At 39.9% G+C, this 287001-nt stretch overlaps 13 protein-coding genes and 3 long non-coding RNA genes across 28 annotated transcripts; 8 read left to right on the plus strand and 8 right to left on the minus strand.

The window, feature by feature from the left end:
• Positions 1–41337: 41337 nt before the first annotated feature.
• On the minus strand, positions 41338–46860 carry LOC144990469 (uncharacterized). The gene is made up of 2 exons (XR_013654461.1): positions 46770–46860; positions 41338–41552 (listed from the first exon to the last, which is right to left on the minus strand). It is a non-coding gene; the product is annotated as an uncharacterized LOC144990469 (long non-coding RNA).
• A 2272-nt stretch (positions 46861–49132) lies between these two features.
• Positions 49133–50766, plus strand: LOC144990468 (cyclin-dependent kinase 4 inhibitor B-like). The gene is made up of 2 exons (XM_078943891.1): positions 49133–49566; positions 50373–50766. The coding sequence occupies exons 1-2, from the start codon at positions 49171–49173 to the stop codon at positions 50658–50660; spliced, it is 684 nt and encodes a 227-aa protein (XP_078800017.1). The 5' UTR covers positions 49133–49170; the 3' UTR covers positions 50661–50766.
• Positions 50767–51478: 712 nt separating this feature from the next.
• LOC101167850 (S-methyl-5'-thioadenosine phosphorylase) lies at positions 51479–68584 on the minus strand. The gene is made up of 8 exons (XM_023957289.2): positions 68434–68584; positions 66572–66658; positions 66398–66456; positions 66123–66290; positions 59355–59457; positions 58881–59120; positions 52804–52926; positions 51479–52161 (listed from the first exon to the last, which is right to left on the minus strand). Exons 1-8 carry the CDS (start codon positions 68455–68457, stop codon positions 52123–52125), a joined length of 843 nt encoding a protein of 280 aa, XP_023813057.1. The 5' UTR covers positions 68458–68584; the 3' UTR covers positions 51479–52122.
• A 458-nt stretch (positions 68585–69042) lies between these two features.
• On the minus strand, positions 69043–74063 carry toporsa (topoisomerase I binding, arginine/serine-rich a). Its single transcript, XM_011476035.4, has 2 exons — positions 73912–74063; positions 69043–71586 (listed from the first exon to the last, which is right to left on the minus strand). The coding sequence occupies exon 2, from the start codon at positions 71581–71583 to the stop codon at positions 69220–69222; it is 2364 nt and encodes a 787-aa protein (XP_011474337.3). The 5' UTR covers positions 71584–71586; positions 73912–74063; the 3' UTR covers positions 69043–69219.
• Positions 74064–75171: 1108 nt separating this feature from the next.
• LOC144990464 (NADH dehydrogenase [ubiquinone] 1 beta subcomplex subunit 6-like) lies at positions 75172–79093 on the minus strand. The gene is made up of 4 exons (XM_078943884.1): positions 78674–79093; positions 76926–77018; positions 75415–75459; positions 75172–75326 (listed from the first exon to the last, which is right to left on the minus strand). Exons 1-4 carry the CDS (start codon positions 78851–78853, stop codon positions 75261–75263), a joined length of 384 nt encoding a protein of 127 aa, XP_078800010.1. The 5' UTR covers positions 78854–79093; the 3' UTR covers positions 75172–75260.
• A 799-nt stretch (positions 79094–79892) lies between these two features.
• LOC144990463 (PRELI domain-containing protein 1, mitochondrial-like) lies at positions 79893–85350 on the plus strand. Its single transcript, XM_078943883.1, has 6 exons — positions 79893–80051; positions 80576–80764; positions 81298–81523; positions 81779–81892; positions 82742–82820; positions 84548–85350. Exons 2-6 carry the CDS (start codon positions 80673–80675, stop codon positions 84673–84675), a joined length of 639 nt encoding a protein of 212 aa, XP_078800009.1. The 5' UTR covers positions 79893–80051; positions 80576–80672; the 3' UTR covers positions 84676–85350.
• Positions 85288–89237, minus strand: LOC101170252 (uncharacterized). Of its 7 annotated transcripts, XR_013654458.1 has the most exons (13): positions 89099–89237; positions 88108–88210; positions 87855–88021; positions 87631–87694; positions 87379–87541; positions 87031–87139; positions 86758–86941; positions 86476–86681; positions 86359–86390; positions 86182–86267; positions 86018–86084; positions 85853–85944; positions 85288–85782 (listed from the first exon to the last, which is right to left on the minus strand). It is a non-coding gene; the product is annotated as an uncharacterized LOC101170252 (long non-coding RNA). The 7 variants fall into 7 exon arrangements; XR_013654454.1 differs by having other exon boundaries at positions 86018–86267; positions 88130–88210; XR_013654452.1 differs by having other exon boundaries at positions 86018–86267.
• LOC105354211 (uncharacterized) lies at positions 88271–101692 on the plus strand. 2 transcript variants are annotated; one of them, XR_013654459.1, is made up of 5 exons: positions 88271–89129; positions 89441–89528; positions 89597–89708; positions 94248–94309; positions 98880–101692. It is a non-coding gene; the product is annotated as an uncharacterized LOC105354211 (long non-coding RNA). The 2 variants fall into 2 exon arrangements; XR_002873629.2 differs by lacking the exon at positions 88271–89129 and having other exon boundaries at positions 89311–89528.
• An 893-nt stretch (positions 101693–102585) lies between these two features.
• On the minus strand, positions 102586–129867 carry LOC144990462 (max dimerization protein 4-like). 3 transcript variants are annotated; one of them, XM_078943880.1, is made up of 7 exons: positions 129617–129867; positions 129004–129103; positions 124871–124900; positions 122055–122084; positions 108663–108777; positions 107411–107573; positions 102586–106072 (listed from the first exon to the last, which is right to left on the minus strand). In XM_078943880.1, exons 1-7 carry the CDS (start codon positions 129678–129680, stop codon positions 105891–105893), a joined length of 684 nt encoding a protein of 227 aa, XP_078800006.1. In that variant the 5' UTR covers positions 129681–129867; the 3' UTR covers positions 102586–105890. The 3 variants fall into 3 exon arrangements, with proteins under 3 accessions (XP_078800006.1, XP_078800008.1, XP_078800007.1); XM_078943882.1 differs by lacking the exon at positions 124871–124900 and having other exon boundaries at positions 129617–129866; XM_078943881.1 differs by lacking the exon at positions 122055–122084 and having other exon boundaries at positions 129617–129865.
• An 18310-nt stretch (positions 129868–148177) lies between these two features.
• LOC144990238 (uncharacterized) lies at positions 148178–161196 on the plus strand. 3 transcript variants are annotated; one of them, XM_078943275.1, is made up of 7 exons: positions 148178–148273; positions 148437–148611; positions 150768–150812; positions 153219–153257; positions 154098–154245; positions 154609–154770; positions 156088–161196. In XM_078943275.1, the coding sequence occupies exons 2-7, from the start codon at positions 148561–148563 to the stop codon at positions 157173–157175; spliced, it is 1533 nt and encodes a 510-aa protein (XP_078799401.1). In that variant the 5' UTR covers positions 148178–148273; positions 148437–148560; the 3' UTR covers positions 157176–161196. The 3 variants fall into 3 exon arrangements, with proteins under 3 accessions (XP_078799401.1, XP_078799403.1, XP_078799402.1); XM_078943277.1 differs by lacking the exon at positions 150768–150812; XM_078943276.1 differs by lacking the exon at positions 148178–148273 and having other exon boundaries at positions 148425–148611.
• A 2007-nt stretch (positions 161197–163203) lies between these two features.
• LOC144990330 (programmed cell death protein 4-like) lies at positions 163204–177822 on the plus strand. Its single transcript, XM_078943515.1, has 11 exons — positions 163204–163580; positions 170194–170478; positions 170691–170788; positions 172157–172270; positions 172352–172573; positions 173421–173518; positions 173627–173741; positions 175188–175295; positions 176203–176313; positions 176407–176546; positions 176785–177822. Exons 1-11 carry the CDS (start codon positions 163535–163537, stop codon positions 176834–176836), a joined length of 1389 nt encoding a protein of 462 aa, XP_078799641.1. The 5' UTR covers positions 163204–163534; the 3' UTR covers positions 176837–177822.
• Positions 177823–178668: 846 nt separating this feature from the next.
• Positions 178669–184859, plus strand: LOC144981355 (mannosyl-oligosaccharide glucosidase-like). The gene is made up of 5 exons (XM_078943514.1): positions 178669–178822; positions 180359–180716; positions 181305–181528; positions 181757–181950; positions 182583–184859. The coding sequence occupies exons 2-5, from the start codon at positions 180368–180370 to the stop codon at positions 184351–184353; spliced, it is 2538 nt and encodes an 845-aa protein (XP_078799640.1). The 5' UTR covers positions 178669–178822; positions 180359–180367; the 3' UTR covers positions 184354–184859.
• Positions 184860–195886: 11027 nt separating this feature from the next.
• LOC101169519 (uncharacterized) lies at positions 195887–199241 on the plus strand. The gene is made up of 2 exons (XM_004065908.5): positions 195887–196278; positions 196511–199241. Exons 1-2 carry the CDS (start codon positions 196125–196127, stop codon positions 197836–197838), a joined length of 1482 nt encoding a protein of 493 aa, XP_004065956.2. The 5' UTR covers positions 195887–196124; the 3' UTR covers positions 197839–199241.
• Positions 199242–207052: 7811 nt separating this feature from the next.
• Positions 207053–215091, minus strand: LOC144990228 (uncharacterized). Its single transcript, XM_078943266.1, has 3 exons — positions 213374–215091; positions 207356–207480; positions 207053–207249 (listed from the first exon to the last, which is right to left on the minus strand). Exons 1-3 carry the CDS (start codon positions 214951–214953, stop codon positions 207053–207055), a joined length of 1902 nt encoding a protein of 633 aa, XP_078799392.1. The 5' UTR covers positions 214954–215091.
• Positions 215092–219316: 4225 nt separating this feature from the next.
• Positions 219317–262746, plus strand: LOC144990331 (F-box only protein 41-like). 2 transcript variants are annotated; one of them, XM_078943516.1, is made up of 14 exons: positions 219317–219457; positions 229294–230083; positions 230207–230436; positions 244387–244594; positions 249949–250022; positions 253637–254016; positions 255267–255505; positions 255592–255707; positions 256141–256293; positions 257603–257698; positions 257802–257920; positions 258830–258988; positions 259192–259307; positions 260833–262746. In XM_078943516.1, the coding sequence occupies exons 2-14, from the start codon at positions 229535–229537 to the stop codon at positions 260893–260895; spliced, it is 2502 nt and encodes an 833-aa protein (XP_078799642.1). In that variant the 5' UTR covers positions 219317–219457; positions 229294–229534; the 3' UTR covers positions 260896–262746. The 2 variants fall into 2 exon arrangements, with proteins under 2 accessions (XP_078799642.1, XP_078799644.1); XM_078943518.1 differs by having other exon boundaries at positions 219356–220006.
• Positions 262747–273303: 10557 nt separating this feature from the next.
• On the minus strand, positions 273304–285896 carry LOC101164210 (spermine oxidase). The gene is made up of 7 exons (XM_004065888.5): positions 285659–285896; positions 279682–279916; positions 278692–278918; positions 278106–278279; positions 276619–277351; positions 274947–275107; positions 273304–273873 (listed from the first exon to the last, which is right to left on the minus strand). The coding sequence occupies exons 2-7, from the start codon at positions 279887–279889 to the stop codon at positions 273721–273723; spliced, it is 1656 nt and encodes a 551-aa protein (XP_004065936.1). The 5' UTR covers positions 279890–279916; positions 285659–285896; the 3' UTR covers positions 273304–273720.
• Positions 285897–287001: the final 1105 nt, after the last annotated feature.

Below are 287001 nucleotides of genomic sequence, written 5' to 3' on the forward strand. Positions count from 1 at the left end.
TGTGGTGATAGACAGACTGACAAATTAAGTTAGACAGGAATCTTTGTGAACCATAATGTTTGCATATGACATTGTCATCCACAGTGCGACCAGGAATCAGGTGAAAAAACATCTAGAGAGGTGGAGGTTTGCTCTGGAAAGAAGAGGAATGAAATTCAGTTGCAGCAAGACAGAGCTTCTATGTTTAAATGAGAGGAACTCAAGTGGAACGGTGAGGTTTCAGGGAGCAGAGGTGAAGAAGGTGGAGGACTTAGTTATTTAGGGTCAACAGTCCACAGGAGTGGAGAGTGAAGGACAGAGGTGAAGAGCCATGTGCAAGCAGGCTGGAACGAGTGGAGGAAGTTTTCAGGTGTAATGTGTGACTAAAGAGTGTCATCAAAAATGAAAGGATAGATGTAGAAGACTGTGGTGAGAGCAGCTACATTATTGGTTTAAAGACTCTGAGAAAGAGACAGGAGGCAGAGCAGGAGGTACAGTAGCAAAGGCGAAGGTTCTCTTTAGGAATCATGAAGATGGAAAAGATCAGGAATAAGTACATCAGAGCATTAGCTCATGTTGGATGTTTAAGAAACAAATGCAGGAAAGCCAGTCTGAAATGATTTGGACACTTTCAGAGGAGGGACAGCGATTATCTTGGTAAACAAATGCTGACTTTGGACCCGCCAGGAAGGAGGAAAGACCTAAGAGGAGATCCGGGCTGTAGTGAAGGAGAACAAGAGATGGTTGGTGTGAGTGACAAGAATACTGAGGATAGGATTAGATGAAGTCAAATGACTTGTTATGGCGACCCATAAGGGAAGCAGCCAAAAGGCACAGAAAGACAAGACTAGAAGTACATTTGTATACACGTCATTAGATATTCACTGGGGGTGTAATCGTTCTTTTTAAAAACAATTCGATTCACATCATCGTTTGTGGTATGATTCATAGTTGATATTTATTCATTTTTAACTAGGGGTGATTCACTGACCTAAAATGAATCCAAGACATCTTTAGCCAAAAATTCAACCAGTGTGACGTTGAGATAAATTCCTAGGTAGTGAACAGTGCAGCTGAAGTTTTCCAGATTCCTTGTATTTATTGCAAGATGATCAAGTGCAAATTAAATATGTGGACAAACAAAGAAGTAAACAATAAATAATGGTAGATACATTCACATTTTAGTTTCATGGAGTTCAGCCCACTGTCGTTTTTCTACATTAAAATAACACAAACTGAACATTATTAGAACATTTTATGGTCACATCTTTGAAAAATTCTGCGCTTCCACACATTGGACTGTAACGATGGTTGATCAATTTTTGCTGCCATCACATGTGTGTTGTCCACCGTGACGCACTTGGTCATTTTTATCTTATAGTAAAATAGACCTACTGTATGTACCTTGATACAAAGGGAATTTTTCAATATTTACTATACTCAACTGTACTAAATTTACCACAATAACATGTTTTATACATAACAGATATTCCTGTTATTTCTGAAATAACACTTCAGTTAGTTAGTTAAAAAATAACCAAAAAATGATGCAGAAACGGTTGCAGGAATTCAGCTTATCCAGAAGTCAGGTGTGTTGTGGGATATTTAAGAAAAGTGTCAGCAGGAATTACAGGAAATGCGTACAAGCATACATGAAATAAAAAAGATTTATTGAGATTTTCATGTTATGCTTAATATGTTCTTTTTTTCTCTACTTGGATCAATAAGAATCAGAATTTTGCTGATTGTCACACTTGGGCACTGATCTGCATTATGCAAAAATCATGTTGCAGATTTCTCTATGGAGTTTACATGTTCTACTCATGCAAGTGTGGGTTTTCTTCAGGCACTCCGGCTTCCTCTCTCAGTCCAAAAGCATGCTTCATAGGTTAATTGGTTACTTTAAAGTGTCCCTAGGTGTGCATGTGTGTGTGTTATTGTGTTGTCCTGTGACAGACAGGCGGGGTACCACACCTTTGCTCAACAGTAGCCTGGACAGACTCCAGCACCCCTGTGAGCCGAAAAGGAATTCAGCGGGTCCTTTGTATTTATCAGGAGATAACCTGGAGAAGCTTCTTTCAGACATAACAAAAGAATTATCCATAATCAAACAATGGTTCGATTCAAACAAACTGTCTTTAAATAAAAATAAAACCAAGTACATCATATTTGGCTATAGAAAAGGGGAAAACATCTCTGAGTTAAAAATTGAGGATGTTGTTCTTGAAAGAGTAAATGAAATAAAATTTCTGGGAGTAATTTTGAATCATACATTATCATGGAAACCACACATAACTTATGTTCTCTCTAAATTGTCCAAATCATTAGCCATCCTACATAAAGTCAAATATTTTTTAAACATAGCAACATTGTACATTTTATATTGTTCCCTCATAATTCCTTATTTGACCTATTGTCTAGAAATCTGGGGGCATAGTTACAAGTCAAACACAAAACCAATTTTTATTCTGCAAAAAAAAGCAATTAGAATTGTAAATCACTCTTCATACAATCAATCCACAAAACAAATATTTCTTAAATTAAGGGCAATTAAATTTTTTGATTTAGTAGATCTTAGTACTGGAATTTTTATGTTTAAAGTTAAAAAACAATGTGTACCTGCCAAAATACTGAGTTTGTTCGAAATAAAAGTTAATAATTATGATTTTCGAGGTAAAGATATGTTTAAAAAGAAAGTGGTCAGAACTAATGCATTAAGGAATAGTATTTTTGTTCAGGGGGTCAACATGTGGAATTTATTATCAGATGAACTGAAAAATGCAAAATCCATACTGCACTTTAAGAAAATGTATTAAGTTAAAATGTTTCAAAAATACCTTCTGGACTGAGAGACTTTGGTGGTTGTGAGGTCATTTTGAGAAGTGTTAGTTTTTGTTTTTTTTGTTTTTTTTTCCTCTTCTTTTTTTCTTTTCTGATTTAAGGTTCTAACAATTTGTAGGTAGATGTGATGTTTGTATTCAGGGTTGGGGAAATAAGCCTTGGCTTCACCCAACTCCTTTTTCGGTTAATTTTGTTCAAATGTTTATGTTGACATTGATCAGTGTCAATGTTTATGTTGATGTTTTTTAAGTTTGTTTGTTTAACATAACCGAAAAAAATGTTTCTCACATTCTCAGACAGACTCCAGCACCCCTGTGAGCCGAAAAGGACTTCAGCGGGTTCTGAAAATAGATGGATAAATATATATACCAGCATACTCCGAGCTACACAATCCATATTTCATAGGTGAAGCATACCTGCACGCATAAAAATATCTGTTTATGTAGAGGTGAGCAGGCATGTGTGTTTACACTGAGAGAAATGGGGACCAGACCATGGCTCACCTAGCTTACTCCAACAGAAACAGTGGCTCAGGTCGCAGCATTTAAGGATGTCAATTCCCTGGACACTCAGTTACCAGTCACACAAACTTGAGGTCCGAGACAATGGCCACAGAGCCCCAACCACTGGAGATTGGAAGTGCGCAGAGGAGCAGGGGGTGCAAGTCCAGAGCAGGGGGTGCACGTCCAACCCAGAACACCTGAGGTTTAGTATAACCGAAAACCCCACGAACACCAGGTGAGAGGATCGCCACTGCCGCCGAATTTCCAAACATCCCCAAACGCAAACCAGGATCACCAAAGAGGTGCCATTCAGAGTCCCTTCCAACAGGTAGAAGGAAGCAGGTTGAAGGTGTAAATCGCCTGCTAGATTGTGAGGATATCAAACCATAAACCGTCAGGGCAACAAGAAAAATACAAAGGTCCTGGTACATGAAGGTGTGCACCCATGGATGCCCCCTACCTCATGTATAGAATGATATCAGGGGGGGATAAAATATGAAATGTTTGTTAGATTGTTTTTCTTGGGTTTAAAATTAATATTTAAACATTCGGACACAACTGTTAAGAAAAAAGACTTTTATTGTTTTAATTGAATGTGAATCACGTTTTTGTCATTTTCTGTCACTTAGATCTTATAAAAACATCATAATTAAACTTGTCAATCACATGGATTCAGCCATGCAGGCAAAGCTTTAACACATTTATGGTTAAATAATTATAATAAACAATAATACATGTATTTAACAAAGTGCCTTTTGAAACACTCAAGGACACTGTAGAAAGAGGTAGAAACAACAAAAAATAAATAAACAGTCATTTTTGAAGAAACGAATTGACAAAAAAAGAAAATTTTAAAAAGAATAATGTTTTAAGCAGATGAGTTTAGAGTGTTGATGTGAAAGTGAGTCAATGTTTAAAGCTACGTTCACACTGGGCATGTGATGCATGTTCAAGAATGTGTTAAAGTTAGATTCTTGAAGGGGGATTTAGTCCAAGGCGCTCACAGTGAACCAGCAGGGAGGGGCTCCTTCTTCTTTTGCTTTTGTTTACCAGCACATGTCCACCACCTACAGCTGGAAGAGGCTTGACGAGAAATGTAGAAGTGGTGCAAACTTCGTGTATTTTGCTCCAGGCTTTTTCTTTCACAGCTTTATTCCGATATATGAAAGACTTGGTGTCATATAATTCCAGTCGGGCACAAACAACAATTATTAATTTCTCCTCCATCATTACAGTTGGTACTTCTGTAAATTAAAAGGGACACCATCCCTTTGTCACTATCAAATCAAAGTCCCTGATTGGTCACGTTTGCAGTGACTTTTCATTGGAAGTGGTTGCTTAATGCGCTGATGCGGGAAGTGTGAACATAGCTTTACATGTCTGAAACATGTAGCTTTACATGTCTGATACGATTTAAGTTTTACATGTCTGGTACTGATACGAGATTCCAGAGTTGAGGAGCAGAGAAGGATGGTTCACTTAGAAATATAAAGCATCATTACCTTCGGTAGAAGGAAACAGGTCTGCAGAACCAATACAGAAGAAATCTTGCATTTCTTCTCAACAAAATGAAAGCAAATAAAACACAGGAGCAAACTACACAAAAGCATAAAAAATCTTAAGTCCCAAGGATGTCTTTTCAAGGTCTTTATCTACTTCAAAGGCACATAACATCATGACAGATTTCCTACTCCAGTGTCAGCACTAAGCAGCCCTGTTTATAATAAATATGTTTTGATTGGTTGGGATTCTTCTGCGGCTCAATCCACTAAATTAAACAAACACACGAGTAAACAAAAATGGGTTTCTGTCCGAGCCTGAGTTGCATGCTGAAGCTTGCGCAGCTTGCTCAGGCACCATCTGTGGTGGATTGTGGCGGTCTCCCGTTCTTTACCAGCTGGTTGCATTCCCTCATGTGACAGCTCCTAATGGCGGTGGGAGACCTTGCGTAATTAGGAGAGCGTACGCGCGCCTGTCCTATAGAAGCCAATCCCTCCTGGTATTTTTCTACCCCGCCACAAGCCCACCAACCACGCAGCCTCCACATGTTATCATCATCTTTCCTCCACCTCCCCCCAGCACTGCCCCCTGAATGGCTGCCGTATGCTCTCCCCGGTGCGGTGCCCCAGTGGCAGCACGTTCATAGCGTGTGCCTGTGTACCAGTACCTGAGGGAGGTAATTATCGAGGTAAGCTCGGGGAGGAAGTGGTGTGTGCATATAGGATGATCACACTGCAAATCCTGAGTCCCCAGTTTCTGTGCGTTCCATCAGAGCGTCACTGAATAATGTGGAGATTTAGGTTGAAAATTTCCATTTTGAGAATATTTTATTGTTGTTTTAAACCATCTTTTTCTTAATGTCTGTCACACTCAGCATCTCTCAGGATTGTTTCTTCTCCTGAGGCAGATATGCAATCTTGTTTATTCTAAACGCAATATTTAGTGAAGCTTAGACCTCCACATGATGACGGAAGTAGTCAAATAAACCTTCAAATTAACAAAAATAACAGACTAATCTGAAGGAACACACCAACTCAGAAGGTCTGTGGTATAAAAATCCACTGTGGCATTGTCTAATTTCTCTGATATGATCATTGAACTTGATCAGTGTTAGAATAATTGATCTCATCAGTGAGATTGGGTCCTCTTTGCAGAGATGACGGTGTGATTATGGAGCAGGTATCTGGTCTTTGGTCAGTGGTGCCAGAGAAGAGAGACACGGCTAACCTTTGTCTCAGGGACAGCAGATATACGAGCCAGCCGAGCGTCTGGGATTATCATTGAGGTCCTCGCCAAGTGATGGAAGGGGGGGGGGGGGGGGGCAGCCTGTGACCGTAGAATAATTTCAGCCTCTTTTCCTCCCATGAGACCACACGCTGTCTGAGCAAACCCCCCCCCCCCCCCCTTCCTATCCCTCCGCCTCCTCCGATGATCCCCTAACTGCCTGCCGATGCCGGATGTCTCTTCTTCTCCTCCTCAATGTAGAGGCAACAGAGATGTGTGTATGTGTGTGTGTGTGTGTGTGTGTGTGTGTGTGTGTGTGTGTGTGTGTGTGTGTGTGTGTGTGCGTGTGTGGTGCTATGGGGGTGGGGGGTTACAGGAGGGAGACTGAGGGTGCTGGAGGAGACAGAGAAAGTAAAGGCAGGTTCTTCTGTTGCTGCTAAGTGCTGCAGAAAATCAAACCTGCATTAGGAATGAGGCAGTTGGCACTGGCACATGTAACAAAAATCTACACAAACATGTCTAAACAAAAATCTATATTATTATATGCACACATGTGTCTGTGTGGGAAATATGTGTGGATATTTATGTGGACCCCCTCATTGTGCTCATTTTTTTCTGTTTGTGTGATCAACACAGTCTGATTGCAAAAATCTTCAGCAGATGAGCAGCAGCCACCTTCTTTTTAGCATTATTGCTCAAACAAAAACATAAAACATATTAACTGTTATCAAATAAAGCAGTTTAGATCTCACACAGTATGGGTGCTGTTTTTCCCTAACACTCTCTAAACAATAAATCCTTCTCAGCACTCAGAAGGAGGATGCAGAGCGAGAGTTACCGCTCCACCTTAAGAAAGGTACCTTAAAAGATTATCTCGGTTATTTCACTGCCACTGAGCCGGCACTAATAGTCCAAGGCAGATATTGAAGAGCAGCGCAGGGCCGCAGAGATCTATTAGAAATTCCCATCTACGCGCCTCATACATATTGATTTCTGACACCAAGCAGCAATGAAAGGCCCAGGGGAATAATATATTTAGCAGGGTTTGCAGTGAGGAGGTCACAGAGTGCATAAAGATTAGCTGCACAGACCTCTGACAGGACGATGTGTGAGCCCAAACTGTACAAGCACGCACCTGCACACAGGACCAAACATGCACACACACACACACACACACATAACTGTATGCATTCATGTGCTGCTTAATCCATTCCTTATGGAAAGCCTTTGCAAATCTCAGTGAGGATAGAACAAAAGAAAAAAACAGAGAAGCATCCCTGCTTTTAAAGATGTTATCCTTTCTGAGTAAAAAGTGTGCAACAGAAAAAAGTTATCGCATTATGTCATATACGTAATATAAATATTTGATCCTTTTTAAATCTTTGCTATATTTTGAGAGCAACTCTGTCAGTTTTTTTGCACTTTCTTTAACTTTTAACAAATGTCCTATTTTATTTAGATAAAACTGTCAGGAACCGTGAAAATCTAGATGCTCGTACAAAGAAAAGGGTCACAAACCAAAAACACCTGCAAGCATTATAAGTGGGCGATAATGGCCGACAAAATGTGCATTAACAGTAATCAACACATGCCGTGGAAGCCTGAACTGTCCGACGCAAAGTGCGTTCATTTCTAATAATGCACACTCCGAAGGTCATTATCTCGATTATACCATGGTCACTTACAAAAGAAATAAATGTTCAATCAGTTTTTAGTTCTCTATTCTTGTTATGTCTTTAGTTTAGATTGGTTTTATCTCAAAAAGCAGACTAATTGTTACGTAGTGCTGCGCGTTGTCATGTTACCGGAAAATGACATGTATGCTGATCATCACGATTGGTTAAAAAAAGCATCAGTTTAGAGAGAAAGTTTACCTCTTACCGCTTGTTTTTGTCCAGATGGTGAAGATAAAATTTGTTTTATAGAAGCCAGCGCAGTGATATAGAACATTTAAGCTATGTGACCGGAACTTCTTTACTGGGTGTGCTTTATCCCTGTGCGGTATCACTTTTTAATCCACACCTAGCAGCCAATCAGAATCAAGTATTCACATGTAAAGCATGTAGTTATATCTGTGTGGATACATATTTGTTACAGTTAGATAGTCTTTTATTTTTATTTTCAACAAGCTTACAGTTGCAATTTTCTTTAACCTTTGTTGGGACACAGTGTCTTATAAATCAGAATTTGACTTACACATTGTTTCATTTAGAAATAAACGATTATGCTGTGGACATTTTTTCTAAACAAATGTTTTTTCTCTGAAAAAAAGTAAGCTGCAACAAGAACAATAAAAGGTGCGATGGATGTGTATTACACGGTAAACTGCAGAACATAGTCAGAACAGAGACAGAAAGTTCAATGCCAGTCAATGGATCTCTCAGTTTGTGTAGAATTAGAAACAAAAAGATGTTTGATAAGTGAACTAAGTCTGAGTTTAAAGCACAGGTCAAATCATAGATGTTATGCTTCAGCGATACCCAATGCGTTGATCGTGTTTGACCGGCCAATACAAAGGGAAGTGTAGTAAATCGCAGGCTCATAAAAATAAATGAACACAACAATAAAATATTCAAATTTGCTGTTAACCTGAAATCATGTTCAGCGTGAATCACATCACTCGATCGACATGCAGAATGGCCAATAAAAGATTTACCAAAAACAACGGCCACTAAACACGTGTGTTCCCACTAAACTGAGCGCTCTGCTCCAACAGCAGATAAGGATTTTTTTTTCCTTCCAACCTTCAGAAAGGTGCGAGCTTTCAGTATCAGACTACTAACCGTGGATGTAGCTGTAACCTTGTTTATATTTTTTTGACTGGCCCAAGATCAGTCTTTCAAAAAGAACCTTGAATTGAGCGAATACAGAACTTTCTTTTTTCAGCAAACTATGCGCTAACAACTAGAAAATACACGGGTCCAATTCAACAAGCTATTGAAGGGAAAATCTGTCTGCGTATTTAAGCAAATAAATATGAATATTTCAAATGATGACTTTTTCATACATATAATTTTACAAATAGATCTTGTGGATCTGGTTGATTCAGAAAACATGGGCACCACTGCTACTTATTATACTGCGTTTAAATGATTTTTTTTAGCTGTTGATGTTTTATTTTTTCATTTCAATTCAACTTTTCCACTTGTATGACGTTTGTCTGGGTGAAAAAGTAAATTGCCTTAAAGGGCAACCGTGCATCCAAGGGAGAGAGGACTGGACTGTAAGAGCCCTTTACATCACCAAAATAGTCCCTCTCTGGCCTTACCTACACCTCCTGGACCAGGCTTTTAGCTCAGTGCCTCTGCCATCACAGCCTCCTCTTTTCTTTTTCTTTTCTGCTGCCCCTCTTCCCCTTTCCCTCCTTTAAAGCCCCGTTCAGCAGACTCTTCAGAAATTACATTCACACAAGATTTAGGCAGTGTGACCAACCGCAGGACCTTCATGTAAGAGCTGAAAATGTAAGCTGGGAAGGTGTGGGGGGGTCACAACTGCAGGGTCAACCTTGGGAGGAGAATTGGTAGGAAATGACCTATTCAGGGGCAAAACACTGTCAACCAACGGAAACAAAATAAGGATGATCAGAAATCTGAAGGTGAGAAAAGTATCAATAACTTTAAGTTGAAAATACAGTTCAGGCAAAGCAATCAAACAAACAAAAAAAGTTTGAGAATGCAATATTGCATCTTCATCGTCCCACTTAGACTGAGAGCAATGAAAGAATTGCTGAATTATTTTGAAAAAGCATGCAGGTGAAAAAGGAAAAATAAGGGTGATGACATTTGCTCAGTAGAAGAAGAAACGAAGCAAAAGCAGAGCAGATTTCATGCACTCCTGCTACTTACCCTGAGCAGCACTTCAAAATCAATCATTTAAATAAAAGAGAGAATTAGATGAGCTGGAAAAACTGTTTTTGAGTTCTAAAATTAATGTTGATTTTTACTCAATTGATGACAATTCAATTCCTCACAGAGAAACCTGCTGCACCGTGGGTCAGAAAAACCTTTAGGAAAACTCCCCTCTTGCTCCAAAGTACTCTGCAAACCCTGCCTCATCTACGCAAACGGACCATTTCCCTCTCTGTCATTGATTCAATGGTAATTTTTAAGATGACACTCTGTCTCAGAGTTTCTAAAATGTTTGAGTTTCCCATGAGCAATCTTTGGGAGGAAATATTGTTGCAACTCCACAAAGATTTAATGCCTTAAAACTGATGCATACCTGATGTAATCTGCCTCAAACTGAGCTGCTTCACACTTCCACTTGTTTCAAAAGCTCTAAGCAAGACCTAAACATACTTGTGTCTTTTGTCTGTGCAGATTATGACAGCAAAGCAAGGCCATCACCTTGATGAGACGTCTCTCATTTTGAATGAAGTGGGGAAAAAAACAAGCTGAAACTAACACCAGGTTAGCTGTGAATTTGACAAGTCTGAGTAATTCTTCGCGCCATGATGGATGAGCGTGATGGAGACTAGACTATTAATCAGCTTGCCATCAGTTATCCTAAGGTGGCTTAATGCTTCATCCTCTCAAGCTTTGGTGAGAACGGACAGCCATCCTTCATCTCAGCTGACTGGGGGGAGTCTCACACACTTTTCAGGTCTTGTCATCTCTGCCGTGGGTGAACATTGCCATCCTCAAAATCTCCATTTTTATCAGCCCCGGTAAACCTTGGACCCTGAGCAACACTGAAGATGCAAATTTTTTTATAGACCGAAAATAAAAACGAAAACTGAGCGGTTGAGTGCATTTGTCGTTCGGGTGGGTGCAGTGATGAGGGTGGCAAAATGCGCCACTGTGAGAGAGCGGCAATGACAGGAGGTCTTTCAGCGTGTTGGTTACAGTAAATTAGTATTCAAGCTGCAAACCATGTTTAGCACTTTGGGATTGCGTTCAGCAGAGGCCTCGCCCAGACTGTCCCTGGGGGAGCCGTCTGCAGCGGTACAGCCGCACAAGGGCCTTACCGGGCTGTCAAAATTAGATAATAAAGCACTGCGGCGCTGGCGGATAAATGCTTGTGAGAGGACATCCATCTTGGAAGCTGAAGAGGATGCTGTTAAATGACAGTGAGGGCAGTCGCTGTGTGTGCACACACACACACATCTGAGATCACCGAGGGGAACCAACAAGGAAACTTTTCTGCGTGGTGGTGTGTTGCCCCCAGTAAAAATCTACCATGAGGAAATGTGATTCAAGAGTTTATGCAGAAAGGAAGGACAGGAGCTGAACTGAAACAGAGACCCGAAGAGGCATTAAAGAGAAAGGATGAGAGACGCGCAACCTTTACCTCACAGCATCTGACCTGCTGAAACCAGCAGAATTCCTGATGTTTTGTCAATATTCCTAATTAGTGTGCAGATGACATAGTTTTGACAGTATTACTGTATTACAACACAGCAGGGAAATGCAATCAATTTTCCATTGCAGGAAATCTGCAAAAAAAAGTATGAATCACTAAATGATATACTTTAAAAGAGGTAACAAGTAAAAAATATTTTTTTTTATTTGAAAGCAAATAATTACTGGTGAAAATCCACACAAAGCAATGAATTGAAAAACAGCGCCTCGTTTTGATCCTTTTTCACAGTTTAGTGTTCAAAACTTAGGACTGATCTGAAGACATAATTTCTTACATTTGTTTTAACCCTCTTTCTGAAAGGGACAAGAAGATGTACTTTTTTTCCTTATTTGTTACATTTGTTTAATGTGAGACATTGTTATTTGTCATTTTCCAAGACAAAATGTTTAGGAAATGACATTAATCCCATAGGATTACAATAAGGCAGGAATTAGCTTTATCTCTATCATGCAACTTAAACTGGTTTCCCTTTTATTCTTTCGGAAAAGATTCATGGTAAGCCATTTTAATTCCTCAACCATTTCAACTCTTTAAAAGGACCAGATTTGTCCAAAATCCGTATTTTTTTTAACAATCATAGAGCTACCTGACAGGAAATACCTTGATATGGTACACATCTAAATGAATCAAACACCCATTTAAATGAAAATATTGTTTTTGGTGTTTTTAACATGATCTTTTGGATTTTATATGATGAAATACATATATAAAGAAAAAATTAAGTTTCAAGTTGCATCCCTAAGTATTTATTTATTTCATCCATCCATCCATCCATCTTCCTCCGCTTATCCGGGACCGGGTCGCGGGGGCAGCAGACTGAGCAGAGATGCCCAGACTTCCCTCACCCCAGCCACTTCCTCCAGCTCCTCTGGGGGGACCCCGAGACGTTCCCAGGCCAGCCGAGAGACGTAGTCTCTCCAGCGTGTCCTGGGTCTTCCCCGGGGCCTCCGCCCAGTGGGACATGCCCGGAACACCTCTCCAGGGAGGTGTCCAGGAGGCATCCGAACTAGATGCCCGAGCCACCTCAACTGGCTCCTTTCGATGTGGAGGAGAAGCGGTTCTACTCCGAGCTCTCCGCGGGTGACCGAGCTACTCACCCTATCTCTAAGGGAGCGCCCAGCCACCCTATTTACCTACCTTATTTATTTCAATCGTTGTGAATCAGGGGCAGACAAAAAATGCTGCTTGAAAAAGAGCTTATCTACAGGGCGGGCCACAAGCTCCCTGTTCAGCTCCATTCTGATGCATTGTAGACAAAGAGATCCATGTACGTCTTGACATCTGGCTCAAAACTGGTCAGTTGAATTGCTGACCAATTTTTTTTGGTCCTCGAAGGAGGACAAGCTTGTGTTTGAAGCAAAGGAAAAATAGGATTTTTTTATTACTAAATCAGAATACTGTGAAAAAGATGAAAATAACAACACAAGCAAAGGTCACAAAAAAGTCCCGCATTTCCACATTACCCACAATGACTACAATATTATGTATGTTTTGCCTTTTTGCAGAACAAATGTGTTCTTTATGTCCACATTTTCTTTAATCTAAATATTCTATCTCTAGTTATAATCTTTGTTGTTAATAATCCAGACTGCACGGTGGCGCTGTGGTTAGCGCTCTAGCCACACAGCAAGAAGTCCCCGATTCAAATTCTGACTGGGACCTTTCTGTCCGGAGTTTGCATGTTCTTTCCATGCATGTGTCGGTTTTCTCCTAGCACATTCCAAAATTAGGCTTTATAGGTTAATTGGTTACTCTAAAGTGTCTTTTGGTATGTATGTGTGTGTGTGACTGATTGTGTGCCCTGCAACAGATTAACGACCTGTCCAGGGTGTACCTCACCTTAGTCCAGTAACCGGGACAGGCATAAGCAATCCTGTGACCCCGAAAGGAATATAGCAGCTTTAGAACATGGATAGATGGATGCTCTTCCTTTTTTCCTGAACACCGGTTGCAGAAGTTCATGCTTTTATTTAAACATTTGCCGCACTCTGAGTCTATTATTTAACTGCAAAAATATCAAGGTCATTTTTGTATGTCATATTTTATATGTTTTTTATGTTTGTTTTACATTCTGCAGTGCTTTCGTCTCTTTTTAAATTTCTTTATACACTTTTGTCGTGAACCTTTTGGAAGAGCTGAAGAGAGTCTCTTCTTGCCCCTTCAAAACAGTTTATCTACTTTGGTTTTAAAATGGATTACCATAAAATCATTGGACACCTTTTTTTTTTTTAAATATTTGAAATGGTTTATTGTACTTAAATACTCACTTCCCCTCATTAGCTCTGTCTCTGACTCTGTTCAAGGCGCTCAGATTTTTTCTAAACTCGACTTTCGCAATGCCTACCATTTAGTCCGTATTAAGGAGGGGGATGAATGGAAAACCGCATTCAACACTCCCCTTGGCAACTACGAGTACCTGGTCATGCCCTTTGGCCTCACCAACGCCCCCACCGTTTTTCAGAGACTCGTGAATGACGTTCTCTGGGATTTCATTAATCGGTTCGTCTTCGTCTACCTCGATGATATTTTGATTTTTTTTCACGTGACCCCGTCCAACACGAAAATCACGTGCACCAGGTTTTGACCAGATTACTCGAAAATCAGCTGTTTGTGAAGGCTGAGAAATGTCAATTTCATGCCTCCTCCGTCCAGTTCCTCGGTAATATTCTCGAGGCAGGTCGCATCCGTCCCGACCCTGCAAAAATCAAAGCAGTCTCCCAGTGGGAACCTCCAGTCACTCGCAAAAAATTACAGCAATTCCTGGGCTTCGCCAACTTCTATAGAAGATTTATCAGGAATTACTGCAGCATTGCCTCTTCCCTAACTCAGTTAACTTCCATCTCCAAGCCTTATCAATGGAACTCCGATGCTCAAGTCGCCTTTGATACCCTCAAGTCCCTGTTTGTCTCGGAACCCATTCTAACTCAACCCGACACCACTAGACATTTCATAGTGGAGGTCGATGCTTTGGACACTGGGGTCGGGGCTGTCCTCTCTCAGAAAGAAAGCTCCACGGATAAACTCAAACCCTGTGCTTTCTTTTCCCGGAAGCTTTCCCCCACAGAACGGAACTATAACGTGGGTAATCGTGAGCTGCTGGCCATCAAACTTGCGCTGGAGGAGTGGCGTCATTGGCTGGAGGGAGCTGACCAACCCTTTATAGTCTGGACCGACCATAAGAACCTGGCCTACTTACGCTCAGCCAAGCGTTTAAATTCACGTCAAGCTCGGTGGTGTCTATTTTTTGATAGATTTAATTTTACTATTACCTACAGGCCGGGCAGTCGTAATACCAAACCTGATGCCCTCTCACGTCAATTCAGTCCCGATGATTCCACGAGCTCCAATACCATCATTCCGTCTACCTGCATCGTGGGAAGTTTAACCTGGGACATAGAAAACCGGGTCATTAATGCCCAGGGGGAGGAACCCAAACCCGATTCCTGTCCTGACGGTGTCCTCTTTGTCCCCACCTCACTAAGGTCCGACATTCTGTCCTGGGGCCACAGTTCTCGGGTCGCCTGCCATGGCGGCGTTTTTAGGACCCTCAATCTCCTCCGAAAGAGGTTTTACTGGCCCAAAATGGACAAAGATGAGTACGTCGCCGCCTGTACCACCTGTGCTAGGTCAAAATCCTCCAGCTCACCCCCTGCTGGCCTGCTCCATCCTCTGCCGACTCCTCATAGACCCTGGTCTCACATTGCCGTGGACTTTGTTACTGGGCTACCCACGTCCCAGTTATTTTTACGGTCATTGATCGCTTCTCCAAGGCCGCTCAGTTCATCCCATTGCCCCAGCTACCATCAGCCACAGAGACATCCGACCTCCTAGTACACCATGTTTTTCGTCATCACGGGATTCCAGCAGATATCGTTTCAGACAGGGGTCCTCAGTTCATTTCACACGTTTGGAAGGCCTTTTGTTCCGCGTTGGGGGCTACCGTCAGTTTATCCTCCAGCTATCACCTTCAATCCAACGTTCAGGCAGAGTGTGCTAATCAGGAGTTGGAGGCGGCCCTACGCTGTCTGGCTGCTCAGAATCCGGTTGATTGGGCAAAACACTTGGTTTGGATTGATTATGCCCACAACTCCCACACTTCATCTGCTACTGGGGTCTTCCCCTTCGAAGCATCGTTGGGCTATTCACCTCCTCTGTTCCCCTCTCAGGAGCTTGACCTGGCTGTCCCATCCATGCAGCATCATCTCCAGCGCTACCAGCGTTTGTGGAACCAGACCAGAAAGGCTCTGCTTCGCACAAAGAAGGACAACTGCAGAATCACCAATCGCCACAGGGTGGTGGGCCCCACTTATCAGGTCGGTCAAAAGGTGTGGCTCTCATCTAAGAACATTCCCCTGCAGACCTCGTCCCGCAAGTTGGCACCAAGGTTCATCGGTCCATATATCATCGACCGCATCCTCAATCCCTCCTGTGTCCGTCTCCATCTGCCCGCTGCCCTCAAGGTACACCCCACGTTCCACGTCTCTCACATTAACTCGTTTTGGACGGCCTCTTCGTGCCCGCCTTCCACTTCCCCGCCACACGCCCGTATCATTGATGGTATCCCGTTCCCTCATTCTCGACCCTTCCCTCATCACCATCTTCTTCCGTGCCCACCCGGATCATCGTCCTGGACCGCCAGGAGGCGGTCGTTGAGGGGGGGGGGGGGGGGGGGGGTACTGTCATGGTGGCCTATCAGACTCCTCCCCCTCCAGCTCTGCTGCTCATTCATCTCAGCTGTGACTACTCAACTCATCAAGACACCTGCTACTTAAGGAGACCCAGCTTCATCATTCTTCGCCAGTTTGTTAACCCTGGTGGTGCCTAGTCTCCTGAAGCTCTCTATGTCTGGCCCCTTGTCTCGTCCTGAGCTAACTTTGTCTTGTCCTCTACAATTCAGGTTTTACATCTCATGCCACGAGTGTCACCTGAGCCTTACCACTGCGAGCAGCAGAAGCTACAGCTCTCCATCGCTGACGCCGCCTGCCATTGTGAGCCACAGTCTCTGTGCCCCTCAAGATTCCCAGCCATGCCACGCATCCAACCGAGCCACTGCTCTCCTCAAGATCTCCAGCCGCGCCATGCACCACGAACACCAGCCACGGACTCTGTCTCGCCCCTCTCTCTCAGGGAGTTCGCCACGAACGGTACCGGAGCCTCTAGTCAAGAGCCGCAGTCACGTTACCCACAGCTCCGCCAGGAAACAACAAGAATTCCAACAAATATCTTACTTACCTCTCACCTACCTGTCTCTGCCTTCTGGGTTTCAGCATCTGGGTCTGTCCCGCGTTCTAGTCATGACAAACCGGTTCATAACTTTTATCAGAAAGAGTTAAGAATCCTTAGGTACCAATAAAGCACACTACAAAGATGAATTACTTAATTATTATGTAAAAATAGGCATAACTATTTTAGAAATCAACATGGCAAATGCAGATTAGTTATCTAAAATATATCCAGATTATATTTATTAGAAAAGTCATGTACATAATTAAAAAATAATACAAAGAATACAAAAATAATACAATAAAAATCAGTAAAATAGACATAACACTGTTTTAAAAATCTTCATAGCAAAAATTGATCAATTATCAAAAGTTAAGTTTATGTGCAAATTAAGTTACTGTTAAAAATTATCTATAAGACCTTTAGTTTGAAACGATTAAGTTTGTTCAAAATTATTTGCTACATAATTAAAAATATATGTTAGTTTGCACTTTCAGGTAAGAAATCATGTCCCCAACAAAAGTTTAAGACACTATTTTTCTGAGTCAAGAATGTTAAACGTATCATTAAACGTAACAGAAATGCTCGTCATGTCCGGAAAATAGTCTTCTAAGCAGAGGAGTGGATTCATGTTGCCCCAAATTGTAAATAAATTAATGGACTGTTGCATTATAGTATTGGTATACAATAAAAAATATTAACATACTGCACATAACTTTTTAGTTTATACCAAAAAAAAAACAATAACTTCTGTCATCCAGTAATTGTATTTAAAAATGCAGTTTAAAAAATATGATTTTAGCGAGATTGTGTGCGAAGAAAATCTACTCTTCAGATGTGTTTCTTTATGTAGATCAAACTCATCTTTTTGTTGCTCACTCATCTTGCCCAGTGACACTTTACAAATAGAGATATCTTTTATTTAATCATCCGCCGCTCATTCTCCTTGGTGTACATTGTGCTTGCCATTGTGAACGGCACCATTGCTTCTTGATTAATGGCTTTTTCAGAGGTGCCGCTAATGGCTCTTTAATTGCTTGACTTCCATCCCAGGCTTTCAGGATTTCTTGCACTGTTCCTCACACTGCATGAAATCAATAGTTGTAAAAGCTTTCAGAATTCAGAGTGGGTGCTTGTATGTTGGGTTTGGATCCAAGAGCTGGGCTTGAAAAAATACAAAAAGAAAACTTTTTTTTTTTTTTGGCAGATGCAAAACAGATTTTGAGGACTTGGGACGGTGGGAATCCTTTACCACTAAGGCATCTCACGGATTTTCCAACAACACCCTCTTTCAGTAAATGTTTTTGACTCTGTCTAATCACAAAGTTTTTTCACTTCAGGATAAAAACACAGAAATCTATTTTATCTGGATGTTGGGAAAACTGCTGTTTTGATGACGGGGTTTGGTCAGCAGTAAAGCACATGAAAAGCAACAAAAATGGTGTCACTCGTCACTCCTCATTCAGGGCTTGTTCCTGTAATCTTTCGATTATTTACTCAAAGTTTTCTAGAAAACCTTTGACAGAAGAAAAAATTAACGCACAATGTGGACATATTTGTTCATTTCACACAAGCAGGGATAACCCTTTATGGTTCTGAAGCTCACTGGCTCCTGACATAAGTTCCATGCTAAAAATCTCCACACAATCAAGGAACTAGCACACTGGTCTCCTGTAAGTAAGTTATTTGTTAGCGACAGACAGCCAAACAGCCAGGAGACAGACAGGTGGAAAGATGCGAGAAAAGGAAAATTCCTTAATTTCTAGTTTAAGGAATAGCATGCGTGAAGTGCAGTAAATCCACAGCTGTTGAAGTCAGCTCATCCTGCCATATGCTACCAAGTGGAAATATAAGGTTATGATTGGTTATCCAGTTAGTCTAGCCATGCTAGGCTATATTTTGCATATCTTTTTGCAAGTAAACATTACTAATTGTACATCGCACCCTTCACAGTGTACCATGTAAACAGAAGAGCAGTCATGATCACTGACGCCTTGTTGACAGACCTAATCCCAGACTTCTTGCAGGACTAGTTATGTACAAGGTTAGGAGTGGAGTTACCTGGCTAGAGTAAGAGGGTGTAAACAAACCACATTTGTGGAGCAGATACACAACTAAACCTCCAGCTGTCATGAAACAATGCTTAACCATTGTGTTTTCTTAGATGACCCCACCCTCACATTGACGTGTTCTCCCTACCATGACAAAGGTGGATAAAGGTGGAAAGATTTTATGCAATCCATGGACACCAGTGAAGATCACAAATCATTGAAGAATAAAGGTTCAGTGCACTGTCTAGTGGGTCTAGATGACCCAACTCCCAACGTTAAAGTGCCTAGGATAGCACAAGGGTTAAACAAGCTTGCCCTGATTGGGGGGGGGGGGGGGAGTCAAGGTTAAGCAACTGTTAGCTGGTGCCAGAAAAATTCCATCTCTGAGCAGATGAGCCAGAACACCATCCCCTGCAGCTAGACTGCAGACCAGTAAATGAGCACGCTGAAAAAAATAAGGATTTTCCTGATCGGGAAAGGGTGTTGGGGTGCAGAGGACACACTTGACCACACCGGAATCCACAGGTGAGATTAAAAATTCAATTCAATTTACAGTGATCACCCAGCACTCAACATATACAGTTATGTTGAAGTGTATTAGACCAGCGGTCCCCAACCTTTTTGTCACCGCGGACCGGTACAACGCAAGGCAAGTTTACCGCGGACCTGTGTGTGTGGGGGGGGGCAGTTTTGAAGGCTTCAACGCCTCAGTGGAGAGCCGGTCACCGCATATTACGCACAGCGGATTTGGTGCGTGGGAATTGCCCGTGGCGATAAATCCATATTTTAAATAGGTTTCTTGATACTGCCTTTTAAAGGCAGATTTCCATTTTTTAGTGGGTGCAGGTTCCTCTTCTGTCCCTTCATTGGACCATTTCCCCCTTGTCAAAACAACTTTCTAAAGAAGTTTGTTTTTTGCTCATTTTGGTTGTTTGGGTTTAATTTTAGCGGGGTGTATCACGTGATGTTTGGTGTCGCAACTTTGACGTGCGTTAAGTGTGAAGGATGTAACAGAGAGAATCCAGTCACTTTTCAAAATAAAACGTTTTTTTCGGGGGGAAAAACAATAAAATGGAAATTATTTTTTCTTTCTGTGCGTCCCGGTGCCAAAATTTCCCGTGGACCGGTACCGGGGCCCAGTGGTTGGGGACCACTGTATTAGACGATAAAATACTAACCAGCATTGACTTATCCCCTTTATATCTGCAAAGACAAATTGGGTTTTTTCTAACAGCCAACAGTGCCTTGACTGAGAAGCACCAGGGAGAAGCCAAGGACTGAGATTGAGCCATTGCCATTTGGTTGCACAACTCCACCGTTAATTCTTTAATGTAGCCATGTTTAAAAGGCCTATACCATGCAAAATCCATTTTTTGAGCTTTTAAATGTATTACAATGTTCATTACTGACGTAAAGAAACCCAAAATGGTATTTTGATCCATTCATGCATTTCTTAGTATTCCTCTAAAAACCTGCGCTCTGAGCACCAGCCCCTCCCAACTTGAGTGGGTTCTCACGAGCTGACATAGACCAGTGAGGAACAGCCCCTTCCAAGAAGAGTCTACACTGCCAGCACCGCCCCCTGGCTAACACACAACCCACTTTCTCCGCTGAGCTAGCGGTTTTCGGCAAAAACTATTTCCTTTTATGTTCATATAAGAATATATATAAGAATAGCTTAGAATAGGCCCTTTGAAATGTTTAATGATTGCTTGCTTCTTAATCTTACTAGTTGTCTTTTTTCATCTTGGTTATATATAACCCTTGTGCTATCCTAGGCACTTTACCATTGGGAGTTGGGTCATCTAGACCCACTAGACAGTGCATTGAACCTTTTTTCTTCAATGATTTGTGAACCTCTCTGGTGTCAATGGATTACATGAAATCTTTCCACCTTTATCCACCTTTGTCATGGTAAGAAGAACACGTCAATGTAAGGGTGGGGTCATCTAAGATAGCAAAAGGGTTCAATATGCACACCAATCCCTATTTTTTTATTTAGTATATCTCTGCCAATGTGGCAGACATCTGGCCTTTGCTTTATAATCAACTGTCTGGTTTATTTAGGTTTGCCTAAATTTTATTAACAAAAGGATTTATTAACATCCTTTTCATCTATATTTTAGTTTGAAGGAGTATCCCTTGAAATTTCTTACTTCCTCATTCATTTGCATTTCAAGATACTCCAATCCCTACAAAGACATGACTATGGGAACACAGTCTGGATAAGCTGTGTTATGCAGAATATATTAGTATAAGCCATTTCATTAGAATATTTTATCACTGTAAACACCTTATTTACAACAGCAATTGAAGAATAATGGGAATAATGTTGTTGTTTTTTATGTTTGAGCACTGTAAACTTGATCCAAACTCAACAGTTGATCTGGATGTTAATATAATTCTACTTGGTATGACCACAAGGGCTTGCTTATGGGGTCATAAATCTGTTTGTTGGTCGGTTTAACCTACTTAAAATAATTAATATCATTGTATGAATAGCTAAAGCAAACTTTGATGACTGAAAACAAAGCCACACAAAACAAAAATATTCCAAACAAATTTAGGAAAATGTAGACATACAGTGAATGTACATATGTAAATAAAGGAGGCTTAAGTTATTAGAAAGTGGGTTTTTTATCATGTATAACTCATGCACATGAAAATATGATTTCAATATCTTTATGGCAAAGTAAGATTTTTTTAATTCATATTGTTCTTGTTTTTTCCTTATTTCAATTTGGTTTCTTCTAAGTGATTTATCTAATTTAATTTTATATATAAATATCATTAATCCTTATACTTGTGTTATGTCCAATTATTTTCAGGGGTTTTTTTGTGACCACCAGCCTTGATATTCTTAGAATACATGATACATAAATACATAAAAGTTCTGGTCCTGAAAAACAAAAATTGAAATGCAAACTTAAAAGAAATATGAAGTGATTGATTGGTTTTGTCTGTTAAAATGCTTTACATTGTTTTTGTAAGCTACCAAACTCTAAATATACATTTTATCCTGTGCACAAAATTCCCATAAAAATAACCCTGATAAAATGTATATGTATTACAACAGAGCAGGAAAAAAAAATCCAGTTTTTCACTGGCCGTGATGCTGCTGGTGGTTTCATATTTCCTTTTTCTTTTTTTTTTCCAGTAACAAGGGTGGTTCGGAAGGAGGCATATCGTTAATAGCGGAATAGTGATTCATCATTTAATTATGATTTGACAAATGCTCGTGCCTTCTCCATTCTCAGCATCCTCCTCCCTTTCAATTCTCCGCTCTGCCAAACTGTCACGCACTCCCCCCGTGGGATTAATTGGAGCTGTCTGTCTTTGTGAGGCTGCCGGCGCTCTCAGGGCGGCGGGTGCACGACACTGTCAATGAACAGAGAGCCTGACACTTCCAGGGAGCCCGCTCACAAGACGCACAATCCCCACTCCCCTTGTTATTGTTTTCACCTTAACCCCCCCTCCTCTGCCTGAGTTTATGTGTGCCTTTCTCCCCTCCTCTGTCTCTTTCCTCTCCTCGCTCTCCCTGCTCCTGTTTCTCTCTGTCTCCTTTCCTGCTCCTCTTCAGAGCTCCTCTTTTTCACTTCCTACCACCCACCAGCCCCCAGCCCTAACGCAGAGAGAGAAGGACAGTGGCATCGGCAGCCAATATCCAACAAAGAGGGCCTGGATGATGTTCCAGTTCAAGGGCTCAGAGGACAGACAAGTCGAATAAATCAATTAAACCTTTCTGTGCCATCAAAGTTGAGAGAGAACAAAAAGCACAGGATATGCACAAAGGAAATCAAACACTTCACGGCTCCACTTCTTCTACATCTCCTCCTGCTGATGAGTGATGCTAAAGGGCGGTTGTTAAACTATGGTTGGCTCTAGTTGGGCTGGAGAACTTGTGCGGCCAAATCCAGCAGGCGTTACACCCAGCTGGAGAGATAAGGTTTAATACCAGGCATTGGGTGCACCCTTATCTCCCCCACTGATAGAAAGAGCAAAGAAGGGGAGGGCAGGCGAGAAGAGAAACGAAGAGGGACAAAAACAAGTGGCGTACACGGACCCTGGCTGGATGCGTAAGTGCCCCCGTCCACCGTTGGCATAGAAACTAATCCACGTTCACATTTAGCTGTTTTTTTTTTCCCACCTCGCCATCCCAACAGCCAGGATACAGTCAGAGTTGGAGGGAGGAGAGGATATCTGCTGGCTTTCTCCTGGTCATAATGAGACCCGTAGGAGGGAGAGGAAGGAAGGTGATGTGGTGGCGGTGGGGGGTACATCTGGCTGACACTCTTAGTCCTGAAGATCCAGCTGTGCCTCCCTGTTGGACACAAACGTGTTCTCATGCACCCAAATCCTCATTGATGCTGTTTTACAAATTTGTTAAACTCCAGGAGAACCGCAGATAGTATTGGAGATGCCATCGATTGACCAGACTTAACACACAAACTGACAACCAGAAGGTGTTGAATTGGCTTTTCCCAGCATTTAATTGTGTTGCCTTTGCTAATTTACCATTGAAAGACAGTTGTTGTTTGAGATGTTCCAACTTTTTACTTAACTTTACTTCTAAGGTTTAAACACAAAAAGAACTTGATTTGGGCGTCATCACCTTTCATGGCCTCACTTTTTTTTTCAGTCTAATTTTGAATGCCGTCTCCAGCACATAATTCATCCAGTTTGCCAAATCTACATAAATATTTGATCAAATTCAGATCATTGCTTTCATTTTATAACACTGGACTTAGTTTTCTACAAAGGTTTAACCGTTAAGAGTGTTCAAACAAGAGGAAATAAAATGTGAAAATGTCTGTGTCTGTCTGAAAAAGCTGCATAAAGTGAGCAGTGAGAAATTTTACAGTTTTAAAACAAAATCCTGTGATCATGAATACTAAGATCCTAGTTTGCTGATTTCACCAATCGCAAGTTATTTTTTGGAATGAATCTCCCTTAATAATCGATGACAATGTTTTCTATAAGTCTTCACAAGGTTTTCACCACCTGTTGCTGTTATTTTGACCCATTCCTCCATGCAGTTCTCCTCTAGAGCAGTGATGTTTTGGGGCTGTCGCTGGGCAACATGGACTTTCAACTGCCTCCAAAGATTTTCTATGGGGTTGAGATCTGGAGACTAACTAGGCCACTCCAGGACCTTGAAATGCTTCTTACGAAGCCAGTCCTTTGTTACCAGGGCAGTGTGTTTGGGATCTTTGTCATGCTGAAAGACCCAGCCAGGTTTTATCTTCAATGTCTTTCCTGATGGAAGGAGATTTTCACTCAAAATCTGACGATACATTCTTTATTTTACATGGATCAGTCGTCCTGGTCCCTTTGCTGAAGTGTGCTTCTGATGGTAGCCTTTCTGACTTTGGTGCCAGCTCCCTACTGGTCTTTCACTACCCCCCCCCCCCCGTGTGGTTCTGAGATTTGCTTTCTTCCCACTTAAACTGCTTACCTATTGCGTATTCAGTCTTCCCAGCCTGGTGCAGGTCAACAATTTTGTTTCTGGTGTCCTTAGACGGCTCTTTGGTCTTGCTGAGGTAAACATATGATAAAAACTACAGGCCCCTCTCATCTTTTTGGTAGGAGAACTTGCACTATTGGTGGCTGACTAAACAATTTTTGCCCCACTGTACACATCCGTTTTGTATAAGAAATGTAAAACAGAGTATTTACATGATGTGACTGTGCTTAAGAACTGGTACCTGTATTCCACTAGAGTCTAAAACATGGTGGCCCAGCTATGCAAGCCAATATCAGCAAGGTTTACTGAATTATGTCTGAGCATTGGAATGGGAGCGGATACACCACAGCAAAAAAGAGCATGTGTTTCATCAAACTCATTCAAAGACAACATGGACTCTCATCCTGAGTAGATCCATGGTCCCTTCTTTTCTGTGACACTTAGGATGTTGACTTGAAAATCCAATAACAGCTCCAGAAGAGACAAACTGTTTATTATCCCTCATTGGCCCTCATCATTTCATCCTTTAAGAAGTAAGGTTGGAGATCACAAAAGGTGTAGTCCAAATGCATTACAGTGGAAAACCTAAACCACTTTGTCCGATTTTAACAGTGACGTGATTTGGTTAAATAGCAAACATCTTTCTCAAGATCCAAACCTCCAGTTTAGCTCAAGCCTCATGTATTTTGAGGACAAAGTCTGATTTCAAGTTGTTGTGTGTGAGATCACTGACCTTGGCCCACTGTGTTAATGTGTCAAAAATGACACGAACTCTCACTGGTGACCCTGGATCTTTACCCTTTTTAATTCATGATGCACCTTTAATCCAATTTGCTGTATCAGTGTTTTTGATGTCAAATCACTCACGTCATGTAATGATTGGAAACTTATCATTATGTCACCTGATGCTAAATGTGACAATTGCATGAAAGAAAACCAGTTTCGTGCTGTCTGAACTTCAAAAGTGCACAAAGAGCCACACGGCCAAGTTCATGAATCAGAGGCAGGTGTTCGTGTCCTTCTCTTTATGTGGGTCGCACTTGCATGTCACCCTGTTTTGCTTTTCTTTTTCCTAATGCATTATGCACACCCACCTCTGAGTCTTCACTTTAACGTCAGTCACCGATCTGGAGAGAAAAATGAAAAAACATGAAGAGGTTGCTGAAGCGTTGTCTTGTTTCCACCCTCTACTCCACTGCACCTCTCTTTTATTTGTGCGAGGATGTGCGCACAGTCACTCACATAATAGTCTCTTAAAGCTTTTGGAGGATGCTGTACGAGAAGAATATGAGGTTCTTTCCAGCAGATGTCCTTCGACTTTCCACTTACGTCTTAGAAGAGCTCTCGTCTTCTGAGGCTGCCCATGTTGTCCCCTAATTAAGGATTCAGAAATCAATTGCATTCAAGTAATAAGCTGCCACGGTACCACCCCACTGTTCACCCTTTCACCCTCTCCTCCAAGCCCCCAAAAGCCTTTTCAACCTCTTCAGACGATTAGAAGACTGAGGTAAAAGGGTTCGAAGACAAACAACTAAGCTAAAATGTGTGTATTTCTGCCTTTTGTTGATTTGTCAACAATATTAAGTAGTTTTCAGCACTTCCTGAATGGTAAAAGTAGGAAACTGATGCATCTTCACCACTATTGTTCTTTGAACAAGATTCAAAACCCCTACTGTGCTGACTCACTTCATTAACCAACTAAAGTGGGCTTTTTTATTAGCTTGCTGAACTGGCTTCCTCTGCCTCCACCTTTTAACAATATGAACCTCATAACAGGCCAAAATAAGAAGGAAGAGCTTAGACGTTTTATACCTAACGGGAAAAATACCTTAATTGTTTTTTTTTTTACCATCTCAAATTTACTATTCACTGCAGATTGATTTCAGGTTTGATTGGTTCAACACACCTGATCCAGGTAAGCAGTGGTGCAGCGGTGTAGAAGTGACTCGAGGGCCAGGGTTAGAGAGTCCTGACATAGAGTTAACTTGACTGTAAAACCATCAGTTCATAAAATCTCTGTGAAATGATTAAGAGCTCCAATGGATTACCCTTTCTAAACATGTGCGATGTTCACACCCATAACTAGGTATTCACGAGCATTTGCAGCTACATTTGCCCAAACGACACAAAAACCCTTTCAATAGAGAGATCAACGTCTCTCCTCTTTGTGAAAATATTCAATTACTCACATGAACCCAGACAGAAAATTAGGGATGTTATGTATGGAGCATTTTACAAGGGTAAGAGGCGTGAACAGCCTTTTTAATGAAGCAGGCCTGAGCTCATAATGAAGACTCCTGAAAATGGGAAAAATTATTCTGACTTTAACTGCAGACCTTCAGAGAGCCCCTTAAAGACAGACGTGCATTTCCAATTGTTCCATCATTTTCCTTCTATTTCTGCTCACTCCTGTAATGATCAAGGAGTTCCCTGGAGCTTATTCCAGCTACTTCAGGGTAACAAAAGGGTACAACCATTGACTGTATATAAGAGCTGGACTAAGTGAGTGTGACGTCACCCATAGAAAAATTAAGTCAATTCTGTAGCTGTTTTTTTGCGATACAGATGTTGTTGGATGTTGGAACCAGATGTGTTCAGTGAGCAGTGATTGGTCAGTCAGTCAGTCTGAGTTACTGTTTCTATGGCAACTAAAAGCAGGCTCGGGAGAGTCCCTCAATAAGATGTTTTGAATTTTCAAAGTGAGACCACATACTTTCATTAAGGCCTCTGTTTGGTTAGTTCATAACTTGAATCAGTAAAAAAAAAAAATAGGAACTAGTTAAAACCGGTATCAGAGCAAGAATGGTTATTCTGATAAATGTAATTACTGAATAATAGCTGTTTATTTCTCTATAGAAATCTATGGGATTTTGGTTTCTTGGATCCAGCGGGTACTTCCTGTTTGGAACGCGAGGGTGGAGAGGTCACTCACTCCAGATCTCATAGTCAATGGGTACACCATAGATGGACTGTGAGAGGAGGCCGGAGAAGGGCCTTTGCTGACCGTCGAGCGTTTATGATTTTTCTTATTGAAAGAGATTTAAAAAATCTCTCAGCTGTTGGTGTGAGGAAGGCTACAGTCAAAGAGCTTGTTCCGTGATACGCACTATGACTTTGTTCATAAAAAATGTTGGTGCAGCTAGACAAAAACAAACTAAAATGACAACAATAATGCATTTATTTGATTAAAAAAGAAATTAAAGATTTAAAATACTGAAAAAAACAACTGCAATCATAAAAATAATACAAACCATCCTTGGAGTCAGTATCCAGTAACACTTATGTTAGAAAAAAGACCTATGGAGGTTGTTGATCTTTTGGTTTTTTATAACACAGTACAATTAAAATAGCTAATCAAACCTTAAAATTTAGAGCGATTTACTTTTCAATAAATATTAATGTAATTATGTTTTGAGAAAAATGTATCTGAATCCAGCAAGCACAGCAAAACTGTCTCAATTAAATGAAACACACTGCTTATCCACCAACGACAACTCAAAACAAAAAAAAAGTCTTCACATATTTTAGAATTATAATTGGCCAAAATCAGAGGGAAATGCAAAATCAGAAAGAATATATGTCACTTTTTTTTGCACACTTTTGATTTAAACAAAAATGAAGCCAGAAGTTAAGCACATGATACAACACCTTGAAAGTATTCTGTTTACATCAGTGTTTTGCATAAATGTTTGGCTGACTTTATTCCTTTCACTCGAAAATTATTTTGTGAAAATCTACTTACACAGTTTTAACACTCAATGGTGACTATGTGAAGTTCAGTGTCTTGCCTAAAGACACATTACCTGGTTTGTCCTCAACCCATGCATTCAATTCACTTACAATCGGGATTTTCTAATGCATCAAATTTATCATGGCGTCGTTTTTGTAGATATTTGCAGGTTTTAACCCTTGTGCAATCCTAGGCACTTTAACATTGGGAGTAGGGTCATCTAGACCCACTAGACAGTGCTCTGAACTTTTTCTTCAATGATTTGAGTTCTTCACTGGTTTCCATGGATTACATGAAATCTTTCCACCTTTATCCACCTTTGTCATGGTAGGGAGAACACGTCAATGTAAGGGTGGAGTCATCTAAGATAGCACAAGGGTTAAGATCATTGTTTTCCTTTGTGGACCATTGCAAATATGTTTCAGCTGTTGAATGGTTGACATCGTAGCTGGTTCTAGAAACACTATGGAATGAAGATGAGTTTGTGAGTAACTCCATGATTGAACAGTTCCAGAGAACTCTTGCTGCAAAAGAGACCCCTCCATCTGCATACAGTTTAATGAACAAATAGATGTAAGCAGTTGACTTAAGGCATCATTGCTACATGAATTTCGACTTTAAAGCCTTTTGACAGAACACACAAAAAATGAGGAGAAGGGATCAAAATAGCAGCACAAATTGTGTTTTGCAACTGTATGTAGTCTAAACTATGTAGGTGGAGAAATGGTACAACTTTACACAACAATGGCTGCAGTCACTGTTTGAAGGAGAAGGTGTAAACAAAACAAGATCGTGGACGTTATTGGTCATCTTTATATATAGGCTAACCAGCAACCAAGTGAGCCTAAAATTCAAAGGTTGTCCCCACACAACAAACAGAGATGATGTACGTCCATGACATCCGTGACAACATAGCTGTGCTTAAGACTGGACATGCAGTGAGACAAAAAATGTACGATTTTTCAACCCTTGTGCTATCTTAGATGACCCCACCCTTACAGCCGCGGTTACATGGGCAGAATATCTTGATCGGATCAATGGTCGGGTTAAAATTCACCCGTGCACATGGGCACAGAAAACCTTTTTCCGATTAGAACAAACGTTCCCATGGCTCACACTCTCGTTCGGAATGAATCATTTGGGCATGCGCAGTAGTGTAAAAATCACCCGGATGCGGATATAGGTCCCGTTGTAAACAAACCGCTTCCACAGACATTTATGCAGCAGCTCGGTAACATACGAGACGATCTTCCAAACGTGCTTTTATTAATGTCATGAATATTATGAATTGCCTGTTCGCTCATCGTTATATTTAATCTGTGTGGTCAGTGCTTTTTTTGTGGAAGAATTAAGCTGGACGAAAGCTTAGGACAGACTAACACGGGCTAACATCATTAGCCTGATGGACCGTGCGAGAAACGCAGCAATCTGCAGCTTTCTAAGGACTGAGCGACATTTATTTCTGCTCTGAAAGTTCACACAGACCGCCCCAAAGCCACTCTGTGAGCTAGCGGCCCGAGCTCTGTTCGAACACGGTTCCTCCTGAGTCCTGCAGCCGCTAACCCAGAGCGGCGGGACGGCTCGCAGTCTCACACATAACAAAACAACAAAACGCACACGTAAACCCCCCCCCCCCCCGACACAAAATTATGAATCCAGCTGCTCTGCTCACTCGGGTGCCAGTGGACCGAGTGAGCGTCAGGGGGCACGAAGCGCTCCTCCTCCGAATCTCCCCCGTGAGGGGTGTAAGAGAGGGGAGAGCCAGCGGGGCGAGAGCGGAGCGGCGCTTTTCACGGGGCGTCCGCAGAGCTGGTCGGTCCCGTATGCGCTCAAAAGCTTTCTCTCAGCGAAACACCGTCTATGCGTGACGTAAACCAGAGCAGCAGTGACACACGATCGGAATGACCGTTTACATGCTCCACGATCGGATAAACGATCGGTATAACCCACCTATCTCGATCGGAAAGAAATTCTGATCCGAATGAGTCTGACCGGGGCAGAGTATTCCGAACGGCGCGTTTACATGACGCATTTTCTTTCCGATCAGGCGTTCATTCCGATTACTTTTGCCCATGTAAACGCGGCTACGTGTTCTCCCTACCATGACAAAGGTGAATAAAGGTGGAAAGATTTCATGTAATCCATGGACACCAGTGAAGATCACAAATCACTGAAGAAAAAAGATTCAGTGTACTGTCTAGTGGGTCTAGATGACCCAACTCCCAATCGTAAAGTGCCTAGGATAGCACAAGGGTCAATGGTATATTATCCTTTTTATGGATGTTCAGGAAAACAGGATTTCTATTAGTTTTACATTCAACCAAACTATTGTTGATGATTGTTTTTGTAAAAACAAAGAAACATTTTTTGTTGACCTTCAATCAAGTTTTCTTTGTTGTTTTATTTTGAAAGGTTCCAGTTGCATCACCTTCAGGAATCACTGACTCCAACTGGTTGACAAGCAAACACAAACCAGGTAAGTAAAGGTTACACCTCACTGATTGATTATCAACATTCTGTTTGTTAAGACTGAAAGACAACTCAAAATACGTGTAGGAAATACAAGGTTTTGATGTTGTAGCAGCAAAGATGAGAACGATTGCAGGTTCATCAGCTAAGTTCCAAGGGAGGGAGGGGCTAATGTGAATCAAACGCTCTGATAATAACATATCACTGAGAAGGCAGCAAAGGGTGATTTACATAAACCGCTGCTGATGCTGATTAGGATTGGGGTCTGGGTTGGGTTATAGCTGTACAAAAATGCATGAATGAAAATAAAAACAATGGACTGTATGGTGGCGCAGTAGTTAGCGACTGTGGTTCGAATCCCTGATGGGTCCTTTTCTATCTTTTCTAAGTTTGTATGTTCTCCCCATATGTGTGGGTTTTCTCTGGGCACTTCCACCCACAGTCCAAAAACATGCTCTGTCTAGTTTATCACTGGGTTCAGGGTGTGGCCCCACCTTCACACCAAAACTAGTGGGGTTGGCCCCAACAGCCCTGTGACCCGAAAAGGGATTTAGTGGGTTCAGAAGATGGATGGATGGAAATAAAAACTATTTCCTTGAAAAAACACTTTATGGTCAAACACACCTGTATGAACGTTGAACAAGTCTATATCAGGTTGTCATGGCAATGGCAATCCTGGGACCTGCCTGTCGTCCAATGACAGCTCATTAGGCTCCAGCGGACTGTGACCCTAAACAGGTTGAAGCAAGGACAGAAAATGATTAAGGATTACAATCATAACTTACACCAGACTTGAGCATTCCCACACTAGAACGCACAGTCAAGAACTAGTAATAAGTTATGATAACCTGTAGTGCAAGACATGGGTTGTCTTCAACAAATCATCGACCGCCCGTCAATGCAACAGACAATACATCTGAATTATAATTGCGGGTGGTGCTATTACAGTTTAAAGACACCTACACACTTATAAGCATTGATGGTGGAATATATTTTCATTTTTTCACAAATGTCAAATCTTTGATGTTGCAGCACTGTTGCAACAGCAGTCATGGAGGGTGGCAAACATTAGCCCCGCAGACGTGTCTCAGCGCCCTGACGCAGGTGTGCATGCTCACACACATTAACTCACCTGTGAGCATTTACCATGTGCTGGTATGTCAGCCACTGTCTCCTCCTCTCATCACTTCCATATCTCCTCCTCCTCCAGCTCCACCCACAGAGCCTCCCAGACGTTTTGGCCTGACCGTGACAGTAATTGGGAGAGAAGCTGGCCTGGAACGGCGTGAAGATGCAGGTGGAGGAGGGAAGGATGGAGGGAGAGAGTGATGAAAAGAGGAGGGGAGAGGGAAACTATTCATCTGAGACCCGTGGATGTGGAATGGCATATTACAGGTCTAATGTGTAATTAGATAGATAGCGAAAAGGTCAGTGTGCTCTTAGATAGGGTCATTGCTGTTGGCATAGTGCCATCTAGTGGAGGAGTGATGAACAGGACACATCATCCTCAGGTGGCCTCTTTATGGACTGAATAGGAATCCAATTAGAGCCAAACAGTGATTTATGGCACACTCTCCGTCATCTGCAAGTGGAATTTATCGAGTGATTGTTTGCGTCTCAAACTGCGAGCAGCTTCTCTGCTGTAACCACCGGCAGGCTAGAAGAGGTTTGTTTTTTAGTTTTGACTCTGGACTGGTGAGCTCTTCCAGGTGGAGCCTGCCTTTACCCCCATAATAGCTGGAATAGGCTACAGAAACGCACAAGACACTAGTTAGAATAAATCAGGTAAGAAGAACTGTTAAAACCAACATTACATTTATTAAAATATTGATATTTGTTGTAAATCTTTTCACTTTTGTCATGAATTTTCAGACACACATAGTGAGGGTTTTAATGTTTAGACGGCATTATTGTTCTTAAAATCTCACTCAGCATACCTTCAAAATCTAAAAAACAGTTTTATAATTTCTGCAGCAGTCATTCATCAGAAATTCACCTCTGAGTTGTAAGCAGGACTGTTGAAGCAGAGTAACCCCACCCCCAAATGTTACAAGAACATGTTAAAAACATCATTGGAGTGGGTCTTCAACTCCATATTTTCAGACTTGTCATTCCTATATCAGACTATAGCAGATTGTTCTCCGTCAGGATTTATACCTTCAGTGATCCAGAAGTCTCAACGATCATTTTCTTTTGCAAAGACATCTCAACCTTAAGGGTACAGACCAGCAAAAACACATGTTTGTGTACATTCCAAAGCCTGTGGCCTTTACATGTTTGGCAACCTCATTGGGGTTACCCAGGGTAGTAATTCAGTTGGTCTGCCGCTGTTTCTAGTTTCTACCATAACATAACTATTTCAATGCCAAGTACTTTCACACACAATTAATAAACTGTTTGTTTATTCAGTGAGTTATTGTAAAAATTTCACATTCTTTGAATACGAACAGAGACATTTTAATAATCCAAATTCATAACACACAATAAAATCAACAAAACTTTTTTTTATTTGGGCAAACTGTATTAAAAAGATCAAATAAAAGGCATTAGTTTATGAGTCACTTCATCTTGTTGCACCTTTTCATTAGTTCCATTTCAGATTTTTAATCAAAGAATTTTGAAGAGTAAAAATAAGCACAGTTGGATTTAATAAACAGAAAAAAAGCTCTAAAAAATGTTTTTTAACAGTATGCAACAATCTATTGCAAAGACCCAGAGAACAGCATGGCACGGCATGGAACAGGTCCAACACAGGTTGCAGGCTGAAGTGGACGGGGTTCAAAGTTTGGGACCAAATGGAAGAGTGGTACTAAAAGGCCAGTAGGATGGAGAAACAGCACAGAGAAGTAAAGGAGAAGATTGCTGATTGGCTGATCAAATTCTATTGGCTCAGACCAGTGAGAAAAATTATGAGTTTAGGTGAATTTATTGCATGAAGGAGGCAGAAGCAAAACATAATCCAGCAGAAACCTTTTAAAAGGACACCACAGCCTCACATCGGTCCATTCAGCACAGAGTTTGTCACTTTCACAAATGTCTGCTGATTATTTTTTAGCACCTTTTTTTAAATATTGATACGTTAATGAATTTGACCAGAAACAAGCTAGTCTGAAGTTTATTCTAGAGTCCAGGCATTACACTGTCCTGGATATTCACCTTTTAACATACAAAACAACAAGTGCATGTATTTTTGTTGGGGGTGGGGGGGCTAGGTTTGTGTGTGTGTGTGTGTGTGTGTATGTGTGGCTCCTCTCCGCTCTGTCGTTCTATTACATGGGCCAGTGATTGCACCATCTCCCCAGTTTCACCCCTCTGCTTCCCTAGACGTCTCATATAGCCCAGAGGGATGGTGTTGATGTGGGATGTGCTGGGCGGGTGACTACACACATTATCTGCTCCTCTGGGAGAAGCTCAGTCTGCATGGCTGCAGCCTCTCAATCTCCTGTCAGCGGCCTTCAACATCTATCATTTGGTTTCACTTGCATTAGGCCTCTTTCATTAATCGTGCACTGGAAATGCAGATTTTTTAAGAGCCTCAAATTTAGATTAAACTGAGGAAAAGAAAGCAGCAAAAAAATAAAAAAAACACCTATGTGAAAGCTAAACGGCATTATTGTTATGAGCATTTCTGGAGTTAACAGTGAGTTTCTATATATTTATGTTGTTTTTCCCCTCTTATAATTTCAGGTGATGCAGGAAAAAATGTGAAAATTCAAGTGTCCTCAAAAAAAAAAAAATTGGGTCACTTCTGCCCCCTAGTGGTGAAATTGAAAGTCTCGTGCTTTTAAAAACCCAATTCTTTACCCATCTTTTGAAAAAACAATGACTTTTCCTTACACCTTTGAAAGTTTAGTACTGATGGAATTTGCGCTTCTTTTATTTTTAAATTGATTAGTTATTATATTAAAATGATGTCTTTGGCAACTTTAAGGCTTGCTCAGAGGCCGGAGACACTGAGGCAGGTCTATTGTTTGTAAAATACTCCTTGGCCAATAAAACTCTTGTGTTTATTCTTAAGCATAGAATACACCCAACAAAAAAAAAGACCTCATTTTTGAGTGTTTCAAAAAATGTTGCAGGCGATTGATTGTGTTAAATTAGGTATTCAATAAAAATACAAACACAAACCACCACAAAATCAAGGTGAATCAAATTCTTCTCCTGATCATGTGACATTGAAACAACAATGGTGGCCTCAATGTCTCTCATGTAAACTTCATCTTAAACACTTGAAAACAAGAAGAACCACTCTTACTATGACCTCTGTGGATTTTATCTGGAAAAGAAATTCTCTGCGTACTTCACTACCGAAAGCAGAGTCCAAATTCTCCCAGCAGGCAAAACATGCAGGGCAAAGACTACCCACACCCTGAGCGCAGAGCAAACACCTCGCTGCAGCTCACCTTTAATCCAAGCTTTTGTTATCTTTGCATTAGCACACAAAAACACTGTTAGTTTACCCACACAAAAAAATTAAATTGCTTACCAGCTGAGCATGACAATGTTTGCTTCCTCCAAAACATTAAACAGCAGAAAAAATATTCATAAAAAATGCTATATACTGTGAAAGAAAAAACAGATTTGCCTTCTTAGATGCAAGTTTGTATATACTTTTTATACTTTATAAATATAAATCAACATGTACATCAATTAAACTAACGATGCACTTACATTTTGCTGTCGTTTTTGTGAATACATTTTTTTTCCTGTGATCTTTATTCTTTTACACACAAAATCCAACTTTTAGTTGGACACCTTCTGAAAATAAAAAAAAGGATTGAAAGCCTTTATTGTTCTTTTTTGACAGTATAGGGAGCTGGTCTCCATGATGCATCCATAAAAAGCCATTGGTTTTGTTTGCTTAAGCATATCTGAAGTCAATCACTGTCATTATGAGGCGCAGTAAAGTCACGTCTCTGTTAAATATTACCCAGACATGGAAGTTCTGAAACACTGCCTTTTAACCTGCTCTGCTCTGGAAAACAAATATGTCGATAAGGACGGAACAAAGCGCGTTTTCTGGAGTTTTTTTTAGTACACATGAAGAAGAAAAAGGATCTTATCAAGTGCAGTAGCCTATAGTGAATAGTGTGAATACTGTCTAAGCTATCTGCATTCATAAGAAATCCTTTTTTCAAAACTGTAAATGTTTTTGGACGTTGCTTATCGCAGTCTATGCTCCCTCATTCCTTCCATTTGTTCATGTCAGGATGGTTAAATGTGACGCTGTGGCTGAAGATAGTACAGTATGTGGGCGTTGGCTGCTGCGTGTACATTTGACTGGCTCAACCAGATCATGTCAGCGGAAGCAAATCCAGATGGCTTTCAGCTGCCGACTTCCTCAGCCCCCCCGCCGAATTATTTTCTTTATGTGCAGTGAAATCCCCAGAGATCTGCAGGCCTCGCGCGCCACTGACATTCACAAGCTGCTTATTGATATTCAGCGTTTGTGATGAGTTGAGACCAGGGGCGACACACAGGAACACACACACACAAACACACACCACTTACTGATGACTGTGCTGCACATATGGTTGTAAGAGAAAGACAATTAACATGCCTTCAGTGCAGAAACCAGAATCAAAAGTGGACTTAGTTCAAAAGGGAAACCTCCCTTTGATTGCATCATCCAAAACTTCAAATTAAAAGGGAATTAACAATGCATTAAGCTTAAACCTGCTCATTTTTTAACAGAGCATTTTAAAAAGCCTGTCTGTGTGGATTCTCATTCATTCAGGTTGATTCCATTGAAGTGGTGTACAAAAAAGAAAAAAGAGGCAACTGGACTTGGTTGTTTTTTTTATGACAGACTTTTAGGGCCACCAAAAAAAAGAAAGTAAAATTACGACATTTAAAGTTGTAAATTTTCGAGATTAAAGTCAAACTGATCATGGTGAGCATACAGAGCAGCAGCAAGTGAACGCCGCGCAGCAGCAGAGCAGACCTATTGAACTTAGTTGAACAGGTGAGCTGAATGTTTATTGATAACGTTCCTGATAGGAAGCTCATTTGTTTGATTTACAATTTATTAAAGTTGTATTTATTGATGGGTGGTTTGCAGGATCTCTGCAGCCGTTGATGAAGCCATCGGTATCCCTGCAAGCAGATGTCCACTAGAATCATTTCTTCCTCCACCAAAGACAAGATCTCTACGTCTTTGTGACACTTCCGTGTCAGCAGGTGCACTTTTTGGCATTTTAACGTTCTAATGCTAATATAACAGACTATTGTCATTCATCTTTGTTGTTTTATGTTGAAACGGGGCGTTTCATCTGCAGGAGGGGGCATGTGTAACACTGTTTACTTCTGCATTGGTGTTCGGATGACAGGTTTATGACGTAAGGTGACAGATGAACTTCAGGGTGTGTGAATGAAAAGGAAAATAAAGTTGCGTTCCTCTTCACCCAAACGTTTTTCTGAGCTCCTTATTTTACATGGGCAACTCCGCTTTACTGCCCCCGAACCCCGGAAGGCCGGCTACACTAACAATAATTTAATTTTTAGCCGCCAAAAGGTTTAGAAATTTCTGTTTTTGAAACCAATCTGGAACTAAAGCTTCACAAAATGCTCCATGTCTTTCATCCTAGACCAAGGCTCAGATAAACAGACAACTTTGCTGTGGCGGGTTGAATGTATTTCAAATTTAATCTCGACATTTTTCCTGTAAGTGAGAAACAAAAAAAGATTAACTATCAGAATTCTTTTCTCACCGTGGCCCTAAAACTCCATCGTAAATTTTTGTTATTGAGGATGTTTCTTATCTTTTCCAAAAAGCTTCTGGAATAATTTCAAAATAAGAAAGCCCAAGTGCAGTTGGGCTTTCTTATTTTGAAATTATTCCAGAAGCTTTTTGGAAAAGAGAAGAAAGCCCAAGTGCAGTTGAGTGCTTTGTTCACCCGCTACTTTGAATTATAATGAATTTTGTTGTGTTTTTTTACTGTTTGTTGCTAAAATTTTGGACAAAGTAATAAACAGTTTTTTATTTGGAAATAAAATTGAAATTGGAACAAAAGAAAAAGCATAGAACTGTAATGTTAGTTTGCAAGCCAATGGGAAATTGAGATTCACAAACCAGTTATGAAGTTATTGGTGATATATATATATATATAGAAAATGTATATATATGAATGTGTGTGTGTGTGGGGGGTGTGTGTGTGTGTGGGTGTGTGTGCATTTGTGCATGTGTGCATGTGTGTATTAAATAAATCTTTGAAATTTTGATTGAATGGCAGGAAATGGTAGATTACTTTCCTGAAAAAGAAGAAAAAAAATGTATTGGTTGTTAACAGGATTTGATCCCACTAACATGGAATCCCTGCAGTGGGTATTGACCCAAACTGGTTTCCCCCCTGTCATCCAAACCACTAGGCCATGACAACCATGTTAGTCTGCACAACAAAACATATTTCAATTTCAATTTTTCAATTTCTATTTTTTATTTAAATACACAATGAAAATAAAAACAGAAGTTGAAAGCAGACAGAAAAAACAAAACAGTGTGTTTGAAAAGGAGTGGGAAGAGAAATATTGTATCATTCCACCCCTTTTTACAACACCTTATGTTGTGCATATTTATTTACAGTTTTTCTTTTCTTCGAAAAATTCACATTACCTTCTAAAATTTGCTTTTTTTGTTTTTATGATTCAGCTAGAATTATTCATGTTTTTTGAATGAAGGGACAGTTTTTCTAATTTAGGTTAGTCATTCTACAGACACACAACGGTCCACCCTCTTTCAGGGCTTCAACTCAGGTGGAGTGATAAAAAAAAAAAAAGTTTTGAATATAACCATCATCACCTCCCCTCATTCAGAGTGGTTGAATAGAATTCCATTCTTACACTATAGTGATGAATTGATATATATTTTCTAACCTAGGCACTTTAACGTTTGGAGTTGGGTCATCTAGACCCACTAGACAGTACACTGAACCTTTTTTCTTCAATGATTTGTGATCTTCACTGGTGTCCATGGATTACATGAAATCTTTCCACCTTTATCCACCTTTGTCATGGTAGGGAGAACACGTCAATGTAAGGGGGGGTCATCTAAGATAGCACAAGGGTTGAATAAATAACCAGTTATCTTTGAAGGCACTTATATCGCCATGTCATAGAAAAAGAAATACACTGTTACTGGACAATTATTTTTACTCTGGCAAAAAGAAAAAAAAATCAAAGAAAACAGATGTGAAACCATGACCTCTGAGGTCTGAGATCAAAATATGTCAGAGACTTATCTTTAAAGAGCTCCATGAGGAGTTATGCAATATTAAAGATATTTTTAAATTGGATTTCCAACCAGAAAAGAGGTTAAAAAAATTGATACATTGGCGAATCATTTAGTTCATTTAGGTCTATAAGTATTTAGGTCTATAAGTAAACCTAAACAAACAAGATATCATTATGTGTTTGGTTTATTTTTTTAAAGAAAAGTGGTATGAAGTTAACTTTCACACAAAAATGTTGCAATGTTTTTCAATTATTGTTTTTTTATTTTCATGACATTTTTGTATCGCAACAACAGAAGAAGAAGAATCCAAACACTTATTTTATAAGTGGCCATTCTGTGATACACTTTTGCAAGAAAATAAAATCTAAGAGTTATTCAAACTTTTTTGGACCTAAAAACAAAAAGCACCAGACAGCATTACCTCACATCATGATTCAGTGACTGTGATCTGTTGTATAATTCCTTTTTTTTGTACGTGTTGTCCTGGTAAACGAAGGACAGCATGAGACAGCCTCTGTTCTAACCTGTGTTTCCATGAACGGGGAAGCGTCAGTAGAAGTTGTTCTCTTATTTTTGGTCTGATCCGGAGCTGATGCAGATCTGTTTCCCCAACAAAAGATTGTGCAAAACAGTTAGATGCTAAGATTAGCCGTGCTGTAATTTAAATGAGCAATACAAGAAGGAACAACTCCAAACTGACTGCAAACCAGGAATGAATGGAACGATTAATTCAGTGTTAAAACCTAACCTCAAGTTCAAAGAGAAACATAGTCTTTCTCAGTCTGGCTTTTATTTGAAAAAAGTTCAGACAAGTGAATGTCAAAGCAAACAAAGCAGCCTATCAAATAGTTAAACTGCAATAAAGTACAATGAATTGTGTGTGCTTAACCCAAGTCATGGTTCCTGATATGACTTTGATGTAATGTCTGCCATCGTGGGAGGAGGGGAGGATCAGCGAGTAGGGCGATCTTAACACAAATGAGTCAAATGGCTCTAACGGAGAACCAAGTGTGCAATAACTTTAAGATCCCACAAAATGAAAAAAACAAGGCTACCACGTTCAGCACAAGTGAATGTTGGTGTTTAAACAGGGGGGCGTGTTGCAAGATGCAAATCCTGAATTGCATGAGGGCTTAATTTCAATTTTGTTGTTGTATAATGGTTTAAATCTTCATCAGGAAGCTTTAGGGGATCAATGGGGTACCATTCAAGTGGCGGTGTAAAGAGTGAACGAGTCAGCAGGTCGCTGTCTCATTCACCATGAATCAGAGGAAAGGTATTCCCCTCCTCAGCTGCACAGGACATCGGTCCAGAGTGCAGCTGTGATCGCACACAAAGCAGAGTTTGTAAGGATCAAGAAGGATGGCAAACACCCCAATGTAGTAATACAGACGATAAAAAAACCTTTTCTTGTAGCTTCTATCTTTCTTTTTATGTGACCAAACACCTTTCCGATCTCGCTGGAAACTTGAACCCGGAGAACAAACATGAACTACGGCGAGTTTAGATGAGCTCCCTGCTCTGACAGCTCCACTGACTGCTTCTTGTTCAGGAGGAAACTATTATTAACTTTACTAAATCTCCTTTGAAAACAAAAGGCTACAGCAATAACGTCTTCAGTCGCTCTCAGTGACCTTTTCACACTCACACAGACACACACACACAAAAACAGGGGACTTCCTGGGCCGACAGACATCCACCCACATCTTCAACCACTGTTGCTACAGGCTGAACTACACATTCCATGCAGGTCTGCTCACATTAACACTGATAAAATGAGAATCAGTCTTTGTGTTGAACACACACACACTTAAACCCACATTTAGTTATTGCTAACTTGAAAACATCATCAAACCTGTTTCCTGAGTCACTGCTGAATATGCTGTTGCACAAACGAATGCATTTTTTTAAGAGGTCACGCAGTGATGGAAAGCTGCCAATTGAGTACATTTTCAAATGCTTTTTTTTTTTAAATGAAAATTAAAGTCAAATGAAAAATACTTTCTTTCTTTCTTAGAAAGTTAAAAGAGGTGTTTGAATTGAAGGTAGGTGTATGATCCTTTTTTGTTTGTTGACTCTGCAGAGATGTGCATATTGTTGCAAATTCTGTGCATCATTTTTCCTTAAGGCTAAATGAATATAATTTGTAGCTAAATGTTCATGAATGATATTTAAATATATGAATCTATCCATGTTTAGTTGAACATTTAGGCCAGATACACACCGGAGCATCTACTTTTTGATGAACAGAGTCCGAAACTCTTGCTGGATTAAATAAAACTAAGTAAAGTTGCTGTTTTTGTTTCCTGCATTTTTCTCTATGCAGTCTGTCTGTTGTGCCACAGACAGGGCGGAGGCACACGGAGTCTTAGCAAGGATTTCTGCTGATACAGGGAACAGAATGTGGGCAGGGATTTACCCTCACGGGCAGGCATGAAATCCCTGCTAATTCCTGAATCTTGATTGCAGTTTGTTTTTTAAAACAATGATATATGGAATTTAAAAAATGCAGCCATTAGTACAAATAAGATCAATGTAACATTGACAGGATTTAAGGTAAACATTTATGTAATACTCAGGGCTGGACGTAAGCCAGTACGGTCCAGTACTGCGTATTGTACTGCGGTACCTGGCAGAGGTACGCTGTACCGGCTGGAAGATCAGCTGTTTGGCGGCTTGTTACTGCTGTAACTGTCATGATTGGCAGTGAACGAAAACAGACCCAGATGCTGGAACCCGGAAGGAAAACAGGAGAGAGAAGGTAAGCAAAGATGATTTATTTCTTTGCAGGTTGTGGAGACGTTGGCGAGGATGACAGCTGGTGGCTGCAGGTGAGAAGCTGAGCGAGGGATAGGATTAAAGCTTCGAGGTCGTGGCGTGGCTGGAGGATAGGCATGAACAGGATCGTGGCGTAGCGAGGAGGTCCAAACGGTTCAAGGAGCATTCCTAGGTTTCCACTTGTGGATGGTTTGTTTTCCTGGAAGCAAGGCATAAGCAGAGATAAACTTAGGAATAAAGGTTTGAGAGCAAAAACATAGATGACCAGACTAGGCACCATGGAGGAGCAACGAACTGGCGGTGAATGCTGATGCCGCTAAAACTGTGAACCCTGCAGCACTTTATCTCATTATTTTAGCAGTTATTAGTGTCTTATCATCACTAAAAATTGTGATCTACATCCCTCTCTCCTCTCAAGTTATCCGCTAATTCTGTTGCTTCCATAAACAACAGCCATTTGTCGGTCGCCAGTGAAACGGCTCTTTTAGAGCCGCTCTTTGGAGAGAAGGACAAGAGCCGGCTCCTTCATGGGAGCCATGTTCTTTAAAAATAAAAATAACTTTCTTTTGACCTCTCTTTTTTCTTTTTAAGCCTCACCTGACTGGTCAATAAAGCAGTGTTTGCGCTGAGCGTGTGTTGTTACATGCAGCACGTGATCCGAGGACTGAATACGAGGGACGCAGAGAGAGTATACGAGGGACGCAACAACAAACTACATCAACACAAAAATGTAAAGTAGAGAAAACAACACTGGAAATAGAGCAAAATCCGGGACCATTTCACTTTTATTGATAATTCAAAGGAAAAGTGTAGAGTCTGCAGGAAAATAATTCCACAAAGAATCAGCTCACCAATTAACCTTTACAGACACCTGAGAGAATCTTCTCCAGGACTGAGCAGATCAATACTGACAGAAGAAACCAGATCAGCTCCTCAGAGCTGATACACATAGTTTTCTAAATGTCAACCTTTACTGTGAATAAAGGTATTTTTGTTGTTGTTTATTTTGTTTTGTGGGTGCAGTGCTTTGTGTTGTATCTTTCAAATTTGTTACAAAAGGGAAAAGCTAAAATGTTATATACCAGTAGTTTAAAGCTGAATTGTAATATTACTGCTTTATGTCTTTATTATCTAATTTTGAGCATTTCATCTTTATAATAGCATATACATTTACATATCATAAAACCTTTGATTTGTTTTCCGGGGTCAATCAATTCATTCACAGTCAAGTTGGCATATTTTCATAGAAGTTGGAGGTTGGTTACTTTGCATGTCATCAGAAAAATATTAAATGATTCCTACAGTCTTTTGAACACTATATTGTGATTGACAGTTCAAGATAAAACTTAATGCAACGGTAGAGGTGAAATGTGCAGCAAAAAGATTAATTTATATATGAAAAAGTCATTGAAAAAAGAACAATGCAGGGTAGATTGTTCAGGAGGAAGACTGTAAGTGACGATGAAAATGTACAAGCTGAAATTAATAGTGGAGAAGAATAAAATGGAAAAGGAGGTGCATTTCTAGCATTTATCAATAAGAACAATAATCAACTCAAATATTTTTTCCACAATGAATGAATGACTGATCATTATTTTGATGTCATCACTTGAGTTGTCCACTATGATGGAATTCGGTTGTTATTACGTTATCGTACAACAAACCGATCACATCTCAATCTATATGGTATTTTCCCAGATCAATCATAATCAATTTATTTCATATTGAAACTTTTTCATAATTTTATAGTTTGATTCAATTAAAAATTTTAATCAGACGGATCAATTTGGTTGGATAAATCAATTCATCTATCAATCATTACACTCTTCCTCTGCATTTACTACTATTAAAAATGTTTAGGTTGAAAAAACTTGATATGGTACTGGCATAAAAAAAATCTACTTTCACCCCTGATAACATTGTATATAAGACAAAAGAAGATATTAGTTTGCAATTCTTTTAGATTACATAGTTTCAGTTTGTTTTTTTACAGTTATGTTTTTTTTATTCAATAAATTAAATATAATAGTGATGCAGAGAAATGTTGGCCTACAATCTTTCAACAAAATTTGCCTCTTCTTCTTTTCCTTTCAGCTTTTCCCTTCAGGGCTCGCTACAGCGAATCAACGTCCTCCATCTATCTTCTGCATTTCTTAAATGCATGAAATGTTTCCTGAATATCTATTAACACACATCAGTCTTCAATGGCCTTTGTTCACAGCTGCAGTCAGTGCAGCAGAGCACTAGAATTAAAACAGCTTTTTAACCCACTTGATCATCGTTGCAACATTTTCAGCGTTGTTGTCTGTCTCTGTTTGTGCGATTAGCTCAAAGCTGCCATCTCCTTGTCTCCTTTCATTGTCAGAAGCCACCTTTCTGTCTCAACTGATACAGATTGAAGCTGATTAGTCAAACTGTTATCCTTCATGTAAATAAAATCATCACTCATGTTCTCTTTTACACTGAACCATAACCACAAAAACAATTCATTTTTAGCTTTTTTGTGGATTACTGGTGACTAATTGTCATAATTTAGTTTAAAACACACATTTTGACTCAATTCAGTAAATTTAAGATGTCTGCATCTTTTGTGAGCAAAAGTATTTCATATCAATATCACATGTTTATATTAGAAAGAATGAAGAGCAAGTGTGGATTATTCAGCATTATTCGACCAACAAGCTTCTTTCTGTTTTGATTCTTGTTTAAGTAGGTCTACACCCTCTCATTTGCATACAGCTATGTGTTCAGAACGGGGACGGCTTTTAATAACGACTCTGTATTTGAAATCTGGGTGTTGAATGAAAAAATATACCTTCTTTTTACTCATAAAGCTCTGAAGAACATGTGATTTCTTGGTGGGTTGAGCTTTGATGTTTTCATTGGAAGACCTTTGTGAGTGTAGCATCAGACAGAGTGATTTGGAGAGTGAAATCAGGAACTACTTCCCACAGCCATGCTGGATAAACAGAATTCCTTCTGCAATTTGAGGTGATTGTTCCACATGACAATGTGTAAAGTTAGTGACGTATTAAAGAAGAATAATGCAAAATGGGGAACTGTGAACAAACAGAAAACGAAGAGAATAAATGACTTGAAACTTGACAGCGGTGCACATCAAACTTCCCACTTCTTTGTACAATTCAGCCACAGCACAGACAGCGCAAGTTTGAATACTCAGAAATGTGCATTGTTGAGTATTTCTTTATTCAACTCATGGTGAATCAAGAGCAAAATGCTGTTGGAAAAAGCTTTTATCTAAGACATAAAAACCACAGTTGGCAGCTCCCTGCTCCGCTCCATTCTGATGCTTCCACTTGTAGACGACCAGATCCATGTGCTAATGCAGTAAAGATCCATGTACCTCTTGGTTTTCCTCGTCCGAGCGCAAAACTGTGTGGCTGGATAGCTCTAATATTTCTTGGCATTTTTGATGCTTCGGTGATGTTAGGTCGGGAATGTGAGAAGCAGTAAACTAGTGGGGATGGATTATGGGAAGGCGGAAGGTTTACTCCATGCCAACAATCCCGCCAACATTTTTTTAATGAATTCCTGCCGCTCTGCAGAAAATATGTCCAAGAATACAATACAATTTTTTGTGGGGGGTTTTTGGCTAAAAAAGGTATAATCATAATTAAAAGATCACTGGGAACGCTTCTAGGAGGTGCGTCTCCTGCTGAAGGCATACAGGTCTGCAGCCCTTTTCAGGGCTAATTGGAGTAGGACCATCAAAAGGTCCAAGCACTGCTAAAAACTAAAGCTTGAGGAAAACTCTTCCAACTCTGACCCACAGCAACTGTTTTTAATGACTGATTGTAATGCTGTTTCACAACAAAAAGTGTTATTGTTGAGCCTTGTGCAGTAGCGGTTCTAGGCACGGGCAACACAGGCAATTTCCCGGGGTGCAAATTCAAAGGGGGTTGCCATCCCCGTGCTTGGAAGAAAAAAATTGCACACTATCGGTTTTCTATCATCTGTTATTTCCCAGACTTTGGAACGGCCTACAACCTGCCAATTGCCGTCCCCGCAGCTGCAAGCGCTCCTATCTTAGAGAAGGAGCCACAAATGTTTGTGAATTGTAGTGTAATGGAGGTGTTATACTCGTTGTGTCCACAGGTTTGAGCTTGTGCTGTTTTTATGTAGTAAAAGAAAACTGAATAAAAAGACGGTAGACTGAAAACCTGACTCTGTACACGTCGTGTATTACATGCTGTCAGAAGTGAAGAAACTTAGCGGAAAAGAGGAAGAAAATGGAGCAGATGAAACCACAGACGTCACTAAGTCTATAAGGAAATCTAGCGGAAAATCGGAAGGTCTGAATCCGGAGATTTGAACTTTTTCTTGTCGCCAGCGGAATCGATGAAAAGTCTGACGCGCTGCAAAGAGCGACATTCCTGCACGTGGCTGGGGACGAGGTAGTTAAGGTATTCAACACCTTTAACTTTGATGAAGACGTTGATGACTACGATGTGATGAAAGCGATCAGGCAGCATTGTAAGCCAAGAAAAAATGTGATGTATTTGAGACACCTGTTCTTCACATGCCTGCAAGGAAAATTCAGAAACTGTTGATGCGTATGTGACTGATTTGAAGAATAAAGCAAGAAACTGTGAGTTCGAGCATCTCACTGACTCACTGATTCAGGATAGACTCATTTGTGGAGTAATGGATGATCAAGTTAGAGGACGACTATTTCAAGAACCTGACCTCACGCTACAAAAAGCAATAGACCTTTGTAAGGCCAGTGAGTTAAGCCGGAGTCAGCTCAAAAGTCTACATGAGGAGGTTGAAATTCCTGTTCATAAAGTCACCAAGTAAAAACAACATGAGAGAAAGAAAGATGATGGATTAAAGTCACAGAGCATAAAGATGAGAAATCAAGGAAACTGCACCAGATGTGGCTACAAGCATGAGCCAAGAAAATGTCCTGCTTATGGACAAGTGTGCAAAGTCTCATTCATTATGCAAAAATGTGTAATTCACGAAGACAACAAGATAACCACAAAGTGCAACAGGTAAACAAGGCTTAGGCAGGTGATCAAGAATTTTTCATTGGCTCCATACAAGCAGAAAAATATGAACACCCAGTCTCGCAGATGAATGCTGAGGGAAACAAAGAAAGAAAAGTGGCATGAGAGTCAGGCTGGATACTGGAGCTGATGTAATGTCATTTCCATGAGGGACCTCAGAAAGCTGAGATTGGACAAAAAGGTGAGCAGATCTTACTCCAAGCTTGTTGCGTATTCAGGTCAAAAAAATTCAAACTAAAGGAAAAATCGTGTTGACATGTCCGTACAAAGAAAAAAACTATGATATGGAGTTTGAAGTCATAAAGAACAAGGCACCTGCAATTCTGGGAGGAGCGTCATGTGAGGAAATAAAAGACTGCATGTGCTTGAAACAGAGAGTGACATACTTGATGAATATGAGGATCTCTTCACTGGATTAGGCTGTTTGCCTGGACTGGATATCACAACAGATCCAGATGTCAGTCCAGTCGTCCATGCACCCAGGAAAGTGCCTGTTGCTCTGAAAGACAAAATTGAAACAGAGCTGAAAAGAATGGAATGCTTGGGAGTAATAACCAAACAAACAGAATCAACAGAGTGGGTAAATAGTATGGTGACTATAACAAAACCTAACCAAGTTTGTATCTGCATTGACCCACAAGACCTGAATGCTGCCATTAAAAGAGAACATTATCCACTGAGAACAACTGAGGAAGTTGTATATTACATGGAGGAAAAGGGAAGGGGATCCATCAGCATGGATCATCACATGCTGATGGATTACTCAGCTCATGTTAATAATGTCATTCTTTATTAACTATTATAGCCGCCTGGGCAGCTAGCTGGCCAACAGACAGGGAGTCGCTGCAGGAAGGGGATGCAACCTCCTCTGGACTCCTGAACATTATGGCATTTTTCTTTTTTTTAACAAGACAATGATAAAATGATCCTCTAATTTGATTTTTGTTATTATTTTCTACTCTCAAATTAATGTGGGACAGAAGGTCATAAAACTTTAGAAAGACTTTTTTTTGGACTCAGTTTTGGACAATACTAAAGATCATGGCACAAGAAAATAAAACATGCGAACATTTGTTAATGTCTATGCGCTACTAAACAAGATCTTAAGCCTGTCGATGCTTCTTTGTTGATTGTTTTGTATTAGAAGAGCATATTTTTGACCCAAACAGAACCCCCGTAGAAAACCATCGATTTCTACTACTGTATCAGCAGAACACGAGGAACATGAGGAAAAGTTAGGCTAGATCAGACAAGAAAAAGAAGAAGTATAGAGCAAATAGAACGTAGAAATAGCTACAAATCGATCATCTGGTTCGTACCAGACACTCTTTTTTTTACAACTGATCAATGTGACCTACAGGGTTCCTTGAGTGGAGGCCATCATTTGTTCATCTGCAGAGATTATAGTTGAGCGTTTGCTGGATTGTTGTCACTTTTCATATTTGCCATATTTTTCATTATTCTCAAAACAGTCACAGCATTCCACGTGCATAACTGATAACATAGCTTTGATGGCAAGAGCACCCGCTTTATCAGCTCCTACTACACAGAGTCCTTCATTGTAGTTAGGAAAAAAAGACTTTTCATTTTTAAAGTTGTGCAAGCAGATTAGAAGTAAAAATGAGTGTCAACACCTGCTAAGTCATCCATTTATTTTCATTTTCTTGGTAGAGTGGAGAACAGAAGGAACACCAAAATCTACCAAATACAACAGCACTGGGTACAAGGCAGTGCTAAACCTTCAATGAAACCATCAGTGGCCAGCTTTATGATTTGTGCATAGAATTGCCTCATTCCAAAAGTGAAAATGACAAAAGAGATAAGTGCAAAAACACCAAAGATGTGTGGGTGGTAGAAATCTTTTATGTTTGCATTTCATAATATTAAACACTCATGCTGTTTTCTAAAATGCTCAGAGAACACCGGATTCATCTGTTGAGCCCAATGACTTTATATAAGACTGGACCGAGCGAGTGTAACACCACCCATAGAAAATGGCTTACTTCCGGTTCCAACAAAATTAGGCCAATTCAATCACCATCTTTTCACAATATGGATGTTGCAATGTTGGAACCAGACAGCGTCAGTAAGTCTACATTTCTTTCTTTTCTTCATTCAGATGCCTCTCTCTCGCCAGTCAGGAGGCATCTGATTGGCCAGTTTATAACTTGGATAACTTGAATAAGGTAGCAGAGCAGGAGTGCTTATTCTGACAATAGAATGGCTGAGCAATGGCTTTTTATTTCTCTATAGAAATATTCCTGTTTGGGACTAACTTTATTTTATTTTCACTTTTATGTACGGCGACCTTGGGTTCCTAGAAAAGCGCCTAACAAATAAAATGTATTATTATTATTATTTTTCTTATTACTAATAGGAACATTCAGTCCTGCTCTTATATCCAGTCAATAGTTGAGTCCTATTTCACTGTATTATGTTGAACGGTTGTCTAAAGTCTAAAAAGTTGAAACAGGTGCATACCCTGAAAAAAAATCTACTTTAAACTTAATCTATAAGTAATTATAAGTGTATTAATACAAAAACTCAAAACATGATAAACATAGGTTTTCAAAAATTAACTTAAATTAGTAAATAATGCAATATGTATTATTTATAAGGGGGTTTACTGAAGAACAAAAAAAGAAAAAAAAAACTTTAATTTTCTATTTTCAATCATCATTCTTGGGGTTGTCTGCATCCTCGCAGCTGACTTTGACAGCCTGTCAACTGCGCCTGCGCAGTGGCGCCTCTGCAGTAGGAGCCGATGCACCACTGCATAAAGAGGCGATGCACCACCCATTCAATTCAAACAAGTCCAGACACAAACCCAGCGTCTGCGGGACAAGCAGGGGCTGTTCACCCCGCTCAGGCAGCCGGGGTCGCGGACGGCCGTCAAGCCGGACACCGCCGAGGACCAGACTGTCGGAGTTGGACTTAGGAAGACGAACAAGGCCGGGTGGGGGAGAGTCAGTCTCCGGTTCAAAACTCGCTCCGTCGGATTCCTCACACAAGCATCGCCGGGCCGCGGATGTTCTCGCAGCAGCAGGTTTTGGGACAATCATGACTCTGCAGGATGATCTGACGACGGCTGCAGCGAAGGGGAACGCGGCCGAGGTGCAGAGGTGTCTGTCGGCTGGAGCCGAAGTTAACGGACGGAACCGCTTTGGACGGACCGCTGTCCAGGTCAGTGCGCTTTTACACTAAGTCATAATAAAGAGAACAAACAAGCAGACGACACTGTCACGCCTATAGAAGCGGCTTTCTTTTAGTTTAGTTTAGTTTTTCAGCTGGGTTTGTTTATGTTTTGAAAATGCGACGCTCGATGATCTATACGCCCAGATCAGATGGCCTTCCATCAAATCCATCCCGCCACGATTAGAAAAACCGAAGTCATTTCTCAGCAATAAAACACGAATCGTTCCTGTGAAAACTAAAGACTTAAATGGTTCACCTCTATTAGTCATTAAAGAAACGAAACTGAATGTGCGCGTTTAAATGACCACCTTTCTTCCTCTGTCACACACCCGTTGACACGGCACGCCACGGCACGGTTTAATCTCACCAGGCTAAAAGTGATACGTTTTAAAATGTTGAGTAAAGTACAAGGAAAAAGCATGAATGAAGCACTTCCTTAAACCAAAATAAGAAAAGGCCTGTTTCACAAAAATCAGACATTTTAATAAGTACAAACCGATGAAAGATTATTCTGACATCCATTTCTAAATGTTTAAACTCTTGTTATTATTGTTTTATTATGTTGGCCTATTTATCTTTGAAAGAAACAATTTGCACAATCAATTATTCCAGGAAAACGTTTTTTATTTCTTGCTTGTCATAAAAAAAACAGTGAATTCGGTTTTGAGCATAAAAGACTCAAGTGCTGAAAAGTGCGTAAAAATGGCTCGTTTTCAATTCGATCAAAAGCGCAAAACGTTTGGCGCTTCCACGCGCGGGTGTGGCCGCGGACTCACTGTGATGTCTTGATGAAGGTGATGATGATGGGGAGCACGGCGGTGGCCCAGGTGCTGCTGCGGCACGGAGCGGACCCGAACGTGGCGGACAGCAGCACAGGCGCGACCCCGCTGCACGACGCGGCGCGCACCGGCTTCCTGGACACGGTGCAACTGCTGGTTGAGGCCGGAGCGGACCCGCAGGCCGAGGACAGGGAGGGCCGCTCGCCGGGAGATGTGGCCCGGCAGAACGGCCACGCGGACGTGGCTGCTTTCCTTTCTCCAGGACTGTTGAACAGGCCGGAAGCGGCCCATAAACTAAATTAAGTGATGCCTTTGTCTGCTCTCAGATTATATTTATATTTATTTGCAATATATATTATCTTTAAATGGACTACTTGCTTTTTATTTTAATATAATTATTACAGATCAAGACTGTTTAGTCTTATTTTTATTCTTTTTATGCAACGTCAGAGACTGTCTTGGTTTAGGAAGAAAAAAATCATGTACAGCTGTTATTAGTTTTAAATTATTTCATTAAAAATAACTATGGTCCTGTATTTAAGTAGACAAAATGTCTAACAATAAATTTTAAATTGAAAGGAAAGTTTAGTCTGTGATTAAATGATGGTTTAATGTTTGCACAAACAAGAAACCATAAACACTGTTTAAAACTATGATTTTGGTGCCTATACATTTGATTTAAGAGTATTTCCTGAAAGGAAACATTTGCTCCATTATTATTTTCCTAAAGGATTAAAAAAGATAGTAAAAATAGATTCAAAACCAAGAAAAAGAAAGTTAAAAATGTAAAAAAAAAGAATATATTTCACTTTTTGTAAAGCATGGAAGTGCCCCTTACAGCGTATTGCAAAAATATATTTTCTTTCTCTGCATTTCTGCAAAAAATTAAAAAGAGAAAAACAATTTAAAAGCACAGTGAGGTGAAAAAAAACGAGGAGCATGTAGATCTGGACATGTTTTAAAATAAGCTGGATTTTCCTCAGACTTAAATTTTTTTACCACTTTAGTATTAAGTTGGTTTGGAGCTAAAAACAAAAAGATCTTAGTTATGCAGAAAAAAACATCTATAAAATGCAGCTATTCCCTTTAATAAGTTGAATAATCAAAACAAGTCCATCATATTTACAGTTTTTGTTTTCAGCCAGGCGTGACACTTTTAATGTGAAAATTTAGGCAACAAAAAGGAAGTGGATGCAAACAAAACATGCAGTAAAGCTCAGTGTAAGTGCAAAAATATAATATGTGACAAAGTAAAACTGCCAATTTCAATACACATAAAGTACTTCAGTTACCAGTCTGGATACGTACAAACAATAAAGGCTTTTCTAATCCACTCCAATACTGAATATTAGCAGGTAACGTGAAATGTGTTTGATTTACCCTGCAGCAGGTTTATTTTCAATGTAACTTTAATACAGAGAACGCGAACTTTTGACTTCCCAAAATGAATTTAAAAAATATATATATATAGCTTTTAGAGTGACATTTAACTGAAGTGATAATGAAGCTTTCAAGGCATACAGTATTTTCTGCCTGAAGATCTACAAAGGCAAATGCTGTAATGACAAAGACAGCATTAAAACTCTCCGGAGACAAATTGTGAATCTGTAAAAATGAGTGGCACAGATAAAACACTGAATCTCCAGCTGATTTTTGACGTATTATTAGTGTGAGGCACTTTTCCTGATACACTGCTGACGAATCCGCAGGCAGAGTTGAGTTTGTCTGCTGTTTTTATCCCTTGCTGCTCGTTTTCGTTCCCGGTTCAGTGCTTTGGTAACATCACAGACGATTGTGCCATTGACTGCAACAGATAAAGCAAAGAAAAAAACAGAAAAGAAGAGAGATTTTTAGGACTAAAAGATGAAAAACGACATTTAGAAAAAAGCTGCCAACACTGCTTTCAGTTCCTTTAAGTGTTGTGTAAAAAACCTTTATGAGGGTATCGACCTATAAACAAGCCGCACGAGCTGCATTTATGAGGATTTACTGTTTGCCACAATTCTGAGGAAGCTCGCTTTTTAGCAAGTTGCAGAAAAATAGAGACAGCAAAAGGATCTCTTATCTTTATCAACAAATCTCACTTAAGTGGTTCCAAAACTACTGATTGAAATGACTTAAACGTCTTAGCTCGATACATAAACGTTTCTCAATCTAAAAAGAACCTAAGAAACCATTTTTTTCACATCTAGAAAAGTTTGTGTAATCAAGTGTGCAGAGGTGCAGCACGGCACAATGAGTCACACTTCCCTGTAGATGTAAAGATTGGCTAACAATAATGACTTTAATAAATAAGTTCAGTCTGTGGAAGTGCTGCGATGGCATGCTTGATGAACCTTTCTGTCAGAGAAAACATTTCCAACGTAAGGCAGATACTCTGAGAAACCAATTAAAGTACCAACTTCAGGTTCTGCTTCAGTGAATCACCGTAGCTTTAACGGCTTACTTTCAAAGTCTTTATTGTCTGAGTCCAGTCCACTTGACTGATGTGGGGTATTGCAGTGAGCAGGATGCTGCTTGCTTTATTAGCGTTCTCTTTCATGGTCTTCAGAACGTTGTCCACGCAGACCTGAAATATATAAAAAAAAAAAAAAACATGACATTGATGTCACTTTCATTTCATTTTTTGAATTGTTGCTTTTTGGCAACACCTTTAGAGCGGATCTGTACCCATTTTACATAAGCTCTCATTTTTATTTATTTTATGTTTTTGAATGTTAACATTTTTATTGTAAATGTAATTTATCGTTTCACCCTAGCCAGGACTCCCTTGAAAAAGATATTCTTAATCTCAATTCCTGGGTAAATAAAGGTGTAATAAAAAATAAAAAACTTATAAATAAATATAAAAAAATATATAAAATCTGGGTCCTGCTGGGGGAATTTGGTATTGCCAAAATATGACAAATGCTTATTTAAATTGGGACATAATCTGACTGCAATGATTCAACCTTTGTTATAGTTATTGAACATGTTTGTAGCTTTGTTTCAAGATCTGCTACATTAGGGGTCTGCAACCTTTAGCACCAAGAGCCATTTGAACCAGTTTCTTTAATTAAAACCTTGCAGGATCCAGAGTGTTTTTATTTTACCCTTTAAGAAAATTGAATACTGCTTTGCATTCAATATATTGTTACTTTTATGATAAATATGAACTACATTTCTATTTTGCCAAGAATAAAAACAAATGTGTATAAAAACAGGCGTTTTCTCAAGATTTAAAATAGCTTTTTCACTTTTGACAGAAGTTTGTATGACTTCCTTTCAAAATAAAAGACTTCTTGTGCGAAACAGCATGATCCCAGTGCAGCTAATGTACACATATGAAAAGTTTAAACAACGCAAGACAAAAATAGCATTTTCTCTTGTACCTTAGGCCTACTTTGATGAGCTTTCATTATTTTTCCTACTACTGGTGTTAACCTGAACATAAACATGAGTTCATTGGTTTGTGATTTAGTAGAAGTAGTACATAAAGAATATACAAAAGAATATGCATATATATATATATTTAAACAGCTCCCCTCTGGACAGCTATAACCATTGTTGTACAGCATAAGAAAATTTGTGCTTAAAACGGAGCAATCAAAGAAGATCACACTTTTTACAAAAGTTACGTCTAAGTGCACCATAGATAGCCATAAATTTATACCCACTAAATATGTAAGTTCATCAAATAGAATAACATTAAAGTGTCTGTTATAAGTCATGTTAAACCACACACAATGTGCTGTGATAATTATATATACTGTATATTTATATTTATCAAATTCTTAACATGGGCACTTTAACATTTTTTTTTCCTTTTAGTTCTGTATAAAAGTAAACGTATAAAATAAAATAAAAACGTACATGTAATGTACATCAAATAAGGAACAATAACTTTACAGTTATTTAGCATTTGCTCTAAAAATCTGGAACATCTGGCTCCTAGAAGTTCAAGTTGAGCTAAGTCAGCAAAGTTTCGTTTTAAGTTCACATCGCCAGCATAATCCGAACCTTAGACTATACTTATTAAAATCTGATATAGAGCCATTTAAACAACAGTCGACCCACTAAAGAGCAATTATGAAATGACTTCATTTCAAAGTCCATCAAACTGATTAACTGATAAACGACACCACTATTAAAGGGAAACTAATTATACAGTATAAAAACATAATCAATTATATAGCATTTGCTATGTAATTGATTAAATTTTAAACATTCTTTCTAAAGAAAGTTTTGAAGGGTTCTCAAGCATTTTTCCTGCATTTTAAAACTATAATAAAAGAGGTTCAAGGATAAATCAAAATTAGAGTTAAAGATCCATTCTGATAAAACATGGTGTTTTGGTGTTTTTAACACATTCTTAAGGCATTTTTTCATGATGGAAATTAAGCTCAAATTGGTCCTTTTAGTATTTCTATATACAAATCGTTGTGAATCAGGAGCAGATGAAAAAAATACAGTTTGAAAAAGAATGTATTTGTCTTTTAGAGAATAAACTGGCAGCGCCGCTCCATTCTGATTCATCCCCCTGCAGATTAATAGATCCGTGTTCGTCTTTGTTTCACTCGCCTGAGCTGATATCTGCCTCAAAACTGTACAGCTCCAATATTGTTCACCATTTGTGTTGCACCGCTATTGTTAGCTTGGGGTTGCGAAGGGCTGTAAGACAACGGGGGAGCATGTAAACAGATGGATTATGGGAAGTGCGGTGAGGTTTTCTTCAGGCCAACAGTCCTGCTCACAACTCAGAGGCAAATTTCCAATGAGCAAGTGTCGCTCTGCAGAAATAATGTCCTAGAAAACAACAAGTTTGGCTAAAAAAAAAGGCATAATCACATTTCTCAGACCACCGGGAACCCTTTTACAATAGTTTAAAAGATGATCAGAGTGGGTCTTTAAGATTTAAGGATTCATTTCATGGCTATTCAAAAAGCACTGCGTACAGAGCTGTCAATGGATAACACCACAACAGCAGAGAAGGATTAGACTTTCACCAGGATGTGTCATGCATTCTAACACATTATTTTTGTTTGTCTGATCTGGTCTAGCAGACATGCAGAAAAACAGGCCAATAGGAAGGAGGAATAGAACCTGCTGAAGATTTGATGTTCACCTTTTAATAAAACAATCCAATCCCCATCTACGTGTCACTTCAACATTAAATCTAAAAAAAGATCCGAAAATGTACCCTACGGAAAATAATGCAATCTCAGTGCAGATAAGAAAAATGTTTTTTAAACCAGACTGTTAGTACATTCATCTCTCCATTGAATTAAGATCATTTTACTCACAATCCACCAATAGAGGTCACTTTGTGAACTGCCCTGGCTCTCGCTGCTTTTGTTTTCCAAAAGGCTTCGATGAAGAAGTCCAATGGTTGTCCTTTGACACGACTATAGACATAAGAGGGTATGATGACCTGTCAGCAGCTGTGATCTGTTCTCAGTGCTAAACGTGGGGAGGATCTTTGAATAGATTTACAAAAAAATCACCCAAATTTCAGTGAACGTTTGTATGCTGCACACACGAACAACTGTTTGCAGGAAAAACGGACCTCATCATTTTGCTTCCTTGATGCAGAAGATTTGCTTGAACTATTTACAAATATACCAAATCTGAAAAAAATGGATGCATTAGGATACACGACACAAAGCAAATGAGAAAAAAAATGTTTCCTGTGTTCAAGTTGACCTTCTGAAACCCTCAGACACTCTTCCTTTTAGTCCTGTGTTTTTATGTCCCACTCCATTAATATGCTGATGTTTTGTGGTATTTGTCAGGATAAAGACAGTGACTCAACCTCCTCTGGCAAAGCTTCCCCCGGAGGCTGGCATGCAAGCCAAATGCGAAGAGGAGGAGGTGGGGGGAAGGGGAGGGGGGGTGCAAGGAGAGGCCCGGAGGTAATGTAGGGCTGGAAGGGAGGGAATGAGGTGGGTGGCGGAAGGATGTGGCGAGCCTTCTGCAACAGGAGGGGGAAGAGGTCAGCTGCAGGAACTCGGAAGCAAAGTTGTGAGTCGGGCTGGATCGTTTACAAGTCAACCAGAATGAACCCACACGGGGTATATCGACTGCAGTATGGCGACCGTCTGCCAGAACACAAGTCACTCAAAAGCAATAACAAGCCGCAGAAACATCTCCCTTCCTCAAACGATTCATTACTGAAAAGAAAAATCCCCTTTGACACCATAATAGTCACCAGAAGAAATACTTCACAATTTTTCTTTGAGAACACAAAACTTTTAGTAAACTGCGACTTAAACGATGCCAATTTCCCAGCTTTACAAAAACTCAAAGCCAGTTTCAATTGTAGGTGAAACCACCTTTGAGGTTATCACTTTCTGGTGCAGTAAAATCATAGGTTTTACAGTCATACAGTCATCATGGGAAGACTGGACTATAATTGTGAGTTAATAGTTTTATTGCCCAACTCAACGCGAGCCACCCACACTGGGTTTTTGAATGGCACTGCACAATGTTATCAGGAGGTAGTTTTTTTTCTTTGCACAATAAAAGCTGTGTCAGATGCTCACATGTGTTTCCATCCTTCTATGGTAAACAGTGACTTGACCCTGCCTGACCTCAAACGTTTTACTGTTTCAAAGGTAGTTTCTGTTTTACAGGCCTTAGAAGTGTGTTTGCGGTACTTCCCGAGGGTTAAAAAAAGCCGTTACGTTTGCTGACAAGCTTCCAACCTGATTTTCAGTTTGTTGTGAAAACCAGCTGCAAAACCAGAATCTTTTTTTTTCCAGAACTTTGTTCATTTTAAATATTTTAAAGCACAGTAGTATTCAGGCCAGGCTTGATGCCGCACTTACAAATGTAACAGGGTAGGAAAAGCAGTGTACAACCTAGAATAGTATGACAGGAGATATTAATAAAGTAAAGTATGAAAAAATGACAATGATATATGGCTGCAGTCAAGCTTTCTTACCCAATTTCAGGGGGGGGGGGGAATGAAAAATAAAACAAAACACGATAGTATGACGAGGGAAGAATGAAAGTGCCACACTCCAGTACAACATCCCCCTGAAAGTTTAAATGTCAATTCTTATTTTTGAGATATTTATATTTTCAAAATAAATTGGCTGTAACATTTCAATATGCACAATTAAATGTACCACCACATGTAAATATTCTGAAACAACTGTAAATGTAATGAAGAAAACAATATTTTCCTCATCACTTCTCCTTCAACAACATTCCATTAATGATCTGATTTGCCTGATTTTCTGGCATTTGAGTTTATTTTGAACTGTTCAAATGTAGCTAAAATATTTCCCCTCAACATTAACAAGTTAATATGAGCTAAAATAAAATAAAACGTACAAATGAAAAACATTTGTCTTTAAACAATTACGATCTGGAAGAGGATAGTACCAGTATTCATATTTTTTATTAAAAGAAAACCAAAAAACAAAATAAGTTAATAGAGACTCAGTGGTCCATAGCAAGTTTTTATTGATTTTCTGGGTTGTCTATGAGTAGCCTCATTTTAAAATACTCCTCAAAGAATCAAATAGGTAATCAGTTGTTGGTGTTTGTAACATGTTCTTGTATCATTTCTCTTATGAAGGAGGACATATATCAACTAATATCAGCTCAAAAATCGCATTTTGGAGTTTTTCTTTATTCAAATTGTTGTGAATCAGGAGCAGATTAAACGTGTCGTTTGAAAAAGATCTCTTTCAGTCAGACAACTCATGCAGTACAATATTTATTTTTACATTCTTTAAGTTGGCATAAGGCTCCGTAAAATTCCATGAGACAAGATTTCCATAAAACTTTTGGGTAATAAACTACCCCCCACGGAGCTCACAGGTGGAAGCCTGGGAGGAGGGTGGGGTGACGAACGCAGCGCTTGCGGTAAGGAAGAGAAGGAACAACTGCACACCTGGACTTAAATATGACGCTGAACAGGTGAGTTGATTAACTGAACCGCCCTAGGGGAGTAACCGAGTAAAACACTGCTAGAGTAGTCTGCCGGAAAGGCGTCCAAGGTCGCTCATTTGGTGACAAAGCAAGTGAAGAGGGCGGGCCAAAGTCTCCCTGCTCCGCTCCATTCTGATGCATCCACTTGCAAACAAATAGATCCATGTTTGTCTTCATTTTCCTCGTCTGAGCTGACATGTAGCTCCAATATTGCTCGGCATTTTTGTTGCATCAATAATGTTAGGGACTGTCAGCTAGCGGGAGAGCGCGTTAACAAAGCGATGAGGGGATATCGGCAGAGGTTTACTTCCAAACCAACAGTCCCACCCACAACTCGGAGGCAAATTTCTGATCAACTCCTGCCGCTCTGCAGGAACTACGTCCTAGAAAATGACTGTTTTTTCTTATTTTGTCTCAAAACAGCATCATCATAATTAAAAGACCACGGGGAATGTTTATAAAATAGATCAAAAGAAGATCAGAGTGGGACTTTAAAGTTGCTATTTGTGTTACGATGCAGTGAAGGTTAGGCAGGATCAGGCGCCATCCCTCTCCTGCTTCTCCTTGGAGATAAAGAAAAACTCTTTCAAGAATGGCACTTACTGCCTCCTCGTGCTCCTTCCAACAGTCGTAGTCTGTCGCCATGGCAATGCTGGCGTAGCATAAGCCAGCTTCTTTGGCAAGGACGACCTCTGGCACGGTGGTCATGTTGATGACATCAGCGCCCCACTGGCGGAACATCAGGCTCTCGGCCCGCGAGGAAAAGCGAGGCCCTTCGATGGTCAGCATGGTCCCTCGATGATGACACTTCACCCCCAGACTTCGAGCCACTTCCACCAAGACCTGTCAGCCCATACAGTCAGCAGAATTTGTGAAGAAATTATTTCAAAATGTAACAAGTTCCAAGTTTGGACTAAATCACAGGTAAACTGTGTCTTCAAAGGAGCTAAATGCTAACGGTTTTCAAAACAGGGAAACATTGAACTAATTTCAATAAGCAGAGAGAGCATTGTTCTGCTTTTGGTTCAGTTCAACTTTCCTTTTTTTTAATATATATATAGCTTTTGTATATTTGACCTCTCTAGTTCTGCTGCAGAAGGGCTCAGCCATGGGAATGTGACACACCCCCGGAGGACTGGAGGGCTGCCCGTCGTACAGGGTCTGATGTCTCTTGGTCGTCCTGGAGAAGCAGAGAAGGAAAGAAAGCCCAAGTGATCATAAATGCATTCCAGTTAAGGGAAAAGCCTCTTACTCCACATTTTCCAAATTCTTTTTGATGAAGCAAAGTGGATTACCTAATTTGTTTATGATTTTAAAGAACTCAAGAAAAAAATAGTGATTGATTTTTTGGTACACACAAAAATTACAGTTTAATTTCTTCTTTCTCTTTCGCCTTTTCCCATCAGGGGTCGCCACAGCGAATCATCTTTTTCCACCTCACTCTATCATGAACATCTTCTACCCTAACATTAGCCAACTTCATGTCCTCTGTTAAGACATCCATGTATCTCCTCTTTGGCCGTCCTCTTGCCCTCCTGCCAGGCAGCTCCATCTCCAACATCCTTCTACCAATATATCCACTATCCCTCCTCTGAACATGTCCAAACCATCTCAGTCTGGCTTCTCTGACTTTGTCGCTAACACAGGCAACATGAGCCGTCCCTCTGATGTACTCGTTAAATTAAAATAATTAAAATGACAGTTTAATTTGATTTACCTTAAACTTGACACAGTTCATTAAAAATATGTTTAAATTAGAAATTTTCAACTAGAACAAATTTTTTAGTTTAAAAAACAAAACTTGTGATTTAGAATGTTCAAAATAAAAATAAATGGAAGGTTTCTTACAGAAAAACCAACAAAATACAAGATTTTTGCATTTTCTAAGTAAGGATAAGTTCAATTCAAACAAATCCATTTTTCTTTAACCCAGCTGTAATAGTGATTATTAAAAACATCCATAACCTATTTATAAATTCCCTTTATAATCTCAGAACCCATCTGTGCTGAGTGAGAAGGCAGTGAAAATGCCGATTCCTGTTTTCCCATAAGAAGACTCTGTTTCCTGCAGCCACGACACTTTATGCGTGCAGACTTTCATTAATGTGATGGAGAAAAAGCAGTTTGCTACAGCTCCAAACAATACTGAAAGGCTACAAATGCAATTTATAATTGGAGTTATTTACATACCTCCTTCATCCAAACAACTGCTGTTTTGTGTTCATGTTGGACAGAGGTAGTATTAACCCACAATGTAAATGTCAAAATAATAGAAAGTTTTTAATTTTCTACCAATACTGTTAAACCATTCATCTTGATTGCACATGTTTGTTTTTGTTTTTCTCAGGGTTCATTGAAGGTAACATAATGATATGAGACATTCAAAATGCGTCAACCTCAGGTCTTACTCATAACCCGGGCACTTAGAGACTAAGCCTCATGTTTTTCTGCATTTTCTCAGCCCTCTTTGTCCTGCTTTAAGTCAATAACTCTCACGTGTGGGATAAAGCCTGAGCTGAGCACAATGCTCGTTTATGCGATATAAATTGAGTTAGGTCGGCCTGGTATTTGTCAAGCATTGTCATTGCTGAATCGCTGCTACGTAGAGCGGCGTCATTCCAAACAATTTTCAAGCACTTGCTCGGGTGGATTTTAACAACAAAAAGAAAATAAAAATGATGGGCAGATAAAAATGATTTGCATGAGATTCAGTTGAAAATGTATTAATGACATTAAGACATTAAGGTCATAAGTAAAAGAAACAGAACAAAAGCGGCTAAAGTCGGATGAAAGCCATTTTCAGGAAGCAATTTGAAAAAAATGTTGTAAAGATTAGATGAGGCTGGCGTGTGTCCATAGCAACCGACTCTACAGTTGTAGTAAATAAAGAGCAGGGAAGAGATCAACTGATGCTGTCACAAGCAAGATGTCACATGCATCGGGACAAGTCTGAGCAAGTCTCAACAAGAAACTTCCTTCTTCCTTCTGGATAAATAAGACACAGCGCTGTTAGTTAATGCGCTTCCCATTCAGAAGGCCATAAAACCCAAGGCTGTTTAATGTTGAAAGGCAGGTTACTAATCATACTAGTTTAACTAGTATGATTAGTAACAACAGAAATCCTTCATCTTTTAGTGTTTTTGCCTTTTGCGAATGCAGCTGTCCTACTAATGCAACAATTTACTCTATGTTTAAGAAACTTTATTGTCAAAAACTTCCATGAAATATGGAAATGTGTATATATATATATATATATATATATATATATATATATATATATATATGTGTGTGTATATAACTACACACACACACAGTACAGACCAAAAGTCTGGACACACCTTCTCACTCAAAGAGTTTTATTTATTTTTATGACTATGAAAATTGTAGATTCACACTGAAGGCATCAAAACTATGAATTAACAATTGAGACTTTTAAAAATAATATTACTATAAAGTTTTCAAATTTAAGCCTATCACAAACAGAAAATAAACCAAAATAACATTAAGAAATATTTAAATTTGAAAACAAGTGAGATGTGGATTTAAATAGATCAAAATGACATTTTAAGGAACAGACAGTTTTAGTTTTAAGGCAGAAAGAGAATTCCTTTTTCAGATGTCAGGTGGAGGCGGGGTTTCAAGTTGATCTACAGCGACATAAAGCTCTTAGTGGAGCCGGTTAGGCTGATATTTCAGACAAAGTGTGCAATTTGTTGTAGAAGCACCATATTTGGTATGGATGTACCTTTAGGATCCCCTTTTAAAAAAAAAAAAAGTAAACTTGAGGGGTACCTACAGAATACTATTATATGTATATTTTATATTTATCATATGTATTTTCAAATCTTGGATTTTCTCATGGCTAACATGAATTTCTGAAAGAGGGGATCTATGCCAAATTTGGTGCTTGTACAACAAAATGTACGATCATTTTAATAACTGTGCTGAAGCAGATGAATGAAAACGGGGTGAAAATAAGACAAATATTGAGGGGAAAACTGTGAAGGCTTCATTAGCATTCAGGAATATTAAATTGAATTTTGAAATGAAAGGGGGAGTCAACTGAGTTCTTTCAGGATGAGAATATGTTACAGAGGCAAGTTTCGCTACCGGTCTGAGTAGCAGAATTCTGAGTGTTTTTGAGGAAGACAAAAGCAAAGAGAATTACTTTAACAGTAAAAAATATCATATAAGCGTTCACTGAAAAAGGAAGGCCCTAAACTAATGAAGTAGAAACACTGCTTCTCTAAATCCTACCGCCTAAAAATAAAGGTTTTACCTCAAAACTTTGTAACAAAACAAACTAATTTACTTTACTTGGTAGAACAACAAGTTTTAACAGGTAAAGAACTCCTCAGAAAAATTCACAGAAAAAATGACAGACTGAAACATGAGTCACAGGAAGAAGGCACAAACTGAGTTTATCTGTAGAGGTGACACACACCATCACATCGGTTCTAACACCGTAAGGAAACTGCGGTTTCCCCAGTTTTAATCTTCACTGCAAAACCAAGAAGAGATGAACCTTTTTCCCAATTATACATAAGAAAAATCTGTTTCAAAAGATCTCGCTAAACATGTTGACTTGCGCCTTCAAGGTTGTGTTTTGTAATTGAGAAGGATGTGTCAGAAGATATCTTGAAATTGTACAAACTATCAGAGTTTTTTTTTTTTTTTAAAGTTAGCCAAAACTGAAAAAATGTGTACATTTCAGAAATACACACAAAAAAAAACATTTCAGAGAGCAGAGCTGGAAAGCAATGTGCTGCCAAACCCTCGTGAGCTTTAGTTGAACAGTTTTGTGGTTCTATAAGTAGTGTGTTTTACAAATAACAACAAAAAGCTGTCAGTGAGTTCTTTCTCCTCTCTTCAACAGGAACTTGGGGGGATTTCTGACAGGAAGGGGTCTGGCAGACCCCAAATCTCACCTGAATCAGATGACACATTTCTGAGGGGTAAGACCTGATGATAGACGGCTCACGAGATGCCAGCTTTGAGAAGGTTGAAGCTGCACAGTTGACTGGATGAGTTGCAGCATGAAAACCATCAAGATGAGGCAACAGGACTTGAGAAACAGCCCCACTGGGGCTGGAAGCTGTTCAAGACAGGTGACCAAGATGTGCAAACTTTGGTTTATCACAGAATCTTCGGTTGCTTTACAAGACGAGAAATATGGCTGTTTGTTTCTAAAGTTCTTCAAAGATTTATATATATATATATATATATATATATATATATATATATATAGATTTGGATTGGGGGAAAAAAACATTAGAGTTCAACAATATAAATTGGGGAGGAGAGGATTTTTATCAGCTGACAGTCACAAAATGCAGCGAGCACGTCCCATTACTTCCATTTTGGGGATGAATTCAGCAGGTACCTCGTTTTTTTCTAAATATAATTGAACTGGAATGGCAAATTTTTGGATAAAATCACAGTGTCTTATTCTGGAATTGAGTTTGTTCTGGATTGAATCAGACTATTGGCACACAAGTAAACATATATATTGTTATTTCTTTACTGGAGTTCCAACACAAACATGAGAAGACAACTTCAGTCAGAAATATCCAGGGGGGGGATGTTGAGCGTAGCCATCTAAAGACGTGTTTTACCTTAGCAAATGTATATGGACCAAACTGGGATGACCCAAGTTTTTAACAAAACTTTTTAGGGAATTTACCAGATGACTTCAATTGTGTCCATAACCCACAGCTTGATAAATCAAACCCAAGACTCGTTAGCAAAATGTCTAAACTGGGTACAGTTATAGCAAATTTTATGGAATCTCATGCGCTCTTTGATCCTTGGAGAAATAACAACTCAACTTCTAAACAGTTTTATTTTTTTTCACCAGTACACCAACCATATTCAAGAATAGATTTTTTTTTGTATTAGATCATAGGATTCTTCCCAACATATTAGACTGTCAATATAATGAACAGTACATCTGGATATCGAGCTGCATGAGCACCCTAAACGTTTATCCAAAAATTCATTTGTCTGACCAGATACAATGTTTTTTGGACCTGAACCAAACTCCGGGCATGCAAATGAATATTATGTGGGAAGCAATGAAGGCCTATTTTAGGGGCCACATTATTTCTTATACATCTTTTCAAAATAAAAAAGATAAAATAATGAATGAGTTGGAAGAGTTGGTCTACTCAACAATCAGAGCGCCTAATCTTTAAGTCAAGGCAGACATTTTATAACCATGGGGACAAACAGACCAAAAAATCCATGACTGCCAATACCATTCCTGAAATTTATAAAACCTCGAGGGGGGGGGGGGGGGGGGGGCGCACTACATTTAGAGAAAATAAATGACCAGTTTAAAATCTTATATTCTAATCTCTACACCTCAGAGTCGGTTGATGAAAGCAGTCTCACCACATTTTTGAGAGTTTGTCTAGTCCCCAAATATCCTCAGATGAATGAGAAGAAATTGATAATAAAATAACAACCAATGAAATTAAACAGGCAATTAATGAATTGTATTGCACTTTATTGCACTTCACTTTATTCTATTTTTTTATTACTTGTATTTTTATCGGTTGTTGTGATTATTTTGTTTAGATTTCTAGTATTTGCCACTACAAGGCTGCTACAATTTCATTGTATTATTATGTACAATGAAAATAAAGGCTCCTGATTCAGATTAATTCCATGCAGAGCAACAAGGCACCGGGACCCGATGGTTTCCCCATTGCACGGCATAAAACCTTTATAGATAAATTGGCTCCAATACTTAAAGCTGTGTATCAGGAGGTATTTACTTTAGAAAAAATACCACTAACCATGAGACAGGCTACAATATCGGTGCTGCATAAGGAGGCCTACAATGCAGCTCCAGTAGACCAGTGAGCCTATTAATTAGTAACTACAAGTTACTATAGAATTGACACTGTATTACCAAAAGTTGTACATTCTAACCAAACTGATTTTTTACCCGGTAGACAGTCGTTCTACATTACAATATGTGGTGCTTGCTTAATATTTTATATATGATGACTTGGATGGGAAGTAAACTGTTATCAATCGTCCTTTCTTTTTAGTGTTCCTTCATTTGTTTTAAGAGCCTCGGGTGGGAAGGGTACTTTTTTACTCTTTTATGTTTTACTTTTTAGTTACATCTCACTTTTACTCATTTATGTATATTTATATATTTTGGTACATATCTATAAATGTCAGTTCAACAATACTGTAATTGAATACTGTGGATGAAAATGCTGACAAAGTTTGAAAAAAATTAAAAAAAGAAATACTCTCACTGATTGTCTCCCTCTCTGTTCTGGCTCAGAAGCCTTCCTGTCCTCCATGTTTTACTTGTTTCCAGCACACCCAATTCAAACAGCGGTGTTATTTTTACGGATTTTTGTTTTTCTGCAATGACTGATGACAAGCTGGTGTCATGAATCAGTACGACGGAGCAGGAAAACAGGTCAAACTTGCAGGACAGGGAGGCCAAAAAATCTGATATGATTGACTGTTGCTGTAAAAGGACAGTGTCTGAACCCTATGCTATTCGTAGAACACTATGTTCTCTAAACTATTGACATTTTTTTGAAAACAAAGCCTACAGGTGTAACTGGTTGCTGAAACGGTTATATTCATCTTCCACTAAAATCCAGGGTTGGATTTAAAAAAACAACAACATATTTATCAATTGACATTCATCAAATCCATGAATTGATTTACCCAAAAGCAACTGAAAGGCATTTTCTACCTCTTCTTCAAACCAATGCTAAGTTATAACTATTTGTTTGAATTTATTTTATTGTAAAATTGGGTGAAACTTGCAGCAACACTGTCTAGAAGTGATGGTGTTCTGGTTTCACTGACCTGTCAATGAACTGATCTATGATGACAATGTCTCCCGGCTGGATCTCCTCTCGCAGCGACCCACACGCCGTAGTGACCAGCAGGTGTGTACAGCCTTCTTCTCTGAGAGCCCAGATGTTGGCCCGGTAGTTCACGTTGGATGGCATTATGGTGTGTTGCCTTCCATGCCTGCCAGGAACCTTTCAAAATTCAGTCTGTTTTCTTGTTTACAAGCACTTTCCAGTAGGTGGCGCCAACAAAAACTACCATTTTCATTACTAGTTTGTTTCTCCTACCTTGCAAGGAGCACACATTCCACATTTTTGATCTTCCCCAAGATCAAAGCATCTGATGGCTTTTCATTGGAAACAGAAATATTACATATTATTAATAAGTTACAATATATGTAATAAGGTAGAAGATTAGCCTTTATGCTTACAAGAACAATCCCTGGCATCAGCACAACTCACCTTTCCATATGGCGTGTCCACATAGCGTTCCGTTCTTCCCTCCAAAATATCAGGATCATCCAATCCTGACCCTCCAATAATTCCAATCTAGGAAATCATTTAGAAAAGTGTAGTTATGGGGTCTGTAAAACAATCAGTTTGAACGTTTAAGTTAGATCAATATTGTAATTTTACAGTAACATTCACTAAGCAATCCTATTATTATTAAAAGTAGCATGAAGTTTTACTTCTTAAACGTCTTTTGTTTTATAAATGTTTGAAACCATCAATTAAATTTAACTTGCTGTCTTAAGTACATTTTATTTATTTCTGTTTATAAAATGTGGGCAGTATAGGTCACATCTGGCAGTTTTGATGATTACAAACAAAACAAAACAAAAAAACTGGTCTAGAAAAGAATTTCACAAAGTTGTGATTTATAGTACAAAAAATGGGAAATTGCCACTGTTACAATTAAATAAAAGAAATGCTTAGAACTTGTTTTTCAATTTTATTTAAGTTCTAAACTGACATAAATGTTTTTTTATTTTTAAATACCCAAGTCTAATACATTAAATTTTATAAAAGGTTTACGATAAAATGAGTGGAATGTTTACTCAAACGTGTTTGTGTGGTAAACTAAAACTTTAACATTAATTATTACATTTTCAAGTTACAAATGTAAATGTCTAAATAATAATCATAATCCTACTTTGAAAGAAAAAGTCTTAAATAACCTTTAACTCTAAGCCTGTATGGACTGTTTGCGTTTAGTGCTTCATCTGCAGATCTGAGCTGAAAGCTGCAAGCAACAAAAACTGTTCTTTTCTATTATTTTGGGCATAAAGTTAGGATATCTATAATCTAGCATTTGTTTATAAATGCAATGCAAAATAAGAGGGGTTTTTTTTTTTTAGGTACACCAACCTAAAATATGCCCAAAAGGTCAATCGTCTCAGCCTTTTTTACCTTGTTCAATTTAATTTTAAGGCAAAAATGACCTTGATTCAAGTCAGACATTTTCTTTATTACTAAAATTATTTAAGAAATGCTAAAGTACAACAGATATGAGAATCTAACAGACATAAAAAAAAAAAAAAAAAAAAAAAGTGAAAAAAAATTTAATTGGATTTTGTGCCGATTATGTGACCGCTGCTAAAGTTTCATTACACAAACATTATTTTATTTTTTCTTCCCTTATCCCTATTAAGTGTTACTCCTTTCATGTGTTCTTCAAAATTAGAAATCCATATTTCTTCAAATCTGTTATATCTGTAGGCAGGCGTGACTAACTTGTATTGTTAGTCCAGACTAAAAAGAAATCCAAAATCACAATGTAAGTTTCCATCAATGTGACCTAGGTGAAGTGAAGATTTGAGTGACAGCTGTTTTAATGATTAACTATCATAAAATAAGTAGCATGAAAGAAAATAATACGATGTAAAAAAAACATTTGTTACCGTAAAGTGCAATAATGCTCCATTAGATGATTACTGTAGTCTAGTTAAGTCTGCAAACATTAACTAATGATTTGGAATTGGAAGTAAAGCCGGCTGACAGCCGACTAGCAAGAGGTCAAGAAGAAGCTGCAGCATGTAAGCTGTCCGGCAACGCGTCGTTAGCTTGTAGTTGACATTTTTATGCTCATATATATGATCCGTGCCATACATATATCAGCACATTTTGAAACTCCTGAAGGCTTGGGTATAATTCAAGCCTTTCACATTTACTTTTCCCAGCATGCTAACACACCAGCCTGTCCCTGCATTTCCGGGTTTGTAACCTCTGTATTCGTTCTGGTTCCTAGCAGTGGTTTAAAGCAGCAAATGTTTTATTTGTTTTGTTTTTAAATAACACTACCACCGTTTTAAACAGAGTACTACCTTAACGTGAACCGTAGACGCCATGACAACGCCTCTGGGATGAAGAGTGGGATTTGACCAAAAGGGAATGCGCTGAACCGTTAACGCTCGTAATCAAAATATTTGAAAAAAAAAAAAAAAAAAAAAAAGACGGCCATCAAACATTTCTCTTCCCGGTCACCAGATTTTCAAAATAAAAGTCCTACAGTCAATGGGCAAAAGTTGAACTTAAATTGTTGATTGCGATTGCGGTTTTCTGCCGCCATGGGGCGCTGGTTTTTTCAAGGACATCATATTTTTTGTTTTTATATTCTGTCAAATAAGTTTGATTTTTTTTTGTTATCTAACTTCTGTTTTTAATAGAGCTATGGCAACGTGATAATTTCACCTTTGTAGAATCAATACAGTTTTATTCTATTCTTTGTTTTACATAAATAAAAAAAATATCCATCAGATTTTAGATCATTGTTGGTGAAGCTGCAAATCACAATAATCCAGAAATCATCATATTTTAGGCATAAAATATCATAAATATGCATGAATATTAATAAAGATTGTATATGCATGTCTTTTCAATTCAACCTACTCTGGGTTAAACTACACAGAAATAATATCACAAATATTCAAACATCCATTGTTAATGACTAGATTTTATTCTTAAAATTGAATACAAAAGTCCATACTTCAACAGCACAGTAGATAAGGAGCTTTTAAGGCAGAATTATTTATGCATTAAAGAATACTCTTTTCTTGAGATACTGGCATCTGTGTTGAAGTTAGATAGAACCATATAAATATGCCAGGTGGTTAATCGATAGAGTCAGAGTCTACTGGATTGACAGCAGAACCACCTGTGTCTTTTTCCTCATCTGTGCTTAACACCTGCATGTTTTTAGCTGAAGACTCATTTTTGCTCCCCATGACGATGACGGAGGGTAAGTAGGTATTTTTGTGCTCATCACTCCTTTGCCGTCTACTTTTCTTCTTGTGTTTCTTCTTCTTTTTATGGTGTTTTCTTTGCTCTTTTGACTCTAAGCTGCTGCTGTTCTTTCTCTGCCTTTCTTTGGATTTTTTATGACGCCTCTCTTTAGCTTTTTTCTTGTGTGCAGCTGACACAGAGTCCTCGTCTTCATCCTCGCTGTGGTGCCTTTGTGTGGATGGGTCCTCTAAGTGTCTTGTTTTGTATTTTCTCTTCCCGCCAGGCTTGTCGCAGTATGTCTTTCTTCTCGACGAAGGGGAGCAGCTGCTGAAGGAAGTCCTGGATGGAGACCTGGTCCCATCCCGTCCCCTTGTCCCCCTGCTGGGGCTCCCGGAGCGAGATCGAACGTGCTTCCCAGAGTACTTGTAGCTGCTGTGATGGTTGGCCTGCTTACGTGTGCAATCTGTCTCATGTCTGTGATGGCTATATGTCTGATAGTAGTAATAACTGCCTCTATCCTTATACCTCCTGTCACGTTTGGAAAAGTCTTTGCTAATGTAAGAGTAACTCCCGTCGATGGACTGACTCTGTGAGGCGTCTGGACTTCTGCTTGATTGTCTATGCTCTCCGCTTTTTGACCGTCTCTGCCTTCTGTGCTCTTTATCCTTTGACCTGTACCTTTCCCTTGGCTGCTTGTCACTGCAGTGTCTTTGGTCTGTCTCTTTATTGTGAGACTCTTTGGATGTTTTACATCTGCTTGATTTCGATGAGCCGCACTCCTCGTTTGACTTGGGATATTGATAGTTTCTCTGGTTTTCTGTTCGTCTGGAGCCGCTGCATTCACTCCTCAGTGAAGCTGCTGGACTACAACTGGGGAAACGAATGTGTTTAGGTTGGAGAGCCGCAGCTTTGGCGTCTTCACCGAAAGACTCATCAGAATCAGAGGACAGCTGAACCAGCTCGGGAGTCCTTTCTTTTGTTGGCTTAACAAATCCTATGATAACACAGTCATCACTGTCAGAAGACAGACAATCTTCATCATTACAGTTCTCCTGAGTCATGTCTATTTGGTTTCTTGGACTCACTCGCTGTTGAGGAGCCCTAAACTCTTGAACGCCCCCGTCTGAACTGCTTTCAGAGTCCGAGTCATGGACCGACAGATGACTTATCCTTCCTGGATCTGCTGTTGTTGAATACGATGGACCAGGAGTCTCATCATCCCACACAGACTGACTCAGAGAAGAGGTAGATCCTCCTGGTTGTTCTATCTCTACAAGGTTCTCCTCTTCCTCTGAGATGGCAATAACGGACGAGTTGGAGTTGCTGTCTTCATTGGAGGAGGGGGCCGGACAGTCATAAACTGCGTGCTGGTCGTACCCCTCCATGTTGAAGGGGGACTTGGCGAAACTGATGAATTCGTGCAGGAAGTGCTCGGTTCGAGCCTGAAGGAACGGCCTCAGCTCTTCCTGAATCGCGCCGTCTTCCATATCGTAGCGTGTGATGCGTGACATGATGATATGTTGAACTATGTTGACCAAAGAGCCATGAGCTCCATACAGCACGGTGAGTTCTCTTTTTAACCAGGGCACCAATCTATGCAGGCAGGCGGGGTTTCTGCGGTAGAACTCGGCGGAGGTGTCCCGAGAGCGGCCGCCGTCTCGAACGTTGCGAACCCTGACACCCTGTCTGTACAGCTCCCTTCGGAAATTTACCATCTCTTGCTCTCTCACATTGTTCACCGTCCTGCCTTCGCTCTCGGCTCTCCTTCTGGCTGCCAACCGCGCCATCATGCGCCGAATGTAGCGATCTTGCCGCTGAAAGGGAGGATGCGCCGAAGCTTCAAACATCACCCCGTTATCCGGAGGCGGAGAGGTTCTTCCTCGCATCTGCCGATGGACACCGGTAAGAGTGGTGCGGTACCTGAACCTCACTCCCTCGAAATACCCAAAAGAGGAGTTCTCCACTTGCTGCTTCAGTTCATACTTTTGAAAGTCTTGCTCGGATTTTATACTGTGATAGATTGTATTGAACGGCTGTTTGCAGAGTGGACACTCGGCTTTGTTCTTGGACCACTCAAGAATGCAGCGAAAGCAGAACTTGTGCAGGCAACGATCCAAGTAAGAAACATTGTGAAAACCGTCCAAACAGATGGGACACTTGGAGTCAGGAGACACTTCCACAGACATCGCTTCAGAGGTTTTTCTCCTGCCGTTTTTCTGAGCGTGCTGCAGGGCGACCTTGACAGCCGACATGATCTGGAAAAAAAATGAAGAAAAAATATTCAAATAGAGGTCAACCTTATAAAATTTCTTATGATCTTATCAGTATAGTCCTTTCTTTATTTATGCAGGGGAATTTAAGAGACTTAAACACATTTTGAAAAAAGATGTGAAATCACTAAATGCTGAAAACATTCACTTGGCTTCATGCAGAGACTACTAGTCAAGAAATTGGCAGTGAACAAATTAAATCTAAAGCATTTGCTTTTGTTTTTTATGCACAAGTTAACATTTGTTAGCATGTGTGCTCACATAGTTTCTCAGTTTTCAATCTTAGGGATGACTAAGGCTGAGTATCACTGCAGAAAAAACTAAATGAATCACTAAATCATTTTCGAAGAAAAGTTCAATTCAATCATTTTGGTTTTGTTAAACTTAGTCCTAAAAATACTGAGCAAACAGATTAGAGCTGAAGTCCTTTTGTGTTGGACAGGTTTTACTATCACAAAAAGAGGGCCTAGATGAATCAGGGTGTCTAATATGCGAGTAAAAGTGGAATGGAATGGAGGGTGGGCGCCGATGCGACCCCAGAGAGAGTCACCCCCAGTAAGCCCCGCCAGCATATCCCACCCATCCAGTTTCTGGAGCCCTATGTGCCTGTGTGCAACGTTTGTTTGGGTGGGAGCGGGGATGAGCAGGCGGATGGGCACAACCAGGGGAAGAAGGCTCCCCCAGCCGGCCGCGGTAGGCGCCCCCCCCTCCCAGGGCAGCCAGGCAGTCAGGAGGCGGCAAGCCAGCCGCAGACAAGGGCCAAAGCCGTGACAGCGCCGAGAGACAGTCAGCAAGGAAGGGGCCCGTGCCAACCCAGAGGGGCAGGAGGTCCAGCCCCTCCATTCATGCCCTGACTTCCCTAATGGACTAGCACCCCCCCCCCCCACCCCCACCCCCACACACACACACACACCTAAAAAGAAAATAAATAAATGGAGAACTAAAAATAGATAAAAATAAAAAAATGAATAATAATAAAATAAATAAAGTAAAATAAAGAAATACATTCAAAAGAAAGTAATAATAATAATTTAAAAAGAAAAAATTTAACAAATTTTCTTGTTTATTTTTAAACTAATCAAATGTAAGTTTGAAGGGCTAATTTGGAAAAGTAATTAATATTAATTCATACCTAAACATGATCTTCTGAAACTAAATGGAGCTGGTTTAGGAATCTGGCTCTAGCTCTAAGTAAAATATGGATTGGTACAGAAATCTTAAACTTACAAGTTTGACATCACAATTAATGAAGTAATTTGCAGTGCAGTTTGGATCACTTTGGGTCTGGCATGAATTTGAGGGAAATGTAATACTCATTGGGCTGAACAGAAATCCTGAGCTGTCAATTTTATGCTCTAAGTATTAGATGTATACATATAACACTAAATTCCTTTCTTCTCCTGCAGCCTTGTACTTATACTCTTGTTTACTTTTGAACTTTTGAACATCCAACAACATATGGTGCATAGATCACAGATATGGACAACACCTTTACATATACAGTGACAAAGCCCAATTAGCATTTTTACTCAACATACAATCCAAATATATGATATTATTTACATTTATTTGGTAAAGAATGAAAAACACTGGTGTCTAGGCTTACATGAGAAACGTGAGGCAGGTTTCTCATGCAAGGTTGTCCTGGTCATGCTAAATGTAGTGACATCACACTAGTTGTTGGAACGCTTAATGGTAAGATGTGTGTTGTTTTCTTTATCAACGTGTTTTTTAACTAATATTAAATTACCCAAAGCCTCAAATACTTTCACTGACCTTCTGTTTCTATCGTATGTATAGTTAAAATAAACATAGAGAATGAGTCGACTGTACGTGTTATAACATCATGGCAGCCTTTCATAATCGTCATCGCCATACTTTAACACTGTCCCCCGAAATATGATTATCTGAGTCTATTCTTTACTCCAATTGAAAGAGCGTCAGGATAAAGAGCTTTTCGCACTCTATCAAATATTTCGTCAAATGTCGTTTTGTAACTTTCGTGTTTTGTTTGTCTGATTCTGTTCTCTCTTAAGCTAATAGCCTGATTTCTTGTCTTGAGCAGCTAATGACATCAAAACCCAAGTATAGGCTTGACACAAACATATAAGCCTCTCCAATATTTCTAGACTTATTTTGTACAAACACATAAACAGTAAGTATAATATAATAAGGGGATACATTCCCCAATAAAACTTAGCAGGCTAGCTAAGTTGGCTAGCACACACAGCGGCTAAAGTTTAGCCAGCAGAGCTAACAAAACAACCACACATCGGTTCAGTAAGTTCATAAAAAAGGTGTCGAGTTTACCTTCGACTTCGTTGAAGCCGTGTGCCACAGGATATGGGTTAAACCTCTAGTCTGGTAGAAACACAGTCAATTTAAAAAAAAATAAAAAGTAAACGGTCGTATTAACCCTTCCTTCCTCAGACTTCATTACGGAAGCTATTAATAGTCGGTACAGATTTCCGTTTTTCAAAATAAAATGTCAACAAGTCCAAACACACAGGAAATTATAGCTTGACTGTAGACAGGAACTTTGTTTACATTTTTATGTTCGTAGGAAATGGCCAAAAAATTGAAAACATTAACAGTTTTCCAATAATGCATTACTGCCCATTATTGGCCTATAAGTGCACGTCTAACTTTAAACGATCTAATGAAAAGAGTACCATTCCCCATTAAAAGAAAATTAAAGACCCCAAAATCCTGTTTTTGGGGTTTATAACATCTTCCTGTAGCATTTTTCTCACAATGGAGGACATGCATATGAAAATTAAGATCAAAATTGCATTTGGGAGTATTTGTTTATTCAAATCGTCTTGAGTTCGTTAGATGAAAAACTGCTGTTGGAAAAATCTTATAACGCTGACGTAGGTGCTACAGTTGACAGGTCCACAATTTCCATGCTACCCTTCATTCTAAAACATCCACTAGCTGACAAATAGATCCATGATCGTCTTCGTTTTCCTCGTCTGAGATGGCATCTGCATTATAAGTATAACTGGCTCCAGTTGTGAGCTGTAAGCTAGTGGGGGAGAGAGAGAGTAAAGAAAGGGATGATGGGAAATGAGTGAAGGCTTACTCCACGCCAACAGTTCCGTCCACAACTCAGAGGTGAATTTCTGATGAACTACTGCTGCTCTGCAGAAACTGTCCTAGAAAACTGCAGTTTTTTTAACTTTTGCCTAAAAACTGCTTTCTCATAACTGAAAGACCACTGGAAATGCTTTTACAATAGATCAAAAAATGATGGGAGTGGGAGATGAATGCATTGGTCATAAATCACAACACAAAATCTAAATCTATCTTCTAATGTCCTTGTTTCCCATGATTGTTAACAGTTACTGTATAAGAATTAGATGATTATATCTGCAAACTGACTTTATCCTAAGAAAAGTTTAAATCTTTCTGTCACTAATATCACCATGAGTAATATTCTGACCTTAATTCTGCAAAACCTAATGCATCAAGTTGCATTATGCTGCATTTCTATGTTCTTTAATAAATGACAATTATTTGAAATATAATCTTTTTTTGTAGAAATAATTTCACTAGAAACCAGTGAAGTTATATTTTTAGCCTTTATTGATACTTTGATGGAATTTACATAGTTTTTACAACAGAAATTTAAGAAAATGACTGAAATAGTTCTGATTTTAATGATGGCTATGAGTCTCTGGGAGATCTGGAACAACTTCCCCGGTCTCCAGAATGGTGTCACCCTGAACAGAAAAAAGGTTGATTATATACATATATTTTATGAAGAATACAATAACCACAAACAGAAAGCCAAAAATGAAGACAACTTACAGGAAACAGTCTGGGTTTTAGTTCCACAATGCCGTAGGGCTTTTGCTGGAAAACAAAGCATTCATAATTAGCATGTGCTGTGATCCATTCATTTTTTTCAGGTGTACGGCTCTGATCATTTAACTGAAGTGAACATCTAAACAAAATGCACAACAGACACAATACTGTATCTATGGAAAATTCTAAAAAGTTTGACAATACTGTAGAAACACTTGTGACTGACTTATAAGCATTAATAACATAATGTACATATTTAGAAAACACTATCCATATTTTGAGAATGATTTATTAAAAATTGACTGCAGTAAAATTGAAGATGCTGCTGATGACACACAAGGACATGTGTGCATACACAATGTGGTGTTTGAAAGTATACAATATTTCTATGTTTATGCCTGAAATCCCTTAAATTCTTCTTCATTGATAAATTCAGTGAAGCTGTGGATCCTTGTTGACATCCTAAAATGAAGGTTTTACAGCACATCTGTGCAGATGCAGTCTTATTCTGCGTGTCGCTCCTGGGATTCCTGGAAGTGCAGATGTTTTTTATAATACTCACATTCTCTGATATTTATTCTAAAGTGGGGTAAATATAATATTGTGATTGTGGAAAGATTTAATTATAGTTTCAACTGTTCAGAATTGCAGCCTCGGAACTAAAATGTCCTTGCGTTTACATCCTCAAAACCTGCAGGAGAGGTGGCTACATAGGGAACACAGTCACAATAATCAGATTTTTAAAGAATTCTTCAAAAAATAAGACAGTGATTTTTTGGATTTATTTTTTCTCATTGTGTCTGTCATAGTTGAGGTATACCTATGATAAAATTAACAGGCCTCTGTCATCTTTTTAAGTGGAAGAACTTGCACAATTGGTGGCACACTAGATAGTTTTTGCCCCATTGTAGGTGTTAAGGATTTTTTTTTTTTTAAGAAAAGGCATGAAAACTATATTTTAGGTCCATCCATTTTCTTTACCCGCTAAATTCCTTTTGGGGTCACAGGGTTGAGGGAGTCTGTCCCAGCTACTGCTGGGCGAAGGCAGGGTCCACCCTGGGCAGGCCACCAGTCTGTCCCAGGTCACACAATCACTCCCCCCACACACTCACACATGCACACCTAGGGGCAATTAAGAGGAACCAATGAAGCATGTTTTTGGAAGGTGGGAGGAAGCCAGAGCGCCCGGAGAAAACCCAGACGGGTAGAACATGCAAACTCTACACAGAAAGGTTCCAGTCGGGATTTGAACCAGAGCTTTCTCGCTAGGAGGTGGGAGTCAGGTGAGAGGGGCATCCACTGCACCACCGTGCAGCCATTTTTTTAAATTTTAGGTCAATTTTAAAAAGGGTAAGGATAAATACTTTTTTTTCTTTTCTTTTTGTTACATATTAACTAAACATAATATTTATGTTGTTGATCTTGATACTAAACCTTTCTTATTTATATACAGCACAAAAAAACTAAACAACACAGTGTCAAATACATCTAAAAGCTTCTGCAAATGAACTCACAGCAATGTGATATTTCACACAATAGTGGACAACCCAGGCAGGAATCAGCAGTCTTGTCAATGTGAAAACTCCACCTTTGTATACTTTGTAGGTCTGAAAGAGAGAAATAAAAACACAAAATCAATAAACGATCAAAAATAGGCCTGCACAATATACCGCAAATTTATCGTTATCGCAATTTCAAGCTGTGCAATATGCATATCGCAAAAGACAGCAAATTTGCAATAAATGGTTACCTTAGATGTGGCCAAACAATTTTATGGCAGCTTGAAGTGTTTAATGGATTGAAAGAATCCCTTTCTGCATTTGACCAATCAGATGGACTCCTTCACGTTGTTAACTAATCGGATGGCGCCCTATTATGTTGTATGTTCGCCTCCTACGTCAACAAGGGTCATTTGTAGTATAATTTTTAAGCTGTTGTAATGGAATGGGAATAAAATTTTTGGTTGTTTTGCTAATTGTTTATATACCGCAAATTATATTGTTATCGCAATATTAATTACTAATATCGCATATCGCAAGTTTTCTTCATATCGTGCAGCCCTAATCAAAAATATATATTTCCTGCCACAATGTGTGTTTAAAGGCCAACGGCTTAAGACACCAAACTAAAGAAATAAAGATAAATATAGAACGCTTAAAAAAAATGTTAATCCCATAATTTAAGATGAAGTTTAACACGGAAAAATAAAGACAAAAAGTAAGAATTATTCAAAATATTTCATAGCTGCCAGGGTAAACGGGAGAGAATGTTCTTAATTGTTGGTGGAAAAAAAAACAAAAAGGAGCTTCATTGAACATATGCTTATTGTTAAATACATTTAATATATTTTAGTATTAATGTAAAAGTTAAAATATGATTAATTAACCCAGTTAAAAAAAACAATTAAAAATAACACAAGGCAATTTTTTAATTAAAAAATATGTTTGGCTTTTATAACACTTTAGATAATTGGTAAATATTAAATAAGCTCATTTCTTCTTAATTGATGAAAGTCTGGTCTTTCCTGCTAAAGGTCTACAGACTATTTTGAATAGATATAAATACTTTTCTATTCATTTAAACTGCAAGGCAGCTTCTAGATCAAAAGCCAGAACAGTAAACAAAATCAAAAATAAAGCAGGATTTCCCAAACTGATGAATGTTGTGATTTCAAAATGAAAGAAAATGTGCAGATGATTTGACATGAAAACATTCAGGATCATTAGAACGGCTTCCTGTGTAAATTGAGAGTTTAAAGAGCGTTAAAAGATGCAAAAAGAAAACTACACTCTCAAAATGTAGATATTTATGTTTATATTTATACAAAAAGGTATTGATAATATATTTGAATGATTTGTTTATGTTTATACATAGACACTGACTAGGTAGTGTACATGAAATACTTGCCAACAACTACAAAATTTAAAAAATGTATCCTATTAAATTAGTTTAAATGTTTTATTTTTCTCTATGATAACCAGCTAAACATTGTTAAAGACGTTTAGGACTTTAAATACACTTTATTCCGTGTTAAACAATTCGATTTAGGTTCTTTTTTTTCCAGGTCAAATTTTTGATCATAATAAACGTTCTTGAATTAGGATTAGTCTTAAACATGACATGTGACGCTACTACATATTAATCTGTACCTTAAATCACAACAAAAGAATAACAGCTATTGATTTGAACGTATAAAGGCTTGTTGAATTCTCGTTTCCAATAACCAAAACAACGTAAACAGATGCTGACTGCCGGGACTCACGTAAAGCCTCCAGAGGGTCTTCGGCTCCAGAAAACCAGCCCAGAATTTGGCAACAGGACCGGGGGGTTTCGGCGTCACCACGGGTTCCCTGGGACTGAGCTCCTGGTCCTTCAGCCACTGCCTCCGCAGCTTAACTATCTGCTCGAAACGGAGCTTCTCGTCTGGTGTGTAACCACTCATTTTTTTTATTTCAGTATTTTCAACTTCGATCAACCTACAATGACACCATGGAGGACACTTCCTCTGGAGGGCACCAACGAAGAAGAACAGGAGGAAATGTCACCAGTAAAAAAAGGGCTGACCTGTTTTGCATGGCGACCTCTACTGGCGAAAAATGGAAAGAAATTCTCATTATTTTGTCAAATTAAAATATACAGTCAGTATACAACAATAAACAATTTAAACACATTCAAATAGAGCCAGGGGTGTTGCAAATAGACTATAATTTGTACACAGGCCAACATTGATTGTTGGGATTATTATCATTTGCATAGAAAATAATGTCATCATGAAAGTGTACTCAATTTATGAACGTGATATTTTGGCATCAATATCAACACATTTCTGAAATAAGAGTCTTCTTTTTTGCTTTCTAAAGAAACAAAATAAAATGTTTCCCACTTAAAAGGGAAGTATTTATGAAGATGATCAATAACAAATCTGTGGAAGTTTTTCTAAAAAGTTCTTGAATGTCAGCAGATCCAAAATAAGGTGATCAGCTGCCTCTGGAAAAAAAGGAACAAGTGGCATTAATTTCCCTTTTAAATTTAGAAATCTCTACCATATACTATAAGCATTACATAAATACTTGGGGTTGGAAACACTGTGTAAACATCTACTATTTCATAAATATGGGCTTTTACTGGATTGAGGATTGTAAATCCCAGTAAAGTAACAAAGACCAAAGTCAAACTGCAATTGAAAAAAGTAATATATTTTATCATTTGAGTTATTTTTTAATTTTTTTACACATTCGTCCATCCATCTATTAAGTGATTAAAATGTAAATATCAATTTAGGATCATATCAATGGGATTGTAGAAGAGATTGATCAAAGATAGCATTTTTAGGTCATTATTCTACAAGATTTTAAAATCATTACTATTTTTTAAGAAATGTTGATGATGGAGTTTGCAAAGGTATATATTTTAGTCAACTACGGAAAAGGTCACTTGAACTTGTAATTTTTTTATATTTTACCCGGAAATAGTATTACTTTGAAAATAATTCTGACGCATGCTCAAACGACCTTCCTGTTTGTTAATACAGCGTAATGTGTCAAATTAGCCAACACCGGCGAACGAGTTGTTCCATTTAAACTTCACCCTTCTGTCTTTGGATATTATAAAAACTCCACCTTTATTTACATTTTACACAGGTAAGACTCAGAAATAGTAATTGAACATATATATATATATCACTGTAATTTCGACGGTAAATCTAGATTAATTTTGTAAAATGGGTCACTTCGTGATAGTGACCAATCACATGCTGTGAAGTAACATTTTCGTTTTGTTTTCGACGTGGTCATCGTAGGTAAACATAGCCTCTCGGTTTTCACCGTCTATACCATCCTGCTCACCCTATGGCCGCTACGAAAATCGACTTAGAAACCACCGTGTTAGCAGGTTATTTACATTTACGGCAGTCCGTGAACCTATCACTCAACTAAACAGACACATTCGGTCGCTAAATATACATTTTCTGTCAACGGGGGGTTTATATTGAAACAAATGATGATTACACACACATGCATAATAATAATAACAACAACAATAATAATAATAAAACTCCACTCTTGGTCAAACCTAATCAAAATTAAATCATAATTTATATGAATAAAGATGTCACTCTGTCCGATCCTCTCATTGATTTATTCATATTTCTTTTTTATTTTGACAGGACTCTCCCAGACTTTGGATGGAGTCAGCATCCAGATTTTTAGTGTTTTTTACAGAAAAACAACATTCAGACCAGTGTGTACATCACTGCCAGAAAAATGGTCAAGTATTTTTGTAGCAACATAGACATCAAAAGCACTTGGGATCACGTGGTGTCTGCTTTCTGGCAGAGGTACCCGAACCCATTCAGGTATGGACGCCAGACATCATGCATGTAGAGATGTTTAGCATCACAGCTCCAAAATTAGGGATATCTGTTTAATTGTTTTTATAATACTAACCTTCACATGTTGATCTAAGTGGCTATAATTCTTTAAACTTGCTTTAATCAGTGAAAGTTTCAGCTCAGCAGTGTTTTAGTCACCTATATCTTTCTGTCATTTAATGTCTAGAGTTTCACAGACTCCACTGATATATTTAAGATACATCTGATTTACATCCCTATGTTAAAAGATTTTAAGTTATCTTGTGTAAAATCATAGAAAAGAAAGAATGTTTCTGCTGCATGCAGTTCATTTTTATTAAATTACTTGCGGTATGAAATAATGGCAAACTCTAGCCTCACTTAGAAGTGACAAAGTGTCACCCATTATTAGAAGAGAGAACTGAGAAAATGTAACAGGGAAGTACAAATAGCTCAGAGCACAAGGTCAGGTGAGGAGATTTTGCTTTTTTTGATGCATTTCTTTACCAATACCAGCAATGTGTTTGTGTGTCCCGCAGCACCCATGTTCTCACAGAGGATGTGGTTTACCGAGAGCTGACGGCGGACCACCGGCTCCTCTCCAGACGCCTCCTGATGAAAACCAACCGGCTGCCGCGCTGGGCGGAGCGGCTCTTCCCTGCCGGCATGTCTCGCTCCGTATACATCGTGGAGGACTCCATCGTAGATCCTGTGGAGCGGAGTTTGACCACGTACACTTGGAACCTCAACCACACCACTCTCATGGTGAGGACGCTCTCATGCTTTCGTGTCCTTCTGGTTCAATCGCCTCATTTTGTGTGAAATTATCTCTGCTTTTAAAATGTTTGTTCTAGTTTAAACATTTGGTCACATTCAATCAAAGCTTTGTTTGTACTTTGTGCTGCCAAACTCTGTCTTCTAGAAGCCTGCTTTATCTGCATGTTGCTATAATTATTTGACACAAAAGTGATCACATGAAGCGGCTTTCACAGCCTGCTGTCTCTGCTGTCGTCTCATCAGTCTGTAGAGGAGCGCTGCGTTTTCCTGGAGTCAGTGGAGCATCCGGCCACCACACAGCTGAAACGGGAGGCGTGGATATCCTCCAGCATTTATGGCTTCTCCAAACCCATTCAGGTGACAGAAACTGAGAAAAACGTTCTTCAAGCCTCCAGAACACAACGTAAAGCAGCACATGAAGATGCTTGAAGCTGTTTTCTTACATCATAACTAGTTTGATTCCTTTATGGGATGTTTTCCTCTCAGTTTACTAACAGACACTAAAATCCAGCTGGGATTTAAATTAAAAATTAGACTTTGACTGATTTATTATAAAAGTGGCACCAGATGTCTTTCTTATTCTATTCAACGTCAACGTGTTATCTTAAAAATAAGGATATTGTGTCCAATAACTGTTTCTGATGTTAAAGCCTCCTCTGAAACTGAAATGGTCACCAATAAGGAGTAAAAGGATTCTGTTAACTTACAGAATCAATAATTTAAAGGTAAACAAAAGAAAAGTCCACTTAGATTTCGACTTACTTAAAAGAGCAGCAGAAGAAGGTAGGACAACCTCTGAAGACCTTTTCTAAGTCCTTCATCATTCAGATGAGGCAGATCAGGATCCTTCCAGAAGAACACAGAAACTATTTGTGTACAGTTACAAATACAAGTTACAGACCGTAAATAAACAGCATTTCTGAGTAACTAACAGGTCAGATGAAGATCAGTGTGGACATTATTTAGAGGGGGAGGGAGGAGAAAGTGCACTGAAAACAAATTAGCAAAAGGTGAACCGCGATATAGCGAGGGAAGATGGAGGCCAACAGTGACGTTTGGACTAAAAGAATCGGTCAGAGAACTCCATGCAGCGAAAAGCTGGAACCTGTGAACAATTTACAGAAGTTGATGGTTTGAACAGCAGAAGTGAAAGGGATTCTGAAACCGTTGTCTTTAATATATCCTTCTGCTTTGCCGTTCTCTTAGGAGTTTGGATTGGCCCGTTTCAAGAGCAACCAGGTGAAAGCCCTGAAAGGCCTGGAGTACGCACTGACCAACCTGCAAGGTACGTCACGGCTTCTCGCTTTATTTAGGAAACAAACATCACAGAAACCCCCAACCTTTGAGTCTGCAACCTGCACTCACAGAGCCATTCCTCACACACACACCCACACACACACACACACACACTCACTCACTACAACCCGGTAGGAGACTTCACCCTGTAGAAAAGGAAGACACTGATTTCTTTTATGTTATTGTTACTATTAGGAATAAATATAAAGTTGCTTTTTCTGAATTAAAAAGATAAATATAAAGACATAAAAGCCTTTTTTTTTTAAATGAAATACTTTTGACAGAGGTTTACATAACCTTTCGTTCAAAATAAGAGACCCTGTGTCACATAGTTCATCTCAATGGAACAAATGTATTAGCAGTGTGACATCAGCCGTAATTAAAAAAGAAAAAAGGAAACAGTTTTTACCGTTTGTGTTTCATCTCAGCCAGAAATTTCTACGTCTGGAACCTAAAATTGAATCAAAGCTACTTGAGTGACCCTTACCGTATTTTTTTACTTAAAATCCTTGAATTTACTGACCTCCGAATGACTTTCTGTGCTACACAGTGCTCTGCTCAAAACTCTGTCAAAGTGTTTAGTTTGACGTGTGATGCGGACCGTCCTTCAACTGTTTGGCAACTAGTTGAATAAAGTTTGAGTTTAAAGTTGTTTTACCCTGCTACTTACTTTTACTTTACAGTAACTTTTTTTAAATGAAAAACATTTTAATTTCTTTAACCACAGAGCCACAATGGAAGGGTACAATGGAGGGGTTGCAGACCCCCGTCCTGTCTCTCTAGTAAAGTTTGACATCACTTCTAGCTTAAAGCAGAAGATGTCTGCTTTGAAAACAGTTAAAGATAGTGCTAAGGGGGACTGTGAACTACCAACTCTGTAAAAGTGGTTGGTTTGAGTTGGCAGAAGAGTGTTTAATGAGTGAGGATCTTCTTCTGTTGTCACGGTTCTGTCCTAATGCCTCTGCTGATGGCACTGCAGGACTCGGCATCAGGCTGAGCGTTGTGGTGAGTACGTCTGCTGGGATCTGCTGCAGTAAGACTGTCCCAATAATTCCAAACATGAGCCTCACAGACTAGTAGCTGACTTAGAAGATTTTTAGTAGTAGTGATGAGAAGAGATGTGTGTAAGCTCTTTCTATAGTAAATCATGACTTCAGTTTATAGTGATTCATTTCCTTTTTTTATTTTTGGTTCCAAAAGCAACAATAAAATGTGGAATTGTTGAGGTTCCTTTTATCAGGTCTGTGCAGTGCTTTGTTCTTCCTCCTCCCTTTAGAGATTCCTTGTATGGTTCATTTAGTTTGTGTGTTGTTCTGCCAGCATGGCAAGGAAGGCTGCTGTGATGTGGGACCATTCTGAAGGAAAAGCTGTGTTTGCATGCGGACGGTTCCCCTGACCATCCTCTGACATCAAAACTGCAGAATCAACCCCATTTCACATTTAAAAAATATATATCTTCTAGCTTTTAGAAAGTCTAAAAAACAAAATAGTGTATTTTGTGCTCTGTTCTTAAAGGTGTCAGCTCTACATGAGAATTTTTGGTCACTGTGAAGTCATAGATTAAGCTGTAAGGTATTCTCAAGATCCCAGATTCTTTCTCTTGTTTGGTTTAAAATAAAAGAAGTCACACAAAAAATACAGCAAAAGCCTAAAGGTAGCAGGTTTTCTAACTGTTTATCTCAAGGATCTCAAAAGTGCTGCTCTCTGGTCTTGCAGGAGAGGCGCCCCAGCGGCTGCTCAGGGACACGGTAAAGGACGCCTCAGAGAAAGCCAAAGAGGCAGCCAAGACGTTGGCCTCAGCCGCCGCCACCCCACAGAAACCCCAGCAGTATGTCGGATGGTGACGGTGGCGTCTGATCACGCTGGGACCTGGGCTGCTCTGTGGTTTCAACCAGCATCTGTTGAATTACCTCTTTTCTTTTTTAAGTATATTTTGTGTCTCTAAGCTTTAAAATATACAAGTCTCTTTTTTAAAAACCGTCTGAGGCAGACAGCAGCTGTACATTTATTTGAAGCTATGAAAGCTTCCGTTTAAGGCCTAATGTGCTGCAGGTTGAAGCTGCTCATGACGGACGGCCGTTCTGCTGACTCAAAGTTCAGATTTGACTGAATCTTTGAACTAACGCACATTTATTTCAATCTGGACTAACAAGTACAAACCAAATGAGTGTTTGTTAGATCACATCAGGACTCTGAAGGAGCAGAACCATCACAAAACACTGCAGTGGACAGATGGTTAGAAAGCATAACTGACAATCACAACACTAGTGGTTTATATGAAAGTCAGCTCAGAACGCCTGTGTAGTGACCCAACTCATGTGCAATAGTGTAAACATGTCAATGCGTGATAGTTCTGACTGAATGTTTATTTATTTTTGTGTTAAATTCTAATAAAATATGAGTTAAATGTACTTTTGAGACTCTAGCATGTTTAATGATCAGCTCATGCAAATGAATTGTTATTATAATTCTTTGTTTTAATGTGTTTGTCAGACAGAAATAAAGAATATAATACAGAGGCCCTGAAGTGCAAATCATTCAACAAATCACTCGATACAAAAACATTAAGATCCCAACGTCAATTTAAAAAAAAAAATTAAACAAAGCAAAATGTCAGAAACCAAAACCTGATCCTGCAGAACTCTGTAAACATCTACTCTACTTTCAACAGGAAACAGTTTGATCCAACAGGTCCATTCATTTTGAAGACATGTGCTACTTTATCCTGGCCCCGACTCTCTGCTATCAGTTGATCTTCCAGCGTTCTCCCTGGATCTGATAACAGTTCTTGATGAGGTGACTCTGAAATGGTGTAATGGTGGGGGCAGATTCCTCTGTGCAGTCATTGTTGGGGGGGGACTTTACAGTCATTCTTCTCATGCAGCTGTTGGTGGGGTTGATCCAGCAGGTAGAGACAACCAGCAGACTCTGCGGGCCATCAGGATCTACTACTGTAAAACAAAGGTAACATGCAAGTTCTGATGGAAACCAGAACCGGTCCAGTATGTAGACTCTACTCACTTTGGCCCACTGGGGGAGGGGGAGCTTAAAAATCATTGAAGATCTCGTCCTCTGAGTACTCCCCGTCTGTAAAATACACCCTCCGGATCCATCTGATGAAGATGACAAGCTAAGATCAATCAATCTGCAGACAAACATACCTTCGCTGGCTTCACGTCCACAAACCTGGATCCGCAGTGTCTCCATGTAGCTGGATCAGAAGGGGTCTGCGTGACAGGAGATGTTTGTGGTGCTGCAGGAAGGCGGAGTTTGGAAGCACATAAGTGAAGCAACAAGACGTTTATCTATTCAGCGTCTCTACTTTGTACTGCAGCAGAGGAGGAACTGACAAAACTCAAACGGTGTCAGACTCGATGTTTAGGACGAGTCCTTTAATGTCCTTGTCCAAACCCCTGTCTGTGGTTCCATTTGTCACCTATTAACACACAATGATGAAAGGCAAGCTAATGTTTGCAGGACGCCACCATGAATCTGTGCCCACATTAAAAATGTCACAGAACACGAACCTTTATGAAGACTGAACCTTTTAACTTGACATCTATGGAGAATATTTAAATCATGGTTATTACAAAACCACACGGTTGGACAATCCAATGACTGGATATAAGCTATTATTTACCTACCTGAACCCACCAATTTTGGAATGGGTGGCCTCCGACGGCGGTGAGCACAGAAAACATTGACTTGGTAAGCCTGACGAAACATTTTTGTAGAATGTCCGTTTGCCGGTCGTCTTTACCGCCTCTTGTCAACTGCAATTTCGTCTTTCTTTCAAGCGTGGGTGTGCCGTTTTTTACATTTTTTTAGAATAAACTAAACCATTGCCAATCTACCAATCACAACAAAAGACATCAGATATTTATATATAAATTTTATTTATATTACAATGAGAGAATGCACAATACCTTCAAGTGTCTCCACATATCTGGATCCAAACGAAGATGATGTAAATTCGGCCAGGTTGAAGATCTCCTTTCCCCAACGTTCCCCCATGTCCAATATAAATGTGGCTCTGAAGTGGTCCACCTTGTTTTTCTTTTGGCTGGTGGACCACTTCAGCCACCGACACACATTTCTGTTGTCCGAAATCTGATGTGGAGTCAATTGTGGACAAAGAAATTGCAATGAATGAAGGCAATTACAGCGTTCAGTGACACAAAACCGGTCTGAAACCTTACCTGGACCTCAAAACTAAACATTTCCGTTGTTTTCAGAATAAAGACCAGGAATGGGGATTTGATCCCCAGGGTCTTTATGGGGTCTGCGGGACAGGAGATGTTTGTGGTGCTGCAGGAAGGCGGAGTTTCAGTTTGGAAACACATAAGTGAAGCAACAACATGTTTATCTATTCAGCGTCTCTACTTTGTACTGCAGCAAAAATTATGGTTATTACAAAACCACACGGTTGGATAATCCAACAGAAATTTTTATGATAGTTGGTTTATGGCAGTCTCAATTTTTGCAAGCCCCCCCTAGAAAAAGAAAACCCGGACAAACACCCCCTCGCCGGCTTCACGTCTACAAACCTGGATCCAAAGCGACTCCAGGTAGTTGGATCCAAGTTGAACTCTAGTTTGTTCCACCCAACCCCAGCTACGAGGCCATGGGGGACCTTAATTGTCCACATTGGTCTCGGTCTGGATGGTGGACCACTTCAACCACAGGTGGGCCTTCTTAATCATACAAAATCTGACGTGGATTTGTAGACAAAAGACATAGCAATGAAGGAAGGAAGGAAAATACGGCGTTCAGCAACACAAACAGGACTAAAACTGTACCTGGACTTCAAAAGAGACATTTTCAGGCTCCGTGACGACGTGTTGATTTCAGATAATGTAGGTTCTGCGGTAAAACCCAAACAAAACTAAGATGGTCCACTTAGATCGACTATAATGAGACAAGAATGTCGCCACTTTTTCATTTACATTACAACCTGGTTAGCGTTAGTAACATTAGCACCAAATTCTACTTTTTTTAGTTGAATGATCCGATCTTTACCTACCTCTTTTTGCCAGTTGTCGAAGAGGTGGCTTCCAACGGTGTAAAGACAGAAAAACATCCCCGCTGATATTCGCGACACACGATTTCCTTGGGTTGTTAGCCTTAGCCAAAAGGTCATCTTTCCCGCCTCTAGTCATCAACGTCACTTCCGCATTTTGTCAAGCGCACCTTGACATTAGAGACAAAAAAGGAGGCCAGATTCACACTTACACAAAAACATGACTATATAGCATAATTTTTAAATTGATTTATACTTTTTTTAATTGTAAGACTTGCTTTAATGGCGTAGGGAGCCTTGCTGATGACTCCAAGAGAAAGCTGTCCGTGCCCCATACACCGCACGACTCCGGACAGCCTCTGGGGGGAGGATAAGGAAAATGAGCCAAACAGCATGGACTTGACTTCTGTTCCCAGCCATCTCACACATGGTTTTCTCACCAAGATTCTCCACTTCTCATGAGTCTTAGGGGCTGACGGCGGGGCTAACCCCCAGGTCGCTACAGTGCCCCCACCTAGAGGGTTAAGTTAAGTAACCCCACAACCCTCACATAGCTGAGAACCAAACAACACAAACAGCAAAACACATGAACACACTGGCTGAAGACTCGTGCTCACAATTCTGGGTTCCAACCACCTGACCGTGTAACAGTCTAACTGGGTTCGCACATCTGTAACCTACTGACACAGTTCCGTGCCAGTATGTGCCCAGCCAGCAGAATCAAACTGTCTCCACGTGAGTGGCAGCACCACCATCAGGGTCAGTGGCGGTTTTAGATACGGCTGGGGTGGCCGGTGGTCTTATAAAACATTACAAACTAAATCATAGTACCCATCAGTGAGATTCCTCCAAAAATATTTGGCATTTCCCTAATTTTGTGCAACACCAACATTAACAATCCTCCAAAAGACCACAATCAATAAAAAAAAAGATCAATTATTTATGGTCTCATAAAGTGCAGCTGTTTTCCCGCATTACCTGCTGTGTTTTTGTCAAATATTAACACCAACTAAACCACAGAAAAGAATCTTAATGAAAATATCTACAATAATTAGTAAATAATGACATTATTAACATGAGCTGCTGAGTGATCCAACAGCACCGATGATTCAGGTGTTGCGTAATGTAAACTGCACTCCTTGCTGCCTCCCCCTCCGCTTCCTTCTGACACAGCTCCGTCTTTATGACGGGAACGCGCATCTGCTGCGGCCTAGAGTTGATTGTTAGAGTGAAAGATTCCCAATTACCTGTGTTAGTGTGTGATTCAGCCAGCCACCGGTGAGTTGCGCCCCCTCTCGAATTTTTTGACTTGTTATGTTCCAAAGACTACCTCAAAGAGGTGTGGGCGCAAGTGTCTTGCAGCAGAGGGCGGTGGTCACGTGCACGTTGTGTCGGAGAGGGGGATTGTGGGAAATAATCCCCATTGCCTGCTCTCGTCGAAATAGGGTTAAACACAGTTTTTTTCTGCCTAATTATTTTTCATGTGACTGGTTTACGTTGTTTTACTCTTAGTTATTTCATCCTTATTTATTTATTTATTTATTTATTTATTTATTTATTTATTTATTTATTTATTTTTGCACCATAAGTAAGGAGAGGGGAGAGGATGAAGAGATGGGTGCGATGTTCCACGTCTGCCTACTCTCTACTAAGAGAGTTAAATGTGTGCTGTTGCAGGTAAGTGAAAAATAATGGCTGATAGTCTCCATGTAGAATTTCTCATGTCCGTCTGTGTTACACCGCAGACACGGGATACGCCTCTCCCAGTGAAGTGCCGCCCTGGCCTGGCACTGTCAGAAACCGCCACTGGCATCGGCGAAGGATTCCACTTCTGACACCAATGCTACAACCTAGCTGGTACGTCACTATAGTATAGCCAAGATGCTAATGCTCAAACGACCTTCCTGTTTGTTAATAGCGTAATGTGTCAAATTAGCTAACACTGGCGAACGAGTTGTTCCATGTAAACCTCACCCTTCTGTCTTTGGATATCATAAAAACTCTGCCTTTGTTTACATATTATACAGGTAAGACTATGAAATAGTATTAGAATATATGTATATCACTGTAATTTCGATGGTAAATCTAGATTAATTTTGTAAAGATGGGTCACTTCATGATGGTGACCAATCACATGCTGTGAAGTCGAGCCCTGCGCGGGACTATTTTCTTCATCCCGCCCGCCGAATTTCTGACTAATCCCGTAATGTATTCGTTACACTCCCGCCCCGCAGGAAAAATGAAACACGTATTTGTGTTGATACTGTAGTGGCCACATTCTTTTTTTTCTTTAAAACTTTATTGAAGATATACAGGATACAAAAGCAAGTCAGTTTTTAAGTACATAGATTAAAAAAGAGTAACAAAATGTGCCAGGGGAACATAAAGAACAAAGGAGGAAAAAAAGATTATAAACAAGAGCAGTAAAAGCAGAAGTTGCTATTCTATACATTTAAAAAATTCCAGGGTGTCAAAGATTCTTATAGCTCTGAGGTTGGAAGAAAAATTTTATTGTTCTGATAGATTGGCTTATCTCAATCATAAAAAGTTTGAATAAGGTTTTTTTTTTTTTCCAGAAAATTTGCATTCAGGAATATGGAATTTGGCTAGTATTAATAAAAGGTTAATTAAATAGTATTCCCTTATTAGTGAATTATTAACATTATAAAAAAACAAATAATATATTCTTGTATACCAAATCAAATTTTTTATAAATTTTACATTGAACAAAAGAGGTAAAGTCTTTCCAAAAAGTTCCTCTTTGGGGGCATTTCCAGAAAAGATTTATGTATAATTGTTTCAGTATCTAATTTACAGAAGGAGCAGTTTTTATCAATGTCTATGTGTAGTGAGGATTTGGCTGGGTAGCATCTGTGAAGAAGTTTAAAGCAAACATCCTGGGATTTATTTGAAATAAAATATTTAGAGGATAAAGTCCAAACTTTCTTCCATTCAATATCTGGGGCAAATTTTCTCCAATAGTGGGTTACATAGGGAACAACTGCGATATCTCTCTGAAACAGTGATCTTGTTTTTTTATAGACATTCTCGTAGTAAAGCAGGTCTTGCCAATATTGGTTTCAAATAAAGAGACTGAACGTGAGGGTAAAGGGTGTACAAGACCTTTAAATAACATTATAATACCTTCAGGAATAGCATCCATGACTACTGCAAATTCTTTGGGGGTAACTGGAATATTATAAGTGGTTAAAAATTGATTGTATGACATTAAACACCCTTCTGAGTTAAAAAGTTGATTTACATAGAGTATATTATTTTGAAACCAGTAGGGGAAGAATAAAGATTTATTTTTGTATAAAATATTAGTTTTATTCCAGATATGAAAGTTGTGAGGAGAAAATGAATGTTTATAGATTAGGGACCAGGCCAGAACCATTTGTTTGTGAAAATTTGCTAATTTAATGGGCAACTTTTGAATGTTATAGTTTGGAGAAGAAAAGGGAGTCCACCGAGTTTAGCAAATAAATAGTTTGGAATAAAATTCCATAAGGAATCTGGGTTGCTAAGAAATTTCTTAATCCAATTGATCTTAAAAGTGTAATTTAAGGTGGTGAAATCTAAGACATTAAGTCCTCCTGTGTCTATTGTGTTCAAAAGCACGTTATCTTTAATGTAGTAATGAGTTTTATTTTTCCAAATAAATTTGTAGAGCATTTTATCCACGGTTTTAAGAATGGATGTGTTGACATTGAGAGCAAGTGCTGGATATGTCAATCTGGAGATTCCTTCAGCTTTGGACAGTAAAGTTCTTCCTCTTAAAGTGATGTCCCTCTGAAGCCAGCGGTTAAATCTCTTAAAGCGCGCTGAACCAGCTGGTACAGATGCAGTTCAAAGTCACTTGAATTTATGGAGGAAAAAAACATTAATGGTTCAACAGAGATGAAAATCTATGAATTATTTTTTTCCTGATGGAAAAATACTTTTTAGCTTCAGCCTTTTCCAGTTTTTGCTGTTTTGCGCCTCAGTGGGGCATCAGCATGCAGATCTGGGGCCTCATTTATAAACGTTGCGTACGCACAAAAGAAGGCGTACGCCACTCTCTACGCAATAATTGAGATTTATAAAAAGCAAACTTGACGGGAAAATGTGCGGTCCTTCACGCAAGCTCTGACCCAGGCGTACGCACAAAAACGGGTGAAAGGAGAAACGGCGACGCCGTCGGCAGATGGAAGAAACACGTGAAAGTGAAAATGACAATACTGCCTCTCAGAAATAACATGAAGACTTCACAAAGCAAGTCTTACAATTAACAGCCTACACGAACACGTTTGATCGATCAGCAGTGAAACAAATAAAAATATCAAATGAAAATTACAACAGAAATTCAAATGAACACTTATTTGCAAAAAGAAAAGTGAAACATGTTCTGCAATATTGGCATGTTGTGCAATTCATCCTCATAAATAATATAAATAATATAGTTAACAGAACGAAATAATGTACACAACTGATATTCCCGTCAATGTGTCCGTCTGGCGGAGCAGATAGGTGCAATTAGACAGACAGATGGATAGATAGAGAGAGATGCATTAATTGTCCACTAGGGAAAGTTTTTTTCATAGTAAACAAATTTTTCATAAGGTACGGAATTATGGTATTCATGCATATGCCTTTAGTTTGTTTTATTTTTCATAAAACAATGTATGGCGTATGTCTCAACCATTCAGAAAGCAACAAGAAATTACATTTGCGCTGATCAATTTCCCATTTCCACGTCGATTATTCCCGACATCTGTAGCTTGTCAGATGTAATTAAATGGATGGAAATAAAATGCCCCATCACAATGCGTAATGACGCACAATGGCTGATCTTGCTCTCTTAAAAGATGTGGCAAATGGAAGAATTCGGAGTGAACGCATCTTTAGACAGCAAGGAGACTTGTTGGCATACGAGGACGAGTGGCTTATGAGCCGGTTCCGACTTCCTCTGCGGGCTTTTGGGGGTGTGTCACCCGGTGCATCTGGCGCGTCGGTGTCCCCCTGCGTCTCAGTCACCACTCCACTTAAAAGGGATTCCCCAATTATTGCCACCAGTCTCTCATCAGGAGGGGTCAGCTCCGGTGTCCCCCCACCCCCCCCCACCCCCGTGTACAGCGCTAGACGTTTTTTTGCCTTGACTTTGATGTCCGACCTTTTCTTTTTTATTTCGGCCACGGTCCGAGGTTGTGAGGCTGCAGCATTTACAGCGTCTGCCGCCGTCTGCCACTCACGTGCCTTTTTGGCATTAGTAATGCCCACACTGTGTCCTCCAAACAACATTATTCTCCTCTTTTCCACCTCGCCAACGATAACTTCTACTTCACATTGAGTGAAGTTACGTTTTTTTGATTTTCTCTCCGTGTTTGGCATGGTTTCGCAATCAATGAATATTCATTTGTGGGCGTTTCACGGACTATTTATGGGCAACTATGGGCGTGTGATGAGGCCGCAAAAGCTGCGCAGCATTTAGAATTGGTTGTGATTTATTAAGGGAAAGATGCGTACGATGTGCGTGCGCACGGTTTTATAACTCTGAATATTTCTGTGCGTACGCACGTCCTATGTTTCATCCGTACGCCACTTCTGACGCAAATCCTACGCAAAGTTTTATAAATGAGGCCCCAGAACACCATGCGTTTCCTTATCCCGCTCAGTGTTGCCAGATAGAGTCACAGCTCTTTCATCCTTGTGCTGCGCTTGCACTAGAGCGCCCCGACTGTCGTGTCAACCTACGATGACCCTATTTTGCGCTCTTTGTAGAACAGACTGAGGAGTGCGGGAAAAACAACTCTCAGCTGCAGATGAGGTGAACAGGTAGAGAGGAAATGCAGGTAAAAAGACGGGGGAGGGGCTTTGGCTTCAAACTCTGTCAGAGAGATGGAAACATGGGCGCCCGCTCCCACCCGCAGCACAATTCAAACTGCCATCTCCCGCGAGATTTGCGTTGGGTCCTGTGGGACCCAGCGGGACCCAATCCCACTGCAGCCCTCTACTGTGAAGCCTCTACTGTGAAGTAACCTTTTCGTTTTGTTTTTGATGTGGTCATCGTAGGTAGACATAGCCTCTCGGTTTTCACCGTCTATACCATCCTGCTCACCCTATGGCCGCTACAAAATCGACTTAGAAACCACCGTGTTAGCAGGTTATTTACATTTACGGCAGTCCGTGAACCTACCACTCAACCCTCAACTAAACAGACACATTCGGTCGCTAAAGATGCATTTTCTATCAACAGTGGTTTTTATATTGAAACAAATGATGATTACACACACATAATAATATTAATAAAACTCCACTCTTGGTCAAACCTAATAATGAAATCATAATTTGTGGAATAAAGATGTCACTGTCCGATCCTCTCATTGATTTATTCATATTTCTGTTTTATTTTGACAGGACTCTCCCAGACTTTGGATGGAGTCAGCGTCCAAATGGCAGATGTAACATGGATTAAAACGGTAACAAATGCAGTGACTTTCACATACGTACTTTCACTTACAGCACAGAAAAACACGCTGCACTTTCTTACCTTGGTTTTAGGTCAGTGGTTAATGTTTAAATCCACGTTACATCAGCCGTTTTTCTTTCTATTAAAGCCTCTAACATATGCAGGGGTGGCGAATAAGTTTTGACACAAAAAGCTGAAATTTCTAACTGTGATAGTCAAAGAGCCACCAGGGCTCGACATAGCCATTTGTCCGCTGGCCCAGTCCTGTTTTTCGAGCAGTGCGGACCACAAGACTTTACTTTTCACTTGTCCGCTCGGGCCACTAAAATATCGAACGGTTTATATATTCTTCACCTTTTTCAATAAAGTAAATTTTGCGAAAACGTGTAGATTTACCTCGTCTTCATAATTTAGTTTTTCTGCTAGTCCTGTGTTCAGACTTCAAGGGTTTCTATGGGAAACCTTTGATCACTTCTCCTTCTCTCCCGCCTGCGCGCGCGCGGCTTTCACTGCCGAGCACCACGCGGCACGCGCTCACTACTTTTTTTTTCAAACTTTATTGAATGTAACAATTCAATACAAAACAATGTTAAACAGCAACAACGAAGGCACAAGCCAGTGGGTTATTATTACATTTGATTATAAATCCGACACCGTCACTGAAGAGAGACTGAAGCATGTCAGAGATGTGGAAGACATGGCAGGAATAGATAGGAATATGTTAGATGGAGTAATGGGTGGAATTAGTAGTATGGACAGCAAGATATTTAATGAATGCATTGAAGATGAAACTGTATGCACTAAGCTTTAAGCTGAATGTCAAAGAATCAAAGGCAACTCCAAATACCTGAATCTCAGACTCAAATGCAGTAGAATGTTAAACTACTTAATTTTGTTTTTCTGTACAACACTGTAAGCAGTAAGTATTTCTAGTTAGCTGAATGATCTCAGTTAGACCTGCACAATATGAGGAAAACTCGCGATATGCGATATCAGAGATTAAAATTGCGATAACGATATAATTTGCGGTATATAAACAAACAGCAAAATAACCAAATAACCATTCCCAGTTTAAAAATTATACTCCAAATGACCCACGTTGACATAGGTTACAAACATCTAACATAACAGGGCTCCATCTGATTGGTCAACAATGTGAAGGCGTCCATCCGATTGGTCAAATGCATTAAGGGATTTATTTGATTCGTTAAATGGTTCAAGCTGCCATTAGATTGTTTTAACACATTTAAGGTTTATGATTTATTGCGATATTTGCCGTTAGAAGCACCATGAAAACTTCTGAACTAGTGTTACCTACTACACTGCAGTGCTCTCTTCAAAACATCTGAAACAGACTAGAGCAGATTTAAATTTGATATGGTCTATTTTCAGTCATTGAAAAGTGTAGAAATAAGTGATGTCACCAGAATGCACCAAATTGCACCATATTAAAAGTTTCCGGGGGGGCATGCCCCCGGACCCCCCTAAAGTTGCAAGCACCTGCGGAGCGGCGGGTCCCGCTATGCGCGGTGTCGGGCCAGTAACTTTCAGGCAGGGCCAGTAAGTTTCAAAAACTACTGGCCCTGTGGGCCAGTGCAAATTTCTGGGCTATGTCAACCCCTGGCCACACCACACACTGAGCTGCCAGACATAAACACACAAACACACAGTGAAAGCCATATTATTTCCCATAACGCACTCCTCAACTTCACAATACAATAGTACTGAAAGGTTCACAGTTTCAGTTATCAGTCTTTTTTTCCTGTATTTAACGTTAACACATACCGGTAAAACGTGCACGCTGGTGTGTGTTTGAAAGAGGCAGCGAGCGTGGCCTCAATTACAAAAGGGTTTTATACATAGACATACCTTTAGTTTGTCTGAAGATTAACAACCCCTGTTGTTAAAGTAAAATATGTCCAACACAAGAGGCCCTCAGTTCTCATCTGTCTGCCCAGCTGTTGGACAGGACAAGTTAAAAAATAAAAAAAAGAGGCAGCGAGCGCAAATCTGAGTTGGTTTTGATTTATTTTGAATTTTTTCAGTCATCAATCAGCATCCAAAAAATCTATCAAAGTCCTCATCTTCTGTATCTGAAATGAACAGCTGGCCATAGTTTCCCCACCCCTGGGTTAAGGGGTTCTCTTAGGGAAGTCAGGGCATGATTGGTGGGGTTGGACCTCCTGCCCCTCGGGGGTGGCACCGGGCCCCCTTCTTTGCTGACTATCCCTCTGCGCTGGCGCAACTCTGGCCTCTGTCTGTGTCTGGCTTGTCGCCTCCTGACACCCTGGTCGCCCTGGGGGAGTCTCTTCCCCCGGTTGTGCCCATCCTCCTGCTCCTTCCCACTCCCACCCTGTGAGCGATCGAGCGGCCAAAGAGGACAACAGAAGTTTATCAAAAAATTAAAGTTTTCATTTTTCTCAAATGTAAAAGGATTAACAAACTGGGCCCTTAAAAGAGCTCAACAGAAACATAATTAACTCGGGCAACAAACTTAACTTTAACTTGAACTTAAGCGACTGAACAGACCAAGTAACAGAATCATACTGACCTAACCAAAGAGACAACAGGGAACATATATAGTGGCTGATCAGACCACCTGGGAAACATGGGGGGGAACTAACATTTAACATAGACTACACAGACATTTAACAAAGACTATAAAGACAAGACTAAACACAAAACTTTGTCTCTTAGTGGAAAAGAAAAATCATCAAAAGTGGAACAAAATGAATAATGACCAACAGAAGCAAAGCAAATAAACATTAAATAAGTCCATTGGTTTCTCACCTTGGAGGCTTCTGTACATGGCACCTGCCCAATTGTCTGACTGGAGTATTTAAAGGCTGTGAAGATTTGAGCTCCTCCTTTGCCAGTCCTCACAGCACAGCTGCAGGAGCAGAACCTTAGCCACATCTGTAGGGACCAGTAGCACCCTCAGCACTGACAACTCAAAAATAGGTGACATTAATTAAACAAACCAGTATAAGTAAACTAAACAAATGTATGTGTATTTGCTACAAATAAATACTGAAACCAGAATAAATGTGCATTTTAACTCAAAGAAATGTGTGCATTTATTTAAGAATAAAAATCTGAAATAATAATTAAAAAGTGTGCAATGGGGAGGTTACCGCCATTTAGTTTGTGGGTGTGGCAGGGTATGCTGCCATCACACACCCAAACAAGCGTTGCACATAGGGCTCCGGGAACTGGATGGGTGGGACATGCTGGTGGGGCTCGCTGGGGGCGTCTCTCTCTGGGGTCGCGTCGGCGCCCGCCCTCTATTCAACTTTTACTCGCATATTAGAAACCTTGTATCATTTAAGGGCCTTGTTGGGATGGTCTGGTGGAGGGGGGCACAGCGATACATCTGTGCTCATCTTTCACTGGTCCGCCTCACAATTTTAACTTCCACTTTAGACACACACACTGCATGTTAGCAGCACACACGCCGGGTTCTCCTATGCCTCCCGGGGGCTCCCTCTGCACCCGCCTGGGTGGGTGGGTGGTTAGGCCGGGGGTGCTCATGGCCTGGGGGTCTCTTCCCCCCTCTCCTGGTTGGGCTGGGTAGGATCTGGTTCCCATTGTGAACACACAGTTAACTTCGGCAGCATGCCTGTATCTCCATCCCCACGTGCACAATGCCACACTGCTCCCTGTCTGCTTCATCCCTGTTCCTAACCCACAGTGTATTGATGGACAGATACCCCCCCCCCCATCTTAGTGTCAGAATTTCACCTTTGGATGTAATATTTGTCATCTCAGCAGATCTGGTATAATTGTTACACAGTTTAGAATAACTTGTTCAAATCAGCGCTTGTGTCCCCCAATTTCTCCACCTCTCTCCCTTTTATTCTCTTCTACCCCCCCCCCCCCCCACATTCTTCCCCTCTCCCTCCCCACACACACTAAATCTAACAAATAAACAATAATACAATAAAAAAGGGGTTTATAACCTCTTTCTGTGATAGTAAAACCTGTCCAACACAAAAGGCCTTCAGCTCTAATCTGTTTGCTCAGTTGTTGGACAGAACAAGTTAAAAAGGAATAAAAAAATTGAACTGCCCTATGGTTGTGAAAGTACTGTATGTAGGGGGGGTTAGCTCAAGAGTTACCCCCCCCCCCGCTCTCTCGCCGGATTTGACCACCAAATTGCAGCCAATCAGATCAACCAGAAAGGTCACTGCCCCCAAGTGACAAACACACCCCGAACACTGCGCGCAAACCCAACGTGGCGCAGGATCGCCATTCGGTTAAGACTGCAACAGTGCACTTTTAAAATGCGGGGTCGCTCGGTTAGAATTGCGCCTGCGCGGTTGTAAGGTTCTTCACTCAGTTCCTGAAGACGCCCGCACAGTTGTCTTTACGCCCTTTCACTTTAAGCCCTTTCACGCCCGTTTCAGAGATGAAACGCCATGTAAGACTGTCCCAATAATTCCAAACATGAGCCTCACAGACTAGTAGCTGAGTTAGAAGTTTTTTAGTAGTAGTGATGAGAAGAGATGTGTGTAAGCTTTTTCTAGAGTAAATCATGACTTCAGTTTATAGTGATTCATTTCCTTTTTTTATTTTTCTAGGGAAAGGATCTCAAAAGTGCAGCTCTCTGGTCTTGCAGGAGAGGTGCCCCTGCGGCTGCTCAGGGACACGGTAAAGGACGAAAGTGAAGGATTCCTCCACCACAGACTTGGAACCAGCGAACCACTTCAGGCCATCAGGATCTACTTCTGTAAAACAAATTTGAATTTATTACAAAACAAAACTTACAACAATGTTAAAATGTAAACTTTACAACTGATAAGACAAAAAACATCAGAACATTCATTCTAAGGAGGAAAAGTCTGCAGATTCCTCCACCAGATAATTTGGAACCAGCGAACCAGTACAGAGGGCCATCAGGATCTACTTCTGTAAAACAAAGAGAATATTTTGAGTTCTGATGGAACCCAGAACCAGTCCAGTATGTAGACGCTACTCACTTTGGCCCTCTGGGGGAGGGGGAGCTTGAAATCATTAAAGATCTCGTCCTCTGAGTACTCCCTGTCTGTAAAATACACCCTCCGGATCCATCTGATGAAGACGACAACCTAAGATCAATCAATCTGCAGACAAACATACCTTCGCTGGCTTCACGTCCACAAACCTGGATCCGCAGTGTCTCCATGTAGCTGGATCAGAAGGATGTATTAGTTATGTTTTGCAAGTCGAAAACCAGATGCCTCCACCCGTCTCCCTGGAAAGGCAGGTTTGCCCTGAAGTGGTCCACTTTCTTCTCTTTATGGATGGTGGACCACTTCAGCCACCGACACACATTTCTGTTGTCCAAAATCTGATGTGGAGTCAATTGTAGACAAAGAAATTGCAATGAATGAAGGCAATTACGGCGTTCCATTTGCCAATTTTGGAATGGGTGGCCTCCGACGGCGGAGAGCACAGAGAAGAACCCGACCTGGTAAGCCTGACGAAACATTTTTGTAGAATGTCCGTTTGCCGCCTAACGGTCGTCTCTACCGCCTCTTGTCGTCAACGTCAATTCAGCTTTCTTTCAAGCGCGCGCGTGCCGTTTGTTACATTTTTTTTAGAATAAACTAAACCATCTCCAATCACAACAAAAGCCATCAGATATTTATATATAAAATTTTCTTTATGCTACAATGAGAGAACGCACAATACCTTCAAATGTCTCCACATATCTGGATCCACACGAAGACGATGTTAATTCGGCCAGGTTGAAGATCTCCTTTCCCCAACATTCCCCCATGTCCAATATAAATGTGGCTCTGAAGTGGTCCACCTTGTTTTTCTTTTGGCTGGTGGACCACTTCAGCCACCGACGCACATTTGTCATCCAAAATCTGATGTGGAGTCAATTGTAGACAAAGAAATTGCAATGAATGAAGGCAATTACGGCGTTCAGCGACACAAAACCGGTCTGAAACCTTACCTGGACCTCAAAACTAAACATTTCCGTTGTTTTAAGAATCAAGACCAGGAATGGGGATTTGATCCCCGGGATCTTTGTGGGGTCTGTGGGACACGTGATGTATGTGGTGCTGCAGGAAGGCGGAGTTTGGAAGCACATAAGTGAAGCAACAACACGTTTATCTATTCAGCCTCTCTACTTTGTACTGCAGCAGGGGAGGAACTGACAAAACTCACCAAATGGTGTCAGACTCGATGTTTAGAGCGAGTACTTTAATGTCCTCCTCCAAAACCCTGTCAATCTTTCCATTAGTCACCTAACAACACACAATGAATGAAAGGCAAGCTAATGTTTGCAGGACGCCACCATGAATCTGTGCCCACATTAAAAATGTCACAGAACACGAACTTTTATGAAGACTGAACCTTTTACAGTGATGAAAGTCTTCCGGGTATTCCCGGAAATTCGGGTTTTTCAGCAAAGCGATCATACCTTCCAGGAAATAAAGACCTGATCTCTACAGACAAATCGCTTTCCGGATGAAAAAATAGTCAACCGGTCAACCAATAGTCAATTTTTGATATTTCTCCGTCTCTGTCTTCCTCTTTCCGGCCTAATTGACCAATCCCGGGACGTTTTAGTTGCTTTCGGATGCGTCGACTGCTCTGATTGGCTGTCTGTACCACGTGGTCAGCGTGACAGATTCCCTAGAGACCAAAAATGGTGGACCCACGCTAAACTTTCACAAACAAATCTGAAGAGTTTGTGATCAAATTTGTGTTAAAATAATGGCGGGCATCGTTATTATTGAGCGTGGTCATGACATCAGTCTAGAGAAGACGATAAACAAATTTAAGTGGTCTTGGCTGGAAGAAAACGACAAATATGGTTATTTCTTTTCATCGTACATTTGCAAGACAAATGTTGGATGTGGGTACAATTTGTGTTGTTCAGAATTTCACTCTCATACAATTAGTCACGGTGGAATTTATGCAGAGATTAAAACATGCCAACTGTCTTTTACATTGTTTGAAATTGACATTTATGTCAAATCTGTGAATGGTTTGTATGTACCGTTTTGTAGTATTTAAATCAGTTAAATCTGGTCTGGGATCTTTTTTTTTTTTATTTCTTTGATCAGTGCCCCATTGACCAGGAGAACCCCCCCCTTGTAGATTTTCTTGGTCTGACTGCAGAATAACCGAGCACATTGATCAAAACTCACTGCAGTCGGACTCAAAGATGCAGATGAAAATGAAATATACTACTAGTGCATTTTATTCAATAAATGTATTTACTTCTTACAGGTCATGCTTGGTGTACTTTGTATAGAAAGATAGTTAGATAGTTTGAAGCAGATCCCATATTTTGATGTAATTATGGTTTGAGAAAACAGTGCAAGTGGATGTTGTACATCTGTCATTTCTTAAGCAGAAATCATGTACAAATAAATGAGGTACTTTCATAGGATATCATAGTTACTGGTGTTCTTTTTGCCATTTGGGGCTTTGATGTTACTATATTTTAGCATTTGTATGTTTTGTAGCTTTAAGGAAAAGTTTAGATTGTAGGATTGTGTTACTTTTAGCAATTATCCAAATTCTTTTTTAGGACCAGCAAGTCCTTAATGGCAAATTAAACTAGGGGTTTGAATGAGAAATCATGAGGCTCCAATTAGTCTTAGTTTCTTGATTAAGAAGTGAATAACTAGCTACCAGAATGCATCCATGACCATGTATTTTTCAAAAATTTTCAGAAAACAGCTTTAGTTGCTGCTAAATCACGGTACCGTCGTTCTTATCAAAATGTCTTTAATAGAATCAAAGAAACACAAAGAAAAAAGTCTTTTACGATATTTCATATTCACAACTACTTAGTGTTTAATCAGGGCTTGTTTGGATGAAGAGCTGATCTCTTGGAGATGGAAAAAGTTGTTAGATCAGTTAATGAGGGCAATTTCCCACGGCACACTGGTTGAAAAACACTGTAATAGACTATGAGAGACAAAAAATGACGCAGCTTTTTCATTTACATTAAAACCTGATTAGCGTTCAGCATCTGTAGCATTAATTTCTACTTTTTTAATTGAATGACTGGATATAAGCTATTATTTACCTACCTGAACTTGCCAATTTTGGAATGGGTGGCCTCCGACGGCGGAGAGCACAGAGAAGAACCTGACCTGGTAAGCCTGACGAATCATTTTTGTAGAATGTCCATTTTCCGCCTAACGGTCGTCTTTACCGCCTCTTGTCGTCAAGGTCAATTTGGCTTTCTTTCAAGCGCGGGTGTGCCGTTTTTTAAAATTTTTTAGAATAAACTAAACCATCTCCAACCTACCAATCACAACAAAAGCCATCAGATATTTATATATAAAATTTTTATTTATATTACAATGAGAGAATGCACAATACCTTCAAGTGTTTGCTTACAGGTAGCCAGCACCAGGTAGTTGCGTGCATGCACTCTGACACACAAAACAAACAAACAAAAGAACTTCGATAACTTTTCTCTGTTGTTGAAAATAACATTTTCACAGGTCTCTGACAGAACATCAGACATCAGCAACATCTAAGTCAGTTCACCCTTTGGTGATTCTTCTCAGCTGACTGGAGAGCGTCAGCCCACAACACGGAGACAAACGGGACATGAGTACAGAAAAATAGGAAGCTGTTCTAAAGGTAGTTAAAGCTATTCAGGAATATGAGCTCAAAGCATGGAATAAAAAGAAAAAAAAACAAAGTGACTATCTGTTTGGCAGGAATAATATTAGCTGGAAGCCGTCGTGTGGGTTAAATGAGCACCGTCCATCAGAAGGCTCTTTTTGGAACTAATTCAACAGTCCATAGAAATGGTACAATCTTGTGGTTTCCTTTACGAAAATAACTTTTTGTTGTTGTTTTTTTCAAGGCACATCATTAAAAGAATTTCCATACACACATTCAAGCCAAATGTTAACACCTTGAACTCATCCCGAGTGTGTGCGCTTGTGTGCTATGTACATTTTTCAATGACGGCACTGAAAAACACGTAATCTCATATCCGGCTTTGTTCATTTTCATGGAAGGTTCTGTGCAAGAGAATCCTCTCATCACGTTCACACTGGACTGCGCTGTTCGCTTTGTTGTTGTTGTTTTTACCAAGCTGAAAAAAAAAATTGTTTTCTCTTTTATTTGCTACAAAGAGTCAGTTTTTTTTTTTCCCTTAACGCGAATGTAAACTTTAATTTAAAAAAAGAAAAAAGTTTTTTTTCGGGGGGTTTTGGCCTCCTGCAGTGTTTTGGAGAGAGTGCAGATAGGAGGTCAAATCATCCAAATAAAAGTGTTGGTCACCAAAATAAAAGAAAATGCACCACAGAGTGAAAAGCAAAACCACCGGTTTGTCCTCAAAAACAAACGCATAAACAACCCCCTCCCTGTCCCTCCCCCCTCAGAAAGCACAAGATGGTAATATTGCTGTGTGTCAAGAGGTCCCCTGATCAATGGATAACACTAAATATATATTAGAAGGAGCACTAGGAGCTCGGAGGATAACACCTTAAGCTGCCATTGATTGGATTATTCACTTATCGCTCCTCTCCCAGTGGCTCCCACTGAACAAACACAGCCATCAAACATTTGTAATAAGAAGATAGAAACAAAAAAAACCCCCAGGGGATTACGACCCCGTTGGTGACCGTCCGGAGCAACTGGAAGCTGCCATTGGGAAGAGAGGAGGGGGGGTTTACCAGTGTGTTCGAACGCACATTTTCCACGACGGAGGTGGTACTGGCATCATGAGGGAGCGGGTTGGCGGCGGTGGTGGTTTCAGCAAAAACCCCAACAGAGCAATGAGGGGGGGGGGGAAATTTTGTCCTTACTGTGCTGAAAATTGCATCCTACCCTGTTGTTCCTCGTGGCGGCGGTTTGCGTAGTTGAAATCACCGCCACAAGCAAACAGAAGGAAGACTAGGGAGGAACTGGAGAGAGTGGGACCTGAGGAGGAGGAGGAGGAGGAGGAGAGATGTAAAAGACTCGCCAAGGCACAGAATGACAGCAGAAATGTCACCCAAGGGAGAAGGAGGGAGGGGCGGGTCAGTGTATTAGCTTTGTCCCCGGGTTCCCTTCAAAAAGCCCGGCTTCTGCCCGTCTCTCTGATAAATATATTTATAGAAATGTATCGAAGGTAGAGATGAGGAGGGGGATAAATACATTTGCTCCATTTTTATTTTTTTTACATTTTTTTGTATTTTCATCATATGAGAACATTTAGGAAAATATAATACAAAATTTAATACAAGAAATATAAACTACACTAGCTAATAGGATCACTTTTAGTGACAAGTAGTTTCTTTTTGTTTGCAGGTTTTTCTTTTTTCTGTACTTTTATATTTTTTTGGTCAGACCTGCCGACTTGGACCGGCCCACTTTTGTTTTGTTTTGTTTCTTTTGTTTTTAACTTTAAAGTGCCAAGCTCTAGAGACTGCAAGAGATGGAGGCTACTGATTATTGAATGACCAAAGAACAGAAGCGCCTTGTCTGTCGGGATTGTGCAAAAGGTACAGTCGGGGGGGGGGGGTACTTTAGAAACACGGACCCCAAAGAACGTAGACGGAGGGTGACAGAAAGGAGAAGACTTTTTTTGTTTTTTCCCAGCATTCCTAGCTTTGACTTGTTAACCGGAACGCTGAAGGGAGATGCATCTGTGCACCAAACGCAACAGGAAAACCATCAGAGCTGCGCACGGACAGTGCCATTAGTGAATGAAATGGGGGGGGGGGTCTGTTTGAAAGTGCCAGCACGCCAACTACTGGCTGAAAAAAAAAGGGGGGGGGGGGACTTGTGTCCGACTTGCACCTTATGCTCCACTAGGAACTAGTCAACACCCACAGGAAGCCTCTTGTACTTATTGCTACATCAATCAGCTACTGAGAAGGTGATTTTATAGTTGGGAAACATTTTTCTCTCTGCTTGTGTGACATAGTAGTCCATCCACACCATAGGGTGCTACAGTGTAGTGGTCAGTAGTGTGGAGTAGTGGTTAGGCAGCCCAACCAGGCGGAACCATAAGGGTTTGAACAACATCTGTACAACTATTTACATTATTTGATCAGCTCTGATCCTTTTCAAGCGTCTTCATGGTCAAATGACATCATGGAGGGAAAAAAATCATTTCTGTCAACTTGTACTGCATGCTTAACGTTAAATGAAGAAAAATAGTAAAGCATGTGTTTTTAATGAATTTTAGAAACTGATATTTTGTCTTTCTCTTATTTTTTCTGAATTTTGGTTAAAAAAAACGTTTTTAGCATCTAGCATCGGTCCGATTTTAGACTTCTGAGGGAAAGCCTTAAGGCGTATTCCTCTGTAACAATAGCTGAAGGCCTGCGTTTGACCTCCTCTTCGCGTGCCGCTTAACAAGTCAAAGCTGTCCACCTCACCACAGAACGATCAGATGGAAAAACCACCAACTCTTTGCACTTTCTGAGCCTGCAGCAACAGAGGAAAGGGGTTGGAGGGGGGGTGGCAGGTAAACAGTTGGGAGTGTGGGGGGTATGCTTCCTGCTGAGTCGTGTCCAGGAAAGGAGGAACAAAAGTTCAGAGCGTACCGCCGTCGTGAACTACTCTGATGAAGGGCGAGCTGCAAATCAATTAGGAGAAGGAGGGGGGGCGGAGGCCTGGCGCCGTGTCTAACAGTGGTGTGGCTGCAGTCTGTGGGAATGTGTCGCCGTGTAGCTGGTGTCGCTGGAGCTGCTCTGGAGGCTGTAGTGGTCCTCCTCTTCCTCCTCCTCCTCCAACTCCTCGCCGTCACTGATGCTGTCCACGCTGTCGGCCTCCACCGGGGTGAACTCCATGCCCTCGATGTCCACCTCTGCACGAAAACAGAAAGCATATTAGAGACAAAAAAAAATAAAGCCCCTCACTTAGACCTCAGTCTCATCCACCAGTATGGGGGGGGTTGACATGTACAGTTTGCGTGGAAAAATCTAAAATTGCACAGGGACAGTTTGGCTCTACAGGCCACGGGCGAGCTAACTGACTGCCCTGTACATTATCGCCCATTTTTGCCTGTCCACACCCCACATCCACCCATAAAGGCAGTCCACGTTCTTATCGCCCTTAGCAACATGCGACCACTTCCAATGAAGTCTATGTGAAAAGGTTCATAGGTGTTTACACATAGCTATGCAAGTTTTTAGGACTTTTTTGGACCATTTGCAACCATTGAATGCACATTGAAAGTTAAACCAGGTCAAAGTTTGACCAATCAGGGCCTCTGATTTGGTAGTGATGCATTGATTGAACAGCTTTTAATTCACAAAATGCCCAACCGTTTGAAAATTGATCACGGAGGAGAAATGAATAATTGTGGTTTTTGCCTGGCTTGAAATCTATGATGCTAAGTCTTTGTGTGAAAGAAAACACCTGGAGCAAGATTGGCACCGCTTTGACATTTCACACCAAACCTCCTCCTCCAACTGTGGGTGGCGGACATGTGCTGGTAAACAGTAGAAAAAGAAGAAGAAGCCCCTCCCTGTTCGTCAAGTGTGAACACCATGGGCTATATGCGCATTCAAGAACCCGTGTCTAGCATGTTCTTGAACTCGTCAAATGCCCGGTGTGTCAAAGCTTCACGCATTAAGTACATCACAAACAAAAAAATGCAAGGAAGCATGTTGCACCTCAGGATTAAACCTAACCCTTTGATACGGAGTGAACGGACAGATCTTTGTGCTCCCACAGACAATCCACTGTGATAAACAACTGCATGTGTGTTTTCCTCATGCAGGATTAGGACGCATACTTCTGCAGCCTATAGCTTTCCAGGGAAGTGTGACCCGACAAGCAGACTAACAATCGCAGGGATGAGGAATGGTCTCGGAATCGCACGGCAAAGGGCCCGCATGCCGCAACATCTCCCTATAGCAGCTAAAAAAAGGGACAACAGACCTCTTTATCTGTAATCTAAGGGGTTAACCTTTAACCCGACTCTTTACCCTTCAAACAATCCTGAGCTAATCGGGAGTTTATCAGAGACCAGCCTTAAAAACCCCCCTAAGTGAGGCTTTAAGTGCCACCTCCACTTCAGAGAACACAGAGAAGCTCACATCCTTCTCATCTGTGTGCACTCAGGATTTTTTAGTATCCAGATTTGGGAGAAATTAGGGACTGAAGGGGGCCCAAGAAATTCCCATCTGAACCAGCATACCTTGTTCTGAATCAGTAGAAATGGTGGAGCCCATGCTGTCGGTGCGGATGCGCTCTACCGATCCCGACAGAGAAAGCTGCTCCAGGCGGCGTTTGAGGTAGCGGTGCTCTCTCTGGAGCTGCTCCTTCACATTTAAAGCTTTCTTGTCTTGCTCTTCCAGCTTCTGCAGACAGAAAAAAGGAAAGATTGGCATCAGGCTTGACTAAATGTTTAAGATTAAGATTTTTTCCTTTTTTGAATTTTCAGGATGCAAAAAGAAAAAAAAAGATAAAGATAAAATTCCTGTCTTTTCTTTTTTTCCATGTACCCAATTGTTGCAGTTTTCTATAATGTTGCATAGGCGAGACTGAGATAGAAATCACATCAGTGCTGTTCCTGATGTTCTGGAGAACAAAAGCCCCTCAAACATGCCTCTATTTCATGCCTGACAGAGTTCCAGAAGAAGAAAATGTACCAACAGATACTCAGATAGAGACAGACGTCAGCTGGAATTTCTCTGTAACCTCTAAATGTTTACCCATAAAAAGCTAGAAGAACAAACCCAAACTTTTCTGGGGTTTAGTCTGCTCTCGTTTGCATCTGAAGGTTTTTTTTTTTCCGGTGGTGAATCAAAGGCGCTCCTGGCGCGAAACCCTTCTGTGACACCAGAGCAGTGACGAGAATTGGCGCGCGTTCTCTCAAGCAGAGAGAAGAACATACACAGTAAACAGGAAACGAAAGGGTTAAAAAAAAAAAAAAAACCTCTGCCAACATCTTTGCCTTCCACCAACCACACTGTTGCTGCCTGTAAACAGCCTGATCACGAAGCCACGACATCAACTGCTCTTTGCATCTCAACAGCTGCATCCACACACACTCCTTCCTGGATTTCCTTTTATCATCCATCCTGCTCAGCTACTTTCTTTTTTGTGTGTGTTTTTTTTATTGCTCCTGTCTTCATTTCTGTCACCTGAATGGACCTTAAAGGGGAAAGGTGGCTCACAAACCCAACATCATGTTGTCTTCTTATCTACAGATCAGCTGACAGAATTCTGGTCCCCTTTGTTTGCTCGTTGGTTATAAAGGTTATTTTTCTTCCTTTCGGTCTTTTTTTTTTTTCTTTCAGGGTATTCCTAGAGGAGAAGAAACTAAGTTCAAACCCACAAGGTTGTAGATGATAACAAATACAGTTTTCCTCTTTTATGTTCCAAACACACTTGTCCCCTGTTTGGTCTGCCGTCATGTGAGCACATTCCCTCGGTTCTTTGTTTACCTTGATGTGCATCTTGGCCCTTTTGAGCAAACTCAGAGTGGTGTGTCTCGTGCTGTCTGGCCCCAAAGGCACCAGTTTCTTCAGCTGCTCCAAGTAGAGCCGCAGTTTGGCACGTCTGCAAGCACACAAAGACAGAATGAGTCAACGCTCCCATCTGCATCTCCACAGCTTCAAAACACACAAAAGCCAGCTTGGGTTTCGCTTTTTAAATTTGACACGTCTCCAGAGGGTCGAGTGGGGTCAGGAGTTTCAGGGATTGTTTAAATCAACTTTAGCTGACGATCAATGCAAGTGAACACCAAGAGCTGCAGCTACGATAAATGATCAGAAGAGCTGTGAGACGCATGCAGCCGGGTTTCATAACTGTGCTGTCATGTCACTGCAGTGTCTCCCACACATCGAGAGTTGTGTTGGCGGGAGACGCCTCCCCTGTTTGCCTACTTGCCTTAAATACCTCACACAGGGCATAAAAAGAGTCAGAATTGTATCAACAACATGATTTTCTTGTGAAAATCTTGAGTGTGTGTGGACAGGCCCTGCCCCTTTTAGATATATTATACATCTACACCTGACAGTAATGAATATAAACTTCCAGCAACTTGTTACTTAATAATTTATGATGCTTTATTACCCCCCCCCCCCTGTAATCATCATTCACCCCCCTCCCCCCAACATCAGTCTCTCTTCTTCCCTCCTCTTCTTTTATGTCCGGTCCAACAATAAACGGTTACAAATATATACAATATAAATAAAGTTTAGCCTAAATCACAAAAGGGGTTTATTCAAATATACTCCTCGTGTGTCAGAAGATTCATAACCCCATGTTGTTACAGTAAAATCTGTACAACACAAGAGGCCTTCAACTCTCATCTGTTTGCTCAGCTGTTGGAGAGGACAAGTAAAAAAATAAAATAAAAATAAAGAGTCCCCCTCTGAGTTGTGGGTGGGGCTTTTGGCGATGGGAAACCTCCATTCTTCTGCCTGTTGCTGAGAGCTCTCTGTTTAGGCGCATGGATCTAGTCTACTGGTGGATGCATCAGAGTGGAGCGGAAGCTTGTGGCCCGCCCATCTTTTTCCAGCAGTATTTTTTCGTCTGCTCCTAATTCACATTGATTTATATAAAGAAATACTCAGAAATACAAATTTAAGCTTAATTTTCTTTATACATGTCCTTTTTTCATCAGAAAAATGCCACAGAAACATGTTTAAAAACACCAAAACACTATTTACATCAGTCTGTCTTTATTGAGTTTCCATCTGTTTGGTGAAATAAGCTGCTAATTTATGATGCAAGTTTATTTTTTTATCATTTTTCTCATGAATTTTCCTCCCATCTATGCCTTCTTATCAAAACAGTTAGGTCTGAATCCGCTACGGCTTAACAAAATGTGCTTCACGCCGACTAATCGCTTCATATCTCTGTACAGATCAATAATCTTTCCCAATGGGAACCACTATAAGCTTCTCATCTGCTCTAGTGACCCCTGCAGACTCAAATCCAAGACACAGACTGTGAGTGACCCAAGAAAAATCCCCGCCAAAGCCCTGCAGGCCAGCAACCCCGGATCCTCGAGTAAACTAAGTTTGTTTAAGTGACAGCGAGGCTTAAACGGAGCTAATCTTCCAGCCCGTCCACTTTCTACAGACGCTTTCCAAGACCTTATTCCCGACTGTTCTAAACCAACCCCCCCTCTTCCTGTGTGTCCCGGTATCACATGTATTCATAAAGACTTTACAGTCCTCCCGTTTAGTCGGGCTGAACCCGTGAAGCGCTTCCTTGTTCTTTCAGCTAACTCTGGCTGAACGGCAAACAAGCTCCGACAATGTGAGATCTCCTCTGGCCATCAGCTCCAACCACAATAAACCTAATCAGGGAGATAGATCTCCTCTGCAGGGAACACAGAGGAGCACAGCTACCCTCTGCTCCCTTTTGGAATAAAAAAAAAAACAACATTTTCCAAGAAGGACATCACCTGCATTCTGCTTAAGGAAAACACCGTACGCCCCCCTCAAGTAGATCGGACTAAAAAGTTTTCTAAAAGATCAGTTGTGTTTTTTTAATCCAAACTACACCTTTAAATTGCAGTCACTGAATTATTTAAAAGTTTTTTTCATCTAAGAAAGAAGATTTATCGTAAAAAAAAAAGGCTTAAAACAACTTCTGGGCTCTACAGGTGCATAGAGGCCTTCCAGCACGGAGGCCGTGTGAAAGTGCTCTTTTTCTTTTATTTCCTGCTCTCTCGGGGGGGGGACGACCCCGACTGAACCCCTTCAACCCTCTGCTCCACCCTGCCAACACTAACACACCCTGCTCCCACTGGAAAACAAGTGTCTTCTGAGGACAGGGCGGGGGCCGCCCCCCAACCTGCCTCAAGTCCAGCCACATGAAGCACTTGGTCTGCGGCCAGGGGAAGCAGGCAGGAAGAAGCGGAGGGGTCTGCAGCACGAGGGGGGGAGAAGGGGTGTTGTTTTGGGAAAGGGAACGCGGTCTGAGCTCGCCTGTGACTTCTTTCCCTCGCGCTGGAAAAAAAAAGGGGGGTATTTGAATGCAGTGTGCTCAGCTACACCAAGGAGCACATCATCCAAAGGGTAACTTGAGCCAACCATCTTGCACCCCCCACCCCAAACCCCATTCCTCTCTAGTAATAAAAAGCAAAAACAAGGCGTCTCCCCCCCACCACCACCCAAAAAAAATACTCTGCTTGACTACCCTCTTTTAAAGAGCTCAGTGTTTTAGACCCTTCTTACGTCCTCCGCCCTCCTCCCCAACGTTCACTCACCACCTTTTTCACCTGACACTCCGAAAAAACAAGAAAGAGCTCCGGTGAATGTTCACCACTTTCAAAGCAAAGCGCCAACATTTATTTAGCTTCTAGGAAAACATAAAGAAATGTCTCCCCGGAGAGAAGCAAAAGGAGCGACGCCTAAAACGGTCAAACATACAGTTTATCCTGCCATCAAATAACATCTGCTGACCAGTGCATGCTGGGAAAGATGGAAACTATTTATGGAGGAAAAGAACTAAAAATAGGTGTTTACAGTTAAAATGCTAACATAAATAATGTGCAAAGTCACAGAATGACGGAAAAGAGTCAGTTAGGCATGACTGATGTGTTTGTGAGAAGCTAATGTGATGTAATGTTACAGCCTTTAATACAGTATATAGAAAACCTCACAGTCACAAAACATTGAAGTCCCACCCTGATCATCTTTGGATTTATTTAAAAAGCATTCCCAGTGCTATTTTAATTATTATTATGCCATTTTTAGCTCAAATCTAAAAACCTGTGTCGTTTTCTAAGACATAGTTTCTGCAGAGCGGCAGAAGTTCATCAGAAATTCATCTGAGATGTGGCTGGGACCGGGCTGAGTAAAAAGCCTCTGCTGATTTCCCATCATCCCTTTGTGTGCACTCTCACCCGCTAGCTTACCGACCCTCACAACACCAACCTAGCATCACAAGTGCAACAAAAATGCTGAGCGATATTGGAGCTGATCCAGTTTTAGAGTCAGACACCAGCTTGGATGAGGAAAACGAGTCGATGCATCAGAATGAAGCCGAGAAAGGAGCTTGAGGCCCGCCCAGCGTGTTTTTAATGTCACAAATACCATCTTTTTCCAACTGCTCTTGATTCACGACGATTAAAAATAAAGAATTCCTTAGAAATTCTATTTTATGTCTGATTTTCTTTCTATATGTCCGGCATCATCAGAAAAATGTTAAAAACTCCATTTTCCCTGAAGTGGGCTAAACCCTCAGTGAAGTGTTGTTTTTCTTGTGTTCTTGATGCATATCAATGAGACCTAAATAAACTCTGGAGCTTGTCTGTGACAGCTCCCTCACAACAACATGTGCTTCCCCTTCCACAACACAAACACACACACTCGAGCACGCCGACGAGTTGGAGCTGTGTGGGAGCGGGTGGGGGCGTTTGGACCCTCCCTCAATCACGTTTGTTATCCTTAAGCCAGGCTCTCCTCACGCAATGTTTATCAGAGCGAACGTGGCACCAGATGAACGCGAACGTTGTGTCCCTGAGAGGGCAAGACGGCGTGCGCTCCCTGCACCACGTGTCTCTGAATCACACATTTTCCTTCTAGCCAATTTGTCGGGGAAATAGGAAGAGTTTTGGGGGCGAGGAAGACTTGTTGTTGTTGTTGTTGTTGTGGGGGCGTAGGATCCTCGATTGAGGCCTAAAAATGCAGATCTGCACTTCACTGCTCCCACGTCCTGAGCTGTATGGGATTATTTGTGACAGACCTCCGGCCTTTCCTCCCTTTTTGTCCCCCTTCTCATCATCAGATCAGCACCAAAAGACTAAAAACGACTTCTTGTCAAAAAGTTTTACACAGCTTAAAGTAGAACATCCAAAGCCATCATTCCTGCTGATGTCTGCTCCATTACTGCTGAGTGCAGCAACTATTCCTGAGAAGGGCACATTCAGGAATATTCTGAAACGGGTTTGGTACTCCGTGTACACGTTCAAGTTTTCACGGGAACTGCCCTTGTGGGCACGCGGTGTCCCTGGACAGATCACAAAGAGCTGCAGGGACTGAGGAGCCAACAGACAACAGGTCTGCCCTCCGTGCTCGTGTTGCAGTGCTTTCCCACTACAGTGAGTGGCGGCTCGCCGGACTGAGGGCGGGTCAACAGGAGCGCAGCCGAAGAGTTCTGGGTCGTCCTGCCTGAGCAGCCTCTGCACTTTCTCTGCTGGGTTTAAAGGAAGAGGAAACGACGGGTTTGTTGTTTCCAGTCTGCATGCAGGACAACCCTGGTCTGACTCGACGAGCAGCCGAAGAAAAAAACAACAACAGGTCATCCTCAAGGATTTGAATTCTGACGAAACATCTTAAGGGTTACATTTCTAAGCTGAAATCTATTTCTCAAAGTGAGTGTTTACAGCGTGCACGTTCCACATGAGGGGGAAAGGGGAGGCCTCCTTGCGTGAGTACGACCACGGCTGTGGGGCCTTGGAATTTTTTTTTGGGGGGGGGGCTGCATAGTGGCTCTACATCTGGCTGGCAGGTTCCTCCGACAGGAGGGGAGGTTTGAGGTGCGGGGCAGGACAAGCATGACAGTCCCACCATCTGTCAGCGGCCCTTCATTAGTCGTCTCCGCAGGACTCCTCTGTCCACGTTCGAGGGCAGGAATACGAACCTGTTGTCCGCCGCGCTGCCCACGCCCTGCGGGACGACACGCACACACACACAGGCGCTTTTTAATCGCGCCGATATGAAATGTCAGTCGTCTGGGACAGGCTGTGTTTGTTTTCTGTCATCGAGGACGCCCCACCCACTGTGTGCTGTGACAACTACAAGGCGAGGCAGACGGATACAATCCCCCCCCCCCCGTTCACAGACTTATTTTCCTGACTGCAGGAACACGCAGCCCGTCGGCTCTCACATGACTCTGCCTTCGCACGCAGACAGAAAACAGAAACCTGAATGCAGAGCGGCCGCCCCGCGCACAAACCCCTAAAGAAACTCCAACAGCGATCCACGCTTAGGTGGCGATTAAACAGGAAATGGAAGAACTTTCCTGCTTATGCCCTATAGTAGCGTAACCACACGACAAATGAGGGTTTCCACTGGGCGTGCTCAGGAATGCAGAGTAATTGGATTTGTTTGATTGTTTTCGTGTACTCACCCCCCCCCCCCCCCCCCTCCATGTGAGCATGGATCATTACAGAGTCCTCTCCTCACGCGACCTGCTGATTGCGGCGTTCGCACAAAAACACATGAGGTGACTGTGCGAGCAAACAGAGAGCTGCGGCCAGAAGAACGGCTCCTTTGTGCATCACTAGATGTTTTTCTTTAACACCACCTTAAATGACAGGCCTGCACTTTTACTGCCTTCTGCTCCGTCCCCCACCCCACCCCAAAAAAAAGAACACATCTGCAAATGCTGGACTGACTAGCGGAGGCAAGTTCTGCAAGTTCAAATACCACATCGTCCCCCCCCCTCAACACGGAGAAGCTGGGGTTTTATAATGATCCTTCACAATGATTTGCTAAACGCGTGAGATGTTTTCAGGCTTCTTGAGCCGTTCACTCCGGAAGATCTCCTGACTGAAAGTCTAGGAAAGAACCAACGAGGAAACTCTGACAAATCCAGAGAGAACTAACTGACCTGAAAGCACACTGGAAAGCAGTTTTTGTTTTACAACTTTTTACAGATCTTTTACAGTTTTTGCAGATTGCAGAGCACGGACAACATTTCTAAGACGCTCACTGTAATAAAATGATCCTACAGAAATAAAACACAGTGGGATGCAGGAGCTTTAACCCTTTAAAGACCCACTCTGATGAAATTTGTGTTTTGAACGTGTTCTTGTGGCGTTTTTCTCATGATGGAGGACATAAATAAAGAATATTAAGCTCAAAATTGCATTTCTGAGTATTTATTTATTCAAATCGTTGTAAATTAGGAGCAGATGAGAAAAAAGCCATTTGAAAAAGATCGTATTTGTGATGTAGAAAATACGCTAGGCAGGGCCACGAGCTCCATTCTGGTGCATTCAATTATAGACGACTAGATCCGTGTCCGTCTTTTGTTCGTCCAAGCTGATGTCTGACTCAAAACTGTAGAGCTGGATAGCTGCGATGTTCTTCGCCATTTTTGTTGCACCGGTAATGTGTAACATATAGTAAGCTTTAACACATGTTTGCGTACCTGTTTACTCTTCAATGATTCCACCTTAACCTACGCAGACGATATCAGTTCAAGGTGGACTCTTTGTTCTTGAAACACACCCGTAGTTTGACTCATGTTCCCAGAAAGGTTTGTAATATGGCCTTTAACGCCACTGCAGAATGCAGATGGTCCTTTCTAAAGGCCAACCTGACGTCAATCATGCAGGGCTGAAAAACAACTGGACGTCTCTAACGAATCTTTAACAGGTCAAACATGTATGCAGAAGTATGCGGCTGGCAAAACAATTTACTAAATATAGTTTGTTCAGAAAGTACCTACCCTTATGCAAGTTATCTCAAAGAGCTACACAAAGAATGCAAGAACGCGTTCAGCTTGCCAAAGTTACATAAATCGTCAATTGCGATCAGATCTTTGGTTTCATTCCAAAATGTTTCTACCAAAATTTGAACTTTGTGTGTTTAAACTATAAAATGTTAAAGTATGTCTGAGACTCTCTCATACAGCCTTAAATGTCTATAGATTTTGTAAAAAAAGAAAAAAGCTTGTAAACAGAGAGCTCTCAGAGAAGTGCGGGCGGGGTTGCTCTGAGCCAACAGTCCCGCCCACAACTGAGAGGCAAATTTCAAATGCAGAAACTGTGTCCGACTAAAAATATCAACAAAAATGTTTTATTTTACAGCATAACTATAATTAAAAGACCACTTTTAAAATATGATCAGTGGGTTTTAAATGTTTCAGCAGGACAATTTACAAATTGCAACCAAATCCACAAGAGGAAAGAAAGGATTACAACCTTTTCTAGATTAAATAGAACAGTTTCAAACAGAACATATAGACCAAATGACACAAAACAATTACATTTTTTTTTAACTCTGTAGCAAAAAACACTCATTGTGGCTGCAGTCAGTTCAACATGTGATTTTAATCCTGAATTCAATAGGAATTTTTTTGTGCTACATACATGAATGTTAGTAATACGTTGTATATGATACGAAATCGGAGACTTCAAAGCAATGATAAATGTATAAACTGTAAACTGAAAATGCTAATTTCAAGTTTGTGGATCGCTAAAATAATTTGCAGTTATTTGCATCTAACAATAACTAATTCAACTATTTAATCCTTCACTTTTGTGTAGATAGAGCCACTGGTTTGTTAAAAACTGTTATTTGTGACCAAACAATAGAGGTTTTTGACTTATTGCTCAATATCTAATGTTTTTTTTCTTTTGTGGTTGTTGGAAATTAGCAAAAAAAAGAAAAAAAAATCTGGCTGGTGAACTCACTCATTTGCACGGCAACAATTTCCACAAATGTTTGACTGTGTTTGGGTCAACTAAAAAAAATTGAAAAGAGGAAAATAAAGGTGACTGACACAACCAAAGGTGGAAGCGGCGGCTGAGATCCCCAGCAAAGCTGAAGTGGGCTCGGTCTGTGTCTGCCAGGCATGGACTGAACTCCCCGTTGAATTTTACTGTTTCTACATTCCAACACTGGAGCGTTTGCCCCGCTGACCTGAATTTCAGGCAGCCTGACACACTGTAGCCGCCCCCCCCCTCTCTCTCTCCATTGCTTCTCATTCTTGTCTTCAGTTGTGCTTAAGAATGTCTTCATCTGCGCCTCCTCCTCCTCCTCCTCTGCCTCGGGTATACATGTGAACTTGTCGTCCCTGCACTCCTCCTCTTTGGCTTTTAAACTGCTTTTTTCCCTCTCCACAGTCACCCTAAACCCATCCACACATTTTATTTATCCAACATGACAATCGTGAAATACATGAGGAAGCTGATCCACGTTCAAAAATCAATGAAAGACGAGGGGTTTACCCGTAGAGGAAGCTCACAGGTCAGAAAGCCAGCCTGCGATTACAAACTTCTGGTTACAAGGAAGAGTGGATAGGGGAGATTAAATACAAAATTTGAATAAACAGAACAAAATAAAGGGAAAAAAGGGCTATTATCCACATTGAGAAGGAGAATTTGCACCAACCTGGTTACCTTTTAGAGGAAAAAACATTCAGCACAGCTAAACCTTTGTTTGCTAGGACGTAGACAAGACGCCCCTAATCTACCCGTCTCTGCATGACGGAACGACCTACCCTCATTGAAGCTGTCCGTGACACACTGAACATCCTGACAACAACCTGACTTATGGAAGAACTCACTGTCCTCCCGTTGTCTAATGATCCCATCAGGACGTTACCACAGATCACTGACATCAGAGGACGCTGTGCATTCACTGGTCGTGAAAAAGGTAAACTACACAACAGAACGAGTGCAGCCAGCTTTGACCTGAGTGACCTCTGAGATTCTGAGTTTGTACGTTTTAGGTACATTTGGTTTTATTACGCTGCAGCTCCATATGAAAGAAGCTTTTTGTCTTTAAATGTCGCTAATGGGCCGAACAGATCCCACTACCTGAAGAAAACTTCACAAATGCGACCCCCTCTTGCATAAGTACTGCTGATCATGTTGGCTGGATATGTGCAACAGACGAGCGTCACCGTTTAAGTAAATGCACGTAAGCATGCGGCGGTTGGGCAAAAACGAACTTGGAGGAAGTGACGAAATGTTCCAAACTTTTTTAAACGATCCTGCACAGGGGCAAACGTGACCTTTAACCCTTTTAAAAATATAAGGTGACTTCTACGTCCAAACTACCAAAAGAAATATGGCTTAACAGGAGCTAAAAAAAAAAAGGTTTTGCAAGTCATATTCTGCCACAAATTATACAATAAAATGGACTAATGGTCCAGATGGGGAGAAACCGGCGTGCAGGGGTTTTATTCTGCAGCACAGCGTGATGAATGTCTGAGGCCAGCTTTCCTCTGCTATTTTTTCTCAGGGTTCTGCTGACTCAGACACTTTTTGTGGGCCAAAAGGAGAGCCAGGGAGAGGGGAAGGAGAAGAAAGAAAAAGAAAAACAGAATAACCCAGAAAAAAACAGATGTTGTCTCTAGAGAGAGTAAGAGGTAAAGCAACAAGGCGATAGACGGGCCTCCCCTCCATCGAAACACTTGCATAACTTAAACAGCTTGGCAGGCCGCTGCTGAGCGTCCCTGCAGGGAAAAAGAGCCCCTCAGAAGACAAATAAGTCATTCATCAAAGCTGAGAGAAGATGACACAAGGGGAGTTAATTTAATTAGCAAGAAGAATAGACCATGACAAATGGTCTGCTTGTTCCAACATCCATAAAGTATGAGAAACTTTAGAAGATCAGCAGTTCTTATAGCACTTTGTCTGCAGAAGGGTTGCGAGTCATTGCAGTGTGTTTTTCACTAACGTTAATATTATTGATACTGATAAAAATAGGTCATTAAATGTGGATTATGGGGGGAAAAATTGGAAGCAAATCCTTTTTTTGGATCAAAGTACCAGCACAGACGTAGCACATGTTAACAAGTGGATTCTGATTTCCTGTAAACAGGTGGAAGCGAGTGGAGAAGACGAAAGCGTTGGGGCTTTTTTTTCCTCTCTGCTCCGCTCAAGAAAAAAGGAAATTCTGCGGCGGCGCGACTCGTCGCGAGGCTGATCGAGAGCGGCTCGAGTCAGAAAAAGGAAGGAAGAAATGCCAGCGGAGACCAACCGCACGGCCGCAAATGGTTTCACAAATGTCATCGGTGCTGATGCTTTGCTGCATTCTGCCTGCACCCGTGCAACTGCAGACACAGCTGTCACAGCTGCCCTCATGCTGCTGCAGATAAGAAGAAAGTGTCTTGGCAAATGACCCTGTGAGAGCCCCCACACCCACCAAAACAGATGACTAATTCTGATAATGGGGGCACAAATATAGCAGGGAGCGGCGCGACAGCAGTGAGGAACACCTCACTTGCACAGGATCAAAGAGCATTCAGCAAACAAAAGATCATTTTAAATATTTGATCATTTCTTTTGACAACTGTTCTAGTACCTGTGATTGGTTGATTCATCAGTTAGTTGCAGGAACTCCTATTAGAGCAATTTTAAGCTAAAATAAGGATAAGTTATGGGAAGTTTTGTTGATTAAATACTTTGGAAGTGCTGTAAAGTTGTAAAAATGGAAACAAATAAATACCAATCACACAAAATGTTAGGAAAATTGGTTTCAGTTTGACCAAAGAACCCAAGCCAGATCGAGGGAGTCGAGCTCTGCGTGACTTTGATGAGATAATGAAACTATATTTCCACAAAAACTACCTGTGAAGCTGAGTGTGAGCAAAAAAAAACAACAAAAAAGTTCATTGGTATTGGAACTGAAATTGTAGCTCTTGTGGCATGCTCACGCTGTTCTACTACTGATTTCAAGCCTTCCAGCATTTAAACCAGACATTCATCAGTCAACTCGTCTGCCATGTGAACAAACTACAGCACAAGGGATGGCTCTGTGGCGCAAAGAAAAACAAGACATGTGACCACACAAAGACAGTGAGTCAGGACCAAAACAGCAGCACCTCCCTGGACTGATGTCTGAAGGCGTGAAGGAGGCAGAGATTTCAGCGGCAACAGTCGGATTGCTGGAGATTAAACAGGGCTGAGGCTTTAAACAGACATTAAACTGGTCACGCATTTGGTAAACTGGTAGAACAGGCCCACCAGAAAGCTTTTGGTTTTGGGCATGACTAAGCTGTTTGGGGACTTTTCTGCATCCGTGTCGTTCCAGATATTTACAGAATGTTTACGACAAATACACTGCAGATGCCAGAAAGTTCGGTGAGTTCAAAAGTTTGATCAATGGTCAACATTTGAGAACACAATTACACCTGACTGACCCCCGTTTGACCAACTAGAGTTAGTCTAAATCATTTTATTTTTAATTTAGAACCAGTTTTCTCTCATTACCACGTGTTGGCGTACCTGTTTACTCTTCAATGATTCCACCTTAACCTACGCAGACGATATCAGTTCAAGGTGGACTCTTTGTTCTTGAAACACACCCGTAGTTTGACTCATGTTCCCAGAAAGGTTTGTAATATGGCCTTTAACGCCACTGCAGAATGCAGATGGTCCTTTCTAAAGGCCAACCTGACGTCAATCATGCAGGGCTGAAAAACAACTGGACGTCTCTAACGAATCTTTAACAGGTCAAACATGTATGCAGAAGTATGCGGCTGGCAAAACAATTTACTAAATATAGTTTGTTCAGAAAGTACCTACCCTTACGCAAGTTATCTCAAAGAGCTACACAAAGAATGCAAGAACGCCGAACCAAAACTCTTGTGATTTGTTTTCTTCTAATAGTCTACATAAGGTCAAATTTTTACAACTGCACTATAAAAAATGGTCTGTAGATGTGACCAGTCACACGATCGAAACAAGCAAAATGACCTCACAGTTTGGCAGGTTTTATGTGTGATTGTAAGTTTTGCTTTTTTACAGCACATTATGTTTTGATTGGTTGTAGACCATTGTCAATCGATATCCTCCGTGTTGTGTCTCCTGTACAGAAGCCGTTTAGCTTGCCAAATTTACATAAATCTTCAATCTTTGGTTCATTCCAAAATACTGGTCTTTTCTACAAAAATGTGAACTTTGTGTGTTTTAGCTAAAGATGAACGAGGGATCCCTGTAATCCTACAAACTGAGCATGCATCTGAGTGGCCGTGTGGTTCAGAATGTTCCTGTTTTCAACAGGTATGCTATGAACCATATAATTTAGGGCCAACAGGTTCAGACAGTGGTTGACTCACCTTGAAGGAGTCACAACACTTCTCAGTCAGTTTATAATCTGTCATCAGAAACTACGCTTCTCAAGTTTTTCCATTTAAATATTCAGCAGGAATGTGGGCTAAGTCATGACTTTTTTTTTACAGTTCCAGGTGTAGTTCATCTCTACGGTAAGACGAGAAAGCCCGCTCTTACAGAAATGGTTACTGATGAAATAGGAAGTGAGCTAAGAAAATTTGGAAGGTTTTCCTGGCATTTGTCAGGTTGACTGCACGTCATTTCGTTGGTAATCGACCACACCCATCACTGAATGGGAGTTAACTGCTATGGCTCAACATATGTAAGTGTAATCATCCCTGGCCTACATCTATGCCTCTCAAGTCAAAGAGGGGGGGGGGGATAAGTTCCGACTTGTTTCTCTGGGCGCCACACGCTCTTACTCACTCCCGAGACATGTGACGAGCCAACTCCGGGCCCTCAACGTGAGTGACAGCGTGTCACACGAGCAGACTAAACATGCCTATTTCAGCTCTCTACTCACATGCTGATAGCCGCATCAGCTGTTTCCGAAAACACCAATTAAAGGAAGTTTCTCACAAGCGCTGCCTAAATGCTTTTTTTTTTTTCCTTCTTTGCAAGGCAGCTCTGACTAAACACACACACAAACACACAGAGGGGTTTTCTGTCCCGTGAGGAAACCATCTGAATCTGTGAAGTCGTCTCCCTGCTGATGAAAGCCTAACGTCTATTTTACATCTATGAGAAAACGCAATAAAAAAAATTCCCATTTATGTGAGCTGGGATGAGGTGCTTAACGGCATAGGATAAGTAATGTGTCATTGTAGCTAGGATTACTCCATGACAGGGAATTGGTTGCAAAAATGGCAACAGATGTAATAAATGTGAAGCTCTTGGACATCGTCTCCGTATCTAATTTCTGACACAATTAAGTACCGTTGGAATCAAGATGACCTTCAATCTCTGACGTGCCTTTAAAATGAAAACCCTAATTAGCCGTGACTGTTTCGGCTAGTGAGTCGGAGCTCAAAGACGCACATCAACTGAACACAAGGTAGGGGCCGTTTAAATATGGACTCACCTGTGTTTCTCCAGCTCATTGTGTGACGATCTGAAACAAGGAAAGAGGAGTGTCAGTAAAGCAATTGCATTTATTAAAAAGTTATACTTACATTTATTTAAACAAAAGGTGGGAGATGCAAACAATCAAACATTTTGATGTAACAAAGAAAATAATAAAAGAACAAAAAAGTGGAAAATGCTGTGTCTCCCCTTTGTCTTTTGTGTGTCTTTTAGACCTTCAAATGAAGGTAGACTCATTGAAAACATTTCTGAGAGTTATTGGCTGTGATGAAGATAAAAGATAAAAGGTTGGAGTTGATCCACAGGTACTAGAGACTTGTCTGTATATGGTTCAAAATCACAAGCATCTTGGGGCCAAAGCATCAAAGACGTTTCCAGGAGCAGCTTAAAAGTCAGCGAGCTAACAATGGAGCTCAGGGTGATTGGAAGCAATTAGGGCCTCCTCTCAAATTGTCTAACGCTAATGCCCAATGATCCACATCAGGACAACAGCTTGCAACTATGATAGCAATAACAAGTCAAACCCAGTGCTCTTTGAAGACTAGAGTTCAATTTTGGTGAAGGTAATGTGGACAATTACCATTTTTCTGCACTATAAGGGGCACAGACAATAAATGTTCTTTTTTATAACTTATGTTATATATAAGGCGAATTGAGCAGACAAAAAGAGTCAGAGGTAGGTCCATCAGTTGGTCAGACTTTATTAACTGCATTCCCATTAACTCCATAACCTGTTTGTAACACGCTACACGTTAGCCACATTAGAAACGTTCGCCGCGTTAGCATATTCACCACATCTGTAACTCCCAACCCTTTTTTGAGACGTAAAAAAACAGATACCGTTACAAAAATGTTACTGTAAACGTTCACTCCAAACCTTTTTCGTAACATGTAAAAAAAAAGACATAAAGTCGGATACTGCGACATGTTAGCCCCCTTAGCGTATTCACCATACTTGTAACTTCCAACCTTTTTGGCGACATGTAAAAAACAGATACTGCAACGAAAACGTTACTGTGACTATGTTAACTCTCATGCTTCTTAGTTACATGTAAACAAAAAAACACAGCCAGACACTGCTACACGTAAAAAAATTAAATAAAAATACACACAGTAGGAAACTGCTACATGTTAGCCATGTTGGCGTATTCAAAATTCTAGTAACTTCCAACCCTTTTGGCGACATGTAAAAAACAGATACTGCTATGAAAACGTTACTGTGACTGTGTTAACTCCCAACCTTCTTAGTAACACGTAAAAAAAACACAGTCAGACACTGCTACACATACAAAAAAAAAAACACATTACGACACTGCTACACGTTAGCCGTGTTAGCGTATTCACAATACTTGTAACTCCCAACCTTTTTTGTATATGAAAAAGACAGACTAATGCAACTAAAACAAACATTACAAGAACTGTCACCTCCCAACTTTGTTAGTTACACGTAAAAAAAAAACCAAACATAGTCGAATACCGCTACCGTTAACCATGTTAGCGTATTCACAACATCTGTAACACGTAACCTTTTCTGATTGATTATACATTTGCATTTTTTAACAGTCTAGCAATTAAGAGCATAAGAAAGCCTGTGGGGTAAAAAGCTCTCTTCCCTATCTGCCCCACAATCGGGCAAACAGCATGCGCCCTCTGCGGCCATTGCTGCATGCTCACCGAACAGCAGCCTGGACAGCGAACAAAAACAAACTCAGACAGGTTCAGACAGTGGTTGACTCACCTTGAAGGAGTCACAACACTTCTCAGTCAGTTTATAATCTGTCATCAGAAACTACGCTTCTCAAGTTTTTCCATTTAAATATTCAGCAGGAATGTGGGCTAAGTCATGACTTTTTTTTTACAGTTCCAGGTGTAGTTCATCTCTACGGTAAGACGAGAAAGCCCGCTCTTACAGAAATGGTTACTGATGAAATAGGAAGTGAGCTAAGAAAATTTGGAAGGTTTTCCTGGCATTTGTCAGGTTGACTGCACGTCATTTCGTTGGTAATCGACCACACCCATCACTGAATGGGAGTTAACTGCTATGGCTCAACATATGTAAGTGTAATCATCCCTGGCCTACATCTATGCCTCTCAAGTCAAAGAGGGGGGGGGGGATAAGTTCCGACTTGTTTCTCTGGGCGCCACACGCTCTTACTCACTCCCGAGACATGTGACGAGCCAACTCCGGGCCCTCAACGTGAGTGACAGCGTGTCACACGAGCAGACTAAACATGCCTATTTCAGCTCTCTACTCACATGCTGATAGCCGCATCAGCTGTTTCCGAAAACACCAATTAAAGGAAGTTTCTCACAAGCGCTGCCTAAATGCTTTTTTTTTTTTCCTTCTTTGCAAGGCAGCTCTGACTAAACACACACACAAACACACAGAGGGGTTTTCTGTCCCGTGAGGAAACCATCTGAATCTGTGAAGTCGTCTCCCTGCTGATGAAAGCCTAACGTCTATTTTACATCTATGAGAAAACGCAATAAAAAAAATTCCCATTTATGTGAGCTGGGATGAGGTGCTTAACGGCATAGGATAAGTAATGTGTCATTGTAGCTAGGATTACTCCATGACAGGGAATTGGTTGCAAAAATGGCAACAGATGTAATAAATGTGAAGCTCTTGGACATCGTCTCCGTATCTAATTTCTGACACAATTAAGTACCGTTGGAATCAAGATGACCTTCAATCTCTGACGTGCCTTTAAAATGAAAACCCTAATTAGCCGTGACTGTTTCGGCTAGTGAGTCGGAGCTCAAAGACGCACATCAACTGAACACAAGGTAGGGGCCGTTTAAATATGGACTCACCTGTGTTTCTCCAGCTCATTGTGTGACGATCTGAAACAAGGAAAGAGGAGTGTCAGTAAAGCAATTGCATTTATTAAAAAGTTATACTTACATTTATTTAAACAAAAGGTGGGAGATGCAAACAATCAAACATTTTGATGTAACAAAGAAAATAATAAAAGAACAAAAAAGTGGAAAATGCTGTGTCTCCCCTTTGTCTTTTGTGTGTCTTTTAGACCTTCAAATGAAGGTAGACTCATTGAAAACATTTCTGAGAGTTATTGGCTGTGATGAAGATAAAAGATAAAAGGTTGGAGTTGATCCACAGGTACTAGAGACTTGTCTGTATATGGTTCAAAATCACAAGCATCTTGGGGCCAAAGCATCAAAGACGTTTCCAGGAGCAGCTTAAAAGTCAGCGAGCTAACAATGGAGCTCAGGGTGATTGGAAGCAATTAGGGCCTCCTCTCAAATTGTCTAACGCTAATGCCCAATGATCCACATCAGGACAACAGCTTGCAACTATGATAGCAATAACAAGTCAAACCCAGTGCTCTTTGAAGACTAGAGTTCAATTTTGGTGAAGGTAATGTGGACAATTACCATTTTTCTGCACTATAAGGGGCACAGACAATAAATGTTCTTTTTTATAACTTATGTTATATATAAGGCGAATTGAGCAGACAAAAAGAGTCAGAGGTAGGTCCATCAGTTGGTCAGACTTTATTAACTGCATTCCCATTAACTCCATAACCTGTTTGTAACACGCTACACGTTAGCCACATTAGAAACGTTCGCCGCGTTAGCATATTCACCACATCTGTAACTCCCAACCCTTTTTTGAGACGTAAAAAAACAGATACCGTTACAAAAATGTTACTGTAAACGTTCACTCCAAACCTTTTTCGTAACATGTAAAAAAAAAGACATAAAGTCGGATACTGCGACATGTTAGCCCCCTTAGCGTATTCACCATACTTGTAACTTCCAACCTTTTTGGCGACATGTAAAAAACAGATACTGCAACGAAAACGTTACTGTGACTATGTTAACTCTCATGCTTCTTAGTTACATGTAAACAAAAAAACACAGCCAGACACTGCTACACGTAAAAAAATTAAATAAAAATACACACAGTAGGAAACTGCTACATGTTAGCCATGTTGGCGTATTCAAAATTCTAGTAACTTCCAACCCTTTTGGCGACATGTAAAAAACAGATACTGCTATGAAAACGTTACTGTGACTGTGTTAACTCCCAACCTTCTTAGTAACACGTAAAAAAAACACAGTCAGACACTGCTACACATACAAAAAAAAAAACACATTACGACACTGCTACACGTTAGCCGTGTTAGCGTATTCACAATACTTGTAACTCCCAACCTTTTTTGTATATGAAAAAGACAGACTAATGCAACTAAAACAAACATTACAAGAACTGTCACCTCCCAACTTTGTTAGTTACACGTAAAAAAAAAACCAAACATAGTCGAATACCGCTACCGTTAACCATGTTAGCGTATTCACAACATCTGTAACACGTAACCTTTTCTGATTGATTATACATTTGCATTTTTTAACAGTCTAGCAATTAAGAGCATAAGAAAGCCTGTGGGGTAAAAAGCTCTCTTCCCTATCTGCCCCACAATCGGGCAAACAGCATGCGCCCTCTGCGGCCATTGCTGCATGCTCACCGAACAGCAGCCTGGACAGCGAACAAAAACAAACTCAGACGTCTGGAGGCTGAGACGCTGCAGAATTCCTCTGCATGTGGGCTATTCCGGGGAGAGCCCCTATTATGACACGCAGCTGGGAGGGCCCTGCAGTCCGTATAAGAAACAGCCTCTCCCTTCATGACACCCGTCATGGTTACCGCAGCAGCTACAAACAAAAACAGCAACAACAAAGAGCCAGACGGACAACAGGCCTTTTCAGACTTTTTCCCTGTTTGGGAGCTCCTTGTGCTCGCCAAGCAGTGGTTCCCACAGCTGTGTTGAGGAGGGAGCGGGCCCAGGGCCTCCACACCACTGCACTGTCCGCCCTATCAGAGGAGTCACAGTTGAGTCTGTGATAACAGAGAGTCTGCACAAATATCCTCCTAAGAAGAATCTCTGGGTGTCTCATTGGTGCCTTTCTACAAAAGCAGACAAAGAGTCGGACATGAAGGAAGTTATGCTCCTCAAACAAGCGCAAATTGGGGAAACATTAAAGTCAAAGCATAGAGTACGAACAGGAAACGACTATGAGGGAGGGACACCCGGCAAACCTGTAAGGACAGCAAATCGGCACGCTGCTTTACATGTTATGTAAAAGATGAGTGTCCCATATGCAAAATTACTTTAATGTCCAATTTTTTTTCTTTTTTTTTGCGATGCGCAGCATCAAAAGCCTGTCCTTGAAGTCGGGGTCAAAACCGCAGGAGGGGGTTTCTCTTTTCATCAGTGCTATTTATACTCTAATATCACTTTCTTCTGTGACAGAATTGAAGCGAGGCATCGCTGGCCAATCAAATTTCAGGCCTTTTTTAGAAGCATTTCTGATTTCACAACAGCCTATGAGTAACTCAGGAAACCCCATCAGGATTTCTTATTTCTCTATGCACAGAACATGCTTATTACATTGTAACAAAGCATTTTGCTCCTGAAGAGACAGATTCACCAAGCAAGCGTTGAGCCTCAAAAGTAAAAAAAAAAAGACGCTAAACATTTTGGCAAAGCCTATAAATGGCCGTTGGCTGGCGTATTTGCCAATCCAAAGAACTTGAAGGAGAAAGCGGGCCTAAAGCCCAGTGGGTTTGTTTGTTACAGAGTGTATGCATGTGTCAAGCACAAACAAACTCATACCTTTCACATCCACACGCACAAACCCAGCATGTTTCTGTGTCAGAAAAGAAATCAAAGGAACGCGGAGGGATCCGCGCCCTAAAAATATCACCTTTGATTTCACAAAACTACACATTTAAAAGTGTCTGTGGTGACATAGCACTCGCTCCTGCTGATCTTTCCTAACGGTGGTTGTAATGAATTTTTTTGTTCTTGCCCAATGGCGACATTTTGGTGTTTCTAACAACACTTTTGTCATATCGTGCAAGTCATGTCAAGCTGCCTGTTTACTGTAAATGGCATAGATAATGAACAGAAGGGTCCACTGATGCACACAAGGAGGGCATTTTCTTTCTGTTTTGGATTTCATTGGTGCACATTATGTGCAATTAGCATTTGAAATTGTCTGATTATCAAGTAAACAACTGCTGTGCCTTATATTTTAGGAGTAGTTGAATTCTGTGGAGGAGGTTCGTCGAAATAAAAGCTTTTCTATTGTAAAATTCTCACACCTAACAATAGAAAAAAACATCCTTTTAGCTGAAAAGGCTGCATTATTGAGACGTTGTTATTAATCTGCAGCTACACCTGTTTCTGCTCGTCTGTTTTTTCCTTTTTTCTCTTATTTCAAAGTTAAATATTAACCTGCTGGTGTTTAAATGACCTTTAACCAGCTGTGCAGCTGTGCTCAAAGCAAAACGAGGCCGAAGTGAAACTGAAACTTACAGTATTGTAATACTACTCCAGAGGATTTCTTGCAGCAGCAATAATGGGAGGTGTCGAGTGTTTTTTTTTTTGTTTGTTTGTTTTTCCTGCAGGAGCAATGGTTCAGTGCAAAAAAACACAAGTTTAATACCAAGTGTTAATGCATCTAAACAGGGCTGCGGTTTCTGAGCCCAGGACCCGGCGTTATGTGACTTTACATCAAACACATCAAACTAAACACAGACACCACATGAAGAGGAGAAAAAAAAGGCATTTTGAAGCTTTTGGTGGAAGCAGCAGATCAGAGGGTCTGCATAAACAAAAGGTTAAACCCATGTGAAGTGTTGTGTTTTTAGATTGGTGGGGGTGGTAAAAGGTGAGAGTGAAAGAGACAGAGCAGAGGCTGCAGAGTTGACAGTGTACGCGTGGCACTGTTTATTGGACAGACCAAAACACCAGAGCCAGGCCCAGCTCCGTGAGAAAAAAAAAAAAACACCGTGAAGGCTGAACGCTGGCGGCCGGAAACCCACCGTGCGACTGGGAGGGTTTCCATCAACACAAACCGGGAGTTTAAAAAATAAAAGCCCGGAATTTTTTTAAAAAAAACCAAAATAAAATACTTACCTATTGTTTTGAGTTTTTCTGGACATTGTAGAGGTTTTCGTTTTCTTTCGAGAAAAGTCGTTGGTGTATGGTAAAACAGAGGCATAACCGTGCTCTGCCTCTGTTGGCACACAAAGCAAACATAAATGCTATAGCTTGCTGCAGGAGCAGCAAAACGAAATTAACGAGGCATTAAAGACAAGGCATAAAGACAAATGCATCAGCTTGGTGTCACTTTAAGGGATAAAAAAAGGGTGATCGATCGTTATTGGATTACAATACACTGGAGGGTAAACTATATAGTCGGTTAGATCTATGTTAGGCAGGCTAAATATTGATACACAACCATTTAAAGACATTTTGTACAATATTTGTTTACTAATTCGACACGCAGTCGAAATAAGTTTGAGCAATTTGTAGAAAAAAAATTAGGTCGTAAACGTGTGACAAATAACAGTTGGAAGCTGCTGTGAGGATACAGCTTGGACCCATCGCCCGATAGTGTCCCACTGAGCCTGAAGTGACATCATACCTGCACTATGGCAGGGCACGTCAAAACGTAACAACACACACAAACTTAAGCTAGCTGTTACTGGCATCCTCCACTCACAAATAATCGCAAATGTTTAAATACCTCTGTCTCTTCTTTCCAAGTACTCTGCAGCCTCCAGTAGAATTAAAAGAGAATTAAGTTCCATCTTCTTGTTGTCTTTATATAAAAAATAGAAATAGCCTATTTACACTAATGTACAGTTCATAAAATGGTGTAATGACCGTGTAAAAACTCTTTTAGAGCGGTGTGAGCGCCCTGCTATGATCACTTCTGAGTCGAGATGACTCCAAACTACAGTAACAACAGCACCTAACTCAGGGAAGTGAGTGATCGTACCTCCGTCCAATGAAAAAAGTATTCCGTCGTCTCTTGGGCGTGTCTAGACCAATGAATCGGTCGACACCTCCTAGGTGCGATCTGATTGGCTACACGCTGCGAAAGTCACAAGAGGCATGCCCTAGCAACAGCCGAAGCAGCCCACCTTTTCCGCAGCTGATTGGCTGCATGCTCAGAAGAGAGCGATTTGATTGGTTAGAAGGAAATTAATGTGTAGTTGCTGAACTTGGGTGTTGTTTTGGAGGCCAAGCTGGAACCTCCCCGTGTACGCCTTTCCTTTGAAATTATAAAGTAAACTAGATGTTTTCAGTCAAGATATTTCATATACCGTACGTCATCTGTCGTTAGCGTGAGTTTTTTTGGGAAGAGAATTGGTCATTCTTCCTCTTTTTTTAACTTCTTCTAATTTCCTGTCCAAGTCATGGTGAAAGTTCTGTGCAGGCCTGCACGTTTGCAAAGTTATCACAATTAATATATAAGAGCATATGGCGTAACATGGTTTCCTATTATGATGAAAAAAACACACAAAAGTGTAGGAGAAATGAAACACACAATCTTTGAAATGTTTGTCTTGAAGATGTTCATCGTAGAAATAACCACAGTTACAGGTTTTAATTTGCAGATTGTGGTACAGACATGACTCATAAAATATTATGTCCAAAAGCATTTCGCTTTCTAAATAAATCATAGGGTATGCAATTTGTTAGTGAAATATTATGCTATCAAAAAGTTTGTAAGCACATATAAAGGAATTAGAAGTAAAAATTCATTTTTAAAATATTACATGTTTTACGACTGTGAACCAAAATTCTTGTAAAGTAAATTAGATTGTGTTGTTTGTTTTAGTTGTCTAACATTGGATAGTAAAAAAAATTACATATAGTATATTCTCTAAAAAGTAAGTGCGTTGAGTTATTTAAGTTATTTGAGTTATTTGATTGCTTTTTGTTCCGCTGTATACACATTTGGCATATTATGAGTAATATGTTTGCTCATTATAATCTACTTTTATAGAGAATTTATGTTAAATGCATGCTGGGAGTGTTATTATTTTGCCTAACAATCATCAAATGCTAACATTTAAGTGTGGGGAGACCTTGATGTTATAATCTGATCAGAAATTTGTTTTTTTGTTTGTTTTTTCAATTTTGAAGCTGAAAAGAAACAGGAGATCATATATTTTAGATGAATCTTTAAATGCAAATCTGTAAAATATTGTGTGTTATGGCCTCATTATCCTGTACAAATGTGAAAATGAGGGTTTTGTCTATGGATTTAGTGTCTTAATATTTTTTCCCTTATGTAACCGAAGCTCACTGAAGAAAGAAAAAGAAAGGGAGAGAAAGAAAACCTTCCTTTTTGCTAACTAAGCTGGGTTTCATATCTATTTTTGTGTCTGTTGAGTTAAGTCTGCAAGCATGATTCGTGACTCAGGTGACTAAAGGCCATGTGAATAGAGTGCACACCCTAGCTTACAAAACAGATGTTCAATTTAATTTTATTAAAAGAAAACCTCACATCAAATGCCCAGTAAGCACGATTAAGGTGTCAAAGTTGCTGAAGTTGTGGAAAAGTTATGAATGTCTGAAGATGGGAGGACAGATGTGGTTTGCCAAGCATGGCAAGATATTAGTTCTGGAAAATGTATGACCCTATTATCGACAAATCTCAAATGTGGTACACAAGAAAGTAACTTTCAGAGTGATGAGTAAAAAGTCCACCGAGAACCACTGTAGTAGGCCCTGTTTGAACCACTGTAATACAGAATGTTTCATAGGGGTTAACTATCAGTCCAGTAATTTAGAGCTTCTACACGACAACATATGAGGCAATGCAATTTGCGCACAGCTGCATAAGACTGCCACTATGAAAGAACATTGATGTTACACAGAAACAATTGCTAAAAACATGCACGATCCAAAGGTGGGAAGTTGTTTTAGGTTGTAAATATACTGTATATAAAGAAAATGTACACATTTCTGGGTATTTTCTTTATTCAAATTATTGTGAATAAGAATAAGATGAAAAAAAGGAGCCTGAAGAAGAGCTTATTTGTGATGTAGAAAATAAACAGGGCGGGCCACAAGCTACCTGCTCCACTTCATTCTGATACGTCCACTTGTAGACGACTAGATCCATGAAGGTTTTCGCTTTTCTCGTCCGAGCTGGCATCTTGCTCAAAACTGCACGGCTGGATAGCTCCAATGTTGCTCGCCATTTTTGTTCCACTAGTAATGCTAGGTTGGGGTGTGAGGGGCTGTAAACTGGCGGGGACAGCACAGGTTATTCGGTTTTGGCTGAAACTGACATGGTCATAATTCAAAAAACAACTGGGAATTTTTTAAAAATACTATAGATTAAAATACCAGTGTTTCCAGACTGTGTGAATACCCAGAGTGCTGCTGCGTTTTGATGTGTGATGTACAAAAAAAGGTTCTTGTATTTGGCTCACCAAGCTCAAGCCATGCAGAAACCACATTCAGCTGCAAGCTGAGCTGTTTATCGCATGATCTATGCATATCGAGCACCTTCTCCCTTGTATTTTCCATCATTTCAGCTTCACACAAATAAGGGTTAGCAAAGTTGTAAATCTAATACAAACAGCAATAATAAAGACTAAAATCAGGTGGTCATTTCAACCAATGTCTTCACATTTAGAACAACTTTATTACATTTTTAAGGAGGTAAAAAAAAACTGTACGCAAGAAAATAAATTTACATTTAAGTTCGTCATTTAAAGAACATAAAAGTCATTTTTTGAATTTGTGCAACCAGTACATACTCATAGTGTAAGTCACACTGTCATTTCACCAGTAATATATTGCATATGTTTCACAAAAGCTAAGACCTACATCTAATCCTATACATTTTTATTCTAATTTTGTTTTTGATCACATAACTGTAATACAATATTGAATAATATGAGACAATATTATCATAGAGCGAAACTATGTGACGACTTTGATGTGATGTAGTGCCGAATTCTGTTTAAAACCACATTCCGACTCCAGCTGGTCTGAAGAGTCACATAAGGTATATGTCTCCTCAGGTTTAACATTTGTTTGACCTACCAGGAGGCCAGCGCACTAAAGCAAAGCCCTGCAAGTAAGCTGATCTCGACCCTCCAAGGATCTTTAATGTAAGCATGCATTCATCATCTTGAGCATGTAGTCACTTCTGTTTTACAAGTTCTGTTTCCTATCTTATTGACGTGGAATTTTAAGAAAAAAGTTCTGGTTTTTCTTAGCTTGTGCGTTTACTGCAAATGTTCAGAGTCATACTACTGAGTATAGAAACTCGTTATTTTTCCATTTAAACTGAAGTGTTGGAATGCCTTAAGATTTGACAAAATCATTTGTCTTTTGCATTGTTTTTTAAATTAAAATATTTTTGTGTGATAAAACAGCTAATCGTTCGGTCTGCAAGGTGACATTTGAGCTTCGTGACTTTTAATTTAAAATGTGACATGATCCAAACAGTCATCATGCTCCTGCTTTTGAACCTTCTTTGGAGATTTTTGACAGGTCAACCTTTTACATTCTCATCAATCAAAAAATATATTTAGGGGTAATAACATCTAGTCCTATACAACAGACCGAATGATCCTTCTGCCTTATTCGAAAGGGAAAAGCCTTTGTCCCAGTTTCTATTTATAGACTTATCATCTGCATGCTCTATGATCACTGAGGCTCAGGCCTCACACTGCACCTTGCCTCTGGCCTTTGCAGCCAAATGAGCACAGTCGCTTCTCTCCTTTTCATCTGTCTCCATCCTTCCATCTTGAGTCTCCACACACAAGCCACGGTTGGTCAGAGACCAGTGCCCCACATTAACAGAAAATATTTGTGAAAATGAGAATTGAGATAGAAAAATATTCAGTGTATAGAAGCTGTTTGCATTTGTGTGTATATGTCATGCAAGGCTTGTTTCTCAAATTTTTGTCTGTGATAACAACTGAGCCAAAAGCTGTTTCTTAAATTTCGCTAGGTGTACCACCAAACCTCAGACACTTTAAATGTCTTTAAATTGATGCAATGTTCACCTCAACCTCATGTCCGTCATTTCTGTTTCACTTAAAAGAGGTTGTTTATTAGGGTATTTAGAGAAGGGGAAGAAAACTGCACCTCAAATCATCTTTTGATTTATTTTAAAAGTGGTCTTTTAATTATGATTATGCAGTTTTTAGTCAAATAAATAAATAAATAAATAACCTGTATTGTTTTCTAGGACATTGTTTCTGCAGAGCAGCAGTAGTTTGTTAGAAATTCACCTCTGAGTTGGGGGTGGGACCTTAGGGTTTGAGCAACCCCGCCCCCCTTTCCTTTCCTGTTGCTGAGAGTTTGGAGACGGGAGCCTGGGGCTCACCAATCGTATTAACTACATCACAAACAAGCCGTCTTTTAAACTGCGTTTTGACTGCTCATGTGATTTACAATTTGAATACTCAGAAAGGAATTTTAAGAGTCATTTCAACATATATGTCCTCCATCATCAGAAAAATTTTCACAATGTCACAATTATTTGTCAACAGTTTAATTCTTACACATAGATTAAAGTATTTTGAGCCTTCATTTGTTGGTTATGACTTACAGATCATTTAAACCTTAGTTTGTTGAGTGTGTGTGGATGTGTTGGCGTCGCTGTCACATGTCACAGATGTTGGTTCCACAGCAGTCTGACTGCAAATAGGCCAAGAGTGCACAGAAATATTTAGCTTTCTCTGTCAGTTGAATTCCAAAATACAACATGCGCCAAGTAATTATGAGACCATTAAAGCAGATGAAAGACGAGAAAAGAAATAAAACCAGCTTCCCATGCTAAGATCCTAAGTATTTATGCTCACACTGTACAAGGGTCAGAGTGCTTCAGAAGGGGTGTGCTCTGATTGGTCATCGGCATCTCCTTATGCTTACTTGACTGGCTAAATCCCGTGACAATGATGAAAAGATACAGCTGACTCATTAAACCATGGCCTCACACTTGCTGCTCAAAAAATTTCCATCCGGCTGCAACACATGGCGTGGTTTGAGCGGTTGACTCTGACACAAACTGCTTTAGTCAGTTAAGGTACTGGTCATGTTCTATCACAACTCCATTACTGAAGCATCCTGTGTTTCATAATTAGTGACACACCAATGAAATAGCAGGGAACTGTTGAAGGGAAAATATTTGTCCTGACGGGTGAGTCGGCGTGTTCCCACCAATGGGTGGAATCACATCTATCACATGATCTCTACCTAAAACTCTTTTTTTAGCGCAAAAACTGGTGAAATATTGCCCCACATAATTAAGGTATGACATTTCTAAAATGCTTTGGTCAGTTTTTGACTCACTTCAGCTCAGACTCACAAGCTCCTCCAACTTCAAGCTGTCATTTCTGAACCTTTCTATTCAATCTTTTATTAATATTTTACGTATACACTCATCTGTGAGCAGGAACCTCAATCAGCCTTGAGCTAGCTCTTTGCCCTGCAGTCCTTCCATAAATAAGCATGGCACAGCAAGGAAGGACACTCACTCTGGCTGTTAAGACCTTTTAAAAGGAGGAATGAAGCATTTATGTGTTCGGGCATGTTCTGGGTGATTAAAAGATGTGAAATTCTTTTTTTTTTCAAAATTGTTTTTATTGGATTTTAGAGCAGCAATAGTAAACACATGATAACAACAATGATTACACTTTTTTTTCCCTCCCCCCCATTGAAACCTAGAACAAAAGCAAAAAAAAAAAAAAAACCAAACAGAAAGGCAATACACATCCCATCACTAAGCCTAATATACACCAAAGACTTACAATAATAGTAATGAATCATTAAAATTAAGAAAATAAAATGGCAGCACAACATGTGTGATATATCAAAAGAAACTCTCCAGGGATCACGAATAGGAGATGTGTAAAGCATTAGAACACACACAAAAAAAAAAAATACATAAAAAGGGTCTTCATAAATAGAGAACAAATAGTTCAGGTCAGTGATATTTTAAAGTAAAAATGAGTGAGCGCAAACGAAATAATCGAAATACCTAAAAGTATATTTTTTAGGAAAATGAGAGCCAGCTAGGTGGGTATGTTACGTGATTGTAAGGTGTTAACATGTCCAAAAAAGGGTTGCCAAATTTTAAAGAACTTGCCCGTGGCACCACGTAGAGTAAACTTAATCTTTTCAAGTTTACTATAGTGCAAAACATCCTTGATCCAGATTTCTAGCGTAGGAGGACAGGGAGACTTCCAACACAACAAAATCCTGCGTCTTGCCAAAAAAGTAAGAAATGCCACAAAATCAGATTGTAGTGTTGGCAAGTTTGTCATATTGGGGATGACCCCAAACAAGGCAGTTAACGGCTCAGGTTTGAGGGGCAATTTGAGGGTCTGCGATAAGAATCCGAAGACGTTAGTCCAGTATTGTGCAAGTGATGGACATGACCAAAACATATGAGTAGAAGAGGCGGGGGAGTGGTGACAACGATCGCATTCAGGATTAATATCTGGGTATATCCGAGAGAGTCGAGATTTAGTCCAGTGTGTTCGGTGCAAAACTTTACATTGAATCAATCCATGTTTAGCACACAATGAGGAGCTATGGACACGCTTCAGGATTTTGTAAAGATGTGAAATTCTGCCTCAAATTAGCACACATCTTTAGCCAAAAAAGTTGGCTGGACTTTTTTAGTCAGATCCATCATTTTTCTTTGCCATTAAGCATCCTTGCCTTTTAAAATTCAGTTGTACGTGCAATCGGTCACGTCCACCTAAATAATGCAGTCATGCCTAATTCAGCAATGTGCTTCTGACACATCTCCTAAACCTGAGAGTGTTACTGTGCATTCAAAGCTGAGCAACACCCTTCACTGTTTCAGCCTTGTGATCCTGCTTCTTAGTAGCACAAATGTCAGAGCCTGGATAACTGTCCGTGTGCAGACGTCTTGGCCTTCCAGTTCCTCCTGCTCACGTTATGCTGCAGCACTGCAACTGTGATTTGTTTATGTTGTATCCAACATTCGGGACGGTCAGGTTGGTGGTACCAAAATCCCACCTTTTTTAGGGCGGTTCAGAAGACGCCACACGTGAAATGGTCCACAGCTGCAGTGTGTCAAGAAAACACCAGAGGGTTTACGACACTGGTTTGTGTGTATGTGAGCTCAAAGGCTCAAATAAAACAAACATAATCATGACCATGGCAGCTGGTGAAGTTAAACCCATTCGATCCATAGGTTTCAAACAAACATGCTCCCAAAAAAATCTGCAAACCAAGCATATCTTTTCCTGCAGGCAGGCAGGCAAAAATTGTGTTTTTGGTGTTTTTAACGTGTTCATGTGGTTATTTTCTGATGATGATGGACATTCATAAAGAAAATTAATCTTAAAAATTGCATTTCTGAGTATTTCTTTATTGAAATCGTTAGGAATCAGGAACAAACAAACAAAAAAAATGCTGTTTGAACAAGAACATATTTGTGGAAAATGCACTGGCCAGCCACAAGCTCCCTGCATCGGAGAGGGGGAGGAGTTGCTCCATACCTAACGGTCCCATCCACAACTCAGAGGCGAATTTCTAATGAACTCCTGCCACTCTGCAGAAACTATGTCCCAAAAACGATTTTTTTTTTCCCCCCTAAATTTTGGCTTAAATTAATAAAAAGACCACTGGGAACACTTTGAAAAGACATCAAAAGATATTCAAAGTGATTATTTAATGAAACAAAAAGAATATGGAAGCATTTTGCATTAATGGACCCTTTTGCATGTCATATCTCCCAAACTGTGTTATTCTATAGACCTTGCATGAGTTGAGTTATTGCATTTCTGTGGTTCCAGCTGCAGGAATACTTAAGATCTCTTTCTGTTAGCACACTGATGTCTTAAATGCTTGTCAGTTTTGAGATAGCAGTGGTCTTGATTATACACCAAGTGACTTACTTCGCAGAAGAGACAAAACAGAAATTCATACATTGTTGAAAATGTGTTATAATTTCATATTTATTTGGAAAGCTTACTAGCCTATACATTGAAGGGCAAGTCTGAATTAGTCAAAAGGGACCCTGAATGCTCTTAGTTTAAAAAGACTGGCAAAAACACAACTTCATGCAAAAATGTGTTTACACAATCCGTAACAAGTATGAAACCTAACTGAAACCTTTCCCTCCAGGTTTTTTACCTTTTTTCCATGTACAGCCACCTTTACAAATGCACGTGTCCAACCACTAATCAGCTGTGTGTGCTCGCGTGTGTGCCAAAGCCTGTGTTGCTGAAATGCCTTGCTCAAGCTTTTCATCAGCTGGCTCACAAGTAATCAAAGGGTGTGGCATGGACACATGTCAGAGACAACACGCCACAGTGATTACCACTATCCCTCAAGGTCATGAATTCCGTGCAACTGGTGTTTTTTTGAGCTGTGGCGTGTGACCCCTTGTTTGTGTGCTTTCTGTGCATACTTGCATTGTGAGTACACTGTCTGTGTGTGTGTGTTTAGGTGTCTGTGTGAATTATTTTGCCCTTTGGGCATTTTGACCCGCAGCTGCAGGGTTTGCCTCACATCCGCTGCTGAGCTGGCAGTGGAGGAAGGATAGTTAAAGCAGTCTGGAGTGCAGAGACTCACCGCTGCTTTCAGGAAGCACAACCAAGTCGAGTGTTCTGGTCTTTGTGTGTTTTTTTTTCTCGTAAGAAGTGGTGCACATCCAGCCTGCCTTTTCCCACATATGCCTGTGCACTGGTGCAGCTTTCATAGACCCCGCTGTTTTTGATGCATCTGTGAGTTGCTTCGGCATGGTGACACATGGGCTATTGTCCAGAGCAGCAGGAGGGAAACACATTCTGCAGCTGAGCAAACTTCGTTTAAAAACAATGGGCAGAACCGTAGAAATGCCACACTGTTGCAGGAAAAGATAGGCAATGAGCTTCCATGGCTGTTTTTTTCTTCATAAAGGAAGTGAAAAGGCGACATTTAAAGGAAACACGCTCTTCAGAGAAGACAAACAACAAAATGTGTGTCAGCAAAAAAGATTCTCCAGACTTGTTCGCAATTTGATGCAGGAGAACGGCTCTCCAAACAGACGAGGAGACTGTTTTTGTTTTTCCCTTCTTCACGAGAATGAGAACATTTTAGTGCAGGGATCGTTCCTACTGTAAAATTTTTGCTCTGCACGGCTCTGCAATGCATGGCTGCGAGCTCCAGCAGACAGAGAGAGTGGCCCGCAAACACAGCTGTTTCTAATCGGTAACTCAGCACCGATGGCTGACCTACATTCTGCTGCTCGCACGTCTTTGAACCCATAGCCCTGCCAGATTCAGCCATGGGGGAAGGCAGAAGGGAGAAAAACAAGGCGAAAGAGGCTGAGGCAGCGTGGGTAAAAAAGATAAGGAAAAGAACTTTGTTTCATGCTCTGATGGATCGAGCAGGTTGCTTAATCCGCATATATGTTTTAATGACACAGCATGTCAGATACCCAACTTTGGTGCGTTCAAATGTTTCCACATTTTCAACATGCAGCTGTGCAGAGCAAAATGAGGGGGAAAAAGGGGGGGGGGATTCATAAAACACCCTGACCATCAGTTTTCAGCAGCCTTGAATGAACTTGTTCCACTTGGAAAACCCTGCTTTTTTGCCTTTCTTTGGCAAATCTCAGCTGTCTGTCAAACTTCACTAAAGTTCCTTTGTTTGGATCTAAATTAGTTTGCCTTTGCATCGAGGCTTGTGTGCATTTAGCGGGGCATTCCTTGCATGCAGAAAGGGGTACGGGGGTCCCCTGGTATTGACTTGTGGCCAAGTTCCTCATCCACTTCAGTTCTTAAACAGGGCGCTCTGCTGCAGATGGAGCACAGAGACCCGGGGTGGGTTGCAAAAGGGATGGAGAAAAAAAAGCCGCAGGAGAGGGGATGATCTGCTGCAAAAACAGCAACTGTTAACTTTAACATTTACACAGTCAACTTCAGAGAGAGGAAGGAACTGGAAGTGGGTCATTGTGTCTCAGGTCTCAAAAAAAACCCAAAGAAAAACAGACAAGAGGAACAGTGGGCTCATGCTGCAAAAAAAAAAAAAAAAGGATGCAGAAAGAAAGGAGGAGCGGGAAAACAAATTTAGGCACCAAATAAATTAGGAAGTTGCAGATTGATGCAAAAATGTGTTTGGAAACCTGTTTGTATTACAGTAAAATGGAATCTTTTTGCAGGAAAGTGTTTTCTTGATACCGTAGAATGTTTTTGTCACCATATCAAAGCAAGAATCATGTTTTAGTGCTAAACTCTTATAAGCAATAAGAGAACTTTGTAACTCTTTGAAACCAAAATAGTGTTAGAACACAAGAAAAACTTTTAGGACATGCACGTAAGACAGGTTCTTTATTTACAGAGCTCACACGGTAATCCACTTTTGACATTTATGACACCACACAGCACAAATATGTACAGTCTGAAGCTGAGTTCACACTGCTCTCAGCAACGTGCGTTCAAGTGGCCACTTCCAACGAAAAGTATATGTAAACATGCATAGATGTGCGTTTCAGACTTCCTTGTTCAAAACTCTCACTATCATGCGCAGCTACGCAAGTTTTTACAACCATTTTTTGGATCTACATGCAAATTGTGCAGCCACCGAAAAGGCTTTTCAAGTTAAGCCAGGTCAAACTTTGACCAATCAGGGACTCGGATTTATTAGTAACATATGGATTTCGTCCTCCTTACTTCATGGATGTGCCAACTTTTTTTAAATTTGAGAAATGAATAATCGCGGTTTGTGCCCGGCCGGATTTATATGACACCAGGTCTTTCATATGCCCACATAGAGCTGTGAAAGAAAAAATCCTGGAATAAGATTCACCAGATTTGCACCACTTTGATATTTCACACTAAGCTTCTTCCCAACTGTAGGTGGCGTTCGTGCACTAGTTAACAGTTGAAAAGAAAAAGAAGAGGAGGCCCCTCCCTGCTTGTCCAGTGTGAATGCCGTGGGTTAAATGCATGTTCAGGAAACAGCGTTTGGTGCATTCAAGAATGTGTATGTGTCCATGTGTATGTGGCTTAAAAGTTACTATTTCTAGCAGGTGACAATCCTCAGAGAATCATCTTACCCTCTGACAAGGGAGTTGCTTTTTTTTGCTGGAGTTTCCTCTTCTAACCGGGTTATCGCTTTCAGAGAGCCTTGCTGAAATGTCTTTGTCCTGGGCATTCTTCCCTGTTCCTTTCCTGGCCCGATTGTCTGTATTTGTGCCCAACTTAGACAAAAGTATTATGTCAGCAGCTTCAGCAGCAGAAACTAGTGAAGAAAGTCCAAAAAGTCAACAGGAGTGGGGGAAGAAAACATAGAACTTTATTCATTTGTTCCTCTGTGGCTTTTATTTTCTTAATGTGCTATACTTTTTCCTGCATTATTTACTAATTTTTAAGTTCGTCACCTAATTTGTTTTCTTGGTTTGTCAGACAGTTTGGAAACCTGAGTGAAGAATCCTTTGGGTTGGGGAAGACACTTTCCCTTCGAATAAGTTGAGTTGTTTAGTTGTCCTGTTGCACAGGTCAGCCCTGTGCATGAGGAAGTCTCTGAAACCCGTTGAATAAAGAGGCTGCAGCCAAATGCTGCTAAATCTGATGATGAAATTTCAGCTTCCTTGAGCTAGGTTTGAACAAAGGTGAAAAATACCGTGCTTAACTTCTATAAGAGAACTCCAGTTTGTTTTTCCGGTGAGACTCTGTAATCTAATCTCTACTATGCAGATGAAAACCAAAGATTTAAAGCCTAAATCTTTGGATTACAGTGCACAACATTTTTCTTCTGGCGTGTGGCTGCAACCCGACAAAGTCCTTTCACGTGATGTTTTGATCCTCTCACTCAGCAGCATGATAATCACATTTGATATTATCCACTTGTACGTACGGGCTGAAGTTAACTTTGGCTGACTTGTCAGGGCTTGTCGTGAGTCTGTGTTTGGCCTGTGGTTCCAGAGCTGAGGGAGGGTAGGCCCTGTCAAATTAAACCGCTATCGGATAGAGGAAGAAGGGCGGAGGGTTACAAAACAGCCCGCCAGTCATGTGTGCGCCTTCTGTGTTTGTTTCCTCTTCAGCCAGTCAACAAGCAATACGTTACAAGCCTTCACCGACAAAGTTAAAGATCTGCACTGGAAGATCAAACACTACACTGATGAGAAATGTAAACGATAAGCTAGAAGTAAAAACACAATCATCAGAGAGGTGGGAGAGAAAGTCTCGGGATCTGGGCAGACTTTAGCATTTCACATCATTTCTTTTAAATGCATCAAAGTTGCATGGAACTCAGGGGAGAACATCGTTACCAGACGTTTCTGAATTCCTCTGCAACCAAAAATATTAATTCAAAACATATGGAGAACAGCTGCATGGAACGATCCCTGCATCTATTTTCATGAAGTCACAGAACTAAAATAGATGAAATAAACCAGTTATTGTGGCACAGGTTTCGAGCTGCACAAGTAGAGTCAATAAAAAACCCAAAGATGTTGTAAAATCTGAAAATGAGTCCAAGACAGCCAGGTTAACAGCACCTATAGACAATGTTTACCAGGCAATGAGCAGAATGAGCAGCAATAAGCATTAACAGTTTCATTTTCTATTTTTTCAACTGGTAAAAAAAAGACAATTCGATACGAATACTATCAGTATCAAGGTATTTTATTGCCCAAAGCTAGGAATCTACAACCTTTAACGCTAAAAGAGCAATTTGGTCCAGTTTTTACTGTCGCAAAGCCCCATTTTATAATTTGGAAAAATACACCTTATTCATGTTTTTGTGGCCATTAAGCCTTTCGTTTATGAAATGTAGCTTTTAAATTATTACAATAATTGAATTAAACCAGTATTACAGTTTTCTATTCATAAAAAAGTTTACTTTTTTTTTTTGACAGCAACACACACAAGTTCCTTCAAAAATAAAATACACCATGTGTTGACTAAGATCCTCCTGCTGCAGCAGATTTACCTAAACAAAAAGCAAGAAATCTAAGTCAAATATGTCATTTTCTACTGTTATGACTTAGGTGCGCTGTAATGTTTTTTTTCCACTAAAAATAAATGCCATAATTTAATTAACAAAATCAAATAAACCAAAACCATTGTTAAAATTGTTAGTATTTTTCTTCTGAGTCAAAGAGCCACAAAGGATGGATAGAAGAGCCACATGTCCAGAGCCTCAGGTTGCAGACCCTTACCCAGAATGATGACTAAATTGCTTTCTTCTTTAAAAAATCTACCATCTCTTAAACGGATATAATTTTAGTTTTTGTCAGACCAGTTAGTTTGATAAGCAATGTTCACACAATTGTACACAAACGATATAACCAAACTATATTTTTATTACAAATTAACTCTGTTGGAGTCAGAATTTTAAAAAAATGTGTGCTTCTAAGTAATCCTTTGTTTGTGTTCCACCTGTTAAAGTCACTCCATTGGGTAATAGAGTGACCTTTGACATGACCCTTTTTTTTGCTTTCAAGCAATTCAGGTGTGGACCTGTGATTCCTATTGCTGACCTGTTGCATTCCGACTTAGAATACGTCTTTCTGTGGTTGACTCAAGTTCAGCAATAAGTTCCTGTTTGCTGTGGCAACCCTTTGCTGCATCTCGCTCTTTTGGTTTCAGGATGTTCTTGGAGCTTGTAAAGGTCAGATGATGGTTTATTGCGAAGTTCTGTAAAAAAAAAAAAAAAAAAAAAGATAAGAAAATGAGAGGTGGTTCACTTTCTGTTCTGCATTAGAGTAAATTGTGATTTTTCTTTTCGTGTTTGGTTAGCATGTGGTCGGTGTCGGCCCTTAACGCGGAACATCGAGGCAAATGTTTGCACCTGGATTAGCTGTGCGATCCTTCAGCAAACATCAGAGGAACCGTTTTTGTGTAGCCGTCTGCTTGCAGCTCTCGACACATGTAGTGTATTAAGGTTGGGACAATTGATTCACTGAGCTGATACTACAATGCAGTACCTCATACCTCAAACATGTCAGCAAAAGAGAGTAATCCAGTGACTTAATCTTTGACTGTGACTATGAGTATGCACAGTGTTGGAAGTTCGATGTAGCAAAGCGAAGTTTATCCGTTTAAAAGTGTTACATTCAGAGTTACTAATGGATCTAAGGTATGCAGAAAAACTGTCATATGTCCAGTTAAACTGCTTTTTCTGGTTTACGTGGGTGTTGAGTCTAAACCAACAGACTGTTAAATGCACACATAGTTTTCTTAGAAATGCAGGAGATAGTTAAACAAACCTATGCATTTATCTCTGCATTAAATCAAGTTCAAAATATGGTGATCCAAGAACTTTAAACCAGCAAAACCAATGTCTGAAGAAAGATCCATCTTTTCTTAGTAACAGTCTCTGGACTAATAAAAAAAGATAAAAAAGGCAAATTTTTAATCTAACGGGTGACAAAAATGTATTTTTTAAATGTTAGCCCCAGGGAAGCTTAGTTTTGTCCCAAAGTCTGGGCCTCCTTTACCTTCTGTTTTTATAAGGAAATTACTTCTCATAAGCTTCTCATAAACTTATAATGAATCTCTTTTTCTAGAAATAAACCTGCGATCCCCAAACATCTACATGATGATACTGCGCATTTTAAAAAAGAATGCCGTGGGATTTTTTTTTCTCTACAAAAATGTGCGTCTTTTAATAATGGTAAATGGTGTATACTTTACATTCACAGTCCCATTCAGTCACGCCCCTCAATCTTCAGATCAGAGGTCGACTGCCCTACTGCTGCACCTCAGCCGCCAATACCATACTAGACAACGCTAAGAATCAACTGCCCACTCATGAATAAGAAATATTTCTTTTTTTATAATAAATAATACAAAATACAAACTAAAATTGTTTTAGATAGGGTAATGAGGAAAACCAAATTTAGGAAAATTAAATTGAAATCCTGCATTTATGCAAATCATGACACGATTAAAAAAATATATAGGATCCCTGCACAGGTGAGTCTATAATACTGTAAAAAGCAGAAATTCTTCTGAAACATCCATCCTTCTTCAGAATCTGCTAAATTTCTGTCATGCGGGCCGCTGGAGCCAACCCAGATATGTTGGACGAAGGCGGGGTACACATTGAACAGGTCGCCAGTTTGTTGTAGGACCACACACACTCACACCTATAGAGGTAATTTAGAGTTACCTGATTCATGTTTTTGGACTGTGGGAGGCAACCGGAGTGCCCGGAGAAAAGCCACGCATGCACAAGGAGAACATACAAACACCACACAGAAAGGTCCCAGGCAGGATTCTGACCAGGGCCTTCTCGCTGTGAAGCAAAAGTGGTAACCGATATGGCATTGCACAGTCCTCCTCTGATGTGCGTCATTTGCTGCTTTATTTATATACGATTTTATGTGACAAGAATGTGTAAACCACAAAACGGAATTTATCTGCAAGGACCATCGACATAAATGTGGACATTATTAAACCAACTTTCTATGAAACTTTAACGCCCTCATGTGTGGACAGCCTTTTCTCAAAAAATGAATCATTAAACAAATTCTTTGTTTCTACACTCATCAGGTCAGAATAACACTGTTCTCTTGAAATTGTGCTGACATGTGTAAAGTTGGACCTTCGAAAGAGGTGATGAGATGAAAGAAACAGAAATAGAAACAAATGTTTTCAACACTAATTGGCTGGATAACTTTAAAAATGTATTCTTCTTTGCTTTGGAAAACGGCAGGAAATATAGTATGTTTTTTTTCTTTGGGGACACCGTCTGGGACCTTAAAACATTTCTAGTGGCATTTCCAAATGTCACATGTTCACAAGGCACCGGATGTGAATTGATTGAATGTAAATGTAATCAGGTTCGTGCTGTTTGAGCAGAAACACTCATTTGCATTTCTAGAAGTTAGCACATTATTAGGTTTTGCCCACAAAAACAAAGAGTCTTCTGCATAAACAATGAAAACACGTGCCTGGACTGCATCTGGATTCATGTTTTTTCATTCATGTTGGGTTTCTGCTGCAATACCAAATGGCTGTGCTGAGATCTTCTTTCTTGTTAAAACGGACATGTTCTTTTTGTATCATAAAATAAAAAATAAAAGTTTTTGCTTTATCTTTTGTGTACAAATCAATTTATGGATAGAGATGAGTAATAACCTAAATTAAGATGAAGTGCTGTCTTAAAATGGATTTTGATTTATCTCTAAAGGTTTTAATATTACAACCTTCTGAAGATAAAAATGAAAAAAATGCATTTGTTCTTTTGATCAGTGCACCAATGGTGTCTCTGTTTCACTTTGAATCCAGAAAGAGCTGTTCAGTGGCCAATGGCCAATGAGCATGCAGAATAATGCAGATTTTTTTCTGTAACTGGGTGTCCATGCATGTTTGTGTTTCAAATGGGTCAGAGGAAGAGTGGTTTCTTACTGAGATCTTTTAATCGGGTGAAATCATTGCATGGAATGTTTGATATCTCATCCTGATTTTTTTATGCTCAAGGAAACTAAGCTTATTTTTGTTTTCAGTTTAAAAATGTTTAGTTAAAAAAATGTTTATCCATACATTAAACATACATTTGAGTCTTGGGCTAAAATATGTATTTATTTGGCCTATAAGTAGTTTGTTTAGTATGCACGTGTGGTTTGCTGAGAAATAAATGACACATATTGTGGCTGACTAGTCGGTGTGGCTATCTTTGTGAATAGAGGACAACATCCTCCCTGCAGGAAACATAGGTGGTCTTCACAAAAAGGTGAACCTTAATGTAGCAAGAAATAGCTAAAGGATATACTGTTACTGCTTCCAGAACATGAATAAACTATAGGTGTGGCACTCCAAGATATCTGTTTCTTTTCTCCTCAATATAGACAGAAAGAGTAGAAAGTAACTTCTTTTGGCCAAAAAACTGCAAATAAAAAACGCAGAAATTTCCTTTATTCACTGCAGCTCTTGAATCTGACCTGTTTAGAAATGTTCCCCCACATGAACACTGAAATTAACTGGAAGGGTTTGAACAATCAAAATGTGTAATGTGCTGCCCTCTTCTGACTACTTTTGATAAAAGTGATTGATGCATTATTTTATTCTGCAGTATGAATGGGTTGTCAAATTATGAAAAAAAAGACCCAATATGCTGTTTCAGCTCATAATGTTTGTGCATACAGTTCAGTCCTACCCTTTTATAATATCACAAAACAAAGAAAATTTGTATTTGACGTTTGTTTTTTCTTTTTTTATGCATTGCATCATGATCTGTTAATTTCTCGTTCACCGGTAGAAACACTGCAAAGAAGTTTCTTAAGGAATATTTGTTACTTATAGGTCAGGGTTTAAGGTAGTATCTGGTTGATTGCTCCTTGCAGCAATAAGACTCAAAACCTAGAGGAGATCTTTCTGTGTGCAGATTGCATGTTGAAACTAATAATTCTTTGCGATTCTTAGCTAACAAACGATGAGAAGGAAAAGACAAAACTTTAATTCATAGATAATTTAACTTAAGACAATAAAAGAAAGTCCAACAAAAAGAGTTAAAATTATTTTACTGAAGATTTTACTTATGCAAATGTGATCCATTTCAAATTGGTGGCACCAATAGCTGAGCCCCTGGTCAGAAACGGGACCCTGAAAGTGTTCCCAGTGGTCCCAGGGAGCTTGTTGTCTGATGACTGTAGCTTTCTATGTCACAAATACAATCTTTCTCAAACAGCTTTTTTTCGTCTGCTCCTGATTTATAACGATTTGAATAAAGAAATATTCATAAATGCAATTTTTAAGCCTAATTGTCTTTATGTATGTCTTATACCATCAGAAAAAGGCACCAGGAGCAAATTAAAAACATAAAAACCCATTTTTAAAGACTGTAAATCAGTCACCATACTATTTTATGGTCTGTGTATACAGTATATATATTTACACATAAAGAATTTAGATCTATTATAACTACAAAAGTTTGTAGTTAGTAAATTTTTTGTTATGGTCTATTTTTAAACTGCAAGGTTTTCTTTGTAAAGGGTAAAATAAAGTTTAAAATGATCACTTTTAACATTATGTTTACACTTTATGTTATAATTATGAACTGTGCCCTATAGACTACCTTTAATATCAATCCTGTCTTTTTAGGGACTTTTACCAGGTTTCCCACAAAGGCTGTTAGTGCCCCTGAACCCAAGGAAAAAACAAAAAACAGAAACAAAAATAGATTGACAATTTTTTCAGAGATCAAGCCAAGTTTTACAAGTATATTAAACATGAAATGTTGTTTTTTTTCACAGACAAGTACTTTTCTAAGAAGAATAAAAAATTGTTGATAATTTCTGTGGATTTTAAACATACGTTTGCATGCTTGTGTTTGCATAGATATTTTACTAATAGAGCGGATGCGTCCTCCGTGTGGCTGTTGCTGGGAGCTGCAGCCAATCAAAGCAGCAGCCCTCCAATCCAATGCATGCACTTTGGTGGCTGAAGAGGTATGACATCATGCTCAACTGCAACATCTTCTACAATTAATTTATACTAAATGAACGCTATTTTTTTAAATAAAATAAATAAATGAAAGAATTAAACCGAGCGCACTGCATTGTTGTTCCGCCGCGCGCGCATCTACCTCTCTGTCTCTGTTATTATGGGCAGAGCTGCGCGTCTCCGTCCAGAGGAGGGGGAAGAGATACTCAGTCTGTGTGAAAAACAGCTGTGACTGGGCTCCGACCATGTAATATCCCGCCTGTGCGTTCTAGTATTGTGCTCATCCGCCGCCATGGATCCAGAGAAAACCCTGACTTTCTGCCTCGGGCTGCAGGCAGAGGAGGTAATGTAATGCAGTCTTTCTTTGACACACTGCTGTCAACAGCGTTGCTTTGGTGACTCTGCAGAGCAGCATGCTTCCCTTGGCCCACTGATCTATTGACAAACATGTCCATCAACCTTTATTCCTCCATCATAGGAAATCTTTCAAAATTATTTGAACTTCTTCACCAATATTAAGGAAAGAACTGTGCATTGTCCAACAAAGGATACTGCTTTTGTTTTTATTTGGATGAGATTCAATAAAATGTGTTTATAGTACAGGGGACATGTGATTGAACTCTTTATGGATGAGATCATTGGGGTCTCCAACCAACCACAACCAGCATTTCAGGTGAAGGACTGTAAGAGCTTGAACTCAGTACTGTTTATTGGTTAAATGATCATAAGTTATAATTCCTTATTCTATTTGATTCCATTTCTGTGTTGTTGACATGACAATTCAATTTAAATATTAGGATTCTCTCTGAAACGTGAGGTCCCATTTCCAAGACATGTGAAGGCAACATAGAACATCAGAAGAAGGGAAGTATGAATAACATAAATCCACAATATTTTTTAAACATATTTTTAACTAATTTCTAAATTCCTTTATCGAGCATTTGTTGAGCTCCAGTCAAATATTTTCCTTTATAGACCCACTCCAATGAAAATCGTTTTTTTTTTTGATGACGATGGACAAAATATAAAGCAAAATTAAGATCAAAATTGCCTTTCTAAGTATTTCTTTATTTAAATTGTTGTGAATTAGGGGCAGACAAAAAATGCGTATGTAACAAAAAAACTTGTAGATGTGACAGAAGCTACTTCAGCAGGCAACAAGTTCCCTGATGGATGATGGGAAGTGGGGGTAGGCTTACTTCGTACCTACAGTCCCTACCACAACTTCTAATGAACTACTGCTGCTCTGCAGAAATAATGTCACAGAACACGACAGGTTTTCTAGGACAAAAGGCATATGCATAATTCAAAGAGCACTGGTTTTACAATAGATCAAAAGATGTTTGGAGTGGGACTTCAATAATTGTGTCCTGAGCACATAAGACAAGTTTCTACATTATTAGTGTAGTCATATATAAATGCATTGCCAACACTAGTACCTGTAATCTTGACATAGATTGGAAAAAGTGTGGGTTCTTAGACTAAGGCCTTGTGGCATACCTGAACTCATGTTTAGAACAGTAAACAAGGCATTTTATTGCTTACAATATGAAACCTAACTTTAAAAAGACAATAGTTTGATTTCAAGAGACAGAGTTGTCAAATATTTGAGTTGATACAAGATTTGTTCATCCCGTATGTCACAGTATCATATTTAGCTAAACTGGAATGAGATTTAATGTATTACAAGTACAGCTATTGTTGGCCGTGGGGTTTCCAAATAAGGTTTTAGTTAAAATGTAATGTTTTCCTTTTGATGCGACAATTTGTGTTGTCAAACTATAGTTACTTGCACTTTCGGTACAGTTTGTAATCTGAATTTTCTAGTCGGGGTACTAATACCTAAATTTGACTTTTGTCTCTTGAGTTTTGTCTGTAACTTGGTAGACTGTGGGGGAAGCTTGGGTGGAAATCATTAGTGGTTAATCTGTGGTCTCTGTGGGAGGATAAGTAAATCCACTCGACACTCACTTGCTCCTTTGGTGTTTTTTGGTAGAGCTGCTGCAGGAACTCACCGTGACAGTATTTATGACAGCTGATTTCCCCTCTTGGCTCTGGCTTTTATAGCAGCTCGCACTTCAACTTCCTGAATTTATGCTTCATGGCAACATGCAGCAGCAAATTCTAAATTAGCGTGTCTTCTAATAGAATATATTCTTTTGAAAAAATAAAATCTTTACATAAAGCATTGAAAGTCTGTCTTTTTTATTTTTCCATTTCTTGTTTGATACTATTCTTTTACCAGCTTTCTGTGTCTATTTTTGTTTTTTATTATAAGTATTTTATAGTTTTAGAGATTTAGAGAACAGCCTAAACATTTTGAGTTCTTAAACAGAGATTGTGTTTATGTCATCTGTTAATCCATGTTTTAAAAGGGAAAACTTATAAACATTTCTGAAAGAAGCCTCTCATAAAAATGTTATCTGTGTTTGACAATTTTGGTTCTGGTTTTTAACAAGATACATAACGGCACTGTTGCACTCCTCTGCTTCTTATCAGATGACAATGTCCTTGCAGGGGCTGGTTGCACCTGAAGATGCTACAGTAAGAAAACCAACCTTTTACACAGCAAAACTTCCTAAACAATAAATACAAATTTTGCTGGGTGTACCGTTAAAGAAATACATTACATTATGTACGTAAGTAAGCATTTAAGTACAAGCGTGCCAACTTTAATGTGCAAAGTATTTTTTTTCTGAAGTGAATGTTAATCAATTTCATTAGAATTTACTGAGGATAATATTCATAAAAAATGTTTGTCATTAAGTTAACTCAAAACAGCTCCGCTGCTGAACACTGGTGCCAACCTTCCACCAGAGGCAAGGCGGGGTTCAGTGGCTTGCCCAAGGACACTTTGACAAATGGGTGGGCAAGGCGGGAATCGAACCTGCAATTTTTCGATCAGAGGTCGACTGCACCACGGCCGCCCGTCATGTTTCAATAATCACCTAGGAGATGTTTTCAAATTTCACCCAAATACAAACTGAAAGCATTTTTCTGAAAGGAACACACATATACATAATAATAATGATAATAAATGTTATGTAAAAGGCGCCTTTCTGAGCCCTCAAGGTCACCGTACAACATATATACATTATATTAAACCAATAAACAGTTAAAACAACAATTTTAATACATAGACATTTAAATAAAATATATATAAAAGAGGTAAGAGAGATACGGAGGTGCAAGGTTGTGAAAGACTTTGAATATGTAGAGCAAGACTTTGTATTGAATGTGGTATGGGATGGGGAGCCAGGGAAGCTGTTGACAGATAGATGTGATGTGGTTGATGGAGGGAGTACATGTGATGATACGAGCAGCTGAATTTGGAACCGGCTGAAGTTTATGGAGAGTTTTCTATGGAAGACTAAACAGAAGAGAGTTACAGTAGTCCAGGAGGGAAGTAACTAAGCTGTGTACGAGGACAGCAGTGGACTGAGGAGTGAGGGAGGGCCGGAGAGGTTGTATGTTGTGTAGATGGGACTTTGGCTGAGCGGGTGATGTTAATGTGGAAAGTGAAAGAGAGACTACTGTCAAGGATGACACCCAAACTCTTTACCTGAGGGGAGAGTCAGATGGTGGATCCATCGATGGTAAGAGAGAGGTGATTGATCTTGCTCAAGGTGGATTTGGTGCCTGTCAGAAGAAGTTCAATTTTATTGCTATTGAGTTTTAAAAGATTTGAGGTGGACCAAGATTTGACTTCATTGATGCATTCAACCTGTGTTAATGGAGGTCATGTGGGGTTGGGTTGGCTAGAGAGGTAGAGCTGGGTGTCATCCGCATAGCAATAGAAATGGATGTAATATTTCTGGAAAATATGACCTAGCGTGAGAAAGTAGATGATGAAGAGGAGGGGACCGAGGACAGAACCCAGAGGAACACCAGTTGTGATAGGTATATAATGAGAAGTGCAAGATTTCAGTTGAATAAACTAAGTACGGTCAGACAGGTAGGAATGAAACCAGGAGAGGTCAGTGCCAGAGATGCCACTGGAAGAGAGTCTGTTCAGGAGGATGGAAGGAGAAATGGTTTCAAAAGCTGAACTAAGATCAAGCAAAAGGAGGATGGATAATAAACCACAGTCAGCATAGAGGAGAAGGCCATTAGTGCTTTTTAGAAGAGTGGTTTCAGTACTAGGAAGTGGACGGAAACCAGTTCGGAAAAGTTCATATGAGATTATTATCTGAACCCGTTTTTTTTAAGGATGGGAGTGACAGCAGCAGTTTTCAGAGCAGAGGGAACAATTCCAGAGGTGAGGGAAGCATGGATTATGTTGGTGATGAGAGGACAAAGAGAGGGAGCTGTGGCTTTAACAAGGATAGTGGGCAGTGGGTCAAGATGGCAGGTGGAAGGTTTGGATTTTTTAATTAATGTGAAGATTTAACTAACTATCTATGATCTACACAAATAAATTTTAATCTTGCTGTATGTAGACAAATGTCTACACAGTAATGCACCAGAAGACAATGCAGCGAGTAGACCCATACTCTCTGGTTAAATCAAAATTCGCTTGAGCAATTTTAATTAAAAACTGCAGATATATTGGGAAATTTTGTGTTATCACTTTTTTAAAAACTTTTGCTATTTGGAAATATTGAAAGACCTTCAGGTTAATAAACCTTATGTCAATTTTGTTGCATTTTTAAAATCAGCACATTCAGGATTTAATACCAGCCCATATCGGCAGAAAAACTATCCTGAATTTAAATCCATTAAAGCAAAGCCTTCCTATGAGAACTGTGCTGTTAAATGTGTGTAAAAATAGGCCATACTTCTATCTTATCATCAGTAACAATGTTACAGCATAAACAAGGTTAACAGCAGATTTGCACATAGATTTTGCTTCCAAAAAATCTTTTTTTGACTTCTACCAAACTTTCCGAACAAAAAAATGTTTACATTTGTGTTAAAAAAAACCCTTAACTTGTTTTTCTCTTATTGAAGGTGCCAGCAAAGGAAATGGAAACGAGCACAATTAAGAAGGTATGTTTGTTTGTGTTGTATTTATCAATGAAAAACTTTGTTATGAGCATTTTATAATAGCAAAAACAAAGCACTGATTGCATTTTTTTTGTATGATTGTGGAGAAAGCTCCTTATCCTTATTTCAGACGATTTAAAGGATTATACATTAAAAAGATTTTTTTAAACTCAATGATCACTGCGAGCAAAATTAAATCTAATGGCTAAAATCTAATGGCTAAAACTTAATTAAAATAATTACAAGTAAAGATGGTCCAAACCATAGAGTACAGGTCAGCTGTTCTGTCAACTTTAATTTCAAGGTTTTTCAATCGGTAAAAAAAAATAAAACTGAATATAATCTACTGCAGTATTAGTTTTTCAGTTATAATTTTAGCAATCAGTTGGGTTATCAGGTGATAAAATAAAATAAAATAAACACAGTCACTGATTAAGAACATATTAAAAATCTGTTTTTTAATTCAGTTAAAAAACAATAAGCTAAAGTGTGAAAACCAAATGACCTCACAGGATTTTTTGTCATTAACCAGTTACCCTTGCTTTAAGTTTTATTACTGTAGCTGTTGACCTTTTATTTCTTCACTTTTGCCCGAGTTATTTAGCAATGTCTTACCAGTAATACTGTAAAATCCACTTATTAGGATGGGAACCACTTTTTTCCCCATGTGCAGCCATCTGAAGATTTTCCATTTACTCATTAGGGTCTGTAACAGAGGTTATCTTTTACAGAAATTTTCACTTAAATAAGTGATTCCAAAATGAGTTAATTTCCAAGATTGGGTGTAAAGTTTATATCGTTCCCTTCGACTTTGTGATTGTGGTGTTCTGTTTTGTCCACTAGGTGGTGAAGCATCATGGGAATGTAGACAGCAAGCCTGCAGTCAGTCCCAAATACTGTCCTGGGGTAAACAACAAGCCCGGTTACCTGTGTGAAACAGGACACTGCTGTGGAGAGACGGGCTGCTGTACCTACTATTACGAAGTCTGGTGTGAGTTGGCTAATGACCTTTCTGCCACCGACCTTCAAAAATTCAATATGTTGAGTTTTTCTAACCCAGGAGAGCTTAAAAAAATTTTCTTTCAAAAAGATATTCAATAGAAGCAATGTTTTAACCTCTTTTAGTACATGAAAATGTCATATTGCTATATTTATACTGAATTACCTTCATATTTGATGAAATTCTGGATTGATCACATTCTATATACGCAGAACTTTTGACTAAAAACAATCAATGGTAATCTGGGATTACAGCCATAGAAATTCAGTGAAAAAAATACTTATCTACTCCTCTTAATGTGTTAATCTGTTGTTGTTTGTTTTGTATTTTCATAAAGATTTCTGATTTCTCCAGGGTTCTGGCTGTTGTGGACAGTACTGATCCTCTTCAGTTGTTTCTGTGCTTACCGCCACCGCCGGGCCAAACTGAGAATACAGCAGCAGCAGAGACAGAGAGAGATAAATCTAATTGCATATAATGGGGCATCCAACTACCCTTCCTCAATGCTGGACCTCAGTATGTCTGTTTTACCTTATTTTAGTTTTTAAATAATTCACAACTCGACCTTTTCTTAAACAGACACCTGGCATGATTTTGGTGTAACCTCCAAAGCCAGGCTGATTATTGGAGGTTTTTGAGACTTAGTGCCTTAGTTTTCAGGCTATTTCTGTCTTACTCACTGTTGATAATACGGGCAAAGTGTGTTAGGTCATCATGGACTGTATTTGGGAACTGGACTGAGTGACCCCCCTCCCTTCTTGCGTTCCAATTAGGGAGCACCTGCTGGCTCTCAAAAGTCAAAATCTCACAGGCTTCTACAGATAAGTAAACAGCCATTATTCAGACACTATACTTGTCAGAATAACCATTCTTGCTCTGATACCTTTTTGTTAACATGTTTCTACTAAGCCAATCAGATGTCTCAATAAAGGAATGTGGTCTCTTGTCGAAGGTTTGTAATTTTTAATTGACATATTCTCCCGACCCCAGCTTCAAGCGGTAGGGGTGTAGACTCGCATCATGCTCACTCCTGATTGGAGACAGTGGTTGCCAAATAAATGATGACTCAGACCGACTGCTCGTTGCTTACTGACGTTGTCTTGATCCAACGTGGCGGCGTCTGTATCGTAAAAAAGTGATGACTGAATTGACTTAATTTCGTCAGAACTGGAATTTTTCTACAAGTACTCACTCATACTCACTCTGTCCAGTTCTCTTATACAGTCAATGTGAGTCATTCAAAATGTGGAAGACACCATTTTAGACAAGGGCAGATCAGACCAGATAAAGTGAGTTGGTATGTTCCATCTTTTGGCTGACAGAACACACTTGATTCCGGTTTATACAAGTAAGTAATGCTTGAAACAGTGTAGACAATGCTGAAAAATAAGCAGGGCAGCAGCTTGAGCATCCCTGACCTTAAGAGCATGTTGCTGTGTGTTTTTACATGCTTACTAGCAACTCAGATCTGTACATTTGCTCTTATTATGCAAGGTTGCTATACAGTTATTACCAGAATTCAAAGCTACTTCCACCTAATCCCATCTGGCACCATGTTAAAATACAAAAGTCCACTTGCTGATAGTTTAAATATACAAACAATTGCAGTTTTCTATCATTGGCTTTAAACTCTTGGTTTATATGCAGGCAAAATTACTGCAGACCCTGTTTCCCCACAATTTGACATGAAAAAATGAAATGCCAGTGAGTGTAATATTTCTGTTTCATTTCATAACGTCAGTGGGATCATCTGTCTGCTTGCTTTTTCCCCTCATACATGACACTCTCATTGGTGATCTGCACTGCGCGTTTCAGTTGACACCTCTGTTGCAGGTTTTCTGACCTCCCTCAAGCTGCCCACCTATGAGGAGGTGGCTGCACAGCCCAGCACCCCTCCTCCACCTTACAGCTCCGTCTTTGCTCTCCAGGGTGATGTAATGGGGGGTCCCAGCTTTTCTTACCCTCACTCTCATCATCACCACCCCTGCAACCCCTGCCCCCCCTACTTGGGCCCCGGCCCGAGCGTCTTGACCTCCTCGCAGAGCTCTGACAACTACACCAGCTGCTCCTGTGAGTCTTGCTCCGTCACCTCCCCCTCCAGCACTTCCTTTTCGGTCCAAGTGACTGATGAGACATACGACAGCAGCCACATCTCAACGCCCAGTGAGGCAGGGGGTAACCTTCCCGACATGGCAAGAGCCAGATCTTCTTGCCCGTCCACACCCTCGCCACCTCCTCAGTCGCAGCCTCCTCCTGATCTTATTCCTTCAACTACTCCTGATGTCATTCCAGTTTGGAGACGTTCCTCTAATGGCTGTGAAGAGTTATCCTTCAGCGCACCTCTGTCACTCCCCTTGCACTCGCATCCAACCCATCCTTCCCATTTCCCGCTCTCCCCCCTCGTTTTGATATCATCTGCTCCTCCCGGTCAGGTCTACCCGCCTTTACCTCAAGACCCGCCATCGGTTCCAAAATCAGGAGATGAGACCTCGCCTTACGATCTGCCCTTAAGCCTCACCCCCTCTCCTCTCACACACCCCCTCCACCTGACAAAGGTGGCTGTCTCTATGCACGGCAAAAACAAGGATGTTCAAAACCAAGAAAAGGAAGAAGAGGAGGAGGAGGAAGACGAAGAGGAGGAGGAGGACCATTTCCAACATAGGCGCCTCACTGGAGACTCGGGCATCGAGGTGTGTCGCTGTCATGTGAAGAGAGAGGAGCAGAAACTGCAGGATGAGTGCTTGGAAGACGGCAACAAAGACATCTTAAGAGAAAGGGAAAGAGCAGACAGGAAGAGGGCAGAGGACAGTTCCCAAAAGATGAGGCCTGCTTTACAGTCACCTCTGGACGGCCAGCTACCCTCACCCTCCTGCAACCCCCACAGTCACGGCGAGGTCCCCCTCTCCGCCCAGACCTCATAAATTGATGGCTAAGGGGGTGTAGGCTGGAAAGGTGAGAGGCTTTAATAGCACTCTATAGATCAAGACAAGTAAGTGAAAACGTTGTATCACTGAAGAAAAGTCTTGTAGGTTCTGGAGCCGCTGTGAAAGAAGAGCCAGAGGGACATGATAGTTTCCGCGGTTCAAGGTCGGAAAAGACCCACAGGATTTTCTAATAGATATGAGACTTGGACTTGGGCTCGAGTCCCACTTAAGACTTATGAACATTTTTCATCAGTTTAATCTTTTTATTATTTTTTATTTTTTAGCTCTAAGACATCACTATCATGTCTAAAATCAAAGCTTCTCTTTACAAAGTTTTTGCAATGCAGAAACACCAACTTTCCGTTATTGTGTCCCTACTTGTTAAAGTAGTTCATTTGCTACAATAAAATGTTCTTTTTGATTATTTTTTAAGACTGGCGACAACTTAAAATGACATTTAAAGATTTGAGACTAGACTTGAACTTAAATGCAAAAGTTTCAGAGTTGATTCATAAAAAAGTTTATCTTTTCCTAATTGTTCAAATAATTCATGATGTTCGAGGGTGAGAGAACTGTCGTTTTTAAACAAAATAGTAAAAATTCCCAATAAATATTTCCCCCTTTTAATGTCCCTTTCTGCCTAAGCCTCCACATCAATAGTACGAGTCTTGCAGGTTCTTGGCACATATCGCATGGAACCCAAACCCAGTGGAAGAAATGCTCGACTTTCTATCCCTATTCTCTATATGATTCAGCATTATAATAATAAAACACTCACTTTAGCTTTATTGGAACAGATCTATTATTTCAGTATCAGGTTTTTACCTGTTATGACTGAATTACACGAGAAAAAAGTCTTTTAGGTGCAAACAAATTAATAAAACTACGTTTCCTCTTGTTTTAGTGCAAAACAGCAATGAAACAAATCTGTTTTTATTTAAAACAGTTACATGAAATTAATGAGAGGATTCTGTATTTTCTGCATTTCCACAGAATGATCCAGATCATGTCACATCCTCTCTATTTAGGTAATTCTTCAAAAATATTGAGTCTTGTTATCCTAAAAATCAGTGTTTTCTTGGACTTCTCTGCCTTTTGCTCATGACTACAAAAGTGGGAAACTACTACTTTTACTGATTTGTTGTTTGAGAGAATCATTTATTCCTTTTTCTGTTTGTTTTCTATTGAAATGTGTGTAAACAGGTGGTTTACAGAGTTTTGGAGTGGTATTAGAGCAGCTCTGATGTCCTTGTTTTATACTCCTACATACCCGGTTATCACATTACCGCTTAACCAAGGACTGAATGTGTTTTAACAGGCGCCTGGCTGTTTGTTTTAGTCACGAAGAAGAAGGCGGGTCGTTTTCCTCCATAGATGAGCTATGGTTTCTGCCAGGTAGTCACTTTAAGCTCGTTATAAAAGATGAGTACCAGTATATAATGAATGTTATGTGTAGCAAAAAACAATTATAGACTTGTACTGTTTATTGAGATTTTTCTCCTCTGCTTGACGTTGGGCCAAAGAAACCTCCTCAGCTTAAAGACCCACTCCGATAAAAAAATTGTGTTTTTGCCTTTCTGAGTATTTCTTTATTCAAATCACAGGAGCAGACAAAAAGATGCTGTTGAAAAAAGCTTGTAAGTGTGACGCAGAACTTGCAACGGTGAGCCACAAGCTCCCTGCTTTACTCCGTTCTGATGAATCCACTTGTAGACAGATAGATCCACGCACGTCTTTATTTTCCTCGTCTGACCTGGGAACTGGCTTAATACTGTACGCCTGGATAGCTCCAATATTGCTTGCCATTGTTGTTGCACTGTTAACGTTTTGTTGGGGTGTGAGGGCCTGTAAGCTAGCAGAAGAGCATGTATACAGATAGATGATGGGAAGTAGGGGTAGACTTACTCGGCACCAACAGTCCCGCCCACAACTCAGAGGCAAATTTCTCATGAATTGCTGGGACTCTGTAGAAACTATATCCTAGAAAACGAAACAGGTTTACTGATTTTGGCAAAGAATGGCATTGTCGTAAGAACGCTTTGAAAATAAATCAAAAGATAATCTGAGTGGGACTTTAATGTGAGTCTGGGGCGAGACAGGTATGTTGGATGCTGCTGGGGGCTTGGAAGGAAAGTGTTTGGTCTTTGTACTGTGAGGAATGCTAAGTAACGATAAGATTTATAGTTTTATTGGTTCTGATCATTTGAATTAAATGTGTCTCTGGAGATTGACTGTTGTCTTCTTGATCCAGACCTGGTTTTGAGGCACATGCAGAATGCACTGCATCTTCTCTGTAGAGAAAACTCTTTGATTGTGGATTAGTATCTTGTACAGTTGAAAATGTCTCAAAGCCCTTTTTGTAGAACATTGTCAACCACATTCATTGTTTAGAGATCTTCAATGAAAATTCGACGTAATTACCTACTTGAAGCTCTTGACAGAAAACTTGGCCATGCTTTGCCGTGTGCCATTCGTTTTCCATTTGGCTTCATAAGTCGAAGGTTTATTCTTTGGTTTTGTGAAGGTCATACTCTAAGGTCATGCTCTAAGTTTTGTGCAATGGCTTACAATTACTGTGGATATTTCATCCACATTTGAACATAATTTGCCTCTGGCAACTATGTGTAATTAGCTCTAAATGTGTTTTCGTTGGTTCCCACTTGTCTGTGATGTTTTTCAAGGTGCCTAGATAAATGCAGACACTCTGTGAGGCATTCTGAAATATGTTTGCCAACATTCTTTGAGTGTACATGTAAGCGGTTCTATATGTTTTAATTCAAACAGTGCTTATCAGTAAAGAAAGCATACATGAGGGTTTAAACTGTTGTCTTTAGCAATAGTACTTTTTCCTTGTTTTCATTAACGCTGGTTTAATGAAAAAAGAAACTGTTGTGCAATAAACATTTACCTCTTTCTAACTCATCCATTAGCTGTGGTGGGTGGAGGCTCCTGATTGTACAAACACAGCACTGTAAATATGTTTGTCTTATGTCTTCTCTCAAGTCCACACTTAGACGATCTGGTTTAGCCTCAGCTCCAGTTTGAACCATGCGTTTTTCAAAAAGCCAAACTTCACTATTTCTGAAGATTTTGTCCCGATGGACAAAAAAAACAAGAGGCCTTTGGGACTTTGACTGTGTCGTCCAAATAAATAGAAGATTATGGAAAAGAAAAGCACTCGTCCTTACATAAGTCTGCATGAGCATAATAAAGTAGTAAAAGCACAAACTGGAGCCAGGTCTATCCAAACGCTGCTCTAAATTTCAAGCCAGTGTTTTTTTTTGTGGAGAAAGAAAATGTAAAATTGTTTTTCTGCAGCTACTGTGTACAGATGAAACGCCTAATCTGAAGACCAAGGCCTGAAGACTGTTACCTTGCTGGAGTTTTGACGTAGGACTGTTTATTTCTTCCTGTAAAGAAATTGTTCACTTTAGATTTTTACTGTTTTATATTGTAATGCAAATAGTTTAAAAAGGTCCTGTATAGACTGTTGGGTGTTTCACTGTATCTCCGAACCCCAGAGCCTTTCAGTCATTTGAGTTTTATTTCAATGTAAAAAAATAAAAGAAAAAATTAGTAATATACGTACATCTTAGACTTAGACCAACTAAAAAGTGTTTCTTATGGTTTGATTTGAAGTGATAAACCTTTCTTCAAGCTGCTACAAGGCAACAGGACAGAATATTTAAATGAGATCATATGTAAGGTCAATATTTGTGCAACATGTTGTGCTTTTTAAAGAGTATCTTTGTGCAATGCTCCCTGCAGCTCCTCAGTGTCGTCTGCATGTGTGAAAGATACTGTCAGCTTTGTTGGTAAAGTCATTGTTGCTTATAGTGAAGCCAAAGTTGAATGTTGACATACTGATCGTAGTTAATATTCAAACACGTCATTGAATTTTTTATTTTTTTTATTATTTTTCCCTCGCTGTAATTCTGTTGGAAAAATGTATGCTTCCTAACTTTAAAAAAGCAAAAGCTTTGAAATTTGTTACACAATAAATGTGCATTCAAGTAAATGTCTTTGTTTGGTCAACATGATGTATAATTGCAGTTTTGGTAGATGTAAACTGTTTCTTCCTTCGAAATGTGGAAAGAAGTTAAACTATTTAATATCATGACATTTACATCTGACCTTCAAGCCTATGTCACTTAAAATGGAATATATGTATACAAAAAAACACCCCTCTCACACTTCCGCGGGTGGTTTCTCACACAAGCTCGGGTCCTCTACCAGAGGCCTGGGAGCTTGAGGCTCCTGCACAGTGTCTTAGCTGTTCTTAGCACTGCGCCACTGGTGTGGATTGTTGATCTTTTACCAAAACTGTAAAATATGTAAAAAAAAAAAAAAAAACAAAGTAAAAATGCATAATCATCTTGTCCACATATTAAACTGTTTAAATAAAGAACGTAACAACTGAACAGGTTCATAACCTTCTGAGCTTCAGGGCTGTTGAATCAAATGGAAAAATTGTAAACATGACTTTCACATTAGTTGAGGACTGAAATTTGTGTGCAAATAATTTTTCATTAGATGTCACTTTATATTGGATTCACTTTTGCTTTGCTTTTTGAATAAATTATTAGCTTGTCTACATTTAACCCTTATTTGTTTTTTTTTATTAAACAACTTTTCGTTTTATGCTTTAGAGATTAATTTAATTTGCAAATGTTCTTTGCTACTTTTAAGAATAAACAAGATTGTTTGTCAATGCCAATTGTTAATTTACCTATAACACATTTTTTTAAATCCCAATTTACTCCTGACAAAAACAGAAACTGGAGAAATTTGAGCAACGCCAGAACTTTTTACTAATAAATTGCTATAACTTTCAGGTTCAGATTCTTAAGTATTTCATTATCAGAGTGAGAATTCTCACAAAACAAATATTTATCACTACTGCACCACAAAATAAAAAATTTGGCATATAAGGTAAATATAAAATAAAAATGTATTTTTTTATTAATTATTAATCCCTAATATCTTTTTATATGTTTTCAAGATTTATTTTTTACGTGTAAATGATATTTTTGACTAATTTACACTTAAAACATTTCCACATCTCTGCAAGTTGTCTATGTTGTGGGAAATTATGTTTTTTTGTCTGATAAACATAAAACATTTAGTTTGACAACATTTCTGGGTTTTAAAGTTTTGAGGCATCGATGCATTCCTTATTTAATTCTATTATTTCAGTATGTATTTAGTAAGTTGAAAAAGTTATTTTAGAATGAAGATCAATTGTTGTTTAAGCCTCAATGCTCATGTAGTTTATGCAGAACTGTATTTTAAAAAATGAAAATGTACCACTCCAACTAACTTCCTAGTAAATTAACTTTGAAACACAATAATACACTCTGCTGTTGAATATAAAATATAAAAGCATTTATGTCATCTCAGTGGTGGTGGATTCCTTAAAACCCTTGTGCTGTCTTAGATGACCCCACCCTTACATTGACGTGTTCTCCCTACCATGACAAAGGTGGATAAAGGTGGAAAGATTTCATGTAATCCATGGACACCAGTGAGGTTCACAAATCATTAAAGAAAAAAGGTTCAGCGCACTGTCTAGTGGGTCTAGATGACTCCCAATGTTAAAGTGCCTAGGATAGCACAAGGGGTTACAGGCAGTTTGCAGTAAAGTGTGTACAGAACTTGCGCCTTTAGCCCCACCAACTGGTTAAAATTGGAATGACATAAACATTTTTTTAAACATTGCGTGAATCTGATCTTCTTCAATGGTTCTTGAAATTAATATTGTGAAAAAAATTTACCTTACAATAATTCACAACCAAAAAACACTACACCCGTTTTTTTGTTTTTTTAAGTACATTTTTAACTGGGCTGTGACAAGCAACCCCTGAACGTTCCTCTGATAAAAGAAATGTACCATTTTATTTATTTTATATTTTCAATGTGATTTCATTCATTCTATTGTTAATCTGAGATAATTTACAGAACTAACGGCATTTTCAGTGTGACATGGACGTGCCACGCTTCTGATTGGTTCCTGCTGACCACTCCCCTCCCACATTTCTGACCACGTGACTCCTCTGCGAACGCTCTGGCAAAGTTAAAAACAGACTTTGTTTATCTTGCAAGCCCTTTGCTGAAATCCAATTCGACCAGCAAAATCGTCGAATTCGTAATTTGTAATCTCCCCAGCTCCTGGGATTGAGGAAAGTTCTGACAATATCTTCTATGCTCTTAAGGAATTAAAAGGATTATACGGGTCTATATATATTTTTTAAAAACCCACACCTTTTTAACAGTTTTCGAAGGGAACCTACTGCAACTGACAGCAGCCTGACGTGAGGAGGGGTTTATTCAATTGAACTGAGCACTTGAAGAGAGCCATGGCTAACGAAGTTGACGTGTGGTCAACGGCTGCTCCGGCGGACGGTGAGTTTGTGGTTGCAGCCATGCGTTGTGCGGCTTTATCGGGGCCCGCAGACGTGCACCGAGATGGCTATTGTGTGTGCAGGGGATGGTCTGCAGCGCCAGCCACGCTCCACCATGTGGCCCGTGGAAAGCCCACACAAACACTGAGCACACAATACAAACGCCGTGTTTTGACGCACATTTGCATTGCTAATAAGTGTGCGCGTTGTGCGAATTCAGGCTGAGTTGTTGTGTTTTGTTTTGTTTTTTCCTCTCACGGAGTAACCATTTTGACACGAGTGTGGTTTAGCTTGTCCACATTTAACCCTTTCGTGCTTTTGATTGGTGGAGGCCACACTTCCGCTTTAACGAGGCGGTCGTGTGCTGCTCCGACTGCAGATTTTTGTTTTTCTGTCGGTCTTGGACGTTAAACATTTAAAGGGATCCGTTTTTTCTTGAAGTCCGTCGTTTACGCATGCATTAATCGATCACAACGTATTTATTTTCACGCCCCCCTGCAGCAATTTTGAATTTATTGGCAAAAATGTCACCTCTTTAGCTGTCTACAACTGTATTTTCACTTTACCTGCAAACGCATTTGACCTCAAACTTTATCTCATACGTGTAACCGTGTAGAAATACTGGTTTTAATGTGTACACTCATGCAAGATCCATGTATGCGTTACGTGCTCTGCTTTTAGGCTGCTGGTGACGTCAGCACGTAAAGCCCTAAACCAGAAGCTAGCAAGAATATTTTTGCATTACACGTACCATTAAAATAGCCATTATCTTAAAGGTTTTCAGTATTTTCTTGCTATAAACTCAATATTTTCCCCCACATACATGTGTTGGTTTGTTACCGTACTTGAACAATGTATCTTGAGTTTGTGTTGAAGGAATTCCGTGTTTTTAGCACACCACGTGGTGTGTTGTGCTATGCATAATAATAATAATTATTAAAGCACTTTATTTTAATGTTACTGTAAAATTAATCAAAACCTTTTCACTTGTTTCCCTGTGTCATTTTGGCCCACTTTTGTCTGATTGCTAGACGTGGGTCATTTCAAACTTCGAGCTCATAATGCTTCAGTTTTTTTTTTAACCTCTAAACATTTTTGATTCGGTGTATGCTGGGTAATACAGAAGGTCACAATCTTGTGCATTTGGGGGGGCTTATTAATTATGACAGAATTGCTGTCTTCTTGGTGGGTTTTGGGTCTTTAGTTCTGACCAATGCAGTGTTTGCATCCAGTGCATGCAAACACTTATCTGACCAAACTGCAGCGCTTATGCATTTTTGCACCAAACTGCAATTTATAAATGAAATTGCTCACAAATTCATGTAAAACTGGCATCTAAAGGAGAAAAATCACACTTTACAAACCCTTTTTCAACCGTTTAGGATAATTTAGAGTTATAGATATATAAGTGTTTGCTAACATTGACATTTTGTAAGTTCCAACACCCAAAGTTGGTCAAAAACCTCAAATTGGCATCATGTTCTTGATTGTAAAAATTCAGTGTGACCTAATTTTTGCCACCTTCTAATAGCATCACAATTATATTTAATTGCACATATATCTGCACTACAGCAGTCAAGGCTGGAATAGCCTAGCAGCAGCAGTAGTAGTAGTAACTGCATGCATTTGTAGCTCTCTTGTGCATGTGCCTGGTCTGTTTTTAAGAGGCTGTGTCAGCAGTTTTGCAGTTCTCCACACATTTATTATCTTAAGGCCTGCAAATGCATCAAAACAAAATCTTTTCCCTGTGAAAAACTTTTTTTTCACATATCAGAAAACTGTAATATTCTAATATTTCATCTTTATGTGAATGAACTGATGATTTGCTATGACTGGAGTTGACATAAGCAGGGGTTTATTTAATTTTTCTTACAAGTAGAATTTTATTGTGATTTTCAACTGAAATTGGTAGAAAATATTCTGAATAAGCATTGCTCATTTACATCCTCTTTCCTAATTTGGGTTTTTTATGTCTAATGTTTAAGGAGCTTGCAGGAATGATGTATTTTTTGAGCTGATGATCAACTGCTAAGTGGTTCTGATGTCTTAGCGCACACGATTTAGTTTTCGTGCAAGCTTTAACCACAAACGTTCCATAGGTTCTGCATGTTTTCAAAGCAAAGCAGAGCAGGTCTTGAGCACGTTGATCCACATGCTTTTACAATGCTGTACCGGTGCACACGTTACACTATCATTAGGCTGCACGCAGTTATGGATTCAAACCCACCATCCATGCAAAGCGGTTCTTAGTGCTGCAGTATTGGATGTTAGCTGTTGATAAACATGTCATCCACTAAACTGCTTATCTGTGGGGGTTTTTTGTCCTGAACTTTGCCAGTGCTTCTGCTGAGTGTAGTTCTAGAAACTCTGGCAAGCCCATGAAGCTTTTATCTGTGTCACACGTGTGGTCCACAAATTCTACTGTTGTGTATTCAGAGAAGAAGAAAAAAGCAATCCACCACTTATCCCAAAGTTATGGCTGTTTATCTGCAACATGCATTTAAGCAGAATTCTTTTAAGAGTCTCCTTTCATTTAGCATAGTGACATTTCAGATCCCCCAAAAACCTCAACTCCCATTGCAGATGACCATGAAAGGGACCAAACATGGAGACTCTTGCTCTATACAAGGCCTATTTTCAGCCTTTGCTCTGAGGTGAAGTTAAGGAAGGATGATTTTTTTTAGGTGATGTTTGTGAACTTGATCAACTTTCTACAATGCTGGCTAAAGGAAAAAACAAGTTTTACAAATACAAAGCTAATATAAAATAAATGAAAGTACAACAAAGTGAAATTATTGCACCCCCCTCACATAGACCACCAATTGGTCCATGTGATCTTTAGAAGGATCTGCAAATATGTCAGTTTTTTTATTTCCTTGGCAACTGAGGTTTGTTTGTTAACTACACCCCCATATATTATTATATTATTTTGTTCAGCCTGAGCCAAGGATTGATGTATTACATTAAGACAATGTTCCAAAAAAAAAAAGGTGCAAGCAACAGGAGAACGCCACCTTTGCAAGCTCTCCTCGGCAAATCTCCATACTTAACCTCGTGGCATGCAGGTACAATTTTGTGAACATCACTCAGACATACGTTTTTATTCTCATACTTTGGGACAATGTCGAAATTTCACACTGTCATAAAATTGTCACCAAGCCGTAGGTCATATGGCCATACCATAATACCGTAATAATAATAAACTTCTTTCGGAAATCCCCCCGACATGTGATTTAGTTTCATTAATTTATCTATTTTTTTGAACCCCATTAGAAATCTTGGCCATATTCATTTGTTTTCATGGTTTCGCCTTTTGTGATGTCATCAGGTTTTATGTGTGTGTGTGTGTGTGTGGGGGGGGGGGGGGGGGGGGGGCCTTCATTTTTACCAAGTACTAGTTGAATACAAATTTTAATGAGTTTTTGAGTAGGTGGCAGGGATGACAGTTTTGCTGGAGGAGGAACAATTTCGAAATAATTTTGATCTTTGCAGTTCAGGACTGCTGTAGGACATCATGAAAAGTGTGCACAATAACTGTTTTTAAAGCAATTGAATGTACAGTTTTTAGGTTTTTATGTAGCATTTATTTGTGCATGCAAAGTAAACACAATTTACTGACTTCAAACACCCTATTAAGCTGTTAAATAATGTTTTCTTGGGTGGATACATTCTACCTTATTTACTTTACTCAATAGTCTAAATGCTTTATAGACCTTATAAAGTGTGTCCGCCTGACATTGATTAGGCCAGATATGTAAGGTCATTTATGTTCGCCGTAAAGGTGTCTAGAGGCACGACCGTCTTCATTTGGTAAGAGCGGACTTTAAAGATGGTCCGGATACTACAGGTTTAAATTTAGAAGTTTGAAACCTGTCTCTGCCCCCCATGTGAACCATGAGAAGCCTGGCCCACTGACCTGCTTCCTCACATATATGGATACCCAAAGTAAAGCCTTAATGCACCATCTTTTACTTTCAGCTTGCACATGCAACACTGGCAGAGTTAAACTTGTTAACTTTTGGCAACTTAGGATTTGTGTTTTGTTATTAGCGCAGTGGCACACCTCTACCGTTTCTTGCACAATCGGCCTCCACAGTCACAAAGCTCACACTATCTTTATTTGTGGATTTACTGCTTTTTGTTCAGCTTGTTTTACTAGTTTTGTCTTTGGGATAGAGCTTTTCCTTTTCTGCCCTGCGTCCCTCCTTATGTTATTCTGCTTTTGCCGTGCTGCCATTGGTTAGCTCCTTATTTTATGACCTTGGCAGGCTTACATTGAGGAAGGAGGGGGAGTTGAAGGAGAACATGACACACGGTCAGCTGTTTACAGATTTTTGAAAGCCACGGGTGTGGCACAGCCTTTTCTGTATTAAGTCAAGCCAGTAAGTTTACTTTTATTCTCCTTAGTTTTTTCTTTTCTTTACAGAAGTTTTGTATTTTTGAGCAACATTTTAAAAGCTCTTGTATCAAACCACATTTATGCTTCATTTGTTAGTTATTTTGATTTTTACTTTTTTGGTTTTTCCAGCAGGCTCTTTGAGAGTCCTGTAAGCCAAAACGGACAAAAGTCGCATCCAAATCCTTTACTACTTCTTACTTAGTGCACTATATAGTTTGTTTGAGCTATTTGAATCAAATGTTCCAAAATCAAGTGGCCTAGAAATTTCCTAGAAGTCACTGCGAAAAAGCAGTGTGCGTCCATGCTCACAAGATGGGAAAATACAGACCACAATGCACTGCGTCTGAGCAATTTTTTAATTTATTTTTTATAAACCATCTACGATCTAATAACATAGTGGATTCATAAATAGTCTTTGTCAAATCGCCATATTTATCAATTTTTACTTCAAGAATTTAATGATGTCATATTTGCCGTTTAAAAAAAATAAAAGTAGTGAGCATTGTGTCTGAATTGTTGAAAATCCAGAACACTAAATAGTCCCACACTATATATATATATATATATATATATATATATATATATATATATATATATATATATATATATATATATATATATAATTTTTTTCTTAAAGGAGGGCTTTTCTGTTTTCCCCCTCTATCATAGGTCCAGCCACATTCCATAAAAAAAATCCACTCAGCATGTTTTCCAGCATGTGCCCCCCTCTCCTCTTTCCCTTATGGCAGCTCCTGCATTCCACTTCCCTCCCATTGGTTGTGTTGTTGTCTTTTTATGCACACTTTTAACCTGGTTGCCCAAAATAGTCTGTTTTACCCTCATAGGAAGGTAAAATATTAAGTTCAACGTTTTATATTGGTTACTAGAATGAAGCACTAGACATGGAGTGAAAGTTTTATTTCAGTCAAAACCCGAATATCTCTAAGTTTTGTCCATTCCTGCTAACACTGCATTAGTTGGTTAAATAATAGGATTTAAAAAACATATATGATTATATTAAAATTTCTGAAAGTTAAGACAAACTGTCATCCTGTTAATGGGACATACTCAAATATCTGTAATATGGAACAGCTGGGCTGAGAGTGGAATTTTTACTTTTTACTCAACTAACAACCTTTTTATGTTCAAGTTCGACGCTCCTTTAAAAATAAGATACTGTAGCTTGATGCTGTTCCTTATGCAACCACTAGAGGTTGGTACCAGAAAGACTTGGCTCAAATAAGCCTGGTTTCATGAACTGTGCAAGAAGACGATTGTTAACCTCTTCTGACTTCCAGACGGCGTCTGCTCACACGCTGATGATCTGGCTCTAATAGGAGATGCACTCTTTTTGTCGGGATCAAAGGCCTCATAAATACTTAAGTTTTAGCCTTTAAATAGGAAACATGCAGTTTGTTCTGAACACATAAGCACGTGTTTTATTCTAACTCTGCAGCCTGTCTTGTATAGACTCTTGCTGGTTGCAGATCTGTTGTGGATCGTATGCCAGGCATCCATTTTTTAGCGCTAAAATTTGTTTATAATTACTTGCATGGGTAGGGTTTGATTGACAGCCAGATGGACCTAAAGGTAAACTCAACAAATCCTAAAAATATACTTTGACCTGACCTTTTGCACTCTCCAGTCAATGTGCCCATCTATTTCAGGCTACCTTTGCACCAAGAAGAGTCCACCCCAAAGGGATGTCAGTGATTATTAGTTCAGTAAATTTATGTTTCATGCTGAGTTACTTAAAATTTTCCACGTAACCCTTGTGCTATCCTAGGCACTTTAACATTGGATAGTTCGGTCATCTAGACCCACTAAACGGTGCACTGAACCTTTTTCCTTCAATGATTTGTGATCTTCACTGGTGTCCATGGATTACATGAAATCTTTCCACCTTTATCCACCTTTGTCATGGTAGGGAGAACATGTCAATGTAAGGGTGGGGTCATCTAAGATAGCACAAGGGTTAATAGGGATTCTTAGCCCTACAGCAGCTGTACTTTACATATTTTTTTTAACTAATTGTTCAGTTTGTTTCTATTTGTTGGCATATTTTTAGAAAGGCCAGTGTTTGGTGGTGTCATATCCTGTTAGAAATATCATTGATATTGTTGGATGGTATTTGGAGCAGCTTTTTCCCAGAGCAATGAATCATAGCAGCACATTGACTGGTCTATTATACAAATGCAAAACTGCTCTCTTTTAGGAGGAAACCTAGGAGATGTCAACGGCCCTTATAGTGATGATGAAGATGGTCTGGATGAGGCAGAGGTCAATGGTAACTGGACGCCCCAGGAGAAAGCCCTCCACGAGGCTCGTCTCAAAGCCAAAGCCAAACGCCGCCTGCGCAGGTCCTCGTCGCGCAACTCCGCCAGCGAGTCCTCCGAGTCTAAAGACTTGGCGGGGGCAGACCCACACAGTCCGAAGGGCAAGGTCGTCACCAACGACCGCAAATCCAGAATGGGCAAAGGCAGAGGCCTCCCGAAAAAAGGTCCAGTTTACTCTAACAACACATAACAAACCAGCTGACACTACATATGTCAGCAACGTACAGTTAGTTGTTGTGTAATGTATATGATCATATTTTGTGCTAAAAATTCTTTTTTAAAATTTAAGATCCATGCATACAAAAAGTCTTTAAGAGAAATAGTGATGGTTATTAATTGTTTGTGTATTTCTACAAATGTTTTTGATCATCTTTAGGTGGGGCTGGTGGAAAGGGAGTTTGGGGGGCTGCTGGAATGGTGTATGAAGATGAAGAACCAGATGTGAAGGACCCCAACTACGATGAGTCTGCTCAGGTGACTGTGTGTCTTCACATAAGACAGATAAATGTGATGTTTTAAGACTAAAAAGTGAAACATTTCCTATTTGATGGGAACCAGACGTTTGGAGGTTCGTTTCCTTAAAAACACGTTTTACTGAGCAGATGGCTTTATCCCATCACAATCAACACAATTTTACAATCTTTAACCCTGTTATCATCTAAGTGCTCCTGGTGATGCTGAAGACCAGGCCTACTTGTGCTTGGTTGTCGTCACATGACCGGGTGGGAACGGAGCTTATGTCTATAAAAGGCAGATAACGGTTTAGAAACTGCTCAGAAGAAAGTGTCATTCGGCCTCGACGCGCAAAATCGGTGCAAATATGTCAGGCATTGAGAGGAAAGTGGGTCAGAGTGCCACAGAAGAAGAGGTGGGACATGTGCAGACGGTGACCTTTGAATCACTCAGTAGATCAAGGACCTCTGAACTGTACAGGTCATCCCGTGCTTGGGAAAATGTCAGTTTGAGAACATTTAAAATAAAGATGACTCATGGTAACACATGCTTTTCTCTTGGTATTTTATGTTGAGATGGATTTAATTTTAAAAGCTTTTAAGTTGAAAGCAAATTCTTCTTGCAGGAGTTCTCGCAAAAATGCTAAATACACACAAGTTACTTTGCCTAAATTTGGCATTCATTTTTTAAAGACCCACTCTGATAAAAATCCTGTTTTGGGTATTTTTAAAATGTTCTCGTAGCTCTTTTCTGATGATGGAGGACATTTATAAAGCAAATAGAGCCTAAAATTGCATTTCTGAGTATTTCTTCTTACAAATTGTTGTGAGCGTGTAGACAGATGGATGACGGGGAGTAGGGGGGGGCCTACTTCGCCCCCACGACTCAGGTGAATTTCTAATGAGTTACTGCCGATCTGCAGAAATCATGTCTTAAAAAGAGGACTTTTTTATTTTTGCTAAAAACCATATAATAACTTAAAAACCACTGAGATTGTTTTTAAATAGATTAAAAGATGATCAGACATGGTCTTTAATGTTTTCTAAAATAAAAAAAATAAAAAAAGACTCAAATCTTACCGATTAGTGGTTCGATATTCTTTTAAAAATATGCATAATTTTTCATTTTTGACTTGCAAATTTCCCAAAGGATTGTTTTAAAATTGTATTTGTAAGGAAGTTTGGTAGCCTCAACTTTATTGGCAGTGAAAGGGAAAACATAGCAAAAGCTTCTGGTGGCAGGATGCTAGCCTCTTCTGCAGGACACTAATGCACAGGAACCAAAGAGTTTGATACATATTTAGTGCTAGAATGTTATTTTTCGTTAGTTCATGCACATTTGTGGATGTCAATAAACCACTTTTCTTATAATGGGTGCGTCTTTTTCCAGGGTGACACTGTTTATGAGACAGTCATGCCAGAAGTGGAAGAGCGGGAAATGGAGAAAATGGTCAACCCAATTGTACAGGAGTACTTTGAACATGGAGACACCAAAGAGGTCCAGGTAAATGACTTTAAAACAACAACAAAAACTTTTTTTTAGGGCTAATGAACTCACTCAAAAAGAACTTTTCCCACTTGTCAGATGTTACTGAAGGAGCTCAACCTGGGCCCCCATAAATATGAGGTGTCCTCCTTGGCTGTGTCCTTGTCCCTGGAAGGAAAAGCCAGTCACAGAGAGCTGACCTCGCTCCTGCTGTCGGATCTGTCGGGCAAAATGTTGTCGCAGGGCGACATGTCTCGCGCTTTCGACAAGATGCTAAAAGATCTTCCAGATCTCATCCTGGACACGCCGGAGGCTCCTCAGGTAGATCTCACTCATGCACAGGCGTAGACGAGTGTTTAAGAGGGTGGAGAAGCACTGCAGGACTCGACAGATTTAAAAGATTAAGTATGAGCTTATTATAGGCTGTATTTATTTGTTTTTCCATGCCTCCATTTCTGAAGCAGATTACATGTTGATTCTACTTTGCGTTTTGGAGAGTTTTCCATCATCAGTGCCTGGTGTTCCCTAGAAAAGACCCCTTTAACCTAACTTTAGCATAAAACAAACTTTTTTTTTTGTCAAGTAGTTCATTATATATTCATACAAATTTAGATATTTATATATGCATGGATATATTTTACTGTTGTGGCTGAAGGATTTTCAAACGATGTTAGTTCTTTGGGTCCTTTTAACAACAAAACACAAATAGTTAATGCAGATACATTTTTGGTTTTAAATTAGAATGGTAACCCATGCATTATGATATGAGATGAAAGAATGATAAATAGTAATGCAGCAAGTGTATCGTAGGTCTGGATTTAGCTCCATTGTCGTTTTCCAGATGTAACAGCAGATTTGACCAAATATATATCACATGTCCTATTTTGATGGAAAACAGTTTGTTGGCTCTATCGTCATTTATATTTTAAGATAGGGTTGTTGGTTCTTCAGCTTTACTCTGTGAAGCGGTACTTTTGTTTCAAGTTGTAACAGCCTGTTTCAAAGTGTTTTTCTATTGTCTGAATGTATCCAAATGATCCAAATGTTAGAGCAGGCGGTTGGCTTTTGATATAGAGTTTGGTTTGATGCCTCTTGTAAAATCGTCAAGTGTTCCTATGTGTTACGGATATTAACTGTGTTATTAAATATCGCTGCTTTTGTGTCTCAGATGTTGGGCCAGTTTATAGCCAGAGCCATAGCGGACCACGTCCTCCCAATGGACTTCCTGGACTGTCATAAAGGCAAAGTGGACTGCGAGCACGCCAGGTGACCCAGAACCAGCAGATTCTCAGTCGCAGACCCGTGCCTTCGTTTGCCTATCATTCAAAAAGTTTGCAGAGTCGGTCGTTTAACCGCCTTTGTTGTTCTTTCCAGAGTGGCTTTGGACCGTGCTGCAGTGCTGCTGTCCATGAAGAGGGAGATGGTTCGTCTGGATAATGTGTGGGGTGTCGGTGGAGGCCTGAGACCCGTCAAACATCTTGTCAAAGAGGTCAGCTCAGGCCTTTTTCTTAAGCCTTAAAAATGTTTTGCTTTTTTTTTGTTTAATTGATTTAAATGCTGGGTTAGATCGTTTTTAAGTAGTTTAAGTCAGGAGGTTTGTATTGACGAGCTCTGCAGGGTTTTTTCCCCTCCTTTATAAATCATTATGTAACATCAACAGAAGGCACAGAAGGCAAAAATGCATTCTGGACTGCTGCACTGCTGTGTCAGCAGGAAATGAACAGCACACATAGCCAACGTTTTTTTTTCTTCCAACAATTACTGCTTTAAAATCATTTTTGTTCAAAAATATCTTGGTTTAATTTAGTAAAAATGTGTTGTTGTTCATGCATCAATGCCAGTGGTCACGCTCCAGAATGAGAATAGTTCCACTGTATACTTCAGATTAACCAGTCAGACCTTCTGGACTCTCCTCTGATTGACTGGCTGGTGCAGCCTGAGGGAAACCTTGAGTCGGGGTTTGTTACAGGATTTTAAGATTTGATTTAGGAACTTGTTGCATTTTTGGTCGGTGCAGAAGTTCGGAATCAGCCCAGCTTAACTTGAATTGTGAGGATGGATCAGATTTTCACTCTATCTCTGGAATCAGTATCTGAGCAACGTGTTCAACATGTTCCTTTTTTGTTTAGATCTTCTCTCTAATCACATCATGTAGGAGTAGTTGCTTCCTCTTGTACTATAAATCATGAAATATGAGTCGACTCCAACGTTGTGTCTTTTAAGTCATCAGTACCATCAGAAAGTCTGTTACAAGCATCATCCCCCGAGCTCAGCATCATCTACACATCTTCTCTCATGTGTTAAGGATGTTGGCCCTCCTTCCTTATTGTGCTGCATATTCTCCAGTTCTGTCTATCCTCTAACAAGCACGCATTCTTGTATCCCCTCGACTTGTACCCAGAGGCAGAGCACCAGCTCAAATGATTTGGAGCACATTGCTTGAAAGAGCCAGTTAGTTCTTAGTTTTCAAAAGGAGCATCAGATGTTTGCATGAAGTAAAGAAGCTGCTGTTTTGGTGGTCAGCAGTGAGGGAAAACATCACCAAGGTTTTAAAAAAAATGAAGCTAAAAAATAATAGAAATGGAAAAAAATGTATTGGTTAGATTTAAAGTGTGCCAGTGTGAATAAATTAGAGGTTTAATATTTTTTTATTTCTTTTTGCAGTCGAGCTATTTTACCTAACAGCATAATTCACAGTGTGAAGCCCTGTGTTGTGATAAGTAAAATTGAATTACTACAGTATTGTTATATTACGATGTAACAGACATCATCCATGCATTTATCTGTTTAACATACAATAGAAGTAATGTCAAATATCAGCCTGTGTGCTTTTACGTACTGTGAATATGAGAGATGTTTATTTGATAGTCTGCTACCAACAATCTTTTTTACATATTCATCTAAAATTCCTTTTGTTGCACTTTGTTTTCCACAGATGAACCTTCTGCTCAAAGAGTACCTGATATCAGGAGATGTGGCCGAGGCCGAGCACTGCCTGCGAGACCTGGAAGTCCCCCACTTCCACCACGAGCTGGTCTATGAGGTGTTCTGCAGTGCATTCTGGGAGATCTAAAGTGTTTTCCCTATGAAGCAATTTTCTGCTACCACATTGCGAACAAAAGTCGGAGTTCTGAGATCCAAATTTTCTAAATTGCAAACAAAATGTTCAGTTTTCTAAACAAAACTTTCAAAGTTTTAAATAGAAATATTCAATGTTTGCTTTCAAAATCTTTTTCTTTGCTTCAAAATCCCTTTTTTTTGTGTTTGCAACACAAAGGTTTTCAGATGCGCTCTCTCTCATCTTGCTTTTGCTTTAATAACAAACAGATCTTAAAGAAAATCAATCTTTTTACCAATATTTTGCTCCAGGGGAATTAAAGATCACACAGGCCTGTTTAGTGTAATGCCAGCAGATAAACTTTACACAATTTATTATAGTTAGATAGATAGATAGATAGATAGATAGATAGATAGATAGATAGATAGATAGATAGATAGATAGATAGATAGATAGATAGATAGATAGATAGATAGATAGATAGATAGATAGATAGATAGATTGAAAGCAAAGAAAAACATTTCAAAAGCAAGAATTTAACATTTTTCTTTGAAAGTTTTGTTTTAAAAAATGAACATTTTGTTTGCAATTAAGTAAAATTTGATCCCAAAACTGTGACTTTTGTTCGCAATGTGGTGGCAGAAATATCACTTCATATTTTTCACATACGTATGACTGCAAGAGAAAAATACGAGTTAAACATCAAGTCCTCCCCTTTGTCCCACTGTAGTAGAATGTGTATGTTTTCCATTATATTTGATGTTCCTGTGCTTCTATAAACATTAGAATAGAATTTAACTTTATTGATCCCATAAAGTTGGACTAAACTAAAACGACATATTCTTCTAGTTATTACTGATTCCACTTTGCTGGTGTGTTTTTATTTTTGTAGGCTGTAGTGATGGTGCTGGAGTCAAACGGAGACACTGCCGGTCACATGATGATGAAGCTCCTTCAGTCCCTCTGGAAAACCGGTCTCATCACTGTGGATCAGATGAACAGGGTTCGTTCTTTTCATTAGTTCACAACCCTCCTATTCTCCAGACAGCGGCGAGAAAACGTTGTGCAGCTTTTGATATTTCACCTTTCTCCACAGGGTTTCGAGCGCGTCTACAACGAACTTCCTGAAATATGTCTGGATGTTCCACACGCCCACTCCATTATGGAAAACTTTGTGGATCTCTGCTACCAGGAGTCTGTAATTACCAAACAGCTGAGGGACACCTGTCCTTCCAGGTGAGGGCTGTATAGCTGTGCAGGGTCACTGTCAGCAACAAAGCTTTTTGTCACAAAGTAATTTTTCTGCTATGCTTTAACTTTTTTAGTATCATAAATGAACATTTCTGTAGCTAATATTCAACACAATTATTTTGGCATTCATTTTGTTCATTTCACATAAACCAGTGCTGAATAGCAATTATTGGAAGAAAAATTAAATGGTTCTGATTATTTCTTTCCCCATTTTTACCACTAGAGGGCGGAAGCGTTTCGTAAGTGAAGGAGATGGTGGGATGATCAAGAACTAATTTCCAAGAGGACAAGCAACAAGCGAGGGATAATGAGGAAGGGGGTGATCACCGTTTCTTGCACCCCGTGTTATGCCTCCCGATGCTTCCCCAAACCGGGGGATGTTCCTGTCTTGAGAATATCAAAACACAAACCAGCATTTCCGTTCAGAGTTACCTGAAGAGTGGCCTGGGCGTTCATCTAGTTAATCGGTTTTGACCATTTTTTTTTTTTTTGAAGAATATTCGTCGGGGTTGACGTGACCTTTTTGCCTCAGTCCTCATACTTGTTAAGAATAATTTAAGTTAGAACGGTTTGGGGACAGGTGAACAGGCTGGCTTTGTGTTTTCTTTTTCTTGTTTTTTTTTTTTTTTGGTCACTCTCTTTGTTCTGGCCTTTTGCCATTTTGCTTTTTCATACTGTGCGCTTTGAATGGGGGGGGGGGAACACTTACAGAACAGGGCATACTGTACCGCCAGCAAGCACTTGGCAATTTAGTGGAACAGCAAAGATCTGAACCCTTTATAGCTTTCTACCACAAAAGATTTGAAGTCACTTCAGACATCTCTGTATGTAAATTCTTATTCGAGCGGCTGACTTTATGACGGAGCATTTTATTGTCTTTTTCTTTGCATCCCGGTCATAAACGTTTTCTTTGTAAAACAGTTGTGATTCAGAGGCAGTTTCTCAAAAGAACAAATTGTGATGAATAATTGTGTGATAATTGACTTTGCTGGTAGTTGAACTAGTGTAGCTAAACCCCAAGGTAAGTGAATTCTGAGCAGGTTATTGAAATAAAAGCAGACATGGAGAGCAAAGTTGCCTTCATATTTCAGTTGTGATTGATTTTCATGTCTGATCAATCTCATTTAAAGTTTCATACCTTGGAAAACAGTTTGTTAATAAGACATTTCTACCCCTGTCAAACTGTTTTACATGTTGTCCAAAGGTTGTACTAAAAATTTTTTCTCATTGTCTTTCATTCAATAAAAAGGCAACAAACTGAGTGAGTAGTGTTTTTTTTTTTTTTTTTGTAAATGTTTTTTTTGCACCAGTTGCTTTGTGGCTACAAAATGGCGTGCAATATTGGAGCCATCCAGTCGTACAGTTTTAAGCCAGATCCCAGCTTAGACGAGGAAAACAAAGACATGCATGGATCTGTTTGTCTGCAAGGATGCATCAGAATGGAGCAGAACAGGAAGCCTCTACGTCATACCTAAAAGCTCTTTCTAATGGCATTTTTTGCGTCTGCTCTTGAATCACGACTTCTTAAATAAAGAAAGACTTTATTAAAGCTTAACGTTTTGCTTTAAATATGTCCTCCATCAAGAGAAAAATGTCACACTAGCACATTAAAACATTATTTTCATTAGTGGGTCTTAAAACTGTGACAAAGAGGATTCAGAGCCCAGCATTAAAAAGTAGCTTTAAAAGCAGGAATAATAATAAAAACAAAAGTGTATTCCTTATGGAAAATACATGAAGTATTATTTTATGGTAATAATCAGTTTATTACCAGATTGTAAATGATGGAAAAATAAAGCAAATGTTTTTATTTTAAATCTTATGTTAAAATGTATCTACATCATACTTTAGGTTTCTGTATTTTATATACGACCTTTGGCCCTGGGCATCCGTTGACATGTTTTAAGACTTATTATTTTTTTAACCCTTTAGCACACTAACAGGGCATTGAAAATCCAATTTTAATCAACTCTAATGTGAGAAAACAGTGCAATGTGACCATGTGTCAACGTTTACGACAATAATTTGGAAAAAAACAAACAAACAATAACGCTGTTCCTACTTAGGGCTGATTTATTTAATTATTTATTTTCACATCAGCATTTTTAAAGCGTTTTGGGACCACGGAGGCAGTGACGTAATCACGCGACGCCACGCAGCGAGGTACACGTCAGATGAAATCAGAAGGAACCCGGAAGTGGCTAGCGAGCGTAGCTAGCTAAGAGCAGACCATGAACAGCTGAGGCTGGTTCTTTGGACAGGTCAGTGACTATTTGCTCAATGAACACGAAGCGGGAAACGTAAAGCGGACCCGCTCCTCACGAACTGCCGAACTATCCAGAAGCAAATGTCGCCAACGGCGCTGGCGCGTGTCTGAGCTACCATTAGCATAGCAGCCTGACAGGACAGGTGGATCATTGGCGAGGCGTTCAGCCACTCACCAACTGAAAGTGTAACCTGGCTCTCAGTGCTTGATCTGCAAACATCTGGCATTAAAAAAAAAGATTAATGCGGAGGCAGTGTTTATTCATTTTGCGCAACCAGAGACTGCAGAAGTTTAATGTTGCCTTCTTTCTTAGCTTAGGACGTGAAATCATAACAAACTCATTGCTGTTTCAGGTGGCTCCATTGTATTTTTTTACTTTATTCCCCAGAACATGTATACAAAATGGCATCAATGCAACCTTTAGCAGCCTTTTTGTTTTTCTACATAAGCATTTTTATTAAAATTAGTATTGTATTGTATTCATAGAGGAAGTGATAACAGTAGCCTACATTAGACTTGAATTGCAGCTTTGTAAAAATGTGATCAAGGAAGCAAATGGAAAGATGTAGCCTGTCAGTATTTTCAGAATAAAAGTCAACACCAGTGATTTAGAAAAAAAATTCAGAATGTCCTTATTGTTGAAATAATATTTTTTCAATTAAGCTTTAACCGTTTGGCACATTAAAAATGATGTAATAGCTACATTAGATATAGAGACATGCAATACAGGAGTAACATTAAAACATCAGCAAGACAGTGGAGAAAAGAAAATTATTTTTTTAGAATTAGCGGCTTTAAAACACTTTAAAGAGACAATAGAACTCCCAAGACATTTGTGAAAAAGCAAATAAACAAGATAATTCAAAGTTTACTATCACATTGTGCCATCTGTATTTAACGTCCTATTATTTGTGTGTTATTTGGAATGTTTGTCTTCTAATAAATGAAAGAGGACCATCCATAAGCTGTGTAATCAAATGGATAAGAATCTGGGATCTAAAATGAAATGAAAATACAGTATTATACTATAACATGTCAGTGGATGTGTGGCGTGTCTTTAAACGAGATTAGTGAATATTTAATGGATTTTTAAAATTACAGAAAGATATTTAAAAAAGGCTCTTAATTAGAACATTAATTTTTGTTTGAATATTTAGCTAAATAGAGAAAAAAATGCATTAATCAGCTGCATTTCATAAAATGTGTAGTTTTATTTCACAAGAAACATTTTCATAATATTATAAAGTGCTTTTCTTACTAAAAGGAAGGAAATTAAGGAAAAGTTGATTCTATTGAAAAACATTTTTTTTCAATCACCTAATTTTTGAAAAAAATGTAATTACCAAGAAAAGAGTTGAAAGGCTGACAAACGGTGCTACATCACTAATTTCTTTTATTTAATTTCAATATTCAGATTTGCTTGTCTAATTCCAAATGGCAATTGAGTAATTATGTTTATGTTTGTGGCACAATATTCTGTCAGTGCCCTTGATGCTACATTGAGCTGATTATTTCCCCCCCAATTTTACAGAAGGGCAGGATGGGCAGGCAGAGGAAGAGGGTCGTGACCGGTGAAGCTCCTCCCCCTCCAAGGAAAGATGACAAACCCGCTGTGTTTCACCGCAAAGAGAAGAAAAAGAAAGTCGACATCGGAAAAGTCTTTATCAACATCTCCATCGGCCTCTGCATATTCAGCCTCATCTGGTTCTTCTACACCATCCACATGCGATCCAGTCTGGCCAAGCGAGTGGTGACTCTGCATCCAGCACCTCGGGTCCTGAACGCCAGCAGCACCAGCGCCAAGGCTTCTCCAGAGAGGTTCTGGGGCTCATACAGGCCCCAGGTCTACTTTGGGATGAAAACAAGGAGCCCCAAGTCGATTGTTACAGGTAGGCAATAAGCATCTAAGAGCTGGTTAAAGCAAACTGTACTTTGAGATTTCATTTTTACAGAGAAGATGAGTGATTTGAATAAATACCATTTCCTTCTAACTAAATCATTTTCAAAAACTTAAAATTTTATGAGAAGAATTACAATTCTTTGTCATCAAAAACTTATAAGCAGTTCTCTATAGGGTAAGATAACTGTCAATAAAAAAGTATGCATAAACACAAAATTATGCACAATTTAAAATAAGAAATATGAATACAACATTTAGTTTTACGTTTGAAATGTGTGTTTTGAATTGTTTTGATTTATATAAATAACCAAAGTATTATACCGGGCAGATCTCCTCCTTTAACATGCTGTGATTTGAAAGAAATTTGTATTTTGGGCAGCAGATATTTTTTATATCTAAGGACTTTTTACATGTATAAACTGTTGCTAAAATACCATCATGGCCAAAAAGTCCTCTTGCAGTTGCACCACTAGAAGTGCTGGAAACTCTTCTTGCAGCTTTGAAGCCAGAATAGTTAAAAAATCAAATGATCTTTTAGTTTATGCTTCTCTTTAAGTCTGTGCTTGTGTTTCTGCAGGCATGATGTGGATGCGACAGTTCTCTGACCTCGACGTGAATCTAAGACACACTTGTGAGCAGGGGGACCATTTGCAAGGATACGGCTGGCTGATGCATGACGGACTCACTTTTGGCGTCCAAGAAATTCGAGATGGCGATTTCACGCTAACCACAGAGTTTGTAAAGAGGGCCGGAGGACATCATGGAGGAGACTGGACCTGGAGGATCACAGCCAAACAACATGTTCGTTTTTAACCGTCTTCAGTCAGCTTTAGTTGCAGATCCAAAAATATCAGTTAGAGTAATTTTCGGACTATAAGTCACAGCAGCCAAAAATGCATAATAAAGAAGAAAGGAATCATCCCCTGTTGAAACTATGGAAATAACCATGACTTATTGTCTGGAAAATACAGTGTTGAAGTTTAATATGGGTCAAAACTGTACATTTTTCCATTTGATTTGATCCCCCAGAGTTCTGCTCCCCAAGCTCCAGTCATATCGCTGATGTTTTACGCTGCGGCAGACACACAGGGCTCACTGCGGGGACACATGGAGGAGAGAAATCGCCTCGGGTCCATCACCGGCGTCTCAGAGGAGCTTGGGAACTTTAAGATCACTTTCAGGAAGCCTGTCACTGGGGAGTTATCCAGCACTAAATATGCCAGGTAGTGGAAAAGACATTTAAAATTACAAACTGTTACATGTAGTCTATTCAGTCGAGCTCAACCTTGGTATAGTTCCACAATTGCTAAGGTTGACCTTGAGTAGACAAAAAAATGTTCAAATAAAAGAAAAATTATATGAGTTTTTCACCTCTAGAATCTGGTGATCTGTAAAGATGAACTTGCAGCCCTGAAGCTGAGAATCGCTCACAATAAGTTAGGTTAGCATACAGCGATTACTGCGGTTTGAGAGAAAATGATGTAGATGGGAGTTTTAATTGTTTATGCATGTTATTGAACAGTTAATTATATGAGGACTTCAACTTTTTCAAACCTAAAGAAAGAGCCGTTCATAAGGACCTCATAAGACATCACAGATGCTGTTTAATCAAGTTTCTGTTTATATTCAGAATAACACTTTTAAAATTAAGTTTGGCATTAACGTGCCAGTCTCCCAAGAGAAACTTTTCATTCTTCTTATTTTTTTAGGCTTTTGTGTGATATAGATAAAATTGAAGGATTTATCTTTCTTCATCATTAGCTTGATTTCTGAGGTTACAGATTAGCATTGCTTTCAAAACACACACAGATTGTAAATGGCACAAGGCGCTAATCACTGGGCTCTTGTTTTCCAGCTACAACCACCTTCAGACGGTCTCTCCTGGCCTGGAGAAGCTGACCGACATTGTAAAGCTCAGTCTGAACCGCAGGTTTGTCTACAGCCCCCCCTCTGGTGAGAAAAGGCATTACTTTGGGGTAGACACCTACAAGCCTCCCCATCATCCAAACCAGCAGAAGCCGGTAGACTCAAGGACAGAGAGCGACTTTGTGGTTCACCAGGTGACCGTCCAGCTACCTTTCCAAATTGAAGTTCTGTTTGAGTCCGGAAGCTTCTTCGATCGTCCCAACCAGCTGGTCGGTTCTGTCATGACGCAGGAGCTAGAGAGGAGGAAAGCTGAGTTCAATGCTAAGCTTGAGAGCATATTTGGGCTTGAAAGCAAAGGTTTCAGTCAGGCGCATATAAAGTTTGCCAAAACGGCTCTCAGCAACATGTTGGGTGGATTGGGTTACTTTCACGGCCAGTCGGTGGTACAGTCGGCCTTCAACGAGTACCCACTTCTGTACCCTGAAGGTGCTCTATTCACCGCCGTCCCTTCGCGCTCCTTCTTTCCCAGGGGGTTCCTGTGGGACGAGGGCTTTCACCAGCTGCTCTTGAGCAAGTGGGATCCTGAGGTAACGAGGGAGGCTATCGCCCACTGGATTGACCTAATGAACATAGAAGGCTGGATCCCCCGGGAGCAGATTCTTGGGGATGAGGCTCGCAGCAAAGTGCCGGCAGAATTTGTTGTTCAGCAAAATGAAAATGCAAACCCGCCCACTCTCTTCCTAGTTTTTCAGGATCTCATTGAGCAGCTCGCTTCTCACCCAGATGACGCAGCGCTACAACCGACGCTGCCTTTCTTCCGTCAGCTCTTCCCGAGGCTGAAAACCTGGTTTGAATGGTACAACACCACCCAGAAGGGGCCTCGACCTAATTCTTACCGTTGGCGCGGGCGTGATAAGGACACCAATCTTTTCCTTAACCCCAAAACCTTGACCTCTGGCTTAGATGACTACCCACGGGCGTCACACCCCTCAGTGGATGAACGGCACGTGGATTTACATTGCTGGATGGCGTTGTCCTCAGGCGTCATGGCTAGCATAGCTCAGCTTCTAGGCGAGGACTACCAAGACTACAAACTCACACACGATGTGCTGAGCGATAACAACCTGCTCGATGAGCTGCACTGGTCTGAACAGCTCAAAGCTTTCAGTGACTATGGCAACCACACACAAGCCGTGTCTCTGCAGCCAGAAAAGGTGTACGTACCTCCAGGACAACCGCGTCATCAGTTCCCGGTGACTCGCCTCGTTCGCTCCGTTCGCAGAGTCCCCAAGCTGCAGTTCGTAAACGCCTTGGGCTACATCAGCTTATTTCCCTTCCTTCTGCAAATCCTGCAGCCGGACTCGCCCAAACTGGAGCACATTTTCCGAGACATGAGAGACCCCGGTAAGCTGTGGACGCCCTACGGCCTGCGCTCTCTGTCTAAAGCTGACCCTTTGTATATGAAGCGAAATACGGAACATGACGCCCCCTACTGGAGGGGGCCCGTGTGGATCAACATCAACTACTTGGCAGTCAGAGCCCTGCACCACTACAGCAACGTAGAAGGGCCATACCAAGAGAAGGCAGCTGCTCTTTATGAGGAACTCAGGACTAACATTATAAATAATGTTTTTAGACAGTATGCTGAAACAGGGTACATCTGGGAGCAGTACAACGACAGCACGGGTAAGGGCCAAGGAAGCCACCCCTTCACTGGCTGGTCTTCCCTGACCGTCCTAATGATGGCTGAGCAGTACTGACTTCTACAGAAATCCTTGTCATCTCAGATAATGGCCTTTATTTATATGGACAAAGTTAATGGCTACAATATGGTCCAACAAACTATGCTAAAAAATGTTCACCATCTTTTCGTTAGTCCCCTCTTCTCTTTTATACAACAGATTCCATTGGGGGTTTGTGGAGGGTAGATTTAACAAGAGTGAAATGCAAAAGCTGTCAACGGTATTACAAGAACTGGTTCTTAGTTTGTTTTGGTTTGTTTGTTTTGGGAAGTAAGTCAAGTCCTACTTCTGTTTGACAAATAACGGTCATTATCTGTAGTTGTGCCATTTTTCCACTCTATTCTGTAATATCTCTTCCCGTCTTGAACATCGGCCATTGTATTGTTTATTGACAAATTAAATGGCAACATATTTTATGTCACAACCTGTGCTTTGACTGGGAGGGGGATATGCTTGTTTCTGTGACATTGGGTTTGTTTTGTCAAAAGAAAATAAAAAAAAAAAAAAAAAATCGTAAAAACCTTCCCACTGGTCTTTTAATTTGATTGTCTTTTTAGTCTAAAAAACCGTGTTGTTTTCTAGGACATAGTTTTTGCAGAGCGGCAGTGTTTCATTAGAAATCTGCCTCTGAGTTGTGGGCTCCTTCCCTTCCCCACATCCATCTGTTTACACGACCTCCCGCTAGCTTACAGCCCTCACAACACCAACCTACAACACCAAGCAGTATTGGAGCTATGCAGCCGTAAAGTTTTGAGCCAGATGCCAACTTAGACGAGGAAAACGAAGAGATTTATGGATCTACTTGTTTGCAAGTGGATTCAATCAGAATGGAGCGGAGCAGGAAGCTTGTGCCCTGCTCTAGCAGCTTCGACATCACACTTGCAAGCTTTTTCCAACTGCATTTTTTTGTCTGCTCCTGATTCAGAATTATTTGGATAAAGAAATACTCAGAAATGCAATTTTAAGCTGATTTTCTTAATGTATGTCCCAGTCGTGAAGAAAAAGCCACAAGAACATGATAAAAACATGATTTTCTTTGGAGTGAGTCTTAATATAATTTTGTGTGACATGTATCTGAAGAAGAAGATTTGAATAAATGAAGAAATTCAGCGTGAATTACCTTGTGACTGTCTTTGAAGTTAAGTTAGGCTGTTGACTCTTTCAGGCTGGCAATTACTTTTCTTTAGCAATTAAGCTGTTTTATTGATTAGATGTTACTGAAATATCTCAAAAACTCCATTTCGTAACTTTTACTTAAAGGGAATTTGTTTACTGTATCAACCTTAAAACGGATATAGTTCTTCCCCTGATTCAAGTCCCTCACATTCTGCTCAAAGTAATGTGAGCAGAATGTAGTAGTATGTAGTATGAATGGGTGTGTGATCGTGACCCTGCGTCAGACTGGCGACCTGTCCAGGATGTCCCTTGCCTTGTCCGAAAGTGGCTGGGATAGGCTCCAGCAGCCCCGTCACCCCGAAAGAGAAAAAATGGATGAGAATATAAATGAGCTGTGGAATCTTTAAACTGGCAAACCCACAGGGTCCAATTTGGCTGCTCTTTTAATAAAAACAAATTTAAAAAAAAAAATCAATTTTTTTATTTTGTTATTTTTATTGCAGCTACCTAAAACAGGAAAAACAACTTAACTATAAAACCCCAGAAGAAAATACTTGGGTTTCATGGTTTAAATACGCGACCCGTTACATTTGTTTTGGTTAGTATTACAAGGAACCCACACAGAAAATTCCACGGCCCTTATTTGTTTTCATTGTTTTAACGAATGACATTTTTAAAGAAGCACCTATTCCATTTCAATAAAGTCAAACCAGGATCTCTTCTAAAATGTTCTAACAATTCAGTGTACACTGGTAAATATCTTTTATCAGCCCAGCATAGTGCAGCGATGAACCTGGAGCATCACTGAACATTAACAACCCTAAAGAGCCTTATTTTCTGTTTGCAGCTCTCTTGTTCTCCAGGTGATAAAAAAGTATTGAAGTAGCTTTTAGTCAGCCCTGTCATGTGCAATAGAGACGTCGCCTTTTCTGTCACTCAAAGCAGACGGGAGCTGCAGCACTGTGACCTTAAGTACAACAGCCGTATCATTTTTCCTTTTTCAAATGGCACATTTGAAGGCCTCTAGCTGACGTCAATTTTTTTTCCTTTTTTTTTTTTTTTCTTCACGGTTTCCATGGAGCGCAGTTGTTGTGTGAGAGCCTGGTGCTTAATTACCCCACATCAAAAGGCATGAAGTACATTGATGGCAAATTCTTTTCACTCCTTGACATATGCTGGCATACAATCTCACTCTGGGGCATACAGTAGCAGCGTTCCTGTTAATAATTTTTCCAGAGAACACAAAAAGCTGGTACTGAGATCACTGATGCGGGCACTCGGCATGTGTACATGACCGCTGGATTCCAGCCTGTAGACTTTTCAGAAATCCTTTGAATGGGTTAGATGCGCAGTTGTATAGTTGAAGGGAAAGGCATGGTGCTGTAAGGTTGTGTGGCTAAAAATAGGGACTCTGTTAGCAGAACAGCAGATAGGCTGTGAAGCTGGTGGTTTTACCAGATGCCTTGCAATCTACAGTCGGAGATTTTTCCATGTCCAACAAATGTGGACATTATGATCACCAAGGCCTCTGTAAAGATTGTTAAAAAAACCAAAATGTGTCTGCAAAAAGCTGCAAAAACAATTGTTTTGCGGAAATAATATATGCAATCAGTATTGACCCCCCCTCCCAAAGCAAGTTTTTGCCATAACAAAATGAAATCGGTGCTTTTGGCACACCTGTAGGAGACTCAAAATCATTGTTTGACCTCTGTGACCTGCTAACGCAGAGCAAAGGATCCAGGGATTTGGGGCACAGATGAGCCATATCCTCTGCCTTGTGTTGCTCCTCTCAGAGGAAATAGATTCCACATCCCCTCAATACAACTGCAGTCAAAAAAGAAAAAGAAAAAATGCATTTATTTCTTTGAAGAGTGAGGACGATCTGTGTGACTAAAGCACTCACTGCGCAATCCATCCCCCTCACCCAAGACCCTTTTTTCACAGGGAGATGGGATAATAGCTAAACACCAGAGCTAACTAATGCGACTGAATAATAAACAGATGAGTCAGTGGTCATTTGCATATCATGTTATCCCATCCTAAACATGATCTCCTATAAGTCTGCTGGGTGACAGGTGAGCGCTCTGGACAGGAATCTCAAACAATGTCCACGTTTTTCCTCTTTACACTTTGAAATGATGATAAATGTGCGGAGTAATTATAAAGTTGTCTCGGTGTGGCCCCCAGCTCCCAGTGCTGACTGCTGTATTGAATGTAATTACCGGGCAGGTATGCTAGAGGGAGCTAATTAATAAGGCATTTGTGAGTGGAAAAGTGGCTTTTTCAATACAACTTAGCTATCATTTTACTTTCAATGGAGAGCTACTTGGAATTAAAGTAGTATAAGAGGATAATTATGCTAATGGCTCAATTTGGATTTAAGATATGTTGGCAGGCTGTATTTCTCTGTGATGGCTGTTCGTGCATTACACCGTTCCTGCGGCTCTCACACGGTCTCTATATTTTATATTGTCTCAGCACAGATGTCAGGGGCCACATCAGGTCAATGTGTGTCCATGTGAAGAATCAGCACAGCCAGACTGACCAGCCGTAATGTTCATTTTGTCACTTGTTTTGTGTGTGCGTTTTCCTCAAGCTGAGTTATTTAATCCTCTTTAAGGAACTCTGTCTTTGACACTATAGTGGCATCAGGACACCAAGACTGACTCCCTGTTTGGAAGCGGTGAGCATCATGATCCACACTGATGGTTGTTTCTACCTAATGTGTTGCTGTGAAATTTTGCTCCAGGATGTAAACACTCTCCACACAGCCTGCTGTTACCCTCCTCGAAGCAAAGCGTTTAGTGCCAAACTTGCCTCAGCCAACATAGGTCTATGTATGTTATGTAAGGCCCACTATAAATAGGTTCACCCGGGATCTTTTGTCTTTACCTGATTCGCTCTTAGCCCAACAGTTTTTGTTTCTGGAGAGAGCTGTGGAAGCTAGTGCAATGTAGAGCTGGCCGTTTCCATAGTTACTTTTGTTAGCTGCAAGCTCTTAACATTCTTCATCTGTTTCCTCACATGTCTACTCTTATGGCTATTTGTTTGGATCTGTTTGCATGGCTTTTTAGTGTAACAGCGGCATCAGCTGCAGCGGTGATGAAAACAATGCTCACTAATTAATAACACATCTTTTCATAAACATTGTCATTCGGTTATGAGAAAGAGCAGCAAATAGAAATTAGTGTGGGTGCAGATGAGTCAGAGACCAGAATATGCAGACCTGTTAACTTCTGCTGGTCAAAAGTGTGTGCAATTAGTCCCATGCTGTTTGTGATAGTGGATGTTTATTGAGCTTTAGAGTAAATGTTGATGTATGTTTGACTCTGCTGCAATCCAGCGTTAATAACTGGGGTGTTTTTTCCTTCTTCTTTTTTTCCATTTGAATGTCTCAAAACAGTCATCAGATCATTAAAAAAAAGAAGAAATATTATGCATCTTCGAAAAATGGCCAAGCAGTTAGGTAACACCAGGTGCAGCAGTTGGAGCAGATCCAAAAAAAATGGACCGGGAGAGCGCTGCGAGCATGGATCGAGCAGAGAAGAGAAGAGGGCAAGGTAGGAGCCGTGCGGAGTGCACTGTGTGTGGAGGAGTCTGGGGGCATGGTTACAAAAACACCGGGGCATTCCGCAATCACGATCAGAGAGCTGAGTATGATTCTCACCCATCCCTGTTGTAGAAGCAAAGAGTACAGGCGGCTGGGGACCAAAGTGGGCGAGCGTGAAAGTATTTTTGGATCGCACGGGAAACCTGCCACACCAGCAGCAGCATCAGCAGCAGCGGTAGCAGCATCGGGGCCTGGTACCGGGCTTCCCTAACCCACTCCCACTCTCAGAGGGAGTGGGTTAGGAAGAGAGGAGCCGGTGAGAGATGCTCCTCCAATGGAAGCACCACGCTTCCGCCTCTTTTATTTTTCTTATTTTTTCCCCTCCCTTTCTATTGCCCAGCGTTTGAATGGTGATGCAGTATATATAACCATGCAGAGCCCAACATGACAGAAAGGGAGAGTCAGGCAGAGAGAAAATAACGAACTTGGCAGCCGAGGCGAGTATCTCATATTTATAGAAAGTCGTGTTTCCGGCAGAGGTTTCTGAGGTTTTAGCTCTTCGAATCCATTTTTGCGGTTTCTTCTGGGCCTCATTGTGTTCAGGTTTAGATTGAAGATGTTCCCTCATCTAACGCCTTCAGGGGGAGATTTGGCTGTGAGACATGTCAGAATGTGATTTGGGGGAGGCACACAGATTTCTCAGGCTCTGTTCAGGCCTGGCTTTACTAGTATTGATCCAAAAAAATGTTCTTCGCGAGACATTAATCAAAAGTGCAGCACAGCACCAGAGGCTAAATGTAAATGAGTCTGCTGTAGGCCTGTGATTTACATTCATTTAATTACTTCCAGGATGCTGGCAAAAGCATGCTTTCCTTTAAATGATTTTCTTTGGAGGTCTGGTAGTGCATTTGGTTTATAACTTCTCAAATTTGCCTGTTTTTTGTTTTTTTTTTAGTGAGCAGCCTCTGCATCTCAGTGGAATTCCAGGTTCTTTATTATTTACCCTAAAACAGTGTGGGCTGCATGGTTGGTTGACAGAGTGCCAAACGTTGAGACATTCAGGAGCAATACTTTAGATATCAAACACATTTTTGAGTAATAATGGGTGAAATTCTTTAGCTCAGTCTTGCAGTCCAGACTTCACACTGGTTCTATACAAAGAAGGAGAGGAAGTTCTCTGCTCGCTGAATTGAATTTTCCTTTTAAATCCATGCATGAGATGAAGCTTCTCATTGGTTGGCAACAAGAAACATTTCAGAAGTCCTAAAGTCAAATTTATCCATCTTAAATGGGCGTGTTATGATTCATTTTAACAACAATTTGTTGATGACGTGGTTCATTTTGAACAATAAGATTCGATCCGATTCACTGACCTGAAATCGATCCAGGACATCTTTAGCCAAAAACTCCACCAGTGTGACTGTTACGGCTGTGGCTGTCATATTGTTTTTTTGGTGAACTTTTTGGAATGTTTTTCCGTCTCTGTTTTCTTCCATTCAGTTCAATTCTATTCAATTTTATTTATATAGCTCAAATTCACAACAACAGTCGTCTCAGTGGGCTTCGTACTGGTAATTGTAAGGTAAACATACAATCAAAAAGGATCATAAATGCATAGAATTCAATAGAATAATACTAAAACTTTAACTAAACAGACTAAACTAAACTGGCATCCCTGCCCTTAGACCCCCTTCCCGGTTTTCTTTTGTTTTCTGCTGCAGTGGGAGGTTCTATCTTTCTTTGTCTTCCCCTTCTAGATTGTGTGCAGATTGGAGCCCAAATTGTTCGGAACGCCTGAGTGGCTGAGGACGTCCAGCTCAGGGTTTAAATACTGCCACATCATCTGTTGGACCCCCGTTTTGTTGTTCTGTGTAGTTTTGAGTTTTTCTGTGAACACATTCCCAGTTTATTTTTCAGCCTGGGTTTGTATGTGAGAGTTTTTGAGTCGTTTAGGTATTTCATTTGTTCCTTTTAACCTTTATGTTACATCCTTTTACAAGCAAATAGACAGGGGTGTAACAAGTGATTTAGAGATAAATACCTGGGTACTAAACAGTAGGTACATTTTCCCCCATTCCTTGTATATCTTGCAAGATAATCAATTGTAAATTAAATATATGTTCAAACAAACAAGTAAACAAGAATTAGTGGCAAATCCATTCACATTTTAGTTTCTTAAAGTTGAGCCCACTGGGGTTTTTCCACCTAAAAAAATAATCCAAAGGGAACATTATTAGAACATTCTACCAAACTGCATGGTCATATGTCAAGTATTTCCACACATTGGACTGGAATGATAGATTGATTATCTTTTGCTGCCAACATATGTTGTGTATTGTGATGGTACTTGCTACTGTGATTGATCTGGTAAGATCATAGGAATATAAATCGATTCATCGTTTAAGTCATTTAATCGTTACACCCCTAATCCTAAAGCACTGATCAAATATAATGTGGTCCCCTAATAACACGATAAAAAAATAGTTTTGTTACGTAACATCAGTCTAAAGCATGCTTCAGTTCATTTCCTTTAAAAAAAACAAAAAAACAACAGTGTTTTTAAATGTTTAGTTTTTTTTAGTTTAAATTTATCGTTACTTAAATGATTTTTGGTTTATTTTTTTAGTTTTTTTGCTGGACTCTCAGTAAAGCAGAAAAATGTAGATTTTTAATTAAAAGTATTAAGAGCTAAAATGTAAGAAGACATTCATGTTTTCCAATGCTTTACAGCCTCACAGACTGTCACTCATTGCTGCTCCTTCCCCTTCCACCTGCAAAAAAACCCTCTACCTCCCACTCCCTGTCCAGAACTGAACCTGAAAATACCAAGGTCAGTGGGCTACAGTGACACAGACACAGGCTACTTTTCTTTGTGGCACAAGGACTTCTCCACTATAAAAATGCATTTTTACAACAGTTTAACCTTCAAATATGTTTTTCTTTCCTAATAAAAATGAGGTTTGACAAGTCACAAAAATATTTTACAGATTGGTAGAACCTGCTTTTTGTGCTAATTTTAATAGACATTAAGTATGTTTACCGCTTCATCTCACTAAGGTATGCTTTAACCAATAAGAACGGAGACCAATTTTTCCTTCAAAATAAAATTATGTGAATTAATACCACAAAACAAGTGGAACACATATGTTTTTTTGTTACAATGATGTCACCTTGGGTTCCTTTGGAATAATTAAAACAATATTTAATGCCTTACACTGTAAACTTCTGCCAAAGTCAATTTTCTTATTTAATGTAGACTTGGCTTTCTTGGCATTATCTCAGAATTCCCTCAGAAATACCATCATTTTGTCTCCTTAAATATTCAGAAATTAAACAAAAGCCGTTTTTCTGTTAAAAGAAAAAAAAAACTTGTACAACACCGGCCTGGCACTGAAATGTCAGTAAGTGCTAACATTACGTAAATCCATTACTTAGTCAATGACATTTTATGGAGGGGAGGTTAGCCACACTGCAGTTATCATAACAGCATCCCATGATCTGAACTCTGTGTGATCAGATTGGTGTTAATAGATTCTGGATTACTTGAAGGCAGTTCCTCAAAGCTAAACATCTTTGGGGCTGGAATTAGAGTGCACGGCAGAGGTGAAAACGATTTGTTCCGGAGAATGTCACAGCTGCAGCAAAAGACCTCATATGCTATTATCATACCTTGCCTTAAAAAGATGACAGCGTAGCAACTTAGAGATCCTTTGATACATTTTCTGAGGCTCATTATTGATGGAAATAACATAGTATTTGTGTAGACTGGTATGAGCAAGCTGTTTATAATGTTTATCTGCAATAGTGCGGGACTAGACACAGCCTTTTCTTCTCCACTTAGAGTCAAAAGTTGTTTTAATCTGTTAGAACCAGTCAATGATTCTACACCAAAAATCTTTGTATGTAGTTTTTATAAAGGTTTTATGTGAACACAATAAAAATTCTGGTTTATAAAATTCAGCTTTGCCGAGTTGTATTGGACTATATTCACCCCTATTGTAAGAATCCTGGGCAGCTTTAGTGTTGTCATAAAAGGCATATCTAATTTTAACCATTTTTATTATCAGAAAGACAAAACTGTAGAGAGTATTTGGAATTTTACAAGCTTCTAATTAAGAGTTAAACCTTTCTAAAACATGGATGTAATCTCTGTTTTTTTTTTTTTTTTGAGTGTGGGCTTGCACTCTTAAAACATTTACTCCTTCTGGGTTATTCATGTTGGGATATGTCTTTGGGTTACTTTTTGGAGCAATACTAATTTTTTGAGTTATAGTGGCTTCATTTTAACCAAATTTATGTTTTTTTCCTGAGTTTTTTTGTCTTCCATAGTTAAAATAACCCATAAATAATTTAGTCCCTTTTTAACCTTGTAGTGGGGTTAAAAACAACCCAATTGGGTTATTTATAACCATTAGATTTTTAGTGTGTTTGTTTTGTAATGCATCAAACGAATGGTTTCTATACATTTTCCAATCCAAAGAAGTCTTTTATTTTTTAAAACGTTTCAGAGAATAAATATAAACAGCCACCCTGATAAACTGTTTATTGTGTGTTGTCTCCTCCCCAGTATAAAGCTAATCCTCCCCTATTAGTAAGCGTTTACTTTCATATTACTTATAGAGTGAGGATTATTTGTGACAAATATTTCCATGAATTTGATGTTTTGAAAGAATACCCGCCAACCAGCACATGTCAGAGCCTGAAACATAAGCGTGCACAAACTTAAAAGCGCATATTTTCATTTTCATGTCAGATCAAGAGAGAAAGGTTAACATAGAAAAATAAACAGAAAAAAACAACCACATCAGTGTCAGACCATTATATCATGATTATATACGTACAGCAGCATTTATGGATGGAACCGGGTCATCTGTGCCATACATCAGTCATTAAAATGTCTGCTGAATTTCTGTCAGACCTGGTGAAGGAAAGCAAAGGCTGAAATTAGTCAAAAAGCTGTCTTGAAACTAATGGTTGGTCACAGAAGAGGTAGTTTCACTTATGGAAGAACTTTTCTATTTACATTGAAGTTAAAAATTTAAGAGTTGATCAAATGCTGTATAAATTGTATTCTTTCAAAAGATTGTCTGCTATAGTATGTAATTATAAATAAAAATTGATTAAAAAAAACAGGATTTTTGTGTTCCGTTGTGTTCATTTTAGGAGGATTTTCTGCACACCTATGTGTGGTTTCGTTGTTGGATTTAATAAGACTGTTCAGCAGAGAACAGATCTACAGGAAGCATTCAGGATGAAGTCAAAAAGGAAAGGCTTTTGTGCGTCCTCCTGGTTCATGTGTGTTTACACGCTGAATGCGGCGCCGGCGCTGTCCATGGTCCTGAACCTCCAGCCAGAGCCAGAGGTCTGCTGCAGACAGCAACGTCCTATGAAAGAGTATCGACTTTTTGTAATAGGAAGTGTGACCACAGTGTGCACCCAGCAACAGATGCGAAATAGAAAAGGAGGGAAAAAATGCTTTGGGGGTTGAAATGTCATGTGAACAGTTGGGTTCAACCACTGAACACCTCAGGGGTGTTATCGACTCCCTTCCATGCTTTTAAAGGCCAGGAGTTCGTTCAGACTGGGCTTTGCAGTTGCTCGCCTCGAGCGTAAAAGCCACCATCATCTCCAGCTGCAACCTCGAGGGTAAATGAATTTGAGACAGTAAATTTAAACTGTGAGCTGACTGGAAGAGTGCTGGAAAGAAAGGAAACAAAACAGATCCAGACCTTGCAGTCTGGAGAACAGAAAAAGACAGGATGAGTGGAGTTGAAAGAAATGCAATGCAGATGGTTCTCAAATGTATCTTTGACAAAAAGAAAATGTTGATATTTATAGATTGTATTCCGAAGGAGACACTACACATGTTGTCTTGCTTCATTTTTCTGCTAAACTGTAAGACATTCAGACCAAGATTAAGTCAGCTATGGCTACATGCACTGTGGGGTGCATGTGAACCATTAGTCTGGGTGTGCTGAGAGTATGGGCTGTCATAGCCCCTAAAATGCATACCATCATCAAATCACTTAATCTATCCATATATCTAAGTCGTATACGTTTTATGTTGAATGCTTTTCCTGACATATACCCTCTACATTTACCGGGCTTGGGACAGGCACAGGCAGGACACTGCTAAAGCTACATTTTTCCTTTTATGCATGTTTGTTTATCTGTCTGACTGTCCATCCTTACGTTATATTTATTTTTGTTTTTTCTGTGTTTTTTTTTTTTTGTCATTTTTAATTTCTTAGTTAATCATGGATTTTTGAGGCCATCAGATCTTTTTTTTAGGTGGTGGTGGTGGGGGGCTGGATATTGGCATTCCCCATGCCTGTATCCAGCCTTGCAGATATTTATAAAACATATTTGCATCAAAATTTGATTTTTCATGTATTTGACGTTTAAACCTTACATTCTCCAATCTTTTAAAAAAAAACATCTGCTAAATGTTTTATTTAATTGTATTTGCTTTTCAAATAAGGTTAAAAGAAGCTAAAAACAAATACTTGTTAGGTGTCCTTTTTTTCCACAATATCTCGTTTTTCCCCAAACATTTGTTCCTGCTTCATTTTAAACGCACAGAAAATGTTAGTTTTGCCACTAAAAAAAGCTGTGGCATCCACTTAAACCAGTATTTTGTGTGGAAAACGAGCGTTTAATGTGGACAGGAGCGGCGCTCTGCATTGATCGCCACTTGTTGCAACGTCAGTCTCCATCTCTCCAGTCTGGGAGGAGGGGAAGGATTTTTGGAGAGGACGGGACTCCGTCACATCCTCTGTCCATATATGGGCATGAAGTTTACACGCAGCGGGGAATCCTCTCACTGGAGCTGATGAATGGGGAGGAGGGCTGAGGGAGCTGCCAAAGTGTATATAAGGAGAGAAAGGGGAAGTCGCTGCTGTGAAATCCACAGCAAGCAAATACCAACCGAGGAGCAGGGACGAAAAGGATTATCCTTATTTTTTATTTTTTTAAACAAACACAAACAAAAAAGTCATTTCGGATCATCTGGATCATTTATTAAAAGCCATCAGCAGAGAGGGGTGATAAAGAAAACCGGTGCTGTTTGATATTTCCCTTTTACCTTTTTCCCTGGGACGCACGGACTTCTAAGTGCATCATTATGTTGAACAATATGGATTTGAATTCGAAAGATTCTTTCCACCCCCAATTCGAGAACTGCAGCAGTTCCTCGTTGATGGAAAACACTGCGCGGAAGGATAACCAGGAGGTGTACGTCGATGGAGAACGGGGAGTACCTGCCCAGTTCGGCCACGGTGAGTTTCAGCACCATGGATCTTCATGCATGAAAATGATAAAATGTTAAACAACATTGCATGGGAGATTTAACACTTGAGTGCCACTATCAGCTTTGTTCAGTGTCACCTGTGCGTCAAAATACGCACAAATGTTTATGTAACGCATTCCATTTGACTTCACATTGTGAACAGGCGCACTGACAAAGTTTTAACCCCCCCCCCCCCCCCTCTCTCATTTCTGATTTAACAGAAGGAGCCCCCGCTGCCCTCAAAACCGAGGCTTCAAACTCGGAATTTGCCTTCAACCCATGCGAGTGCCCAAAAGACACCTACACCCCTTCCTCGCTTGCCTACTCCGGCAGTTTTTATGTCGAGGCATCTCAGGGAGCGCCGTGCAGCACGGAAACACTCCTCAATATGATCACGGAGATCGTGGGCATCTCTACGCTTCCACTTTCAGAAGTGCACCAGAGCGGCAACAGTCGGGGAACTTATCCGTCGCCTGCGCCCTTGGAAAGCGGGGACGACAGTTTTGGGGACTCGGGCGTGAAGAGGCAGCCTTACACCTGCTCCGGACCTAACCCCCCAGTTTACTCCCCGGACCAGAATTGCAGGAGATACACGGATGATCAGCCCAGCAGCCAAGTTCCAGATCCGTCCACTTCCCTGCTCAGCTTCGGGTCTCCACGTGCTCCAAACCCGAAGAAGACTGAGCCAAAATCGGAAGCTGCCACGTTCCCAGTGGTGGTCAAGAATGAGTTTGAGAGCAGCTGCTATGAGTGGGGAGCTTTCAGCAAGTCTGAGTGTTTGGAGTCAACTTTCCAAGGGGAGACATTCCCAATGTCCAGTGACTTCCCCCCTGACCAGCAGGTGGATGTTAAGGACCTTTTAGACACGTTTCACCCAATCTGTGCCAACCCAGAAATGGAGTTTAAAGTAGAAGGGGGGATCAAACAGGAGCCCTGTTTCTCCGACACCTGTTCTCAGAGCTACTCCAGTCCCCTCTACAACAATTACCTCCCCCCACCCCCAGTGGGACTCTCCAACATGAAACCCTTCCCCGAGCCCCCTCAGCCATCCAACCAATGCGACTCTTTGTACATCTCACCAGCCATCCCGAGCACAATAGACTCGCTCCTGTACTCTTCCCTGATGCCAGATTCCTTTGCACAAAGTTACAACAACCGTCCGACGAAGCCCCCCCGGGCCAGGAAGAGCCCCGCCGCCTCCCACGGCCCCGCCAAAGAGAAACCCTTCACCTGTCCGATGGAGAGCTGCGACCGGCGCTTTTCCCGCTCAGACGAGCTCAACCGGCACATCCGCATTCACACGGGCCACAAACCCTTCCAGTGCCGCATCTGTTTGCGCAGCTTCAGTCGGAGCGACCACCTCACCACCCACACCAGGACTCACACCGGCGAGAAGCCGTTCTCATGCGACGTGTGCGGCAAACGCTTCGCGCGCAGTGACGAGAGGAAGCGGCACGGACGCGTGCACCTGAAGCAAAAGGAGAAAATGGAAATTAAGCCGCAGGTGAACGGCGGCGCGTGGCCATTTTCTTTACCCGAGGGGATATGAGAACGGGAGCTGTGTCCATTTACGCACGCACACACACACGCACATTTATGGGCCTTCTGGGTCTGTCCGTCTTGGAAGACAAGCCAGGTGACCACCAGTCAACCTCTGAGCAGCTTTTGTCTGGAAATACAACTCACGATGTGTAGAGTTTTTATAGGAGCAGAGAGGAGAAAGGAGCACAGTTCCTGCCTTTCTTGCCGCAGCCGCGCACAAGTTGTCAAAGTGGGGGAACCGCTACACAGAGACTTGTTGCTTTTCAGTGGAGCCAAACCTTAGCTCTGCATTGCATGACTGCAGTTTCAGCACCTCTTCAGCTGGACAGCTCCTCCATCCATCCGCCTTTGAACATGGATGGATTGCACTTACAGAACCATGTTATTATTAACTCCATTTAGGATTCTTATTTTCTGCATTTAGCATTCTTAGAGCAATGGGTTTAGACTATATTTCTTAAGATGCATGTTTATGTTAGTTTTTTAAATTATTATTATTATTTGACTGGAATATAACCTTCTGTTAAGCTTACTCCTTTGCTTCACAGTAAAGGTGTTTGACCATAAAGCTGTCCACCTTTGAACAACAAAACGTTTGTTTTTTCCTCTCCTTCTTTTGGCCGTCAGTGTTTCCTGTCATTAGTCTTTGTGTTGTGTTCCAATCGTTTGGATTATTACAGTTGTGAAAGATTTATCATAAATGGAAAAATAAATAGATTTGTATCACTGTACTGCTTTGTATTTTTTTAGGAGACTGTATATTTTGAAACTGGTATATTCCTAGTGTCCTTTTCTTAAAGTGAAATGTGAAATCAATCATGAATGAGGTCTTTTGGTTTTTATGGAGGGCTACTGTTTCGTAACAATATTTTAAATGTGAAACTTTGATATTTCGAGACATTTTCTTTGCACGTCCTCCCATTTTTGGTGTGATGAGAGTTTTTTTTTAATTGTTGAATTACTGATTTTAAAGGGAACACACTCCAGTTGTGGTACAGCTTTTCAACTGAATGTACAGACTTCTATTTGCTGGAAAAGGCTTGCAAATCACACAAACATTGCTTTTAAGTAATCAGGTAGCACACATTGCTGCGAGTTTTTGTGGACTTTATGTCGGAAAAGGAAAGGGTTTGACCTCGTAATGTCTTTTTGATGGGAATATTGTACACAAAATGTTTTACTTTAGTAAAAAAACAAGTAAAAATATATTAATGTTGGTGAAATTTTTACCAACAGGCCATTGCAAAAAAAGAAAAGAAAAGAAAAAGACGTTATTTGATGCGCCTTAAGTTATATTAACTGTTCAATTCAAGATTTTGTACATAGACACTTTCTACAGTACTTTAAATTATTATTGATGTTGGTATTTTTATGAAAACTTTATGAATAAAATAAACATTTTCTGAAATCGGTGTGTTTTCTGTCTGGTTTACGATGTTTAAAAGTGTCCTTTATTTCTACTCAGTCTGTTTCTGAGTGCTGGAATCTTAAAAACACTAAGTTGGTTGTGTCACTTCCCAAAATACATCTCATAACAGGCCACCTGTAGAAGCTGGCAGCAGCCCTAACGGCATTGTTCTCCCTGTGACTCATCAGGCTCAGGCACATTAAAGGGTTTCCTTTTGGACATTTTGCTCAAGGCACACATGTAGAGGTAGACACCCTGAGTGCCATGGTGATCTTGTTAAAAGGGCCAATTTCTTGTCATGTCAGTGAAGCAATCTCTTCTTCCTTCACTTGTGTGTACCTCTTTTTTTACTCCAAATTTGCTAGATATGGGGATGTAGGTGATTTAATCAAACAAAAGAACATTTTGAAAATAATGAATAGTTAATTTGAAAATGTATTATATCTTTATGCTACTTCAGCGGAGACTGTTAACACCAAGAATGAACTCAAAATCGGCCTCTGTGCGGCTGCCTGCTTCATAGTTGGGCGTCAAGATCTTTCAATCTGTCTTTGGAAGGCTTTACTAGAGGGTCTCCACGGCAGTATGCAGGACATGCATGTGCCCGTGACGCAGTCGCCTGGCAGAACACTACTATGCTTGCCCACGTCAGTGCGTAAGTGCCTGCGTTGCCTGTAGCTGACAAACATACTGTACCAGCGTGAAAATGCAAGCTGCCACATGGAACACTGTGAATAGTATGTACCCATCTTCTCCTGTCTATCACTCATCATCTCATACAGTAATGCAGACCCAAATCGGCATCGGCACACATTCCCTTCTCTATCTGTTTTTTTTATTTTTGGGTGTTTTAGTGCCAAATGGTGTCCAGTGAGGAATGGATGAGACTGAATTGCAGCGATGTTCAGTCACAGTGACCATTATCCACATACTTGAAGACTGAAGAGGTATTGAACTCTGGCTACTGATGGAATTTCTGCAATTGTGGATCTGCAATCTCAAATTCACATTTGCATACTGTAAAATGGTCCTTGATGTTTCTGCAACAGCGGTACATTTTTCACCGGTCTTTATTGAAGATGTTTACCATGCGGCAAAACCTTTTAACTGAAGCTATAATAAAGGCAAAAGATGTGCAATAGTTTGTTGTTTTTTTTCTTCTTCCCTGACTGACATTTATGGTTTTTGTTTCTCCTGTGGATATGCAAAACAGCCAAAGCCATTAAGTGATTGTGCAGGGCGGGTACCAAGAACTATGCTTTCTAAGAACGTTGATCACTGTGAATGGTGGCATAGCAAGTCCATTAAATCCTTCCTAGGCCATTACAAATGCAAATATGTTAACATCAATGCTCTGGCATTTGGTTATTTATCCAAGTGAGTCTGTCTGTATGGTCTATAGAGAAAACCATAAACTACGTCACTTCACCTTCATATCTTATCAATTCAAAATGTGGATGGTTTTTGATGACTAATTTAAATTTAAGAACAAAATAAACACAAATTTGACATCAGAGTGGAAAGGAAAATGTCTTAAATCTGTATTAACACACTCTATTTTTCTATTTAAGCACATTAATAATACATTTTTTTCTCCTGTTCCTTTCCGTCAACTGTGGAGGAAAAAAATTCTGACCTCCACAGGTTTTATATGATGCAGGGTAATAAGTGAAGCATATCGCAATCCTCAGTGGCAAGCCTATTTCCAACTGCGCTGTCGTTAAACGTCCACAGCCTGCGAGAGACAAGTTGTCTGTGAAGAGCTCAGTATTTTTTTTTCATGCATCCTTGAACTCTAAACAATTCTTCCTCTACGACAATAATCCAATAATGACTTTCAGAAGGTATGAAAATGAATTTATTTGCTTATATGAATGATCACAGGCAGTCTTAATGGTTCAAGCTTCAGATAGCAGGTCACCTCAAGTGCCTATTAATAATCACAGTTCTACTTGAGACAGTCTATATGGCCACACAGTCTCCTTCGCATGTGAATTGATCTATTGTGGGGTAATCACCACGTAATTTTATGCGCAACTTTGAAATGTTCACCCGGGCACATCATGGTCCTTGGGGTGGGCTCGGTAATCAAGGTGCATAATCGCATGGCGGTAATGGCAATCAGGCTTAGCAGATTAATTCCTCGGATCATGCAGCAGCCCGTCGGTCCTGTATCTGATCATGAACAAGGGTGTAGGTGGTCTGGAGAGGGCAGGTGATTAAAAAGAAGAGAACCACTGCAGCAAGAAGGTGCTCGTTATGCAAACATTTCAAGGACCTAATTTTTTGTACTTTGTGCTCTTGCTCCCAAATTCTTCATTTGTATTGCTGATCAGCACGAGGCTCGGCAAAAACTTTCTCCTTCCTTCTTCATAAATTACAAGTCAACTCTTTGGTCAAGGAGTCCTGTCTGCCACTTTCGTCTTGTGCATAAAAAGAACTTCATCAAATTTAGTGGGAATGCTGTGTCTGACAAGGACAAAAGTGATGAGGTTACAGGGGAAACAGATGAACAAGTGAAATGCAGTTCAATTATTGAGATATTCCTGGGTTGATGCTGGAAAATGGTGTTGTAGAAATGCAACAATTCTGTTTACAACTCATGAACGGTTGTGCACTAATAATTTGTAAGAGTCTGAAACCATTCAATAAAGGGCACATTGATTGGAGTTGGTTCCATCCACTCCAACAGCATGCCGAAAATGGGTGATTGGGCTGGACAAAATGAGAGCTTTAACATGGGAGACGCATGGAAGTTGTGGTTATTTGAAGCTAACCTCCAGTGGTCTTTTAAAAACTGCATCATTTGTACTTTCAGGTTTGTGTCCAGTTTGGGAACAGGAGGTCGTGGCTTGGTCAGTGACATAATTGTTTTAGTTGTAGTGTAACCCTTTAACACCAGAGCTTCAGCTCCATTGGTTACAGTCTTTGGACTACTGTAGCTCGTTAACCGTTTACACAATAAGCTATTGGAGCTATCCAGCTGGAAAGTTTTGGGCCAGATGCCAACAAGTGACAACAAGTGGATGCCATGGAATAGAGCGGAGAAGGAAGCTTGTGGTGTATTTTCTACATCACAAATTCACTATTTGGAAACAGCACTTCTTCGTCAGCTTTTGATTCATCACAATTTGAATAAAGAAATACTTAGAAATGCCCCTTTGAGCTTAATATTCTTTATATATGTCCTCCATCACCAGCAAAATCCCACAAGGACAGGTTAAAATCACGAAGAACAAAATTTTCATCCCAGTGGGTCTTTAATGGGTTAACAGCAAATCCCATCAACAAACCAAAATGGGTCCTTTTATATTAAGATTTTTTTTTTTTTTACACTAGAGCCACAATCATGATTGACTTTTAAGTTACCTCATCTCCTGAGGTTTAGACATGGATTCTCCTCTAATCAGAAAACCTGCTTCTCTACAGCCCCCTAAAGTCCTGAAAGCTTCAGAATCTGATACAACTGTGACATCAAAAACATTTACTTTGCATATATTAGTAAATACACAACATTGAAATTTGTTTGTTCAAGACATCACACTGATGCTAAATGAGTCTGAATTCATGAACGTTTTGTTGTGCTTCATTACTGAATCTGTTTGCTTTGAAGCACAGCACATCTTTCTGTAGGGGCTTCAGCCATCGGGGAATGTTGCTCAGGATCAGGAAGTGCATGATCTTGACAGTTACGGATGTTGTGTGTCATGTCACATCTGCATGGAGAGTTAGCCTGAGGGTTGCCCAGCACAACATTGCCCTGAGCATCTCAACGCAAGCCACTACATTACCTTCTACCCATAGTGCATCTTGGTGCCTGCTGCTCTTCAGGTAAGTGATGCATCCGCCCATCAATTTGAAGTAAAGCAAAACTGAATTCAGAATCTTTTTTTTTTCTTTCCTCCATGTCAGTTCTGTTGTTTTTGTTTGGACATCTTGCTCTTTTTGTTTGGACATTGGAAAAACTGTGTTTGTTCTGACATGTTTCTGTCATACCCACCATCAACTGCAAGAGAGTATGTGTTGAATCAGACCACACACGCAAGTCCACACTTCACAGACCGGTTTATCACAGACTTGTTTTATTTCATTTTTTTAAATGTTGAACTTTGCAGACAAGAAATGACAAGATTGAATCTTGTTTCAAAACAACATTTTTTACAGCCTGGCTCAGTTCATTAAAGTTCCACTATGATCATTTATTCATCTATTTCAAATGCGTTCCCAGTGGTCTTTGATGGTTATGCCGTTTTTATCCAAAATTAAAAAAAACCTGTGGTGCTCTTCTAGGATATAGTTTCTGCAGAGCTGCAGTCGTTCATTAGAAATTCCCCTCTAAGTTGTGGGCGGGACTGCTGGCGTGGTCGACAAAGATGTACATGAATCAATTTCTTTGCCAGTGGATCAGAGGATGCATCAGAATGGAGTGGAGCAGGGAGCTTGTGGTCTGCCGATTGTAGCTTCTACATGACAAATTAGATCTTTATCAAAAGGCTCTTTTGTGTCTGCTTCTTATTCACAATTTAAATAAAGAAATACCCAGAGCTTAATTTTCTTTATATATGTCCTCCATCATCAGAAAAATGCCACAAGAGCATGTTAAAAACACCAAAAAGTTGGTCTTTAAGTGATCCCTCAGGGCTTGGAAGGACAGCAAAGAGTTTACTATATAAAACATTGGTACTTCCAAGTTATTTTAATTATTTTAATTATTTTTCTTTCACCAGCGCAACAATTATAATAAATATTATATATAATAATAAATATAATATGTATTATTTCTGAGGTCAATGTTAGATACCAGCTGGAAATGATCTTTTAAAGACTCAATATTTGAACATTTATTTGTTTATCTAAATCAATGAGCCTGTTCTATATTGGTCAAGCAATGAAGAAATTTAAAATATATTTTTTAATCAACCAATTAGTTCCCTTTTTGTTCCCTTTTACTGTATAACAAACTAAATGTTTGTAACAAAGATGATTTGAAGCTGCACAATGTTATTTCCTTCACTGTAAGATCTAATTTCTTTTACTTTATAGCCTTAGTAGATTCACCAAGACAACAATATATGTCAATGATTGTGTATGTCATGGCATTTGACTAAATCTAAAAACTGTAAACATACCTGGATTATTGGTGTTTTTAAAAGAAAAAGCATAGATTTTCAATATTTTAGGAAACTAACCATTTTTGATGTTTATAATAGTACAATCAGAAGCAAAACTATTGAGATATGACATAAATCTAAGGAAGACTGTTTATTAGCATGAGTGAAAATGTCTGCGAGCGTCAAAAAGATGATGAGTTGAACATCGAGCACTCCACTCAAGCAGGTGTTCATCCAGAAATCATTGGCCTTTTTTTTTTGATTGAAACTTAATTTCAACATCAACACTTTTTGAGTAAAACACAAAAAAAAGAGAAAAAACAAACCTGTATATAAGTAATTTTAAATACTAGCAAGATTTTTGCACACGGACTTCTGTCCAGTCCGTTGTACCACAGCATGCAATGACAACAGGATGAAATGTAATCAGCTGGCAGCAAAGCAATATATGAGTATATGTATAAGACAGAGACAAGCTTGCATGCTGTTACTTGTTGCAAATACCCGTAAATTTGCTGTCACATTAACATGCAGCCATCTAGTAAAGTGTCTCAAACAAATACGTGTAAAGTGTATACTTATTCATATTATAGCAATTTTATATAGCCTACTTGCAACTGTTAACCCCTCTTACCACTGAATAAATTACTACTGCATATGACCATGCATCCTGTAGAGCTGTGAGTGATTACTTTAGTGCTTTGACATTTGCAGCAGCTGTAATGAGGCATGTCTCTGACAGCCGTGTCACCACCGGCAGCCGATGTATCGGCTGCTCGGTTCAACTCTGGGAAGAAGGCACACTGTGGCCAAACACTGGCACTCTTTCTAGATAATGATGGTTCACCCATAGAGAGGCAGAGGGAACGTGTCGAAGTTTCAGAAAACTGTGCGTGTGTGTTTTAGAGGGAAGTGAATGAGGAAGGCCAGCTGAGAGCCTATGTGAAGTGAATTGGCGACTGTTTGTGTGTGTGTGTGTCTGTGTGTACATGTCGGCTGTTGCCAAGATGGAACCACTGACAGGGATGGGGGGCGTAGTTTGGGATATAAAGACTATCAGCGTTGAAATAACTGGACCGAACGTGCTCATACAGCTCCTGTCAAGTTAAGCAGACGGTGATTTGCATGTGCACACCAGCCCCAGAACCAGCAAACTGTGTGTGTATTGTGCATCTAAATTAAGCAGAGAAATCAAGGTGGCTCTTTGGAGGCTCCATGAAATGTATGCAAAATGTAGCTACTTCAGCCACAGCTCCCTGGCTTTCTTCTGCTGTTTTAATAAAAAGCTGAATTCTGATAGATGTGGATTGGAGCCATTAGTAAAAAGGCACTGGGAACAGAGGGGCTCGTTGGTCAACTCTGCATGAGAGGCTGTGTTTAGGTCAGATGATCTTTTCTTTATCAAAGGGGGAGCTTTTTGTGCTCTTCTTTTTAATTACATTATAGATAAAATATGAGTTTCCATTTTAATTGATTTTGGAAAAACCTCCCCTCTGGAGTGACATATAGCTTTTTTTTTTTGTTTTTTTTTTTGGTCTTTGCTGTTTTTTTTTTTTTTTAGCTGTAGCTGCTTGTGTTGTATTTTTACAACAAAAAAAGGACTGAGTCCATCAATTATGTAATTTGTCTTTCATTTCCTGCAGGTAAAACTCTATTAATTATCATAGTTATAGGAAACACTTATGGAATCAACACTTACTGAAATACCAAGCATTTGATTTTTTATTTTTACCTATTTGCCCAATTAAGCGACGAGCAATTAAGACTGTAATAACCGTTTTCGGTTCACAGTCCCCACATGTTTCTATCCCTATGGGTAGTTGAAAAGCCGGGCTTCTTCATATTAGAGCACTGTTTTCCCTTTTGTATCTCCCCCCAACTCCAGCAGTGCACAACAACAGTTTTGCCACCTCCCCAACAAGGTGGCTTTACTGCTGATTGACTGCTGCTTTCACCCTGGCTGGAGGAAAGTGGCGGAGGTGGGGAGGGCACGCCAGACTGTTACGCTCTTCCTCGTTTTGAGTGTTTGGAGCCACACTGAGGTCACATTGGGCTTTATGTTTCCCGAGCCTGGAAGACGCGCCTGTGCAACAGACATCAGCCGTCTCTGATCTCAAACCTGGGGAGGCTCACTGGAAACCTAAAGAGGCATGTTTTATCACTCTCCATGGGGTTTTCAGCACTTCAAATGCTGCCTTTTATATGGATGAGTCAGATCTGCAAATCACTTTCCCTTTGCTGTCAGTCCCCAAATTCCCTGCTCTCCCGTTGTGCACAATCACCATGTGATTTGCAAAATGTGATTTAGTAGTTTTCGGAGCACCATTTGTCGTTGACTTGGCTGAGAAGTGAACAGCTGAAGAAACTGAGACTTTGTGTTGAATGACTGCTGTGATGATCACTGTATATTTTTCAATCCTCTGAATTTCCCTTTTCATAGAGAACTCCTTCTGCAATAAAGCATCTTTCTTTTACTGCAAAGGATTAATGGAGTGAATAATTACCATTCCTGCTCGGAAGAATCAGCTGCACAAATGTCTCAACTAGAAAAGAGTCGAAGGGAAAGAAATGAGTGAGGGCTGCTGTTGTTGGCCATCTGTGATCCTGTCACTCAGTGCTATTGCGGCATAGGGTCTGCTTCCTGTTAACAAGCTATGTTTACAGCATCAGCACCGGGCTCCCGCCGTCTGTATATTTGTGAGTTAATACTCCTTGTCACTCCTCAAGATTGATGCGTCCAAATGTCTGTTACCCATTAACTGGTCAGGATCTGCCATCTTCAGGGAGACAGTGACAGAGTCCACGGCGGCTCGGCAGCACTCCAGCACTGAGGCGGGCCTTGCTTTTACAGGGAAGTGGCAGGATGAGGTGTCTACATTCCTGACACTGAGGTTTACTACTGAAATTCCAGCACAACAGTCGGGGGAAATTTTAACCCCTTCTCAGCCGGGGCTCTTCTTCTCAGGTTCAGTTAGAAATCAAAGAGATGCTGATCTTTTACTCACCATCGGCTTCTCCTTCCTCCCACTCTTTTACTCGCTGTGTTTGTTTCTCTTCTGGCACTACTGACAGGGACGTCTTGTAGAAGATGAAGAGAGGGATATTATGAGAGGTAATGCACTGCTTCCTGCTTTAAGATGAGAGAAGGAGAATATGTACACTCATCAGTCTCAAGATCAAAACAAGACAAACACAAATCTTATTATTGAGAAAAAAATCTTCCTCAAATGATCATTATAGCCAAGTGAAGAGTATTTGACAATAAATTTAGCAGTTAGCTCAGGTGTGATCAAAGGCTTTATTAAAGACACATTACGACCAGCTTTTGATCCACTTCGAAAGCATTCCCAGTGGTCTTTTAATTATGATTTAGCTGTCAAAATGAAAAACCTTTGCTATTTCTTTGAACATAGTTTCTACAGAGCGGCAGGAGTTCATTAGAAATTACACTCTAAGTTGTGGGCAAGACCATTGGCATGCCCCTCCCCTTCCTGTCATCCATCTGTTTAGAAGCTCTCCCAAGCTTACAGCCCCTCACAACCCCAACCTTACATTACTGGTGCAATAAAATGATGAGCAATATTGGAGCTTTCCAGCTGTACCGTTTTAAGTCAGATGCCAGCTCAGACGAGGAAATCAAAGACGTACACGGACCTATCTGTCTGCAAGCGGACGCATCGGAGTGGAGCAGAGCAGGGAGCTTGTGGCTTGCCGTTGTAGGTCCTACGTCTTTCCCATATTTTTTTTCTAGCTGTATTTTTTTCGTCTGCTCCTGATTTACAATGATTTGAATAAAGAAAAACTCAGAAATGCAAAATATATACATATACATACTACACAACTACATAATAACTACTTAAATGCCAAAAGATCATGTTAAAAATAACAATAACACACTTTTGATCAGAGTGGATCTTTAATGTAACACATGGAAAGTCCTCAAACACTTTTTTTAATATATCATTGATAAAATTCCACTTTTATCTAACTGGTTATTAAGTTATAGTTAGCCAATTAGGAAACAACCACTTATTTTAACCTTTACCCATTGCCTTGAACACTTTAAGGAGGTCACTGGTGAAATAAGTATCCTGAGTGGAAGAAGAACAATAGTTTAATGCTTGTAATAGGAAATGAATGTTGAAAAGGCCTTCCATACACCTCCTCATTGTGTTTTTGTTTAGCTAATTTACCTATATGGTTTTTGTTGTGACCTGGTTTACTGGGGGTCATCTTAAATCTAATTACTGCTAAGGTTTACTACTCTTCTATATATTGTTCCTATAATTTGAATGGGAATCACTAATGTGGTCTCATCTTAAATATTACATATCTTACACATTTAACTGCTGTAACTGACAAGTAGTAGTTGTGGTAATATTCATTTGATGTAGAGCTTTTAAAGTAAACAACTTGAAAATTCACATTCCACTTTTTTTTCTAACCAGTATTTTTAATAAATAAATATGATAAAATACATTATTTTACTGGTTGAGGTAAATGCAGATTGCCATCAGTAATGATGAAGAGTAGCCTCAAAGGGCTTCTCTGCTAGATTTATTTCATGATCTCTTCCAAACTGTGACAGTTATCCCAGTTTACAGCTTTGTTCGGCACCTTCAATGGTTGTCAGTAGTGTTTAACATCTCCAAAATAGATTTCCTCCTTTTCCAAGCTGTTAAACGAATGGCAGATTTAACTGTTGCCACTGCCATTAAATCCAGTACCCCTTCATAGAGTCAGCACACCTCCGCTGTGTCTCAGCCTCGAACCATTATGACCGCTCATGGTCCAAATGGACTGAGGGGCTTTCATGTGTCCTGAACAGTCTATTCCTCTCATTACTGCTCATACTGGTCTCACATCAAACAGTCTCATTATTTCCAACGAAAGGGGAAGCGCAAGTGTGCAACGAGTTGCAGCTACAAAGTGACTTCCAAGTTCAAATAAAATCTGCACTTTGTGCGTGTAATATGCAAGCAAGATGCTGCGGAGATTAAAGGTCTGTGTGTCTCCGGTCTGTTGATGCTGTGCCTCCAGTCTTCACTCACTCTCTTATTTACAAAGCATTCGGCTGAAAATTCTCTGAAAGTTGAACTTTTAATGCCTAAATGGGACATTTCAGCTGTTTAATGAACAAAACTGAAGTGATATTCTTTATGCACGCTGAGCCATACTGTGATAATGTTGAATAGGATTAATATTCCACCTCAGCACTTTCGAATATCATGCATCGTAAATGGCTTTTCACAATCTGACCGCTAAAGTGCAGCAACAATGTTTTGATATTACACAGACCGGCATATTGGCTCTCGCTGAATTATGCCTATTTATAGATTTGAAGCATTTTACATGATTTACATAAAAAGTCCCCATTACTAACATAATTTAATATAAGCTGACAACAATTTGACAAGGCAAGATCAAAGGTTAAGCTAACACACAATGGCTGTTAACTCTATTAACATGGAAATGAATGCAACAACTCCTAATAGCCTGTTGTCATACCTACAGTGAACAGCCTAAATAAGTTGCAGTGAAAAATCACAAGGGCTGTACTTGATAAGACATACTCGTGTTACTATGGCAACATCCATGGCTCAAGCTAAGAATGCAGAGATCTGGATAGTCATTGTCGCTGTGATGCACTGATTTATTTCCAGGGGATCAGTGCGTTTCCGTGTTCGGACCTTAGCGTGACTTTTCATTCAGAAATTCAGAACAATTAGAGGCCACACAGGGTTGAAAGTGCAACACAAAAGTGTCATCTAGTCACTGTGGTTTCATTCTCAGGGTTAACACAAATCTGATTTCCATGAAGGCCAACTCATTCCTGTGATTCTTCTTACTGGTTCAAACGCCAGCGTTCTGGCAGTTTCCCCTCACAGCAGATTGTTTTTCTGTACATCTTTTCTAAAAGACATTCACGATCCCAGCTTTGACTTACTTTCATCTTCCGCTGTGTTGTCGGCTCTTTTTTTTTTTATCTCGTAAGTGCAAGGCTGAATGCTTTTTAGTTTGGTTATTTTTCTTGGTATTTTAATTTGACAAATAGATTCAGGCATGAGTCTTTTTTATTTTTGTGAAAATGAAAGCAGCCATTCAAAGAACGGCTTAATGACCTTGACAACAAAAGACAGGAGAAAAACATACTACAAATTCTAATAATTGACTAAATTAACATTTCTTTGCTCATGGGGAAAAAATAAAAAGCTAGGGTGAGGTGACTTAAATACAAGTTGCTGATGAAATTTGTTGTACTTGCCTTAGACTGTTCATTTTGACAGCTGGACTGCTCGGGAAGAAAGGAAACACTCACACTGGACTTTCATTGTTGTGTGCTGTATGTGATAACAACTTTCAAGCTGTTAGCCTGCAGATTTCACATTTTATCCCTTTAATGAACATAACTGGCACTTGAGGTGATATATTGGTACTGGCCACACTCCCACAGGCGTCTCTGTTATTCCACTGTGTTACTCTGAGTGTTAACAGACAGAGAAAAGCCCATTTGACCCACTGATGGAGCAGATATTTCTCCTGCTTTGAGAGGGCAGCCTGTCATTTTGCACAGCGTGAGCTTTTTGAGTCAAGCAACTGTATTGATTTGTCAAAACATCTGCTCAATATTTACATCTTTACAGCTGTCAGAGTGTGCATTAGTGAAATAATACATTTTATATTTAAATAATTATGAATCCATTTTATTTCATGTTGCTGTTTCACATGATTCTAACGCTCTTTTAGCAATTCAGATACTTATGGCCTTTCATCCGTCTGTCCTTACATGCCACTGGCACCCTCTGCTGTTCATGGATGAAAATGAACTCGGTGAGACTTGCAGTCAATTTAAACAGTTGAGCAAAAGGAAGCTGGTAATATTAGCCTTTTTGAAAGTATGTTAACTCTTTCTCAGTAGGATTATATATATATATATATATATATATATATATACATAATATAAATATAGGTGTAATAAAACACATTGACAGTGTGGATTGGTAGCCAGAAATGCCTGCTAATTAAAATCTGATTAGGGAGAAAGCTAATCAGGCAGCGTTGACAGGCTATGATGGAACAAATGAACAGGGAATCAAAAGGTAACATGAGAGTTTGACAGAAAAATGCTAGACTACATGACAGAAAAACTGACATTTAAGTGCAGTGTGATCAGGTAAGTACATGCAGGTTTTCTTTTTTTGAATTTAGGAGCATAAAGTAGGTGAGTTGAGAGGTGAGATGGAAATCCAGGGACTGAAGACCTCCGGTGGATGAAAAGAGGCCAGACAGAAAGAAAGCTGTTTTAAAGATAAAATGAGACAGTCAACGATTGGAACCACTTCAGACTGATGAATCTTCCATTAAAGGAATCAAGAATGCAGGCATTTGCTTTGAATAAACTGTATTCGAATCGATGGGGAGCAGATAAACGCTCAATCAGTTTTCCTTATGTTTATATTTTTCTCAGCATTCTCACAGCCAAAATAAAATAACTCCAGGAAAAACCATTTTTATCTTGCAAAAAATGTCAGACTTGTGCTGTGGTTGCTAAGCGAACAGTAACTAATAATATCTACATGGAAGAGGTTTGCATTAGTGCAGCAAGCCAAAGCACAGCACGTCTCTGTTACGGGGGGAAAGGGAAGTACCCAGGCGCAGAGAGGAGAGGAGGCAGGAGGTTGCAGGAGAAAGGGGTTTTAATAACAAAACTAAAGACAAAACCAAAACCACTGCATACGGCAGGCTAGAAACTCGAAACACTAAAAATGCACCAAGCTCGAAAACCGGGGAAGAATACAATATGGACCAGCACAGGAGGAAGGGAAAGACAGGACTTAAATACATACAAGGCAACAAGACACAGGTGGAAACACTCAGGACTGATGGGGCAAGGTCAAACTCGAAACAACAACGGAACAGGAAATACTACAAAATAAAACAGGAAGTGAAACTCAAAACATCACAGAACAAAAGGAAACAAACCACAAGGGCAAAGAAACAGAAACCGTAACATCACCCCCCCCTCAAGGAACCGCACCGAGGTTCCTCAACGAAGCCCACGAGGAGGGGGTCCAGAGAACACACTGCCACATGCAGCAGAGTCCGGGGGGCGGCCGGGAGGCCGTTCAGTCCGGCGAGGCGGGTCCGGGGGGCGGCCGGGAGGCCGTTCAGCCCGGCGAGGTGGGTCCGGGGGGCGGCCGGGAGGCCGTTCAGCCCGGCGAGGCGGGTCCGGGGGGCGGCCGGGAGGCCGTTCAGCCCGGCGAGGCGGGTCCGGGGGGCGGCCGGGAGGCCGTTCAGTCCGGCGAGGCGGGTCCGGCCAGCAAACGGCTGGTGACTCGGGTTCACAGTCAGGAACTGGCGGCTCGGACTCAGCGGCGGGGGGCTCTGGATCCGCGGCAGGCGGCCCGGGTTCGGGGTCCGCGGCAGGCGGCTCGGCGTCAGGGTCCGCGGCAGGCGGCTCGGCGTCAGGGTCCGCGGCAGGCGGCTCGGCGTCAGGGTCCGCGGCAGGCGGCTCGGCGTCAGGGTCCGCGGCAGGCGGCTCGGCGTCAGGGTCCGCGGCAGGCGGCTCCGGGTCCGCGGCGGGCGGCTCGGGTTCAGGATCCGCTGCAAGCGGCTCGGGGTCCGCGGCATGCGGCAGCGGCTCGGGGTCCGCGGCGGGCAGCTCGGGTTCAGGGTCCGCTGCAAGCAGCTCGGGGTCCGCGGCAGGTGGCAGCAGCTCGGGGTCCGCGGCAGGCGGCAGCGGCTCGGGGTCCGCGGCAGGCGGCAGCGGCTCGGGGTCCGCGGCAGGCGGCTCGGCGTCAGGGTCCGCTGCAAGCGGCTCGGGGTCTGCGGCGGGCGGCTCGGGTTCAGGATCCGCTGCAAGCGGCTCGGGGTCCGCGGCATGCGGCAGCGGCTCGGGGTCCGCGGCGGGCAGCTCGGGTTCAGGGTCCGCTGCAAGCAGCTCGGGGTCCGCGGCAGGCGGCAGCGGCTCGGGGTCCGCGGCAGGCGGCAGCGGCTCGGGGTCCGCGGCAGGCGGCAGCGGCTCGGGGTCCGCGGCAGGCGGCAGCGGCTCGGGGTCCGCGGCAGGCGGCTCGGGTTCCAAGGCAGGCGGCATCGGCTCGGGGTCCGCGGCGGGCAGCTCGGGTTCAGGGTCCGCTGCAAGCGGCTCGGGGTCCGCGGCAGGCGGCATCGGCTCGGGGTCCGCGGCGGGCAGCTCGGGTTCAGGGTCCGCTGCAGGCGGCTCGGAGTCAGGGTCCGCTGCAGGCGGCTCGGAGTCAGGGTCCGCTGCAGGCGGCTCGGAGTCAGGGTCCGCTGCAGGCGGCTCGGAGTCAGGGTCCGCTGCAGGCGGCTCGGAGTCAGGGTCCGCTGCAGGCGGCTCGGAGTCAGGGTCCGCTGCAGGCGGCTCGGAGTCAGGGTCCGCTGCAGGCGGCTCGGAGTCAGGGTCCGCTGCAGGCGGCTCGGAGTCAGGGTCCGCTGCAGGCGGCTCGGATTGGGGGTCCGTTGCAGGCGGCTCGGATTGGGGGTCCGCTGCAGGCGGCTCGGATTGGGGGTCCGCTGCAGGCGGCTCGGATTGGGGGTCCGCTGCAGGCGGCTCGGATTGGGGGTCCGCTGCAGGCGGCTCGGATTGGGGGTCCGCGGCAGGAACGGAAGGGGTGGCGTCCGGCGACCTCCTCGGAGCCGGAACCGGTCGTGGACGATCCGACACCCTCCTCGGAGCAGGAACTGGAGGAGTTGCGTCCAGCAACCTCCTCGGAACCGGAACGGGTCGAGGTGCGACCGGGACCCTCCTAGGAGCCGGAACTGGAGGAGTTGCATCCAGCAACCTCCTCGGAGCCGGAACGGGTCGTGGTGGGCCCAGCACAGTCCTCGGAGCCGGAACGGGACGGGGTGCATCCGGGACCCTCCTAGGAGCCGGAACGGGACGGGGTGCCTCCGGGACCCTCCTAGGAGCCGGAACGGGACGGGGTGCCTCCGGGACCCTCCTAGGAGCCGGAACGGGACGGGGTGCCTCCGGGTTCACCTCCGGGACCAGGGCGGGACGTCGAGATGGGCGGCGGCGATGACGGCGGCCCCCTCTTACAGCCAGTCGACTCCCGTTGAAGATGGAAGCAGGGAGCTGGGGGCAGTTCAAGGCCCACTGGGTCTCGACCCCCTCCTCCTCCAGGTAGGAGTCCTCCCACAGCCACAGGTCCTGGTCCAGAGGGTCCAGGAAGGCCCGTGGCTGGAGAATGTCCAGCTCCATCCAGGAGTTTGGGGAGGGCTTGCGGTGAGGGCGGCGGTGACGTGGTCGACCCCCCCTTACGGCCAGGCAACTCCCCTTGAAGTCCCTGTAGACCTGGGAAGAGCCAGAGGTCCACCAGAGACAGGTCCCCTCTGCTGGGTACTGGTAAGGCTGGTCCATAATGTTACGGGGGGAAAGGGAAGTACCCAGGCGCAGAGAGGAGAGGAGGCAGGAGGTTGCAGGAGAAAGGGGTTTTAATAACAAAACTAAAGACAAAACCAAAACCACTGCATACGGCAGGCTAGAAACTCGAAACACTAAAAATGCACCAAGCTCGAAAACCGGGGAAGAATACAATATGGACCAGCACAGGAGGAAGGGAAAGACAGGACTTAAATACATACAAGGCAACAAGACACAGGTGGAAACACTCAGGACTGATGGGGCAAGGTCAAACTCGAAACAACAACGGAACAGGAAATACTACAAAATAAAACAGGAAGTGAAACTCAAAACATCACAGAACAAAAGGAAACAAACCACAAGGGCAAAGAAACAGAAACCGTAACAGTCTCAGTCTCCACCAATCTAAAAACAATGAAGGTTCACCACACTGTAATTACCCAACAATGAGTTTGTCAGTCACTTCTCATACATATGAATAAGGGGGGATGGATAAAGGTGTTCAGTCTAAATTTGCCAGGATTTTTGACGTGAGAACGAGAACTCGGCCCAGCTTCATATTCATCCGATCAAAATCTCCGGAGGGAGAGAATTTTTAAGCTTTTGTGTGTCAGTCTTTTCTTGTCATGACTGGATGAGCGAGGCATGTAGAGGGCGTAAAGAGGGTAAGAGATTGATGTAACAGGTTTAGAGTTGAACTTTTTTTTCCCCCTCTTAAATAATGACAAGAAATATGAAGCTTGATGGTGTCAGCCACTGCTGTGAATCACAGTAAAGCGACAGCATGGCCTGATGACAGCACATACATTAGAGCTTTGGCTGTGAAAGACCTTACAAGCACTACATTTTCCTACATTTACCATGAAAAAAGGCATAATTGTAACAAATTTTTGCCACATATCAAACTTCAATCAAAGAGTTTTGTTAAAAGAAGCATTCGTTGGTCCCACTGATGCTTTTTCAGCTTTAAAACTTTGTTTTTTATAATGTTCTCCTTCAATAAACAAACATCGTCTAGTTCTGTACTTCTCTGTCATTTGGCAAAGTTTTTTAGTCATTTTCTCCATTTTCACTTAATTTGTCAGTCATTTACTCTGTAGCAGGAGGCTGTTCTTCAGGACAAATGGTCTTTCAAAGGTTGATCTGGAGGACGTTTTGCTGTTCGTGCTCCTTCAGTTCTAGCTGCTGCTTCAGAGGTGTGGCAAAAAGTTAAATAACTATGTCATGCAAGCATGTGTTATAGAAAACTATCCACGGGTTATCAGAATGGCTGGCTAATGTCCTCTCACTTGATGTGGTTCAGTGGTGGTGGCGGTCATTAGTGGTTTATTGTTCATGTGTGGGAATGGGCCAGAGGTTGTTGTGGAAAAAAGACCAAAACAGGATTGTGCAGGAGAAACTGGAAATATCTCAAACCCCACTCCAGGTGAGAGGAACGCTCTCCATTTTAACATACACTCACTTTCTTAGGTAGACCTCGCTAGTAACGGGTTTGACCCCCTTTTTCCTTCAGAACTGCCTTAATCCTCGGTGGCATAGATTCAACAAGGTACTGGAAACATTCTTCGGAGAGTTCGGTCCATATTGACATAATAGTCTCATGCAAGAAAATATCCCCCACACCATTACACCACCACCTCCAGCCTGAACCGTACAGGCAGGATGGATCCATACTTTCATGTTGCTGACGTGTCGGAGCAGAAATGGAGACTCATCAGACCAGACAACGTTTTTCCAATCTTCTATTGTCCAGTTTTGGTGGGTCTGTGTGAATTGTAGCCTCAGTTTCCTGTTCTTAATGGCCCCCGATGTGGTCTTCTGGTAGCCTATCTGCCTCGAGGTTGGACGTGTTGTGCGTTCAGAGACGCTCTTCTGCAGACCTCGGTTGTAACCAGTGCATATTTGAGTTACCGTTTCCTTTCTATCATCTGGAATCAGTCTAGTCATTCTCCTCTGACCTCTGGCATCAACAAGGCATTTCTTCTCACAGAACTACCCCTCAATTGATATTTTCTCTTTTTTGGACAATTCTCTGTTAACCCTAGAGATGGTTGTGGGTGAAAATCCGAGTAGATCAGGAGTTTCCCAAATACTCAGACCAACTTGTCTGGCACCAACAACCATGCCACATTCAAAGTCACTTCAATCAACTTTCTTCTCTATTCTGATGTTCGGTTTGAACTGCAGCAAGTCGTCTTGACCATGTCTACATATAAATGCATTAAGATGCTGTCATGTGATTGGCTGATAAGAAATTTGAGTAAACGAGCACTTGGACAGGTGTGCCTAATAAAGTGGCCAATGTCTTTTGTTTGTCAACTTTAGTATTTTTTTGTTTTGATCGCTTGAAATAAATAAATTCCAGTGTACAGAGCCATCCAAGAACAGTAAACAATTGTCTTTGGGGTTTATACCTAATGTATGTGTCCATTGCATTGATGTGGTAAGGGATTTCTGGGTCATCTAGGAACTTGAACCACTGTGTGGGTGCAGTTCAGTTCCAGGGAAGGATGACAGGATTTTGTTTCTTCTTCCTCACTCATACAGTTTCACCACTGGGGACACTGCTTGGGTTGGGTTTTTGCCTGTAAAGTTTTCCTTGAAACTGGTAATAATTGATGTTCAGACGAATGTCCACATAACAGATGTGTTTTGGTTTTGGCTTGATTTTTTTCAGGCTGAGTTGATCTTGTTCTTGTCTTCTCCTCACCGGTTTTGTGGATTTTGTGGTGGTAATACAGGTAAAAAGGAAGGTAACATTGAAATAAATCATTGTGCCATCTGTCACCCAGCAACAGACTGAGACAAAAACTGGTCCACCCCAAGGACAAAACACAGAGAGATGCAGAGAAATGTGTTTCATGCCATTCCGTGTAGCCAGGGATGCTCTGATCCGCACTTTGGGGAAACTAAACATTGCTTCAAAATGATGGAAAAGCACAGGAAGGTCGCATCAGCCTCCCACCTGAGGGATTGCCTCTGCTTACATCTACAACACTTTGGCACGCGTCTGAAGCAATCAGCACAGAAATAACCTGAATTCTACATCAGCATTTAGAACTAAAGAAGCAACTCAGATGAGCAGCAAAACATTCTCTGAGTCCCACATTGAAATAAAGTTAATCTGCCTTTTTCTGAAGAAAAGAATCCAACAAAAGCATGATAGATGACTAAGTACAGACCTTCACAGACCCTTTGTGCATCATCTTTGCTTTTTACTGTAAACTTTGCTGCATCTGCAGTATTGATGAACGACACTATTCTTTCAATGCCTTTACTGTTTTCAGTAAACCTACGACAAAGATAACTTCAGAGAAAGGAGTTTAAAAGCAATTCTGTGTATGCATGTTTTCCACTTGTCTTAATGGGTCACCTCTGCATGTTTCAGGTTCATTCATCTGCAAAACCTGGATAATTAGGTTAGATGGTCAGTTTAGGAGTTGATCATGAGCCTGATCACTTTTTATTTGAGCATACCTGTGATAGAGAGGGAATCTGTCACAGGTGTACCCTTCTTACTTCATGTTTAGGGACAAGGCTACACTAAATTTACAATAAATCCCCTTAAATGTTGCTTTTTATTTGCTATATACATGATTAAATGATACAAAAGTATTCCCTTCTATATACAGTAGGAGAACAGTTCCAGTTGCACCTCTTTTCTTCCACCAGGAAGTGGTGCTTAAGCTCCTACATGCAAGTCCACTGATATTTTCATCTCTCTCAGCTTTCTGTGTTGTTTGTGCAGCAATATTCGCCACCCTATACTGACTCCAAGTCATCAGACAGCCTGATGTTGTCTTTAAACACATTTCATTTACCATCTCACCCAACTTTCTTTGGCCTCATTTAGCCAATAACATTGTGTTCACTGCAAAAACTGGATCTAAAGGCACTAAAAAAATACCATTATTTTAAGAAAACTTGTCTTGCAAGAAAAACTTTCTTATCAAGAAAGTTTTTTAATACCTAAATAATTTTACTTTGAGAAAACATTGCTTTGTGACTAGAATTGTTTTCTTAAAACATAAGAATTCCTTTTTTCTTACACCATTGGCAGATCTTGCTTATTTTTTTAATTTATTTTTTTAATCTGCCAATGTGGTAAGATTCTTTTCAAAAAAGTACCCCCACACACACAGTTAGAAAAAAGGAAAACATGATGTAGGAGATTATTGTCATGCCAAGCTGAGTTTTTGACATGATCATATCAAGGGACACAGAAGATTTACTTTCTTTTCACAGGCTTTTATTTATTTTGGGAAGTAAGCATCTGATAATATTTCTTATTACTGTTTTTGTGAAAATAAATCAGACGTCTGAATCTTCATTCATTGGCTGAAGTCAGTAGTTGATCAAACTGATAAATATGGATATGACTTAAACCCCTAATTATAGAATCACTCTTGTATTTTTTTGTCTCCATTTCTGGTTGTTTGGTGTCACCTTTTACAACTTTCATGGGTTTACTCAGCCATTCTCTGTGCTTCAATGTGAATGGATATTTTCTTTTTTCTAAATTTATTTCAGAAGCGAACCTGCGTCTTCTGTCCATCATCCTCTTCTCTCCTCCTTCCGCCCTGTCTCTCCTCCCTGCTCCGGTCTGGTCCTCCACTGCGGGCCCGCTCTCTGCTGCAGAAAGGGGCTGCGTGACGTCACTGACGGCACAAGCGGGTCCTTGATTGGCGAAAAAATAAAAAAAAAATGGGGAGAAGATTGCTAGGTGAGTAAAAAACGCACCTTTTTCTTTCGCAGTCTTTGGATAACCCCCTCCTCTGCAGCGGCGTGTGCGTGGCCGGTCGTCCGTGCATCATGCCCGCAGCTCACTAACGTGACGCCAGTTCTGCTGCGGTTTCAATTCATGCGCGACGTCGGGAGTCCGGTCCAGCCACGGAGCCACTGTGAAAACAGGGGAGAAACCGGGGATGGGGTGGGGTGGCGGGCATGCCCGGTTTGCCGCTCGTGTCTTGTCACGGGAGGGCTCAGCTGCGTCCGCGCGAACCCCCCGGGCTGGTCCGGTGCGTTTTTCGTTGTCGCTGCGTTAGCGTTGGTCCCCGAATGTCAGGACGGAGATGCAGCCCGTCCACACCCACATGATGAGAACGCCGCGCGCCCATCCATGTGCAGTGCAGATGTGAGGACTGATGGCTGTCAGCGCTGAGGTGTTGGCTGTCCGCAGCTCACCGGAGAAGCTCAGCCGGTCCGCCTGGCCTGCAAGTGTCGGAGGAGGACCTGCAGGCACGTTCAGGATGATGAGGATGCTCTCCTTAGAGTATGCACACTGTCTAACTTTGCATGCTTTGCATTGTCACACTGGTTGATGGTCTGATGTGTTCAGTTGTTTGGTTTGCTCCGAAAGCATCCACTAAAACAAACAGCCAAACAACTGAGGCAGATGTTTGTCACCATGAGTCAGTGGACTTCCACTGATCCACTGGTAGACCCACTTCACTAAAGTTCATGCATTAATTTTGGCACTAGAGAAATTAAGTTTTAATGACATTTAAAATCTAGAATAATTCTCATTATGCAAATGGGCAGCTGAATGCTAAAGTTGCAGCCGACGGAAGCAACGATTCCCTACCAGGGGTTCCCTGACAGCTACTTAGCAGAGCTGGTGGAGTACTGCTCACTCTAGAGCATTTGATAATTAAAGTGCATACCTTAAAAACTTGATGAGGGTGTTTGACATGTTGCAGCAAAGCATGTTGCAGTCTGGGCTGCGTGGGACCTTAGCGGTTAGTGTGAAGGCCCTGGATCAAATCCCGGCTGGGACTTTTCTGTGTGGAGTTTCTCCGGGCTTCCTCTCTAAGTCCAAAATAGGGATGTAACCATTCATTTTAACGATTTGATTCTTATCATTGATTCCCAATCACTGACCTAAAATCGGTCCAGGACATCTTTAGCCAAAAATCCAACCATTGTGACTCAGAGATAAATAAATACCTGGCACTCAACAGTGCTGCTGAAGTTTTCCAGATTCCTTGCATTTTTCTTGCAAGATAATCAAGAGTAAATTATGTGAAGAAACAAACAAGTAAGCAAGAGTAACTGGCAAATCCATTCACATTTTAGTTTCATAAAGTTCAGCCCACTGTAGTTTTTCCACCTCCAATAATCCAAAGGGAACATTATTAGAACATTCTACCACACTGTATTGTCACGCCTCTTTGCTAAATTCAAAGTGTTTCCCTAAATTGGACTGGAATGATGGCTTCATCCTGTTTTGCTGCCATCACATGTGTGTTGTCCGCTCTAATGCATTTTGTCCTTTTTTACGTTATAGTGAAATAAACCTCAAACCAAATGGTATTTTCCAGAATCGATAATTGATTCATCAATTAAGTTAATGAATCTTCACAGCCCTAGTCCAAAAACATGCCTCATAGGTTATTTGGTGTTTGTAATATGGTAAATGGTAAATGGCGTATACTTATATAGCGCCTTTCTTCCTACAAGGACAAAGCGCTTTACAGTCACAGACCCATTCACCCAGTCACACACACATTCACACACACAGTCACACACTGGTGGTCGCTCCGCTGCCAAACACAGGCGCCCGCCTACCACCAGAGGCAAGGTGGGGTTCAGTGTCTTGCCCAAGGACACTTCGACTCATGGGCGTGCAAGGCGGGAATCGAACCTGTGTGCCAGGTGTGCATGTGAGTGTGATTTTATTGGCTCTGTAACAGACTGGCGACTTGTTCAGGGTGTAGCTCACCTTCATCCAATAGTAGCTGGGTTTGCTCCAGCAGCCCTGTGACCCAGAAAGGGAAAAAGTTGGTTCTGAATATGGATGAATGGGCTACAAGTCTCACTTCTGTCAGTTTGAACTCAGGGAAGGTTCAGTTAAATCAGTCGAGCCTTCTCAGCCGTTGTGGCAGAAAACTTTGTGAGGTCACTGCATCAACATTGGCGCAGGCGCACTAAAAAACAGGAAACAGGAAAAGCTTTAAACAAAAGAGTTCATGTCTGAGTTTGAAAGTTTGTTTAGGGATTCAAATATTGATTTCATTGAATAGTCAGTCATCATATGTTTGGTTTATGTCTTTTTAAAGAATCATCAGCACAGAGTCCCACATTGTATAACGAATAAAGTTCCCAGGATACACAAAAAGGTTAAAATCTCTGGTTTAGAGTTGCCTGCTGGTTGCAGGCTCTTAACACTTAACTTTCAGCAAAGAACAGTGTCATTATAATACTAACATTTACATCTCAACGCAGATAGATTGTTTCCATTTGATCCCTCAAGTAAAGGCTTTAAAAGATTCCGTACATTGATTTACTTTTTAATTAAATAGGTTAAGTTTCTCATGCTGACAGTTGTCTACGAGTGTCAGCTCAGACTAGAACAAAGGTGCACAAAAGTTTACACTGATCGCACACAATAGGCAATTATCACATAACCAGGCATCCCATGATGGTTTCTTGGGTCTGTTTGTCCGAGTGTTTCCCATTTCTCTGCCTAAAGTGGAAATGAAATACAAGACTGCAGACAATACTATAAAAATCACAATATTTTAAGACATAGACTGTAGATTGTTGATTAAAAAAATGCAGCGCTCTACTCAACATTTGCATTATTTTATTGTCGCTGTGACTAATTTCGTTTAGCTCCTTATTATGATTTTATTATTCCCTCTCTCTTTTTACTTTAAGTATGACAGAATTGATTTTGAACGCAGCTGGCTCAGGAATCTCCTGACTGCTGTTATAGCATCTGCTTGTAAAATTGTGCTCTCTCAACCGTCACTTAGAGACCAAGAATCATGTTTAATTGTGAGGCCTGCAAGAAGAGATAGGAGTGCTTTAAAAGCTTTGATGCATCAAGACTCTCCCTTTTTGTGGAAGCAGGTTTCAGACAGACACCCTTTCTATCCCTAGTACTAGACTTCAACTTTTCATTTGCAAAAACATGTTTTTTATTTAAAAAGAACATGTGACAGAACCGAATACATTAGCAGAAATAGATGTAGAAATGTAGAGATATATAGTGTGTAGTGAATTGAGTAATGGAAGCATCAAAGACTTTTTTATGAAAACACTTCAAATTCAAATTTATTTATAGAGCACATTTCCTGCTACAGACACCTCAAAGGGCTTTACATGAATAAATAAATAAATAAATAAATAAATAAATAAATAGTAAAAATATTAGTATAACTATTAATCAGAATCATTCTACAAAAACAAACAGTCCATTAAATCACATTAAAACATGACGACATGTGAAAGCTAAGCTAAAAGGATCTCCCAGTGCCTTTGGCACATACTATCCAGTACAGGTCAGTCTCATATTGAATCTGAACAGGTTATTAAAGCTGCTGATAAGCTTACTCGGGTGTTTTCTACCTCTTGATTGACTGAACACACTGGATCAAGGTAAGCAGCGAGCAAGAAAGAGCCGGAAAACTGTCAGGGTGGTAGATCTCCAGGACGAGTGTCGGGAAGCCCTGTTCTTAAGATTTGCATGGTCCCTCAATAAAATCTTTCTAACAGGTATTTGTAATATGCCATATGTACCATACATTCCATATTCAATTTTGACTGTACTATTGAAAAGATGAAGTTGAGATGTTTTGGAGATCAACAGTTTGGACATGTTTAGAGTCAGTGAATGTGGTAAAATGATGCTGAGGTTGGAACTGCCAAGATGAAAATTTGGAGGTTATGAAAGCTATAATTATGAACACGTTTAGTTCTAAGCATCAGATGTGAAAAAACATATTTTCCATTATGCTAATTTGGAACACTTGATTAAGGACTGAGAGTGGTGAAGGTGTAAAGGAATATTAAATATAAAAAATGCATGATCTGTGATGTGCTATTTTCTCAATGTGGACAACTTCTTGCTTTTGGCTTTGGTCACATAACCTTCGTCAACAACAGTGTAGAGCTACGATCACACTGGCCATGTGATGCATGTTCAAGAACACGCTCATTCTTAAACACGTTTCAGCTGACGGTGTTCACACTACTCTGTCACGACCCGATACTAGATCATGTCTGCCACCTACAGATGGAAGAGGCAGGGTGCGAGATGTTGAAGTGGTTGCAAATCTTGCTCCTGGCTTTTTGTTTCACAGCTCTAATATGAAAGATTTGGTGATATATATTCCAACTGGGCGCAAACCACAACTATCAATTTCACCTTGATCAATTTCAAACATTAAATTAAAAGGAATGCCATCCATACGTCATTACCAAATCCAAGTCCCTGATTGGTCAAAGTTCAACTGGTTTAACCTCGGTTGCGTGTTCAATAGCCGGACAATTTGCCCCAAAACTGACTTTCGAGAGTTTTGAACATGGAAGTCCAAAATGTGCATTTACACACTTCTACTTTGACTTTTCATGGCTTGAACACGCGTTGCCGAGGGCGATATAAACACAGCATTAGTGTTTACAGAGACGTGGTTTGTTAAGTTCATTGTGGAAACGCTTCTCTGACCTCTCTGAATCTCAATCACACCCAGCATGTTGGGACATTAAACTCTAATAATAAATATGGAAAAGATGTCTGCTAGACGAGCCTAATAAATTAAAATTTGAAAGTTTCGCTTTCATCCATTTGAACACTGCAGGAACCACACGTGCTTGTGGATTCATCATAATCAATAATCACATTATAATATTATGGAAGAAATTATGTGATTTGTTCTTTACTTGAAGGATAATTTCCCATTTCAAGTGATATAACTTAGAATTTTGAATAAATGAATTGTAACTAAGTTAAGAGACGTAAGGAAGTAATGGAAGCAAAATACATTTTGAAAAAAATGCCATAGTGTGAATCAGAAGAAATTAAAATCTAGAAAAAGTCAGAACATGTTTTGTGAATGGACAAGTGTGGTGCTCTGATAGATAACTATTAGGATCATTTTTCATGTACTATGTACTTTCTGGATTTATTTACACTATACATTTTTTTTAAATCTTTCCTTGTTATTGCTTGTTTTAAGCTTACCCCTAAACTAGTTGCTATTGTAGACGTGGGAAATTGTGCTTTGTTAAAGACAAAAAAGGTGAACATTTTCGACATTCCACATCTGTCAAGTCCTTACATGGACACCATCTGTGAGGATTCTGAGCTGTAGTTTGGTTTTTCAGTTGTGCTCTTGGTTTTGGTCATGTTCTCCCTCCGTCAGTCGCACCAAGTTTAGGTTGCCAATCATTCACAGCTGTCTTGATTTTGTTAATGATACTCAGTGTATTTATGGATTTGGTTTTCAGTTCTTCATTATCAGGTCGTCTGCTCTTCTTTTCCATCTTTTTGGTTCTCCATGGGTTTTTCCTAATGCTTCAGATGATTAACTAGTTTCTGCCAGCAAGCCCAGTCTCCTGCATAATGGGTCCTACACCACCAGTTCCTGACACTATCAGTATAAATCTTTGAACTTTTGCTTTAAGATCTTTTAATACAGGTGCAAAACTCAGACAGTAATATACATGTACTATTCTTTAAATATATAGGATTCTTTATTTTATAAAGCCTAAATTCTTTGAGAACACGGCTTAGATGACAGAATACCATTGAATGGGGTTTAAAGCTGGGTTGAAAATGTTCTTATAGTTTTCCTCTTTGTTGCTGTTTGAATTGAACTTATGACATGGGGTGCAAAAGTGATGTTATGGACAAGGGGACACTTTGCATCACTGCGTTATTTTGTGTATTTGTGTGGAAACAGGCACTAGGCCATATTTAGCATATTTCACATAATTTTGCTATTCCACATTTGGCTTGCTTCATAACACAATTTTATGTGATGTGAACACTTTAGACTTTAAAGGTGGGATTTGACACCTCCCATAAAATCTGGACTTCTTCAGTCCAATCTATTTAGCATGACTCTCACACCTCCAAGCAAAACACCAGAGATTGCAGGCACACCGAAATAAATCTCACCTGACTTTGTGGTAGAGGCACAGACTCTGTGTGAGACTTCCATGGCAAACAATGAAATTATAGGTGACATTTAAAATCATATTTATGGTCAAACAAAAGGCCAACAAAAAGAAGATTACATACATTTAAAACAGCTTATTTTCAGACTAGTGTGTGCCTGAACACAGGGAAAGAAATGGTGAAAGAAATTGTATTACCACATCGGCTTACATCATTCCCAGTTTGAATCTTAACTGGATGACCTATTTAACAGGAATCAGTAGCTAAAATTAAAAAAAGTACCAATAATATCTTAGAGGCCATGATTTGATAGTTACAGAAACAGAAGAGGCACCTGTATGCACCTGTTTGGGACAATTTTCCACATATGTATAGACCTGTAAAGAAATTTAAGCTAAAGTTTGCTAAAACAGAAAAAAAGTAGCTCATTCGGATAATGATGAATCACAATCTACAAAGAGTGAGTTCCTAAAACTGATTGTGATAGGCACTACTGTAATGGAAAAGTAATGGTCAGTATATTTTTACAAATATGCCTTTTCCTGCTGGAAACTGTGTATGTTATACATTTGATTGTTAGGTGTATTGTTACCAAAACGTCTTTTGAAGCCTGGGGACTAAGAAATTAGGTACATCTATATGTATATATATATATATATATATATATATATATATATATATATATATATATATATATATATATATATATGCATTAGAATATTTCCCCTGATTTGTAATTTTACTGTCAAAACCTTCTCTCAGAGTGATAAAAATGGGCTCAGAGTAGAGATTAGCTCGGTCTTACTGATACAGTTCTTCGGGTTACTGCCCTCATGTAGGAGAACTAGAAAAGGAGTATTTACTGTGGCGCTGACATCAGTGTCACTCATGACCTTGCTGCAGCGAATAGATGTTTCCTTTAAGTCTCTTTATGTCATGCTTTGACAGGTTTAAATGCATCTTTTGTCCTTTAAGATTTTTTTTTAGTCTGGACCATATATGTTATGGTCCATTATTTAAGCTACAAAGAATCATTCAGGAAGCAAAAATGATTGGATCTTTACTGATTTACTTGTGTTCTTGTTATCTTTAAGCAAACATTAGGCAAAAATAGGGAAGTTTTGTGATGCATCTTGATGTTAACTACCACAAAGTGATTTGTTGCCAGAGTGCCAGGTGGCTACTATGCGGGATTGTTCGTAGAGAACCATTTTGTGTTTGCTTGCTTCCCAAAATAGCACCTCAACCAAACTGCGGCTTTGACGTCTTCACAAATCTGATCAGTTCAGAGCAGAGACTGAATTAGCCGTGATGTGGATTTTACCTGATTTTAAAAGACCCAAACTGACTGGAAAAAGGATGTAATAAAATAAAGTGGTTACAGTGCATCTGTAAACCCTATCATAAAGGCTGTTGTCGAAAGTAATATCTGAGATGTACTTCCTCATTGATTTTCTATAGCAGTTTGTGTTTTAAATAAGCTAAATGTAAAAAACAATATCTGTGGGGCAAACATACAAGTCCTGGTTTGGTCTATATCGACCCAGATATCTGTTCATAATGCCCATATGCTAAATAGTGTCAGTTTTTGTATAAGCTGCATCAGTCAAAATATTACCAAGCAGGCTTTCTTCCTTCCATTACCATCCTCTCTCAACACCTCATTCAGTGTACTTTTCGGTAGATGGGATTGCTTTCTGTCTGCACTGTTGTGACTGAGTCTGTTAAATCCCCCCTTGTTTAATTAGTGGGCAGGACTTGCCAGTAAACTCCTTGATCCAGCCTAACCAGACGTCTAATAACAGCCTCTGTGGCTTCAGGGGATTGCCAGTGTGTGAGCCCAATGTGGGTCTGTATTTGTGATTTGTCATTACTGCTCCATTGCCTACTGCTTCCCTCATTATCAGCAGACGTGGAAAATCTCTGAAAATTAATAACGTTAGAGTCTGCAGCAGTTTAAACTCTGGTCTGGGATGGCCATTTCCAGCCAAATATGAGTCCAAGTGTTTAAATAGACACCATAAGTACATGTTTGATAACACGAGCGACTATTTAACACCAGAGCGAAGCTATCTACAAATCAAGCATGTGTGACGCGTTCAAGAGCGTGCTGAACGTAGGTTATTGAATGTGCTTTTACCTATGGTGTTTTCAGACAGGTCTGTCACTACCCGATACTAAATGATGTACCAGACCATGTAATACCTTAAATACATTTTTTATGCTAACATTGGCTGAGAAACACAAAATAATTGTGGAAGTATTGGTGCCCATTTCTTTGGATTCCTAAAGGTTGTTTGGGTTCCTTGATTAGACTTGTGAATTTAATTTTCTCTTATGTTAATCTGCTAGTAATAACTGCTAGAACATGTGTTTCACGTGTTTCATTAGCCGCGTTTGTCCTGGCTAATGTCAAATAGCTCTCATACATTGGTAATGCTGTGGAACTACTGTAGAAGGTTCTGTTTCTTCTTCTCTGACTGATGTGAATGCAAGACAAATCTAGTTGGACAATCTGATGTGGGAGAATCAATGCAAGCCTGTCAAAATTCTATTCCACTGGGAGTTTTACATGCTGGCTAATTGGATAGGAAGGTCCTGCAGTGTTCTTTACACAGACTACTGTTCAAACAGCACAGAGAAACGAAATTATTTTTATTTATTTATTTTTTATAGGAGAAAGGTGTACCTTTAAATTGAAAACAAGATGTTTTAGAGCCTAAGTGGATTTAAAAGAGTGTGACTTCTTAGATTTAAGACTGAAAAAGGGTTCTGGCACTAACATCCACTCACCCTAATGGATGGATCACTGCTGTTGCCAAACCAGACTTTCCACTTTGTGTCTGGGGAGTGCAGGGCTTTGCTTTTAACCCTTACTGGTGGTCTCGTGTTTCTGGCCCATTAGAGCTGGAGATCCTTGTTACTGAATGATAGATAGGACCGTGGATTGTGCTGGACTAGAGTAGACAGTAAATACTGAAGGCGGCACCTTTGAACATCTTCAACGTCATGTATGATTCTTTGTCTGGATTTAGATGTTTCAGTATTTCTTCTGTATTTCTGGAGTCATTTATTGTTTGTGCTTATTTTGGTGTACTGTGCGTTTATTTAAATGGGATTATTTCTCATAGAGGTGTCTAAATTAATCCCAAAATTAGGATATACAGATAATCTTGTTGAAGGTGTTTTGACAAAGATATAACCAAATGCTGAAATAAAGAGCCTCCTGTATGAAAATGTAATGTTTTGACTTTTGTTGTTGTTGCATCTTTTAGATTAAAGGTGACATCGTTTGAAGAAACTTTTAGGATGAATACCTACATATTTTAATGAACTGTTTTTGTTTAGTGAAGGTCTGATGTTTATCGTACATCCTTTTTTGAAATGAAGCCTGTATAGCTACGTACACACTGGCCTCTTGAACGTTTGTTTGGCCAATGGTGTTCATACGGGCAAATAGGATGGGAGGTTATTCTTCTTTTTCTACTGTTTACTAGCGCATGTCCATCACCTGAGAGGCTTGGTGTTAAATGCCAAAATGTTGCAAATCTGAGATTTGAGCACAAAACGGTTCATTGGTTCATTGCTGAACACTCTGTGTGACCAAGCGGTGTAAATGCAGCTTCACAGTCGTTTTCTCTTCCTCTTTTCAGGACCTGAGGTGGAGGAACCATGGGAGATGTAGTAGGGGACCAGCTGAATGGCTCTCTGTGAAGTCATGTAACTAATAAGCTTTCCATTACACATGGGATTTTTCCTTCACTGACTGACGTCCCCCATTTCCATATTCTCACCATGAGAGGGTCTGTCACGAGCCTGACCTCTGTGCCCTCATACTGGCGCTGTCACTGAGCCACGTGAGCGCCGCCTATTCCCCGGCAGTAGCTGCACGGAATGGCCTCTCTGGACCTTCCATACCGCTGTCCTCGCTGTGGGGAGCACAAGCGCTTCCGAAGCCTTTCGTCCTTGCGTGCCCACCTTGAGTATAACCACACCTACGAGACTCTCTACGTCCTGTCCAAATCCAACAGTGTGTGTGACGCTGCTGCTCTGCTGCCCTTAGTTGCTGAGGGAGCTCTCCTCTCACCTGCCAACAACAACGACCCTTTTGAGCCCCTAAGGCCTTCAGCCCTGAAAGAACGGCGCTTTCCTTGCCGTGAGCTTCCTTGTGTGGATGACCTAAGTTTGACCCCAGCCAACTCCAATTCTGCAGCCAGGTACATTCCTAATGTGGAATTCCCCTTGGGGGAGATCTTCAGTACGAAAGCTATGACATCCACAGACCCAGGTCCCCATGGAAACCCCAGCACTGCTGTAGCGGTTGCAGCGAATGTTGCAGCCAGTGCAGTGGAAGCAGCGTATGAAGAAGGCCTGGCCAGGCTGAAGGCCCGAGCGTTCGAACGTCTGGAGCTGGATGAGAGGCTGGAAAAGCTGTCAGAGGAGGTGACCTAAATACATTTCTTTTCATAAACTTTATTGATTTGTCCAGTGTTTGATCAAGATTAATTGATTTTTCAAACTCTATTATGACGGAGTACAGTGTTTGAGTTTCTCCCTGCCTTCCAGGTGGAGCAGAAAATAGCGTCCCGTGTCGGGCGTCTCCAGGCGGAGCTGGAAAAGAAGAGCTGCGAGTTAGAGCGGGCCAAACAGGAGAGCGACCGGCTCAGCCAGGAGAAACAAGAGCTGGAGGACAAGGCCTCAGAGCTGTCTCGACAGGTGGACGTGTCTGTGGAAATGCTGGCCAACCTCAAGCAGGACCTGGTAAACAAGGAGGCAGAGCTCAACCAGAAACAGCAGTAAGTGAAGCCCGCCTGTTCCACCAAGTTGAAGTGTTTAAAGACTTAGTACAATCATATTTTGATCTTTTCCCCAGTGGTCTCTTAATTATGATTATGTTATTTTAGCCCAAATAAAAAAAAAATCTGTGTCGTTTTCTAGGACATAGTTTCTGCAGAGCGGCAGTAGTTCATTAGAAATTGGCCTGTGAGCTGTGGTCGGGACCGTTGGTGTGGAACAACCACAACCCCATCTTTCCTTCTGCAACCTTACAGCCCATCACACCCAAAGCTAACATTACCAGAGGATCAAAAATGACTTACAATATTGGACATATCCAACAATTTGAATAAATGTAATTTGAGCTTAATTTTCTTAATATACAGTGTATGTTCTCCATCATAAGAAAAATGGACGTGACTTTTTGCAGGTGCTTTTTTTTAATTGTCCTTTCACCTTGTGGGCCTATGATGTACTGCTGACCTTTACGGAACGTAAACTGGTCTTGGCCAACCTAGGACTACAAGAAAAAAGCATGAAGGGTTATTTGTTGTTTAAATCTGATGCCCTATAAATTTAAGATAGGTCTCCATTCATGGACTGTAAACAGAAAGAAAAGCCTTCATGGCATCTCCTACTGTTTCATTAACTTTAGCGTAAAGCATTGAGTTCAACTTTTTTATATAACAATCTTGATCACTTCAAGAATAATAATGAAAAACCTAGAAATATGTAAAAATGTAAAAGGCTAAGTAAAATCTACATGTTTATAACTGTTTGAACCAGTATTGCCTTGTCGTGGCCCACATTCCCTCCAGTTTTAACACTAAAAAAACGAGACTATTATAGTCTCTGACATTACTTTAAATCAGACTGTATAAAGTGGCTCCTCCTTTGTAAGGAATTTGTGAACAATTATTCAGATAACCATAGCATAAAGAACATGCTAACTAAATACTTTACAGACAAACACTATATAGTGCACGGTATAGTGCGTTCACCATTTTGTGGTGCTGTCCAAATCAACAATTCCAAAAGTGCCCTAGAAATTTCCCAGTGTTACTGGACCTTGCATGTCGTTTCTGCGGCAACAAACATACAAAATTAAGGTTTTAGTTCTGTGAATTTGGCTTTACATTTTATTCAAAAACCTGCAAGGTGATATGCACAAAAGCATTAGCTGCAATACTGAATCTACATGCCAACATGTCGTTTCTACATGAGCTACATCCAATTTTAACAGATTGTCTGAATTATCTCAGAATATCAGTAGTAAGTATGAGACTTCAAAGGTCAGTTAGAATCTCACCAGAGCATGAAGATGGAGAGTTATTTGGATGCATGTCATTCAAAGTCTCTTTTACTATTGACAGAAGGCCGTGGGCTCAAATTAATGCAACATACTGAAAACACGTTATCCTAAACATAACAAAGAAAGAACAGATCAGTAGGAGTGAGAAGTTTACATTTGGCATTTATTTATCTAAACATTTAACTATCAGCTGCTTTTCAAGATGAGTATGTTGCTTGTAAAATGAAATAATAATTTAGCATTTTAGCAAATGACAAAACAAACTAAATTTTCTAATACACTCTTCTTTTTAATCATACTTTTTTGAAATGATCGTTTGCGTCTGTATTAATTCTAAGGTAAATTTTGCTTTCACTGCAGAAATATCAAATGTCTATACAGACAATTCTTTTTTTCTCTTTCTTCATCCTGTTCCTGTCATGTATGCTGCCATCGTGGTTATGGTGTAGCCTCTGACTCCCTGTCTGAGGTGTGACAGCCATGTATGTATGTCAGCAGCTGAGCCTCCTTTCTTCTCCTATTGCGCCTTTCTCCCTGCATTTCTGCCTCTCTGAGAAGTTGGCATTCAAACAGGGAGCTCATTCACGCTCGGCACCGAGCAGGTCTGAGGTGGAAAAAGAGCTTCAACAGCTCTGATGACTAAGCAGAGACAAAGCAACTTAGGCCTCAAATAAGTCAAACTAACAGTCTGTTACTTTCAGCAGGAACGTGTTCAGTTCTCAGGGAAGCCAGTGACTGTTCAGGCTTTGCAAACCTCTAACAACGAGGTGTCAGAGCATAAAAATGTGAGTCACTTAACTGTGAGTTGCTATGCAACCAGAAAGAACTACAGACAAGCTTTTGCTTCTCGGAGTGCCATGAATAAAAATATGATTGACCTGATACATTATCGAGCACCAAGTACCTCTGTAAGTGATATCACACACACCATCTTAGTTGTTTTTTTTACTCCCTTTGAGCTTAATTAGTCCCTGAGCACGCAGCTCAGTTTGTTTAAAGTACATTCAACAAATAGTCGAGTTAATGGCATCCTACTTTCAACAGGCACAGACCCTTTAAACCATATTTTAGCACCTTACATATTCACTCATTCTAGACTAAGTAATCCAATCCATGCATGTGTGTCCTTCATGGCTGAAATCACAGCCAGAGTGCCCAGTTGGAAACTTTTCCTACAGTAAGGCACTCCACGTTACCACTTCCTCCACCCACCAAACTAAAAATAGATAAATATCGTATTTTTTGGAGGATAAGCTGTTTTTTTTCTTTTGCATTTTAAGAATTAAGCTAATATTTGACCTAACAGTACATTAACATTAACATTAACATTAACAGTAGGACCCCCACAGGGCCCCAGTTAAGCAGAAAAAAATCCTGAAAGTTCTTTGCTTTCTCCACTGGGCTAACTTGAAAAGGCCTGGTTGCTAGAGGACATGGAATCTGCTCGTTCACTTTTTTTTTGTTTTCATATTAGTGAATTAAGTTAGAATGTGTGGTTATTACCTTAAAAAAAGAAGATGGTAGTATACCGCAAAATACGATGTCTACACGTGGACCCATGTGGCCCAGGTCTTAAGAGGAGACTAAGGGAAAGACTTATGTGATTTTTAAAAATAAACGGTAATAACCGTTAGAGGTTTCTGTATCAGTATTTGCTACTGACAGCAACGCAAAAGAAGAAGGACCGCTCAGTCTAATGCTACGTGACACAGAGGAGGAAACATTCAATGGATTTAGGGATTTTAAGTGATTATAAAGAGTTCAGTTGACTTGTAAGCATGTTTGTCTTGGTTATCTTAATAATTGTTCACATGTAGCACTAACATACTAAATTCCACCTATGTTTTATGAAGCTAAATAAGCATCAAGGTGTTACGGTTGAGAAGTGTGTATATATTCAGTCATGATTTGCTATTTCAAGATAAAATGTTTGTTCTTGTTCCTGTTTTTTTAAAGCAAATATCTACCAAAAGTGCAGCTTATACTCGAGTGCAACTTATAACATTTTTTCTTCTTTCATATGCTTTTTTTTTATGCTGCGACTTATACTCCAGAGCAACTTATACTCTGAAAAATATGGTAAGCCCATTAAAATTTAAAACAGAAAGAAAAAAGAAAGAAAATTGTGAAGAAAAAGGATTTTAAGACCTTTTACTTTGTAAAGTAATAAGACATTCAGGGGAATATTATGCAACCTTGACCTTCAACATCTAAAAGAGGCGCTGTGACCTAAATTTTAAACCACCGGATGCCGCCCTGGCCTGGACTTCAAGTGGATGCTATCCGGTCGGACTAAAACAAACTAATTTGACACCAAGCTTAAAACAGTTTCTACATTCTCCAATCTTTCCCATTTTCAAAAACATTTAAGAAACTTATCTTCACCTGATTTCCTTTTGATTGTGGAATTTTTGTTAAGATATGCAATGAAGCTTTAACCAACACATACGTTACTTTTGAGTTGTTATTAAGTGCACTACAACTGTTTGGGCAGATGCAAACGAGAGAGGTTGAGGAAGAACCCAGTAGCAGGCAGAGGATTCCAGGGGAACAAGATCTTTAAAACTCAAAAACTAAACAAAACTACAAACCAAAAACCACTACTGAAGGAAGGCAAACTCGAAACACTAGAAACAGGTGATAAACACAAAACGGGGGGCAGCATAATAACAGACTATGGAGCAGCACAGGAGGACGGGAAGGACATGACTTCCAGAAAAGACGAGACACAGGTGGAAATAATGAGGGCAGATGGGGACCAAAAGTAAACTAGAAAACACGACACAACACAGGAAACCTTAAAAAATAAAACAGGAAACTGAACTCTAAACATGACAGAAACAAAAGACAACTAGTATACAAGACCGTGACAATTTTTGCTTTTTTGTCCAAAACTGGATGCAATTTCAAATAGGAAAGTAAAAGATTGAGCATAAAGCCCTGTACCACTATAGATTGCACACACTGTGTGTGTTTGTGTGTAAGAGAGCAGGCCTTATTTCCAGTGACATGTAATTCTAGCTGCAGACTGGCTGCAATGGCAGAAAGACGTTCATGGTGTTAACTGCAGTCTAAAAAAAAGGAAGGAATTACCGATGGAGACTGATAAAAGAAATCACACATTGTGCTGCATCTCTATCTGTTCAGTCAATGAAAATAAACTTTCTAAAAAGGTTTTTTTTTTCACCCAAAAACACATGATGTCATGGTTTGGGTTTCTTTGTATTAGTTTTTTGCTTCCATTATGTCACCATCATGATTTGAGTTTTGCTTCCTGTTTTATTTTGAAAGGTGTCCTGTTTTGTCATGCTTTTGAGTTTAACTTCATTGTTGCCAGATTGGGCGGTTTTCCGCCAATTGGGCGGTTTTGGTTCTAAATTTGCGGGTAAAAATGGCTTTGGGCGGGTATGCATAATTTGGGCAGTTTTAGTGTCGGTTCGGCGGGTTTTTCCTCGCATGAATATATAATAACGGACTACGTTAGGCTGTTTGCCTGTTGGAATCTTATGTACTGAAGCTCCGTGTACACACCAGGCAGAAACGATAATGGGCTCTGTCATTAGAACCTGTTGGGGGTGTGCAACTTCTCTTAGAAATTGTTCTTTAAAGGATGATAACGCGGTTGCGTGTGGGCGGAGCTAAAGTTATGGTCTGATCACTGCATGGAGCGATGTCTGTTTACTCAGGGGTGTCAAACATATGGCCCTGGTTTAGTCCGGCCCACACATGAAGAGTAAAAATCATAAGGATGTTTAAAAAAGAAAGCAAGTTTCTAGTCCATTCCTGTGGCGAGTTATGATTTTTTAAATAAATAACCGAAATGCGCAATTCCGCCACTAGGGGGAGCAAAGGAAAAGCTTAACAGGTGAAACAACATAACTCTGCATGTGCCAAAAACGAGACCTAACAGGCAGTAGTTTGGTTCCCTGTGAGCTTCATCACTGAAGGATGATTAGTAGTGACACCCTAATGACCAAAATGTTGTCAAAAAGAAAAAAAAGGTTGAAGTGAAGTCCTGAGCTTTCCAGGAAAATGGAAAGTGTTTTATTTGTTCACGGAGCTGAATGCAAACCTGCAAGCTATGTATGTCATCAACAGGTTCTCCAAGACTATAACATTCAGCACCACTATGAGACTCTCCACAAAGAAAAGTTTCACCATTTGCAGTTAAGAAAAAAAAGATTTAGCAACTATTAGCTGGACCGATAAATAACCATCTGGATTTACTGCAGCCGTGACGTCAGTGATGGAGCAGTGAAAGCTGGCTACCTTATTGCAAACAAGTTGGAGCAAACATCCAATCCTTTTTCTGATGGGGAACTTATTGAAAAATGCTGAAGGCTGCAGAAGTCTTGTGCCCCAAAAAGCAGTCGACCTCAAACATGAGTGTCAAGAATTACGACTCCAGATCCAACATGTCTGAGGAAACATGGGCAGGCATATGAAGGAATCCATCATTTATTGTATTTTCAGTCACTATTGATGAAAGCACCAACATCACAGATATGTACAGATGTGCATATTTATTAGAGGTGATGAAGAGACCGTCACAGTGGAGTTGATGGACACAACAACAACTGATGATATAGTTAGCCCTTAGTTACTGTGCTGGACAATGTTGGAGTGAACTGGTCACATTAAGTAATTTTGGTCACTGATGGTGCCCCATTAAAGGTCAGGAAGAAGGCAGGTGTAGCCACAAAATTCAGGCAGCAACCAGCAACCATGAATGATAATAATAATGGACATTTCATTGTGTTTTGCACACTTGAATGACAGTAAATGTGTTTCTGCACAGGATTTGAATCCTGATATCTATGGACGGGTGCAGTTTCAGGAGAGAAAGGAGGTTAACTCCAAACTCTTATGTTCACAAATGTTTGCAATTTTAATCTAGTGTAATTTTGTCATCGTTTGGACATTTACATTTTAGGAAGATGTTTCATTTTTTTCTGTAGCCCCTCTTGAATTTATTATCAGGATTGCTTCAGTGTCAGATTTAAAATATTCAGGCTGTATAAAATTGAATAAACCAATATTTTTTAAAGTGAAATTAATTTAATTTCAGATCCATTGGCCTCTGTGAATGAACGTGTAATAACAAATGATTAGGCTACCATGTTGGTTGAGGCATGTTTTCCAATTAACAAGAATAAAGCTGTTGTTTTGCCTTTACGCTACTGGTCCGGCCCACTTGAGATCAGACGGGTTGAATGTGGCCCCCGAACCAAAATGAGTTTGACACCCCTGGTTTACATCAATGCATGGTAGACACAGAGAATGTGGAGAGATCAAGTTTATTATTTTGAAGAGTTCTATTTGATAATCATGTTTCCATGTTTGAACTCATAAAATCATCACAGAGAAAGTCTCTGCTTCAACTTCCGCAGTGAAAGCTGGGTCTTAATCTGACGCCCGTGTTTCCATCTCTGACAGTCTGAAGCCAAATCCCCTCCCCCCGTCTACCTGTTCACCTGTTCGTATCCTCTGCAGCTGAGAGTTGTTTTTCCCCCGCGCTCCTCATTTTGTCCTACACAGAGAGCTCAAAATACGGTCATCATAGGTTGACACGATAGTCGGGGCGCTCCAGCGCAGCACAAGGATGAAAGAGCCGCCCGCAGGTTATAGCGGGGATAGAGCGGGTTAATAAAATGAATGGAAGAAGGCAGTCCACTGAAGAAATATTCAATACTTTACTCATTTTATATACATATATATTTATTTTATTTTATTTATGTATATATATATGTATATGTATATATATATATATATATACATACACACACACACACACATATATATATATATATATAAAAAACGCCCCTCTCACCCTCTTTCTCCTCCAAGTTCGGGTCCTTTACCAGAGGCCTGGGAGCTTGAGGGTCCTGCGCAGTATCTTAGCTGTTCCTAGCACTGTGCTTTTCTGGACTGAGAGGTCTGAGGTCTTTCCAGGTATCTGTTGTAGCCACTCCTCCAGCTTGGGGGTTACTGCCCCGAGTGCTCCAATTACCACAGGCACCACTGTAGCCTTCACTTTCCATGCTTTCTCCAGTTCTTCTCTGAGTCCCTGGTATTTCTCCAGTTTCTCATGTTCCTTCTTCCTGATGTTCCCATCGCTTGGCACTGCCACATCCACCACAACGGCTTTCCTCTGTTCTTTATCCACCACTACAATGTCTGGTTGGTTCGCCATTACCATCCTATTAGTCTGGATCTGGAAGTCCGACAGGATCTTTGCCCTCTCATTCTCTACCACCTTCGGAGGTGTTTCCCATTTTGACCTTGGGGTTTCCAGTTCATATTCTGCACACATGTTCCTGTATATTATTCCAGCCACTTGATTGTGGCGCTCCATGTATGCTTTCCCTGCCAGCATCTTACAGCCTGCAGTTATGTGCTGGATTGTTTCAGGCGCTTCTTTGCACAGCCTACACCTTGGGTCTTGTCTGGTGTGGTAGATCTGAGCCTCTATCGCTCTGGTGCTCAGGGCTTGTTCCTGAGCTGCCAGGATGAGTGCTTCAGTGCTGTCCTGTAGGCCAGCCCTTTCTAGCCATTGGTAGGACTTCTTGATATCAGCCACTTCAGTTATGGTCCGGTGGTACATCCCATGCAGGGGTTTGTCCTCCCATGAGGATCTGTCCTCCAGCACTGTATCCTCTGTTCTCCATTGCCTGAGACATTCACTGAGCACACTGTCATTTGTGGCCTTGAGCTTGATGTACTCATGCATCTTGGATGTTTCATCCTGGGTTGTGGCTTCTACACTCACTAGTCCTCGGCCTCCTTCCTTGCGGCTAGCATACAGTCTCAGGGTGCTGGATTTGGGATGGAACCCTCCATGCATGGTGAGGAGCTTTCCTGTTTTAACATCCGTGGTCTGTATCTCTTCCTTTGGCCATCTTATTATTCCTGCAGGGTATCTGATAACTGGCAGTGCGTAGCTGTTTATTGCCCAGGTCTTATTTTTGCCATTGAGCTGGCTTCTCAGGACTTGCCTTACTCGTTGGAGGTATTTAGCTGTTGCAGCTTTCCTTGTTGCCTGCTCCAGGTTCTGTCGACCAGGAGTTGGTGTTTGGCTCCTCTGGAGTCTCTACCAATGCCCTTCTGTGTGTTACTCATGAATTGATCCATGTGCCTATTTATTTTTATTTGGTTGCAATGATGCCTGACATGAGCTTCCATGTTGTGGACAGACAGGTTATTGGCCGGTAGTTGGATGGGACTGCACCCTTTGAGGGATCCTTCTGGATCAGGATCGTTCGCCCTTCCGTTAGCCATTCAGGGTGAGTCCCATCTCTTAGCAGCTGGTTCATTTGTGCTGCCAGGCGCTCGTGGAGTGCGGTAAGCTTCTTTAGCCAGTGGGCATGTATCATGTCAGGGCCCGGTGCTGTCCAGTTCTTCATACCTGAGACTCTTTCTTGGATGTCTGCCAGTGTGATGGTTACTGGATTCTGTTCAGGGAGGTTGCTATGTTCTTTTCTCAGAGAGACCAGCCACTGGGCATTGCTGTTATGTCTTATCTCACATCTGAGATAAGAGATGTGAGATATATATCCCTCAAGCTCCCAGGTCTCTGGTAGAGGACCCGAGCTTGGAGGAGAAACCACCCGCGGAGGGTGAGAGGGGCGTTTTTTTGAAATGCAAAATAAATTACACAATGATAAACACAAACTTGTCACGTGACAAACCCCCCCCCGTTAGGCGGTTTTTGGCCGAGTCTGGCGGTGTTCAGATGACTTTTGGGCTGGAAAACTGTGACTCTATCTGGCAACACTGTTAACTTCCCTGGTCCCAATCTCTCCTGATCATGTTCACCTGTGTTTTGTCTGTCCTTTCTGTATTTCAAGCCTTGTCTCTGCCTTCCTCTTGTGCTGGTCCATTAACTCCCTTCTGCCATGTGTTCATGCTATGCCCACAATAAGTTTAGTTTTGTTTTGTTTTCCTGCTCTGCAGCGCTTTTCGTTAGTTGAATACATCCCTTGCCCTGGAACTGTGTGCCTGCTGTCTCTGCATTTTGGGACCTTCAAGCTCACCAGCCCTCCCTACCTGACACAAGATCATAAACTGATTGAAAATTTTGTGTCTTAAGACCATGGGGAAATATTTGAAGCACTGAAATGGGTGTTGAGTAAGCATAAAAAATGACTGCCTTTTGATTTTAGCCATCTTTGTTTTCACAAACGACTGCATGAAGACCTTTATTCCTCGTCTACATTTTGATCTATCTAGGCTCCATTATATGTGCAAAAGATCTGCAGTTGTGCCAACTTTGAGGGAGTTATGCTCCGTGAATACCAAATATGTCTGTCTCGATACTGCATTCATGTTTCCTGCAGTGAGATGAGGGGGGGGTTCCAGCCTGAGTGATTCTGAACGATGGATAACAAAGACTCTAGTGTACTGAGGGTTTGGCCAATGTTGCTCCTTATGTAGATGAAGATTTATGAGTGGAGAGCTCTTAGTGTCTGTTACTAGATGACAGAAGCTGACAAAAATGCTCTTGACGTTGGGCGGAATGATTTGAAGAGGGAGGAAAAAGGAGCAGAGAGGCTGCTGCACCCAGATTTTTTTAATGAAATGGTCCTGTTTCCTTTTTTTTTATAGGATTTAGACAAGAGAAGGAACTATCTATTTGTGATAAAAATTAATTCTAGGGTCATGTTTTCCTGAGTTGTTTCTTTATAAAAAAAAAAAAATTCTACATTTTCATCTTTAAAATTTGTAATAACAATATAGCCCCGCCTGAAAAGCGATCTGATGTGCTTTAAAGAAAAAAAAGAAAATAGTTTTAACACACTTAAAATGATTTTAATGAATATTTTATCTGTATGTGAGATGCTGGAAGAATAAGAAAAACTGCATAACCTTTTTCACTTTTTTTGGGGGGTACGTTTTCGCCAGGGATTGCTCATTTTTTTGGATGGGAACTACACTTGTTGGCTTATAGATGAAACATAAAGATGCCAGCTTGGCTTCAAATGCTGACAGCAGTATTCTCTTTGCTCCCCCATTCAAAAGCTCACATTTCCACAAATCTCCTATGTGTCATCCAATCTCTTTTTTTGTTCCATGCACCTTTTTTTCTATGAAAGAGGACATTAGAAACAAGTATCAAGCACATGTTTTATTTCTATTTCATTAAAACTCACATAGCTGAATTTATGGTGGCCTTTTTTTTCCCAGTAATGGATCTTTTTCCTTTCATACTTTGAAAAAATCTTTACATCTCATCACCTCTACACTAAATCTCTGAGTGGCAGAACCTAGGATGTTTTTTGTGTTTAGTTTCCCTTCAGTGATGAATAAACTTACTTTTTAGTTGAAAATTTACATTTAAAAAGGGCTGTCCATCCACAATGGCATGTTTACTCCCCCTAATTGATAAAAGAGAAGACCCGGATTCACAATTTCTTTGGAAACAGGTCCTTTTGAAGCCGCACATATTCAGCTCGCATCACCCTGTTCCCTCATCCTTTCACCTCTAACCCACACTAACCTTCCGCCACACTGGAATTGTTTCCACCAGTGTGTTTTGGCAAATGTGAACAAACGAAGAAAAAAATGAGACGAAACCACTTAAATAATGCTGATCACCAGCCAATCCCAGTATGATCAAGTATTAAAACTGGAGACTGGCCATCCTGTTTCTTTAGTGGGCAAAACGATGAGCTAAATCAAATATGGCAATTACCCATATTTGTGTTTTATATATCAACATTTGCTACTGTATGCAAATGTATTAGTTATCATTATCAGTTAGTTGGTTTTGAACAGTTTGTTTCATAAAAATACTGTTTGATGTTTAAGACCACTTTTAGAACTCTAGCGGGTCAGCTCTACAGCAACAAGAACAGGTTTTTTAAGCTAATTGTCTCATTACAGGTTCAGTTTTATTCTGTGGAAAGATCCACATCATTTAAAGATGACACATCATGGAGAAATGTGCATGTATTTGAATTATTTGTGGTTATTATGCATGTTTTTTGTTATTATTGTTATCTATGCAAAGTAGTTTTTTACAGCGTTAGGCTATGAACCACAATCCTTGCAATTATCTCTCAGGACCATCAACTAATTTTTCTGTCTAGCAAGGCAAAGATTGTCAACTTATTGCTGTTTTCATTGAATTGTAGTGTTGTTCTTGATGGATGAAGGTTTTTCAGTGAGGTGGAAGTGTGTGCACAGCTCTGTTGGGTGTGTCAGGAAATGAATGATACAAGGAGGTGACAAAGTTTGTTTTCCTTTCGTCCTCTGTCAAACCCCCTTTTTTCCCCTCAACTACACATTTGTAGTTGTAGATGGTCTGACATTTTAGTGGGAAGAACTGTATGGTTTTTTTTAATGTAAAGAAGTTCTCCTCTAAATACGATGTGTGTTTGTTCAGAGGATGTCCAAGTTTGTTAAGGTTCTCCTCTGCAGAGTTGTAAAGCTGCCGGGCAGCTGTGTAGATCCTCTCCGTTCCTCCTGATGTGGTTGGTGTTTCTATCTCCAATGAGCAAAAAAATAGAAACTATTATAGCTGAATAATTTAACAAGACAAACTGTATGCTTATGCACATCTCAGAACACAAACAACCTAATTTGAGTTTTATACAAATACACCTCTACAATGATGTTTCTGAAGGTTAGTATTATTATTTCCACAAGATTAACTGAAAAACTTCTCTCTGTTTTCCTTCTTTGTCAAACTGCATGGACTCCAAATAACAAATTTACCGCTTTAAGGTGGTTACAAAACATTTTTTTAAACCTTTGGATCAAACTGTTTATCCAGTCTTCTATTCGTGGATAGTGCTTTGCAGGGTCATTGTGGTTGTTGGAGCCCATCCTAGCTATTTTAGGCAAAGGCGGGCCACACACTGGGCCACACACACAGGCTAGCCAGAGTTTAAACCAGAGCTATCTTTCTGAGGTTAAAATCTACGGAAAAAATTAATGAAAAGATCTGTGACACACAGAAAAGTCACTGAAAGCCCCTCTGGACACACCTGAATTTGCCTGATTTCTGCCCTAAGCAGTGTTGGACCTGGTTAATTCCTGGATGGGGGACTTTACACAATCAAATGGAGACACCCTCCAGCAACACCATGTTTGTGTGGGGCATCTACTTTAAAGCAATAAGCAAAACCTGATGTGGTAATTTGCTGTAGTGATTTGTAGAAGGAAGGGCTAAAAAATAACAGCTATACACTGAAAACGTCTTTATTCTTTTTTGCACAAAATTAGGAGAAGAAATTCCTGTTTAGTATTTTTCAAAAGAATGCATGTCCAAAGCTTGTCTTCTGATCATTAGTTTGCTTTATATCATATTCATTCCCTTTTCTTCAATTATTAATCTATTTTTTTCTTTAACTTGTATCACCTTAAGCCCATAAATTTCTGCCCTTGTCATCACATCATTTTTCTTTCTCTATCTTTTAGCACAAATAACTGAATGAGTCCAAATCTTAGGTTTGCTATTCAATAATTCCCAAAACCTTTTATCAATTTTTTCCCCAGATAGTTTGATGCTGTCTCAACAAATTCAATAGTACTGTACATACTTCTTTTTTGCTTCCTGCCTTTTTCTGTACCTTATTGTGCCTTTGTAATAGGTTCTAAATTTGAGTCAGGAGAGCTTAACAATGCTGTTTAGCCAAAGGGGGAAAACCAAAGAACTCAGAAACATTCATTAAAAACATAAAGATGTAGAATTAGGACAGAAAGTTTGTCCACTCGGAAAAGAATGTATCCAGTAAACATCATGTGACCCAGACCCCTCTACGGAGCCGCAAAACCCCACAGAACATTGCACTGAAGCTGGGACATTTATAGATAAAAATAGTTTGACTTTCTGAACTTTTCTTATCTTAAGGCAAATGCCAAATACAAAAATTCTCAGTTCGTCAAGGTTGACTACATTAAAGATAAATTTCCATGTTGTGGGATCAATTCAGTTCTTTTCTATTCTACTAAAAAAACATAAAAAAGAAAGTATTAAATCTGCTCAATTGTCATGAGAACTTATCCAAAAATAAATGTGAGAATGTGCTCTGTAAAAGTTGATAATATGAAGGAAAGAAAGATAAAAAAAGGATTTTAATCATGAATTTTCTTTTTCTTTCAGAATTTCACATTGGGCTCCTTTAAATTATCTACCTCTATGATACATGTGGGAAATTTGTATCACGCTGATCCATAATAACTCCTAATAAACAAAAAGACTAAAAACATAATGAATGTATTGTGTTTGAGATGGTCCACATATTTCTTGTGTATTTCTCTGTATCTGAGTAACTCTTTGTCCAGCGAGTTGAGAGGAACTTGGCATTACTGTGTTGGCTGTATACAAAAGCATCCCTGACCCTTCTGGTCACTGTTTGCTCTGCTTGTATTGTATTTTGGTTTATGTCACTAGACCTTTTGTGTGTTTTGCACAAAAACTGAATGGAAATGTGGCATCAATGTCAGAGGAGTGTTTTGTCGTCACACAAAGATGGTGTGGCCTTTACATCACTTACATAACTAACAGCCGAAAAGTGTAACTTCCTGCCACAGCAGGCATTCATCAAATCTGCAGTCCTCCTCCTGGCAGTTCTTTTTTTTAGATGAATTTTAAATTAGAGCATGAAAAAAACAGATTTTTGCTCATTTGTTTCTTGTTGTGTTTTGTCTGCAGGGAAGTTGCCCAGATTGATCAGTTCTTACAGGAGACGGCAGCGCGTGAAGCCAACGCCAAGGTGCGCCTGCAGCAGTTTATTGAAGAGCTCCTCGACCGGGCTGACCGGGCTGAAAAACAGCTGCAGATCATCAGCAGCTGTGGTACCACACCGAATGGCAGTCTGGGACGCTGCAGCCTGCAAGCCTCGAAGGGCAGTGGACGCCAGGTTCGGCATGACTGTATTTGTATTGTTTTGCTCTTTTTCTGGTCTTGTAATGGAAACACTACACTAAGAATGCATAGATGTAGGATTTTAGTATCATCATGTTGATGGGGAGTCATTTAGGTGGGACAAAGTTAAAAGACATCCCCTTAGAGACCCACTCCAATCATCTTTTGATTTTTTGTAAAATTCCTCCCAGTGGTCTTTTAATTATGATTATATTGTTTTTAGCCAAACTAAAGAAAAAAAAGTTGTTTTCTAGGACATAGTTTCTGCAGATTGGGAGGAGTCCATTAGAATATTGCTTCTGATATGTGGGCGGGACCGTTGGTGTGAAGCAACCCCACCCCCTTCCTCTGCCACCAGCTTAGAGCCTCTCACACCCACACATAACATTACCGGGGCAAAAAAAATGGTGAGCAATACGGGTGCTATCCAGCTGTATAGATCTGAGCCAGATTCCAGCTCGGACGAGGAAAATGAAGACTGACATGGGTCTATTTGTCTACAAGTGGATCCATCTGAATAGAGCAGAACAGGGAACTTGTGGCTCTCCCAGTATATTTCCAACATCATAAATAACCCCTTTCTAAACAGCTTCCTTTGTCTGGTTCTGATTTACAACGATTTGAATAAAGAAATAGTCAGCAATGTAATTTAAGCTTAATTTTCTTTACATGTCTTCCACTATCAGAAAAAAGCCACAAGAACATGTCAAAAACACAATTTTCATTTGAGCGGGTCTTTAAAACAACATACAGCTGTAATATTTCTTCATGAAAAATCACTGGTAAATTGTTCCAGATCTTTTGAGGAGCTGCAACATCTGATATTTCATACATTCCTCAAATTTGGGAATGCAAAGTGTGGATGCTTTCAACCACATTTCAGCATTTAAAAATTAAGAAAAGATGTCACAGTGTTTATCAGTCAATCAATCAAACTTTATTTATAGAATGGCGCTGCTCATGCAGTTGCGCAGCTCGAAGCCCTTTAACATTAAAAACAGAAAACACACAATATCACAGTAAAAACCCAACCCACCCTTAAACCCCCCATTAAAACATATGACCCATGGCCCCCACGTACAATGAATAATGACTATGTAACTGTAAAGTAAAGTAAAGTCAAATAAATAAACAAACAAACAAGTAAGGCTTGGCTCTGCTGTGAGGAAACCGTACACGGGAATCTCTTCATACCAGGAGCCAGCCTGGCCAAAGGAACGTCGCCACAGTGCCCACCCAGACTGGGACAACACTGGAGTCCACTTTACAGCCGTGAAGCTGCAAAGTTAGACTCCAGTCGCCCCAGCAAGGGCGACAACTGCAGCAACAACCACCGACCAAGCCGGCAAGCCCTGGAAGAAAAGATCCCCACGAGAAACACTGGGGCTAAAATCATGATAAGATGCTAAAATTAAAGACATGAGATGTATATAAAAACATAAAATTGAGAATAAGATGCATAAAATGAAAATAAATACATACAACAGCCTATCCTAAAACCTAATAGAATAAATTAGCAGTTAAAATCAACTAAAAGCAAAATTAAAAAGGTAGGTCTTAAGCCTCTTCTTAAAAACCTCTACAGTCTCTGCGGCCTTGTAGAGGTTTATAAACTTAAAACTGTAGAGGTTTACAAACTTATAAGCTGCTGATGTTTTTTCAATTTATTCTAACAACTGACTTCATCAGGATGACATGATATTATAAACAACCCATCTATTGGAATGTATTCCATTTGACGTTTTCTGCTTTTACACTTTTTATCATCCGAATCAATACAATTATGTAAATTTGTATTTTTCCTGAGACCCCTCCATCTACCAAACTGGAAAAAAAATAATTTGTTGACGATCTGTACTTAAACTTTTTGGTTGTGAAATGACATCGAGACCCTAAAGCACCACACACTAGAGCTGGATATCGTTGCCATAATACTGAACTACTTTAACTTTGTTTCATAAGTTCAAAATTTTAATTAGTTTACTGTTCAAAAGAATTAGTTTAATATAAAAATGCTTTTTTGTTAAGGAAAGGTGTGAGCAATTTTACATCGGCTCCCATATTATAAAGCCCAATTTACCCCAAGATAAATATAATGGTCTTAAACGTTTTTCATGCTTATTGCTTTGTTTTCTGGTCATAACAACTGTGGGGGGGTTGATTTGTTTGTGTGTGATATATTGTTTTGGTCTAATCAGTGCTCAAATTTGGGCAACATTGGAGGTGTATGGTTACTTTGTGTGACTGGCTTTCCTTTTGCCCCGCCCAATCACTCTCTTTTGGATTGTTGTTCAGATAGTCGGATCAAACTTAACTCAGTATGTCCGACCCGATTTAGGCTTTTAGTTTTATCATTTAGAATCCTTTGAGTAACAATTCAAATCAAGTCAAATACACTAGGAGAATTGGAAAATTGCCCAAATAAATGTAAGGGTTTGAAATGTCTAAAAGGAAGGAAAAAATATGACTCATGTTTTTTTTTTTTTTTAATTGTAAGAGTTGATCCACACTTTCTGTCGTTTTTTTCTACCTCCACCCAAGTCTCCCACTCATGCATCTGCTGTGTGACTGCATGCAAATCTGACTCTCCTCCTCAAGAATGCAAACTACAGATTTCTGAGTTTCTGATGTCTGGATTTTAATTTATTTAAAGATTCTCGGAGCACCTGAAATACAAATATTAGTTGATCAGATAAATATTGATGTGATCGAGTCTTACATGTTTAAAAAAGGGTCTTTGGACTTTTTATAAATTTACGGTATGTGAAACAGGAAGTGGAGTTTTCGTCTGATCAGCATTCAGCATCCAACAATAAAGGTCTGTAACAATTTGCCCTTTCCAGATGGTGTGTTTTACATAAAAACTAGCCTCTTGTGTCTTTTTCTCCTGGCTGGGTACTACTGGAACTGTGATACTTCTCCCCTACTCAGTCTTATATCACACAGCAAGAAGAAAATAATCTAATGGTAGGCAGAGGTGTCCTTAAAATGCCCAACATTCCTATTATCGAGACCTGTAGAAAAAGAGGTGACCTGTTTCACATTTTAAAACCGTGTGCTGCCATGGAAACCAGTTCCTTCTCTCCCTCAAGGTTTTAACATGATTTTTAATCAGATGTGATACTGTTTTTTTTTCTTCCTGCAACACTTGCAGCAAGAAGCTGTGTCGGCGTTATGGGCTGCTTAACAATTTTCATCAAAAAATACATCTTCCAAAGATGCTCCAGAATTTCCTTCATCTTTCTACAAATATATTTCAAAATTGGAATGACGTGTCGATTTACACATTAATCAGTGTGAAGGGATAAAGTCTGCATGCTATGGAACGCGTGTGGAGTCACACTTGCATTGATTGACGCCATGTGATGCTGCCAAGGGAAACCCAGAAGTGTCACCGCACCCTCCACTCACCTTTAAGGCCTGCCTCATCATCTCCCCATCTGGGTTTAGCAAGGTTGCCCTCGTCTCCTGAGGAGACAGGCTTCAGAGCTGCAGAGGTATTTTTAGGGCTGACGGTGAGGAAAGGGATAGATTGCTTGTTTCCTGCTGTCACGCTTGTTAATATCTAGCTGAGTAACGGGTGGAAACAGGGGGAAGAACAGCTTTGGTGTTACATCCCCTCAATTCTGCCCTCACTACCGTCTGTCCCGGAGTGAACCTTTTTTTTTTTTTGCCTGTTTCCGTTTTCTTTTTTCCGTTAAGTTAAAAGGAAGGGCAGAAAGGAATGGGGCATGGTGTGGGTTTCTGCACATTTTTCTTTCTGTGGCAAAGGTCCACCTGCCGCAGCTTCACACAAAGTGTGTGTGTGTGTGTGTGTCTGCACTTGTGCAGACAGTTGGCACTTCAGTGCACAGGCACATTGTGTGAAATAGAGAAGCAAATAAAGTGAGTCCGGCTGCACATCAAGGACCACAAAATCTTTGAAATCCTGTTTAAAAGCCAGCAGGTGTATTGTGTATATCAGTTTATGCTCCAAAAAATGTCCTTTTCAAAACAATTTGAAAAATATTGAATTCCGAATGTTGCTATGAGTGGAAAAAAATCTGCCAGGGGAACTAGTAGAATTTGTCTTGGTAAGCTTTCCTAATAGAATTTGTGATGTCTTGCCCTTTTAAGACTAAATTGAATCTTGAAAATTAGCTCTAAACACTCATATATGGGTGTACTGTTCTGGTTATTGGAAATAATGTCTTATATTAAGTGTGTATTGCTGAGAAATAGTTTTGTATCTTTAAAGTATATATGTTTATGACAAATAATATATACTATTTTGAGCAGTAAAACAGTCCAACTATCTGTATTTCTAAGCATTTTAAAGACTAGAGTTACACATTTTAGGATAAATCTGTCTTAAAAAATTACACGTAAATGTGTGTTTACTTACAAACTTCTGTCCAGGTGTTGTAAAATGCATTTCTTCTGTGTTATGAGTCAAAGTAAACTTTCCAGTTTCCCTAAATCAAGCAAGCTTGTCTCTTGAAGTGTACTCACCGTTCACCATTGTCTGCATAAAAAATATGAAGTAAGGTCAAAACAACTTGCTTCTTTAGAATTCTGCTTTAAAAAATATGTTTTAAAATAAAAGGATTAAACATCTCACTAAATCCTCTCACTAAAAAAGTTATGACGAAGGTAGTTATGTCTTGCGTGTAAAAAGACATTAAAACTAGAAACTAGACAAAAATACTTGGTGAGATTGCATGTTTTTGCAATGCAATCTTAATTTCTTACTGTAATATTTTAAAAACAGTTAAGCATTTATTGTGTTTTTTAATTAATTTTCCAGTAATGTGCGTCATTTCTTGGTGTTTCAAAGGGAATACTTGAGTTTGTTTCACATTTTCATGTCAGTTTATGATCAAAGGCAGCTGAACACTGAAGCGCTGAAGAAAGGATAAGAGTTTGTGCATTCTGTGTTTCTTTTGTCAACATTACGATGGCGTGATGCTCTCAGTCCTGATAATAGTCGTCTTCCATGCCACGGACAAGTCGTTGTCAGTCTTCATTTCCCTGTTGCCCTGCTCAGCTACAGACCTCAAGTTTAAATCTGATAACATGATCCTTAAATGAAGTGTAACGAAAGCAGTAATGTCTGTAATTAGATGAGCAAAGTCAGTTTTTCATTTTACTTTCTGCCTTTTAAAAAGCTTGTCTGTCGAGACACATTTAGGAAGATTTCCAATGATTGCAGCAAGCAGCTGTTTCATGTCAGATAATGATTCAATTAAAATAATGGGAATTCAGTTTCACTTTTTGCTGTACACTTATAATCTGTCAGGAAGTGCATTAAAAGACAAAGCCTTCAGTGTTTGTGGGTATTGACAGCATTTTCTGCATTTCTTTCTCCAGAGGAACTCCAGCCTCTCTGGAAGCACAAGAGGAATGTACCAAGTTTCCGAGAGACGTTCTTCCCCCAGCACTGGGTAGGCTGAAAGGAAATTGAACATGGTCCATCTTTTCACCTTAGCAGTATAGTGAGTCATTTGAGCAATGTTTTAATTCATGTCATAATTTGTGGTTGCCGATTTGATTCATAGTCAATATTGGTTCAATTAGAACGACGCAATTCGATCAGATCCACTGACTTAAAATCGATCCTGGACATCTTTAGCCAAAAGGTCAACCAATGTACCTCAGAGATGAATACCTGGATACTGAGTGGAGCTGAAGTTTTCCAGATTCCTTGTATTTTTCTTGCAAAATAATAAAGAAAAAATGATGTGAAGAAACAAACAAGTAAACAAGAATTAATGGCAAATCTATTTACATTTTAGTTTTTTTGTTTTTCCACTTCAGAATAATCCAAAGAGAACATTATTAGAACTTTCTACAACACTGTATGGTCACGCCTCTTTGCTAAATTCAAAGCGTTTCCACATATTGGAGTGGAATGATTGATTATTTTTTGCTGCCATCACGTGTGTATTGTTAATTATGTCACCTAATCATTACACCCCTATTTAAGACTTTTATGTTGTTGTCTTTGGCCTAAAGAAAACTTTATTCAGAAGTTCACTGTGAGTGTGAGGACACATATATGCAAACGGTAGGACTACTAAGTAACTCCTGTTCATTCTTTTTCTAAATGATTTTAAACCAGTAAGTGGTCTATATCTTGTATCTGTTTGTTTGTTTTATATTGCTGGAGTCAAGGATTCCTTTCCAAAACCAAAGTTTACGGTTTTGTAAGACTGAACGGAAATGCTTTATTTCTTGTCCAGGCTGTTAATTTTTTGCTGCTTTGAGCTAGTTCAAGGTTGTTTAAGACATATTTAAACTCTCTTAAAATCTAACTTGATCAGAATTTTGAGGGGAAAAAAATAACTTCTGTCTCACTTTCTGTTTTTTACTAATACTTCTATTTCTATTTATTTTTATACCCGAGTTTTATTCATATTCAACTTCAATTTTATTTGTATAGCGTAAAATCACAACAACAGTTGTCTCGATGGGCTTTGTGCGAATAAATGTAGGGTAAAACATAAAATAAAAAGGATCATGAGTATATACAATTCAATAGAAAGATTCTAAACTGAACTAACTAAACTAAACTGGCATTCCTGCCCCTAGACCCTCCTTCGCAGTACGGAAAAACCCCCCTGTGTGTTTTGTAATTTCATTTATAATTTTCTTAAGTCTGCAAAGTACTTTGCGTTTCTGTTGTATAAAAGGTGCTTTATAAGTAAAGTTTCATTTGATTTAATTTGTTGGTAAATCAAAATGCAAATGAAAACGTTTGAACCGAAGAGCCAGTTGCTGCACTTGATTTTGGTTGATGGTTTTTGCACCTCAGATGCCTCATTTGTAATGGTAAAAATTCATGACACACAAAAGAATCCTAAAATGTTGTGTAAATCACACATAGATCGCTAGTCTTGTGAATGAGTCAATTACAGTTGTGGTCATGAGCTCTCATTCAGCAGCAGTTCCGTCATGTAATGTGGATTTCTCACTCGCTGACATCCGACCTCAGACACATGGCTGTGCCCTTGCAACTCTGACTAACCCAACTGTCATCCCCTGTTGGTGTGTGAATGTGTTTCTTGTTGTGACGTCACACAAACCCTGTCAGGCCTTCCCCTCTGAATCACAGACACCCCACACACACACACACACAGAGGGTTGCCAAAAACCCGCCTGTGAGCCGTCTGCCTTGGAGTTAAAATAAGAGCTTTATTGCTTTATCATGGATCAGTAATTCTAACCCTTAGTTGGAGAAAAGGTCAGGTTCTGAACAGAATTATGATATGATGTAAAAGCTTTAATAGTTGATTAATTATAATCACCATGAATGATGTAACAATCTGGAGACTAATCTGGTAATTAATCTGTAATCAATCAATAACTTTATTTGTATAGCACTTTTTATGTAATGCAACACAAAGGCTTTACATCACCCAAGTAAAAGGAAATAAAAACATATGCACAATATAAATAAAAGAAAAAACAAAATAAATAGGAGAAGCACTCAGAGGGCTTTATGATTTTCATTAAAATCATAATAAGAGGTAAAAGTGGAGATAAAATAGGAAAATATAAAACAATACAAATGATAGAAAGATTTATTATCTTTATATTATTTATTAACATAAAATATATTAATAAAGATTAACATGAATAAAAAATTCAGGTAAAATAATAAAAAATATTTGTAATGTAATGCATGTTTAAAAAATATATAGGTTAATTTAATTAGATTAATAAGTAAAAAAAATTGAAATTGATATTTAAAAACTAAGTGTAACATGAATGAGTAAAATGAATAAATAAATTACTAGAAGATGTAAAACACCTACATTAGGTAAAATATATTTTAAAAAGATAGTTTCTGAACTTGTGTTTTACAACTCTTAAATAGAAGCAGCTCTCAGGTCCTCAGGGAAACTGTTCCACAGGTGAAATGCAGCCTGTGAAGATCTGAGACTTCTAAGGGGTCTGTATGGCAAAAGAAGATCTGAAAGATAGGTAGGACTGAAACCATTAAGAGATAAAGATAAAAATATTCATTCAGAATTTTGAAATCTGCTCTGGAGCTTCTCCTCCACGTCTCTGTCAAGAAGAGAGCAGCTGAGATTTGAACTAGCTGTTAGTTAATCAACAGCTTTTATACATTAATACCTTTATCCATTGTCTTTGGGTAGGGCTTTCAGGCGTCTAAATGTTCAAACCTTTGGCAGATATTTTTACAAAACGTATTCCCTTCGATTTTTAGACTATTTTAGCCCAGATTTGACTGGTACCTGTCAATCAAAATACCTTGCCCTGTGTGTAAAATTTTAGGATGTAAGCTTTATTCTGAAAATCAAAAAGGTGATTCATACTTTAAGGTTTCAACTTTATTCCTTCTTTTAAGGTTTTTAAAGATCCAAATAATATACATAAACATAAACACTGAATCCTTACAGTTTCTCTTTTTGTTGTTATTTTTCGAGCTGCTTAAAACCATAATTCTTTAGTGATTTAAAGTCTAACATAATTAAACTGCTCAGTTTTACTTAGATTTCGTCGTAGGCATGATTGCATAAATCTGTCGAATTCGACTTAAAGATTTTTCCCATAAATGCAGCATTTGTAAATATTCAGATAGTAATAATGGTCAAGTATTTTGATGTAATTTTATAAACACTACACTTAAACAGATATAAAAAAAGTGAAGACAACATATGTTGAGTATGTCGAGTTGAGAATTTTTAGTTGTATAAGTCTGAGAATATTCTGTTTGGATTTGGCTTTGGGGGTTCTCAGTTTCTGCTGGTTGCCTGGCAACCCCATGGTAGCAATGTCTGGCAAACAAGTAGTCTTTCACTTGAGGACTGTTCAAACCATCATCTGTGATTGTTTAATACTTTTTTTAAGAATAACAAGCTTTTTACAGCTGCTGTTTGATGAATTTAGTTACTTTATGACTTGCCAGATTCCAAACTGATTGAAGTTATTGTTTTTAATTTATACTGTCATTTGTTCAAACAATTTCCAGTTTAGCTTTATGTTTCAAAATGACTCATTTAGCTGTCCGATGCCCCTGTCTCTGCTGCAGTGCATCGGGGAGGATCAAGTCCGTCTCCCAGGGCTCTGGAGGCTACGACAGTGACAGTGTCGAGATGCATCCCATGGAGGAGTGTCCAGAGGTGCAGTACTATCAGATGCAGTGCCGGCTAGGTGAGGGAGGGTATGAGCGCTCTCCTGGATGCGGCTCGAGAAACTGGGGACTCCGGAAGCAGGCCATCCAGAACTGGCAGCGGCGACCTTACAGGAACAGCACCGAAGGGGATGAGGGAGACATTTCAGACGTGGGCTCTCGAACTACGGAGTCTGAAGTGGAGATGTGGGAGCAGGAGAGGAGAGCTGTGGCTGAGGTCCAGCAGTCTGCCGCACCCTATCCCCACCACGGCAGGGCCGCATATCGCCCTAACGCAGGTAACAGATGTCTGAGACGTCGCTGGGAGTAACTGAAACTGTTAAGCTACGGACACACCAGGCTTGTGACATGCGTTCAAGAAAACTCGTTTAGAATTGTTTTTTAAATGCTCCATCAGTATAAATAGAACAAAATGTTATTTTTTAAGTGTGTTTTGGCATTTTAATATCACATATATTTTGTACCAAGTTACAAGTAACATAAAATGGGAAGAAATCGGTTAAACACTGACTTCTCTGGTCTTTAAGGATAGACAAACAGTGGGCTCACAACAGGAAATGCCATGATTGATGGCAGCAGACCTGGAAAGGTGATCAGATTTTTTCCCCTATCCTGACTAGCACTAAAACTGATTACCGTGCATTTTCCCATTATTATTGTGTATAACCTGATCACCAGCAGGATTTGGATTACAACAAATGTATCCAAATGACAGATTTTCGAAACTTTAGTGACCAAACTGGCATTTACTCAGAACTGGGACATACAAATATTTTAAATCTTTCAGAGAAGAGCTGACATAGGTTTACATGACTTTCTTATAAAATAAAATAAAATATAATCAACCCAGTGGTAGTAGTATAGTGTAATAATTTTTAGAAAATCAGTTTATTTGACAGTTTGTGGTGCATCTCAGACAGATATTTTTAAATCTAAGAAAACCAAATTCAATCAGAGCTAATTAAGTGACCCTTTTTGTATTTTTTGAACCATAAGAGACTCTTAAAATATTTGAGTTTGTTTAAAAAAAAAAGACAATTTTTTTATAATCTGGTGTACCTTAATTCTTGTTGTGCTTACTGACCTTCTATTTATTTTCCGTAATAAATAAGTCAAAATGTTTTAGTTCAACTTAATGTGTCTTTCAACTGTTTGTTAAATAAAGTTTCTAATTAGTTTACTTGACTTACTTTTTACTTTACTACTTGCTTATTTTATAAAGTTAAACTTTTTATTTTGCATTATTTAGAGAGCAACTATGGAGGGGTAAAAGATCCACATGCCTCTGGAGTCTGAGGTTGCAGACCCACATGGTGTAGGAAGAAAATAATATTAAATTTATATAAACTTTTTCAAACAATTTTGAAGTTAATATTACAAAATTGAAGTTCCGAATATCTTGGTATTTACCGTTTTATTAAACTAAAGGGTCTTGTGTACCAATTAGTGAAACTAACACAGTCCAATAGAGCATCATAAGGGCAGCATGGTAACTGTATTAAAGGTTGAAAGACATCTCTTCCTACAGGGCGGTCTGAGGGAGTTTACAGCAAGTCATGCCGCCATGAAAAGAGCCCCTCCAAATCCAACGAGGTCATCAGTCCTGAAATCCTGAAGATCCGTGCAGCCCTCTTCTGCATCTTTACATATCTGGACACCAAAACCCTGCTGAGGGCAGCCGAGGTCTGCCGCAACTGGAGGTTTGTGGCACGCCACCCAGCCGTGTGGACCAGGGTGCTGCTAGAAAACGCTCGTATTTCTTCTAAGGTGAGATGTCGAGGTTTGCTTTTGAGTTTAAGTGCGGGAGAACAAGGAGCAGTATGCTTTAACGTGTCAACATTTTGCTTTTTCAGTTCCTGTGTACATTATCCCAGTGGTGCACTCAGACGCACTCTCTCATTCTGCAAAACCTCAAACCGAGACAGCGGGGAAAGAAGGAGTCCAAGGACGACTACCTTAAAAGCACACGGTGAGAGCTGTAGGCAGGGATGAAGCAAGTGTTCTCTTCAAATGTTAGTGCCAACTTCCCTTTGCACTCAAGTTTTTATATTTTCTATCAGCTAACAGAGTTTAGTGAACACATTTATATCCACTCTAGAAGGCTAAGAAACTTCTGGGCTTCACTGTCAAACTAGCTGGAACTTATTTGTTTTGCCAATGAATATTGTAGTAGTTTATTTCAGGGGATTTTGGAAACAAATGGTGCAAAAATGAGTGATATAACAACCCCTTTGTGTAATAGAGCATCCATGTTTTCACAAAATCTGTGTTTCATACAAATGAAATAGTTTATAATGTATGCTGCTCTAAAAAAAAAGAAGCAAACTCTTCATGATTTAAATGTTCTCAAAAACAGTAGAGTGTGTTTTTCCTCCTGACCTTTCTCTGAATGTATTTCCCAGTGGCTGTCTTGAGGAGGGTCTGGAGGCCTTGTTAAAAGCCACAGGAAGTAACCTCCTCATACTGAAGATTTCACACTGTCCCAATCTTCTGACTGATCGCTCCCTTTGGCTGGCCAGCTGCTTCTGCCGAGCCCTTCAGGCCGTGACTTACAGGTACGCCACCGCACACAAGACCGTCAAGATGAATAAAGGTGTCTATAACTTGTAAGTCATGATCAAAACTGAAAGACCCACTTTGATCATATTTTGTTCAATTTCAAAAGTGTTCCCATTATGATTAAATAAAATCTCAAGAGCCTGTGTGGTTTTCTAGGACATAGTTTCTGCAGAGCGGCAGTAGTTTATCAGAAATTTGTCTCTGAGTTGTGGGCGGAACTGTTAGTGTGATGCAACCCCACCCCTCTTCCCTTCCCCGTTGCTGAGAGCTCAGAGCAGGAGGCTTGTGGCCTGCCCAGTGTACTTTCTATGGCTTAAATAAGCTCTCTTTTCATCACCCTTTTTATTTCCTCCTGATTCACAACTATTTTAATAAATAAAATATTCAGAAATGCAATTTTAAGCTTCCTTTTCTTTATATGTGTCATCCATCATCAGAGAAATGCCACAAGAACATGTTATAAACATCAAAAACATCATTTTCATGGAATGGGGCTTTAGGAGTTGTATTTTATTTCTTATACATTTAAAAATGTCGTTTTTAGTGCTGCCATGTCTGTTCACATCGCTTTCTTTGACACGCTATTTTGTCTCATTTTTTTTCTGAAAACGCATTTGATTGTGTGAAACTATATTGGGTCACTGTGGCTTTTTGCTCCCAACATTTCCCATTAGACAAAGGTCAGACCTCCTCTGTACCATTTTGTTTCACAGCAGTGGGTTTGTGCAGAGTGTCAGTCTTGTTTAAAAGGCAATGCACTTGACAGTGTTGAATTTTTTCAACTAAATGATGCTTTCATTCATGCTTTAGTTACAGACAGATTTTCTCATTTGCTCAACAAATGTGTGACTTTTGGTGCATTGCTTGACTAAGGTTTTTCTCGTCTAATGAATTATTGGTTTGGATAAATGACACTTTCTTTCAACAATGCTCTCCTTGTTTCCCCTTAAGGCTGAATTCTCCATACACCTTGAATTATTGAATGGCTTGCACACTCTAATGGAGGGAATATGCAAATGTGTAGTGTTTCTTGGACCATTGATTTTAAAGAATACATAATTTCACACATCTTTCATGTACAGCCTCCTGTATATGAAAGCTCATTTTTGACCCATTTTTAAAAAAAAATGTTTTCTGTTTTTGTGGCACAAAAACTCCTCCATTTAAACCTATTTTAATGTGTTCCAGGTATAAAAAGGCAAGAAAAGGCTAAATAGGAAATGTGAGGTTAGTGTGATCTTTGGTGAAAAACATTTTTTGATTTTTCTTTTTTCTTTTTTTTGTACTTTTGCTGTTTTGTCCAAGGAGTGCCACAGATCCAGTGGGTCAGGAGGTCATCTGGGCCCTTGGTGCAGGTTGTAGAGACATTATTTCTCTGCAGGTGGCTCCATTACATCCATGGTACTATATGCTTTAAAAACCTATAATACTTTTGTAAAATGTTGCTTATAAATGGAGTGCTTTCTTTAATATGGCTTTTTGGTGGATTTTTGGTTGGTTCCAGCCAACAACCTGCTCGCTTCAGTAACCGATGTCTGCAGACCATTGGGAGGTGCTGGCCCCACCTACGAGCTCTTGGAGTGGGGGGAGCTGGATGTGGCATTCAGGGACTCGCCTCCCTGGGTAAACGTAGCACAATATTGTGGCTGTACTTTTACTCTGGTCTAATTTATAATACATTGAGGTGGAATACAAACAGCATAAAAGAGGGGAAAAAAAGCTAAGTTACATAAAAACAAATATATTCCATGTAAGTTGCTTCTGCCTTATATTGTTATGAACTTATCTTGCTCTAACTTAAGTTTTGATTTGATTTGGAATGGTTTGTTTTAAGCAATCAAGGAATAATGCACTAAACAATACAATCAGCATTCATACATTCATACAAAGACATATCAAACTTAGGATAATTAGATATTAAATTAAAGATTGCTTGAAAGGGAGTGGAAAGAAGGGAACTTCTAATAATCCCATCCCTATTCTACAATAACTATTTTTTAACATAATTTATCATGATCCGGTTCATCACTTTTCATCTGATATCAATGCCTTACCAACTCAGTTTCAGGTCTTTACGTATGCTAAAGAATCAATAAATCACATGACAATGATGAATTACTTAATAATTATGTAAAGTAGAAATAACTATTTTGTATAATAACATACCACATACAGATCAGTTATCTAAAATGTATTCAGATTATTTTCATTAAAAATATCATGGTTATGATTAAAAATAACTATCAGAAAATAAACATACACCAAATGATGAATGTTGTTTATCTGGATTTAAAAAATTCTGTGTTTTTCATAATTTACCCTTTTGTGGCTTTTTAAATAAACTACAGTTACTATTTTTAGGCTCTTTTTACTCCAGTCTTTTGTTTTAACATTTTAAGTCCGGAATTGTTTTATAACAAACCTTTGAATCCTTCTAGCCCATAAAAAAGACAAACAGAACACAAAGTCTTTATGCAAGTCTGCAAAGTTTTCAATCCTACCTTTACATCTCCATCTCTTCTGTCTGTGCAGCAAGGAACTGCATGCGCCTTCAGGTGTTAGAGTTAGACCATGTGAGTGAAATCAACCAGGAGGTGGCAGCAGAAGTTTGCAGAGAAGGCTTGAAGGGTCTGGAGATGCTGGTGTTAAGTTCCACACCAGTCACCCCAAAAGCCCTCCTCCACTTTAACAGTAAGTTTATAAAATCCTTAAACAAATAGAGATGTACCAGTATTTCTCTTTTTTTGTCTGTTTTATTAAAGAACTCTAATCTAAAAGTAGAAAGGTTGTTGTTTGTCAAACTTCTGTCATTTTTTGCTTTATATATTTTGACACTATGTAAATCTTTCTTTTTTGAAGTCACTATGCATCTTAAATCTTTTAAATTTCAACAGGTGTTTGTCGGAACCTTAAATCTATTGTGGTTCAGATTGGAATCGAGGATTACTTTGAGGATCCCAACAGCCCAGAGGCGAGAAAACTCTTTGATGAGATGGTTAACAAGCTGCAGGTAAACAGCCTTGTGTCTCACAGAACATTCACAGTATAGATATGTTACATATGTAACAGGCTGGTCATGCAGAAGTTGTGGACATGTAGCTGCTCTGCCAAGTGAGCTTGATATTCAGAGAAGATTTTACTGTAAACATTTGAACAGAAGTGTTATGTTTCTCGTCATTTTAGATTCTCGACTAAAGTGAAATACATTCTTCTTTTGCTGCTTCTTTTGGAGCTGAACAGCACATGATTCATCTGATAGGAGTTTTATTTTACAAAGGTTAGCTTGGATTTAAGCATTACCTCTATGGCAAGTCATAAGGGCAAATGATCATCAGTTCTGATCACTGACTATATGAGTACTGGACAGGACTTTTCCTTACCGCGAAGGGGAGTCTAAGGGCAGGGATGCCAGTATAGCTTAGTCAGTTTGTTAGTTCATTTTAATATTTTCCTATTGAACTCTATGTATTCATGATCCTTTTGAGTTCATGTTTCACTTCGAAGCCCATCGAGACGACTGTTGTGGTGATTTTGGGCTATACAAATAAAATTGAATTGAATTGAATTGAATTGAATTGAATTGAATTGAATTGGACTGACTCCTCCCCAAACACGAAGTACATGCTGGCTCCAAATAGCAAAAATCCCATCTATTCAGAAATAAACAACAATTACTCTGTCATTATATTTGTCAGAATAACCATTCTTGCTCTGGTTGCCTTTCATGATTTGTTTTCTGTAGTGCAAGTTATTCAAGTTATAAACTGGCCAATTAGATGCTGTTACTGGTCGTAATGCCCTAAAAAGTTGTCTTTTAACTTCTAAAGGCACATTTGTAACAGTTAAGACATACTGTCAGAGGCAACGCCTGTTTCATTTTCCATACCTACCAATTAAACTGCACTCTGACATGACATACCTGGTGGCAGCCCAACTTGAAGTCGGCCATCAGTTGGAACAAAAACCTTTTGCCAATGCCACATGTCAACTGCATGCCCTTCTTTCTTCTTTCACTGGATACACTCTCATTCATCAACAGAGACGTTGAATTATCGGTTTAATTGCTAACATGTATTAGCTGTTTAAATACTGTTTAGTTGGGCTCTTTTTTTTTAAGTTGGTCTTGTTGGATTCCTGGATCCCTTGTAGCAGCCAGTGAAGCCTGGTGATTGTTTGTGTATGTGTCCCGCTATTAATTCACACCAGGAGAGTTTTATTCTGAGCTATTCCAATGCTGACCACACAAAATCTGAGATATGAAAGGCTTTGGAATGTCCACTTTTGTTTGTGAGTTGGGATGAGTCAGACTCCAGTATGTTTTTTTGGAAAGTGAGAGGAGGCACACTGTAACAAGCCTTCCAAAAGTTGCAAAGAGATGTGATTCGTTGGCTCTTCTTTCTGCAAAAACGAGCTAATGAAAAAATAGGTTTGCTAGAGCTCAGTCATTTTAGCGCATCAACTGAAAAGTTGAAAAGATTGCTTAGAATATAATAGATCCTACCATTTTTATCAATACACTTCTTGTTTTCTTTCAGGCTCTGAAGAAAAGGCCTGGATTCTCCAAGATTCTCCACGTGAAAGCAGACAGTCTCTGCTAACCCTCTTGGTGGATGTCTAAGTTCTTGAGAGGGCAAATCTAAGCTGCCGTTACTCAAAAAGGGTCCACCTGCTCAGAGCTTATTTCCCGGAGTTGAATCCATGTGCAACAACAGCACAAACAAGACTTGGTCCAAAGCTCTGAGTCCTTTTGTCGAGAGGTAATGATCTAAATCTAAAAATGTGATTAAGGCTAACTTAAGGTTTCTGTTGCCATCAGACTCGCAGCGGTTACGTGTTTCAAATAAGAAGACAGTTTTGAAATAACAACTCCAGAACGACAGCAACTCTCGGACTCCTTTGTGGTGTTGGTTATTTCAGAAAAGGGGTCTGTCGTCGCACACAGCATCTGGAGCTGCATTTCCTCTTCCTGCATACATCAAGTACCTTCAGTCTCAACAGCTAAGAGGACGGTTGTCAAGTAAATTTGAAAAGATGTACATAAAAACAGCAGCTTTCCCAAGAGCTTTGACCTCACATACTCAATGGGTTAGCTTCTTTTGTGCGGCTGAGGAGGAAAGTGAACACAAAGGTCAACTTAATGAGCTTTTTAGGCTTCCGCCCAGAAACTCAGAAGTGCTGCAGCCGCTCCATGCACGGAGGAAGTAGAGACAGCTTCTCTGTAGCGTTGCAGCCATGTAAATCACCTCTTTTAACTATCCTCTGCTTCCACATGCGGACAGAACCAAGTCTCTCATCTGGACTCAGTGTTTTTGGGTCATCGGTCCTGTTGGGACGTGTTTATGTCAGAATACAGAAGGCAGTGTTATGTTTGTAACTGTGTATGTCCAGTGAACGTTTTCTTCTGTGCCAATAACAGGGAAATGGGGGAGGGGCATGCAATATATGGGACTGATGTGAATGGAAACAGCTCTCCCAGAACATAATCCTACTCTGAATGTGTTCCTACATGGTTTGAGTTTCCAAACACACCAGGGCCAATCCAAACACAAGTCTGAGATCCTCTGCCTCCATCTGCTGGTATTTCCATGTAATGACATCTCTCACACAGATGCAGACTCATCCTTTGCAACCTGAAACAAAAATAAACACACACAAAAAAAGCGTCCACAAAATGATGACAGTGATCTAATTATATCTGCAGAATGTCAAAGGATGATTAGCAATACCCTCTGAGTGTGACTGCTGTGAGTCAAACAGGACAGTGCCGTGACACGCTGTTTCCTTTTTAGGAGTTTAATCCCTGTGGGTCAGAGATCTTCTCACATCAGATCACCAACCAGACGTTTGTTGCAAATCATTATGGTTGTAAAAATTACACGTTTTAAAGCAGAAAGACACAACAGGGAGCTAGGGACATAAACAATCTTTTAATGGGTAGCTGTTTCCAGCATTTTTTGTGAGATTTACCTCACAATGTGGACCAAAAAAAAAGGCTAGAATTATTTTGCACAGCTTTTTTTTTTTTAATTATCTGTCTGGAAATGTTCCCCCTAGTTTTAAAAACAAGTGCAATATTCCTTTACCGTACTGCAATTATACTAAAGGAAATCTTGCAGACATGATTGTAATGATTACTGTAAAAAAAATAAAAAATAAACACGTCGACTTTCTAAAAGTGCTAAGTGAACTCTTTAAATTAAATATTTAAAAATGTTTATGTAAAAACAAGCCAGCTTCTGATTATGGTCTTGTAAAAACTATTTATTTCTGGTGAAATGATGTTCTTCCATTAATACCCCACACATAAATACTGACAGTCCATTGGGACAATCTGGACAAAAGCACCTGCTGATTTTAAGTTTTTGACAATCTTACTTACGTTATCAGCAACTCTGTACAAAAGGTTTGCATAGAAAAAAAAATCTATCAACATGTAACGTTATATACTATTTTAATGTCAAATTCTGAGTGGGAATGTTGGACGTTTACAGGTCTTCATTATATACAAATTTGTTTTTTCCAAAGGTGAATGAAAGATAAACATAGAGAATTATATTAAGTATAACAGTAGTGTTGAAATTGCAGTTGAGTAATAGATACTTTATATTAACTGTGCATCAGAGTCATATAGAGATGGAAATTATTTAAGAAGAGGTAAAAGATAATTCTGCTATTTATTTCTATAAAAGAGCGCTGTGTATAATGTTGGCATGTTTGTGTTCATGCATCAATCATTGAGTTGCCTTCCTAACTGTTTTGCTTCTGTGGCAAAAGAAAATGTAAAAACTTATTAGATGTTTAAAGAGCTTTGATTGCCTGCAGATTAATATTAGCATTCCCCCTTTTTTTATCCGTCTGTTGTTGCACTATATCAAAAAAAAAAGATATTTAAAGATGTTCGCTATAGGAGTGTTACTTTTAATGTTTATTGATATAAAAAAAAAGAATGAAGCACTTTTTCTTGGACACTTCTCGGTCATCGGTTTGTCAGACGTTTCTGTCTGCAGGACGCTTTCCAACATTGTAAAAAGCTGAGCTTACGTCGCACTTTTCATGGAATAAAGATAAAGACACTGAAAACAAAGTGATGGCTTCGAAATATCAGTAAACGGATGTACACCTTTTGCCCTCATGAAGTGTCTAAGTTGATGAGAGGTCAAAGATGTATCTGACACAGATATGTTTTTTTTTTTTTAAATAGAAATTTATTCCCATTTTTTGTTTATGTCTGTCATTATTTAATCAAGTCATTCCTCTGTAAATAACAGGCTCTTTCTGACAGTGCTCCAGCTGTGTTGTAACTGATCTGCTGTAGATGCTGCAGGACTCTGAATCTGCAGGCTAAAAGTGCCAACTACTCTGGGGGGGGAAAAAAACAAATTCCTGCTCTCCATCTACAGATTTCTGCTATTTAAAGTCCAAAGCATCACCTGAAAATCATCTTTACTCAAGTGTTAATTACATGTTCTTATCAAGTGTCCTCTTTTGCAGTGATGATGCTGTGCAATAGAAAAGTCATGTGGGTGCTCATGTACATACTTTATGTTAGAATGATTGTAATATGCCCATTCATGAACAGTGTTTTACACATTACCTCAACACTTAAACGTAAGTGTGTTTATTAATATTTTTTTTGACTTCCACCAAGTTTATTCAAGAACTTCATCCATTTTTTCTCATGCAAAAAATAGATATTTGCTGTTAGAGGACAAAGGTAAAACCCTGCCTTCTCTGATGACTGCAATAGATGGAAAAGGACAAGTTTTGACTCTTTTGTTGTCATGAATAAAATTTCTTTAATTGTAACTGCCTGTACAGAGTTTTTCGTTACATTTGTGTAATTATAGGATCACTAAGTTTTTTATTACAAAAAGGTCAGATGTTCCAAAATTATGATGGGAAATGTTTTGATTTTTAGCTTTCGACCAAATTTGATAGCTGGAGAAAGAAAACATGTCTTTTTTGTATTAAAAACGAAATGCAACAATCATTAAATCTGTGAATCTCAATTGCATCTGGGCATGTCAATAAAAATACCCTAAACTTTAAAAAATCTATAGGAAGAGTTACCAAGTAATCAACATGTAAAGCAAAGAACACAAATATATTTTTTATTTTTTCCTAAAAGACTTTGGAGCCAGAGTAGGTAAATTAATCTAGAGCCCTGTCAAATCTTTGATTTTTGGAATATATTATTCTTGTAAGTAGTGGTGCAGTCGTTTTATATACACCTCAATGAATTGTAAAGATTCTCATTCACCCGGATCATGTTCTCACAGGATTTCAAGTCTTCAAAGGTTCATCTAAATCTGTGTTTTTCAAATTTTTTTGAGCCAAGGTCCACTTTTTCCTTTGAAAGAAATCCTGTGGCACACCAGCAACCAAAACAAGCAGCTATTTTTTGCGATAATTTTCAATAATCCTTTTCAACTAAATTATTCAAAAATATGCCCAGGTAGTTGTAGTTCAGTTTATTATTATGCAATTTCACGTAAACCTCAAAAAAACTAAGTAAAATGAGATTCTTTCTAAACTGTAATTTATTTTTAAAATATTTTTTATTTGTGTGCAAGAGCAATATATAATCACAGCATGTTTTAAGTTTTAGGCAAAAAAGACCAACATTATATTCATGTTTAAGTTCAGCTTCAACTACACAAAAACATGAACACGCTGAAGTTTTATTAGTTTTTTATTAATTTATTTTTGTCTAAACTAAAAATGGAACTTTAACAAAAATGTTTTATTTCTTTTTGGCTGATCAAATTGTTTCAGTTTAGTTTAAATGTTTCTGTGGCCACTTCACCTTAATGCTGTTTCTTTTATATTTTGTTGTTACTTTTATTAAAATTTAACTTAAAGTTTTTCAAAAGTGAATAGTTTCAAATTGAATTTGTCATTCATTTCATTGCAGTTCTTTCTTTTATAAAGATGACTTGGACCAAACACTGGAATCTTTGTCTGTTGATGATTCATTTGCTCTTCAACACAAACCTTGAAGGAGAACCAAACTGCTCTCCTACTGTTAAAACAGATATTTGTGTTTGTTGTGCTTTATGACAGTTAGCATTGCAGTAAGTGATGCCATCACAGTAACCCAATGAATCATGGGAGTTACATACTAACATCTTTTAGCTTTATTATTTTGTTCACTTTTTACACAGTTTGACAGCGGATCCCGCGGGAAGCTACTAGGGGAGCACAGATGATTTGTGATTCGTACCCGGTTCTGCACAGACGTGTGCCACGGATCCCCCCTCCCTCCGCGTGCTTCATTTAGATCAATTATCTGTTCTCATCAGACGGAATTCACGCATCAAAATGTGTGTCCTCCGCCTTCGTTTTTAAAACGCGTCAAAGTCGCTGCTGGATGCTTGTCCAAAGGTATGTTTAGAAACCAGACGCCTCCAACGCGTGGGGGAGGAGCTACTGTCAGACGTTTTTCTCGCCCTCCTTATGGAAGATGCTGAGAAGAGGCTTTTTTTTTTAAGAGCTCCAGTAAGCTTTCGGCAAACTACTCTGTATGAAAGCTGGGCCAATTTTGATTATGATAAACTGATATTCTGGTGAAAATGAATGTTTTTGGATCAGTGATTCATAGTAATTTCCTGGTTAAAAAACACTGATCTAGAGGATTCTTTGCTGGTTTTTCTTGTAACTTCTCCAGCTCTACTTTCAGGGACTTAAAGGTTATCATCAAAAATAATATTTATTTTCCTATATTAATTAAAATAAAAGTGAAGCTTCCAATTATAAATCAAGCTGATTTATAACATCCCATAGTCACACCAGTATCAGGTTTAGTATGATTCACAGCTTTCTTCTATTCATTTACAAACCCTCAGTCTATTTGAGTGTCTGCTTTTCAGGTTGTCTGTTCAGCTTTGTCACCTTTTTGTTGCTCACTTGAGTTTGTCATGTTTAAATGTATTTCTTATAGGTAAATTAATGTGGCTGTTCCCTCTTGATCTTGACACAAGAGTGACCTCACACATGTGATGTGATGGTTGAAGTCCACGCTTTAGATAACACTGTGATTCATCTTGAAGCTCTGACTCCAGTCGAAGTTCACAGCTAAAGATTCCCTCTATAACCTCTCTAGTGTCCTAAAACATTTTTTTTATCCATTTAAGTTTTCATTAATAAGCTTGAATGCAGCACTTAGCTTCTTTGCCTTTTGCGTGTTACAAGCAGCTTTTCAATGATTGTCTTCTTAAAGGAAGTGTTGTGGCTGGCTGATAAAGGTCCAGAAAATCTTTGAAAGTGTTTTTCATTTAATGATATTATTAGACTTTAAAGTTTTGATAAATTTTAAATGTTCTGAAATACTTATTTTTGGAATTTTGTTAACTGGAGTTATAATATTTAACCCTAATAAAAAAATCACATTGCAAATTAATTTTTCACATGTAATGGTCTCACTTTTTGAAAGGACTTACAAGAATTAATAGTGTCTTATCACATCAGATTTCACCTCATTTTAGGCCTATCCTAACAGATACAATGGGAAGAGTAAAAGTGATGAGGATTTAGTGAATGTGCAGCAAGATCCAGAAAAACAGGTATCCACTCTATGTGAACAAAATTATTTACTTGTTCTCTGTAGTTTGGCAAAATCGGATAGTTTATTGTTCTGTCGCTGGAAGATTAAAAGTATTTTCTGAAAATTCAGATACGGTATTTACTTCCAGTTTATTAGAAAATGTGATTTAAAAAATGTCAAGCATCCTTTTGATTGTTTGGTGTGATTTTATTGATGTCTACCTTTTTTCTACAGGGTCCTTGTGCATTTTATGACTCAAAAGATTTTTTACAACAATTACCTAAGATTAATTGAAGAATCACAAAGAGAAAAAGTAAAGAAGAGGAGATCAAAAGCCATAATTAGGAAGATTAATTAGTCAAAGCTGTAATCTATTAACTGGAAGTCTGACCTTTAAGCAGTGAATGAACAAAATCAACTTTAAAACTAATTTCTTACCTATTTCTTTACATTTCTTATGTACTTGTTTAACTAAAACACTAAACAGTCTCTACTAACAATAGTAATATCATTCATTCATTTATTAATTCATTCATTTATGTATTCATTCATTCATTCATCCATCTTCTAAACCTTCTCTGTCCCTCTCGGCTATTTGTGGGCGAAGGCAGGGGACATCCTGGACAGTTGGTCTCAATCCTTCTCATTTGTCATTAACCTCAGCGGTAGCTCATTGTTGTGAGGAAGGCATCCAGTCAGTGTACCAGTACATTTTGTCCCTCTGGAAAAATAAATAAAAGCAAAGCTGACAGAAGAGCAGGAAGGTGATAAGACCTTTTCTCTGCTAATTTATTTGGTAACCATTTTTAGGAAGGTCACCTGCACACTGAACAGATGTAGAGACGTAGCATCTGTGGATGGAAGAAGGAATGGAGTAGGACAAGGAGCTTTTTAAAAATGTTCTGGAGGTGGAGAGAGTGCCAGATAGAGTGATGAGCCTGAAGCTGGAAGTTGAAGGTGTGATGTTGAATGTTTTTGCTGGTCATGTCCTTCAGGTAGGATGTGAGCTAAAGCAGCAGAAGTCATTCAGAGGGGAGATAGATGTGATAGGGAATCCCTAGAGGGGAGAAAGTGGAGACTGGAACAGACTTTAACAGACATGTGGATGAGGGAAACAGATGTGATAAGGAAGTGATGGAGAAGTTTGGTTCTCAGGACAGGAATTCAGAGAGACAGATGGTGTTTTTGCCAAAGGAATGGAAATGTCAGTGGTGAAGTAATTTTTACCAAGAGGAGCATCGGGTGGCATAAAAAGTGGAGGAAGGACCACACAAGTTGATTACATGATTCATTTACATGAATGAGGAAAGCATATAAGGAGACTTAATGATGGAATGAAAACATTCAGCAGTCTGTGGAAAAGTATAAAAGGTTGCCCAAGATGTGGGACACAGAAGACAGCAGTGAATGAGTAGAGGGAGATGCAGCACAAGGGATGCATGAGGACTTGTTTGATGAGATAGACAGAAAGGAAGGAGAGGTGATCTGTACATGTTTATAATGCAGATCAACAGAGGCTGAAGGATTTGCAGCAGGTTATGTGTTGACTGGTCCTACAAGTATAATGGAAAAATTGAAGGAGAGCTCTGAAGAGCTGATAAATGAGGAAAATGTTAGAACAGAGTAGAAGAGGTGGCTGTGGAATGGAGTGTTGTGATGCCCAGGAGGAGGGACAGGGGTTGTGCTGGTAAAAGGGTGATGTATTTGGAAAGAGTTCTAGAGGAAGACAAAAAGGAGATTTATTGAAGTAAGGATGCAGAGGAGCAGGATGTGAGCATGGTTGCTGTGAAGGAGATGGATGCAGATGAGAGGCTTACATGACGCAATATGCCAACGCTCGAAGGGAACAGCTGGAATACAAACATTTCAGATGTCATACAATGCAAAAGATTTCATTTGCAACCTTTTGTCAGTATCATGTAGTTTCAGTTCTATCATCTGTAAAGTTTAAAGACCCAACATTAGTTTATGTCAACTTTGACCTTAAAATGACCCAAAATTTAGAATGACATCAAAAGTTTTAAAACCTTAAATTGTATAAAAATAATCTTCATCTGTTCCAAAATACTAAATTTAAAAATATTTTATGCAAAAAACGTTTTTATACATTGAGAAGTAATACATTATTTTGGACAACTAATAATTCAGAAACACTGGACAAAGGATTAATGAGCTTTATATTAAAACAAAATAAAAATAAACGCGAAAAAACTTTTAATTTACTCAAAATATAGTGTCAAAGTAACACAAAGTAAAGATAGAATAAATTGGTCACTTTATGTATATTATATCAACACTGAAAGGACTGGTGCTAGTTGGCCAATAGTTATTTTCAGTACTGTCAAGGTTCATGTTATGCTCTGCTGTTCTGTTTTCAGGATCTGTGTTTACTCCGTAGTAATGTGTCACCTAGTTTCACTTGCTAACTACCCACACCTCCATTAGTTAATCATTCTCAGCGTCTTCAAGTTTGCTCAATTAGGTATTCTGCTTTCGGGTTTTACTATTGTTTTCCGGTTTCAGTCATTTTAGTGCTGATTTGTTTTTGTTTTTTTTTTGTTGTTTTTTTTGCCTCTTGCTTCATCTCTTTCAAAACTATTGACATTTTCACTCATTCAGGTCATTTTTCTCTGTGAAGTTTTAAATCCTATCACCGGGGAACCTGCAAGTGGGAACTTTCATCTCTACCTTTCCAGGAAAAAAAAGATGAAATTATTAGTTTTCTTTTCCATTGCACACCTTTGTGTTTATCCAATGCTCAAGTAGGGGCTTCCTGCATAAAAAAAATAAATAAATAACAAAACAAAAACCAACCGTCCTGGACAACAAAATTAAAAAAGTAAGGAAATGTAACAATTTGCATTTTTTTCAGAGAAGTCAAATTGAAAAAAGGAAAAGTTTTTTTGAGGCTGATAAATTAATTCAGCCGCTCGTGTTCTGTTCCTTTAAAAACTGTCTCCTAAAGTACTGAAGCACAAAGCTGTCTCTGAAAGCTGCAGCTGAAGGGTTAAGTCCAAGGCAGACTCACTGTTCTCTTGCCAGAGGAAGACTCCTGCCAGGACTAAGTCCCAGAGTTTCCCTCTCTGCTGTCTCAATAATGAGGGACGAGGGTGAGTACGTACACTGCCAGCAGAAAACAAGGTTTCAGCTTACAAACATTAACAATATCAATTAGTCTACATTCACCTGTGAGTCCGCGCTCAATTCAGGGAACATTTACTTTTTTTAGTCAGTCAGATCGTCCGACCTTTCTATTTTTTTAAAAGGACTTACAAAGAAGTAATATAAGTTCCAGAAAGCAAAGTGTCAGGTCACAAGAGCCAAAGAGGAGAGCGTAATGACGACAACCAGGTCAAGTTTCAGAGGCAGAGGTAAAGGGATACAGTGAGCTTAGCAGTGCGACATGGTAAGTTGGGGCAATAAAGAGGTGCATCTTGACAATTTATAACAGAGGAAGGCCCCTGTTATTAATCCCTGGGAGAGCATCATTCTAAAAGCATGAAGAAACATGGGAAAATACTTTGTGGTTTCTGATTATGTCTGACAAGGTTATTGTGAAGGAGACACAGCACCAAATTGAATGCTATATTAAAGTCAATAGATCAACTCAATAAAAACAAGGGTCATCTCAGGGCTGTCTATCCTGCATCATCCTCAGGGGTATCTGCTCTTTATTTATTTATTAGGAATGGCATTTTCCTTGGTAAGTCTGCCTAATAAGGTGGAGAAACAAGAAGTCATTTTGGCCAGGTTTACATGTGTTTACATGACATTGTTTTTTTATTATTATTTATGTACAGATGTCAAGAAGCAAGGCAAGTATCTTTGCCAGGAATGTGTCATCATGTGGGTGAAAGGGGGCTGAGCATCAGCCCAAATTCTAATATTTAATTTTTTTCTTTAATTAAAGAGTTAATGGCAAAAAAGAAAAAAGGAACACTAGTGCAGAACCCTGAGGTACACCAATAAAGATCCAAGGAAATGTATGTTAAAGCTAAGCTTATTCAGGAGGATTAGTATGCCTTTGTTATATTTTTCCCTTCTTTTACATACTTGTTGTCTTTGGAACAAAGTCATGACAGACAGCAAATGTTTTTAACCCTTGTGCTATCTTAGATGACCCCACCCTCATATTGACGTGTTATTCCTACCATGAAAAAGGTGAAGAAAGGTGGAAAGATTTCATGTAATCCATGGACACCAGTGAAGATCACTTTTTCAGAAAAAAGGTTCAGCACACTTTCTAGTGGGTCTAGATGACCCAACTCCCAATGTTAAAGTGCCTAGGATAGCACAAGGGTTACATGCATGTTTTTTACATTAGGAATCAGGAAGATGCTGTAATGTTGATGCTGCTTTGACTATCTATCAAATTTAGGATAACATATTTTAAATGACCACACAAACTCAATCGTGACAAGTTTTTAGCTACAATATGTCTGCAAAGAGAATTTGTAATAACACAGCCCAGCTTTAAATGTATTTTTCATACTTACTTGCAATCCTTTAACTTTATTTATTTCAAAGAAAAAACAATTACGAGTCATAAGTACATTAAAGTGTCACATTGCTGGTAAAAGCTAAGACATTTAGAGTTTAGTGGAATTAAAAATGTTCCAAGGACAAGGCAGAAACTCAGAGGGGATAGAGCCTTTGCCATTGCTGGCCCCAGCTTGTGGAATGCACTCCCTATGCAGGTTAGGGAGGCCCGTTCAATGAATGATTTTAAATCCAAGTTAAAAACTCACTTTTTCTCCCTGGCTTATAACACAGTGTGAGTTGATGTTTTTAATGGTTTTTATTTAATTTATTGATTTTATGCTGTTTGTTTTAGTTTGTTGTTTTGTTGTTATCCTGCATTGTTAAGCACTTTGGTCAGCTTCTGCTGTTTTAAAAGCGCTTTATAAATAAAGTTGACTTGATTTCTAAAAGTATTTTGGACATATAACTGGTATAAAGTCATTGTTGACATTTAAATCCACCCGTGTTTTTGTTTTTTACTAACAGAGGTCACAGACTCCTGCATGTTAAAAAATTCAGACTCTTTCTTGTTGATGGCAGCTGCAGTCCACAACTATTTATAGTTGAACAGACTAGTCTGTGGGGGGGGGTGCGGGCCCCTTGGCGATGGTGGCCGTGTCCCTTGGGTGCCGGCTCCCTGGGCCCGGCGGTGCTCTCTCCGCACGGTGGGGGGGTTCATATTACACCTGAGCCGGGGGTGTTCGTGTCCCTGGGGGGTGGGTCCTGGTCCTTGCCCCTGAGCGCTGGGCCCCGCCAAACTTCCAACATGGCCGAGCCTGGTCGGGCCATATTTATAACACCCCTTGTGGGCCACCCTTTTTTCCCCGGGGTTCCCCCCTCCTGGGTGGGGGCGGCGGGCCCCTGCCTTGCTCCTCCCTGGACCAACCGTGGGCCGGGTGGGTGGCTGCCTGGAGTGCGGAGCGGGTCTCCCTTGGGGGTTCCTGGCTCGTACCTGGGGTTGGGGCGGGGGGATGCCCGGAACTCCTGGGTGGTGGTGGGGTGCTCCTCTGGGGCTGTGGGCGTCCTTCTCCGGTGGGGCCCTGCGTTGGGCAGGTGTGTTGATAATATTTGAGTGTGTGTGAACAGGCCCCGCCCTTTTTGTACTACATTTGAACTGTACCGTAATGATAAACAACCAGTAAACCTGTCTGCTTTATGCTGCTTCATGGTCTTACCCCCCCCTCTCACTATCACACCCCCCCCCCGACATCCCTCCCTCTTCTTCCCTTCTTTCCTTTTCCGTCCGGTCCAACACCAAAGATTTTCAATCATGGTTGAAATGAATAAAAGTTTGGCCTCAATTACAAAAGGGGTTTATTCAGTCATACCTTTGGTTTGTCTGAAGATGAATAACCCCTCTTGTTAAAGTAAAATATGTCCAACACAAGAGGCCCTCAGCTCTCATCTGCCTGCCTAGCTGTTGGACAGGACAAGTTAGAAAAAAATAAAAATAAATAAAATTTTTAAAACAATTATAATCAAGCTATTTTTCTACCAGGAAATATGTGAAAAATTATGTTTTTCCAAAGATAAACATAAAATAATTCCATGGGCTACAAGCTCAGAACAGTGTGCCAAAATAAAAATGTAATAAAAATGATTTTATTTTGCTGGAATGAATCCCAATTTGAAACAGCAGTCTAAAGATTGATTGACTTTTGAGGACTGACTGCTCCACCCAACAGAAGCTGAGGTCTGTTCAAACATAATGTGTTACTTTGGAATGACACTGCACAGCGTTCAGCCACTTGGCAGTTTTTTCCTTCAATATCATTTGTGCTCAATTCCTGTTTTCTGTCAGAAATTCTTCCAAATGCCAAAAAGATGGTCAAATTCAGACATATTAATTGGAGTTTTACTGTCCTCCAAAATATTATCCAGCATAGCAGAAATCCAATCTACTGTCGGCCTTTAATGCTAAATTAATTAAAACATTCTGGTATGATTTGTAGATCAAACGTTTATTGTTTATTTTTTTGAAATGTTCTCAGCTTGTGTTATTTCTCTTTAACATTTTCATCATTTTAACTAACATTGACTTACATAAAGAAGGCACTTAAAAAACAAGGGAAATTACAGATGCTGCTTTTATGAACATGAATTTACTGATTTATAAAAAAAAATATAAAGACAAATGAAATAGACATGAAATAATAGCACCGTTGGCAAATTTAGAAGCTCATTTAAAAAAAACAAATTAGCATAATTCCTGATCTACAGCATGTCAGAAACAAAACTTGATTATCAGTATAATGAAGGCTATGCTTTACTTGGGTATAAATTAATCATAATGACAGAAAGCATTAACTCAATGTTTCATTTTTAATATTTTCACAGGTCAGAGGTTTTGGGTTCTATGTTATATGGTAGGCTTTGTGGTTTCGGCTTTGTGCAAGTCCTGGTACATGTCTATCAGTCGCGTGGCCTCTCTCTGTCCTGATAGCAAAGCACCATGCGTTGTGGAATAGTATTTTCTATGAGTGGCCTCTCCAGCAAACAGGACCTGCAGGGGCTGCAGAAAATGAAAAAAAAGAAGGGGGGGGGGACAAAACAGTGTCATCATCTTGACATATTTTTGGCTTCTGTCAAATACTATTTTCTATTCCTGCTTCCCTTTGTGCCACACACGAGAGACTGCACTGGCTGTCCTGGGGTCTGATGTGTGATTTGTGTTTGACAGGGCTGAAGGACTCCCAGGAGAGGGGTCTCGCGGTTCCTTCAGCAGTGTCAAGCTTGGTCTTAAACCCCTGGCAAGTCATGAGTGCTCGTTGCCATCCTGACAGGGTCATGGCATTGATGATGACATTTATGGGCTGACTTTGAGCACTTAAGCCTGACTAACAACAGCGCTATAATACTTACATCTTTCATTTCTATACTCACTAAAATATTGAAAAAAAATCTGCAACTTTTGAGCAAAAATATCTTTGCCTGCTTGAGAGATGACTGCTTACAGCAAAATAATTAAAGGACTGTAAACAAACTACACACACTTTAAAAGTTATATGAAAAACACACTCTGATCATATTGTGAGCTATTGTCAAACCATTCCCAGTGGTCTTTTGGTTATAAATTTTTAGAAAAAATCAATAAAACTGTAATTTTCTAGGACAGTAGTTCATTAGAAATTCACCCCTGAAATGTGGGCGGGACCATTGGCGGGTAGTAACTCCGCCGCCCATCCCCTTTCCGTTGTTGAGAGCCATCTGTTTATGTGCTTACTCGCTAGCTTAAAGCCCCTCACAACCCCCAGCGCAAAATTACTGGAGTTACAAATTGAACTAGCTAAATCAGAGCTTTGCAGCCGTACAGGTTTGAGCCGAATCACAGCGCCGACGAGGAAAATTAATCTATTTGTCTGCAAGTGGATGGTGCGGAGCAGGGAGTTTCTGGTCTGTCTAATGTATTTTCTGTCACAAATGTGCAACAATTAGAATAAAGAATTCCTCAGAAATGCAATTTTAAGCTGGATTTTCTTCATACATGTCCTTCATGATCAGACAAAATGCCAGAAGAACCTGTTAAAAAGCCCAAAAACACAATTTTCATGGAGTGGGTTAATGGGTCACCCTCTATGTTCTTACAGGAGCCTTGGTGCTGTTGGCATAAGGCAGCGGCATTGACAGCCTCTCACAGTCTGCACCACTGGACCCAACCCTGGTGAAGGAGTAGGAGCCTCGGATGTACGGGTTACTGCCCCATGACGAACGCAGGACATGGCGGGGCTTCGGAATGTCAGGGTTCCCTGCAGACAAATGAAAGAAGGGAGTCAACGATGGGGATGGTGGGACTGGTGATTAAAAAATCAAAAACAGGGCAATTATCTGCCACTATGATAGAATTCATCTCCATCTGAAGTTTGTATTCCACAACATATTCACACAGTTAAATGCAGTGTTACACTGAGAAACATGTTTTTCCCCCCAGTATTTTTAAAATCTAATTTTGTCAGTGTCAATTGAATGGCTAAGTTATGGGGAATGGGAAGACCCTTGTCACAAAAATGTTTACTTGCATAATATCTTGTTACGTCTTATTAGCAATTAATGACTTTTTTATAGTAAAAAAAGAAGTCTATATAATCCATCAACATAAACCTAACAAGCGTGCTTTGGAGTTGTAGAAAGAAGCTAAAATACTCTTAAAAGATCACGCATAGTAAGGCACAAACACTACCATAATTTAGCATCAAAGTAAAGCTCATAGTTTGGATTAAAATGTCTTCACAATATTGACGCAGCAAAATAAAAAGATTTTTGCTGATTTATGTTAAACAAATAGATCATAAAATTGAGAATGTAAGATGTATCTTTAACTGAAACTACAGGATTTGAGGTCTGGCGAGCAATTACAGCATTTTGTACTGAAGAAATAAGCTTTAATAAATGTATCCTTGAAGTAACCGGAGGTATGTAGGATATGCTGACTTTTTTTTCTACAAGTGCAGCACTTATGCATCTACAAAAAGGTTTCTAAATCAACGAGTCTTATTATTTCCAAGTAGGAATGCAGCAACTGTGCATTGAAGTCTTTCACCTGCGATCCTCTGACAGCAGCGAGCTCCGACTTTACATGATGAAGCGGAGCTAAGTGAGGGCGGTGTGGGTTTCACAGTGACTATTGAGCAAACACCAGTCCACTGAAGTGACAGTCTCTGCCTCTGTAGTCACACTGTGACCTACTTGTGAGCCAGACACCAGCCTTTCACTCTCTCCTCCTCCTTCCTAATGTGTGACCAAACAATACATCAGACCACACAAAGAGCTCACATTCTGGGTGTGCACAACTCTGTGTTTTATGTGTTCTCTTCTCCTGAAGAAGCAGTTAATAGATATCTTGGTTTAAAAAAAATTAAAAATAAACGCCCCTGTTTACTTTGTGCTGCCTCGCCTCACAGAACAAGAAAGGCTGGAAATGAAAAGTGAATAATTGAGGATGCTTTGTGACGATGACAGACCAGTTAGCTAGTATTTTTATAACTCACAAAAAGACATCTAAGTCATTCAGCTCCTCAGTATTCTTTTCTTTCTTTTTGAGAAGGATGTGGTGATGCCACATCCTCATGTCAGTTGACTTTCTGAGAAGAGCTGACTTATTTAATTTCCGCCATCCCACGGTTACTCTAATTCTGATGTTTAAACTAAAAACTCTTAAAAGTGTTCAATTTATTAAGATATATATATAAATATAAAAAATCTCATAGGATGTGAGTACATTTCTAGTGCTTAAGCTTAGATGATGTGATTGTGCCCTGACCTGTAAAACGCCGCAGCAGCTCAGTGCAGGTTTCAGCCACGGTTTCGTCATCGCAGCGCTCCATGTACAGCGCCTCCTGCCCACAGATCCAGCCACTCAGCATGTAGCCGTAGCGCTCAGGTGGGTAGAGGACATCAAAGCTGCAGATCTTTTTGTACCACAGCTCCTCGGGGTATGCCAGCTGCTCAAGCTGAGCTTCATCCTCCCACACAAACTGGATGCTGTTGCATTCTGGACTCCAGAAGGGCTCTTCAAACTCTAAGAATATCTTGTTGGTGGTGCTGATGCCCAGCTTCTCGATGGCCAACACTTTGTCCTCTGGAAGAGATGGGAAAAACATGGCCTCGTGGTTCTGCTTCAGCACACCGAGGGATGCCGTTACTATCACATGGTCAGCCGTGATCCACTCCTCATCTTCACACTCCACACAAACAGGACGGCCCAAGCTGAAGGGCTCCTCTCGAGGTTGGCGGCCGTAGTTGTTATCATTGTGGTTGCTGTCGCTATTCTTGGCAATGACCTCCTGATGCTGGGCTGAGTAGTTCCAGTGAATGTGGCGCACTGGTTTGCCAAGACAGATGGTATGGGATGGGATGTCTTGGGCCAGGAGCTCCACGATCTTCATGAAACCTTCAGGAATGACATAATGTGCACCAGGGATCTCTGTCCACTCTCCAAACTCACTCAGAGATACTTCATCCATGCTGGGAGAGCTGCTTTCACAGCTTTCCACCTGAGACAGTTCACCACATTGACACAGATTCAGGTGAGGAAGCTACACTGTATAGTTAATATCAAAAGCTGAGTACACAAACTCGATTGCACATGTTCAAACAGCCCGGGGCAACTGATTGCATGTCTTTTGTTATCATTTCTTGGAATGCATCACTATAGTACATTCTATTCTGTCTATACGCCCACAGGGTGGGTTTATACAAGCTGGGGACGGGTTCTGTTTACAGCAGTTCTTATAATATGTGGCGTCTGTGGTTCAATAGGTAATTAGTCATTGTGGCTTACGCGTGACCTGATTTGTCACCTGTGCATTTTGCAACATCCTTTGTTTCCTGTGTGTCAATGTGTGAATGGAAGCATAAAAGGGAAAATATGAGAGAGTATAAAGGACATGCATTTGTTATAGTGACACACATTTCAGCAACAATAGTAATACTTTTGCAGGAATTTCATTGTTTTTAACTTTTTTTTTGCTAATTTAAAACTTAGTTCTACTTAACAGAATATACAGTTTTAGTAAAGTTTATTTAAAGGGAGTTTAGAAAATCCACGTTGTTTTCAGTTTTATAATTTTCGTAATCTTTTGTGGTTTAGGAATACATTGCAAACAGAATGATTGTCTAAAAAAGCTCAAATAAAATAATGTATTTGAATGTGTGTATTTCATTGTCCGTTTGCAGTAGTACTTCTAAAGTTGACAAAGAAAAACACAATACAAACAGAGAAATAAAATAGAAAAAACAGACACACACCTTGAGGTACTGTTGAAGCATTGACAGCTTGAGCTTCTTGATAATCTCAGAGTCATCTGGATCCACCGTGATCTTCTTGCGCACCACATCTCGAGTAAAAACGCCAACGCTGTTCTGGCTCTCAGCACAAACCGGCTTCCCATTTTGGAAGAACTCTTGAGTCAGCTCGTACACCTAAAAGAAGGACAAAAAAAGAAAAACGCAAACAGTTTTTCAAGGGTGAAGGGAGAAAAAAAGGAGAGGAAGTGTATGAAGAAACAAAACAGTGGTGAAATCGCCCAAGAAAAAAGAAAGTCAAAGGGCAGAGACGCCGTATAATGGTATGCATCAGGATGTTTCACATGAAAACAGCTCACTGTGTTGCTCATGTTTCACAAACAGTTCATGAAGACACCTTTATATTGTTTCCATATGAAACAATATTTCCTGTATTATTTACATAAATGATAAGAAACATTTAAAATCTCTTGCAGTGCTCAAATACATTACATACAGTCTGCATATCATTGTGATCATGCAAACTGCGACCCAAGATCAAAGTCTGCATGGTCGCTTTTCTCTATCTGAAATGGTTGTGTGCTCTGACCTCGTTGTACAGATCACTGAACTCCTCCACCAGGTCCTTGGGAATCCTTTTGCCCCCGTTGGTCTGGTAGTGAGCCACGCCGTTCTTGGCGTACAGGCTGATGCGGCCGACGCTCCTTTCTCCGTCTGTGGTGTGCTCCAGCAGTCCATTTTCCTCTGCCAGGTGATACACCGGGTTACCGTTGGCACCATGGATCCAGGTAGCTCCTAGTTCCAAGGTTGTTCCTCCTGAATACAATATAATAAAAAACTTTACATAGTAGTACAATTCTAGATATTTATAAATATAAAAATGAAGTAGATAATGTATTTTTTGACCAAAAGAACTTAAGAATTGTTTAAAATGAGTAAAGTTGAAGAAAATTCATGACTGAACAGCCAACAAGCTTGACAGTGAAACTCATGTAAATGTTGAAGTTTTCTGCTGATTTTGTTAAAGCACTCTTTCACATTTTTTAAAATCAGGTTGTGCTTGTAGCAGACAGTAGGGGCTACCTCCTGTTTTCCAAGATCTAGTGTTATCTTACATTCAAATATGTTCTTGATTTGATCCACAATAAAAAATGTTCTGGTTCCCAGTTGAACATCTGTTTCTCAATCTGTCATAGTCCCTTTGTTAACAGGACTTTTTTCTTTTGTGATTCATTAATAAACAAACTAAAAGCTTATTCAGCGCATAAATGTAATTGGATAATTGTATAGCTTTAAATCCTAATTAAAGCCTATTGTGAGATGACAGGATCACTGACACTTCACTAAAGTTAGCTAAGGATCATATGTTCTGAAGACCTTTACCCTGGGGTGTCAGATTCACCCATGAATGCTATTTGATTAGAAATAAGAGAAGGGAAAGCACAGTAATCTGCAGTTTCTCTAATGGAAAGGCTGTGTTGAGTTTTCACACAGTAAGTGGGCCCTTGCTTTTATCGAGCCATTTATGCCGTAAAATGTAAAAACAAAGAAGAAAACAAACAGGGAAGCATCATCTGACCGTGATGAACACTCTGAACTCTCCCACCGATGCGGTCTGATGCCTCTAGGACCGTGACATCTGTGAAGCCGTTTTCCAGTAGGAACTTAGTTGCAGCAAGGCCAGCCAAGCCGGCACCAATCACTACTATTCGAGGCTGTCGATGAGGGTGTGGGCCACTACAAAGAGGATCATCAGTGCTGTCTGAGGAAATTTCACAACTTTGCATGCCGTCCAAGCTTCTCTTCGATGGAGTCTGAAACAGATCAATGGCATATATATTGTTTATATTCTCCCCTTAAACACCACAAAAGGTGATATACACGATTATGTAGTTTTACTTTGAAAAGAATTTTTTTTAAGGTTTTCCAGATAAAGAATACCAGAAAACTGAAAGAGTTTTGTCCAAGCTGATGCTGGGCAAGAATACCCAGTGGTGACAAATGCCTTAAACCCACAGTAAGCTCACAAATCCAATCCATCAAGAATGGTATTTGTTTTAAAAAGCAGGCTGAAAAAAAAAAGCTATTAAACAGCAGAATCTTTGACACTTAAAAAATGTATAGCAGACTTTTAAATATTCTCTCTGAATGTAGATGGCAAGAACACCAGTCAAAGTAAGGAAAGACGCTGATGAGATGAAAAAGAAATGCAGGTTGACCAAACTTATAAAAAACACCTTTTAATCTTCCTTAACTGGCTGAAATAATCATTTTGCCATGTTTCTGCCAAAACGCCTGCTTTTTACTTCACCTCATGCAGTTGTGCTGCTAATTAAAAGCCTTTTTTTTTACAGCTGATATACGCTGCTTTATTGGTATTCTGTTTCCAACAACCCACATTTACAGCTATGTTTATGACTGTAATTAACTGAGATTGGGGCTTATTTTCCATCACGTGTGTACATTGGTCTGTCTACTGACTTTGTATTAGCATTTACTAATGGGAAAGGCCAAATTGGACAGGCAAGAACAGGATTTGTTGTCACAGACTCTTGGATTCAGGTGGATTCTTCTCAGTGAGCGTGGAGAAAAGAGAACTCCGCCTTGTGATTTCAACGCAAACATGATTGGTAGTTAAAAGGATATCTGTGTTGGGTAATAGCACGCAGGCGCCATGCCAACAGAGGAAATAGAAGTCTGTACTGTAGTATTTAGATTGTTAGTGCTACTATTCGAACATTCAAAAGGAAATCAGTCAGTTTAAGAAAAAATCCGTCTGTGTCTTGCTGTGACAGCTTGACTCCTCGCTTTGTTTCCACAGCAACACTGGACACAGGGCAGTAGATTATAATATGGAGGAGACACATGCTGACTTTCCCTCATGGAATTACTGATGTTAGATCTGTAACGATTCATTTTAACAACGGTTCTACTCATATCGTAATTTGTGGTTGACAAAATGATTAATATTCAATATTTATAACCTGATAACCCATCAGGTGGTTTAACTGATGCTGTCATTTTAAATGACTACAATGTGAGATCAGACCAACAAGCTGCCAGTCTCAGGACAAACCCTTTCCCATTAGGCCACTGAGCTGGTTTGATCTTGTCAGAGCTGATGAGTCAGCTTGATGAATCATCTGAGCATTCAACAGCTGACAATAGTCTTAAGACAAACACCACAAAAAATGGGAACAGGTTCACCAACATGAGGACGTAGGGGGTTTACAGTAAATCTGCGAATGTTCTGGATTGACAGCTGACCTCAAAAGCAAATATGGGTCAAAACTGTTAATCTACAAGTGTCAACATGCATCATCTGACAGCGGGAGCATCATCCCAGATGTAGGTCAGGCACCTCCTTCAAAAGTGGGAAACAAGCCTGAAAAAAATCATCATAAGGTTGTGTTGTGTCCTTAAAATATAAGCTGCACTGCGTAGTTTAAATGTTAATGGTTTTTTTTGCTGCTTATAGAAAGCTGTCATAAAAGATTAAAGGGATTTTTATATGTCTTATTATGAAATGGAATAATTTAACTAAAAGGAAATGTTGTTTTTTACATATTCTGTCATAAATTTGCAAAATGTATTGGTTTTGTTTGTACTGAACTCAAGAAACTTCACTTTGCAGAAGCAGCTTTGAACTCACAGCTGCTAAAACCGCTGATTTCCGCTGACTTATGTCTGTGTTTCAGAGAACAAAACGTTTCAGTTCCACTTCTGTAAGTTTCTTTGAAGCTGACATACAGTCCATCTATGCGCAGAAAACCTCAGCCCGGCTCCAGCTTTACTAACAGATTCTTTACTAACAGACAAATTACATATGGGATAATGCTGCTCTTTGAATTTTTAGAACAGTATACAGATCACTTGAAAGATCAGGACTATCTAATTTTTTTGAAAAGAATCTGGGGCATAATTTTTGCTAAATGGGAGTTTTTGATCTAGTTTGTGATCTCTAATTATCTGTAATTTGACTGCGCTACTAGTTTGGGTGGTTTGTCTGGTGCCGCCTGCAATTAGCGGCAGCATGTAGTTGATTTCACGTGGCAGTTTCCACTGTTGCTGCTGCTCTTTTACTTTAGATCTGTTACAGACCAACATGTCTGAATGACGGTAATTTCAGGCCAAAAATAACAAAAAAACAAGGAGAAAGTGTGGGTTTTCTTCTTGATGTAACTTACCGTATTGTTGTGTACGTGTGATTAAGTCTGATAGCATAATTGTGGTTTTTTAATCAAATTTCACAAAGCTTACATGATACTAAAATATTTATATGCTGCAAACTGACTGCAAGCGCATTAAATATGTATGATTTAATCATTATATAATAAATGTTCGGCGCCTTCTGACAGATCTTGGGTTTATTTCATTTTAGTCCAAATTTATGAATGATATCTGTAACAGACATTTCTCGAAGTTTAAAAGGTTGCTATAAGTTTTGTACACATTAAATATTATAGGTGACTCCTATGATGGGCATCATTAAAATCATGTCTGTCATGTTCTGCCTGTAACCTCTTTTCCATATCTGATGGCAACTAACATGAAAAACTGTATTATATCTACTTTTATTTTATTGTTTATTTTATTATATCTACTATATACATACTACATACATTTATTTATTACTGTATTATCGTTCTTCAACAGGCATTTTTAAAGACCCGCTCTCATGCAAATGGTGCTTTTGGATTTTTCAACATGTTCTTGTGGCCTTTATCTGATGATGGAGGACAGATATAAAGGAAATTAAGCTCAAAATTGCATTTCTGGGTATTTCTGTATTCAAATTATTGTGAATCAGCAGCAGACAGAATAGTCCAGTTTGAAAAAGTGCGTATTTATGATGTAGGTAAAAGCTCCCTGCTCTGAGCTCTCAGCAAAAGGGACGGGAAGAGGGAGTGGGGTAGCCCTGCACCAACGGTCTCGCCCACAACTCAGAGGCGCATTTCTAATAAACTACTGCCACTCTGCAGAAACTATGTCATAGAAAACACCAGGCTTTGCTGATTTTGACTAAAAACAGCACTTTGAAAATAGAATTTAAAAATATGATCAGAGTGGGACTTTAAGTGGACGCACTATTATTTTCTAAAACAAGTAATATGGTTAACTTCCTATCTTAACAGAACTACTAAATAGATAAACTCTGAAGATGTCGGTCCCTTTCGCAAAAGATTTTGATGTTTTAGGATATTACACACCTTGATCAAAGGTCTAAGTGAGGTTTTACAAGAATGGTTTTCCCGTTACAGAAACAAGGTGACCAAGCCATCGTACGTTCTGAAGTAAGTAAAGAAGTTAAATAGCTGTGGCGTTTTTCCCAGAAAAAATCTTTAAGTACTGAACAAACCAGGTCACATTATTATTTATTCCTGGATAAAACCAGGAATAAAATGTATAAGAGATAAAAATAAAAATAAAACCCATACAATTATGAAATTGCCAACACAACCCACATTTTGCTGAAAGGCTGATAAAATAAAAAGATCTTCAGGTGTCTTTTGCTTCTCAGGAAATTGAACGATGGTCAGGCAATTGTGTTGCAGTGCTGCAATGCAGGAAACCGGGGATTTCCATGTGGAAATCACTGAAGATTTCCTCTTTATGAACTATCTGAAGAGCAGCGAGTTTGTTTTTGAGTCACAGATTATTGTTTGGGCTGCTCCTGGTTGGAGGAGAGTACATTGAGGCGAGGGGTTACCACTGACCTAGAAATTGCAATCTACAGAACAATGCTGACTAGCCAGCAGCGAGGTTTACTGCTGCCCCATGTGCTGCAGCAACAGTTCAGAGCTTTTGAACTTCTACGTTTCCAAGACAAAATATCAAGTCATGCTGCTTAGCCTTTTAAATGTTCTTTTTCTATACATTCCTTTTATTTGATATGTACATTGAATTTCTGTACATGACGACGGTGCTGCAGGTAACATAAAAACATGGCATTTGGGTCCATTTTTCTAAAATTCTGTGTTGTAAGATCACTCCCAGTTTAAAGGAAGTCTTATGGATTTAGAGTTTGATCTGTTTCCATGAAAGCAAACACTTTCACACACACAGCTTTGGGTAAGAATCAACAAATCTGATCTTTGGTTGTAAATATTTTTCAAAACGTTTTTGCAAAAACCTCTATCTGTCATTAGATTGTTGGAGCAAAAACAATCTACATTTTATTATATATATATATTTTAAAAAAACTGAAATGTGGAAGATGTAAATATGAGCATAACTTTTTCCTTTTCTTTGAGAGTTTCCACATTAGGCTGACCTTGAAATAATAACAACGCAACCACAGCACGGTCGCTGATCTGGTTGCTCATTGTTTCCTGCACCGCAGCATCCGAAGGACACAGGTCTAAGATCTACAGAAATGATGTCGTCAGACCAAAAACCGGAGCTTTGGTGGTTAAAGCTTAAAGTACAACACACTCTGAACCACTTTAATGAAAAAAAAAGTCTTTAGATGACCAGATGAGCTCCTGTTTCTCCACTTTACCCACAGCTTTAACTGTGGACCGGTCTTTCCAGCTGCCTTTACACTCAGATTTGCATTTCCTCTATCTGTCCCATGAGAGAAGTAGCATGAAAACAGACTTTGCTAGATTCCTAGATTAATTGTTCCAAAGTACAGTCTTAGAAATTCGAGCCAAAGGCCAGACATTCCACACTTCTCTACAAAGCTCTGGTTTTCCAAAGCTGAGGTGATGGAGTGGAAGAAACCTTCTATAGATGCAGATAAAAGCATAAACCTGTATTAAGAGAAATAATCACATCAAATCAAATCAAATAAAACGACTGCCTGCAGCTGAACTTACATAAAAATAGCCACCAGATAAAATAACAGTGTCTAATCTTTAAACCAAACAGAAATACGTTTAAAGCACTTTTTTAAAATTTTGTAATAATCCATCTATTCATTATTTTATTTTTGGTTTAGGCAGGGAAAGCTGGAGTTTAACTGAACAATCAGCTGATTAGAGGAGGAGTGGGAAATGATGAGTTGCCCTCCTTTAGAGGCACTTTTCTGAGAAGAAACCCCATCAAACGCGCTTGGAAACTTTCAGAATAAAAGCATGAAAAAGAACGAGTCAGTCTTAAAGAAGGCTGACGGAGGAAAGTTGGGGAAACAGCTGGTGTGAAAATCAGCTGTGTGGCAGCGGTCTGCCACGTATTACAGGCAGGAGACAGCTGTGGGACTACAAACTGGGAAAGTGGAACTCTTAAAACGTATATAGTGGGGAGAAAAATAAACTCAAAAGAAAAAAATAATAAAATATTAAATAGAAATAGATGTGTATACGGATAACAAATGAGTGATTTTCTCCGAAACGGCGCCCCTTTTTCAACCACACACGACGTCTTTGTGTGACTGTGAGTCATTTCAACACAAACACCTGTGTGTGACATTTATTACATTGTGTGCCGTAACGCTCACTATCGACTAACGCTGACGTTACAAACGCACAACACACTGGTTTCCGCGAAATGAAGCCTCGCGCTCCCGGTTCGTCATCATCGTAACATGAAAGCTCGTAGAGAGGAACCGTTACCTGACTCTCTTAGTCTTCAGTTTGAAAGCAAAGACTGCTCCGTTCCGCGTCCCTTTGTGCCGCTTCTCCCTCAGACCGGCTACGCTTTGTATTTATGCCTGGAAACCAGCAGCAGCCAGTTTTTCCGAGGCCGCTGCCTCCTCGTGAATTAAACATGAGCCGCGATGACGACCGGGACCAGCCCACAGCCGAGCCCCGCCGCGGCGCCACGGGCCAAAGCCCACAACGGCACGTGCCCACCTGAAGCCCCAAAGACAATATGTGATATAACAAATCTTCCTTTTTCCCTTTTAGTCTTTATTTTCCCTCTCTAAAAAGTAATACAGAAACAAAAGGGAGAGAGAAAAAAGACCTTTCCCAAGAAATCACAGACACTCTATTATTTTGTCATTTACGTTTTTAAATGATTTCTGCACATTTTAAGTAATATAGACAAGACTAAATTATTTCTAAAAAAAAATTTGTTCATATAGTAAATATACTAACTTATATATTGCATTTTTTCTGCTTTCACGTGTTAACACTTTTAATTCCTGATTAATAACTCTGTCAATCATAAATGAATTACTTTACTTGTCCACTAGTGGCAGTTAAATAAGGGGGAATGTAAATTAGCATCACACTGAATGATAATGTTGTATGGAAGCATTTCTGTCTCAATATTCCAAAATAAAAGTCAGTTGGCCGGTCTCCCCCTGGAACTGCTGACTAGAATTGAATTTCGCTTAAATTATGTCACAATGTGAGTGGTGAAAATGAAAAAGCATTTTGGAGGATTGATTTTTTGTTTTATTTTTGAGTCAATTGATGCAGTTGCATTGTGAAAATGAAAAAGCATTTCTGTTAATCTATTTTAATTGTCAATTAAAATTGTATTTCTAATTGAATTTTGGTACTCATTTACTCGAGAACTTTTTGAAAATGAAATGTCAAATACCATTTTCCATCTCAATTTAGGTTTTAATTCCTGAGTTAAAATCCCTTGGGGAAAATATAATTTTAACCCTTATATCTTACCCTTACATTGACGTGTTCTCCCTACCATGACAAAGGTGGATAAAGGTGGAAAGATTTCATGTAATCCATGGACACCAGTGAAGATCGCAAATCATTGAAGAAAAAAGGTTCAGAGCACTGTCTAGTGGGTCTAGATGACCCAATTCCCAATGTTAAAGTGCCTATAGGATAACACAAGGGTTAAACCAGATCTCAACAAGCATTCTCTTAGCTGTGAGGGTTCTGTGGTTTTGTTTGGTTTTTGTTTTGGTGATGTTCTGAGTTGCCCTGTTAGTCACACCTGGAAGTTGTTTAAGGGTGTGTTCAGACTGGACACATTTGGTCCG

The sequence above is a fragment of the Oryzias latipes genome (genome assembly GCF_053564925.1).
Source record: "Oryzias latipes strain Hd-rR chromosome 1 unlocalized genomic scaffold, Olatipes_Hd-rR_3.1 chr1_Y".
NCBI classification, from domain to species: domain Eukaryota; kingdom Metazoa; phylum Chordata; class Actinopteri; order Beloniformes; family Adrianichthyidae; genus Oryzias; species Oryzias latipes.

What these genes read in the sequence shown, in the direction of transcription:
- LOC101164210 (XM_004065888.5), bottom strand. Translation starts at nt 279,889, where the DNA reads ATGCAAAGTTGTGAAATTTCCTCAGACAGCACTGATGATCCTCTTTGT. An exon ending in TCAGTGATCTGTACAACGAG is followed by an intron (nt 278,280 to 278,691) that starts GTCAGAGCACAC and finishes TCCTTCTTTTAG; the next exon opens with GTGTACGAGCTGACTCAAGA. An exon ending in TGCTTCAACAGTACCTCAAG is followed by an intron (nt 277,352 to 278,105) that starts GTGTGTGTCTGT and finishes GAACTGTCTCAG; the next exon opens with GTGGAAAGCTGTGAAAGCAG.
- LOC144990330 (XM_078943515.1), top strand. Translation starts at nt 163,535, where the DNA reads ATGGCTAACGAAGTTGACGTGTGGTCAACGGCTGCTCCGGCGGACG. An exon ending in ACTACGATGAGTCTGCTCAG is followed by an intron (nt 170,789 to 172,156) that starts GTGACTGTGTGT and finishes GTCTTTTTCCAG; the next exon opens with GGTGACACTGTTTATGAGAC. An exon ending in ACACGCCGGAGGCTCCTCAG is followed by an intron (nt 172,574 to 173,420) that starts GTAGATCTCACT and finishes TTTGTGTCTCAG; the next exon opens with ATGTTGGGCCAGTTTATAGC.
- LOC144990463 (XM_078943883.1), top strand. Translation starts at nt 80,673, where the DNA reads ATGGTCAAGTATTTTTGTAGCAACATAGACATCAAAAGCACTTGGGAT. An exon ending in GCTTCTCCAAACCCATTCAG is followed by an intron (nt 81,893 to 82,741) that starts GTGACAGAAACT and finishes CCGTTCTCTTAG; the next exon opens with GAGTTTGGATTGGCCCGTTT. An exon ending in CGCACTGACCAACCTGCAAG is followed by an intron (nt 82,821 to 84,547) that starts GTACGTCACGGC and finishes CTGGTCTTGCAG; the next exon opens with GAGAGGCGCCCCAGCGGCTG.
- LOC101167850 (XM_023957289.2), bottom strand. Translation starts at nt 68,457, where the DNA reads ATGGCGTCTACGGTTCACGTTAAG. An exon ending in CGTCTACGGTTCACGTTAAG is followed by an intron (nt 66,659 to 68,433) that starts GTAGTACTCTGT and finishes ATGATTTCCTAG; the next exon opens with ATTGGAATTATTGGAGGGTC. An exon ending in GAATGTGTGCTCCTTGCAAG is followed by an intron (nt 66,291 to 66,397) that starts GTAGGAGAAACA and finishes GGTTCCTGGCAG; the next exon opens with GCATGGAAGGCAACACACCA.
- LOC144990238 (XM_078943275.1), top strand. Translation starts at nt 148,561, where the DNA reads ATGGATCCAGAGAAAACCCTGACTTTCTGCCTCGGGCTGCAGGCAGAG. An exon ending in TTGCACCTGAAGATGCTACA is followed by an intron (nt 150,813 to 153,218) that starts GTAAGAAAACCA and finishes CTCTTATTGAAG; the next exon opens with GTGCCAGCAAAGGAAATGGA. An exon ending in TTCCTCAATGCTGGACCTCA is followed by an intron (nt 154,771 to 156,087) that starts GTATGTCTGTTT and finishes CCTCTGTTGCAG; the next exon opens with GTTTTCTGACCTCCCTCAAG.
- LOC144990462 (XM_078943880.1), bottom strand. Translation starts at nt 129,680, where the DNA reads ATGGAACTTAATTCTCTTTTAATTCTACTGGAGGCTGCAGAGTACTTG. An exon ending in AATGAGCTGGAGAAACACAG is followed by an intron (nt 122,085 to 124,870) that starts GTGAGTCCATAT and finishes TCCTTGTTTCAG; the next exon opens with ATCGTCACACAATGAGCTGG. An exon ending in GGGCCAAGATGCACATCAAG is followed by an intron (nt 107,574 to 108,662) that starts GTAAACAAAGAA and finishes TTCTGTCTGCAG; the next exon opens with AAGCTGGAAGAGCAAGACAA.
- LOC144990464 (XM_078943884.1), bottom strand. Translation starts at nt 78,853, where the DNA reads ATGAGTGGTTACACACCAGACGAGAAGCTCCGTTTCGAGCAGATAGTT. An exon ending in AGACCCTCTGGAGGCTTTAC is followed by an intron (nt 77,019 to 78,673) that starts GTGAGTCCCGGC and finishes TCTCTCTTTCAG; the next exon opens with ACCTACAAAGTATACAAAGG. An exon ending in TAAAACCCAGACTGTTTCCT is followed by an intron (nt 75,327 to 75,414) that starts GTAAGTTGTCTT and finishes TTTTCTGTTCAG; the next exon opens with GGTGACACCATTCTGGAGAC.
- LOC144990331 (XM_078943516.1), top strand. Translation starts at nt 229,535, where the DNA reads ATGGCCTCTCTGGACCTTCCATACCGCTGTCCTCGCTGTGGGGAGCAC. An exon ending in TGGAAAAGCTGTCAGAGGAG is followed by an intron (nt 230,084 to 230,206) that starts GTGACCTAAATA and finishes CCTGCCTTCCAG; the next exon opens with GTGGAGCAGAAAATAGCGTC. An exon ending in GACTACCTTAAAAGCACACG is followed by an intron (nt 255,708 to 256,140) that starts GTGAGAGCTGTA and finishes TGTATTTCCCAG; the next exon opens with TGGCTGTCTTGAGGAGGGTC.
- LOC144990228 (XM_078943266.1), bottom strand. Translation starts at nt 214,953, where the DNA reads ATGTATTTAAGTCCTGTCTTTCCCTTCCTCCTGTGCTGGTCCATATTG. An exon ending in CCGCCTGCCGCGGACCCCGA is followed by an intron (nt 207,481 to 213,373) that starts GCCGCTGCCGCC and finishes CTCATCTTAAAG; the next exon opens with CAGGAAGCAGTGCATTACCT. An exon ending in GGAGGAAGGAGAAGCCGATG is followed by an intron (nt 207,250 to 207,355) that starts GTGAGTAAAAGA and finishes CTGGAATTTCAG; the next exon opens with TAGTAAACCTCAGTGTCAGG.
- toporsa (XM_011476035.4), bottom strand. Translation starts at nt 71,583, where the DNA reads ATGTCGGCTGTCAAGGTCGCCCTGCAGCACGCTCAGAAAAACGGCAGG.
- LOC144981355 (XM_078943514.1), top strand. Translation starts at nt 180,368, where the DNA reads ATGGGCAGGCAGAGGAAGAGGGTCGTGACCGGTGAAGCTCCTCCCCCT. An exon ending in GGATCACAGCCAAACAACAT is followed by an intron (nt 181,529 to 181,756) that starts GTTCGTTTTTAA and finishes TTGATCCCCCAG; the next exon opens with AGTTCTGCTCCCCAAGCTCC. An exon ending in TCCAGCACTAAATATGCCAG is followed by an intron (nt 181,951 to 182,582) that starts GTAGTGGAAAAG and finishes CTTGTTTTCCAG; the next exon opens with CTACAACCACCTTCAGACGG.
- LOC144990468 (XM_078943891.1), top strand. Translation starts at nt 49,171, where the DNA reads ATGCACCACCCATTCAATTCAAACAAGTCCAGACACAAACCCAGCGTC. An exon ending in TTGGACGGACCGCTGTCCAG is followed by an intron (nt 49,567 to 50,372) that starts GTCAGTGCGCTT and finishes GTCTTGATGAAG; the next exon opens with GTGATGATGATGGGGAGCAC.
- LOC101169519 (XM_004065908.5), top strand. Translation starts at nt 196,125, where the DNA reads ATGTTGAACAATATGGATTTGAATTCGAAAGATTCTTTCCACCCCCAA. An exon ending in ACCTGCCCAGTTCGGCCACG is followed by an intron (nt 196,279 to 196,510) that starts GTGAGTTTCAGC and finishes CTGATTTAACAG; the next exon opens with AAGGAGCCCCCGCTGCCCTC.